Raw genomic sequence first — 288358 nt, 5'->3', positions numbered from 1 at the left:
ATTTATGTGACTTGTTCCTTCACTTTAAGTCTTGCCCCGTTCATCACCACCTTGGAAAAGACTTCCCTTGACCACCCTATGTAACGCAGCATCCCCAATTAATCTCAATCCACTTACTCTGCTTTCCCATAGTACCTATGTGATAGCTGCACCTCCTCCAGACTGTGAACACCAAGAGCACGAGAACTTTGTCTTGTTCACTATTACGTCCTAGTGCTGGAAACAGTGCTACAGCCATATGTGCATCACTATTTGCTGAACAGATATACTGATGGGTCTCTGTTTTCCACCGTAATGTAATGGAAGGCAGGTGCTCAGAAACCCTTTGTTTGGGTACTGGAATAGAACAGGTTGTCTTTCCTCAACACCAAGAATGAACCCAACATCACTTGTTTGGTTGACTTTCATATGCTACACGCACATTTGCACTACTGTTGTGGGCTGATGGCCCCAAAAGGAAAGCAAGGAGGTTTAGATGATCTCAAACTGCCAGGGTGACTAGACTCTAGAACAAGAACTAATCAGAAAATACGTTTAATGGAGGTCAGTTTTGAAAATCATTTGGAAAGTTTTGAAGGGAAGCTATGTGGAGGAGAAGAATGGAGATGTTCTGAGTGTCCACGGGGGCTGTCTTCCCATACTCACATCTGCTGTAGGGTGTGGGCTCGAGAAGATGTAATGAACCCAGACAATCTTGGAAGAGAAGGGAAAATTGAGACTTGGGACAGTTTTCAACAAGCCTCTGTAGTAACCTATGTGCCAAGGGGTGGTAGAATCTAGGGAAAGATAAATGAGTTAGTCCTTGAATGACCTCCTTCTCTAAGCTACATGAGTTTTAAAGGGAACAGCTAAAACATCTCATTATGTTTCCTAGATCCTACAGGATAAAGTTACTGGAACTTAGAGGCCTCAGAATCCTCAAGAACTCTCTGAAAGTAGTTGCCATGGACTCTAGATTTCACTGTTGCTTGGCTCCTCCTGATATAGAAGCTACCCCTTCCCTTAGCCATCCTCTCAATGCCACTTGGCAAGTGTATGACACTGATTATAGTGGGAAGTGTTTCTCTTCCTACCAGAGCTTAAGATTATTAGGGTGTCAAAGGCTATCGTGACTTTTTGATTTTTATGGTTGTTTTCTTTAAAACAACAACAGCAACAAGAACAATAACAACAACCCAGGGGCACCCTGGTGACTCAGTCAGTTAAGCATCTGACTCCTGATCTCGGCTCAGGTCACACAGTTTGTGAGTTCGAGTCTGGGCATTGGGCTCTGCTCTGACATTGCGGAGCCTGCTTGGGATTCTGTCTCTCCCTCACTCTGCCCCTCCATGGTTGGAGGGGCTCTCTCTCTCTCTCTCTCTCTCTTTCTCTCTCTAAATAAATAAATAAACTTAAAAAGTCAAACCTAAAACATGTAGGTAAACCTTCCTTGGCATTAAGCAAAAGCACCCAATGTTGGACTCAAAATGTCCTTGGCTACACTAATAACAAATGAGTATTCCAGGACAGGGTACTGATACTCTTCCACTTTAAGGTAACCTTGGCTTTCTGGGATGTTTCCACCTTACACAAATGGGCACCTTTTGTCCCCTATTTTAGACAATGTGACGTTTGTCCAAAGACCTCATTGTCCAGGAAGGTACCTGATCACCTGCCTTGGCTCCTCCTGAGGTCCTCAGCTACGTGTTCAATGAACCTGCAACCCAACATTACGGCGAAAGAGGGGAGACTTACAAGCATAAGGGTCCACCTAAGTGTAGGCACACCTCTCAGAAGAAAAGGGTTTACACTTGTTCAGATTGACCCTAGGTGGCAGAAGCAATCGGAAATGGATAACCATTGAGCAAGGATGTTGTAGGAGGGACAGAAACATTAAGCCAGTAATTGGAGCACCTTTGGAGCCCTTCCCAACCCTGAGGCTCTGTGGTATTTGTGCCACCTGGAGGTTGTTTGTGGGTTGCCCGCTCTGCTGCCCAGTGAGTGCACTGGTCTCTACCTGGACTGCTCTTCTCCCCTCTCCCTCTGCTTGGCGTCTGCTCCCTCAAAGACTTCCAATAGCACCTCGATCCAACCTATCCGTTCTGGCCTATACAATCTGGTGTTCTGACTTTTCTGCCTCTCTCTCTCTCTCTCTCTCTCTCATTACAATTAGGCACTGGCCTCTTTTAAAGTTCCCGTAGCCAGCCCCTTCCTGCCCCAGGTTCCTTGTACATGCTCTTCTCTCTACCTAGAATGTTCTTCTAATGGAAGGCCACTTCACTGAGATCTCACGTCATTAGAGAGGTCTTCCTCAATGTCCCAATGTGAGGTAGCCACTTGATCACATCACCCTCTTAATTCTCTAAGTAGCACTTATCACTCAGAAATTATCTGTGTGTCACCTGGGTGGCTCATTCAGTTAAGTGTCCGACTCCGGCTCACGTCATGATCTCACAGTTGGTGGGTCTGAGCCCAGTGACGGGCTCTGTGCCGATAGCTCAGAGCCTGGAGCCTGTTTCAGATTCTGTGTCTCCCTCTCTCTCTGCACCTCCCCCACTCACGCTCTGTCTCTCTCTGTCTCCCTCAAAAATAAATAAACATTAAAAAAATTTTAAAAAGAAATTATTTGTAATTAATGATTTATCTATTAATTATCTCATCACTAATTTGTAAGCTTCATGAGCACTAAGCACACAGTATATACGCAAATAGGTTTGTCGAATGAACAAATGATTGAATGACGTTTAAAAAGAAAGGGGTCATGCAAACAATTTCAGAAAACTTTGATATTTTGCCCAAGCTCAGCCCCACAGGAGCCGCCTGTCTTTTGTAACCACAAGGAGTCTCTTTCGGTGCTGTTGAGCCTTGACACGCCTACTGCCCAGAAATTAAAGAGGCCACCAGGTGGTGCCATTGGCACACTTTTGATTCACAAGTGTTGCCAGTTCTTGAGAGGGTCCCCCAGTCCTACCAAAGTGATTCAATAGGCTGCTGCTTTCTTCCGCATCGCTTTCCGCCCCACTTTTACAAGAGCAGTGTAAGGACAGCGGCCAGCAGCAAATACCGGGAGCTGATTCGAGGACCTGCTTGTTTGGAGCCAGCAGTGAAAAAGAAGGATAAGATTTGAACTTGCCACACAAGACTTGGATAAAAATGTCATCTGCCCAAAGAACTCGACTGGGAGTGTGCCTTCATGATGGATTCCATAATTTGTAAGGATGATCTTATGATTTGAAATTTTCAAATATTTTCAGGAAATGGCATAAACCACATAGAGCCTGGCTTCTCTGTGCTCATCTGCTAAATCCAGGCAAAGCTTCTGAGTCTCAAGAGTTTCCAAACCTGGATGCACACAGGCGTTCCCTGCAGAGCTTTTTTATTTTTTTTTTTTTTTTTTTTTTTTTTTTTTTTTTTTTTTTTTAACGTTTATTTATTTTTGGGACAGAGAGAGACAGAGCATGAACGGGGGAGGGGCAGAGAGAGAGGGAGACACAGAATCGGAAACAGGCTCCAGGCTCTGAGCCATCAGCCCAGAGCCCGACGCGGGGCTCGAACTCCCGGACCGCGAGATCGTGACCTGGCTGAAGTCGGACGCTCAACCGACTGCGCCACCCAGGCGCCCCTGCAGAGCTTTTTTAAAATACAGATTCCTATGGGGTGCCTGGGTGGCTCCGTCAGTTAAGTATCAGACTTCGGCTCAGGTCATGATCTCACCGTTCGTGAGTTCAAGCCTCATGCCTGGCTCTGTGCTAACAGCTCAGAGCCTAGAGCCTGCTTCAGATTCTGTGTCTTTCTCTCTGCCCCTCCGCTGCTCACACTCTCTGACTCTCTCTCTCTCTCTCTCTCTCTCTCTCTCTCTCTCAAAAATAAATAAACATTAAAAAAATTTTTTTTGAAATACAGATTTCTATGTGCCACTCAATTAGGTGTCTCTCTGATGGCCAGAGAACTTGTACTTTCACAAAGAACTCTCCAGAAGATTCAGTGTCATCTGTAATTTGGGAGCCCTTGTTCCTGAAGAGCAACCATCCCTCCAGTTCCCCTTCTAGAACCTACCAGTCCTGCCCATCACTCCTCTGCTTATCTGGGCTTAACTGGGCCCCAAGCCAGTGTCACCCAAGTTTTGTATCAGGATCTTCATTGTTAATGGAAGTCTCCCCAGCCCTCAGCCCCAAAAGATCACATGATCCCAAGGTTGTCAAATAATAAATCAAATAGATTTGTTTGGGCTTTTTGCTGTAGAATTCCCTAGATCCACACCATACTGTTAATACATTAAAGCCTCTAAGAGGGGTATTAATGTCGGGTCACACATACATTTTATTCACAGAACATTTCTTCAGGACACAGGAAACATGGTCTAGTTGATTAGGATCTGGACTAGGTGTCAGGAATTTTTGGTTTTGGTCACAGCTTCTTGACGAATAACAACGTGACTACTTTGTTGATGCCCACTTGATTCCACAGCACATATGAGGAAACTGGCCAGGGGACTTTGCTAAGTTATCCCATTGTTTGAAGCCTCCATTGCCTTATCTGTAAAATGGGCTAGTAACTGCTTCAGAAGTGTTGAGGGACAAAGTGATATGTGAGAAAATGCTCCTAAAAGAGTGAGGTATTGTGGAAGGGAGGGGTGGAGATGTGTCGAGGGGGATGTGATAATTAGTCCAAAGCCTCCCTAGAGCTGCAGGTTTTCAAGCTAGCATATAAATTTGTAAATATTTACTATAACAGCTGTCCTCTGTAACAACTTTGCTGCAATGATTAGTTTTAAAGTGATTTAGTTTTAATTTTTTTTTTAACGTTTATTTATTTTTGAGACAGAGAGAGACAGAGCATGAACAGGGGAGGAGCAGAGAGAGAGGGAGACACAGAATCTGAAACAGGCTCCAGGCTCTGAGCTGTCAGCACAGAGCCTGACGCGGGGCTCGAACTCACGGACCATGAGATTATGACCTGAGCCAAAGTCGGATGCTTAACCAACCAAGCCACCCAGGCACCCCAAAAGTGATTTAGTTTTAAAATGCAAGTAAAATCAAAAGCCTTAGAATAACACATCAGTTCTCATTTACTTTCCAGGTTCTACTGCCTTTTTCAACTCTTTTAGGTGTCTCTTCCTATGTACCACCCAGTTTCTAAATAATGTGCTATTTCTTGATTTTTCAATTTTTTAAAAATTTTTTTAAGTGAATAGTTTTGGGGGTTTTTTCTTTTTATTTTTTTCACATTTATTTTTTAATTGTATTTTTAAATATTTACATCCAAATTAGTTAGCATATAGTGCAACGATGATTTCAGGAGTAGATTCCTTAGTGCCCCTTACCCATTTAGCCCATCCCCCCTCCCACAACCCCTCCCGTAACCCTCAGTTTGTTCTCCATATTTATGAGTCTCTTCTGTTTTGTCCCCCTCCTGGTTTTTATATTATTTTTGTTTCCCTTCCCTTATGTTCATCTGTTTTGTCTCTTAAAGTCCTCATATGAGAGAAGTCATATGATTTTTGTCTTTCTCTTGACTAATTTCACTTGGCGTAATACCCTCCAGTTCCATCCACGTAGTTGCAAATGGCAAGATTTCATTCTTTCTGATTCCCGAGTAATACTCCATTGTATATATATACCACCTCTTCTTTATCCATTCATCCATCGATGGACATTTGGGATCTTTCCATACTTTGGCTATTGTTGATAGTGCTGCTATAAACATGGGGGTGCATGTGTCCCTTCGAAACAGCACACCTGTATCCCTTGGATAAATGCCTAGTAGTGCAGTTGCTGGGTCGTAGGGTAGTTCTATTTTTAGTTTTCTGAGGAACCTCCATACTATTTTCCAGAGTGGCTGCACCAGCTTGCATTCCCATTGATTTTTCAATTTTAAATGTCATGTATTAACTTCCCACTAAGGAGTATGAGGGTGATCTTTGGCTGGTACCGTACCTGGTTACTGCCCCACCCCTGCCCCAACAACACACATGTACACACTCCATCTACATTTTTAATTCTAGTTATGTACAGAGTCTTTTCACCAATAGCCAATATTTTCTATGTACTGATTAACCCACCCTCAGCCTCTGCTGTGGAACTGTAAATTTCCTCTCAGTTTGGGTCGACACATCAGATACTCACAGTTGCTGTGTGTTCTTCTTTTTGGAGGTTGGGAATAAAGAGGTATCCCCCGGAGCCCTTCCTATTCCCACTCAAACCTAGAAGGTGTTTCTCTGGGCCTGCTTCACAGCTGTGACTGCTGTGGGAATACCCTTGACTTCTCTCTGTGGGGAATCCCTTCTTTCCTGAATCCCACCTTCCGGTCTTATTTGATTCCCTCTTTGTGATGGAGAAAGGTGCAAGGGAAATAATTTTTTGTAACTTTGCATGTATGAAAAAAATATTTTTTCCCTACCATTACCCTTTTTGATGATTTGGATCAATATAGACTTCTAGAGTGAAAATCAATTGCCCTTATATTTTGAATATCATCTTTTTTTTTTTTTTTTTTTGTCTTTGGTAAGTCTAGCTGTTGAGAAGTCTGATGCCATTCTGTTTCTTGATCCTTATAGATGAACTATTTTCCTCTTTGGGAGGTTTTAGTATCCCCTTTTTCCTGAATTTTAATGATGATGTACCTTGGTGTCTTTTTAAACTAATTCTGCTAGGCATTCAGTGGCCCTTTCAAATAGGAAATATATGGTCTTCAGTTCTGGGGATCTAGAATATTTTCTATTTTCTTCTCTGCTATTTTCCAAATACCTGTGATTTGGATATTGGAACATCTGGATTGGTCTTCGATTTGATTTCTCTTATCTTTGTTCTCCTATTGTCCATCTGTGACATTTTGTCTTACTTTGTGGGACATTTACTAATTTAAAAATGAATCCTTACTAAAATTATAGGTCACCTGGATGGCTCAGTCAGTTAAGTGTCCTACTTCAGCTCAAGTCATGATCTTGCAGTTTGTGAGTTCGAGCCCTGTGTCAGGCTCTATGCTGACAGCTCAGAGCCTGGAGCCTGCTTGGATTCTGTAGCTCCCTCTCTCTCTGCTCCTCCCCCACTCAAGCTCTGTCTGTCTCTCAAAAATAAATAAAAACATTTTTAAAAATTTAAAAAAAGAATCCTTACATTGAATTTTTATACCTCCATATTTTTTCCCCTAAGAGTTCTTTCTTTTTCTTTGTTCTCATTTATATCTTTTTGTTCTTATTAGTGGATCCAGGCAGGACCTAACTCCTTGAAATTACTAAATGAGTTTTTATTATTTTTCTTCTGTCACCTCCATTTCTTTCCCCCTTAATTTTCTTTCATCTGTTTGGTTTTGTTTCTGTCCCTTATGTTAGAAACTTTCCTCACATTTCTGACAATGGGCGGTTACTAATGCAAATCTGAATGGAACCTGCGCAGGCACCTTGCACACACACGCTGATTGGCGGTTGTGTGAGGAGGCGGGGCTGGTTGGCTAGTGAAACAATGCAATTGGAAGAATAATGCTCCCCGCCCAAAGATGTCTGTTTTCTATTCCCTGGAACTTGGGAACGTGTTAGGTTACATGGCAAAGAGGAATTAAAGGTTGCAAATCAGCTGATCTCAAGATAGATTATCTGTGGCCCCAATGTAATCACAAGAACCGTTAAAGTGGAAGGTGGGGGCAGAAGAAGAGAGTCAGGGGCAAAGATATGACAATGAAAGCCAGGTTGGAGGGATGTCATGTGACAAGGACTCCACTCCCCATTGCTGCTGTTTAAATTTTTTTTAATGTTTATTTATTTGGGTGGGGGCAGAGAGAGGGGGAAGACACAGAATCTGAAGCAGGCTCCAGCTCTGAGCTGTCAGCACAGAGCCTGATGCAGGGCTTGAACTCACGAACTGTGAGATGATGACCTGAGCTGAAGTCTGATGCTTCACCAACTGAGCCACCCAGGTGTCCCAACCATTGCTGCTTTGATGATGGAGTCATGAGGAGCCATGAGCCAAGGGATGCAGGAACCCTCTAAAAGCTGGAACCAGCAAGAAAATGGATTCTCCCCTAGAGCCTCCAGAAAGGAACCCGCCCCCCTGCTTGACAACTTGATTTCAGTCCAGTGAGACCCACGTAGGACTTAACTTTAGAACTGCAAGACAATAACTATGTGTTTTTGAAGCCACTAAATTTTTGGTAATTTGTTATAGCAGCCATAGAAAACTGATATAAAGACCCACCCACTTAGTTGGGGTACCCACAGACATTACAGCTAAGGAAGCAGAGAGTTAAAGTTGCCAGGAAAATGTCTTCGAGACTTGTCATCAGGGGAGGAACAAGAGGTCTCTGGAGTTCAGCTCAATTTATGGCACCTATTATATCCATCTGGAGAATTCCACTGTCTTCTCAAGAGTACCAAGGGCATTCACTTGGACAGGAATTTGGGGTTTCCTAACCCAATCCTGAACACACCTGGCTCCTTTTTCCACTATTTTTTTTTGTCATGATTTGCCTCAGGTCTCCCCTATCTCTGAAGGAAAAAGCAAGGACATTTTAGAATTGACCCGTGTGCAGTCTCCTTAATTATTCATACTAGTTCGGGTGGAGATGCGGTGGTCAAGCCCAGCTAGATCACGGCCAAGAGCCATGTTACATGGCTCATCTTTTCACTCTCTTCATGATACCATTTGATGAGCAAAGTCTTCATTCTACTGTAGTCCAATTTATCATTTTTTTCTACTTGGTGAATTTCATATCCTATTTAAAAAGTCATTCCCTACCATGAGGTCGTGAATATAGAAGTGTTATTGTTTTACCTTCTTTTTCTTCTTTTAAAGTTTTTATATAAATTCCAGTTAGTTAACATAATGTTAGTTTTAGGTGAAATATTAGTTTCGTGTGTACAATTTAGTGATTCAGCACTTCCATACATCACCTGGTGCCCATCACAAGTGCCCTCCTTAGTCCCCATCACTTATTTCACTCATCTCCTCACCCACCTCCCCTCTGGTCACCATCAGTTTGTTCTCTACAATTAAGAGTCTGCGTTTTGGTTTGCCTCTTTCTCTCTCTTTCTCTTTTTCCTTTTGTTCATTTGTTTTGTTTCTTAAATTTCACATTTGAGTGAGATCATATGGTATGTGTCTTTCTCTGACTGACTTATGTCGCTTGGCATAATACATTCTAGCTCCATCCGTGTCATTGCAAATGGCAAGATTTCATTCTTTTTCTATGGCTGAGTAATGTTCCATTGTGTATATACACCGCATCTTCTTTGTCTAGTCATCAGTTGGACATTTGGGCTCTTTCCATAATTTGGCTATTGTTGATAATGCTGCTATAAACATCGGGGAGCATGTATCCCTTTGAATTAGTATCCTTTGGATAAATACCTAGTTGTGTAATTGCTGGATTGTAGGGTGGTTCTATTTTTAACTTTTTGAGGAACTCCTGGCTGTTTCCCACAGTGGTTGCACCACTCTGCATTCCCACATTTGTTTTATCTTTTACACTTTGGTCTACAATCTACCTGGAATTGATTATTCCATGTAGTTTTTTAAAATTATTTTTTTCAACGTTTATTTATTTTTGGGACAGAGAGAGACAGAGCATGAACGGGGGAGGGGCAGAGAGAGAGGGAGACACAGAATCGGAAACAGGCTCCAGGCTCCGAGCCATCAGCCCAGAGCCCGACGCGGGGCTCGAACTCACGGACCGCGAGATCGTGACCTGGCTGAAGTCGGACGCTTAACCGACTGCGCCACCCAGGCACCCCTATTCCATGTAGTTTAAGACGAGATCAAGTTTAGTTATTTTTCCATGTGGATATCTAATTGACACCAATTACTAAGAAGTTTCCTTTTCCTAAAGTCAATCAATGCCCTACTTTTTATAAATCAAATGTTTAGATATTGGATTTACTCAAAATTTATCATTTTCATTGTTCTTCATTTCTTTCTGTATCTTTGAACTTCCATACGGGATCTTTTTTCTGCCTGGATTAATTAATAAATTCTCTTAATTAGTTAATTCTCTTAGTTTTTATTTCAAAATATTTTCATTTCACCTGCATTCTTAAAGGACATTTTCCTTGGATATAGGCTGGCTTTTATTTTCTTTTTATTAACTACTTAACTCTGTTGTTTTTTATGAAGAAATCCACTTTAAGTTCAATTGCTACTCCTGAGAAGGTAATCTGTTTTTTCACCAGCATTTAAGATCTGCATTTTGGGGCACGTGGGTGGCTCACTCAGTTAAGTAAGAGTTTGACTCTTGATTTCGGCTCAGGTCATGATCTCGAGGTTGTGAGATCTGTGCTGGGCGTAGAGCCTGCTTAAGATACTCTCTCTCTCTCTCTCTCTCTCTCTCTCAAGCTCTCCCTCTGCCCCTCCCCACCATGCTTGTGCAAGCTCGCTCCCTCTCAAAAAAAAATCTGTATTTTGTCTTTATTTATTTTGTAAGTATTTCCACTATAGTGTGCTTAGGTGTGGACGTGATGTGTGTGTAGATAGAAACACATACATATACAAAAATATAAAGTACATATAACACAAATATTTCTTAATGCATTTGGCTTATGGGTGTAGGATGTTATAAATCTAGGGCTTAATATTTTTCAGCATTTTTGTAAAGTTCTCAGCTGTTTTATTTCTAAATATTGTCTGCCTGATTTTCACTCAGCTCTCTTGACATGCCAAGTGTATGTATGTCAGACCTTCTGTTTCTTACTCTCCTGTTTTCCATCATTTTGTCTCTCCATGCTTCATTCTGGACATTTTCACCAGTTCATAAATTCAATAACTACCTTTACAGATTAATTTAATCTATTATTTTTTATTATTTTTTTTTTAATTTTTTAAAAATGTTTTTATTTTTATTTTTGAGACAGAGAGAGACAGAGCATGAGCAGGGGAGGGGCAGATAGAGAGGGAGACACAGAATCCAAAGCAGGCTCCGGGCCCAAGCTGTCAGCACAGAGCCTGACGCGGGGCTCGAACTCATGGACTGTGAGATCATGACCTGAGCTGAAGTCAGACACTAACCGACTGAACCACTCAGGCGCCCCTATTATTTATTTATTTTTTTTTTAAAGTTTACTTACTTATTTTGAGAGAGACAGAGAGATAGAGAGGGAGAGAGAGAATCCCAAGCAGGCACCACACTGTCAGCCCAGAGCCCAACGCTGATCTCTAACTCATGAACTGTGAGATCCTGACCTGAGCCAAAATCAAGAGTTGGAGGCTCACCAACTGAGCCACCCAGGTGCCCCTAATTTAATCTACTATTAATCACATCCATTGAGTTTTAAAAACAGGCTTTTGTATTTTTCAGTTCTGGAATATTCTTTTTTAAAAAATAGTTCTCCTCTGCCAAAATTCTCCATATTGGTTTTGGTCATCTTAAACATACATGCATCAATATTTTAAATTTTTTTTAATGTTTATTTGTTTTTGAGAGAGAGAGAGAGAGAGCGAGCAGGGGAGGGGCAGAGAGAGAGGGAGACACAAAAACCAAAGCAGGCTCCAGGCTCTGTCAGCACAGAGCCTGATGCGGGGCCTGAACTCACACACCCTGAGACCATGACCTGAGCTGAAGTTGGAGGCTTAACCGACTGAGCCACCCAGGTGCCCCACATGCATCAATATTTTAAAGTTCATGTGCAGTAACTCTTCTGTAATCTCTGGAAGTCTGTTTCTGTTGCCTACTTTTTCTTTTAGTTTCTTTTATTCTTGTGTGCTTGCTATTTCTTATTGTGTGCTGAACATTAGTTTTGAAAAATTGTTTGCTGAAAGAATTTGAGGACTAGAATAACATATAGGACATATGCTTGCTTCTGCTGTGCATGTAGGATTGCCAGCACTTGGAGTTACCTGATCTGGTTCGACACTGAGAGAGCTTCGAGCTGAATTGCAGCCTCCTGGAGAGCAATTTGCAGCTGTTCAGTTTTAGGGTACAGCCTTTCTGTGACCCCAACCCAAAAGGAAGTGGGTTCATCAGGCCACCCCTGTACACCAGCTCACTGCTATGTTAGTGAGCTCTGCACTCCTCTCCTGGCACACCACGCCCTACAAATGTGCCGCTCAGCCTTTCAGCCGGCTTCTCTAGGGTCAACACACCCTCCCAGAGGAGGGATGGCCCAGCAACTGGGCTTACCTCTCTGGACCTCTGGTCTGCCTTCTAGATCGTTCCCGTAATTCTTTATGACCTTGTTAGTTCACTATCAAGACATAACAATGCCTTCAAGAGAAGTTTTTAAAAGATTTTATATACTTTTAATATTTGTTCTCAGCAGGAAGTTGTTCTTTTTTTTAATGCTTATTATTTTTGAGGAGAGAGAGAGAGAGAGAGAGAGAGAAACATAATACGGTAGCATAAGAGTGCGGGCTAATTTTGGACCACAGTCAGCCTCCATTTGAAGCCCTTTGTTTCAGAGATTGGCTTGGCCAAGATATTTTGTTCTTTTCTTTAATTAAAAAAAAAAAAGCTCTTAATGCTGTAGAACCCATAGGATCCTTTCAAAACGAATCATGTCTATATAGATATGTTTCTCTGGAAGTTATAAAACTATATTTAAAATATCTCCTAAAAAAGAAATACATACCAAACCCTAAAACGTATTTTAGATTTAGATTTCCCATCTCAGGAAATTTGGAAAATAACCAGAAAATATTTTTGTGACTTAAAGAAGCTCTTCTGAGCTCCCCATCATTACCTGACTCATTCATTTAAAATGCATCATTGGACTTTCCCTGTTTTCCTATGCTAGGGCCCCAAACATTGGGAGTATGCACTTCTCAGCCTTGGAGAATGTATAATCTAGCTAAAACCAGACAGGTGAAAACCATCTAAAGTGATAAATATGCATAAGATCTTATAATGAAATGTACATATATTACAGAACCTAATTCCAAGAATGAACATTTATGAATTATTCTGCTTCACTGATCATTTATCATAAACCCTCATGGCAGTTCATAGTTGTTGACTACTTTTGGCTTCCCCTGAGAAATTCAAAAATACCTGTGTAATCTAAAAAGCTTCATTTGTTAATAGCCCCTAAAACTTATACACTAAAAAAGTACTATAAAAAAATAGGCAAGGGGGCAGATGCAGGAGTTAGACTGCGGGGGCGTGAATTCTTAGGAGTTGGGCGACCTTGATGGGGTCATTTAACCTCCACCCCCCTCTGTTTACTCTTCAGTAAAATAAGGATGAGGGCACCTACTTTGTAACATGTTTGTGCAGAACAAAGGAGCTGAAATCAATCTTGCACTTAGAACAAGTAGTAGGGCCTGAGAAAATACTCAATGTAAATTCTTTTTTTTTTTTTTCTTCAGGTGCAATCATGGTTAAACATCTACTTGGGGGAATTGAAGAATAACTTAGAAAATACTTTGTGAATTATTAGGAACAACATCCACAATCCACAAAATCCATTTTGTTCCCAGCCAAGAAACTTTTAAACAAATATCTTTCCTGTCCCCGCTCAAATGTGTGTGGTACAAAAGCAGTTTTAACTTTGTCCTTCCAGAATATCTTTTTGATTTTTCTTATCCTCACACCTGAAAGAATTGGCTAGCGACTTTTCTTACTGGAGGCAATTTTACTGAAAGAATATTTACTTCCTCATTGTGCAGGGACCGGAGCCTCAGTAAAGACGGTTCGCTTATGTCCTCATTACCTACACTCTCATTGATAATATAGCTGTTCTCCTACCCAACTCAATCCTCTCTCCTCTTTGCCTCTAAATCAAACTTTTGACCTTGGCTATTGCATTACTATAATCTTGATTATCAAGCACATTTCTTAAAAGCCTGGGAGAAAACTTGAATAGCACTGTATTTACCAATTACTACCCACGAGAACATTCTGTCTTGTTAAAATTTAAATTGACCTGAAACAGTAAAAATATACTTTCTCTAATAAAAAGCCCCATTCATTGGACAACTTTTCTTCTTCATAGCCTTTTAATGTTTGTATTCTTCTTTTCTTTTTTTAAATAACGTTTATTTATTTATTTTGAGAGAGAGAGCACGTATGCACACACAAGTGGGAGAGGGGCAGAGAGAGAGGGAGAGAGAGAATCATCTCAAGCAGTTCTGTGCTGCCAGTGCAGAGCCCGATGCAAGGCTTGAACCCACAAACTGTGCGTCCATGCATGACCTGAGCTGAAATCCAAAGCCAGACACTCAACAGACTGAGCCACTTAGGTGCCCCCAATGTTGGTATTCTTAAGACCTAAGGGCTTTTTCTTTGCTCTCCCAATTCTTTTTGAAATCACATCCATGTTAAGGATTTCCTTCCCTACCACTTTGTATCTTTTGCACAGAATTTGTCCTCAGTTCTGAAGATCGATCCAACTTCCTCCTGGACAGCTCCCATCTGGATATCCCAGAGACGCCTCAACCTCAATATGTCTAAAGCAACTAACTATAAAGTGCAACCAAAGTGACCAATATGATTATACTATATCTCTGCTTAGGTTCTTGAATTAACCTCTCAGTCAATGGTGCCAGTATTTTCCAACTAAAGGGTGCATAAGCATTACCCAGGCATCTTGTAAATCTGTGGGGTCCTGGGCTACAAAAATTCTGATTCAGTAGATCTGGGAATGGAGCTCAAAAATCAACATTGTTTTTCAAATGTTAATTTATTTATTTTGAGAGAGAGTGTGTGAGTAGAAGAGAGGGGCAGAGCGAGAAGGAGAGAGAGGATCCCAAGCTGGCCCCATGCTCAGCATGGAGCCCGATGTGGGGCTTGATCTCACAACTGTGAGATCATGACCTGAGCTGAAATCAAGAGTTGGACACTTAACTAACTGAGCCACCCAAGCACCCCAGGCATCAGCATTTTTAAGAAACGTGTCAAAGCTCTGACATGGGCAGCTGGATCCCATTGACTGCACTGCAGGACAATTCGGCGCCCTGGGGATAGCACACATGCCCATGGTTTTCGGCATGTTCTCACCTCTCTAACCTCATCTCTGTCTATTCCCCTCTTCGTGTCCTAAAATCCAGCACGCAGGCCAAGGACCAGGAGCCTGGGAATGCCTGCATCTTGACCTGCCACTCACTCATGTTTACTTCGAAGATCTCCCTGAAGGAGGTCTACCCCCAGACTATAACAGAAGTGAGAAAAACGCCATCTTGTTAATAGCTCAGACTATGCCCGATACCCTTGAGTTCATGGTCATCTTATAAAAACTGGAATGCTAAACATGGCTGAGCATAGGATAAAGAGAAGGAAGCAAGACACCGCCCTTGGACCAACAGTGTCCACATCTACAAAGCCAGGCCTGAGTTCACTTGCCCAACTGATGATCAACAGCTGGTCTATGGCCAGGCAGGAGACCTGGGAGCAGGGAACAAGGGTCGGTGGAGTCCGTCTAAGGAGACAGAGGTAAAAGTGTGCTTATTTCATGGAAGGACAAAATTTAAGAGAGGTACCATGCATGGCTAACAATCTTTAAGCCACAGTAACTGCTCACTGTAAAATGAGACTAATTTCTCTTCCCTTATTTTAGGGGAGGGGTCTTGGGAGGTAGACTGTTAGGTGGAGGCTGGAAGCCTGGGAAGACAGTGGACACCTGTTGCTCCTGGACTGCCGGAGGAAGGACAGAGTCAGAGCCACTCAAGGACAGAGCTCTACACCCCTTGCCATCACGGACTCTTTGGAATACTAGAAAGAAAATATATTTGGGCAAAAATTATTCTTTGCAAAATTGTAACTTTTGATTCAGGAATGAGATAAGGAAACACAAATTACATCTCTCAGAGAATACAAATGAGTTTTCAAGAAGCAAATGGGAGTGTTTCTCAGTGTGAGATACCTTATCTGGCTTAATTAAGAGCCCCAGGAATCCTATTCAGGGAGCATTGATCACATCAGATTTCCTTTTCTCTAAAATAAAAATGCAGCCAGTGAAAATTTATCCAGTCCTGGGAATAAAGAGCTCTAGATTCTTCCAGAGAACTTGGAGGTATGAAAAAGAGGTGTATATTTGAAAGTTGGAAATGTGGAATAGGGGTAAAGATTCGAATTCTGCCTGTGGTAATATCTTTAGTGCATAACGCTTCCTTCAAAATCAGACCTATCTCCCTTCCAGGTAGAAGCTGGACACTCACCAGTAACCATGAAGTCCATTCAAGGCGACCCAAACTTCAGATGAACGCAAGGCAGCCCATTCTCAGAGAACACTCTTTTCACCTTTAATTGTGCCATCTTTCCATGTTTCATTTTACCTGGGATGGGAGTTGTGGCTCTTGGCCAGGCCTGGTGATTGGGGTGAGACCAACCCCATGGTGGGTGCCAGAGGTGGGTATCAGCTCCCAAGGAAGGCCAGAGTTTAAGGCAGAGCATGAAAAGTTTGGAAATCCAACTGGCCAAGTAAATATGTTAAAGGCACATTCCAGAGGCTGATTGGAAACCTGCCTTGCCTAGTCTTCATGTGCCTTCATGAGCCTTAAGTTTTTGTAGTGTCGTCTTGTCCCTCGAGCTAAGGAAGAAGACGGAGGAAGGCTAAAATCAGGTTTCTGGAGAAACTCCAGAAACTTCCATTATACCCGTGAAGACCATGTGTGCATCAGGAAAACCTGGCCCAGATGGTCTGGAATGACCGAGGCCAGACCTCCTGCCAATGAACACGCTTTTCCCTGTTCACCCACCATTGCTCCCACCCCACAGTACTGTGACTGGGGGACCTGCGTGCCTAAGCCAGCCCCCACCACTGCCAGCTTGCCAACAACAGGCTTCAACTCGGCCATTTCGGTGAAGGGCCCACAGGCACCTCTAGGGAGAGTTCCAGAGCCTGTAAGTCATTTCTGGAGACACTGAACCCTGGTCACCTACCCTGGTCACCCTGGCACATTTAGCACCCCCAGCCAGTGGGGGCAGTGTGCAGGAGGCTAGTTCCATGGTTCCCCCAAATTCTAGGAAGGAGAGGAGAGAAGAGACGGGAACGGAGTAGCCCTGATGCTTTTTATTATAACTATATTTCTGTATCAATAGATCTGTCCCTAGCCACCATTATTTCACTCTTTGTGCTGTCTTATCAAATACTCACAACAATTAACGTGAGGAAGATATAATTACTACCATTTGCAGATGAGGCTCAGAGAAGTTATGTTACTTTACCCCTCATCAATGGTTCACGAACCTTTGCATATATGAGACTCCCCCGAAGGGATTGTGACCACACAGAATGCTGAGTTTCTGATGTAATGGATCTGGGATGGGGCTCAAGAATTTGCATTTCCAACCCGTTCTCAGGTGCTGCTGCTGCCGGTGGTCCGGGGTCCACACTTTGAGACACAGAGGTGTCCACAGTCTCGTGGGGTCCCAGACAGTAAACAGCTACCGATCTGGGAGAAGTGCGCGGCAGAGGGATGCGTGCAGGTCCACCTGAATCTGGAAGAGAGGCAGGCAGGGCTTCTGTTTCACACATCTTCTGGGGTGAGGGGGTCTGGTCATATTACAGAAACGGCCCCGCCTCCTCCTCTCCGCTCTACTTTTGGGGCAAAACTACTGGAGGTATACCAGTTGGGGTTCCATCAGAAGCAGAAACCTCACGTGTTTTTACAGGGACAGTTTAATTTAAAATAGTATTAAGTATTTCTAGGAGATTAAACACTCAGAGAATAAAACAACTCTCAAGGACATCCCAAGGCTGCGGTAAATTAGTCCCAGGGGGCCCGCTGGATGGGGAGGGGGCTGACTGGGCTGCTATGGGCCCCAGTGGGTCTACAGGTGGAGACTATGGTTGGAGAGCAAAGAAACTCAGATGGGGACAGGCCTGCTGTAAGCTTCCCGCTGGGTCACAAGTAGGCCAAGGCCAGTGGACAGAGAATCCTGGGCCAGGACCAGTAGACCCTCCTGGGGTGCCAGCGGGCCAGGAATCCAGGCTGGGACTGGCAACAACACGTGCTGCAGGGTAAGCACTACTGGGGGTTCAGCACACGTGCTCCAGGCAGCCACGGGGAAGCAGAAACAAAAGCACAGACCAGGGAGAGAGGCCCTTCCTCCTGCAGCGTCTCTTCCATACCCTCCACACAAGCTTAACATCGTGCCAGATGGCAAAGGAGAAACGTTCACAGAGTCCAGTGTCATTATCTGGAAGTAAGGCATTGAAAGGTGCATTGAGAAGCAAGAAATTGATAACTGTACCCACCAGGGATCCACGAACTTAAACTACAGTGCGAATGACCTTTTGGAATCCAGAAGCAAGGTGGCCCTGAGAGAGGCATTCGCCCACGTCGGTGGGTGGTTAGCGGAGTTGTCCTTGAAATACTTTTCCATTCCGTCATGGAAATTGGCTGGAGGAAAGACAGGAAAGGCAGTGAAGGCAGAAAGAATTGTTTTCCTGAAGGCACATAGGGGGAGAAGACCATGAACTTTCCCAAGGAGCCATTGAGTAGAGAGAAGGGCAGATATTGAGCTTTTCATCCTCCCAAGAGCAAATGCTAGTTAAGCAAAGAACTTCACTTCCCTGAACCAAACTGGATGTGAGGGAGCAGCTCCTTTTGTCACCTGCCCTCCTCCATCTCCCCTCCCTACAGACCTTTCCACCCTACTTCCTGCCTTTCCTCCTAGGCTTGCCCCTCCTAGCCCCGCCCCAACCCCACTCCCTAGCCCCGCCCCAACCCCACCCTCTTAGTCCCGCCCCCAACCCCACCCCTCCCAGCCCCACCCTCCTAGTTCTACCTCTTCTAGCCCCACCCCTCCCAGCTCCACCTCTTCTAGCCCCACTCCTCCCAGCTCCACCTCTTCTAGCCCCACCCACCTAGTTCCACCTCTTCTAGCTCCACCCCTCCTAGCTCCACCTCTTCTAGCCCCACCCCTCCTAGCTCCACCTCTTCTAGCCATGCCCCCTCCTGGCTCCACCGCCTTCCTTTTGAGAATGCCTTTCTTTCACATTTCTCCCCAGTAGTCTTTGGAGTCTCTAGGATGAGATCGGGGGCTTCATAAGAGGTGATTCTTTCCACTACTTCCCTCCTCTCTTGCTGTAGTTCATTGTAGATGAATCTTCTGATGCTGCCAATGCCACACCCACCAGAGGCACCCCCACCTCGGCAAGTGCCCAACAAGGGCTGTGCCAAAGCTCCAGAGGCCTGCTGTGTAGGGCCCCAGTGCAAACACGCCGAAGGTGGCCGCCATTGTTGCCCGAACAGGTGCTGGTGTCCACTGACACCCTGTCCAGGACTGCTTCTGCCTGAGGCAGGGGCTGATGTCTGCAGCAGAGACTGGGGACCCTAAGCAGCTTGCTCTCCCTGGCCCTGGGAGCAGGGTCACGTCTCCCTCCAACACCAGCTCAGGTTCTTAACCAAAATGTAGCCCTTGCACCCTGTTAAGCATGAGTTCCCTTCCAGAAGGCTCCGAGGTTCGTTATGATAATAGACCAGGGATGGCAAATGGGTATCATTTCACTGCCCTCTAGATGTTTGAGGATCCTCTGGGCAGGTCCAGAACAGGGGAGGAGGAGCACCCTGATAAATTACACATGACAAACGGAGGTGGCGCCTCTACAAATCTCCTGGGAAACCAGTGTGGCCCAATCCCACCGCCAGCACAGCAGGGACCCCTCCTTCTGAACTGTAATCTCACTTTTCAAACAGGAAATAGAAGAATAAAGCTTGTTTTGACACAAGAGCTATAATTTGTACGTGAGAGTAGGTGCTGGAAACACCACCTGTGCACCCAGCTCTCAGTAGAACAGCCCAATGGCTGAAAAGAAGCAGCTGCTTTTCCTCTGCACCGAGGCATCGTGTGTCCTAAAGGTTACCCTGGGTGTCTGACTCATTGTCCCTCTTGAAGCAGGATGGGTTGTGGCAGGACCCCTTAGGGAACTGGACAGTTCAGGATAGGAAAGTGAATCCTCTAAGTTGGGTCCAGATGCTGAAGAAGCACATCAGCGGGGAGGGGGGGTGGTGGTGGTCCCTGAACCAGGTCGTCTTGGCGGGCTGAAACCTGACAAAATGTCGGGAGGAGAACCAGACAAATCAAAATGAACGCTGGAGACTCTTGTTCTCGGTGGTCGGAAGCTAGGGATGGAGGCACCAGCTCAAAATCTTAGCTCCCCAGCTGCTATCCTGCAGATCATGGTGGGCCAGTCTGGGCCTTCTGTGTGGACCCAGGGAGGGGGGGTGGCTGCACCACCTTCGGCAGGGAGTGAGGCCCTGGCGGCAGGTGCCACTGGCCTGGCCCTCTTTGGAACGTGAATTTCTTATGGTTGCCGAGCTCCAGAAGTCCCAGGGTGTAGGGACTGTTGAGAGCTGCTGTACCTCCCCCCAAAACAGGAGGGAGAGGGACCCTCGAGGAAAGAGCTCAGTGCTAGCATCGAACACCTGCTCTCTCACATTTTCCTGACGTGTGGAATTGCATAAGCTTCCGGTGAGTTTGGTTATTCCTTGAGACAACTGGGGAAGAACTTCAGAAGACTGCAGGAAGGATTTTAAGAAATAATAGATGCATAGTACTTGCAGTGTTCGCCAAATTGGCTGAATTGACATATTTGACGGGAAACAGGGAGGGTTGGAGGTGATGACCTCTATGTTCTTTTGAACCCGAGGTGTCTGATTTACTGATTTCAGCTTCTGTGCTGGAAGCTGCTTTTGTCCAACCGGCTGGCCTTCGGTGGACTGTCCTCTCAGTCTGCCTGTGAAGCACTGCTTGCTCCTGGGCGCCCTCTGGAGGTCAGGGGACGCAGGCACAAGCAGGGCCGGGAGCGCTGCTGCGCTATTGGACTTCAAGGAGTGTTTTCAGCCCTGGTGTTAGGGACAGGGGGACTGTCTTCAAGCAAATGATTTGCACAGTTTGAACTGTGCATGCCCTTCCTTGTCACGTGGCTCCCCTAACTTCGCCCGTGGCGCCTGTCACTGCTGCTGCTGGGCCCGCCGTGGAGCTCCCAAAAGGAGAGACATCAGCCGCTCCCCCTCGCGAGCACCCCACGCTGGTGCAGGGTGCCAGGTGCAGGGCTGGATGCCCCCGCGTGAGGAGCGCTTTGGGGAAGCTGCCTGACTGGTGACTTCTTCCAGGCCAGTGCCCAAGGACGTGACCTCACACAGGGCAGCAGCAGCGGGGTCTGGTCCGCGGGAGGAGCGGCAGGAGGCCAGAAGGTAGGGGTAGAATGAGATCATGGTAGTTGTTTGCTGGGCTCCCTGTTTGTGGGCTTGGGTGGGCTGTGTCCCCTAGAGGCCATAGTTCCTGGATGGTGGACTTCTCTCTCCATCTCGCTGTCTGCCCCGGCTCAGGTAATTTTCCTTCGCCTTGGCTTCTCAGTCCCAGAGACTGCGTCCTCCCTGTGGCTTCCCCTAAAATCAGCCCCCACCTTTGCTAATAGGTCTTACATTAAAATCCCTCGATTGCCCTGTTTGGAGGTACCGTCTGTTTCCAGCTGGGACCAAGGCTAATAACTGGGTGAACTTTCTCCAGAATTCGCAGGGGCTTCTTGGGTCCAGTCCCTCTTTGAAGTATGGACTGTGAAGCCAGACTGTTGGCATCAGAATCATGTCTTCGCCCGCACCCCCAGCTGTGACTCTGGGCACAAGATGCCACTTCCGCAAGCCTCACTTTCCCTGCATGTGAAATGGGCACAATAACGTTATGTCCTCGGTGGCTTGTTACAGGAGCTAAATGTGGGGGCATGTGCCAAATGCTGGCGAAGACCTGGCTCAATGAACCTGAACTACAGCTCTGCTTCGCCCCCCTGCTTGCCTCTTCTGTACCCAGCTCCACCAAGGCCTTCACCTCCAGGAGGTGGGGTGGGGAGAAGGCCTCCATTTGGGCAGCTGGCACTTAGTCTCCGGGCAGATGTGCAGGGAGTTCAGAGTCAGGCAGGCAGCCCCCAGCTCAATGTCCGGGCCCTGGTGAATGAATGAACGTAGTCATTAACATGATTTTATTCCCGGAGAATCCGTAGATCTTACAGCTAGATGCACCCCTCGGAGAAGCTCCGTGTCCCACACTTGACTGTTGTGGAAACAGAGGGCTTGTTGCCTTCCCAGAGTCACATGACTGGTTGCTTACGATGTCCCTCCCCCCACCCCTCCCCACCCGCCCGGGCTTTCTGTTTGAGTTTGTAAAAGCATCTCTAACGTGTTGTGATTATAGCCCAGCCCGACTATTTCACTCTGAGTTGGTAGATCGCTCCTTTGGTGATGTCAGGAAAACTAGAATAGGAATAAATACATCCTGGCAATAATAATAATAATCTATTATTTCATAATTTATTGTAATTATTTGTTATATATAATATTATTTATTGTATAATAATTTATTATAATTTATATTATTATTATTATTATTCCAGTTCTGCTGCTGCTACCACTTTTGTTTTCTATCCTGCACTTCTTTTTTTTTTTAATTCTCTTAAGCACTGGCCCTAATAACAAGCCGGTTCCCCGTTTTCCGCAGACAGCCTCTCTGCAGCCGTGAGCTCAGATGTGCTCCAGCTTCCGACAGTGGGTCCAGAAGGCAGGGCCTGGGCTGGCGGGACACCCAGAGCCCTGCGGGGACACCTCAGAAGGAGCAGGGCCCCAGGTGCCCCTGCCGGCTGGACGAAAGCCCCGCGCGTCGTGGGTCTTAATCAAACCGGAAGAGACTGTGACGACTTGTCCCCGCCAGCTTCGCAGGAGGCTTTGTTCTCATGGAAGTTGGTCTGTTCCTGAATCCCGTAGCTGGACTCCCAGCCTCGCTGTGACTCAGGCGCTGGTCCTCGAGGTTTGGGTGACCCGTTTCCAGCTCTGGGGACTAGAGAGGGCAGGCCGGATAAACAGCTCCAAGGGAAGGGCCGGCCTGCCTCTCAGACCTGGGTGGCTGCAAGGTGCAAAGGTCTTTTCTTGAGAAGCCGCCTGGGCTTTTGGAAGGAAGAAGTTCATGGCTGGGCACGGAGCAAGGAAGAGCTACCCGGGGGCGGGGGGAAAGCTACGCAGCAGACGGACGGACGGACGTGCAGGGGAGAGCGGCGATGGGGAGAGGGCCCCCCAGGAGAACGTGGGCGGGTGGGGGGGGGGGGTGGAAGGGCTCTGCATCTGTCCCCAGAGCCGGGTCTCTGTCACAGCTCGGCTGGCGATCAGGTGGCCCGCAGAGCAGCAGTCCTTGACTCCAGGAGGCCTTTTCCCCAGGCAGGGGAGGACACAAAGCACTTGGAAGCTTTGCGGCTCCGAGAAGGGGAAGGGCACACCGGGCTTTCCCCTTATTCGTGTCTCCTGGGCGCCGGACTGCAGGGCTGGGGCCTTGGCGGCCGAGGAGCTGGGCGCACCCCGGTCTGTCCCCCGGGGGCGTGGGGAGGGCACAGACCTCGCGGGGTGGGGGCTGGGCTGGTCAGGCTGCTGGAGGCCACGTGCTGTGGCAACGAGAAGGGGAGGCAGAGCCCCGTTATTTGCCATCTCTGTCTCCGCTCTCCTTTGCTCTGATGACCTTGAAGAACCTTTTGTTCCTCCTGTCCCAGTTCGGTTTCCATGGGAACCGGAGTGGCAGCCTCATCTCTCGGCAGAGGTGCTGTGCCCCCAGGATGCCAGGAACACCTAGGGGAGAGAGTAGCAGAGAAGGATAAACCATCTCAGAAATTACCCTTGAGGGCGCTTCCATATTTGGTTTTTATTATTTTTATTTTTATATATAATTTATTGTCAAATTGGTTTCCGTACAACGCCCAGTGTTCATCCCAACGGGTGAAGGGTGCTTGCTTACATTCTGCTTCCACTTTCGCCTGGGTTGTAGGTGTTTAGTTTAGTTTGGGTTAAGTTAGCCCATGGAGGCTGCAGGGGAAGAGGCTCTCGGTTCCACTCCGTCTGGATCTTTGGTCCTCAGCAATGCCTTGTGCCTGGTTGGCGTGATAATTATTTATGGAGGGATTCGTGAGCGGGGTGGCTGCGGGCACATGAAGTAATGTGATGTCCTCTCAATAAATCCAGATAACAACACAGGGCTCCTTGAGTCCTGGCCTCTCCCCAGATTTGCCACCTGACAAAATGACTTCATGAGGGAGTCATAAACTGCTCTAGATGCATTTTATTTGAACTTCTCCAAAAAGCTAATGGTACACTTACAAGTGGTCACCTACAGCCAAGCTGATTGACAGCCATGGAACTTTCTGGAATGGGCTGGGGCCCGCTCAGCAGGACCCTGGACAAGAAGACAGATTTGGGGTAAGCAGTCTCCTGGTGAGAACATAGACTCTGGAGCCAGGGTGCCTGGCTCAGATCCCAGCTCTGCCACTTACAGACGGAGCTGTGTGACCCTGACCAGGGAACTTTGCCTGTCTGAGTCTCAGTGTCCTCATCCATAAAATAGGATGATAACAGACTCTATCTCATAGACTTGCAGTGAGTATTGAATGAATGTACGAAAAGTGCCCAGAAAATACCTACCCATAATAAATTCTAGAAGTCTTATTATTACCATCCTTATCCTGTTTTATTCATTCTGAGACACATCTCTGAAATCTGAAGATTTTTTTTTCTATCTTCTTGGTATATAACATATGGTGTGCCCAACGGTAGATTGTATTTTAGGTTCAGTTAAATTCATTATTGTTGTTGTAATGATCTCCAGTCTCCAGCACAGTATCTGGTAAATAATGAGGACTCCATACACTTTAGGAAAAACCACATTCTCTGGACACTTGGCCCTCCCAGGTGTCTCTCCAGGCCTTCCCCTCCTGGAATCAGAGTGCTTAAAGGTTTGCCAATGTGATCATCAGTGTGGGTTCAATTATGATCAGAATAGAAGTTCTGTCATGCAGACCAGAACTGCAGATTCTAGATATGTGATCATCTCATTTTCTTCTCCTTAGCCATCAAGCCAGATGTTTTAGCTGGGTTTTCAGTGTTGGGTGGGTACATTGCCTCGTTTTGCATCATGCTGACAATCAGAGGGAGTTTTGTGTCTTCACTGGTGAGAGTTCTCCAGAGAAACAGAGATGAGAGGATAAGTACTACATGTATAAAAAGAATTGACTCATGTAATTATATGATTGGCAGTCCAAAACCTACAGAATAGGTTAGCAGGCTGGACACTCAAGAGGGAGCTAGTGTCGCAGTTCAAATCTGTAAGACCTTTGCTGCAGAATTCTTTCATGCTCAGGGGAGGTCAATCTTTTGTTCTAGGCAGGTGTTCAACTGACTAGGTGAGGCCCACCCACACTATGGCAGGCAATCTGCTTTACTCAAAGTCTACTAACTTAAATGTTCATCCCATTCAAAATACTGTCACAGAAACATCCAAAATAATGTTTGGCCGAATATCTGGGCATCTTGGCCCAACTAAGTTGTCACAAAAATTCACCATCACAGTGACTTATGAAAAAGATGCCTGGAGTAAAGGTGTTCCGTTCTTGCCTTGGGGAGACCACCCCCACTCCACTGTGAATTTCTGATGGTCTGGGCTAGACCCTACAATTGTATCTTCTACTATCCCCCCAACAACCCTGCACATTAGGCAGGAATATCTTTATTTCTCAAATGAAGAAACAAAAATCAGAATTTAAATGATTTATTAGTAGCTATCTCTGGCCAACTAGTGGATGCATTACTCGAATCCAGCTTCATTTGTCATTAGCTCTTGCTTGTCAAGGATCCGAATGATTGTTGTTGATATTGTTTTATTGTATTTGACTTAGGTGTACTGTATTTCAGGCACTGTTCGAAGCACTTTACATATATTAACTTTTAAAAATTAACTTGCTATCCTAACCATCCCCCAGCCTTCTGAAGACAGATGTGATAAACAAGTCACTTGAAAGTGTGAAATGCCTGTGTCCACATCGCTGGGGCTGGCCCCCCACCCCAGGACTCTGGGCAGTCCTGCCAGTCCTCTCCCCTGCTATTTTTACTGAGCAACTGATTAATTCCTGCTCGGGGTGGACATGCCCACTCCGTGGTGTTCACATCTCATCAGTTCTTAGCACCTTCTAATTGCTTCTGAGATTATCTCCTCTCTTAGTTTGACACGTCTGATGAGGACAGGGAGGACAGGAGGACAGGACACACAGGAACCAGGGATGCTGTCAACACCCCAGGCTCTCCTACATCCACCCTCCTACACTCTCATTTTGCACCTTTTGTTAATTGCCAGTAGCTCAGACCTGCCATCCTCGGGAGAAATGTGAACCTCGTTAGCAAGACATCTGTCTGTCTCTGAGCGTTCACTCAAGGGTTGAAGTCCTGTGAGCACAGGGCTGCTGGAAGGTCTCTGTCCTCACCCTGACTCCTGATAAAGATAACTTTGTAGTAAAAGCCCTTTTCTCTTTCACGTCAGGCCAGCGCTGGTGCTGAGGGAGGCGCATTAAAAGAAAGAAGATGTCACCTTGATTGACTAGATGGCACATCTAGAGGACACGGGTCATCATTTGGTGTGAGCAGTGAGTGCTACAAAGACTGTGCATTCGGGGGGGCCAAGGAACACGGAGGCTTGGTTTGGCTAAGAAGGAAAAAGGGGTGTTGACTTCAACTGGGTAATGAAGGATAAGTAGAACCTTAAAGTTATATATTTATTTTGAGAGGGACAGGGACAGTGTGAGTTGGGGAGGGGCAGAGAGAGAGGGAGAGAGAGAATCCCAAGCAGCCTCTGCGATGCCAGCGTAGAGCCCAATGTGGGATTTGAACTCATGAAACTGTGGGATCATGACCTGAGCCAAGCATCGGACGCTCAACCGACTGAGCCCCCCGGGTGCCCGAGAATAAATAGGACTTTAAAAGAGTGAAGGGAAGGGAGAAGAAAGGCACTGGGGACAACAAGGGAGGGGCGGAACGTCCCACAGAGCGGGGGTTCTCCACTGTGGTCTTGTCAGCATGCTCCGGATCCCACTGCTCCTGTTTTCTTGGGGATCATTTGCTGATGCCCCCAGCCCTGTCATGCACCTGCTGCTGTCTCTTCTCTGGGAGGCATTTCCTACCAACATTTCACCATGCTAAGCCTCCAGCATCCTCAAATGACAGTGCACAGTCGAAGCTCTAACAGAGTGTCCCTCCAGACACCCACCGCCCTGCTTCTCCACTTCAAAGCCAATAGTCCAGAAGGAGGTGTGCCTAGGTCTTCTGCCTCACATGCCCCTCGGTCCCTCCAAGCTGGCCTCCCTCTGCACGCACAGTCTCCCGCGACAGCTCTTGCTAAGAGACACTGTGTCAGTCTTTACTATTGTCTGGTTCTTAGCAGCACGTGACCGTATTCACCACTCGATTCTTGTTGAAGTGCCCTTGCCTTTGTCCCCAGGGGTCCCAGACAGGTACTACTGGTTCGTCCCCTTTCTGACTGTCCCATCCAGGCTTCTTTCCCACTCGGCACGTCCCACTTGCACGTATCATGGGCCCTTCACGTGCAACACGTGAAAAAGAAAACTCATTCTTTTTCCGATCCTGATCGTTCTCCACTAGCTTTGTCTTCGTCAATGGGATCACCGTATATCCAGTTGCCTAAGCCTGAAACAAGGGGTTCAGTCTTTATATCCTTTTACATACTCTGTCCACTTCCCTCATTCTTTTTCTATTACCAGGTCCTGTTCACTTTCCGTCTTGAATGTCACCAGTGAATTTTGTGTGTCAACTCGACTGGCTCAGAGGACACGTTGTTTCTGGGTGTGAAGTTAGCATTTGAATCAGTGGACTTCATAAAGTAGGTTGCCTTCTCCAATGTTGGGGGGGGGGGCGCATCATCCAATCCATGGCTGGCCTGAATGGAACAAAAGGCAGAGGAAGGAGGTATTTGCCCCTCTTTTTCCTACCTCACTGTTGAGCTGAACAATCAGAGTTATCTCGTTTTCTCCTGCTTTCAGACTGGGATTTATACCACTGGCTCCCCCTGTTTGCAAGTGTTTGGACTCAGACTAAATTAGACCACTGGCTTTCCTGGGTCTCTAGCACGCAGATGGCACATTGTGGGACCTCTCCATCTCCGTAGTTGGGTGAGACAATTCCTATACTAAATCTCTCTTTCTCTCTTTTATATATGCATAAAATACAACATATTATGTATAATGTATACATGCATACATACACATTCACATATACATATATCTATATCTATCTTACAAGTTCTGTTTCTCTGGAGAGCCCTGATTATATCTATCTATCTATCATCTACCATTTATCTATCATCTATGTCTATCTATTATCTATTATTTATCTATCTGTCTACTATATCTATCAATCATCTATCTACCATCATCTATTATCTATCTATCTATTTACCATCATCTATTATCTATCTATCTATCTATCTATCTATTATCTATCTACTATCTATCTATCTACTGTCTATGTACCATCATCTATCTATCTATCACCTATCACATATCTATCATCTATATCTATCTATCTATCTATCTATCTATCTATTTATCTATCATCTACTACTTATCTATCATTTATATGTATCTATCTATCTATTATCTATCTACTATCTATGTATCTGTTATCTATCTACTATTTATCTATCTACCATCTATCTACCATCATATATTATCTATATATCTATCTATTTACCATGATCTATTATCTATCTATTTATCTATCATCTACTACTTATCTATCATTTATATGTATCTATCTATCTATTATCTATCTACTATCTATGTATCCATTATCTATCTACTATTTATCTATCTACCATCTATCTACCATCATATATTATCTATATATCTATCTATTTACCATGATCTATTATCTATCTATTATCTATCTATCTATCTATCTATCTACCATCTATGTACCATCATCTATTATTTATATATCTATTTACCATCTATTTATTATCTGTCTATCTATTATCTATCTGCTATCTATATCTCTACTATCTATCTACCATTTATCATCTATATCTATCTATCTATCTATTTACCATCATCTATTATCTATCTATCTACTATCTATCTATCTATCTACTGTCTATGTACCATCATCTATCTATCTATTCTCTCTCTCTCTCTCTCTCTCTCTCTCTCTCTCTCTCATCTATCTACCTACCATCTATCTACTTCTACTCTCCTAGCCCAAGCTGCCAGCATCCCTTCCCCGGACTAGTAACTCACTTCTAACCAGTTTCTCCGCATCTGTCCCTGACTTTCTTCCATCTTATTCTCCACATCGCAGCTAAATTGATCTTTTAGAAAATTGCAAGTATCATTTTGCAGCTGCTCTATTTAAAACCTGCCGGTAGCCTCTTTTTGCTGCAGACCAGAGTCCTTCCCGTGGCCTGGGGGCCCGCCTGGACTGACTCCTGAAAACCCCACCAGGCACATGCCACGTCGTCTTCTCCCCACCCCATTCACCCCTCACCCGTGGGCCCTGTCACTTCCTCCCACACCCCAAGCTCATGCCCTCTTCCTGGCTTTTTCCCAAGCCCTTCCCTATGTCTAGGACATTTTCCTGCTAAACCTTTACCTAGTTCTTGTTCTCTTTGGGGGCACTGTGTTCAGAGCAGATATCAAAATGCGAATTCAACATTAATTGTAGAATTAGTTTTCAGGTACCTCCCCCCTGCACCCCAGAACAAGGGTTTCTGTTCATCTGCTGCGCCTGTGGTGCCCTGGCATGTGCTGTGCCCACTGGGGCCTCAGTAATTCCCCAAGCACCCCAACCTCCCTGCTGCTGGCTTCCCCCACGGAGCCACCAATCTGGCTGTCTCACTTTCTTAAAGCTCTTCAGTGGCTCCAAGTGGCCCACAGCTCTGCTTGTCAATCTTTTCCACTTGAGTGAAGGAGGTCCAGGAGGTTACGCAAAGCAGCCAATGTCAAGCATGGCATTTTTCTGACATTTCACGTTGTCTTTTAAAAACTCATGTGAAGTCTGCATTCCAAGCTCTAATATCCATTTGCTAAAAATAGAAATCATGCTTCCCCACAAAATGCACACACACAAAACTGATGCTCCAAGCTCATAATGCCCGTGGGGCCCTCCTGTCATGACCACCATGTGCTTCTGGGAATGTAAATACCCGGGTTCGAGAAGTGCAACTTTGGTGTTCTTCATAGAAGATGATGTTGGGGTCACATGCCACCCCTTTGGCCTACCTTTCAGTTTCCCACAGGGGCAGCGGACAGTCCCCAATCCTGCTGACAGGTTCTCACTTCACGCACCTGAGAGCTTTTTCTCCGTGCAGTGAGAGCTTGCTCAGCCAGTGTTCAAGGCAGCTCAACCCTGAAATTTGAGGGATTTAAAAACTCCAGGGCAACCCTCAGCTGAGGAGGGAAGAGTTGGTATGTAAATTCTCCAGCTTCCATTGGTGGGTCAATTGTGAGCCATTTGGGTCTTCCAGGAAGGATATGCTAAGACGTAGTTAGACATGTGATTAATAGAGAGTAAAAGACAAATGGCTTTTGAAGGCTGAGGCAGAGCCCGAAGTCACCCGCTGCTGGTGGCTGTCAGTCAATTGCATTCCTGTGGCTGGCTGTGTTACCAAGAGAAATCATTATCTACCTTTGCAGAGGAGGCTAATGGGCACTAGGTCACGAGGCAAGCTATGGATCCAGGGCTTGATTGGAGGGCACGATGAGCAACCAGAATGAGATTGGGTTTTTGTTAATGGCAGAAGTTAGGATATACTTGAGTTCTTGGCTCCCCCTAGGACAATGCCAATGGCCTAAAGGGGCCAGGTTGACTCCTATGGTTGACGAGAACCACAGGAGACGTCAGCGCCAGAATGGACCTGCAATGGGCAACCAGAAGCCATCTGCACCAGGACCATGTCAGAGCTCTGTGAGCCCAGTGTGGTCTTTCCCAATTCCTATGATCATATCAGTGGCCACAGTCAATTCAAAAGAGTCCAGGTCCCCAGTGCTGCAGCAGCCCCTGTGTGCCATCTTCCCATCTCCCTTGCCCCAGAGGTGCACTGTGTTCCCAGAGCCAGGCCACCATGTTGCTCCTGGCCACTCCCTTTTGGACCAGAGCTGAGTTTCCAGTTCTGCGGCTGCATCCTATGCCCAGTTGATGTCCTTCCTGTCTGTGTAGTAGGGCAGGGTCCCCATCCCTCAACCATGGTCAACAGATGGTGACAGCTGAGCAGGCAAAAAGATCAGAGTGATCTGGTGGAACCTTGGCCTCTTGATGACTTCTGACACGTGACACCTGACTCCCTTTCTCTCATCTGTCCTCCTGTGCACAGGAGTCACCTGTTAGCCAATACAAGGGAGAGGAGGCCATATTTACAGAGATGCCACTTTGAATGGGGCCTTTCCATGAAATCCCATTTAATTTTATGACATTCCATGAGGTAGTTATCACTGTTCTACAGCAGAAAAAGAGACTCAGAGGTTGAACCTGGGTCTTTCTGACCGAGGGGCTCTTCTCTTTCCAAGGTGGTATGGATACTCCAAGTTCAGATGGAGTTACTTCTTGCACTAGCACTTCTGGCTCTTTACCTGTGTGGGGTAGATAATGGTGAAGATGATGGTGAAACGTCAATTGTGGGACATTAAAGTTTGCTCATGGTTTTCAATTTATAACTCTTGTTGTAAATTAGTGGGTAAGGCAACGGTTATTATGACCAATTCAAAGGTCAGTAAAGAGATAGCCACTGTGGAAACAGTATGGAGTTTCCCCCAAAAAATTAAAAATGGGATTACTATACGATCCAGTAATTCCTCTACTGGGTATTTATTTACCCAAAGATGTGGAGATATGGAAGCAACCCAAATGTCCATCCATAGATGAATGGATAAAGAAGGCATGGGGAAAAATATGTATGTATAATGGAATATTACTCAGCCATAAAAAAGAATGATATCTTGCCATTTGCGACAACAAGGATGGGCCTATAGGGTGTAATACTAAGTGAAATAAGTCAGAGAAAGACAAATACCATGTGATTTCACTCATATGTGTAATTTAAGAAACAAAACAAACGAACAAACAAAGAATAAAAGAGCGAAACCCCCCCAAAATACTCTTAAATACAGAGAACAAACTGGTGGTTGCCAGAGAGGAGGTGGGTGAGGAAATGGGTGAAACAGGTAAAGGGGATTCGGACCACACTTATCATGATGAGCGCTAAGTAATGTACAGAATTGTTGAATCACTTTAAAAAATAAAAAATAAAATTAAAAAAAGAGAACACTCTATGGTAATTACACTTCAATTGAAAAAGAAGAAAAAAGAATATCATGACATCAAGTGCATAGGTGTCCCAGAAGAAGAGAGAGAGAAAAGGCCAGAAAACTTACTGGAACTAAAACCCAGAATTATGAATTAATGCTCAGTGCAGATCCTGGAGGGGTGTGTGTATCTTGTATGTTTGTGATGTAAACGTGTGAGTGAAAACATTACCATATTTTGGATTTTTTTCATGAGTCTTGGCTGAAGGATTCTGCTGTGGAAACTTGAAGCATAGCTTCCTAAGAATGAAACAGTTGGGCTGGATAAACACCCTGCAAATGAATGAAAGGCACTAACTCATGACACACGAAGACCATCTTTAAGTGAGTAAAATAAATACAGTGGAAACATCCGGGACATTTCGTTGGAATTGCAGCTGAGGTGGCTGCTTCTGGATTATCTTTCAGAAGAGCCTGTCCCAGGCACAGGTTCTATCGATTACATGGGGATGGGGTGACGTGAGGGGCAGTCATGGAGGCATCAACTCTATTAACTAGTGACAAAGTTCTCCTCCCTTGGGTAATTTCTTCAGTTTTCCTCCCTGGGACCTCACATTGACAAGAAGCCAGTGGCTTCATTCCGTATACCTTTCTGTCCACCAGCTGTGTCATAGGAGCCGACTGCCTTTCCTCCAACGGATATGAAAATGCAAATCTGTAAGGAGAATATGGAAATTCACTCTTTTAAGCTAGCTACATGTCAGACATCCCAACAGAAACCAGCAAGATGACATCAACTTTAAAGAATGCTTCAAAAGTGAACGTAAGGCGTTTAGATGGGCAGTGGAAGTCAAAAGACAGCGCGAAGCTACAAAGTCAAAAGAACTAATTAGGAGAGAGATTCAGAGCAATGTAGATCATGTGGCATGTGAGAAGGAGAGAAAAATAGGCCACATTCAGGAGGTAGAGGAGATGGTTATTGGAGGGAAACCCTTGAACCCTCTTGTTTGAGGATGGGCCCTCTTGTTTGGCCATCTTGGGGCTGGGGTGCTTGGAAGTGAGCCGGCTGGTGCAGGGGGACTTTGAAGGGTACGCTCTGCTTGCGGCAGGTCAGTGAGTGCTGCCTCGTGCTGCCCAGTCCTGCTGTTTTCACCTCATGACTCTTCCACGGGCTCCTCGTTCGGCATCTCCTCAGGATCCCAGAGGCTCTAGGAGAAGTCATTGTGCTTGTCTCTGGGAGGGTCTCCCCGAACGTAGCATCCCGCAGAGTCCTGGAAAGCAGGGGGGCCTTTGTGAGCCCCTTCGCAGGCCCCTCCTATCCAGCCTGCCTACCAAATGAAGAAGCAGTCCTGTCCTTGCTTCGCCCTCCATGCTTTCTTCAAGGACGATCTCATCCGCAGACTCACCTCCGTCTTCCACTTGTCCGCTGATGACGCTCAAACTCAGAACTTTTCCTGTTCTCAGTCTCTGAGCCCCAGACTTCTATGTTCAAATGGTTACTGAGTGTCCTCGGACATACTTCACGCGCAACCATGCAAATGCAGAGATTTGGTGAAACCACACCCGTACCAGTCTCCTCTCTACCCCCACCACCAAAACTGGCCTCTGCTCCAGTGCAGCGAGGCTCAGGCGATGACCCAGCTGCCTGTCTGCTTCTGGAAGCCAGAGGGCTGAATGTCCTCTGTGACACTCCCAGGATCCCATCATTCTGCTAAAACTCGTCTTGCATTTTCCCAAACCTGCCTACATCTCCTCAACTCCACTGCTGCCTCCTTAGTCCAAGTTACCAACATTTCTCACCCAACTAGTTTCCCCAAAGCATTCTCTGGCCCTTTCCAATCCATTCCCTACTCATTATTTATTTATTTAGAGAGTGAGGAGAGGGGGTTGGAGAGAGAGAGAGAGAGAATCTTTTGTTTTTATTAATGCTTATTTATTTTTGAGAGAGACACAGAGCATGAGCAGTGGAGGAACAGAGAAAGAGGGGGACACAGAACCCCGAAACAGGCCCCAGGCTCTGCACTGTCGGCACAGAGCCCGACGCGGGGGCTCTAACTCACGAACCACGAGACCGGGACCCGAGCAGGAGTCAGACGCGCAACCGACAGAGCCACCCAAGCATCCCATCCATTCTCTACTCTTAACCAAAGAGGTATTCTAAAAACTGTACATCTTTTGGTGGTGCTCCATTGCTCTTAAGCTAAGAGTCAAAATCTGTGCCACCGAGGTAGCCCTGGCACCCTGCTGTCCTCCAGCCCCCGCCTCCGGCACTTTCCCCCTCAGCCTGGCTATTTCTCTGTCGTCCAGAACATCGTTCTCCCTCACCCGCAGTGCCCACACTGGGAGGGTTTTCTTCACCCTGTCTCCTGACTAAGCCCTTCTCGTGCTTCAGACCTCAGCTCAAGTGCCACGACTCCAGACCAGGTAAGATCTGCTTTGCCTCAAAGATTCTTCATTGCCTCATGTAACTCTCATTGACACGGCTGGCCAAAGCCTAAGTTTGCACGATGTGTGAATTTACTTCATCAATGCTTGCCTCCCCACTGGAATCTAAGCTCCTCCAAGACAAGAGACATCTCTTTTGCCAGTTGCTGAAACTCCCATCCCAAGTCCAGTGCCAGGGCCACCGTGTCCCCACCCCCTGGCAAGGGCTCTCTGCTGAGGTTTGCTCAGTGGTGGGTCGGGGATGGGTGTATGGGAGGCCTGGAGTACAGCTTCTGCAAAATCTCCCTCTGTGGACCAAGTTTCCAGTTGGAAAATGCTGCCTCCCCCTGGTCACCTGCATGGACAGGAGAGGGCTGTGGGGGACCTGTAGGGCCCTGTCAGGGTCAGGATGGGCAGAATTTTCCAAGTCCGTGATGAACAGCTGTGTTCCTTTTTTCTTTTTTTTAAGGTTGAGCATGAAAAAAATCCTGGAAACTGGAATAACTATTTGCTGGTTGACCCATTTTCCATAGATTTGCCATTAATGGTGTATCTTAAACGTATAAATCATTACTACTGATTTGATGGCAAATCATTGACTTTATAGACAAAACCTGAATTTTGAGTCTTTTCGTTCACTAATTTTTTAATGAAAATATCCTTGTATTTTTATCTGGTCCTCTGGTAACCAACAACATGGGCATTTGTCTGTGTCTATAAAGCAGAGTAAGATGGTTGGTCAATGAGACAAATCAGAGCCATCAGTTTGAAACCCTTGTCCAACTTGGCTGTGGGCTCCCAGTGGGCAGGGGCCGTGTCTTATTCGATTCTCTTCCCCCAGCTCCTGGCAGGATGTTCAGAACACAGAAGGTTGCTCATTGAAATTTGCTGAATATGTGAGTGAGTGATTACAAGTTAAGCCTGGCCTAAAAGGATGGCCTAGAATGACTTCCGGAGCAACCTAATTCCTCTGTAAAAATCCTTCCACTGAACCCTTCCACTTAAAAATGTTGTGAATTTTGTTTTTTGTTTTGTTTTGTTAACTGTTTATTTCTGAGAGAGAGAGAGAATGAGCTGGGGAGGTATGGCGGTGGGGGGGGGGTGGTGGACAGAGGATCTGAAGCAGGCTCTGTGCTGACTGCAGGGAGCCCATGTGGGGTTCAAACCTATGAATTGTGGGATCATGATCTGAGCCCAAGTTGGATGCTTCACCAACTGAGCCACCCAGGCTCCCCTTGTTTTGTTTTTAAAAGCGATCTTATTTTCATATACAGAGGGGGAAGGAAATGGTAAGTTGAACCTGGCTGGGGGCCAATATCCTTGGAAGAGTGTGTGCAGGGAAACTTTGGCTAGCAACAAGGCATCTTACAGTGGAAGGTGGAGTGGGCGGGGGTGGCGGGGTGGGAGCAAGAGAGTCAAAGGGTCCATGATTGAAGGTGGGAAGAGGGGTCATAAAGGGGCAAGGGGGTTGGGAGCAGCAGGAGCACTGGATTTCTTTGAGTGTCACACAAAGCAATACCAATTTTCAAGATGTTATACACATGTCATACACACGCATAGTGCCTTACGGAATGAAATTTCCTTTTTCTAAAGCGAAAACTTTAAAGCCTTTGAAAAGCGACCAGTTTTCTCTTCCAGATGCTGCCTGGCAGTGTTGCAATGAAAAGAGCCTGCCGTCTACTTGAAGTGAATGTGGAATGAGCTGTCAAGGTCAGTGCTATACAGTAGGAAGGCTTTCTCGATATTCTTAAGTAGCCGGAACGCGGCTTGAAAACCAGCGTAGGTGGCAAATGCAGCAGGTGGACATGGGCGTGGCTTGTGGCATTAAGGGGCCCTGACCCGATCCGATCAGCATCTTACACGCAGGGGATGTGCAATAATATTTGGAATGAATTTGTTCGGAACGGCTCAGAAATAGCACAGAATTTACAACCTGGAAATGTTTATAAAGTGTTTCAAGTCAGCTGTGGCTTTTGAGTACAGCCAGACGGAGCAGCTCAGAAAGCGGCCCCTTGTGGCTGATAACCTGAGGCCCCGCTGGGGAACGAAAGCCCACACAACCGAGCCCACGCCATCTCGAAATAGAATCGCTTCCTGTCGGGTAGCCCCTCTGACAAAACCCTTTCTGCTCTTCTCCACTGTCCTTGGAATAAAGCCCACGCTCACAGCCCTGTCTCCCAGCTGGCAGGGTCTGACCTCTGCTTCCTCCCCCTCCCCCCCCACGGTGCCACAGCCTCCCTGGTCTTTGCCCTCAGATTCTTCCACTCCAGGACTCATGCACATGCTCTAACCTCTGTCCAGAATCAGACACTCCCACCACTTTGCCTGATGAATTCATTCCTCCTCATATGCAAGTCTCAGCTCCAGGACGCCTCCTCGGAGGTGGGTCCCTGCATCCTTCCCCAGGTGCACCTGCGCTGTGCTTGACTTCAGTTTGCTCTTTCCTTATCGCAAGCTAAGTCTTTCTTTTGTTTGTGTCCCTTCCTGTCTCTCTCTTGCTCCCTGCCAGATGGTAAGTTCCCCCGGGGTAGAGGATCAGGTCCGTCTTGACTGCTGCTGAATCCATGGTGCCTGTTCCTGCTCCTGACACACAAAAGGTGCTCCATAAATTTTTGTTGCGTGACGGGATGTGTAGGCAAATCGAAGCGATGGAAAGTGAGAGACCCTTTGGACATTGTGCAGAGTCGGCCCCGTGTTTTCTGCCACGAGACTGCAGTCAAAATGGCTAACAGCTCTCCACTGAGCCTGGAGGGAAGGGATGGTCAGGAGTAAGGTCCAGGCTGCCAACGTGGCCCCACTGGGATTCTGGGACCCACAGAAAGAGGAACAGATCCCTCCCGCCCCACCCTCAGGATTTTCTCCTCGCATATGAAAAGACTGTGAGGGCCCTGAAGATGGGGTGTGTGCATTGGGCAGAATTCTAGTCTGAAGCTTAATCTGAAAAGGAAGGAGGGTGGGGGTGGCTTGGACACCCATGCTTCTATCCACCGGGGAGCAATCTGGGTCCCACTAACACCCTTCCTCTCTTTCCTGTCTCCATGTGCACACCCAGCGGACCTCCGTGAGGGGAACAGGTGGCGGGTGAATGCCTGAATGACCATGGCTGAGCGCTCCTGCGGGTTAGGGGACAAAGCAGTTGCCATGCAAGGGTTCAAATCCCCCAGGTCTGACTGCAGTGTCTCCCATGAACAGGTCTATTTAAGACGTGATTTGGAACGTGACAATGACATTCAGCGTGTATGCCACCTCCTTTCTTACTACCAGCAGCCTTACCCCGCTCCGCCCTAGATTTTTCCACCTACGCTATTGCCACTTGGTAAAGAGGGAAGCTCAAAGCACACGCTGGTGCGCCCAAATTCTCATTAATTCCTCCCCGTGATTTGGGGAGAAATCGAGGTTACTTTAGTAGCAGCTTCTGAGTAAAAGTAAGTAGCCTCTTAGAGAACAAACAACGTTCCTGTTTCCGAAACTCCTCCCTGGACACTTATTTGCCAGAGAGAAGTCAACATGCCTTATGGCTGGGATCTAACAGGGTCTAAAGGGATGGTCAGGGACACATGTGGCACATGTTGGTCTTTCGCCTAGCACAAGCCAAGACTGGACCTTCTGGGCCAAAGTGGGTCTTCTGAGGGCAACATTCAGATTTTTGCTTTTTCCCTACAATGGGTGTATGGTTCTCCTTCCCCAAATGGACATCTAGGCTTGGATGGCAAATTGCCCATTGAGGGGTCCAATTCCCCTCCGGACCTTATGTCTCCCTTCTGATACTGAACAGTATGGGTAGTGCAATCCCCAGACGGGAGGCATTCCTGCAGGCAAACAGGCAGCTATTCTCAGAGTGTCCTGACCTTTGCACATGGTTTTTATTTTCCCTCGCCACCACGAAGGCAATGTCACCCTCCACATTGGCAGGTGCTTTGGCCCTGTGCTGATGTAGAGGTCCCACTCTTGCCTCGGCCTATGTCACACGCACTGATCTTATGCCTTGCTATAGAGCGAATGTTTGTGTCCCTTCCAAAATTCACATGTTGAAATCCTAACCCCTGACGCGATCATGTTAGGAGGTGGGCCTTTGAAGGTGATTAGGCATCTATGAACTAGGACATGGGACCCTCACGGGACACCCCAAATCTGCCAGAGCCTTGATCTTGGACTTCTAGACTCCAGAACGGTAGAAATAAATGTTTGTTATTTAAGTCTCAGTCTTTATTATTTTTGGTATAGCAGCCTGGACAGACTAAGACGTAGCTGGTTAATCATGGGCCGGCCACTGAGCCAGACATGGGAGAAGCTCCCACACATACCAGGACTGCATTGCCTTTCACAAGTGAACATATTGCTTCTTGTTCTCTTATTTTTCTTTTAATGTTTATTTAGTTTTGAGAGAGAGAGAGAGAGAGAGAGAGCAGGCGAGTGGCAGAGGGAGAGGGAGACACAGAATCTGAAGCAGGTTCCAGGCTCTGAGGTGTCAGCACAGAGCCTGACGCCGGGCTCGAACTCACGCATCATGAGATCATGACCTGAGTTGAAGTTGAACGCTTAACAGACCGAGCCACTCAGATGCCCCTAAAGTGGATATTATAAAAGATGCTCATTATTTAGGTAATGCAGAGTCTGAATAGTTAACATTAAAGCAGCTGCAAACATTATTTGGGGAGAGGGAATGAATGATCTGAGAACCCACGCTGCTTAGGTTCCCTGCTCTGCACTTTGCCTACAGGCTCAGCCCTGACTCCTGGTCTGGCTCTCCTCAATCCAGTGCCCTTCCCACCTGTGCCCACATTCTTACCTCAACGCTGGGCTAGATACTGACGCTGCATTTTTAGACTGAGAACAAGAGGACAAGTTTGCTTAAACCGGCAGTCACTTTGAATGGGAAACCAGTGGCCATCTATTTAAAATGGGAAAGAGTGCTCTGTAAGATCAAATCCACTTTATTGGATGAATTTTTAGCTGTGCAATGGTGTTCTCTTTAATAAGAAGATTGACAAATCTTACACAGGGGGAAAGAGATTTGACACAGCAGTTTAAGGAGATGTTGTTAGCAAAAAACAAGCCGAGCAGAATTAAGTGGCTTCTTCCAGAAAGCAATAATTCCCCATCTAGTCTCTTTTCACAGCTCATTAATTCTCTAGGCATCAGAAAAAGGTGTCTCCCAATTATCCTGCCACAGGAGAACGATGCTGGTGGATGGAAGCGGACGGTGTACAGCACAGCACAGAAAAGTGGTGATCTGAAGAGGTGGGATGCTCCTGTTGCCGTGGCCACAGCTCAGGAGTCGCCCTGGAGGGGGGTGAGGCGCACCATGATGGCCTCTCTGTATTTGGGAGGGCTTGGCTCAGAGGCCCCTGCCTATCATTATCTGCGGCCTTGAGCAAACTAATTAACCTGTCAGCACCTCACTTGTCTCATTGGTAACAAGGGGTTACTAAGAGCTTCTCTGCAGTGTTTGCAAATGAAGTGCGATCATCCAGGTGAAGTGCCTCATCCACTGGGCGCGTAGTAGGTGCTCAGTAAATGGTGTATGTGCAGAGATGCGTTCAGGGCATATTCTTAGAAGACAACAGGCAGATGGTTTTTGTGTGTGTTTTGTTTTGTTTTTGCTTTTGGCAATTTCAGTACAAAAATTTCAAGTTTCTGTGGCTCTCAACTCACATGAGACACATGGTTGAGGCAGGCTGGAAAGCAGGGCACGGGATAAATAAGGTGAAACTAGGTGCCCAGTTGTTATAGGTGGTGAGCAAGGAGGGCTCTTGCCAGGCAAGACAAGGGCTTCTTCTCCTCCAGCCAGGTCAACTGCTCAGGCCAGGATCTTAAGACAGCGGAAGGGAATGACAGGAAGTGGGCTTTGCACAAGGGTGGCATCTGCAGGGAACGGTCACGGGCAACACCCATTCTACCTGGCCTGAGAACAGGGTCAATGGGCAATGCTGTCCACACCTATCAGGTGTCAGATTCATGGGGAGAGGAGAATTAGTGGGAACGTAGCATCCTCTGAGTTCTCAGGGGCTCCTCCCTTATAAGGGGTGATTTCAGAAAGGAAGGTCATGGAAGCTAAGGCAAGAAGTTAGCTCCCAATGCCTCAGGGTCTGACCTGTGGGGTACCGCTCTGGGATTTGGGAGGTGCTGAGGCCTATGGGAATTACCAGTGGGCGTGCCTGACAAACTGGCTTAACTCAGCTGTGTGGCCCTTCAAAAGTGATGGGCGGGCTCGGAGCCGTGTAGCTAAGGGCTGTGATCCACACATGGCTGGTGTGCAGGTGCAACGTTTATAAAGTAATCCACCAAAGGTCTGGCCCCCACCAGACTCTACATTTAGTAAGTGCACGCTTACACGAGAACTTCCAGAAAATGATTTGAAGAATGTTTCTTAGGTGTACCGAGTGGTCATGAAGAAGGATTTCCTTGAGATATGAAGGGCAGTCTTCCTGCAATTGAATCTTCATGAGAGAAGGCAGCGAATATGCACACTGGGATTGGTATCTGACTAATCAGGGAACTTTGGAAGAGGACCGCATTGATCTCATTGGCTTCTGCAGCCTCGACGGCTTCTGTAGTTGGCTGAGACATGATACGGCCCCGGGTTCATGGAGGCCACGGCAGAGTTAGCCAGCTGGAGACTGGCTCACTCGGCCCGGTGGGGGAGGTTTTAGAATTGGAGATGGAGGCAGGTGTGAAGCGGCCCCTCCAGTCCAGCTGCAGCGTTAGCTTCACCTGTGGTGCCCCCCTTCTTAGCTGCCTCACCGAGGGCTCTAACACGCAGGCACTGATGGGTATTGACTAAGGCCAGTTTTAGGTCTGGCGAGGGGGGTTGAGGAAATAGCCCCGCTGTGCAAGCCCTGGACCTGACAGGCCTGGGGTGAGGCCTGGAGCCCACCCGAGAGTCAAGACATCCCATCTTAGTAACGGACTGCATGCCTTAGATTCCTGATAGCATGCGTTTCCCCGCTGGGGTGCTTCCCCTTTCCGTGGGGGCAGGATTCTAGTGCATTCCCTCATTCCCTCCAATACCTGCCTCACCACAGAAAAATGCTTGGAACCGGGATTCGGGGCTATGCCCCTGGCAGGAAGACACCCCCCCCCCCCAACCCCTTGCCGGCCCTGTCCCTGTGCCTGCTCTCAAGATGGAGTCCACATACCCAAGCACAAGAATCCCCTTCCTCTGAGTATGGCGGCCCCACAAGAGGCAGTTCCCCATCCAGGCTGCCTGCCTCCTCTTCGCACGCCAGCCCAGCCTGAGGGGATATGGGCCTGAGAGCCCAGAAGTCGTTCCCTTTGCTCCGCCTTAACTTTCTGCCTCACCATGCGCTCCTCTCTCTTCCAGGGAAGGTGCCTCAGAGCGGGCAGGAACGTGCTTCCGTTCTCAAAGGGCAGCTGAGGGCTGTGAAAATCATAATTCTGCAGCCAGGGAGCATTTGAAATCTCTCTCCAGGTCCAGGGCAGCCTCTCAGGAGCCTGTCTGCCTCGACACGTGTCAGCTGTGCTTCATGGACCTGACCATCTGCCCCGTCTGCCCGCCCTCTTCCTGTGCCGCTAAACTGGAAAAGAAAACCTCCGGAAGTTGTCCTTTTGAAGGCCCTTCTCTGCTCTTTTCTCTCTTCAGGTTCCCCGGCTCCCTGATTCTCCCACTGATTGCCCTCACCTCACGTTTCCTTCCCTTCCTGTCTGCCCCCTGGGCCTCATTCCTGCTCTCTGGGCCCAGCCTACGGGGAGGAGGCCCAGGGGCTTCTCAGCTGGGCTGGAAGGTGAGGCCTCCCGGGTTCCCCCTCTTTGTGCTTCACAACTGCCTCCCCTCAGGTAAGGGCGCTGAGCCCGAGGTCAGAGTGTCTTGGCAGTGATTGGCGCTGATTCTCATTTTAAAATTTTAATTGCTTGCCTCTCTGGTTTTCCTCCCCCCTCCTGGTTTCAGTCCTGACTGGCTCATCTTGAGCTGGAAACTCCACTCTCTCCCTGGATCTCACCACAGGCTGAGACCGTGAAAGAAAACTACAGCGAAGGTGATAGGTACTTTGTGATTCTTGGGCCAAAAGTGCGAGAAAAGAACCAGCCACTGGGTTCTGCCTTGGGCGGGAGCTGTGGGGCACAGTACGATGGGGAATGGCCAGGAAGTGGCCCGTGACAGCTGTACATGAGCTCGTGGGTGCGCTGGGTGGCCCAGGCCAGCTTCTGAGAGTTACTTCCAGGAGACCAGGTATCTGGGAGGCTACATGTGACACGCAGAACACAGCAGAGGAAACACAGAGGAGGACAGACCATCAAGGACCTTGTCCTCTGTAGCTCTCAGAAGGTGGACACTGCTCTGGGAGTTGGAAGGAATCGCCTGCGTGATGTGGATTGACCTTAACCCATGAGGTCTGTGAGCCTAGCCCACGACCAGGGGCGTGAGCTTCCAGGGGGACAGAATCTCCCCGCCCAGGGAGCCCACAACAAGGCTCAGGGTGGTAGGGATGAGGGGCGAGGGGTGCTGGCCCTTGGAGGGGAGCTGCTGGGTGGTCTGTGAGATCCAAAGAGGGGGGTGATCCCGGCCAGCCGGCAGAGAGAAGTGTGTGTGAAGACAGAGGGCCCTCTGTAACTATCATTGTGGGGAAACCCATCCTGCCGCCAGGGCTGGCAGAGGCCGGGAGGGAAGAGGCAGCATTGCCACAGGGGCCCAGGCCACAGGCCCCCTACTCAGGAAGGCCTGAGCTGGGAGATGCCGGGACTGGACATATTGTTCCTCCCCATGGAGCCTTGATGGCCCCGGGGCCCCCCAAACAGCGCAGTCACATCATTCCTCCTCCTCCCCCGGCTCTGTGGCAGGTGCTGTGCCCCTAGAGGCCAGCGAGGGGAGGTCGTGGGGACGTTACCGTCCTCACACCGAACCCGTGTTCTCCCGGGACCCACCCAGGCCCTCGGGCCCATCCTCTCCCTCCTGCTCGGCCTCTGTATCGAGCTCCGTTTCAGCACAGCCCCCTGGCAGGGGTGGGCTAGGGAGATACTGGAGGAGCCGGCCTTCCCGCCTCATTTCTGCCAGCTCCTTGGCACAGCAGCTGGGTGTGTTGGTCTCGTAGGTGTCATGGAAGGTGTTGTAGTCCACCTCGTAGAAGCCCTTTTCCAAGGTGAGGACTGGTGTGAATCGGTGGCCCCAGAGCACCTCTGTATCCATGTAGGAGCTCCGTGCCTGGCAAGTCATACCTGGGGGGACAGAGGGCACAGGTGTGAGGACTAGCCACATCCATCCTCCATCGTCCAGCCAGCATTTGTGCACCTCTACTTGCGCTGAGCACGTTGGAAATGTAAAGCCGAAGAAGGCACAGCCCTCGCCTTGGGGGAGCTCCCTGGGGGGCGGGTAGAGGCAGAAAAGTAGAAACCAACATGCAAGATTCTGCAGTAGGTTCCTAGAGACTGGGGCAGAAAATGCTGGAACAGACAGAGCCAGTGACATGCATTAAGGTCTAGAAGACTGAGCTACAAAAGAGGCAGGAAAAACGTCTGAACAAAGATAAATACAGAGTGAGTGAATGTTGAGAGACTGACAGGCATGTAGGACACACAGGGATTGTTTGGGGGTAGACACATATGGGCAGAAGCCTCTATCTCTCTCTCTCTCTCTCTCACTCACACACACACACACCTTGGCTCCTCGACTGGCATGCTCCAATGCCTCCATTCCCTGTCTGCTCAGCCCTTGCATGCTTATGTTATTTTTAGGTGTTGCTTTTTCTCCAGGGAGGAGAGCAGCTTTGTTTATGGATGAGGAAGCCTCTGTGTTTGGGGTCACAGGAAAGCAGCTTTCTGATATTTAATCTTCCGGTGGCTTGCGCTCTTAACTGAAGGAGAAGCCCTCTCCAGCTCACAGGGTCTCATGCACACCTAACCCAAGTGAAAGGCCGCTTCCCACCCATTTGTACTCCAGTGCTGGGTACCCCCAGTGCACCCCACACACCGTGGGCTTGCAGCCCGCTCTCTGCTCCCGGGGTGCTGCCTGGGCCGGGCCTTTCCATTCTGTCGTCCCCTGTCACGGCCCAGAAGAGGGGCAGAGGCCTGAGCTGGGCACTGACCAGCCTAGACCCGGGCCAGATGTCCGCAGGCTCAGGGGGCCTTGGAGAAGACAGCGGTACAGGACGTCCACGGGGGCGTTTGGGCCGCATCTCCTGGGGCCCTCCCCTTGGGATGCGGCGGGGGGCCACCCTGCAGCTAGAGAGCCCACCTGTGTCCCTGATCTGGAAGGAAAAGATGCCCTTCTAGGTGCCAGACACGGTGCTGTACATAGGACACTCGTGTAATCGCTTCATCCCCCCCAGCCACCCTGTGAGACGGATGGCACTCGTTTTGCTGACAAGTTAACAACTTGCCCACACTCACGCAGGCTGGTTGTGGCAGAGCTGTGCCAGTCAAAAACCCGCCTGAATCCACGGCCCGTGCCTGGCTCCGAGAGTGTGGCGACTAAGACGTTAAAGTCACGGAGAGGAGAACAGGTGTGGGTGGGAGCTGTCCTCCCCTGGTCTCCCTCGACTCCTTGTGCTCATGGGAGGGGAGGAGGTCAACCAGGTCGGGCAGGTCACCTGCAGGCCACTGACTCTGAAGGATACCCGAGGGGTGGAGAGCCAGTTTGGCTGGGTCGACACCTGATCCCTCCATGGCAGGTGGGAGCAAAGGCATGAGGGCAGTGTAGGGCATAACTGTCCAATGTGTCCCCACCTCTCTGACCTGGCCCCTCCTTTGTGGTCCCAGAGTGGAGCTCCTCCTCCAGAAGCTCAGCCCCTGTTCGGATCCCCAACCCAGCACCAAGGGCGGTGTGGCCTGCAAGCCCCCCTCCCCCTGCTCTGCTGCAGGCTTCCTGCGTCCTGACTGTCCTTGGCCCCAGGGGCTCCCTCGGCTGCCACCATATGCTGTCTGGCCAGGCTCCAGCCCCCAGCAGATGGCCGAGCAGCACCCCCGCGCCCGTCCCTGGAGCCTGTTTGCACCCCCAGCCAGCTTCCCCAGGCTCCGTCCAAATGGGAAGGTTTGTGAATGCCCCGTCTGAGTTTCCCACCCAGCCACCAGCCTCCGAAAGGTGAGGAAGGCTTGTTTGGCCATCTTTGTGACAGGCCGCTGAAATTCTGGGAGGCGGTGTGGTGCGGCAGACAAAACTCTGGATCTGTAAGTGGAATACCTGACTATGAACACCTTCTGTCTGCACGAAGCTGTGCGACGCAGCATCAATGTCTGCTTAGACGGGACTGGAGTGACCCTGGGGTGCTGTGGCGACAATTAGAAAACTACTTATCATTCCGAGCCTGAGTGCGTTTTCTCTGAGTGCTCCGTCTACTGGGTGAAAAGAAGAGAAAAGAAGGCAAGGAGAGGAAAAGAAAGAAGCCGGGTGCAGGGTTCTGCCGGAGGGCTCCTCACCCCAGGAGGTGTGGCAGGGGTGGTGGGAGTGGGGGCTCGCACAGAGGCCTTGGCCTTTGAGGAAGGGCTACCAGCTGCCTGTGAGGGTTCACAGCTGAGCAGGGAGGTGCCAGACTGGCCACGAAGAGGGCGTTTGCGTGGGGTGTAGATACCCTGTTTTCGGCTCGCCCTGTGTTCACTCAGCTGGCCTTCCGCAGGGAAGCTTATGGACAGGCTTCTCCAGAGGGGGGCCAGCCAGAAGAGCTGCTCCCATGGCCCTGGGGCATGGGCCTCTCTCCCAAAACAGGATCCTGTGACTTTGGGAATCCTTGTGTTTGGGAAATGCCACACCGGAGCCTCTTCTCGCAGAGTGACCGGCAGCACGGGGAGACACCGTCAAGTCCTGCTGTAAAGAAGCCAGGGCACCCTGTTTGACTGTATTTCTCCAAGTTCTCTGGTCACAGAACTCTGTTTGGGTAGACATGTGCTCCAGGATGGGGTGGGGCAGCGTGGCCTGCTGAAAGCGAGGGCCAGCTTTGAGGCCCCCTGCCTTCACAGGCATCCTGGCTCTTTGACCGGCTCTTGGACAAAAAGTAGACCAATAGCCTGCCTGTCTGTGCCTCTGTTTCTTTATCTGTAACTTAAGGACCATCATCTCACAGGAGGTGGGAGGGCATTAAAGGCAATATGATATGTTGAAAGTTTAAAACTGCGTGGGGCAATCGGAGGGTTCAGTGAACATTAGCTGTTGTTACTCCCTCTTGAATACTCCCTCTTGAATACACCCCTCAGGTCACACCATTAGAGACTGGGCTGGCTGAGTGTGCCATCCCAGGATTCTTAGCCACCAACCTCCACCTTCTAGTCCTGGTGACCTAAGCTCCCGGGCACATTGGAAGGTTCCGTGGCCGAGGAAGATAAAGTGTCTTACCTGTTGCTTCCACCATTCCTTCTAGAATGACCACGACTTCAAACTCCTCCTGATCCAGCTGGGCCCGAGACATCTCCCAGAAAGGGCTCTTCTCATTTATCTCGTGGGAGATGATGAGCGGAGACACCAGGAAGAGACGGTCATCCCCAGTGTCGAAGCCCACGTTAATGTCCGTCTGGTTCAGGGGGATGAACTCCCCTTCTTTGGTCTGCCGGGACTTGATGAGTTTGGCGCGGATGGAGGCCTCCACAATGTGGGAGTTGCGAAGGTCACCCACCCGGAACATGAGGCAGAGCTTCTCGTCCCGCATGGAGATGACCGCGTTGTTGGAAAACATGAGGGTCTCTGCTCTCTTCTTTGGCTGACTGATCTTGACAAACATGCACCCCACCATGAATGCATTGACGATGGAGCCAAGGATGGCCTGGACCAAGAGGAGTATGATCCCCTCTGGACACTTCTCTGTGATCACCCGAAAGCCATACCCGATGGTGGTTTCAGTCTCAATGGAGAACAGGAAGGCAGACACAAAGCCACTTAGGTTTTCAACACAAGGAATCCAATCTTGGTCACCAACGTGGTCCAGATCACCTCGGATGTAGGCAATCAGCCACCAAATGAAACCGAAGAACAGCCAAGTGATGGTGTAGACCATCGTGAAGACAAGCAGGTTGAAGCGCCATTTGAGGTCCACCAGGGTGGTGAAGAGGTCGCTCAGGTACCGATAGGTTTCTTGGACGTTGCCATGGTGGACGTTGCACTTGCCACTCTTTTCCATGTAGCGCTGGCGGGGCTTCTTGCCTTCTGCCAGCAGACGGGTGCGGTCTGTGGCGATGGGGATGTAATCCCGGGCCTGTTTGGGAATCTTCTTAGGGTCCCTGGGAGTGACTCCAATCTCCATATCCTGGTTCATAGCATTCCTAGAATCGCCAGCCATAGCTGGGATGGGTGGAGTTAAAAAAGACATCATCAGTGAAGTGGACTGTTCTGATTCACAGAAACACAGGCCTTCAAGGTCACCCTTGCTTCTGGGTTCTCAAAGGCCCCTCATCTGGTATACAGTAGACCCTACTGTGGCATTCTCAAGGGCAGGGACCATGTTTTCTTATATTACCTGCTTGTATCCCTGGTGCCTACTACAGGTTCTATCATATAGTAGCAGCTCAATAGTTGCTTGCTGAAGGAAGGATGGAAGGAAGGAAGGGAGTAAGCGAGGGAAGTGGGAGGGAGGGAGGAAGGAATAGTTGTTTGTTGGATGAGTAAGTATGCAGGTGCAAACCGCACATCGTGTTGAAGGGATTTAAAGATATGTGGGAGCAATTTAAACAATAAAATCACAACAATTTATTAAGTGCCTGCTACAGTCCATACATTACACATGGACCGTCACTTGTTATCACGACAGCTGGTTGGAGTTGGAGCGTGGGGTCTCACTGTTTGCTTAAGCGTCTATTTATTTCTAATAGTACCCCCCCCATTAGAATGTAAGCTCCGCATGGGCACAGTTGTGTCTGTTTTGTTCCCTCATACATTCCAAATACCCAGAGGCTATCCCAGAACATACTGTGTCCTCAAAAAGTACTTATTGGATAAATGAATAAATAAATAAGAAAATAGAGTCCCAAAGCAGTAAGCGATTAAGTGCTACCTGGGCTACCAAACATGTATGTAGGGGAGCTGATAATCTGGATTCTTGATCACTGGGCCCAAAGTCTGTGTTTTTTTCTTTTTATCTCCCTGTCTCCTCTCTTTTTGTCTCAGATCTCAGCAGCAGACAGAAAGGAAAAGGCAGTGGGTGTCGGATTCACCATGTGGTCACTCCTCCCGTCTGAGTGGGGAGTGCTGCCTGAGCACTTAGTAATATGACAAATTGCAGTGTAGACCCACCATTAAAAATCTTGACACAGTAATTCTGTGGCCTCTAAAAAACTGAAATGGACAGGACATTAATGCCCCTAAGGTTTTCAAAAGGGCTGCAAACTTTTATGTGGAATCAAAAAAGAATGCATGAAAACCAAACTCACAGATACAGAGAACAGATACAGGGGCAGTGAAATGGGTGAGGTGGTCAAAAGGTACAAACTTCTGGTTGGAAAATAAGTCCTGGGGATGTAATGTACAGCATGGCGGTTACAGTTAACAGAAAGATGCTAAGGGGGCCAGTCTTCAAAGTCTTTGTCACAAGAAAAACAATTGTAACTACACGTGGTGATGGATGTTAAGTAATTGTGGTGATCGTTTTGCAATGTATGCATCTATCAAATCATTATGTTATACCCCTGAAACGAATACAATGTTACATGCCAATTATCTCAGTAAAATATCTCAATATTTTACTCAAATATCTCAAAAAATAACTTTCAGAAAGGGCTGTGAAATGTTTTTGGAGGATATGCCATACTTTAAAGAAACATCTAGATACCTGTAATAGTCTGCTATTTTTCAGATATTCTGCCCCCTTGCATTTAAAATACTTTAAGGGGCATCTGGGTGGCACAGTTAAGCGTCTGACTCTTGGTTTTGGCTCAGGTCATGATCTCATGGTTTGTGAGTTTGGGCCCCACATCAGGCTCTGTTGCTGACGACATGAAGCTTTCTTGGGATTCTCTTTCCCCCTCTCCCTGCTCCTCCCCAGCTCCCTCTTTCTCTCTCTCTCTGTCTCTCTCTCTGCCTCTCTCTCTCTCTCAAAATAAAAAAATAAACTTAAAAAAAAAACAACTACTTTAAGACTCTGCTGAAACTAGGAATGACCATGAGAATCTCTACAGTTAATAATCACAGCTTAAATTTCTGAGCATTCATGAACCAGGCCATGTGCTAAGAAATTTACATCCATTAGCTCATTTCTCACAACAAAGCTATTAGACAGGAACTGTTATTATCCTCCCAATTTTCAGGCAAGGACAATGAAACTCAGTTAAGTGGCTGTTAGGATTTGAATCTTGGTTTATTTAGCTCCAGCCTGGGGTCTCACAGGACCCACCATACAATGGCTTCTAGACATTGATGTTCTATGGCTCCTGCTTCAACTAATGAGCTGCCTATTCTGGAAAGTTCTATGAGCTTCTGATCCTGGGGGAATTAACCTCAGGAGATGCTGTTACTCAGCCCTTCACCTTTACAAGTAAACTTGTCTTGATTTCACAGGTGCTCCCATTCCGAGGAAGCAGGGTCCCTGGTAGCAAATCCCAGATGCATGTTCTATAAACCATGGAGGAAGAGTTCACCCATCACAAAAAAGTCAGATGATCCTGGAAGACCTTTTTCTGTGCTGCCTTGGTGGTTGCAGCAATTTCAAGGTAACCTTTAAAATATCACATTGAAGGGTCATCAGGAAGGCTGTTTGTCTCAGACATCCGTTGGCCATTTCCCATTCTGCAGAGGGCCACCTGCTCCCTGCTCCCTCACATGGCAGTTACAAAGACAAATGATACCAGGAGCGAAATGCTTGGTGCTGCTTTGCAGAATCCCAAGCGTGATGTCACTCTGCCCCTTGGTAGGAGACTGTTTACTGACGACTCACTCAGAGATACCCAGAAACAATGAGAATTGCTGCTAATTCCAATGCCTTGTGTGCTCCTGGGGACTCCAGCTGTTGGAACCCAGAGAGCAGTCTAATAGGAGGGCTGTCCATGGACTCCCCAAGCCACTGACTCTGGGCAAGGGCAGGTGCGGTGCTGGCAAGAATGAGTCACTGGCTAGGGCACCTGGGGAAGCACCTTCTCCTGCCCCAGCTCTTCCGGAGAAACAGCTTTTCTGCTGATTTTCTGCACTGTTTCCTTCTTTACTTTTAAACATACTTTTGTATGTTCTTGTAGGAGAAGGCCTTGCTCTGTACTAGAAACAGAGAAAGATTTTCTAGGACCCCTCAGTCAAGATCTGAGAATTCGCTGTGCTCAGCAGACAGGGAAAGGGTTTACTTGATATTGGCATCCGTCCTCCAAGTGTACTAAAATCATCTGCTGGAATCGTTTCTTGCTCAGCCCAGGTTGAGATCTGGTTTCTAACCCAGCTTCCAAGAAACTTGTTCTGTGACCCAAGGAAAAACAGTGTTAACTTCTTTGCCTCAGTTTACTCTGCTATGACCCCAGATAATATTTTCCACCATTCCAGCTCTGGGGGCCATTATGGGGATCTAGGGAAAGACTACATGAAAACAAACAGAAGTGTGAATGTAAATATAGATCCACAAACTCTCCTTGAATTGAAATTTAATGCAATGTCCCATTAACCCCCACTTGAAGGATGAAGAAAGAGACACAGAGCATCTAAGTCAAGGATCGAAGGGCCCCAGTGGGCCATCTGCTGGGCAAGGCACCACGCTCACAGGTATGGAACCTCTCCTACCCGGATTTCTTCCTAAGAGTAAGTGAAATGCCCATTCTAGAAATCTTGGCCTCCAGTGCTATGGGCCCATAACATGAAAAGAATTTTTAGGGACGATGGAGATGAGCCTTTTGAATCAGATTTTCAAGATCTATTCTATTAACTCATGCACCCATTCAGCAAGCGTTAGTGGAGGAACCAGTCCAGCTTTTGTGCTAAGAGCTGGAGAGTAAGTAGTGAATGAGGTGATACAGACCCAGCCTCCATGCCCTTTAGAGTCTAGCACTGCCCCCTTTGAACCCAGGGGTCTGGGCCGGGGAGAGGCTTTGGACTGGAGGAGGCAAGCCAGTAAGAGAGCTGCTCTCTGCAGGACCAGGAAAGGCACTGACTTGAGCAAATCCCATTAAACCCCATCAGGCCTGGTGCCGCTACTCATCTGTAATCCTTTCCTGTGTCTGTGAGTAGGAAGCTGTGCCCAGACATGATTAAAACTCTTGGGAAAGACAGAGCCTGAAGTCCAGCAAAGTGGTGAAAACTCTTTGATATAAAAGCACAAACGGAGAAAGAATGAAAGGAGGCACAATCAAAGGAAGTTGTACTTAAAAAAAAATTTTTTTTTAACATTTATTTTTGAGAGACAAACAGAGACAGAGTGCGAGTGGGGGAGGGGCAGAGAGAGAGGGAGACACAGAATCCGAAGCAGGCGCCAGGCTCCGAGCTGTCAACACAGAGCCCAATGCGGGACTCGAACTCACAAACTGTGAGTTTAGATGATGCCTGAGTGAATCTGACATTCTTTTAAAGGGGCCTCTGTATTAAGAATTCCCACCCCTCCCCCACCCCTCCCCCACTGGACACACACGGTAAGCAAAGTCCTGTGTCATGGGGATGCTTTTTCTACAAAGTCAGGAGCCATGGACACAGTACCTTGATACAAGCTGCACTTGGAAGTCGGCAGGGTTTCCGGAAGGGAGCACTAGGCTGGGAGTCTTGTTTCAGACTGGTTCCCTACTGTGAAAAGGAGAAGAGCAGATATCCTTCACGATTTCTTCCTTTCTCTCTTACATATGCTGAGTCAGTGTCTTCCCGGAGATTTGAGATATGGGATGAGGCTGGAGGAGGGGTCATGAAGAACATACTCCTGTTTCAGGCTAAATATTTGTATACTGTTCTACATGAATCTCTGTGGCTATTACTGAAATATGAAAATGCTCCAAATGGTTGATGAATAGGCTGTCCCAATGCTCTTGAGGACCTTCAAGATTAGCAGGGAGTAGGGGCCCTGGGTGGCTCAGTCGGTTAAGTGTCGACTTCAGCTCAGGTCATAATCTCAAGGTTCGTGGGTTCAAGCCCCACGTCGGGCTCTGTGCTGACCGCTCAGAGCCTGAGGCCTGCTTCAGATTCTGTGTCTACATCTCTCTTTGCCCCTGCCCCACTTGTGCTCTGTCTCTCTTTCTCTCAAAAATAAATAAACATCCAAAAAAAGAGAGAAAGATTAGCAGGGAGCATTAAAGGTGTTACCAATGGAGTATGTGCTGGGGTATAGAGAAGGCACATGCAGGCGGGCAGAATTCTAAGATGCCCCCATTATTCCTGCCCCCCCCATAGAAACTCCCTGTAATTCCCCCAGATCTGGGGAAGGGATACTCTCTCCCGTGACACGCCACAGCTGACTTTAAGAAAGGGAGACCACCTGGGGTGAGCCAGACCTAATCAGGTAAGCCCGTAAAGGGACTGGGGCTTTTTCTGAAGCAGAAGCTTAGAGGCATGGGCGGAATTAGATGAGAGGGAGAGGCTCTTGGCTAGCTGTGAACATGGAGGGGGCCAAGTGGCAAGGAAAGTAGTGACCTCTGGGAGCTGACAGCAGCCCCTCGTGACAGCCAGCAAAGAAACAGGGACCTCGGTCCTAATAACCACCAAGAACTAAGTTCTGCCACAACCAGAGGAGCTTGAGTTCCAAAGGAGTGCGTAGCTTGCTGACACGTGGATTTCAGTCTTCTTAGACTCAGAGCGAAGAACACAGTCATGTCATGCTTGGACTTCTTACTTAAGAACCCTAAGCCTAAAACTGGCTGTTGTTTTAAGCCATTTAGTCTACAGTCGTTTGTTGTGCAGAAAAAAATAAGACAAAACAAAACAAAACAAAAATAAACAAAACCAAAAAAACCCACTAACACAGACTAGAAGGGGGAACCAGGTAATAAGTAGTTAGGAAAGCTGACCCTGGCATCAGATTGCCCAGCTTCTGATCTGACCTGGAGCTGAGGGACTTTGGGGGAAGTTACTGCTCTGAGCCTCAGTTACTTTTTCTGTAAAATGGGGATGATGAGGGGACCAACCAGGGAGGGCTGCCGTGAAGACTGAATGAAGGTTGAGGCCAGTACTTATTTTCCATCCAGGGTAGAGTTGTGGGGGTGGGGCAGGAGGGTTTCAAGCAATTCAGGAGAAGAAAGAGCCAACAGCCCCTAGTGTCTACTGGGTGTCAGCATCATGCTTCCAGCAGCTTCTTTCACTCCACAGGGAGGCACGGTCTTTATTTTCCAAAGAGGGACACTGAGGGGGAGCGTGAATAACTTGCCCAGTCACACAGCAACTGTGGAGAAGCTCTCTAGAACCCACAGTAGTTGTGCTGGATGAGTCATTGCTGCTTGGAAAGGAGCTCTCACCTCGCTCCCGTCTCTCTGGGGTCCCCAAGCGGCTGGGCCTGAAGAACTTTCTAAGAACTCTGTCGCCCGTGGCCCTTGCACGTAGAGGCAGAGGCTGTTCTGGGGCTCAGATATGGGTGGCTCACTCTTCTGCTCCTCTCTTCCTGGGTCCCGATGAGCTGCCCTCCTGGGGCAAGAGCGGGACGAAGAGGGGGAGGGAAGGTGACCAGGACAGGGGAGCCCCAAGCACGAGCATGGCGGGGGTCTGGGAATCCCTAGAGGGGGGGCCTGGAGCATGGGGTCGGGGTCCCCTGGCGTGTCCAGCATGACCCCGGCCACTCTCCCATTGCTGGTCTCTTGGAATGAGACGCAGGGGGCTTTCTATGACCCTTTTCTCAGCAGGCTGCCAGAGGACAAAAGGTTGGAAACTGCAGTTCTGGCCTCTGCCTTTATAGCTCCCTCGGGGCCACCCCGGGCTGCCCTTCCTGACCGACGCACAAGCAGCTGGAGAAGCTCGGGGGACAGGGGAGAGCAAGACCGGCCCTGTCCCTTGGATGGGTGGGGCTGGCCCAAGAAATCCATGTCTGAGCCCTGCTTCCCCAAGGAGGGGGTCAGCGGCCCCAAACCCCCAGAGCCTGTGTCCAAACCACACTGATGGGCTGGCTGCTGCCAGGGGGCCAGTCCCGCTCTCCCAGCTTTCAAAATAACCATCCTTTAAAAAAAAAAAAAGAAAAAAAGAAAAACTTCAGCGCATTCTGTGGTTTAATGGCAAAAGAGCACAGTAGTAATACATCTTTAAAAACCCATCAGGTATTTTATTTTAAAGCGCAATCATTTTGCAGCTATTTGTTCTTGTTCACTTAGATGGAAACCTATTCTTTAATTTAGTGTGTTGTGATTTTATTTTTTGAACCTAAGTTCAAAAACGATCTGGGTAATAGCACGTGTGAGACTAGGCGTACAAGCCCATCGAAAACTGTAATGCACAGATTCAGTCATTCATCCAATCCGTGAGACCTCCACTGACCCCCCTGCAGGCTTTAACTGTGCTGGGCCCTGGGGGTAGGAGGAGGTAGATGAGCACTTTACCACCTTTCTTGTGCTTTCTAGTCCCAGAGATCTTGTTAAAATGCAGATTCTGATTCGGCTGGTCTGGGGCTCCCAGAGTCTGCATTTTATCAAGGAGCTTCCAGTCATGTTAATGCTGCTGATCCTCTCTTTTTTAAAAAAAACTTTTTTTAATGTTTATTTTATTTTTGAGAGGGAGAGAGACAGACAGACAGAGTGTGAGCAGGGGAAGGACAAAGAGAGCGGGGAAACAGAATCCGATGCAGGCTCCAGGTTCTGAGCTGTCAGCACAGAGCCCGGCATGGGGCTGGAACTCATGAACCGTGAGATCATGACCTGAGCTGAAGTTGGACGCTAACTGACTGAGCCACCCAGGCGCCCCTCTCTCTCTCTTTTTTTTAATGTTTATTTATTTTGAGAGAGAGAGAGAGAGAGGGGGCACGTGAGCGAGGGTCAGAGAGAGTGAGAGAGAGTGAGAATTCCAAGCAAAGCTCCATGCTGTCAGCGCAGAGCCCGACTCAGGGCTTGATCTCAGGAACCCTGAGATCCTAACCTAAGCGGGTATCCAGAGTCCCTTGCTCTTGGGTGGTCGCTTCCCCAGCTGAGCCACCCATGCGCCCCCTGCTGGTCCTCTTGGAGTTGCAAGACTTCCCTGCAGGTGTGCATTGTAATCAGCCCGGAGCTGGACACCAGGCTGATGCCTACGTCCCGCCCCCAGAGAACCTGACCCCAGGGGATTCTAACAGCAACCAAGATCGAGGACCACTAGTGTCTTTTCTGCCTTCTAGGAGTCACGGCCTGCTGGGGAACACACGGCAAACAGTCAGGGTAGCAGAGAGTGATGGCCAGACCAAGAGAGAGGTCTTAATTTGGCTTGGCCAGGGTGAGTGAGGAAGGGCCAGGAACGACTTGGTGAGGAAGGTACCCGGCGAGTGAGGTGGAGTGAGCCTGCTCGCCATGAGACGCTGGTGGGCTAAGCACCTGTCATGAGCCATCTCTGTGCCAGGTGATGTTTACACACTGTCTCATTTAATATTCAAATAGATCTATTAAGCCTGCCTTAATTTACAGATGATTTAGTAACTTGCTGAACGTCACTGAGCTATTAAGCGGCTGGACCGCGTGTGTCTGATTCTAAAACCTCTAAAAGCGGCTGCTGCTGCCTCTGAGGTTACTCGGCCTCGGCCCTCGGGGTTTGACCAGGCTCTCAGTGGCTCTGAGCCTCAGGGGGGACCCGACCCTGAAATATCTGGCCCAGGAGACTGCCAGACGGACACGCGCCTGGTCTGTGCCATGCAACCACTTCAGGATCTGCTGCTGGGCAGCCCCACGTCCCCAGGCTGCCCGGAGCCGCCTTCCTTTTTCCCCCGAGGGGACTGTACCTTCCATCCACCCTCCTACTTGCCCTCAGAGGCCCCCTGCTCAGGCTTACAGCTGCTCCTTGACTTTTCTAACAACGGCAACACTTGCCCCCACAGGTCCCTAATTGTTCCAAAGAGACGGGGGGGGGGGGGTCTGTGTGTCCCAGCTGACACCTGTTCAGGTATAATCACCGAGCACCCCTTCCACTCCCAGAAATGTCAGGGTTTGCACAACATGGCCCCATACAGGGAAGACACAACTTCCCGGCAGTCACCGATTCCTCTAAGAGTAAGTCTCCTGCCTCTAAGGTGTGTCTATTTCTGCCAGGAGTGGGGTGAATACCTTGCCATTCCTGAATTTCTTAGCTGAGTGGGGCGTGCAGCCTGCGGTAACCAGAACCCATGAGGCTGGTGCCAGACTCTGCGGTCCACGGAGCTCAGTGAGTGGAGGTACTCGGCTGAATTCTTTCCGTGCTCACTGGCCACATACAGATAATATAATTTCTGCCATTTTGCATTTGAATAGAAGCTCTCTTTAGGCCTTCACTTTCATGTTTTTGATAGAGACAAGGATTTTAAAAGATTTAATTCTCTTTATCCTGGGAAAAGCAATTATATGAATACATAAGTGCAACCAAAACTTGCTCTGGGTTTCGGGAGCACAATACGGAGCGGTGGGGAGTGAGGTGAGGACACACACACAATCCTAATGGGAACAACTGTTATTCAGCCGCTGCTGGTTGTTACCATGCCAGACTGTGGAGCTGGTGCCGTTAAGACCTTCCTCTTTCTTTTTCCAGAAAAGCAAGAGATGAAGACTTTTTTTTTTAGATGAAGACTTTTAAACAGGGATTTTTTTTTTCAACGTTGACAATGAATTCAACCATTTTTGAAACAGCAAGCTAACCAAAGAAAATAGATCCGTGAGTCAGATTCAGTCTGTCAGCTGCCAATTTATACTCCTGGGCTCCTGAGTCGGAGAGAGGCTTTTTCCTCACATGGGCGCGTTGGATTGTACTTTGAGTTATGCTGAGCATGGCGTTAAGAGTTGTGGTGGCACCAGAAAATTCTCCCTAACAGGTCTTCTGTGAACACGGCCTGTCAGCCCTCAGTACACGGGAAGCCAGAAGGCCCATCTGGGACTCCCATCACAGCAAGGAGAGGGGTAAATGGGTTGTCCTTCCCTGCCCACTGGTCCGGTTCCTATGGTCCTAACAAGCCCTGTCTCCTCACCGACAGCCTTGTCCTCCCCAGTCTCCTCCATTGTGCAGGTGACTGTCGCGACCCCTCCGCCTTCCTACAGTGAATCTTCTGTCTAGCTGCCTTTCCCTCTCTGATTGCACCCTTTGCAAGTACGCCATCACGAGCAGAATCTTGGACAAGCATCGCAGCCCGCCATCTCAGTCACTGTGGATGTGGTTCTCAGCGGGGAGAAAGTTCTATAATGTCTATAAATGCCTCAGAGAAGGTGGAGGGAGCTCCCTCTCCAGAGGGGGGCTGTAGGGACAGGAGCATGGGGCAGGTCAACTCCCGAGCTCGTTTCTGGCTCCCAGGTAATGGATGCTGATCACCAGCGATGACAGAACCCTAGAACAATGGGACTGCGAGGCTCTGACGCGGGTAGGGTTCGACCACCTGTGCTGGCCTTAGGCCCAGGCTGCTCCTCGCTCTCGTGGGCCCGCAAGGGCTTGGGGAACGCCTACTGTTGGTTCTGCTCTGAGCAGAGTGCCCAGTAAAGGGGGTTCTGCCAAGATCTGCCATTGCCAAAGTGAACTTGGGCACCCCTCCCTCTGGAGTGCAGAGGTCTCCCATGGCTTTGTGGGTGGGGGTCCATGTGCATGTGGAAGGAGCAGAGTGAAGGGCTTTCATTGAAACACGGAGCCAGGGACAATGTGGTGGGAGGAACCGCCTGTGTCAGGACACTTCATCACTGCGGATGTTCTGGCACACCATGTTCCTGATAGCTCGGCTGCCAAGGCCACTGCGAGGGAGCCACTGTGGAAGGCAGGTGAGGAGGCCTCAGACGACGAGGGCCCTGCCCCCCCACCTCCCGACCGCATCGGCCTGGCTCAGGCTGCCCCTTCCTGGAGAGCGGTCACAGACTCACACATCTCCCCCTGCCCAGGCATCCCAGGCAGCATCCATCATGGGGCAGCCTCTCTCCCTTCCAAGGAAGGGGAGCCCTTGAATCTGGCCCCTCGGCACGAGTGTGATTATTATCTAGAGCCAAGTCAAGGTCTGAGGCTGCTCCTAGAATAACTCAGCTGTGCCTCGTTTCCACTCAGAGCATCTATTCCGTCTGCGCCCCACCTTCCCTCTGCCCTTTCCACTCGTTCTGCTATCGTTTAAAACATGTGCTGGATTTATTTCCTGTAGCTGGTGACGCTGACTTCTTGTTTTTCTTCGCAGAACAGCCGTCGAAGTGAAATGTGCATGCGTATGCTACTCCAAATAGGTGCCTTGTGTAAATCAGCTCACTTAACCATCCCAACAACATTTTAGAGCGAAGAACTGTGTCTGTTAGACAAACAAGGAGACTGAGAGTCAGAGAAGGTAAAGAAGTTGCCGACGGTCACGTGGCTCCTAAACAGCAGAACCCGGTTTTGAACTGACCGTGGCCGAATTGCAGAGCTGGTGCTCTCCTGCTCTCCCACGTGAAGCCCATCCAAGTCCAGAGCACTAAACAGAGTGCGATCTTGGTTCTGAATTATAATCCTGACTTTCCTGGCCGCATATCTGGCTCTGAATTACACATTACTGCATAGGTCCCTACCTGGGGTCTCTTTCCTATGTAAGAAATGGAAATATCCAAGGGAATCATAATGGTAATGAGATAGCTACCATTGTTTCAGGGAAATTCTACACTACCAGATAATAGTATAATATACTTCGTTCCCTAACCTGAATTGTTACAGGCTAAGAGCAGGCACGAAGTTATGAAATAATACCAGTATTATCGGTATATGTCATCAGGATGGAATAATAATAGTAATTGGCATCTCTGTTGGGGGTCTCTTAGAACTCTTGGATTGGCTCATGAGAATCCTATAATATTAATCTCACTTGCTAGTTGCATAGTTGTGGCTTACACAGGGCACACAACTGCTAGTTAACTCCCTCCCAAGATGATGACACTGTAGACACAGCAACACTGAGTGTGAAGTTTTATGTCATATAAACACTGAAAAACGTAACAAAGGCTTAACAGGTGGCTTTGACTTCTGGATGCACTTCTGGTGAAGGGGGCCAGTCAATGCCACAAGGGGCACCAGAAGGTTGAGTCTGGGGCCTTCGGAGCCGTGGGCAGCCCAGACAAGGGAAGATAATTAGCTATCTTTCAAACTGCATCTTTGGAGACTTCGGCACCAACATTCTAAGGAAGTAATAAAAATTTGTGTGTTATTTTATGGTATCTGGAGAGAAACATGTACTCTATGAGAAGTGCTGTGGACTAATCCCCTGTTACTTGTCATTAAAGAAACAAAAATACTGACACTGCACCATAGAGATAAAAAGCAAGGAGAGGAGGATTAAAGGGTGTTTCACTCAAGGTTTTGTTTTGTTTTGTTTTGTTTTGTTTTGTTTTGTTTTTTTGGAAGACACAGTTCTTGTCCGAAACGGGAGCAGGCAGATCTGGCACTTGCTGGTGGAGTTCAATTCTTTGGAGAAAATACAGAGACAAAAAGATCATTTTGATGGTATTGAGAAGGTTTCCTTGAGTAGATTTGAGTCCAAATACACCTGGCAATTTTTAAAAGGGCAATATTAGGCCTATTTCAAGGTATGGAATATAGATTTGAAAGTCTTAATCACGGTGTGAGTACTTTTCAAGCAATTGAACATTTCATATGTCCCTAATTATCGAGCAGTGCCTCTATGGAGCAGGCCTGGAAGCCTGTGACTGAGGTTCCCAACTCGTTTGGCCCTCATTTGCTTAAGATGGAATATCTCATTGCCTTTCTCGGCAGGCTGCTGTGGGCCACTCGAGGGGCCCTTCCGTCTATTTTTCCTAATACTTAGCCGTGGCTTACCGGCCACAATGCAGATTCACCCACCCAGCCCCCTGCAGATGATGTATGAAAAATCATGAATAAAAGGGCATGAAAATCAAATTAATTCATTTTCCATTTCCCCCACATTTGTATCTGTCTATCCAGTACTTTTCCTTTTTAAGCCTGCTGTCCCTTTGAAAGCGAGCAGCACGGTTATAATACATTCTCCTCATCGTAACCCTGCACTGTATGCATTCTGCATTAAATAATAAAGGAGATTAATAATTAAATCAAAATGAAAAACCACTTGTTTCCTGTCTACAGCCCAAGGGACAGATTTCCTGGGCTGGTGCCAATTTATCAATGATGATTAGAGACTAGGAGGCAGGAGAGGTGCAGAGAAGACAACCACGAGAAAGCAGAGTCATGTGAATATGAACGTACTGATGTACGAGGGAAAAAGAAGGGACGATGATGACAGGTAAGTGAATGGGGAGAAAAGACCAGAGAAACAGTATGACAGGTAAAATCCCAATAATTATAGTTGAAACCTACTGGGGGCTCACCATACCCCACATTGGACTCTAAATGCTTTACATGTGTTAACTCGTAATCATTTCAGAACAGGCGTGAGATAGATACTGTTTCCCCCATTTTACAGATGAAGAAACTGAGGCACAAGGCAGGGTAAGCCAACTGCCCCAAAGCTAGTGTTTGCGTGGACTGAAACCCAGGCTAACTGGCTCTAGGCTCATTCTCAGAGTCCAAGGACAAAAAACAGGGAATGCCCCAAATGCGAGGAATGACAAATATTAAGGGAGAATAGACAGGAGAAGTCGGCGAGAATATGACAAAGATAAAAGCCTAAGAATAAAAGACTTGAGAGTGAAAGTAGGTTAAGAAACAAAGGATGAAAAGACAAAACAGTGAAAGTGAATACAGGCAAGAAGAAGAAAAGAAAGAACAGAGATGATCAATCAAGGGGAATAAGTCATCAAGTGCTTGTCTGATGCTTTTCCTTTGCTATCTTGTTTTTCCATGCCATGTCAAGGTAGGTGTTACTATACCAATTTTACAGAAGGCAAAGTGAAGGTCTGAGAAGTGATATACACAAGGTCACACAGTTGGTTTATGGGAGATCAGACATTTTGTTGATTACAAAATATCAATGAGGGCCACCTGGGTGGCTCAGTCGGTTAAGCGCCTTCCTCTTGGTTTCAGCTTAAGTCACAATCTCACAGTTCCTTGAGTTCAAGCCCTGTGTCGGGCTCTGTGCTGACAGCACAGAGCCTGCTTCGGATTCTGTCTCTCTCTCTCTCTGCCCCTCCCTCGCTCTCTCTTCTCTCTGTCTCTCTCAAACAAACTTTAAAAAAAAGTGTCAATGAAAGACATTAAGGAATATCTAAATATACTGTATACCTAAATATAAATATACCTTGTTCATAGACTGGAAGACTCAATAACAGTAAAGATGTCAATCCTCCCCAGACTGATGTGCAGGCTTAATGCAATTCCTATCAAAATCCCACCAGATTTTTCATAGGTAGAGAGATTATGCTAAAATTTCTATGGAAAGGTAAACGAACTAGACTATTCTTGTAAAACAGTTTGAAAAAGAATAAAGTGGAAGAAATCAGTCTAGTGCATTTTAAAACTTATTGTCTAGCTAAGTGATCAAGTCTAAGTGGAACCGGAGGAGAGACAGACACATAGATCAATAGAACAGAACCCGGAACCTAGAAATAGACCTTCACAAATATACCCCACTGGTTTTTGACAAAAGCACAAACCGGATTCAATGGAGGAAAGACTGTCTTTACAACAAATGGTATCAGAACAATAGCCACAGACAGAAAGATGAACGTGACTGAGTCTCAGACCTTATACAGAAAGTAACTCAAAATGAATCACGCACAAAGTATAAACGAGACAGCTGTACAACTTTTAGGAAACAAAAGAAAACCTGCGGAAACCTTCAAGATCTACAGCAGGCAGAGAATTCTTCGACTTGACACCGAAAACCTCATCCATAAAAGGAAACACCTATAAATTGGACCTTGTCGGAATTAAAAAGTTTACGTTTTGCTGAAAAAGACCTTTTTAAGATGAAAAGACATACTCCAGAGTAGGAGAAAATGTTTGCAAACCATGTATATGGCAAGGGTTAGTACCTGGCATGCATACAGGACTCTCGAGATCCAACAGTAAAGCAAACAATCTAATTAGAAAATGGGTCTAAGACACGAAAGGACATTTTCCTAAAGAGAACATATGGGGAGCAAACAAACACATGAAGAGATGGCCAATATCATTAGCCATTAGGGAAATGCAAAACCACAGTGAGATCTCATCGCACACCTATGAGGATGGCTAAAATAAAAAATAGTGACACCACCACATAGTGGCAAGGATGTGGAGAAAACGGATCACTCCTCCTACACTGTGGATGGGAATGTAAAATGGTACAGCCACTATGGAAAACAATTTGACAGTTTCTTGAAAAACTAAACATATAATTACCATGTGAACCATCAATTGCACTTCTGGGCACTTATCCCAAAGAAATGTAAACTTACATTCATGCAAAAACCTGTATACAAATATTTATAGCAGCTTTATTCATAATAGCCTCAAACTGGAAACAACCCAGATATCCTTCGAGGGGTGAATGTTTGAATGACTTCCACATCCACACTGAGATATGACACAGCCCATATACTCATGCACACACACACACACATACACACACACACACACATATCCCTGGATCAATCTCCAGAGAATTATACTGATTGAAAAGCCAAAAGGTAGGGTCACCTGGGTGGCTCAGTTGGTCAAGCATCTGACTTCGGCTCAGGTCATGATCTCGCAGTTCATGGGTTCAAGTCCAGAATCAGGCTCCCTGCTGTCAGGGCAGAGCCTGCTTCAGATCCTCTGTCCTCCTCTCTCTCTGCCCCTCCCCCTCTCATGCTCTAGTGCTCTCTGTCTCTTTCTCTCTCAAAAATAAATAAACATTAAAAAATATTTTAAAAAAGAAAAACCAAACGGCTATATACTGTATGACTAAATTTATATAACATTCTTGAGCTGATAAAAACTAGAAATGAGGGCAAGTTAATGGCTGCCAGGGGGTGAGGAAGAGGTGGGACCGGAGGGAAGTAGGCGTGGCTATAAAAAGGGGCAGCATGAGAGATCTTGGCTGTGAGGGAAATGTTGTTTTGTTGAGTGAACATTTAAGGTAAAGATTCAGGGGGAATCTGAATGGATGAGAAGAAGGACCAGTGCAAGTGCAAGCCCCGCCCCTCCCCACCCCGCCCCCCTCCAGGTCAGTCTCAGGGCCTCTGGAACTGGGCTCCTTCCTTGGGCTCCCTCCTCTCTTCCACCTCACTGAATTTTTGAGCCCCCTTGGAAAGCTTTCCTGCTTCTCCCTGGCCTTTCCTCTGCCCTTTTGCCTCACTGTGATGGCTCTTAGCTCTGATGCTGCGAGGTATTCGTGGACACGTCTGCTTTCCTCGGGTAGTCAACAGAGAGAACTCCAAAGTCGGGCAGGCAGGGTGTGTCAATGACCCAATCTTGTAGCGAAGGTTTCTTCCCTGGCCTGTGGTAGGAGCTCCATACACATTTTTATTTTTATATCTTTATTATATTTTTAAGTTTGTTTATTTATTTAGTTTGAGAGAAACAGAGACAGCGTGAGCAGGGGAAGGGCAGAGAGAGAGAGAAAGAGAGAGAGAGAGAGAAAAAAAATCCCAAGCAGGCTCTGCACTGTCAGCACAGAGCCCTACATGGGGCTCAAACTCACGAAACCGCGAGATCATGACCTGAGCCGAAACCAAGAGTGGGACGCTTCACCGACTGAGATACCCAGGGGCCCCTCCATATGCATTTTTAAAGGAATACGTGAGTGACATTTAAGTTCGTCCAATAAAGGACACTTTCCAAAGTGACTCAGGCACCCTGACTGGCGCTGTAAGGCCTACATACCTTACTGTCCAGTGGGGTTGCTCTCTGATAGTCCAGGTTAGCTGACTGGCATAACTTTGGTTCGTAAGGGGCTCTTATAAACCTGGGCACCTGTGGGGTCTGTTATCGCTGCTGGATGGCCAGCTTCCTGGAAAGGAGGCAGGACTTAGTCTCTGTTGCTCTTATGACTCTCCTCCCGGCCAGACTCTGGGCATCCAGTGCTCAACAGCACGATCTTGGGAGGGACAGACTCGGAGGGCAAAACACACAGGACACGGGTTCAACCCCCTGATGGTACTTCTCTGCCCTACTTCCTCACTGTTCGTTTTGAGCAGCAAGAAATAATGTAGGAAGATGGCATTAGGGCCTACCTCATATTACAGTAAGAAGCCTGAGATGTGGGACAGGACAAAGAGGCGGACAGCACACCCAGCCTCAAACAACCAAGTTTGAGGATGAGAGTTTGGGGAGAATGAGAGTTTGAAAGCCCTTCGTGGGTTCTCCTTCCCTCCTTCTGCATTTATTTCTCCACCCCCGGCCACCAGCCTCTCTGGCCACCATATGGGTTGACCCTCGGTGACCCGGAAGCGCTGTTGCCACCTGACCAACTGGTTGGGTTATCCCTGACCTTTGCCCCTCAGCGTGCTCTGGCCTGGAATGATAACGGAGCTTAACATTTGTGCACCAGCCAGGATCTCCAGGGTCATGTGTTAAAGGTTTGGCTCTGACATTTAAGTTAACACGGTTGTTGGCAAGGCTTGCTGCCATCCGGGGCTCTGTTGACTAGAATAGCTCACTTATCAGAATGTCAAGGTAGGAGGAACTAGATAAGCTTGCTGCACTGGCAGGGACATGGCCCCGTTCCTCAGCAGCCAGGGTCTCAGGAAGGGGGAGCCATCCCCTCCGTTTCCAAATAATCCCAGAGAAAGCCACCCACAAGTCTCTTAGAGAAATACATTCAGGTGGTTTTTGTTTGTTTGTTTGTTTGTTTCAAATGCCTCACTACACTCCTTTGTGTTTGATCTCCCATGCTTCTTATCTTTTCTTTAGGAAAAAGAGAAAAATTCCTCCATGGCTGACAGCTGTCTCAGGAGACATCTGATGATGGCCCCTCTCTTAGAAACGCTGCCAGCTCTCAATGGCCTGCCTGTAGCTCAGACACAGTGAAAATTTGAATCTAAACATGGCTCCTTCAAACCACTGAATGGACTCCTTCTTTCCCCCCAGGGTACTCCCACCCCCAGCCGAAATAATCAGTATTGCCCAGAAAATGCAAGCTTTTGCTCTCATGCTCCGACGTGGAAGGCATAACCGTGCCTGAAAGACCACGTTCCAAGGCTCTCAAAGGTTAATTGTTCCTGGCACATGCTAAGTGATCAAATAAATGTTTGTTGAACTGATTTAAAAACAAGAAGCTGAAGTAGATGCCATTTTCAAGTACGTGAGCGCCCAGCACACCTATTTGTGGCTTTGCCCACAGAAGGCATGGGGAACTAGGTCACTTTCAGAGCAAATGCTAAGTGGAGAATGGACGATCTGGTTGTCTCTTCCCTGCTGTGGGGTTAACTCCATCACAGGGGACTACGGCAGTGTTGGAGTCTCCTGAATTTCTGGACAGGAAACCCCGGCAGGCATTTGCAGGAAGCCCCAAAGGGATGCTGCCACTCAGCCGGCCGGGGACACTGGGGCAGAGAGAATGTCTGTGACAGAGCCATGCTGATGTTTCCACAGTGGGAGAGCTGGGCTCTGCTCAGCATGTGCCTGTGGACTCAGGGGTGCCCATGTTGGGGAATCCCGCTGAGATCTGCCTGCATCCCCAGAGAAGGCAGCAGAGTTTTCGGACCAGCCCCTTCTCTTTGCTCACGCTTATCGCTTATCCGGTCCCCACTGCTTGCTGGATGGAGTTAGTTCATTCATCCAGTGTCTAATGCAGGCGTGCTACTTCAATAAGACATGTTGCCTGCGAGGAGTACCGGCAGACTGTAGTGGCTTTTGGAGAGGACAGAAGTCTGTGTGAGTGGTCCCCTTTCAGCCAGAGAGCTAGATAGTGTATCTAGAACACGGCTCGGGGAGATAGGGAGGACTGTGGAATGTGCAGACACGCTCTCTATGTGATGTTTCCCCCTTCGGTGGTGACCCTGGTGCTGTTCTGATAATTTAGGCTGCTGTAATAACATATTATCAATCTCATAATTAATATGCAGAGCCTGACAAGTAATAAACACATAACAAATGGCCCAACATACTCCTTCCAAGGTAAAAGAAGGTTGTCTTTTTCCACCCTCGGGCTGTAAGTCTCTACTCTGTGAACTCCGTTTCAGATTGTCTGGGTCCAGGATGGTACAGGGGATGGGAAGAGGTGAGAAGGGGAAAGTAGGAGAAACAGCCGATGGAAGAAGAGACAACCCCATCGCATACACAAAATGCCCAGTGTCACGTAGTCAGCGTTCAATAAACGACAATTCCTTAATATTACGGCCAAGAAGCATGCACCCTGAGTGCGTGAGGCCATCTAGGATCAGATCAATAGTTTAAAATCCCAGGCAAGGTGACAAAGCTCTTCGTGCCAGAGCCCAAACGAAGGCCTCCTCCCCCTAACTTCCACACCATCCACACCCTGCTTGGTTCTTCCACCAGATTCTAGGGCGCCCCAGAGCCTCATCAGCCAGCTGATAGGATTTACACCCGGCTTTGAGGAAAAGGTACAGATTGGGAAGGCCAGCGTACCTTTCGGGGTTACTGTTTAATAGTGGAAAGAGTCTGGCTTTGAAGTCGGAGGACAAGGGTTTAGGGGATAATAGCTCTGCCATTATTCCCGCTCAGAACTCTAAAGCTGTGGTCTCATCTGTAAAGCCGGCGAATGACCTCCACCCCGCGGGACAGGCATCCAGATGAACTCATGTGAATGTGTCTGGCTCAGTACTTGGTTCCATAAATATTAGCTTTTTTTTTCACTGCTTCTCTCCCACTGGGAAAAGTGCTTTGTGAACCAGAAAGCCCTATGATGTGGTTAGCTTAGCGGTGAGAAAAAGGTACATTTTGGAGTCAGGCCCAGGTGAGAATCTCACTTGTGAGCTGGGTACCTCCCGCGAGTTACACAGCCCCACGTAGCTGCAGCTTCTCAGCCGGAGAAGGCAGATGTGAATATTGGTTCCATTAAAAGGATCAAAAGAGAGCAAAGCGCTTGGCCCATTCTGACACAGAGCAAACAGTCATGTGCCTGTTGATCTTCTGGTGTTCCAGAGGGCTCTCAGAACAGGTGCTGGGCTAGCCTTCCCCGACCTGGTGTTTAGGGTAGGCCCTGGAACTTTGGGGACCAGACCTGGTCCCAGGAGCCATCCCTGCCAGCTTCCAGGAAGTGACCAGGCGGCAAGGAGGGCAGAAAGAGCAAGGCCACGTTTCCAATGTGGCCAGACTTAAAAGAAAGCAAGAGTCAGCTGAGAGTCAAAAGCTGAGGGAGCTGGCCGCCTCCCCCCAGCCCTCTACACCGGGGTATGAAGGCAGAACCCTCACCCCGGGGAGGGGGTGGGGGGGTAGATGATGCCCCCACCCTGCCTTGGCTTCTCATTCCACTGCAGGGGGGGGGGTGTGGTTTGGGGACCCTCCCCCTCCCCCTCCCCAGGTAACCCTGTTGCAGCACCTGCACTGAGATGTTTACAACCCTCTGAAGACTGAACTCCCAATGCCTGGGGCACCTGCCGGCTCTGGGGAGCTCGGATTTCCTGGTTGAACTTTAAACCGGCCCTCAGCCCTCCACTGTCCCCATGGGCTCCCAAAGTGGCAGATGCCTGGCAAAAGCTAACTGCCAGGGGCAAGGGGCACCTTGAGGGTACCCATCCCGCCTTCCAGAACCAGTGGCGGGGCTTAAAAATGCAGAAGGAAAAGAAGGCAACTTACTTGTTGAGATGGGAGCTTCCAAGTCCCACTGATGCTAACTTCTGGGTGCAGGGGCGCTCAGGGCCCTCGAGGGGACTCTCCAGCCCCAGCCATTACCACAGCCTCGGAGTCCGCCTAGAGCTTCTCCCTGGCGTGGGGTCCTGTGGCCAGAGGCTAAGCCATCCTGTCCCTTCCCGCGCCAGCCCCTCAGTCACTCCCTTCCTCCGGCAGCCGGAGGCTCTGCTCACGCTCTCGCTCTCTCGCGCGCGCTCCCCCCTCCCCGCCGTCTCTCCCCCTTCTCCTACCTCCGCCCGCTTCTCTCCCCCGCTTCTCCTCCCCTTCTGCCCCAGGACGGAGGACTCTGTGTAACAACGTGTAATAACCGACTTAAAGGGCCCCGGGCAAAGGCGGGAGGGGCGGGAGGGTGGGGCGGGGTTCCCGGGCGGCCCAGGGCGCAGCGGTTCTGAATGAATCGGATCTGGGAGGTGCGGAGAGCACCCGAGGAGAGGGGGCGGGCAGCTGTCCCCTCCCTCGCGCCCCCTCCCTGCCGCGTCCGGGCTGGTGGTACTGGGGGTGCTTCTGGCCGTGCAGAGAGGCAAAGGATGGAGATCTTGTGCAAGCCTGTGTGTGTGTGTGTGTGTGTGTGTGTGTGCGCGCGCGCGCGCGCCCTCCCGCGTGTGCATGTGCGTGAGCTCGCCTGTATGTGCATGTGTGAGCGCCGCGTGTGCCTGTGTGTGAGCGCGCCTGTGCGTGTGTGTGAGCGCGCGCGTGCTGAGTGGGTGCGGTGGAGCAGAGGAAAGGAAGAAACTAGAAGGGCAGAAATCTTGGATCAGAGCCCTGGACGGGCTGCTCAGCCACCTCGCTGCTGTTGCTTCCTCGCCCTCCCGCTCCTGTGGACGCAGTGAGGGCAGTGGTCCCGTCCAGAGACAGGAAACAGGTCTGCTCTGATCCCAGGGCTCTCTGCTCACCGTCTAACCAGCCTTTCTGGGGACATGTGACCTGGGCCTGGGTAGGGATAGCAGGAAAGGGGAAATGCTCCCTCCGCTCAGAGAAGTCTCCCACCGACTTAGAGCCCAAGCTGAATGCACACCTAGGCCGAGTAGAGCCACTGCCTGCCCTTTGGGGTTTCTCCCTGCCTGGAGGGCTGATTGCATGCGTTTATTCTTTAATTAGTGGGAGCTGCAGGAAAGGCAACTGCAGATGGGCCATCCCCTGCAGAGAGGCCTGCTGTCTGGGGAGGTGCCGGCAGGCTTCTCTGAGGACCGTCCATTCAGGGCAGCCCAGCCTATGGGGTTCGGCACACCTGCTCCAGGCCCTGGGCGTGTCTCCTCTCTGCCAGCAGGCACACTTGATCAAGGGTGTGAGACCGGTGTCCATGAGACTGTAGGCTCTGCTGGGGCAATGACTGTGACTGACTTGTTCTCTGCTGTGTCCCCAGCACCTAGCACCAGTGCTCAATGAATATGTATCAAGTGAACACTGTGAACAACAGGAAAGCGGGTTTATTAAATCACAAGGAAACAATCGGTTGTTAGTGGGACTGGGCGGGGGCGGGGGGGGGGGTGCACCAAGTCATTCCTCTCCAGTGAGAGCACAGCAACATGACAGCAACATGGCACTGGGAGCCATGAGGGCAACCCCCCCGGGGGCTCCTGTTGTGGCATACAGCAGCCAGCGTGTACACGGCCCACTACCCAGAGTTAGAGCACGGAGGGTCCCTGCCGGGGTTTACATGCTGGACGCCCCCCTCCTTTCTGTCTGTAGTGGGGTCATTCAGTGTGGCTGCAATTAATCCTCACTGAGTAGGAAATCTCGAAGTCCCCTTGGGGGATTTAGCCTGTCTTCCTACTCATTCATTACACGTTGATCTAATAGTTTAACACTCTGAGAAGACAGTTCTTAATTCCTTAATTTCCTAGCTCTTGGGAGAAGCCTTGACTGTATAGCCCTGTGGCCTGGATGACATCCTTTATACACATTTACCGAGCCTATGAGAGCCTGTGAGCCTACGAGCCTAACTGTTGCTTTTGGATCCAGCATAAAAAACTATGGGATTTCTTCTGCCAAATGGGGAGAGACTGGCTGACTTTGAGGCAAAACATAGGGTGGTCTGGGAAATGTTGCTCTGTAAATATTCTCACAGCGATGGGACCTTGGGCCAGGGGACAGAAAACCTGGGTCCAGTCCTTGGCCTGGATCTGAAAAATCAGAGATATGGGGGTTCTCGTCCTGACTGGTTTTTGCAAATTTAGGTGAGCCTTCACTTTTCCATATGCCCAAGTCTCCCAGAGAGCCCGGGCAACATCTGAGGATAAGAAATGCAATTGAAGAATGGCTCTGGGGGCTTGGAAGATGCTGGGTGCATCTTTCAGTGTCCAAAAATTGATGAGGCAGTACCTGAAAGCACTGAGAATTCAAGGGTGTTATCACTGTTAATTAGAGTACTGCCTCCGTCCACCTTTATCAGCTTCTCTTACCTGCCTTCACTGAGTGGGAGGTGAATCACAATTAAAGTTTTCTTTTTAGAATATGACACACAGGAAATTATCTTTTCTCCTATTTATAGAAATTCGATTTGCATTTATGAGGCTGGTAATGTCTCATAAATATTTCCGGCCAGCTAAAATATTAATTAAAAGAGCTCTACTCGGAAGTCCTAACTAAAACTCTTCTAAGACAAATATTGTAAGTATTTTCACTCATGGCAGAAGAATTCCTCACATATTAGTTGGATATGTTAATAAGTCAACCTAGCAACAACAGACATGTGTCAACTAATGAGTATTAACTTGAAATAGTTAAGAATTCAAAATGGCATGAGAATAGTATCACAGATAATTGTGAAGATGCCACCCAGTTAAACAGCAAAACACAAGATTGCCGAGATTGTGAACCTACCCTGGATTAGCTCCTCATCCCTCAAGAGAGAATCAATAGCCTGAATTTGGTGTTTTTCTTTCTCATGATTTCTTTATGCTAAGACCACACACACACACACACACACACACACACACACTCTTATTCAATCAGTGAATATTGCCCACATATCCGTATTTTTGCACTCATAAACTCCTCTGAGCACATTGATATGTGCTGTGAGAAAAGCTAATAAGTGTAATGGCAGCTTTGATCTACGATGTCTCACCATTCAGTTGGGAGGGTCAGCCTCTATGCAGGAAAAGTTAGCAGACAAATTAACAACTTGGGTTCTACTTCATAGGTGCTAATTGGATGGGATGATGGTGTAGAACAGAGGGTAATGCTAACCAAGCTTGGAGAGTCGGAGCTGAGAGCTGACATCTGCCTAAGGACCGAAGGAGCATCTGATGTGAGCCCTGAAGTAAGACTAGGCTTTGAATATGGAGGGAAGTAGGGTTTGTATGAAGAAAGGCACGGGAAGGCAAGGCTTACGTGTGTGTGTGTGTGTGTGTGTGTGTGTGTGTGTGTCGGGGACCTGAGGGAGGGACTGGTGTCAGGGGATAGGGCAGGGAAAGTGTGAGGGAGGGTTGATGTCAAGTGACTGTAATGAGCTGAGTGCCTATTACCTCTGAGCTCAGCTAAGCGGTCCACATAAGCAGATGCTTTCATCTTAAGACCCCAGGGGAAGGTAGTATCATCATCATTTCTCCGATGAGGAAACTGAGGCTCAGACAAGTCAAGTGTCCTCTTATGGGCACAGTCATTAATAGTGACTTTCATAACCCAGCTTTGTGAGATTCCAAAATCATATTCCTAACGGTTATGGGTGAATGGTGTTCCCCACCCCACTCCCCAGATTCGTATGTTGGAGACTGAACCCTGAGTATACCCCCAGGGGTGCTGTATTTAGAGACAATGTTTTCAAGAGATGATTAGGTTAAAATGACGCTGTTGGGATAGACCCTGATCCAGTCTGCCTGGCGTCTTTATAAGAAGAGGAGATTGGGGCATGCAGACACCGGCGGGGGGTGGGGTGCACGCAGAGAAACGGCCACGTGAGGACGCAGAGAGAAGACAGCTGTCCGCAAGCCGAGGAGAGAGGCCTCAGGAGAAACCAGCCGTGCTGGCCCCGTGATCTTGGACTTCATCCTCCAGACTCGTGAGAAGTAAATCTGCTGCTCAGGCCCCTCAGTGTGTGGTGTTTTGCTACGGCGGTTCTAGCACACCAACACACGAGCCATACTGGCTGCAACTGTGCCTCTCGGAAGCGCCTTGTGTCCCAAGCCACGGAGCGTGGACTTGCTTCGGCAGAGGGGAGGTGACCGGAGAAGATTTCTGAGTCGAGGAGAAATAGGGGAAAGTCATTTCTCACGAAGATTTTCCCCGAGGCGTTTGGTACATAACTGATTCGCGTATTCGTTTCAGCGAATGATGACTGAGCACAGATCTTGGGACCTGTGCTGGCGCAGAGGTTGTGTTCGTGCTTTTCACCACCGAGCTCCGCTAGGTCCCAGCTGCTGGTGCATAGTAGGCGACGAATCAAGTTTTGTCAAATGAGAAAACGGTTACGGGCTAGGTTCTGGGGATAGGAAAAATGGCAAGACACAGAGTTTGTGTTCAAGGAGCTTAGGGTCTGGTGAGGGCACCAGGCCGTATGTAACTAGTTCCGCCAGTGACCAGCCTAGGTGCAGAGAGAGTAAGCAGCGCCACCCAACGGACCTTTTGCGACGAAGGAAACATTCCGTATATGTTCTTCTATAACACGGCACGTGTGGTCGTTGAACATGTGAAACGTGGCTACTGCGAGTCACAAAATGACTTTTAAATCTGATCTCATTTCTTTTAAATAGGCACTATGGTTGGGGGGGGGGGGAGTGCGGGCTGCCGGATGGCACTGTCTAGGGGTCAGAGGCAGGGGTACACGCTTGGGCTTTGGTGGTCACAAGAAAGAACCCCACGACCCGTAGGGTGTTCACAGATCAGCGGTAGGAGCCCCACTCCGGGGAGCTTGTACGAACTACTGAACTCCAGCCTCCACCTCAGTCCTGCTCAGAGACCAGCTTCACTCGAACAAAATCCCTAAGTGATGCCTAAGCACGCTGGGGTCGGCGAGAGAACACGCGGTAGAAAACACAGCTGAGGCAGACTCAGCAGATCCAGTGCCTGGTAGCATCTGGGGAGCGGGGAGAAGAGAGGGTGGAACTGGATGGCTTGTCCCTGAGCTGTGCCAAGTAGGCTTCCCGGACTCCCTAGGGATCAGGAGAGCACCGTTCCCCTTCCGCTTCCCTCCGCTAAAGCCCTGATCGCGGGGTGCTGGGAGTTTCTTTATCTGTCTTCTTCCTCTACCTACAATCTGCAAGTTTCTTGGGGGTGGGGACCATGGGGTTTCAAGTCCTTCCATTCCCAGTGTCCGGCGTCACGCCTTTTATTCAGCAAATGCTTACTGGATGTATGTGTGGCTCGTGAAGGGAATCAGGAGATCGGAAGGCGCAGGTGGCCTGGGGAAAGAGAGACACAGAGTCTGATTGTAGATGAGGTGCCTGCTAACTTAAGGCTGACAAATCTCCTAAAGAAAATTGAGAAGAGGAAGGACTGAAGGCCTGAGTTGAGGAAGGTGTCAGGGACCCAAGTGCAGATTTCCGGCTGTCATCTGCAGAGAGGACAAGAGGCCAGAGCTGGGGACTGGGCTCACATCCGGCTTGAGGGAGGAGGAGGGGGAGGATCCAGAGCAGGACAAGATGGCTGGAGGGTAGCTCTGGGGGTGGGGGTGGGGAGTGCACCACGCTGAAAGGATGAGGGGCAGGAAAACATTGCAGTTCGTGTATCAGGTTCATTCATTAATAAAATATTTCTTTAGTGGTGCTTATCTTAGGAAGACTTGTGCTCAAGCACAGCAGAGGGTAAGAAATGTGTACCCACGGTTCCTGCAGACCACAGATCCAGAAGAGTCAAGGGAAACAGAACTAAGGGGGGGGGTGGGAAACAACATCAATCGGGCTATCAAGGTGTCATTAGTAATTGCAGAATGTATTAAATAGGCCTTTCTTCATGCCTGATTTCCATGCCTATGTCTCTGCTTCCTGAATAGATAAGTATCCCAGCTGTCACTGGAGGATCCCAACTCCAGTTTTCTTTGAATTTCTTTGATTTCTGACATTAGCACCACCAAGCTTCCCGTTCCTGAATTTCCTCTTATCTATGAGTCCAGGCCCCAGGGCCCGAGAGAGACATTTACCACAATTGGCTGCACAGTTGATTTTATTGAATCAGCATCTGTGCTCCTAGAAGGTGGGGCACTCAACAAGCTAGAAGGTTCTGGATTTTGTCCCCAGCGTTGCGTTTTCAATTGTCACACCACCGAAGGCAAATGATTTTTTCATCCAGGTCCATGAAGAAGGATGATATTTGAAGATGAAAGAAGATAAACAACTTAATTTTTTTCCCTAATTTTATTGATAAAATCTCATTCTGCTTTATGGAAAACTCCCTAGAAATGCCTGACCAGCGGGGCCCTTCCCAGGCCGGTTTCACAAGTGGCCAATAGCACCATCTAGTGGTTGGAAGAGATTTTTCTCTCTCTCTCTCTCTCTAGAACAATTAGGCATTCATTCATTTTCATCTTTAGTTTTGTTTTATTAAAGTAATACGTGCGTATGTTCGAAGCACATGTGCATATGTTCTGGATAGTTAGGAAAACAGCGAGGCCGACCCCTCCTCCTCCCCCATCTCCCAACCTGCAGACACTCCTACTTTCGTCTCTGCTATTTTTTCCCCTTGGTTTCACCACACATCTCTAAATGACACACTTGTAGTAATACTTCTAGATGCTTCTGTTTTAGAGTCTCTCCAACTTCCCAGAAGTGTTGGATGGAACACTAAGATGGAACTTAGCTCCCATTCCTCCCCCACCTCTACCACATATGTTCTTCCTTCTCATTTCCCATTTTCCCAGTGGAGTTTTGTCAGAATTTCCATCAGACAGTCCATGTTAATACTCATATGTCTATAAAATTCTGGTTGGATTGTAGCTGATCTATGCAGTCAGACTACTTTTTCAATCTCGCACAAGTTTTGGGTTTCCCTGACATCACTAACTCTTCTTGGTTGGCTCTTATCACCAACCTCGGTGAAAAAATTTCCACCTACACTTTCAAGCTCTTCTCAAGATGTCCCAAAATAAAAACAATTTTAAAAGATTAAAAAACAAATGTCCAGATACATCAGGTTCTGTTGGTTTCATCCCTTGGGGAACTCTCCTCTGGAGTCTTGTGCTCCCTTTGGTCTACATGGGTGGCCCTCTCTGCTGGGGGTGTCTCTTGTTCCTTCCACTCTCTCTTACTGCACCCCATTTCCTGAGTCTCCTGTTTGCTTATTTCTTGGTTCACTCTCTCACTTTGGAGGAAAATATTCTACAGTTCTGTCCTGGGAAAGAGAGCACGTGAGGTACATTTTTTTTTGGAGACTTTGCATATCTGAAATATCTCTATTCTGTTCGATTGACAGCTTGGCCAGGTATGGCATTCTAAATCAGAAATCATTTTCCTTGAGGGGCCCCTGGGTGGTTGCTCAGTCAGTTCAGCATCTGACTCTTGGTTTCAGCTCAGGTTATGATCTCAAGGCTCACGAGTTTGAGCCCCATGTGGAGCCTGTTTAGGATTCTCTCTCTGCCTCTCTCTCTCTTTTTCTCTCTCTCAAAATAAATAAATAAACTTAAAAAAAAGGAAACCATTTTCCTTCAGAATGTTACAGGGATGTCTTAATTTTCCTTCCATCTTTTGATGATGTTGAGATGTCCAAAGCCAGATTCATTTTTGACCCTTTTATATGTCCTCTTTTTCCTTTCTGAAAATGAGCATGATCTTCTCCTTGCCTGTAGTGTTCTGAAGTGTCCCAATGATGTGACTTGTGGTGGGACTATTTATATCCACTGTCCTGGGCATTAGGCAGACCGTTCCATCATTGCCTTCCATTCTGGGAAATTTTCTTGCAATGCTTCTTTGATGATTTTCTTCTTCTGTTTTCCCCATTCTCTTGTTCTGAAATTTCTGTCACTTAGATATTGGACCTCAGAAACCTCATATTTCCTTATCTTTTCTCTTCCAATTTTATCTCTTTGTGTTTTTTGCTCTGTGTTCGGGAAGATTTCCTCAACTTTGTCTTTCTAAATATCCATTGAGATTTTGGGTTTTGCTATTGTATTTTAATTTCCAAGACCCCCCATTTTTATTCTCTTAAGATTCATTTCTTTTTCTTTTTTAAATTTTTTTTAAATCTTTATTTTTGAGAGAGAGAGAGAGAGAGAGAGAGAGAGCATGAGCAGGGGAGAGGCAGAGAAAGGGAGACGGAGAATCTGAAGCAGGCTCCAGGCTCTGAGCTGACAGCACAGAGCCAGACGTGGAGCTCGAACTCACGGACAGTAAGATCATGACCTGAGCCAAACCAACTGAGCCACCCAGGTGTCTCTTAAGGTTCATTTCTTGAGGGTAGCATTCTTTCTACTTGAAGCTTTCTTCTTCCTGCCTGGTCCCCACTTCCTCCAAGTGGCTTTTACGTGTCTGTCTGTTTTAGCTCCTTGGATATCGGGTAACCTGCTAAGAGGAAGCTCTGGGGCAGAAGATGGTGTTGACAAACTCTGGCTGAGCCATTTCGTTGCAGGAATCCCTGATAGCAGTTTTTTCTTTAGGACATGATCTGAGTTTTCAGGAGCAACTCTTTCAATCTCCTGTTTGGAGTGTCCGATACTGACTGCTAACCTCTGAAGTCAGGCTGGGGAAGAGAACTGGAGACTATCTACTATGCATATGTTTACTTAGTTCTTCTTTTTTTCAGGGTATGATAAGCCCATCCTTAATGGTGCCTTGTGTCCCTCTGTCTAGGGGCCATTTGCTTTACCATTTCCGGGAATAAATCTCCAGACCAGTGCAAGAGAGGGCCAGGAGAAATTTTTGTTTTTGTTTTTGTTTTTGTTTTTGCCTGGGCCTATGCAGGGAGGGGATCTGGAAATCTAACTACTGTCTTTCCTGAACAGCCTCAATGAACCCTCCTTGTGTGAGCTGCTTTGTTCATCTCCTACCCCAACTTCTGGAGGTAGACAGTGTTATAGATAGCTAAATCTTTTGGGATTCTTTTTTTTTTTTTAATTTTTTTTTCAACGTTTTTATTTATTTTTGGGACAGAGAGAGACAGAGCATGAACGGGGGAGGGGCAGAGAGAGAGGGAGACACAGAATCGGAAACAGGCTCCAGGCTCTGAGCCATCAGCCCAGAGCCCTACGCGGGGCTCGAACTCACGGACCGCAAGATCGTGACCTGGCTGAAGTCGGACGCTTAACGCCACCCAGGCGCCCCATCTTTTGGGATTCTAAAGGGTGAATTTGCTGGTTCCTATCTTTTTTCCTGTACAAGCATAGAACACATCTGTTTTCTGGTTTTCAAAAATGTTGTTGTTATTGTCTCTTGTCCAGTCTTCTTACCCTTGAGGGTTAATGCCTTTTCTAAAATTGTTATTTTATTGGGGTTTCAGGGGAGAACAAAAGTAGAAGCATTTCTTTAATTCACCCTCTTTATACTCAAGTCACGCATTCATTTTTAATCATCTATTCTGCAGACATTTGCTGACCCCTTGCTATGCAGAAGGCTCTGTGCCAGTTCTGGATGTGCAGTGATGAATGAGGCTATATTCTCTGCCTACAGAGGGTGCCTACCCTCATGGTAACAAATAAATAATAAATAGTTATACAAGTGTATATGGAAAGAGAACACAGCTAATGGTGATGGTTGGGCGTCTCCTGTGAGGTTGAGTCTCCGTTGAGGAGGACAGCTCTCTGCCTTTCCAGAGACCCCAAAAAGTGACAAAGCTTAGAACATCTGTCAAGGTCCTTGCAAATTCAGTCACTTGATTGCAAGCACAGCCATCTCCCAAGGGCACCCATTAAAATCTAGCTTCCTAATGTCTAGACAAAAATGCTAACTTATTAATTCACAGTGAACACCAGAAACTAGAACTCACAGACGGCATGGTCAACGAATTTCTCCCTACAGGGAGAGACCTACATGGGAAGCCATATCATGATTGGAACATTGCTAAGTGCACCTGGAATCCAGTAAAGGGCATTAGTTGTAGGTAGACTGGGTGGTTATTAGTCTTGGCTATTGAACAAGAAGGAAGGTCATAGTCAATGGACTAAGATGTTGAAGTCTGCTGCCCTTCCCCGAGAAAATGCCTGATTCACAGTGCACTTGGGGTTGTTATTTTCTTCGCATACATCCATCACTCTTTGTGTGAAGACCCAAGGGTATTAGGCTTTGTCTAGAGTGCGTTCAGACTCTCTCTTCCCTGCATTCTCCCTCTCCCTGCCCACAGATGCTCAGTTCTTCCCCTGACACTCTGGCAATGTTGAGATTTTTACTGGGTCATGGGACATGGTCACTTACTAGATGGTGGGTTTTGGATGAGCTGCCCTAAATCTGTCTGATGGTGGGAACACCTGCTAGGGGATTGGAGAGTCATATGAAGTATCTGTCAAATTCTACAGGGACACAGAAGAAGATCACCCTACTTCCTTTTGTAGTAACATTAGAAAATACTTACTGGGCAGTTTTAAGCTTCCCATTATCTCAAGAGAACCTGATAATCATTTGCCCCAGTGTCCTTTTGTAAAAGAAGAAACCAAGCCCCAAAGCTGTTAGTGAGAGTGGCTGGGTGGGCTCTTTCTCCTCTGCTGAAGGATTTGCGGGCCAAGATAGGACTACAGCAGTGGGCATTCATAGCCTCTGTCTAATGAGCCAGGGAGGGTGGGTGAGGTCAGGAGGAAAAGGGGTGGGGTTGCACAAATAAAAGTGGGAACAAGAATTGCCCATGCTCAAATCATTTGTTTTCCAGGACACCAGGGCTGCTCGGGTAATGAGGACAAGATTGTCAACCTAGCCTCGGGTCATGAGGCCGGGGTCATCACATGCCCTTCTCTGCAGCCACCTTCCTTTGTTTAGATGACCACATAACGTAAGGGTCATGAAAGTGTTTTTGGATGAGACAGATAAAAGGTGATGGTTGTGTTATAAAGCAATGCTAAGTCTTTTTCAAAGAGGAGAGCTCATTGCTGGGATTCTTTTACCTGAGGGTAGCAACAGCCCTATATCATACTACCTGAGCCTAGGTCAGGCCCTGTTTGTGTTCTTTAATCTCCAAAGAGCATCCCAGCCACCCACCACCTCCATTTCCACAACCCCCGGCAGTCCCTGGGGCCATTGGGGACAGTTGTCCCCATCCTCACATCCCAGCTGGGGAAAGCATAGTGTGGCCTCCGCTGTGCATCGGTGGAGGACTTAGGACTCAAACCAGGATCTCCTACTCCCTGGTTAAATTTGATCTTAGTATTACACATGATAATAATAATAATACTAAGTGATGTTTATGTAGCACTTAGCAAGGAACTTGTACACAATATTGTGTAAATAAGGCAATTATAATTTGTCCCTTTTTCAAATGAGGAAGCTGAGACTCAGGGATTATGTAACCACCCCAACGTCATACTGCTATGACGTGGCAAAGGCATACCTCAAACCCAGACTTCCTGGCTCCAAGTTCAGTGTTTTTCCTACTACCCAAGTTCCCTGAGGCTGTCACCCTGAAATTTGGGGCCCTTATTCTAAAGCACGTTTCCTCCCCTTAAATGAGATCCTCATTACCTACACCCAAGGTCACAGTGGGATCCAAGAAACAGCAGGGGCCTGGCTGGAAGGCCAGTGAAACCCACTCTTTGGGGTCCAAGTTCTGAGATATTCTAGGAGGGCCTGGGGTTTATGGTCCTATAGGCACTATGGGTACTGAAGGCTGAGCGACAGTATTAGTTGTGGGTAAATCTCTGAGCCATGTAGTGAGGACAGGGCTGGTCACCATGGTGGGAAAGGACTGTTCACGTCACATCAGCTAATGTGGTGGAAAGGCATCAATTTCAAGGTCACAGGACTGGCCCAGGACACTTGTGCTTTGTCATGGCAGAAGTTGGCAATTTCCAGAGCCCGGGTTTGCGCCTGAGTTCAGGAGCTGAGCCTCACAAATATGTGAGCCTGGGAAAAGTACCTGCCCGGTATCTGCGCAAGGGAAATTTTCTACCTGCCCACCCCTCCCCCCTTCCCCAGAGCATTCAGTGAGCACAGGGGTGACCAGCTGAACACATGCAAACTCATTTGTCTTGACTTCTGATTTTATGGGGACACCTGTGAGCAACTGAGAATCTAGAACAAAGTGTCTGAGACATTGGTGTGAGAAACCCTGGAAAAGCAAAGGCCGGTGTTGCTGCAACACTGAAGCCCTTCCCTCTGCAAACATTTCCAGCATGACTCTGGTCCTCTGTCCTGCCATGTCCCCAACCCAGACCTGCTCCCCAAACAGATGAGTATGAAAGGCAAGGTCATCCACCATCCCTTCCTTCTCTGGTCAGCTGTCTTGGCTTGAACTGCATGCTCTGTGGGGTTCTGGGAAGTCTGTACATGCCCGAGAGAGCGGTGAGGGTATCCTCCAAGAGTCTACTGGATACCACAGGGGCCGTAGCCCTAAGGGAAGAACGTTGGCCAGACTATGTAACAAACTAGTCACCGTTGGTCTTCAGAATAGAGGCATGACCATGACCATTGTTGGGGGTGGGACACTCAGCATTGTCCTTAGCTCATGGCATGGTATGGGGGGCCCTGTGTGTCATGGTGGCCCCCAGAAGGAAGGCACGGAGTGCACGGTGGCCCCCAGTAGGTAGGCGCTGAATGCATGAGGGCCCCTAGTAGGAAGGCACGGAGTGCATGATGGCCCCCAGTAGGGAGGCATGGAGTGCTCTGTGGATATGACGTCACTGCTGGGGTGCCGAGGCAGCCGAAGAAGGAAAACTACAGATGCCACATACAGCTTGTGCCTGATCTCGAGCACACTGCCTGAAAGTCTTCCAAGAAAGTTTCTTTTGGAGGATGGTAGTGCTTGGCAGGGGAGGAGGCATCCAACGTTATAACAAGGTTATACGAGGCAAAGGAAGGACACTCAGGCTTAATCATTCATTCATTCTATGGACGAGCTATCAAGCTCTATAGCTTTGGAGCTTGAGCAATTGTGGAGGATGGAATGAGGACTCCGATCAAGAACAGGTTTCCCGGGAACTTTGTGTCAGCGAGGGAGAGAGCCATGTTCATGGACAAAAGTGGCCAAAAAACAAAAAACAAAGTATTGACCAGGGACAGTAAGAGTTAGGGGAGAAAGACGTGTGCTGACTTGGGGTCTGAGATTCTTCTTGAGAAGTGCAAGGAGAGAGTCTTCTGGAGGCTGCCCTCTGTCTTCTCTCCTTGCTGGGGAGAGAGGTCTGGAAAGCAGGGATGCTGAGTCTTCAGAATGCAAAGCAGGATTTCTGTGGAAGCTTCCCCGGGGGCTCTTGAGCGGCTCCTTGCCCTATTCGTATTCATCGCTTCCATCCACCAGACATCCTCTTTGCACAAGTGCTAAGATGACCTATATCTATTTCGTCCTTTCTCAAGGATGTATTTTTATATATTTATTTTTTTTTTATATATGTTGATACATAGTGAGCTGCCCACGTTTTTGTCTTTGTTTTTATTTTGCAGGAGTTATTATTTTATATATATAAAAACAACCAAACCCAAATGGTTCAAAAAGAAAAGAAATTTTAAAAAAGGGAAGAGAAGGGGCGCCTGGGTGGCTCAGTCGGTTAAGCGGCCGACTTCGGTTCAGGTCATGATCTCGCGGTCCGTGAGTTTGAGCCCCGCATCGGGCTCTGTGCTGACAGCTCAGAGCCTGGAGCCTGTTTCAGATTCTGTGTCTCCCTCTCTCTGACCCTACCCAGTTCATGCTCTGTCTCTCTCTGTCTCAAAAATAAATAAAACATTAAATAAATAAATAAATAAATAAATAAAAATAAAAAAAGGGAAGAGCAGACTCTGTATAACCCGGATGTATACTCTCACTCTCAAGCCCAGGGCTCTGCCCCAGGCACTGAGGAGACGACTTCTTGGCTCCTTGAGGCTTACCGAGTTCCTGGCTTAGTTCCTGGAAGCTCAAAGAGCAGGGAGGATATTGGAGAAGGAGCTTTGTGATTTGTTTAATATTTATGCCTCCCCAGCACAGTGGAGTTAGGGTCTTGGATTTGAGTCCCAGTTCCTTCACATATCATCCGTGTGGTCAACTGAAAACAAGCCGTTCAAGGGCAGGCAGTGTGTGTGTGTGGGGGGGATATATGGATTATTTAGCATCTGTAAACAAAACAAAACTCATCTCCAGCTCAATGTGAATCACCTTATGAGTTCTAATGGGTGCTAATAAGAGCATGATGTCTACAACGAAGGAGGCAATGGTCCATTTCACTTGGTTGGCTGGAGAGCACCTCTGGAGTGCTGGGCTCCCAGGGCCGTGTTTTTCAGACTAAGGAGGCTGGAGTGTTTGGGTGGATGTCACTGAGGGGAGAACACATGGGAAATGTGGGCAAGTCAGAGTCCTTTTCTTTTTCTTTTTTATTTATTTTTATTAAACATTTTTTTAACATTTACTTATTTTTGAGAAAGAGACACACAGAGCTCAAGCTATAGGAAGGGCAGAGAGAGAGAGAGGGAGACAGAATCTGAAGCAGGCTCTAGGCTCCAAGCTGTCAGCACAGAGCCCAACGTGGGGCTTGGACCCACAAACCATGAGGTGATGACCCAAGCCAAAGTCCAACTGAGCCACCCAGGTGCCCCGCCAGATTCTCTTTCAATGCAGGGGGTTTGTGAATCTGGGAACCTCTTCTTCCATACCAAGAAGGAAACTGCCTGACAAGATGGGGGTACAACACTTTTCAGGATGCTGGTCTGGTATCTAGCGATCAAAAATATCAGAACAGCCAAGTTCACATAGCAACTGAAGCCTGTCTCAACCCCAGGGCCAACTGCCAACACCAAGATCTTTTTGGGAATTCCATTCAAGGCCCTATAGGAACTGGTCTTGCTAAGCCTCTGTTTCCTCACATCTAAAATGAGGATTAGAGGGGCACCTGGGTGGCACAGTTGATTTAGTGTCTGACTCTTGATCTCGGCTCAGGTCATGATCTCATAGTTTGTGAGTTCAAGCCCCGAATCAGGCTCTGTGTGGATGGCATGGAGCCTGCTTGGGATTCTCTCTCTTTCTCTCTGCCCCTCCCCTGCTTGTGCGCTCACATGCTCCCTCTCTCTCTCTCTCTCTCAAAAATAAAATACATAAATTTTAAAAATAAATAAGTAAAATGAGGGTTAGAAAAAATACATGTCTGCCTCCTTTACAGAGACACAGACAAGAGAGAACAGCAAAACGCCTTACCCACAGGCCAGAAAGATTATTCTCTTTACCTGAGGACCTCACCAGCCTCACGCACTCCTGTGTTGCTCATGAGTAAAACCTGTAAGAGAGCAGGTCCTCAGGAGAGGAGTGGGTAGCAGAGCACAGACCCAGGAGCCCTGAGTCCAGCCTTTTTCTGACCAGAGCCCAAACGCTGGGCTGCAGAGGGCAGACACCTGAGGACCCACTCAGTTGAAAGTGCGCAGCCTTGGGGAGGTTTCCATTCTCAGGGGCAGGACATCAAGTCCAGTCGCGGTCATTACCCAGTCTACCTAGCAGAACAGCCTGCAGCCATGTCCTACTTATCTCAAAGGGCCGGGAGAGGGAAATACACTGGTTGCTGTTTAGTACTGATGTAGCACTTGCTTTAGGGGAACTGACTAAAATCTGTTTAGTGTCTGGAGCTTTTCTGAGCGGCAAGAAGGCCTCCAGGCACTGCTGAAGGATGTCTTTTTCTAGAAAGCCTAGCAGAAAGAGGAACCGGCCAAGGCTCCAGCCTTTTGGCACCTTGTCTTTGTTTAAGGGCACTTTCTGACTGGTGTCACTGGCAGGGCTCCATAAATAGCACATTGTGTGTCTTTGTGTGTGAGATTTGGGCTTACCGGATGTGCCCCCACAATGTCCTGGAGGAGGAAAAATTTTATATTTGCCAAAAACGCGCTAAGGATATCAAAACAGGCAATGATATATGTAAACACAAAATTGTGAGTGAAGCATGACAAAATTCCTCAAGATAGAAAATTTAAAACAAAGAAAAATGGCAAGCATCATCTTCTCCAGCGACCCATCACACTGGCATTCCAAGCGTCTGTCTCCTCCCTCAAAGCCACGTTGGTCACACAGTTGGAAATGGATACAAGGTCAAAATCCCATGCACAGCATGCTGTCCTTCCGCCATCTTGTTCCCATCTACCTTTCTCCCGCTTCATCTACCAGCACACCTTTTCTTGAACCAACATTCTTCCCCTGAGTCTTCCACACTTCCCAAGCCTACCTTTGCTCTCCAGCATCCAAACTATTTCTCCTTCATCCACTCCCCACCTTCGACGACCCCCCATTTGAATTCTACCTTTCTGGTAGCACCAAGTCTAAACATCGCCATCGTGGTAAAGCTTCCCTAAGTAACCTCTTCTATTTCTTCATGACACTTTTCATGCGTTTATGCCTCATTGTGTTTGTGACTGTCTTCTCTACAAAAAGTTAAACTCTTGAGAAAAAGGGCCATGTTTTATTCATCTCTATAACTCCCCAAGTGCCTGGCGCTGTGCCTTTTACTTAGTAAGGTCCTCAACAAGCTTTTAGCGGATTAAATGGAATCACCAAAATCCTCCCTTCATTGAATTCTATTTCTTTTTTTAAAAAAGTCCCTTGACCTGGAATTTCTTACAGAGCAATATGCTTTCATCTTATCTTCAAGGGCAGTAAGTGTTTCAGAGGAAAAGCATTTCATCTCCTGCATATGGCCTTCTTCAAAACCTTTCTGTGGTAAAACCTGTGTAGAAATGCTCTTTCCTTTTTATCAGCACAATGGGATTTTCTGCTTCTCCTCTGTAGGAAACACATTCAGATTTTACCATTAGACACGGATTCTCAAGAAAATCAAGGCCCAAAGACAAAAGAAGATATTTCATCAAAGGGTCCCTCTGTCTGGTCCCAGTTAGGATCTGGGCAGCCCATCTCACCATCTGTAGGAGGTGGCGGGTAGGAAGATGGTGTGTTAGGACACAGGAAATCTCCTCCCTTACCTACAGATGGAAGACGGCTTGTGTGTTTGTGGCTCTCCAGCTCAGTCTCCCTGTATTCAACTGCAACAAGTCAACGTGCTTGTTTTTCGCAAAGAGCGTGAGATTTTGGTGACAAAGTCATGTATCAGTAAGTCTCGAGACGGACCCTGCTTGGCTCTTACTGCCTGGCTTTGGGAACACATGGGGCTGCCCAGGGTGTTGTCCCTCTGGCCAAACAAGCCAGAGTCAAGGAAAGGGAAATGTTGTCCACCAGAAAAAAAAAAAAAATCGCAACCCTGTGGGCCAAATATTGAGCATTAGCCTTGGAGTAGTATTTCTGAGAAAGGCCCCTGCCCTCAGGCAAACGTTTGGAGGGTTGGTGTGGGAAAGAGGATAACAAAATGTTCACATGCCCATGACGGTGACCGTAGTAACCCAACATTCATCTTCTTTTCCTTCCACCCAAAAGGGAATATGCTGAGTGCAAATGCCCCTAGTCACTCAGTGTTTGTTATTAGGAGCTGTCATTTTCAGCTCTTGCAGTGCTGGTAAAAGACATTCATTTAATATTTACCTCCTTATTTCTAAATAACAAGTTCGTACTGTATCGATTTCCCTCGTTTGACTCTCTTGACTTCCTCATCTGGGAGGTGAGGAGTTAGCCCTCCATCAGCCCTATTTCTATTTCTCTTCTCTTCATTCTCTCCCTCCAATTACATCAAAAGTCTTATTAGCTCAATACCCAGTGTTGACATCATTACCATCCTCTACATGTTGTTCACAGCTGAGCCAAGTGGCATATTCTTTTTAGCCTTTTTAAATGTTTGTTTATTTTATTTTATTTTTTTTTAATGTTTATTTATTTTTGAGACAGGGAGAGACAGAGCATGAACAGGGGAGGGTCAGAGAGAGAGGGGGACACAGAATCGGAAGCAGGCTCCAGGTTCTGAGCTGTCAGCACAGAGCCCCAGGCAGGGCTTGAACTCACACACCGTGAGATCATGACCTGAGCCGAAGTCAGAAGCTCAACCGACTGAGCCACCCAGGCACCCCAAATGTTTGTTTATTTTTGAGCGAGAAAGACAGAGTGTGAGCAGGGGAGGGGCAGACAGAGAGGGAGACACAGAATCCAAAGCAAGCTTCAGGCTCTGCACTGTCAGCACAGAGCCTGACACAGGGCTTGAACTCACGAGCCATGAGATCATGACCTGAGCCAAAGTCAGGCACTTAACAGACTGAGCCACCCAAGCGCCCCCCAAGTAGCATATTGCAAATATACTTTCTCTTCCTTGTAAATGTTAACACTTTTCTCATTTACCTAGCTCTTCGTGTATCTATTATTCATACCACCCAAAAATCTCCTTCAGAACCATGAAACCTCTCTTAAGATCCATCGGGTGACACTGTTTTCCCTGAGAGGCAGCCATCGCCCAGGCCTGGCTGTCCTTGCTGCTGGACAGATGTCCTCCAGGGTGGCCCCCCACCTCACCGGACAAGCCTTTCCATATCTCACCGATGCTGGGGGCCTGTGTCTGGGATTTCTCATATCCCTCTCTCAGGGTTTCTGCCCTCTGTTTTGGCAAACGCATCTTCCAGTAACTTTCTAGAGTACAGTCCATGAAAAGTATCATTGGAACCTTGTGTGTCTAAAATGGCCTTTATTCCACCTGCACATGGAGTTACAGCTTAGACTCGGCAGAGAATCATTTCTCTCCCCTCACAAGTTCAATGGGGAATCACTCCGCTGTTTGTAGGATCCTATGTTGCTACTGGGGATTCGGGTGTCACATTGGTTCAAAATCATTCAAAATCATTTATGTGTAATATCGTTCCCTCTATCGCTGGTGCTTTGAAACGTCCTAAAATTGCCTTCATATGGGTGTTTAAAATTCCTCAACTCTCATTTTGGTTGACTTCAGGAGGGAGCAAAAAGAAACATTTGCTTCATCTGCCAAATTTTCATCTTAAAGTACTTTTTAATGTCTTTGCCGGATTCTCAAAATGATGAGCTCAGTGCTTTGTGAAGAATATATACAGTGCCAGAAAGGGTACAGTGAGAACTGCTTTTTTATTTCTAATTTTTTTTAACGTTTATTCATTCTTTGAAAAAGAGAGAGACAGAGTGCGAGCAGGGGAGGGGCAGAGAGAGAGGGAGACACAGAATCCGAAGCAGGCTCCAGGCTCCGAGCTGTCAACACGGATCCCCACGCGGGGCTCAAACTCGCGAGCCGTGGGATCAGGACCTGAGCCGCAATTGGATGTTTGACTGAATCACCCAGGTGTCCCTAGAACTTCTTTTTCTTTTTTTAATATTGAGGTACAGTGGACATACAATGCTATATTAGTTTCAGGCGTTTAACAAGATCTGCTTTTTCACTAACTAAAGCAGAGGTAGGACAATGACCCAGACTTCTCCGTTCCCTCGCAGGGGAAACTGTGTCCATCTGAGGTGTCCCTCACCTCAGGGAGGTAATGGTTGGGAGGAGCCTAGGCCTTAAAGGTAGGCCTGAATTTGCTTGTCCCCTCCCTCAACCCCCAAGCTTGCGTACATATGGAATGCGTACCCAGAGACCGGTGTCCTCACCACTCCATTGGTAGGCTGTGTAAAATAACACCTATCCCAAAGGTTGTTAGCATGATGCGGGCCGGTGTGGGCAAAGCCCTTGACACAGACCGCCAGCTTAGCCCACGTCGGGTTCCCCCTTTCTTCTGTTCGGACCAGGAAGAGCTCGCCTCACTCAGCAGTGTTGCTGCGATTTGCTCCTCTCGCCTTGAATCTCCACGCGTGCCCGCTCTCGGGGCCCAGAACGTGGCTCCAGCTTTCCCTGATGTCTGCTTCTTGCCTCTCAAACTTTTCATCATGTGCCACCCTTTCTGGTGCAAATGGGACACCCTGCCTTTTCCTAAATCAGGGGCCTCTAAAGACCTGTCCTTTATTCCAACCGCTCCTGTTAGAGCATTAGTCATGAGTAGAATACTTTCTTTAAAGAAAAGAAAAAGAGGGGCGCCTGGGTGGCTCAATGGGTTGAGCATCCGACTTCCGCTCAGGTCATGATCTCGCGGTCCATGAGTTCGAGCCCCGCGTGGGGCTCTGTGCTGAAGGCTCAGTGCCTGGCGCCTGCTTCGGATTCTGCGTCTCCCTGTCTCTCTCTGCCCCTCCCTTGCTTGCTCTCTGTCTCTCTTTTTCTCTCTCCCTGTCTCAAAAATAAATTTTAAAAAACATTTGAAAATTTTTTTCAAAAAGAAAAGAAAAAAAATCGCACCATCCACTCGGGGCCTCCAGCTCAGGTGCAGAGTTGGGGGGGAGGCTCCAGGCGGCTGGAGGGGTAAATGCTGGTGAACAGCAGCAGGGTTAGCAGAGCAGACGGGACAGAGCCAGGGGACAAGTCCAGAGTGCAGGACCGCTGAGGACTTTGTGACTGCAGCGGGAGAAGCAGCAGACTGGGAAGCAAGGGCGGCGTTTCTCCATGAAGCCTGCGGGGAGCAGGACAGGCTGAGAAAATGAATCGCTTTGCTTCTATGGAAGAGGCCGAGTTCCATCAGGTCCAACATCTTCACTGGCACCTTATAAGCAAGATTCCTGGAAACGGAAGAACGCAGCAGCCCTTCCCTCTCTGTCACTTAGCAACAGCCTCTTTCTCCTTTCCAGCAGGTCCCAAGGGGTCCTTTCGAGGGGGTAGGGGTGGAGGGGACAGATGGAGGTAAGATAATTACCTGGTGTGCATAATAAGACATTCGGGCTTCATTGTGCAGGGAGTGCTTGCCTTGCAAATGAATAAGACACTTAAGAAACCATTTATTTTCCTCATTTGGGTTTGTGCTGTGTTGTGTTGTGTGCACGTATGTGTATCTCCAGTTGTCTGGTGGCTGCCTGGGAGAGTGAAAGGCCTACCCACAACTCCCACTCAATCTCAGAACTCAGCCTCCGCCTCCGCTCTGCAAATTGGATGGGAAAAGCCCTTTTCCTGAAGCGTCCTGTGCCTCTCCAGTGTCCCTGAGTGTCACAGCTCTCTGGGAGCTCCCAACCTAGCTGAATAGCAGGGCCCAGCCCAGGGCCTTGGAGGAGAGACACCAGGATGGGATTAACAGTGTAAAGATTTTATTTGGGGAAACATCCAGGTGAGGGAAAATAGGAAGGGGGCCAGGCAAGCCGTCGGATAAAATTCAAGGTTGACTCCGAGTGAAGGAGAGAGGGAGGCAAGACTGAAGCATCCTAACCAACCCTGGGGGAAGGTACCACATGGCCATACAGTTCTCCAGAGGAGAGGAGCCCTCTCTCAGAGGAGTCCCCCCACCCCCACAGTGGCCTTCCCGTGTGGGTGCTTGTGCTCAGTCATTTGGACCTGGACAGTCCCTCTCCCTGTCCTTGGATATCTGCAGGGCGCTTTCTCCTGGTTCCCACACCCAGACTTGGGGGAAGTGCACTGTTCAGAGGTGGGCAAGGGGGCAAACTGGGTGCAGGAAGGTTATCCTACTGGTGGAGTTGGGAGACCTGCTTCGGCAGGCAGAGGACCACACAGCTGGAGATTGAGAAAGGAGGCACTTTTGGAGAAGGGCTGAACCCAAGGACAGAGGAGCAAGGGTGGAAATTGGTGTGTTCACAAGAGACCTTCTGTGAAGGGGAAAAGTCATATTTGGCATGAGCTTTGAATCTCTCCTCTTGTCCCTTTTGCTGTGCTGTTGTTCCACAGACTAGGTCTTTTAACGATCAAACTTCACACGGGAAATACTATTATAAGCTGTTTACTGACACCTGCTATATTCTCTTTCTTTTACTGAGATAACTGATTATACTTACAAATGTTTGAAAAGAACATTTCCTTTTTCTATGTAATCATGCATTCATTTCCATTTTATCCTCCCTGTGAAAATTGTGATCTATTAACTCTCCTGTGTAATTGAATGGCGTCAGAATCGCTGACACGTGGCCTCAAAACTATGGTGCCACTCTTCAGTTTCTGCCATTCTTTCAATCACTGAGACAAATAAAGTCCGAAACCTCGTAACGTCTAGTGTGGTATTGATTGAAGAAGAAGGGGGCAGACAGTAAAGGGATGTGTGACCTGCCCATATCCTTGCCTCTATCCCCCCAACTCCTCCATGAAAACAATGACCGCTTATTAAGGAGACTGTTTTCTGATGCTCCAGAGAGTGACCCACAGTGAAATGAGTGACGGTCCATGGAGGACACACATGACAAGGAGGAACACTAAGAGAGCATCGCAAGGGGGGCAAGACAAGATCTTGTCTCCCTTAGGATGGTCTAGAGGGAGGTGGGGCCTATGGGGTGGGGGTGGGAAGGAGATAAGAAGGGTGATGCTTGGGGCATGTTGACTTCCATGAGTGTCGATGCCAAGTGCATTACATACATTATCTCACTCCCCACCATGGACTTCAGAGGATAAGAATCTAGGAATTTGCTCTCAGGTAACGTAGTTGGTAAAGCAGGGGGTTGCTCCCACCTAGCCAGTTCTGTAAAGTCCCTGCTACAAAGCTCTACATTGTGTTGGGACCAGGGAGACAGATGAATGGTCAAGGGAAGGTCAGGGAAGCTTGACCTTCTGTGGTCACTGAGTGAGCCATTAAGCAGGAAAGCTTTGTAGGGGCTCCCTGGGGACCCCCAACACCCACACCTGGGGGCACCTACCCTATGTGCACATGTGCACAACCTCATGAATTTGACTTGGAAATCTGTCAGCATCAGAGAATTGACCTTGTGGTTCCAAGTCATGGCTCCATAAACAAATCTTTCTTAATTAGCCCTGGCAGCTCAACACCTCTGGTGTGTCTAGCCCATTTCACTGCCACGCCTACTCTTGTTGGATCCAGTTCTAAAGTAAACTATGTTCTTTGAGAGCTCTTGCATACACATGAGTTGGCAGCCGGTCTGAGCTGACCCATAGACTCGTAAAAACCAACAGGGCCTCAGCACCCTCGCCTGGGATACCCAAACTCTTGGACCAAAGGTGCAAAGTCTTGCCCACATCAAGGATCTGGCTGCTTTCTTGGGGAGCAAGAGATTAGGTTTTTGTTTCTACGCTTACTCTGGCAATCCATGAGGTAAGGGGGAGAAATGCCACACCGCCTCTGTAGAAAAGCAAAGTTAATTCTGGTGGAAATTTAACCCTCTTTTCCGTACCTCAAGTCTAGACAGACCACCTACCACTCCGGGGGATTAGAAGTGTAGTTTTAACTTGCTCACTTGATGCTCTCTATCTCCTGTCACATATGGATTACAAACTGTGAGCTTCATCCTGCTGCCTCTTGGCCATTTCTCAGCCCAGAGCTGGAGCACAGCAAGAGCCTCTGGTCCCACCATGCCTGGTTCCATGGTCTTCCCCTCTTGGTAGTAGAGATATGTTCAGGGATTTGGTCCCTGATGGCATCCTTTCTATTGCTGCAAGAACTTGCATAATAGTAGGACCTCTCTTAGTGCTTCTCCATCATGAAGACGGAGGATAAAGGTGCTAATGAGGTCTATTATGGAAAAGGTGCAATGCTTACCTGGGTCAGATGTGTTGGTAAGACATTTTGCTTCCCTTGTCCCAAATGCCTTTCCTTCCTTTGATGAAATGTTGCCAGATTAAGAGTGAATGCATTCGGATTTCTCAACATTTATTCAATTCCCTACATTTCTGCTGTGACAAGTGCTTTGTAGCAGTGAATGGCAAATGTTTCCCTATGCTCTGCTTTGTAGAAACCCCAGAGTGACCAGGCACAGAGCCCCCTTCTCCAAACATCTCTGTCGTATAGATTGTGCATAGTTGCTCAGAAGAAGTTTGTCTTTTGCAACAGACAAGACTTTGGGGAAAAGTTTTTCTTTTTCTTTAGTTGGCATACAAAATAGAGCAAAACATGGTGATTGTGATCAGGGGGCCATTTTCGACAAAAATGTATCCAGGTCTGCCAGTGGGTACCCTTTAGTCATGAGCTTGGCTTGCCGTGTCTCACTCTATGCTGTTTTGTGACAATGTATTCTCATTCAGTCAGCTTCAGTTTCTTCAAAGCAGGGTGAGGTAGGGGCATCTGAGAAGGTGTGAGCCATTGGAAAAACATTATGTATATATATATATATATATATATACACACACACACATACACACACACATATATATAATGTATACACACATATATATGTATATACACACACACACATATATATCATATATACGTATTTGATACTTAAAGGCATAAAGATTGATTTTCTTCTGTGTAAGGAAGCACTCCAAGTCAGTTTAGGGGCAGGGCTAAATTTGCAAGAAGCGCGGTAAGTGGATTACTTGTGAATGGTTCTTGGAACTTGGGTGACTTTCAGTTTCCTCTGGTTTTTTAAAAATTCAATATTTAAAATACTGTAATTGCCAAGAATGCTTTGCTCTACAGAGCCGAAATTCAGAATTTCTCATGCATGTCACTTTCCTGTTGTCGGCAATTCATTTTTCTATGCTAGGTTACAAATCTACCCTCGACCTGTTCACAGCTCAGTGATTTTCCAAAGATTTCGGCTTCGACTCTCATGCTTTACCTTTTACCTGCCCCGTGACTCCTGTGGATTTAGTGTTTCCTAATTCCTTCTTGTCAAGTTTTCACTGGGATCGCTTCTATATCTCAGCAGCTTGACCTTGAGTGTGACCCAAACTTCACCTCTCTCACTTCTACCATTTAAGATGCTAATGATGACTATTGCTTTTCTTCTCTTCAATAGTGTCCTCATTAATATTATTATTATACATATAGGTTTCCTTCCCTCATTTGCCTTTCAACAAGCTTATAATGAGCGCTCATGATGTTGTGGGAATTGTGCTTGGTCCTGGGAAGTTACTGAATAGCTCTGGTTCTCACGGCACTTACAGTTTAGGGGGTACATACACGGAAATAGGTGATTACCCTCTAGCAGGATACATACGATGATGAATAAGTCCTGCTACACGCAGTGTAGTCGTGATTTAATTGTTGCATACACAGGAAGGACATCCTACTGTGCCTGAAAAAGACTTCATGGAAGCATGATCCTCAACTCCTTGGGTAGACGGGATGGGGCCTGCTGGGGGCAGGGGGAAAAGCATTCCAGAACAAGGAAATAGCACTTACAAAAATATGAAGGCATGAGAGATGACGGCATATACAAGGAATATGAAGCTGGTGTGGCTGGGGATGGGTGGTAGGGGAGGGGTGAGGAAAGATGTCAAGTGTCAAGTCACTATGGAATGAATTTATTGGCACAGAAATCAAAGTTTGCCCAATAATCAATTGAAGGTAGTTGAGTATAGTAATTAGTTTTAAAGACATCTATTTAATACCTTCTTTTTTCTCCACACTAGCTGGGTGTTTTCAGAGGGGGAAGTGATGGTCAGCTTGATAAGAGGCTTGAGGCAAAGAAAGCCCAAAGTGGCCATCTACCTTCATCTCAAGGCCAATAAAATCACTCTGATTTTACAGGTTGAGAAAAGAACGTACTGGACTGTGGAATGTGATGACTTAGTCTAAGTCAAAATGTAAGATGAAAGGACATAGGCCTTCCCAGTCTGCTCTGTCTTTTGGAATCTATAAGATTCGTGAATGCTATTAGCTCTGCTCTAGATAGCAAAAAAGTGGCTGGCTTGATTATGTAGTTCATAATCTTCATGAACAAACAGGGAGTATATGGAAACTGGAAAAACAAAACAGAATAAAACCAAACCAACAAAACACCTTCAAAAAAGAATGAAAGAAAAAAAGAAAGAAAGAAGGAGAGCAAGAGAGAGAGAATAAAGAAAGAAAGAAAGAAAGAAAGAAAGAAAAAGGATGAAGGAAAAATTAGTGTGAAGACATATAAGAGGTAGACCCCTAGACAAGTCAATGATAAATGGAAAACAACCTTAAGGTCAAAGGGCTCATAGGAGTCAGTTCTTGGTTCCAGATGGAATGATCCTAAGCCTTCCTTGCTGAATTTACTATGAAGGATGTTCAGAGAAAGTGTCACTGTCTTTGCTGTTGCCTTGTCAGAATCTGTGAGCAAATAGAGAACATTGCCCTCACACGTGAAACTCCCTGGTTCTGTTTGAAAATAACAGAAAAAAAAAAAAAACAAAACAAGAATAATACAGAGTCTGGGCAACCTCAAGACTACTAAGAATCCAAGTCGTTTCTCCTGGGAACTCTTATTAAGGGCTCTAGCTGTTAATAGAAAATTCAACCTAGTAACATCACAGTAAAACACCAGAACATTGGAACTAACTTTAAACAATAATTCTAAAGGTTCATCAAGTCCATTTCACCCATTATGCAAAACAAGAAACTACAGTCTAGAGTAGTGCAGTGACTTTCTCAAAATCCCCCAAAAATACCAATCTGAATGCATCCAGTGTCGCTTTCGGTCAGTAACTTCCTCACTCAAAGAAGCCTGTTGTTATTTTCCCAAATTGGTTCCCCAGGATGCAACAGTCTGCCTCAGTGTGCACATATCTGTCCCACATTACATTACATTCTGTAGTTATCAAGCCTTGTAAATTCTGCATTCTAGTTAGATGCATGTAAATTCTGCATTCTAAGGTTCTTCTTGAATACTCTGTGAAACGCAAGCCAGAAATTTCCATTTATTTACAATTTCCCAATCTCCACCACCCTCCCTCACTTACAATTGCACAAACACCAATGTTTCTTTGCCTGAGTTCAAGAATTGTATTTAGCAGGGTGGATCAATGTGGCACCATATCCCCAGGGAGCAGATTCAGATATGCAGCTCGACCCCATTGGCAGCAACAGGTTAATATTGTCTTTGCATTTAGAACAACCAAAGCTCTCTCAGGTGACTACCCCTAGGGGAAGACTCATGGTTCACTGCCTTTGATTAAATTCTTGGGAGATTTCTGGCTCTATCCAGATCTGCCATTTGTCCTTGAGGAGCGCGACAGTGTCTGGAAACTATGAATAACTGTTGCTACCTTCTCACAGGAAAAGACTCCCTGAAATCTGGCCCCTTGGCGATCAAGTCCGATGATGTTATGTTCAGAGAGATAAGAGTAATCCCAGTCTTGTGCTGGATGGCTCATTCGACCATTTCAGGGATCAAGGTATTCTGCTGGTTAGGGAGGTAGGCCACTGATGAATTATGCATACAGTATGGAGAGCTTGACTTGGATTCAGAGATAAGTCACAGGAATGGCCAGAAGGTCACCTTAGAAAGAAGCTTTCTGTATTGGGCTTTTCTAAAGTGTGAAGACCCAGTCCCTACCGTGCAGAACTTTCGGTCTCACTGGAAGGACAGGTGTGAGTGATAGGCAGAAATGAGGCACATTCTAACTGGTGGGGCTCTCTTACGGAGTCTGTTTCTAGGGTGGCCTGAGAGAGGTGGAGTGGTTGAGGAGACAAGGCTCGTCTCCTCTCCCAGCCACTCCATCCCCCCAGATGGGGGGAAGAAGAGGAGACCTGAGAGGCCCTAATAAGAATGCATACCTAGACTACGTCCAAGAGTCCCTTCAGGGTCTGGGGATCTTCATGTTCCCTTGCATTGTCTTGAGGCATTGTGTGTGAGACTCAAGGCTTCCTTCTTCAGCCAACGCAAATGCTCACCTCTGTTAAGACTCGGACGAGAGGAAGTCCACCGAAGAAAGAGGCTGGCTGAGAAATAGAGAAACATGTGCACAGGACTTGGCTTTTATTCATCTTTTCATACATGTGTGCCTTTGGCTGGGTGTCTCCAGCCTGTGGTGGTATTTGCAGTTTTGGATTTCTACAGACAAAGACGCTTCTTTAAGTGTCTACTGGCAGTGTAGGGAGGGGTGTGGTGCAGGGGGGGATGTGGGCCCAGTCCTGGCTGGCGCCTGGAACAATGTGAGTGGACAGATCCAGGACTCAGGGCGGGAAGCGGCCCCATTCCTCCCAAGGAGTCTGCCCATTGTGGCCTGGAAGTAAAGATGGGAAATGAGTCATCTTTTGAAAAGTTTGGCCAGGGGTGGTGGGCTAACATTGCTTTCCAGTGCAGGAGGGGGCTGGTTTTCTCATGCCTACTGAAGACATGATGACGGTGGATTCAAACCTCAGCCTCAGGATTTGAGTAGATATCAAGGAGAAGCTTGGGCTGTAGCAGTGTTGAGAGTTGGGGAGAGATCTCAGAGGGAACTACAATCCATATGTAATCACCTGTGTCTGTTTGGGAAGTGGTTCAGGGGCTGCTCACCAATATGCTCTTGGAAGTCTCTTCTCAACCCCAGGTCCCAGAAAGGGGTGGAACATGAGCTCCTGACTCTTGTCTTATGTCCTTGTACCACAGAAGTGTACCTTCAATGATCCCGCTCTGTCTAGTGGCTTAGATAAGCAGATACGTGTTTCTAATGACACACAGTTTAGGTGTGTCCCAGGGACAGCCACCTCTGGCTACCTGTCCCATTCAGGCTTTCTTCAGGCTGCCTGGGCCTCCAGGATAAATAGGCCTTGTAGCTTTTTTCCTGCCTGAGGTCCCAAAGACCCCAGAGGTGCCATAAACCCCAGGCAGCCAATAGATCAAGGTTTTCTTCACCTCCTCTGTTCCCTGCCTACTCTTGGCCCTGCTGCTCCAGGCTCTGGTGTCCTCACTCCTGAATGTTGGCAGTTCTGTTCTAAGTGATCCAGCCCCTCTAGTGGTGCCATTCTAACCACCCTGCCCCCACCCAGTCCCCCCCATCCCTCCTCAGTTACCAGCGAGTGCTGCTGCAGGAAGCAGACCTCTTCGGTCCCCTCAGCTGGCCACTTCACTATAACAAAGTCTGGAGGAAGCTGGCCTGCAGTGGATGTGTCTTTGCCTGCTTAGCCATGCGGGCAAGGCGGGGCACGGGGACTCTAACAGCCAGACCACAAAAAGGCTAATTTCCAGATGCAGATACAGTAAAAACAGCACTAGTTGTTGATTAGTGACCAGATGCTGAGCCATTCTAGACCCTGTCCGTGGCTGGGGATGGAGAGGAGGTACAACACCCAACAGAAAGAGGCTGGCTTCACCCCTGTGCTGATGATTCTCCTTGCCTTGGAGTCACTAAAAGTAATCCCATTGTTGACAGTGCAGTTTTGCTTTTCAAAGTATTCTAGGCAAGGCCAGCGATGTGGTCCCCATGTCTCAGGGAAATTACTGCACCGGGGCACAGGTTGTGAGCGACCGGTCACATGAGTTGGTCAGGGGAGAGCTGGGTCACATGGTCTCCATGGACCTCCCTCGGCATCACACCTGGGTTTCAGAGCCTCTCACTTTCTGGAGCAGCTCCAGACTGGTTTCTTTTTTCCACTCTCCTTGTATCCTGCTAGCTCCTGGCCCTGCAGCAAGAACCTCCACGCTGTGGGTCTCCGGGCCCCTCAATCAAGCTGATGTGAACTACAAGGACCTAACCCTGCAGTGGCAGCGGGCTACTTTTCAATATTCCAATTGATGATACTGCCACTTTTCTTCCGATAGAATCTTCTGGAATCCCTGACATAGTAACAGCAGAGAGACTTTCTGAGTTCTTCAGTGCTTCTCTTCCTGCAAATCACATCCATATTTAAAAATGCATTCATTTCCACACTTATTCACTCCATGCCACTACACCTATGGATTGTCAGGCGCTTATCTGAGGCAGATAGTTATTGCTTCTATTTTAAATTGTCAACATAGGTAAGATTCTTCATTGGAAAACTGCTATAGCATCATATTACCCTTTCAGTCAAAAAGTCCTTCCTTATGTCTAACCGAATGAACTCCCTATTGCTACAATTCCAACTCACTTTTGTATCACCCATCTGGATTTTCCCAAACTCTACATCATTTTATCTGTATGATGCCCTTGGAGGTAGCTATTACTGTTACTATTATTTGACAGATGGGAAAACTGAAGCTTGATCTGTGCCCATCCTAGGGTGGAGGCGGACCTCCTTTCAGAACTCTCCTGACATTCTACAACTCTCTGAGCAATGCCCTGGGAAGGAGTCAGCAAGTGCTGCTGCAGGGAGTGAGGGAGGGTGACTCTGAGCTTACCCTTGGCCCCAGTGAGTACCTTCCCTCTCTCATCTTGGCGTTGCTACCCTCACCATCTTTGGTGGCCCATGCCCTCCCTATTACCAATACTTGTCAAGGTTACCTGCAGGTACTGTGACTTTCTTAACCCTCATGATGATCTATATTATTGTGTTTATTTGGTTTCTTTTTTATTTTATTATCTGTTCAGCTCTCTCCACCCCCCTGAATTTCGATCTTTTTAATACTATATCCCAAGTGCCTAGCACAGAGCCTAGTAAGTGATAGACTCTCAATAAATATTTTTTGACAGAGAGATAACAAGGAAGAATAATAAAAGGAAGAACAAGCAAGAAGGACAGAAAGAAGGGAAACAGAGAGCCTGCCTTTTCCCCTCTGCCTTTCTGCCTTTCCTCCCTTACCATGGACATTGGAATTCATCCATTAAATGGGCCAAATCTTATGGGACTTGTGGTAGAAGGATCTAGAAGACTTGGGCTCTCATCCCAGCTCTGCCTCCTTGAAACCTCCCTATGCCTCAGCTCCTCTCCTGTAAAACAGAATAATTATATCTACCTCACAGGGCCATGGTGAGGATAAAATAAAATAAAATTTTGCATTTCTGCAAAACCAGTTTCTGGCACATGGTAGATAGTCAGCAAAAGTTGTTCCCTTTCCCCTGCAGTAACTTCAACCTTTTGACCTCAATCCTGCAAAGTAAAATCAAACCCTGCAGCATGCCTCCAACCACATAGGAGAGGCTATCTTCCCAGCTGGTATGAGGATCTTATAGAAAATACACCGCCAGCCTTCTGTCTGTGCCAAAAAAGTCACATTGGAACGGATGCATTTTAATGAGCTGCTTCTGGTAATTAAACCCAAGGGACATATATACCAGCTGAAACTACAGTAGGCTGAATTCTAACTTTCTAGCTCTGTGAACTTGGATTAATAACTCGGCTTCTCTGATCTTTGGTTTTCCCCTCTACACACTTGGAATAATAATGATGGTGGAACTATTAAGTGTGAGCATGGAGAGGGCCTGGAACGTAGTAAGGCCATAACGAAACTTTGTTTGTTTATTTATTTATTTATTTATTTATTTATTGTTTTTAGATAGAGAATGAGAGAGAGAGAGAGAGTGCACAAGCTGTAGAAGGAGAGAGAGAGAGAGAGAGAGAGAGAATCTCAAGTAGGCTCTACGCCCAGCGTAGAGCCCACCATAGGACTCCATCTCACAACCCTGAGATCATGACCTGAGCCAAAATCAAGAGTCGGCTGCTTAACTGACTTAGCCACCCAGGCACCCCTAGTAAGGTCTGTAAATGTTAGTTTATGTTGATCCACGGGTTAGAAGAAAAGCTACCCTCAAGACTAAACTAGATGCAAGAAAACTTCAAGGAACATTAATTAATTGCCAGTTACTTTTATACATCTTGTCTCTTTTCATCTCTGAATAACATGAAAAGATACAGCCCCTTCCCATTCTCCTTCATTCGTCAGTTCATTCATTCCACAAACACTAGCTGTAGCCAGAGAGATAACGGGTCATTCTAATAGTGAAACACAGTGGTGTATAGTTGACTTATTTAATGCTATTCTGGATATCTTTCCTTTCAGGGCTCAGCCCTAGATTGCACAATTCCTGAAGGAGAGGGGCTTTTCTCTGTGTGCTTCTGCTTGGCCAGTAGAGTACCCCCTCTCCTTTCTTCCAGCTGCCCTTGCCTGCTAATGGAAACCATCATCCCAGGGCCTCACTGCAGGCTTGCACTCCGATGGCTCTTTCTATTTCGGCCACATTGTCTTCAGCTTCTCTGAGCCTTTGCACATGGTTCAGCTGCTTTTGCACTCTTAAAACCTCCAAACCCATGACCAAGTAAATCGGTGCTAAAAACGGGCAGTTTTTTTTAATCCCGTAAATGAGTTCTCAAAAACACATGCATTTCTTATACACATTTCCAAGCACAGTATTGAGTTCATAATATATGAGATATATGTGCCACTACACATTGTAGAAAACCTAAGCTTAACTTTGAAAGATGAGAGAACAAAAGCCCACAAATGCATGCGATGCTTGTGAACATTCGAGATCTCCCTGCTACCTATCGGCATGGGCGTTTATGAATTTACCACGTGTCATTTTCATGCCATCGCTGGATGTTTATTTGGTCATTAGTTGGGTGAGAAAATAAAAAATGTGTTCAGATTCAACTTGGAGGAAAATAACTTCTCTTTCCTTCTCTTTCCCTCTCTCTCTTACATGCACAGCCCAGTGGGTGCCTTGGATATAAAGTGGTGAACAGATCAGAGCAAGTCCTCAGACTGTTCTTTCAGCCAGGGGAAGACACAGGCTTTCACTCACTTAAGAAATATTTCTTTTAATTTATTATTTATTTAAAAATTAAAAAAAAATTGTTTATTTTTGAGAGAGAGAGGGAGACAGAGCATGAGCAGGGGAGGGGCAGAGAGAGAGGGAGACACAGAATCTAAAGGAGGCTCCAGGCTCTGAGCTGTCAGTACAGAGCCTGATGCAGGGCTCAAACTCACGAACCGTGAGATCATGACCTGAGCTGAAGTCAGATGCTTAACCAACTGAGCCACCCAGGTGCCCCTCAAGAAATGGTCCTTGGGTTCCCACTATGGATCTAGGTGCTGGGGATTCAGAGGAGAACGAGGCAGGCTGCTCTCTGGGAGTGAATGTTCTAGCAGAGGCGAGATAGGAGGTAAACATGTAGGAAAGAGGGAAACAAACAAGATGCCATCTGTAGTGACAAGATTGGAAGAAGTGAAAGCGGAATGGGGTGGCAGTGATATGAGGGGGTGCTGGGGAGAATGGCAGAGTCCGGGTCATATAGAGCCTTGAGGTCATAAGGACGAGAGGAAGGCAAGAGAGGCTTTAGCAGGGTGGTAACTTGATCTGATTTACACCGTTAACACCTCACTCTGATGGTGGGGAATGTATCATGGGGAAGAGGGAGAGATAGCAGAGAGATCCTATAGCCCCCTCAAGAACTTACGTGGTTTGGACAATAGGGTTGGGGTGAAGAAGACAGACAGGTTCTGAACATGGTTTGTCAAAAGAGCAGACGAGGCTGGCTGATGAATCGTGCTGGTGTAGGGATGACAGAAAGGGAAAGGATCAAGACTGAATCAAGGCTTTGCTTGAAGTAGTGGGTGGTTGTACCATTGACAGAGCTGAGGAAATCCCCGATTAAGAAAAATAAATGTAACGTAGGTTGTATTAGGTGCTGAGAAGGAAAAGAGGAGGGTGCTAGGAAAATTTTTTTGGAGAATTCTCAACCCAAGATGACTGTCCCCAGGTGTGATGTCCTGGTACGTGGTTGGGGGAAGGTACACTTTTCACCCCCAGCGCAACGGTCATGGGCAATGAACCTCTGCTAAGAGCTTCTAGAGAAAGGATTGTGCCAGGCGCATCACCAAGGCCCATGCTGCAGCTGCTGCTGTATCTGGAAATCTGGTAATGCTAACCTCAGAGGGGATTCAATTGGTTTGGCACAATTACATCTCCATTGGTCTAATCCAATTTCATCAATTTATGGCCAGTTTTTTTTCTTCTGTTCCTCAGCCTTTTCTCTCCTTTGTTAATTTTCCCCTAGAAGCCAGCCAGCCAGACAACGTCTCCTCCTTCTGGGTCTCAGGTATGCAAAAATACGCCGCATCAGTCCTCTTTAAAGCAGCCCAGAGCCCCTGTCACCCTCTCCTAGAGGTTCTGGTGGGAGACCCTTTTAGATGAGCCAGTGGGGACAGAGACGTGGGAGGCAGAAGGATGTTACCCGAGGCCTGGCATCTCCCCCCAGGCAAGACTGCATGGCCTTCCCAGCATTTCCTGTGCAGCTCGTACAGGCACTTCCGAGCTGGTCCTGGAGCCAGCCGCCTGCTCAGATCCAGACTGGGAATTAAAATTATTCCCCAAATGCCAACTCAACCCTTGGCTGCCTCTTCACCAGGAGTCCTCGACCCTCCAAGCAAAGGGACCTAACATTATGAAGTTTTTAATGTACTGGACCCTCTGCTGGGTGTCCTGACACTGATTCCTGCCTCAGCATTGGGAAACTGGTATTCCTAGTTCCATTTTTTAATGGTGAACACTTGGGTTCAGAGAAGCAAATTAATTTATTCTTGCCGACAAGTGGAAAGAGTAGAGTCCAGGCCAAGGCCTATACCCCCCTTACGGCCTGCTCCTTCACAACCTTCCGGACGCCTGTTGGACCCCATCTTTGCTTTGCCCACCCCACCCACTGGACTTTTGCGATGATGTTCTCAGTCTTAGTGCTACCCACGTCTCCGACCTCATACCCTCTGGGTGCCCGGCAGCGAGCATCGCGGTCAGTGCTAAGCCCTGGAGTCAATCTCTTTGTCATTCCTAGCGGTCTTCCTCTTGTCTCCTCCGTCTTGACCGGCGCAGCATAGGGGAGACTTGGCAACATGGGTTGGGGAAGGACGAAAATAATGGTGGCAATACCCATCACTGAAAATGGGGACAGCTATTGGGAGTCTGGTGGGCATATGGATGGACAAGAACCAGAAAACAGTGGCTTTGGCTGGAGGGTATACCATTCAGCAGAGTCATAAGACCTACACAACAAAAAGAGAAAAAGACACAGAGAGAGAAGGAAAACAAGCAAACATAAACAACTCACGATGAACTCTAAGATCTTTACGGTTCCTCAACTCTTCTTTTCTTTCTTTTTTGTTTTCCAGGTTTAATGAATTACGTGGGGACACCGGCCATATAAAAACACAAGCAGGCACTCAGTCTCGGACCAGTCAACCACGGAGTTGGAATTCAGGTCTGACCCAGGACCACGGGTTCCAAGGCAAGAGACTCTGGGGCACCTGCACGCACTCTCCAGGTAGACTGGCCTTGTTGCTTTTCACAGCAATCAGTATTCATAATAGGACAGGGGCTATATTTCAGTCCCCCACCCCCAGTCTCATGTATTTATGATACTTGGTAAGATCAGCTTTGGTCCTGATATTGTATCATCAAACAGGTCATTATGGTCTATATTAATCCAGGTGAGGATTTTTTTTTTATTTTAAGGCAGGCAACTGAAAATAGAAACAGGGTGGACTGATACATTCTTTCTTGCTCTTTTTTTTTTTTTAAGTTTATATATTTATTTTGAGAGAGAGAAAGGGGGAAGGAGGGGCAGAGAGAGAGAGAGAGAGAGACTGGGAAAGAGAGAATCCCAAGCAGGCTCCATGCTGTCAGCGTGGGGCATGATGCAGGGCTCGAACACACATGAGATCATGACCTGAGCCAAAATCAAGAGTCAGACACTAAAGACACTTATCCAACCCAGGCGCCTCTCTTGGTCTTGACAGTGGTGCTTGTTCAAGAAGGGTGCAAGGGAAACCCAGCCCTGCCTTTGAGAAAGGGGTCGACTTCTGGGAACACACAGTGGGTAGTTTTTTGTCATTCCCCTGAGAGGCTGTGAGTCCGGGCTCCACACGGCTCTGCCCTCAGCAGTCACCCACAGAAGCAGCGAAGACACCGCCCCCCCCCGACCCTGAGCCAGTCATGCTCCATATCCCCTCCTTCTCTCTCTTTGGTGTGTGGGGGAGTAGGGGGAAGGAATGATATGGAGGGACTTGGGGGCAAGGAGGGGCTTTAAATGGTTGCATGGGATTCTGGCTTGTCTGTGAGGTAGTACTGAATTTCCAGAGAGGTCATTGTAAATGAGACTTGAGTTATTAATGTTATTGGCTCCAGAAATCAAAAAAAAAAGGGGGAGGGAGGCAAGAGGATGAGCAAGTGATGAGGAGCATGTGAGCATGGGGGGTTGCAGTGAGGCCAGGTGGTGTTAGCACAGAGTGAGGTCAAGGCCACCTCTGGGCATCCCTTCAGATAGCCTGGGAGTCCATGGACCTGCCTGCTTTGGGGAACCATAGATCTGGCTCCCCATCACACAAATTTAGCCTGAACTCCAGGCCTGGGATACGTGAGGAGCAAGTTGGCAGAGCTGAGATGACCCTTCACCCCGGATCTGCCAGGTCAGGGTCATACCGTGTGCGGTTCTCAGTCCCGTGGAGCCCAGGTGAGGGTGGGCGAGCCGGAGGCACCCACTCTCTGCCTCAACCACTCCACCCATCACCACCTGGCCAGGGTGGGGAAGAAAAATTTCTCCCCCTGATAAGGGGAGAAGAGACATCTCTCCATATTCTAGTAGAGATTCTATGTAGGAGCAAGGGGAAGCAGGAAAATCTCCCTGTACCTCCAGGCTCTTGTGGCCAAGAAAATCATTTTGATGGTGGGGCCTCCAAAATCACAGCAACAACCTGCTGTAGGAGGGAGGTGCCACCTCCAGCCCAAGCCCCAGAAAAGGCCCTGGGGTAGCGCTTCTGGATACAATCCACCCACTTCAAGTATTCCATGGTGGTTGGCTTAGTATGTTCACCAAGCTGTGCAACTCTCACCACGTCAATGTTAGAGCATCGTCATCCCCACAGAAAGTCCATACCCATTGGCAGCCATTCCTCTCCACCTGCTACCCTGCAACTCCCAATCCGACTTTCTCTCTCCACAGATTTGCCAACTGTAGACCTTTGTACAAACACAATGCTTCCAAGGTTCTTCCTTATTGTAGCATGCATTAGTACTTCCCTCCTTTTTTATGGCCGAACAATATTTCATTGGATGGCTGTGCCCTGTTTCTCTTATTGATTCATTGGTTGAGTGACACCTGGGTTGTCTCCACTTTCTGGCTACTGTGTGTGACGAACGCTGGTATAAACATTCGTGTGCAAGTTTTCATGGATGCGGTGTATTTTCCCTTTAATCCCCATGACAACAAATCGGCATCATAATCCTGATTTAGTAGGAAAAGCCGCAGCTCAGAGAGGTGAAGCGACAACTTTGGAGACAGAGAAGCTTCTTTCGATTTGGTCTGATCATGACAAGAGGACAAGTAAGAGGAAATAAGGTGGGGCTCCACCTTGCCTTTCCAGGTCATTATACACACCATTGAGTAAAAAGAAATGGCAGGAATGAGAGAAAGTGCGTCAGCAGGTCCGCTGTGGTCTCCACTGGCCTTCTTTTGGGAGGCAGGTCTCGATGACAGCCTCACGCTTGCCCTGCCCTGGCACGGTTCTAAGGTCTGGGAAACGTCCCCCCTTTCCCAATCGCCTCCTTGTTTCGGTGGCAGATGAGGAGCAGTCAAGAGTGGCTCAAACAACTGCTGGGGTAGCGCGTTAGGCTTGTGAGGACTCAGGTGGGAAGTCTGTGCGGCAGTGCCCATTTTGAGAAGGTTCCTGAGGTGAGCTCTGCCCGGTCCCGGGAAGAGCCCCAAAGAGAGGAACTCAGCATGGGCCCAAGCGTGTCTCTATGGCATGGAACAAAAGGGTCACAGAGGCTGCTGGCTCTGCTTGTCTCTGCCCCCAGGGCTTTCCCAGAAAGTACTTGGACCTGGGAGTGTGGGTGACGTGCCGCCCCATTAATGTAGCTCTGATGGCTAGTTGGAACCCAAGCCAAAGCTGGTAATCATTGACCCTCAGAGGCTCCCTGGGGCACAGCAGTAGAATCAACAGGAACACTGGCTCTCCGGCTAATCCCCTGCTCTGTGGTTTATCCTAGAAGCTTGCCCTTCTCATCACCTTTCTAGGACGCATGATGTTCTTGTAGCCTGGACCCTGGTGTAGAGAAGCCCAGCATTAAAGGCATTGCAGGTGATGACGCGACTGGGTCTGTCAATCTGCCGGCTGTAACTTGAAAGGAAATTAGTGTTGAGATGCTAGCACTGCGGGTGTGAACAGCTTGATCCCTTTCCATAGCCCAGTGTCGTCCAAGCCCTTTCCAGCCATTTGCAATATTGATACGAATGGGCCCATTTCTTTGATGAGGAAATCGACACACCGAGAGGTTAGGCAGTACCCAGGGTTCGAGCTAGTAAGTGACTGACACCAGATCCAAACCCCACATACTGACTTCTTAAATCCTTCCTGGGAGTCACTTGATGCAGCTCTGATAGGGAAACAAACATAAGCTAGAATGTGAGACCAGAAGGCATCCCAAGTTCCCTCCAAACTCAAGAACCTGGTGTTCTTTTTTTTTTTTTTTAAGTTTTTTTTTTTTAATGTTTGTTTATTTTTGAGAGAGAGAGACAGAGCACGAGCAGGGGAGCAGCAGAGAGAGAGAGGGAGACAGGATCCGAAGCAGGCTCCAGGCTTTGAGCTGTCAGCACGGAACCTGGTGCAGGGCTTGAACTCACAAACCGCAAGATTGTTACCTAAGCCGAAGTCGGACACTTAACGGACTGAACCACCCAGGCGCCCCCAAGAACATGGTGTTCTGTCTCTTGTCTTTTGCATGTCTATCAGAGCTGGGTTATACCAACATGATACCCTTTACCTTGGGGACAGCATCATGAATTCTAGTCCCCAAGTGCCATTACTCGGGTATTAGTTGAATTAGTCCCCTAATTTTAAATTGCCATTTGGAATTCTATATGTTTTCTTAAAAACAAAGTGCACTTTCTTGCTGCAGATGCTCAGGAAAGTATGTTCAGAGCCTACAGACCACATGGAATTTATTCGTTTCTGGGCTGGAAAGACAGTTGATGTAATTAAACCGCAGGGAACTAAAAGGGTCAGATTAATGAGAGAATTCCCACACTAATAACAGTGTGGGATGAAAAGATGAAATTTAAGAATTATTTCATTCTGGATGTGTCTAGTTTGCAGAAAAACACACTCCTCCCAACACATCCCTTTACAAGATAAACATGTGAGAGGGTGATTATTTTATTTGCCAAAATCATTCTTCACTTTATAAATTATTCCGTGAAGGATTCCTTTAAATATCTAATATCCTAATGCATATGTGATACGACTTACTGTATATAAGCGATTTCTGTTCTCATACCATCTTCCAAGAACACCATAGAATTGGTTCCAGGATAAGATTACCTGTCAAGACATGGACAGAGACATTTGCCCTGTCATGGAGTTCTTTTGAATCGTAATGAGGCTAAAAAGGCCATGAGACTAGAAACGTCTTTGGATTGTTGTGTGAATTCAGTTTTCTGTCACAGGTTCACTAGAAACTGGATTCAACAGGTAGTGTAGCAGCAGCATTCAAGAGGTCCGGCCTGCGTGCACAGGAGGGGTCTTAGAACCCATCCATCTGCCCATTCCTTTGTGGTGAAGTCCCATCTGTTCCTGGGACAGACGGACCCAGGAGTCTCTAGGGATCTGTCCTCTCTCTCCAGACGATAACCATATTTGCTGTGTTTCACTAGGTGTCTTCCCTACTGTGATTCCACCCCAATCTGGCGTGTGTCCTGATAGAGGCAGGTCGGCATATTCCACGCCGAAACCCGGGCCAGCTCTGTTGGCCACGGCAGGTTTCAGTTATACGTGAAGCTTTGAAAATCGTCTTCTTGCACCTCTTCACACAGAGGCAGGTGGCATGGACTTCTCTGTGAGCAAGCCAGCGAACCACCCAGGCTAGAAGAAACCAGATAAGGGTTTGGTTATGAGGAGCGTGAGGCCACAAGGCCGGATCATCTGCCCTGTCCTGGTGCTGTGGAGACCGAGTCCCGCCATTAGAGAGCGGCGTTAGGCTCTATTACCCTCCCCACATCCCCTTCTGGAAAGTAAGCACTTTGAGCCATTCGCACCTCACTGTATTGATTTATCTCCTTGGCAAATACTTACTGAGCATCTACTGTAGGCTGGCACTGAACCAGGAGGCACTGGGGATATAGCAGGAGAGGAGATGGAGGGGGTCACTGCCTCCAAAGCAGCATAAAAGTAAACGCGTAGGTTAAAATGACTGTAAATACTACCCCCAAAAGTCAAGAGTGCAATCAACTATCGCAAGGGGGAGGGAACCTGATTTAAATGGGGAGGGGCTTGGCCAGGGACTCTTCCCTCTTTGAGAGATGGACATTTATGTTTCTTTCTGAAACCAGGTAGTCAGTCTGGGGTTCGGAGGAGAGAGAGCAGAGAGCCAGGTGCTCCCAGCAGGGGAAACGGCACATGAGGCCAGATCGGAAAGGTGAAGTGACTTGCCCCCATTTCTGTAGTTGGTATGAGGCAGAGCCGGCTGCCCAATGTCTCCTGCTGTGTCTGTATCCCCGGCTGTTGCCTAGGCGTGCCCATGGCGCTCAGTGAGTGTCGTTGAACTGACCGACTCCGAGGCCAGGGTGCCTGGCCCTCCTGCTCGAGCAGTGAGGACCCAAGGTTCGACTCACCATCACTGGCAGATTCTCCTCTTCCAGCAGGGAGGAAGCTCCCCAGCCTCCCTCACTAGCCATCACTCCCAACGAACCTCTGACCACGGAAGATGAAATGGCCCCACCCTGTGGAGATCCAGAAATATCTCCAGGCGGAAGATGACATTGCCGTAACTTCAGGCCACCGCCTACAATTAGCTCAAGCTAGGACAATCTAGAGATTAGGACAATCTCTAGAAGCTTCCAAAGAAAGTGCGATGCTTGACAACACATCTTCAGCAGCTTCCACGGTTGTGTCCTAATCACTTTGGCATCATGACCTTTCTGAACTCCATCTGGCGTTATGAGGTCCTTCTGGTGACATTGGGGTGCGAGGCCTTCTCCCCCAACATGCACTCTCAGATCCAATCCAGTTGAGCCTGGACCTTCTCCACGGGGGCCCCCATGGCGTCGCACATACTCTGCCTCCCTCAACTTTTCTGGTGCTTTGGCCCATGCTCTTTCTTGTCCCTGGAAACCTGTCCCCAGTCCGCCAATCCAAACCTTCAGGTTTTGTGTCTTCCAAAAAGGTTTTGTCTCTTGCTGGTTCTTACCTTCTATGTGCTTTCTGCATTAGGCAAGGAAACATGTGGAAAATCACCATGCCTGGTGCAAAGTAAGTAGGTGCCGAATAAATGCGTGCCTTCCCTCTGCCTTGTTCAGTAACTATTTTGAGTATGCCACTGGGCTTAAAAGCAAGGGCTTCTCAATCAGGCAGAGCTACGTTCTTCTAATCTTTGCTCTTTGGGCTTTTTGCTTTGTGACCTTGAGGAAACTTGCTTAACTTCTCTGAACCTCAGTTGCCCATCTCGTAGGGTTATGATGAGAATCAAATAGTAGCATGTACGTAAAAGATTTCACTCTTGTGCCAGCGCCGACATTGTAGGCTTTCTGGGCCCCACAGTTTCACTGCTCCAACGGGGCACCCTCTGCATCATGCTCTAGAGGGCGCTGTTCACACAGAATGCAGGAGAGGCGGTCAACAGGATCCTAAAGCCCTCCATGATGTCTTAATAGCCATTTCCCACTCCCTCTTGGGAGACTTTTCTCAGCCCTAGTCTTTATCTTCATTCAGTTTGAGCTGTGCAGCTTCGTTTTCACCTTGACCTCCTCTGTTAGCTGTGGCTCAGTCCCCTCATACCCAATGCCTTCTTGGTAAAGAGCTGAAATCTGTGAAGTTTAGAAGAATTCTTAGAAAAACCTCCGGCACAGAAACCAAGTAGATCCACCTGTGTGGCTGTGCGTTTCTCTTATCTTCTAGTGCTTTCTCACTCTGCTGTCGCCACTCCTCGCAGCCCCCAGGGGTGCGTTGCTCTCTCTTCCAAACTGTGAGCCAGGCAGAGATGAAGTGCCTCCTTTTGGTCCTTCTCTGCAGAGCTGAGACATGCTGACATTTCCTAAATACCTGAAGTTGCAATGACAAAGAACAACAAGGAAGCAGTATTGAAAGTACACACAGAATAAGTGTCCAGCTTCCAAAGCATAGGTTTCTGACTCCGCGGCAAATGCACGCCGTCACCAGAGACTGGTAAGACCCGCAGACGTCTTGCTTGCGTCCAGCTTCACTAGCTCCAGGGCTGGCTGGATTAGTGGGAACATCACACCTCTTGACACTTGCTGCTGGGACCCAATCCAGATGCCATGAAAAAATACAGGTTTTGCGGTGAGAGTGTCAGGATCTTAGGACGACCAATTGTCGTGGTGTTAGCTAGATAGAATTTAAAAGCTGCACCTGAAACTTTTAACTCCTTTTAATGACTTTGGGTATTTCAATTTGGTTATTTCCTTGATTCTGCACATCCGGATACAAAAGCAAACAAATGTGTAAAGTGACCATATGGCTTGTAAAATGGCTCTATGACTTCTTAGCTATACCTTTTCTTCTGTGCACTTTTCTGTCCTTTGGTGGTGTCAGCGCCTTCCAGCCGAAGAGTGCCAGGAACATCCCTGTAGTTGTACAAGCTGGTTTTTTGCAACTAGTGAGAACACAGACCATGAATTTTGGGAAGCCTCGTGGAGTGTTAGAAAGTACTTAAATAGGGGGCACCTGCATGGCTCAGTCGATTAAGCGTCTGACTTCGACTCAGGTCATGACCTCACAGTTTGTGAGTTCAGGCCCCACGTCTAGCTCACTGCTCTCAGTGCAGAGCCTGCTTTGGACCCTCTGTCCCCTTCTCTCTCTGCCCTCCCCCACCTCGCACATGCTCTCTCTCTCTCTCTCTCAAAAATAAACATTAAAAAATTTAAAAAAAAAAGAAGAAGAAAATACTTAAATAAGATATAGGCTAGTTTAAGCAATTTGGGGAAGATTTAAAGAAGTAACACTTTGCTCTGGGTTAGATGCCAGGAACTCAGAGTAATGTTATGGTTGAATATGTCAGTAAATCTTATCATCTAGAAGCGGGGGGGTAGGGGGGAAGACGGGTGTACAGCCCAAGTTGTTACTGGTGAAGAAGCAGTGATCACTTCTATTAGCCAGGACTAGGGGGATTGGGGTCATTTTTGTGGTTTGGACAATGTTCAGATGTGATTACGGAGTCGCCCTGTGTGATGCTGATGTTTCGAGAAACTGTTTGCGTTCACCCGAACACAGAGCCCTCACTGGGAGAGCCAGGACCTAGCTCCCAGAAGCCAGGGCTGCTCTGCTCCTTTGCAGTGGGCATATGTGCACGTATTCAGTAATACGATCAAGTCCTAGTCAAGGTCTGTGGTGGGAGAAGGACAGCGCCACCCCCGGTACCACTCTTGGGGGTGTCTGGGTAGGCTTGTTAAGAATAATTCTCATTCCTTCTATTCTCTTTCCACCTCTGCAAGGTAAGGCTTCTGCCCTGGTTATAGACAAATCCTTCATTCCTTCCTTCATTCATTCATTTAATTTTAGAGAGAGAAAGAGAGAGTGCAAACAAGGGAGAGGGGCAGAGAGAGAGAGAGAGAGAGAGAGAGAGAGAATCCCAAGCTGGCTCCGCACTCAGCACAGAGCTTGATGTGGGGCTCGATCCCACATCATGACCCTGCAATCATGACCTGAGCCCAAATCAAGAGTCAGACACTCAACCAACTGAGCCACCTAGGCACCTCAGACAAATCCTTTATAAAAGCATGTTCGCTATTCCCAGGTTTTCGGTTCCACGTGGGAAGATGGGCTCTGGAGCCAGTACAGTTCACAGGCGTTGATGCATTGGCCGAACCTTTGTCTCTTTCCTGGAAGCCTTTGCCTTCCCCTGGCTGCTGTCTCTAATATAGCCCATTTTAACTCCACACAGCGTAGACTTCATGTGGCCTGGGTCAGTGACACCTCGTTAAACTGTTACACACATTTACATTTGTAGACTAATAGTAACAGTTCTTACTATTTATTGCCTAACCGTTGCGTTCTGGAAACTTTGGAACTCTATGTATGCGATGACATTTAAAACGCACTGCAACCTTTGAAAGTATATTTTAGCAGCCATTTCAGAAGTGAGGAAACTGAGGCTCAGAAAGACTAAGTGGCTTTCTCAGGTCACTTGGTCATTAAGTGGCAGAGCTGGGATTCAGTCCATGTCTGTGTTTACCCAAGCTGGAGTTCCTTCCACCTGCCACGCTGCCTTTGGTTATCACCTGTGCCGGGAACATCCTGGACCAGGTTCTCCCATCCTTTCTTGGTCCCCATGCCTGGCACACCTCTGCAGTTATTCAGATAATGCTACTGGACCAGCTGGCTCCAGAAATGTCTACAGAACACGGTGTCCTTTATGAGAGCACTGATACCCTCAGATCTTGTGGTCCCCTGGCTCTTGTTCCCACAATCTTTTCATTGGAAGGAACCAGGCACCCAGGAAGGCCTGTGCTGCATTCTCACCCTGGACACAAGCAGACTTACGGCTTCACGGTGGGCAGGGTCTGGGAGGACCTTTACCCCAAAGGAAAGGTGAGGTGTTCCTGAAGAGCACTCCTTAAAAAAAAAAAATTATTGATTTATTTTGATAGAGAAAGAGACAGAGAGACAGAGAGATCACAAGCAGGGGAGGGGCAGAGAGAGAGAGGGAGAGAGAAAAAGAGAGAGACAGAGAATCCCAAGCAGGCTCCACGCTCTCAGCACAGAGCTCGACGGGAGGCTGAATCTCAGGAACCATGAGATCATGACCTGAGCTGAAATCGAAAGTGGGACACTTAACTGACAGAGCTACCCAGGCACCTGCTGAAGTGCATTCCTGAGTCCAGCCTGGAATGTTGAGGTTCAGGTATCCTTCTACATGCCACGAGGCCAGGAGAATTGGTTTGTACCGGCGTGCCAAGGTCTATTTGAGAAGAGCCCACGTTGACCCCAAGTGAGCTGCCTGATGGTGCTAACGACAGACATCAGCAGTAACCCTTCCTGGAATTATGGAACGAAAGGGAAACCACCCTCTGTCTCCAATAGGTTCTGCATAGGAAAGGGGTAGTCCGGGAGCTAGATGATTCAGTCAGGGCCTTGAGTGTTTGCAGACCCAGCTGGGTGGCTATCCTACAATAGCTTGAGATCACTTTCATAGAAAACAGGAAGTTCTCTGTAGTAGCGGTTAAGTGCAACATACCTTAGCAAAGGTGTGTGGAAGAGTGTTTAGGTTTGATGTCCAACCTGTTGGGTCTCCTCTTTGGTGGCTGCTTTAAACCCCTGTCCTCAGCCCTTTCAGAGCAGCAAACATGCCACACTGCGATTATGCAATCAATCTGTGAGCAACTTGAGAGCAGGGACTGTTGTCATTAACTCTTCTGTTTCCTAGCAGAGCACCTGATACATAGCACACGTTCAATAAATGGAGCGTTTGCTTGATTATGTTAACGAAGGAGGCTGCGACTTTGTCCCATAATGCCACTCTGCACCTCGCTCTCATAGGTCCTCAGCAATGTTTGTTGATTCAGTTGACTCTTGGCTTAAACAAAGCAGTAAATTCTCACGGACACTTGAATTTCTCCTCCACTGCCGTTGCAAAGGAACTACAGAAAATCATTTGACTTCCGCTCTCAGGACCCATAACTCATAAGTCCTACCTCTAACATAAAACCTCGCTTCTCAGAAACGTTCCTCGGTGGGATTAAGGCGGTGAGAGGTTTGATGAAAAGGCAGACTAGAGTAAATGTTTTATCATTTCTCTTTAGGAATGATGACCTTTGTGATTCAAGTAGGAGGCAGTGAAAGCAAAGTTTTGCTCTCCCCCCTCTGATATTGTGGCTGCCAAAACGTGTGGGGGCAGGGGTGGGGGGAGACAAGGAGGTGGTATGAAAAGTCCCCTAGGAAGCTCCAGGTCCTTACTGGCTTGTTCTCAGGTGGACCCCTCCAAAAGAACGGCTTCTGTATCCATTCTTGGAATGTCACTAAGGAGCGCCCACCGTGGGTACCTTGCTTAAGGTGACCAGAGTTTGGGTTGGTGTGGGTACCGCATGCAAATGGATTGGGCACTTTTATGGACAAAAAAGAGATCCGGGAGGAAAGGATGTTTATTTCCAGGAATTTGAAGGGTTCTTAAACAGAAGAGACTTCAGACTTATTTGGTGTTATGGTGAGTTGTCACTGAGGCGGAACTAGACCAGTGGTCTTCGTAAGGGTTAGCCATCCCGGTTTACAATGAAAATATCTCTCGTGGCGCTCCGCCAGTGAGTGTGTGGACCCTTGCTTGCCTTTCCCGGCACCTCTTTCCATCCCTCCACGTTCTCTTTCTTCTGTTGCTTCTTCCAGGGCCACACACAATTACAGTGCAGTTGGTTAGTACTACACCCACAGGTACGTCTCCTCTAAAACATCCCAGAGGGGGACCCATATAGCCAACCCACTGGTTTTATGCGTGGGTTGATGAATTTCTTTATCACTGCTCAACAAATACTTACAGTTCCTACCACATGCGAGTCTAACACCATGCTCAGGCCTTGCCCAGGAGAGCACGTCTCTGCCTCTCAGATAAAAAGCTGCCCAGAGCATTCCCACGGTTTCTCATCGTGGCATCTCCCACCCCCACGCTTGACTGGAAGCTTCTTCACAGTGACAAAGACTGCCCGTTTGGTAAACGATCGTGTGCGTCTCTAATGTCCAGCACAGAGCCTGGCATAGCAACACAACATTGTTGAATGATGATAGATAAATACATTAATGTATGCAAAAAGGCAACGAGTCTTCTGTCAGTTGAAAGATTTTGCAGAGGCTGACTACCCATCCAATAGAGATCTTTTAGAAAAGATGTTCCTCTTGGGCACATACGCACCACTCCACCCCACATCGTAATTGCTGACTTACTGAGCTCACTTCCCCATTTGACTGTGAGCCCCTCGAGAATGGGAACAGAGTCCTATTTGTTTTTGAAACCCTACACAGTAAACATAGCCCCAACGTTTGGAAAGTATACAAAAAGTCTATTTTCTGAGAATGGACTCTTTACAGAACAAGCATACTGGAGCCCTGAAGGGAAAAAAAAATGGCAATAATATAATTCACCTGCCCTACCAGGCCACTAAGAGTACCTTGGTAAATATTAGCCAATGCACAGCCCTTTGCTTGCTGTTAAGATTTACTGATTTCAACAGAAAGTAACTTAAAAACTGTACCTGTCATACAACCCAGACACCAGGGCCGATCTCTAACCACCCAATAGTACAACAAATACATATTGGCTCTGTCTGTGGTTAGGTTAAATGCCGTTGTCTAAGCAAAGTAGGCTATGTGCTGAGTATAATGGGTCTGCCATGTGAATGATGGGTTTGGTCAAGGGGTGGATTTGTCCTGTATTCTTACATTCTCTGGGTATAATTCTTCTCACTCTTTGAATAAATAAACCAAAAGCATTGGCTCACTTAGTACATGTAAAAAGTACGTTCAGTAAATGCCAGATTTTATGAAGTAAGTCCGACAATAAAGGCCGCTTTTGAATCTGTTTCTTACCTGACAGGGACTATTGTATAGAGAGATTATCATGGTGTCTTGTTTCTTCCTGGTGTCTCTTACTTTCATCTTACAAATATGTACTGATCTAAGTCTACATATTCACGCGTGTCTTTGCGAACACTTGGAAATCTCAGTATCTCAGTGTGTTTCAGAGAATAGGCTGAGAGATTGACGATAACTAATTCTTTCTGGTGGAAAGCTAATAGGCATGACCTATGAGAAACAGTAAGAGAGCTATATGGAGCGTGGCAAAGGAGAGGAGGAAAATGCTGGAACTCAATCCATGCCTGCTGCCCAGAGACCTTAGCTGGGGGTTTGTCATGTCTTAGCATGACGGTATTCAAGCCATGTGAGGTCTGAAAAAAAAAATACATACCCAGCTTGAGGCTTAGTCTGAGAACAACCAATTGCCTTGGTTTAAACCACACAACCCTACTATCAAATTAAGCGTTTTCAAGCTAATACAAATTAGCATCAGTCCACTGACCAATGCCTGAAATAAATTAGGCTGAGTCTAAAAGAAATCAGCCTGCATACAGAGGGCAACTCTCAAGGCCACTTCCTTGCTTTCCCCAGGCATGGAAGCTCCGGTTTGGAATATGCTTAGGATGCTGGTAAGTGCAGACGGTCTGGGGGAAAGCTTTATAAGCTGACATTTTTGTTTGAGCTCTTTAAAAAGCCAGGAAGATATTTTATTAGCCATGCAGGCATGGAAACCCAAACGGATCCAAGAGATAAATCAGAGGGCACTTGCTCCCTTTACGGAAATGTTCTTTATCAAAATGAAACGAACTTGAGACTGGAAGAGAACAGTCGTGAGGAAGAAAAACTCAGAAGTTGCGTTTTTGGAGCCATCTCTGGAAATGCAATGCGTGATGGAGAGAATGTGGATTCACTTGATAAATGTCGGCTTGGGAATTTAGCATTTTAGGTGACATCCACTCTATAAAGAGCTTTTAAAACAGTGGGAGCTTCCATGAACCCAGGAAAGGGAGAAGTCCCCAGTGAATGTAAGCCAGGTTAAACTATGTGTGTGCAGAGAAAGGAGAGAGACTGGGGAGGGGGTAGAATCTTCTTCTTCAGTGTGTCTCACCTGGGACCAACCCTAAGAGTCTGTGGGGACTTGAGGTCAATGAGGGTTGGGTGGGATGTCGGCAGGGCCCTCTGAGTGTGTGCACTGCTGTTTGCACTCCTGGTAGCATTTTCTTTTTTTATATCTTTAGAACTTGTCCTCAAAATTTCAAATCACCACAGCTGTGGTTTTCTCTTCACTACTTCTACCTGGTGTTGGCTTCTTGTGTTTTCACCTGCTTTAAGGCTGTGAGCAAAACACTGTGGGATAGGACTTTTGTTTAAAATTTATCACTAAGTTGGTTTCGCTTCCCAGTTTGTATGAATAAACACATTTTTGAAGGGGGTTTTGAAATCTATTTTAGAAACATATTTGCATTTAATTAAAAATACCACGAAGACATTGCTAACCATGGTGGGCACACCTTGGGATGGGGGAGGCACACCTAGGGGAGAGGGAGTCTAGTGTTGATGACCATGGGTTTCATCACTGTAGGCTGTTTAGGGGAAAATCCCTTCACTTTTTTTTGCTATAAACTGAAAGTCACAATAATGTCATCAACAAGAAACCATTGATCAGATAGTATTTTGAAGAGCTTAACCCATTCACTGAATTATTCCACTTATGTTTATTGAATAACTAGTAAGTGCCCATAGACTGTGCTGGCAGCTGGAAGAGAGGAGTGAATAAAGCATGATTTTAGCTTTATGGAGTATTATTGAAATCAGAGCTCCCTTCAGCTTAGGAGCAGGGAAGGAAGTATGAGATATTGAGGTGACCGTCATATTATTCCTTTTAGGAATCTTGGCATAACGTGGAGAGAGACAGGAAACAGGTTTATAGCTCTATTGAGAAAACTTCTGAGATCATATGATAGGACTTGACCAAACCATATTGAGGAGCCCTGTTCTAAATAGTCTCAAGCATTAAGGGGGGGGGAAAAAAGGAAGTTGACTAATATTTGTCTTAAAATGTTTGAGGCGTATCTGGCTTTAGAATATAAAAGGTAATAACTGAGATGCAGCCTGGTAGAGTCTCCTCTGGGCTGGAAGCAGGGAACCTTACGTTTTATGTTTTCAGTTGTCACCCTGCCACCGGTTAGTACAAGGCTTTGGATAGGTCCTTAAAATATTCTGGATCTCAGTTCCTTCATTGGACAAATGAGAAAATTTAATTGGGTCAGGATTTCTTTTGATAGTGAGTAATAATAACAGTGTATAAGATGCTTTAGGTAGTATATTGATGAGCCTTTTTTATAGTTATTTGTTATCGTATATTACCAAAAATGTAAATAGTGCTTCCAGCGCTTGCTTTCACAGATATTTTTGCTTAGCATAAGGCTAAGTTTATTAAAGGAGAAAGAGTGTCGATTTAAAGAATGATATCAAATAAATCATAGTACAGGACATAATTGGTTATCACAAACATTTTTCAGTTTGTGTGCCACTGACTAAGGGCAGGAAACATTTGAATATATGCCCTTTAAGTTCCTTCCACTTGTATCTCTGTGTAATTATTTTTCTTCTTCATATTTAAGCACTATGGTGTCCTAGTGGAAAGTTTTTACCAAAAATAGTGTTGTGGTATCCAGAATAAACTGTTAGCTTTCCTAACTTGATCAGTAATTGAGATCCTTTTGAATGGTCTTTCATATATAGTTAGCTCTTTATGTGAGTCACCTAGTCCACTGCTGCTATAAACATAATTTTGTTTTGCTTTGTTTTGTTTTGTTTTGTTTTTGATGTGTTTCAGATCAGAGTGCTGACAGAAAGAATGTTCAAACATCTTCGGAAATGGTTCGTCACTCACTTCTTTGGGCATTCTCGACAAAGAGCGAGGCTGGTCTCCAAAGATGGAAGGTGCAACATCGAGTTTGGCAACGTCGAGGCACAGTCGAGGTTCATATTCTTTGTGGACATCTGGACGACTGTGCTTGACCTCAAATGGAGATACAAAATGACCATCTTCATTACAGCCTTCTTGGGGAGTTGGTTCCTCTTTGGTCTTCTGTGGTATGCGGTAGCCTACATTCACAAAGATCTCCCTGAGTTCCATCCTTCTGTCAACCACACCCCCTGTGTGGAGAACATTAATGGCTTGACCTCAGCTTTTCTGTTTTCTCTGGAAACACAAGTGACCATTGGATATGGATTCAGGTGTGTGACAGAACAATGTGGCACTGCCATTTTTCTCCTTATCTTCCAGTCTATACTTGGAGTCATCATCAATTCTTTCATGTGTGGTGCCATTTTAGCCAAGATCTCCAGACCCAAAAAACGTGCCAAGACCATTACATTCAGCAAGAATGCGGTGATCAGTAAGCGGGGTGGGAAGCTCTGTCTTCTAATCCGAGTGGCTAATCTTAGGAAGAGCCTCCTTATTGGGAGTCACATATATGGAAAGCTTCTGAAGACCACCGTCACTCCTGAAGGAGAGACCATTATTCTGGACCAGATCAACATCAATTTTGTAGTTGACGCAGGGAACGAAAATTTATTCTTCATCTCCCCACTGACAATTTACCATGTCATTGATCCAAACAGCCCCTTCTTCCACATGGCAGCAGAAACCCTTCCCCAGCAAGACTTTGAATTAGTAGTGTTTTTAGATGGCACAGTGGAATCAACTAGTGCTACCTGCCAAGTCCGGACGTCCTACGTCCCAGAAGAGGTGCTCTGGGGCTACCGCTTTGCTCCCATAGTATCCAAGACAAAGGAAGGGAAATACCGAGTGGATTTCCATAACTTTAGCAAGACAGTGGAAGTGGAGACCCCTCACTGTGCCATGTGCCTTTATAATGAGAAAGATACTAGAGCCAGGATGAAGAGAGGCTATGACAATCCCAACTTCGTCTTATCAGAAGTCAATGAAACAGATGACACCAAAATGTGACAGTGGCTTTTCAACAGGAGTAATGGAAAGTCTTGAAGATACCCGGTGACTAGAAGTATGACGAAGTGATCAAAAATTTGAGGGTATGAAATTAAGACAAGAGCCTTCAACGTCTACCAGCACCATGCCCCTGAACTCCATAGCCATGATCTTGCAAGACACATAGCTCTACAAGGCACCTGTATTAGAACATGCAATATATTTCTAGAAAACTGCAATATGGAAGCCATAGGAATTCACTTGGAATCTTGAATATGATTATTTGAAATCATGCAATGTTGATAGAAATGAACAAAATCATCGACAGTTTCATGGACAGGACAAAAAAGATCTTAAAATTCTCTTTGAAGAAGTTATGAGCTTTAGATAGGATCAGAATTCTTATTTAGATTCTACTGATAAAAAATAAGCCACTTTTAACATTGGCTTTTGTCGAAGAAAAAAAAACAGTCTCCTGAGGATGGAGAGAATGAACTAATCGAAGATGGCAAGAAAAGACTGATACTCAAAGAACATCTGAGGCTCTGAGCTTCTCCAGCCCTGGTTGTTGGAGCTTTGGTCCTAGTCTGGGTCATGCTGTGTTTACTGAAGATCAAAGGGAGGCTGAGTCCATGGACTCTCCATCTCTATGTATCCAACGTGGGGAGGAGCGCTGAGCTCCATCTACTTTCTGGCCCCGCCAGACACTGCAGCCCAAGTTCGGTTTGGGCCCAAACGATCTCACGTGGTACGTTTAGACAGAGGCTAAATCACCACTCTAGAATCTCAATGAACACCTTCCTGCAAGGAAGAATGCTTGATTTGAAAATGGTGATGTTATTTCTTCCAGTTTGTGTGAGGTGGGGTAAGGGGCTATGAATTGGGGTGAAAGAGTATTTCCTGATCTTCCAAGAAGGCAGTGAAGAGTTTGAAGGAGCAGCGTCAGGGTAGAAGGGACAATACCGCCAATGCTTCTGAGAAAAAGAAAAAAGTATCTTGTGTTCTTCTGCCTCGAGTTTGTATCGAAATGCTGTTTCTAAAGGAGACGCGTGGGATGGGCTGTGACCCCACAGTGAGGAAAACACGAGGTCTCCCTTCCTCAAAGGGACCAACTGAACATAAAGACGGATCTGTAGAGAAAGATTTTACTGTGAATGTCTCTTTCAGGGCTCCTCTGCATTATTGTGAATATATTCTTGAAGGAATGGTACTCAAAGCTGCTTAGGAGTCAAAACGTTCCCCGTGTGTTGATTGATCTATTAAATCTCTGAAACTGTGTGTGTGCTTTCCAAAAGTGTCAGTTACGGTGCATGAACTGTAACAGACCAACAGGTGACAGCCCTCTTGCTGAGGGTGGACTTTCTCCTGGGAGATGTGGGAGGGGTGGGGGAAGATGGCAAACAGGACCATATGTTGTCTCGACGCCAGCTCACCTCCGGGGGGGAAGTGACCTTGGCTACAGACGTGCCTCTTCCTGTGAGGCTCCATCGAATCACTCCAATGTGTCTTGGCACATGAAGCGGCAGCTGTGGCAGGTTTCACCAAGGATGGTTCTGTTTTCTGGGGTCCGGGGATGAGTTTGATCAGATTCACACACACGCTTTGGTCCCTCTGACCAAGAGCAGTAAGAAGTCTGATGGGCTAAGAGTTGTGCACTTTGTCAGTGGCCGTAACACCGGAACAACTAGCCTACACAGGAGATTACTCTGTGCCTGGAGGTATGCTGGCACTGCAATTTGATCTTTTGACAAAGCTAAAGGAAATGAGGGAGCTAGAATTCTCTGCTGGCCACTGTCGTGAGGTTGTATGACTCCGTAGTCCCTTCATTAACCTGGGGGGGTCAGAACACATTCCTTCCAGTCTGTTCTGCTCCGTTAGCAGCATGCTTGGGGATTGCCGGAAGTGAAATGATCTTATGCAATCTATTCCTTTAGACTGCTGAAGAGCTGAACAACTGGAATCTTTGTGACTGGTGTCTCTTTCTGGGTTATTCGGGGGAATCCATGCTTTCAAATATTCCTTTATTAGGATTAAGGCATTCTCCTATCTGGAGTCTCTTTCCACCTTTTCTTTTTTTAATGTTTATTTATTTTTGAGAGACAGAGAGCGGGGGAGGGGCAGAGAGAGAGGGAGGAAGAAGATCCGAAGCAGGCCCTGCACTGACAGCACAGAGCCTGATGTGGGACTCGAACCGATGAACCATGAGATCACAACCTGAGCCAAAGTCGGACGCTTAACTGACTGAGTCACCTAGGCACCCCTGGAGTCTCTTTCTTCATGCAAATCCCCCATGGACCTCTAGCAATCATTAATATACTTACATCCAGGAAAGCCTTGAGGAAATGAGGGCCCCACAGGTACCTTTTAATAATCTTAAGGGGTGGCTGGAACCTCAAAACAGCATAAAACCCCTGGATGTTTAAAAAGAGGGGGAGGCCAAGGGCATAGGAGCTCAGTGAGTAAAGAAAACATATGGGAAATAGAAGATTCCAGGAGGCTAACTTGCCTATGGGTTAATGCCAGTGCTAAAGGCAGGCTTTTTACTCCAGTGAGGTAACATGGTTCCCAGCAGGACCTGACCACGTTAGTATTGCTTTTGTTCTAGGTGTGCCATGTTCTATTTACCGAATTATCAATCCATTCTAAAAGCAATTCGTTGCTGTGTATTCCTTTCAAGAAAAACTGCATCCGTGATGCTGTACCATATTCAAAGTTTTCCTGGTACTCACTTCCCTTGAAGTGCCTCATTTAGCTCTGTTGCTATGGAGGTTTTGGTTTGGAGAGTCTCAACTTGGCTTCGTCTTCCAGGGCTTAGGTGGACTCAATATTGCCAATATTCAGAGTTAAGGTTTGGGAGATGGTCTAAAAATGTATTCCACAAGAGAGAAAGCGAAGAAGGAAGAGATGGGCTGTAAGCAGCCAAATCTAAGAAGTGAGAGGATTAGAGTGTCTGTTTCCACAGCTTATGGGTGGGTGACAGGACAGCAAAGAACTTTCCCGGTGCACTGTGCGGACAGTTGAGGAGGTGCCTTCCCTGGAGATTTTTCACAAAATGGGACATGGGTCCTCAACAGGGTGGTCCGGTGAGTAGCATGGGGGATCTTTCCCCGTCCAGAACACACGTGAAAACCGCTGATGCAAAGGATGCAAATGAGCCCCTGACCCCGCCCCTGGGCCGTTGTTGTCTGCCATTACAGGAAGTGCATGTCAATCAAAGCTTGACAGGGGAGATAGAGCATTTTATTTTGGAGCCAGAAGTTTGAGAACAATGACTGGAATTTCCTCTTTCTGTCCAGCAAGGGCTGTTTGTCACTGGGGAGATAAAAGTCCAGGGGTAGGGAATAAAGGTTATCGGGAACAGCGCAACACAGAGCCGCGTGGGGGGGCGCCGCAGGAGGAGGGGTTATGGAGGAAATCTATTTCAATGCCTGTCATTGAGTTTCCATTAAAAGAACATTCAGTTAGGAATTCAAAAATAATTTAATCTCCCCAGCCAGATGCACCCAGCTGGACTCCTTGGAGCGGAGCCCTGCAGACGGGGAGATTTGTATAGGGGCTGCAGGGACTAGAGTTGCATCTCGAACCAATACATCCTTGACTGCCCTGGCTGTTGTAGAAGACGTAGGTGGCTTTCAGACTACTGAGAAACCCAAGACCTGGGCTATAGCAGAAGAAACTTACCGTAGGGGCTACTTCCTGAGTTCCTTGTATGTTTCAGGTTCTGTTTTAAACATCTCATATACATTACCTTATTTAATTTCCCCAATGACTCTATGATTCTATTTTTGCATTTATTTTTCACTTGAGGCAGCTCAGGTAAGGAACTCGTCCAGAGTTACTAGCTGGTAAACGGCAGGGCTGGAATTCAAACCCTGAGCTGTCTTGAAAGCCCATGTGTTGAAAATCGTTCAAATCTGCATCCTAACACAGCCCGCCTCTGAGGGGACTCACCAGGGCCATCAGACATTCACGTTGAACCCAAGGAGACTTGACACATATTCCTGGTCCTGTCTTACACTTTGGGAGAAACCCCTCATAGTTTAGCACAGAGTGGAGGCTCTGGCTAGTGCTTAATAAACACCTCTGGACTTACATGTTCTAGGAAGAGATAGTGTTTAACCAGGGCCTCTGGATAATCTGCTAGGTTAGCATCTGGAAATATCCTGGGTACCCTGAAGATTTGCCTCGCCTGTTGGTGCAAACTATCTTTAGGCCTCCTGGGTATTGGATAGACTACGAGTTGGGGGAATTTAGGTAGAATCCTGGGGCCTGGGACTCCATTTCAACACAACAGCTGCTCGCGGAGGCCTACTGTGAGCCAGGCACTGAGGATGCAAGAATGAGGAAGGAAGGGTGGTTTCTGCCACTGCTGTAACTGAGGGGCTCAAAGCAGCCTGGTGGGCGTGAGCTAAATTGGAAAACTGCTGATTGTGGAGAAAGTAATTCCCTCCTCTTATGCAACATACATATAATAGTTTCCATAATGTGATATTGACATGCCTGTTAACAATAAGACTGCTGACTACCTTTCTAAAATGATTAAATCAGTTCTTGGGGGTGCCTGGGTTGTGGTTCAATTGGTTAAGCAGCCGACTCTTGATTTCTGCTCATGGTCGTGAGATCGAGCCCCATGTCAGGCTCCCCCCTGGGCATGGAGCCTGCTTGGGATTCTCTCTCTCTCTCTCTCTCTCTCTCTCCCTCCCTCCCTCCCTCCCCCTCCCTTGCTCACACTCTCTCTCTCTCTTTCTCAAAAACAAAATAAAAAAACCCAAAATAAAACAAAACACCACAATTCTCTATAATATGTCCTTCTAGGGATGTGGAATCAACAAATGGTTTTAAAGTTACTTGAAGTAGCTCTTTTCTCTGTGGTTACATACCCACTTGAAATAGAGTTAGGTCCAATGGTTTCAGTTTATTTCCAATTATGAGAGCTTGTTTATTGTTTTCCTTTTTGATATAACTGTTTTCTTAGATTAATTATGCAAAACAAAAATTTATGTGGTTTCAAAAAATCATAGGGCATGGTATAGTAAACTCATTTCTATTCTCGTGTCTTCTCTGTTCCCTTCCTCTTATAGAAAGGTAATGGTTCTTAATAGTTTTATCATGCTATTGTGTCACTTTGAAAAACGAGCAATACATTGGGGAGATACATTGATACCCCCCCATTCTTACACAAAGGCAGCATTGTAGAAACACTGTCCCCCAGTGTTTTGTCCACTTAACAATATATCCCGCAGATGACCATGTTACGATAATTGCTGATGATACCCCACTTTCCTTCTCTGGCTTTTGCAGAAGTTGCTGGAATCTTGCTCCGGAGGCCCCTGCCCTGCTCCCGTGGGCCTGAGAGATTGTGGATGTGGCTGTTTTGCATTCCTAAAAGACTGCCTCCCTTTGCTGAAAGCCTGCAAGGCTTACCCTGCCTGTGAGCCTGGGCTCCCAGAACCAGGGTTCTTAGCAGGAGATAATCTGCCTGGGACCAGCAGCTCTTTAGGGATCAAAACTCCCTGGAATTTTGGTTGGTCGGAAAGTCAGAACAGGTGCCCTCAAGGAAAACACCCTCATTGCTGTACACGGTCTGGGATGTCTGCTGAGGGAGCGGGGGGAGTCAATGCCCAGGGCATTCTAATCTCTTTTGATTAGGATCCAGGGACTCTTCGGAGGCTGGGGGTCCAGGAAGCCACCATTGTATGCAAAATTTCATGCACAAGTACTAAAATTAAAACAATTAGATGAATCGAATAAATAAAATGCTCGTTTGAAGCACGAAAAAAGTCCTGAGGGAGGTAGAGGTAGGAGTAGGCTTCTTGGGGATGGCACCTGACTGGGCTTAATGCATGGGAGAGGTTTGAAATAGGGAGAGGGGAGGGGCAGAGAGGTGGGCAACCAGGTGGGAGGGTTAGTCCTAGGCTAACAGAACAGGATGTACATTTGCATGGGGCTTCTGGGAGGTGATGGGTGGTTTATGTGGCCACAGCATGGGTGTGCAGAGCGGAGGGAAGTAGCACTCTATGGTCAAGAGTCCGAGGTTTGGTGTCAGCCCTGGGTTTGAATCCTGGCTCCATCAGTCAACCACAGTCTCTGAGGGGCAAAGACATGATTAAATGAGTATTTTAGAAATATAGCTCCAGTGTTGGTGTGTAGGATGGATTGGAGAATAAACTGGAGATGGAAACTAGCTGTCAAGGGAGGGAAGGAAGGTGCCAGCATTCCCACTGTTCAGGAGGATAAAGATGCTCAGAGGCCATATGACTTGCCAAGATCACCTAGCCACATACATACAGATGGGAAAGCAGGGGCCAGACCCCAGAGCTTCTATTTTCTAGTTAGTTTAGTGTTCTTCCCTGGGCTTCCCACAGCCTTCATGCCCAGGGATTACTGGTCCTGAAAGAAAGCTCACCAGGAAGGTGGCAACCGAGGTCAGGGGATTGCTCACCAGGACCAGAGGGCTGGGAGTCTGTGTCTGGGGAACGGAGAAGGCACCACATACTTGAACCGTTTCCTTGGGGGTACACAGAGGCCACCTGCACATACCTTTGCACCTGGCATCCAAGGAGCCCAGGAAGAAGGTGAAAGGCTTGTCTCCACTGTCACAGAAGTGACTTCATCTAACCCGATGAAGTGAAAAGTAGGCGAGTCACTAATTAGCGGGCTCTTGGATCACCAGCAAAATTGGTTTCGGCTGAACCAAGAGCGACATTAGAGACCATAATTATCTCGATGGCTCTCTCGGTGCCCCACATCACAACTTGAATCTGTGACCACCTCTTAAGGATATACCCTGATGAAAGCATGAAAGAAAAAGAAAAAAAAAACATAGATAATAAAGAAAGAGATTTTGAAGGCAGGAAATACAATATGAAGTTCAGTGGCTTTGAAGGCAGATCTGCCCAAGCTTCGCTCTCCCATTTACTGGCCATCTTATCTAAAACTAGTTCTTAACCTTTCTGAACTACTTTTTTTCCCCAGTTGTAAATAACAGTAGTCAATACCTATGTTAAAGAGCTACTGGAAGGACAATCGTATGAAATACTATGTAACAAAATAATAGGTGAAGCGCCTAGCACAGTGGCTACCATAGGCTCCCATGGGATGGTAGTTTGAGTGATGCTAAGGTGATGGTTCCGTTGATGACGGGCAAAGACAAGGAAAGGCAGAGCCTGACCACAGTGGTTCGTCTCACCCTGTGCCTTCACCCTGTGCCTGAGTCTCATCATTTCCTACTCCCTAGATTCCACCCTTTGCTTTTTGTTCCCAACCTCGAACTTAACCTGAGGCAAGGTAGCTCACCTTCCTCCCATCACTGCTTCTGCTTCCACCTGCAGATGCACAGAACCTTACACACTTAACAGTGAACAGGACCTACTATCCTGTTCCTGATTCTACCCTGTTAGTCTACAGGTGGAGAAAACAAGAGCTCCAGAAGGAAATGACTTGTCCAATGTGTCTTAATGGCCCTTGGAAAGCATCAGTTGTTTCTGATATCCCACCGCTTGACTAGGAGAGTAGAAACGGGTGATATTATTGAACTAACTAGAGAGGAAGGCTAAAGGGAGGGGACGCTGAGACTAGTGGTCTGTCATAAGGGAGCCTGAACTTTTCGTTAGTGCAGTGTGCCTCTGGCCAGGAGGTGGCGCCACATACCTCCAGATCACAAAGTGAATGCCGGCCCCAGAGAAAAGTTGGCCTCTGGCTGTTTAGTGGTGCAGAGGCAGCCGTGGCATACCCCAAGGGAGCTCTTTAATAGGCACTATGTTTAGAATATTTAAGAGAAATATTCTGGGTCATCCAGTCATTGCTGGGCTGACAACATGTCCGTGAAAGATTTTGAGAAATGAAATTGCGAAGTCTAGGACTCTAAAGAGGTTAGGGTGGCGGAAGAGAAAGTTATCATTTATTACGAGTCCACTGGAGCTGGGGTCCTTTGACATTTTCTCCACAATGAGCTGAATTAATATCATTATCTCCCATCTTACAGATGAGAAGACAGGAGCTTGCCCGAGGTCTGTATGTGGCTACTGAGGGCAGAGCTGGTATGTAGGTGTATATTACACATTTATATTAATTTCCCCATATAACCCTCACCACAGCCCGGGAGGCAGGAACAGCCCAGCTATACAAGTGCAGGTCATGCTGTGTGCAAATTCCTGGGCCCTTCCCCAGCCCCTCTCTCCTGGAGGCCTGGGTTCCAATCCTGACTCTTCCCAGTGGCTTTTTTATGACTCTGGCAAGCGACTTAACCTCTGAGTTCTAGCTTTCTCATCTATAAGATGAGGACAATAAGCAGGAAAAGTTGAGGAGAAGATCAATTGGGAAACTGTAGGAGAACACACAGTCTTCATTATAAAGCAAGATTCTAATTTACAGTTATTTTCACTGCAGATGTCTAATAGCTTAATTCACATGAAGACGTACACAAGGCTAGGTGTCACCAGATTATTTGTAGTGATGAAAAACCTAAGTGTACCACAATAGGGAAGTGGGTTAAAAGCAGTGTGGACCCAGCTAGAGTGTAATACCATGCTACTTTCAACACATATGTGGGCACTCAGCAAGGTCCTGGACATGTGCAGGAGAATAAAATGCACAAGGAGCACCATGGAGCTCGTATTCTAGGGGCAGCTAATGGGAGACACAGTTGTCAAAGGGGAGATAGGGCACAAGGGGTCCTAACCTAGTCTGGGGCACCTATGAGAGCCTGCTTGAGGAACAGACATCAAGGTGAAGCCTGAGGCATCAGGGAGAGCTAGCCCAATGTTGGGGGGCAGAAGGTATGGATCAAAAGAGGGGAGTGCTCCTGGAACACATCCAAAGTGCAGGATGTGAGAGCACAGTGCCTTACAAATCACATTTAAAATACACGTGATGATTGTAGACAATGTTCCCCCAATGCAAAGTGAAACAAATGTGGACCGAAAATTATACACACTTCAGTTTTTTAAAATTTAAATCTGGAATATTTTTAAAAACATACAATTTTGTTGCATATGTATATGTGCATATACATATTTATACATATGTGTATATACACATGAAGACTTAGAAGTAACCATAAATTCACTTCATTCATTCATTCATTCATTCATCAAATGTGTTTGGAGGGCTGGTAGTCCTGAGATTGCTAAGTACAGAAGGGATACAAGTATGAAGAAGGTGGTCAAGAGCCCACTGTCACAGGCTTACTTTCCAATGGAGGGAGATGGGAAAAAAACAAATACACGATCTGTAAGACAGGCTACAAAGAACATTAAAAAGGGTCCAGATGGAGATGACTGGGTGGGCGGGGGGGGTGGGTGCTACTTTAGGTAAAGTCATGAGGGAAGTCCTCTCTGAGGAGATAACACTGAAAAACGACCCAGGGGATGGAGTTGGCTATGCAAAGATACAGGAGAAGAATATGCTAGGCCAGTGGACCTCATGGACATCATCTGGGGGGCTCCAAAGAATACTGATGTTTGCTGCCCCCACCTCCAGATTCTGATTTAATCCCATAGGGACACAACCTGGGCATTAGGATTCTTCAAGCTTCATGGGGATTTTTACCAGGTTTCCTGGAGACACTGATAAACCGTGAGCCTGAAAACTACCGGTCTAGATAGAAGAATGTGGAGGTGATTCGCAGTCACTATCTCATCATCTGTGGATGGTAACACGATGGTTATGTTTATTGTCATTTTTTTAATAGTCTCTATTTTGCAGATTTTATTTTATAGCCATGCATTTTTTTTTACAGTAATTTTAAGTAGAAGATAACTCAGAGAGAATACATTATAGGGTCAAGGGGTCTAGATAAGATAAAGGTCCAGGCCCCGCCTAGACCTAGGACATTTGAAGTCTAACTGCTGCTGAATGAACAGTGGTGTGATCTTGGGCAAATTGTTTTACCTCTCTGGGCCTCAGGTTTTTCTTCTCTCTACAATGAACTCTATAATTCCATGATTCTGTGAATTGGAGCTCTCAGTAAGCAAGAGCCAGCAGAGGCCTGAATAATTAGAAACATGACTCTATGTGTGGGGATGTCTTTAAATAAGGGCCATCTCTAAACTTCCAGAGTTCTAGAGGATCTGATCAGATGCTTCTTTTGTTTTCATTTTTTTTTAATGTAGTTTTCGTGTGAACTTAATATCTGTGGTTTTCTTATGCTGCCCCTGAATGAAACACGAAAAGAGGAACCATAGCCTTCTCTTTGTCCTCTTTGTCCCAGCATGACCAACCACTCTGCTGGCCTCCCTGTCCCCATCCTGCCACAGTGTCTCTGAGGCCCTGCATAGAATCGTTCAGGGCCAGCTGGCGAAAATGCCTTCTATTTGGCCTCTGAAATTTGCCAGGACTCTGCCCACATTTCCCAGAATTGTTCCCTTGCCTCTTTCGCTTTCCCCTCAAAGAACACAAACCCCAGGAGTTGGGCACTCAGGTTTTTTTTCTCCAGCCGGACCACATTCTTAAGGACTCCATTGCAAAGTGAAGAGGAAGGAAAGACAGACTGCAAGTGTTTGTTTCTTTTCTGCTTCCTGATTTCGTTCAGGCTGTGGTCAAAGCCATTAGTGTGAGGGGCTCACCCGTGGGCTCTGCGGTCACGATTTCTGCTTACTAAGAGGACAGGGAGGTATGGTGTGGTGCAGTGGGCAGAGTCCTTGAATCTAGCCTCCTCTCCTGCTTCTGCCCCCAAAGACCTATCACTTCATTGCTGTGTCTCTCAGGAGGGTCCCAGTTACAAGAGCCAGTTGTGAGTGTCTCTTCCCAGATCCGAGTTCAGACTCTTCCCATCGGTAGCTTGAAATTGGCTACCGTGCAGGCATTTGTACCCTGGAAATCAGCAAAGGCTGCAAATCAGGACCCTACTCCCGTTGAGAGCAAGTTGTCAAGCATTCACCAGCACACCACTGAGGGTATGTGCCAGGCCACTCTGTGTCCACAATCCTCTGAGAGCATTTGTTGTAAGTGCAGGATCCCTGGGCTCCACTGCTGACTCTGGAGATAGAACCTGTAGGCGCCTGAGGTGATTCCAAAGACCTGCACACTGGAGCTGGCTTTCTTTTTAAAAAAAAAAAATTTTTTTCAACGTTTATTTATTTTTGGGACAGAGAGAGACACAGCATGAACGGGGGAGGGGCAGAGAGAGAGGGAGACACAGAATCGGAAACAGGCTCCAGGCTCTGAGCCATCAGCCCAGAGCCCGACGCGGGGCTCGAACTCACGGACCGCAAGATTGTGACCTGGCTGAAGTCGGACGCTTAACCGACTGCGCCACCCAGGCGCCCCTGGAGCTGGCTTTCTAATGAGTGGTGGAATCAACAAATTACACATCCTTAGAGATTGTTGTTGGTTCTGGAAAAAATTTTGCTTCTGGATGCCACACGACGTATTTTCAGGCTCCGAGCAGTCATCACATCACCCACCACTAAGCTGTCTTTTTCTTGCAAATCTGGGGACAGCTTTGCTCATGACTGAGCCTGCTGACGTATTTCTACCTTGATAAGGTAATTCCTGCTCCCAGGTCTTACCTCAACCTGATCCTACGATGGGAGGTCCCTATAATTAGCTGGCCCTCACTAGTCATGGCTTCGGGTCGCCAGTGTTTCTTTTCAGAAGTGACTTCTCAGGGGAAAGCTGAAGAACACAAGGCATAATGAGGCATCCACCGATGTCTCTCCGTCCCCTGAGTTCCCTTCTGGAATGGAAAGTCACGCTAACTCCACAGGGGCTGGCCTGTGGCATACTGCTTTATGCCACGTTGGACTTAATGGCAGCTCTTGCTATGATCTGGGGAAGGAAGGAAATTGGTGCCAAAGAGGGACAGAGGCAGGGATGTTGTAAGTGTCTTGAAATTCTACTTGACAACACTTAGTACACTGCCGGCAGAGACCACGGCAAAGCAGCCACCAGGAATGTCTTCTGGAAGCAAGAGGACGCTGGGTTAGGGAGGAACCTGTTACCTGCAGGGAGAAGCACCAGGTCTGTAATGCCAGGACTTCAGAGCTGTGGGATTCCTTTCCGATCCCTCTCCTGCCTCAGTTGACCAGCCGGGCCCTAGGCTCTCCCGCTGTCTGATCTTGACAGGAATGGCTTACTGTATCTATCTCTGATTTCCTTCCCGTCTCTCTACTTTCTGACCCCAGCTTTTCTATCTGCCTTCCACAATCGCTCTGAGTTATGCCCTTCCTGCTTCCTAGGCTCCGGTGTCTTTTTCCGCCTCCAGCCCTCCACCCTTGACGTTGGACAACCGCCTCTGGCCGCCGGGTGCGGGTGGAAGGCTCCCCAGAGCCTCTTCAAGACGTGGTAATGGCCCCGCACTCTCGGTCTCCCTAAACTGATGGAGAGGCCAGATCCTCCCCACTTCTCTCCGGGGAATGGCCGCTGGCTCCTGAGAAGCTGGGTTGGGGATCTGGGGAGGCAAGAGAAGATTCCTCAGACCTGGGGAAGGGGGTGGGAACGCACGCCCGCTGGGGCGCCCCCGAGAGGCTGTCCGCGCTCACCCAGGGCAGGAGGGAGGGACCCAGTCTGCAGATAGAACGAGAGAGAGGAGACCTCACTAGGGATTAAAGTTCAGGCTTCCTCCTGAACTGACCCCCAATCTCACCCCGAATTACTGTCGTCTTCTCCAGAAAGTGACTCTCCCGCCGCCAGGTCACGTGGGCCCCGGGCTGGGTAAGGGAGCCTGGCAGGCCCCCGCCCCCCCGCCGCTGCCCTCCCCCCCCCCGCCCTGGCTCCGCCCCGCCCCCCACCCCGTCCCCCGCAGCGCGCCCCCCCACCCGGGTCCCCCACCCCCGGCTGCGCCCTCCCCGGGTGCGGGCGGCCGGCGTACCGCGGGGCTGAGCCCGAGCCGGCTCCGGCTGTCTGCGCGCCGCGCTCCAAGGCAGCGGGGTGAATGGACGGCATCCAGCCCGGCCGGCAACTTGAAAATAAAAATAAAACAGAGAGAAAAGAAATAAATAATAAGGAGCGCGCCAGAAAGCCAAAGAAAATACGATCGCCAGGCCCGAGCGGGCTGCGAGCCTGCAGCCGGCCCTCGGCCGCGGTACTCTGGCACTGGAGGCGGCGGGGCCTTTGTGCTCCCCCGGCCACCCCCTGCGCGTTTCTGTCCTAATTGAAGAAACACAATCCCCGGGCTGCGCAGCGACGCGCCCCGCGGCCGCCGGAGGCCAGAAGGGGCCGCTGGCTGCTGGCGCGGCCGCCAGAACGCCCCCGCCCCGCAACAGGGACCGGCTTGTTCTTTGTGCCGGCAAATATTTATTTTGGTTCAAGTGGACGCCTTTCCACAAAGACCACCTGGTTGTAATCAATAACACCTATTTTCAGATAATCTGCCGCTCTCTAGGCAGAGCCCACGGCACTCACCCAAACAGAGACCTTTTCAAAGGACATTTTAAATGGACTGGATTCAGAGGGCTGGAGGAGGGACCCGGGCTGGGGGGGGGGGGTGGTGAAGGGCGGAGGGGAGGGGAGCCCACGGACCTGGGTGGTCAGGCCGGAGCTGGGCCCAGGCGCTGCCAGGTGGCCCTCTCCCCTGGGACCCTGATGGGGGTGGGGAGAGCTTCCAGGAATGTTTCTCCAAACAAATGAAAACCTTTCTCTGGTGGGCCAAACGTTGCTGTAGACGTAGACTTCTAGAAACTCTGACAGTAGCTTCCTCTTCCATCCCGAAGAGCATCTATTTGTCAGATCAGGACTTGGGCTGGAAGCAGCACCAAGGGCACTCGGGCTGGCAAGCCTCGGAGGAGCACCTTGCTTGTAGAGTTAGCATCAAACTAAGAGCGTCTCACAGGACAACGGTTTGTGCAAGAATGTGTGCTGATCACCTCCCTGGGGCTGGCTGGCATGTGCGAGGTGTGGATGCAGCCTGGAAGGAGGTGGATAAAACGTACATGGAACGTACATTCCACTGGGGAGAGACAGACGGTAAACCCGTAAATAGGTAACAGAGAGAGAGGTGTATTACAGGAACAAAGAGATATGTGAAGACGCTTGAAAACTGTAGATTGCTTTGTGTTTCAGTTCAGAGGTGGAAACATCTCTCTGGGCTGCTTTGTCTCCTCTGTGGCAGGTGTCAAGGAGGTGAGTCCATACAGGGGGAAAACCCCAAAAGAGTCGGAAGGTGCTGCTGGCCCCATGACATTTCAGGTGGAAACGCAGGCCTGGGTAAGACCACCTACTAACGTAATTTCAGAGCCTCAGAATCCTTCATCTCGGATGGGGCTCAGTAACGCCCACCTCGATGGGTTGCTGTAAGGATTAGATGAAAACTGATAGCCTGCTTCACTCCATGTTACTTCCTTCCTCCCCAAAATGCCATGTTTTAGTCAAGGTCCAGCGGTGATGCAGTATCCTGGTGTAAAACGCCATTTTTAGACTTTTCATAAGATAATTTCAGATTTCTAGGTGAAGCATGGAAACCAAATAAGTCCTGGAAGCTGAAACTGGGGATTGCTTTCACGGGAGGTGCTGGGCTGGGTCCTTCTGCGCTCAGTGTCGTCTTGACTCTGGCAGTAGGATTGGCCCAGCCAGTTGGTCTGGGTGCCTGCCGAGCCCACAGCCTGACTCAGGGAAGAGCCAGGCTTGCTCTGCAACATGGGACTCTCCTGGCCACCACTGTTGGGCCCTGACCCAAGGACAGCTAAGCCATGAGCTCCAAGTAAACCTTGAGGTGCTCAGAGTGAGGTGACTAGTTAGCTTAGCAAGTAAATAACTCAGCGGGCCTCCTCTCAAATATTTCAATGGGAATATGGAGAGATCGAGGCATGACATAGTGGACGGCCACAAGGGAAGATGTGAAGCAGGTCTCTTAGTCATGGGAACTTAGGAGCACGTTCTCTTGAACTCCCTAGGCTCTAGCAGCTTTCTTGTTCCAGGGCTCCATGAGGCTGTCTGTCCATTTTTGCCAGATGTCCGTCTTCCTCATCGACATGGGTGTTTTAGAGTAAATTCCCAGTACTTGAAGAAACCAGAGTGAGTGCCTGTCCCTTACAACTCAAAGGCCCACCTTTTATTAGGCCTGTCTAAATAATGTAAGGCTGTTCTCTAACCATAAGCAGCCAGGGTGGGGAGAGGCGTATAATGGGCACAATATAAAACCGTTCAGAAGAGTTGTCCTTTATCAGTTAGTAGGGGCCTCCCTGCTGTCAGAGGATCTGCTGTAAAATCTCAAGAAATAACTTCTCATATCCCAACACTGTTTTCTCTGTCCTTGGAGACGGTCGGGAAGAGGGGACAAGACTGATTTACTTAGTCCTTTGTGCTGGTGGGGCCTGGCTGGGGCTGAATTTATGTCACTGCTCTTCATCAAGAATGTGGCTTTCTCCCTCTGATGAGATGTCCCTCAGCATTGATTGTTAGCTCGGAGCTTGCTGAGAGATTAAACTTGGGCTCAGACTACCCGGTGGGGGTCGATGGCCCAGGAAAGATTATGATAAGGCAGGGGTGAGGGACAGGAAGGAGGGTGGTGTGCTGGAATTTAGGATAATTGAATTTGCTGTGCAGCCAGCAGTTATGACCTGGGTCATCCGCTGGATCTTGGGTCGTAAATCCACTAAGACCAGGAAATTCCAGGGTTAGGCCAATCTTTCCATTTTTTCTCAGAGACTAAGATGGTTGAGGATTTAGAGAGGAATGGTTTTCACCTTCTAAAGAAGCTGTGACTCTGAGAAAACTAATATTTTTGCATTACGATACTTAAACGTGTATTTCGGAAACCAAGTATCAGTCCCTCCGTCTTTTTGTCAAGTTTCTCCCAGGAAAACCAGCAGGACCTCCTATTTATGGACAATTGTCTATCTGCTCTGATTACCCAAAGTGCTGGAGGTGGAGTGGGCTCCCTCCAGGGGCCTACTGCTTGTGAATTATGAGACCCTGTTTTGACTCCAATTTTCTCTCCATTGCCTTTTGGGCATTTGCTAAGGCAAAGCTGTGGGACCATTTGTAATTAACCCACAACAAACTGAACAGATGATCTCCTGAAATCTAGATATTTCTTGCAAAGTCAGAGTTGACCTAAGGCACACTGTATGCAAGTAATTTTTATGGTGTCTCCAGAATTTTCTGGAAATGCTACAAATACTCCAGGATTTTCCTCTTGGAATGAACCAAATTTCCCATAGGTGAGGTGCTTGAATCCTCTGGGCGAATGCAGGTGTCCTAAGAATGAAGAGCAGCTTAGGGGATGACTGTGTCTTTGGCCACACAGGTTATTGTGGGGATGGAAATCCTCACTTTCCTCTGCAACCCTCTCTTCACTTCCATCTGACCAAAATCTTCAAGGGTTGGCTTTGAGCACAACCACCAAGTCTAGGATTTGTTGCTGGATTGAAGCCACTTGGAAATTTGGATCAGTGGGAGTTTTGTGTGTTGGATTCTGATAAGATGATCACTGAAGTTCATTAAATATTCAGCATGGAAAGAAGACTGAGAACCATCTTTGACAGGTTTTAGCTACAATCCAAATTCAGTTTGCTTTTCAGAATCAGTGGCAAGTTCCTATTTCTTCCTATAGACTACGTCCCTTGGGAGAGACAGCTTGAATTCTTCACATAACGGTCTCAGGCGGATATCTTATGCGTTTGAGTTTCCAAGTAGTCAAATATTCTATTATGATTTTTTTAAGACAAAACTTTGAGTTATTCAGAAACAAACTAGGTAAGTGGAGGTTCCTAAAAAAGACAAGGACCGAGCAAAGGGAAAGGAAGTTGTCAGGAAAAGCTGGGGTATCTGGAAAGTATTGCTAAAGTATGTGTGGTACTTGATTAAATATTTCTGAAAGCCAGAGCCTAGAGGCAGTACAAGAATCATTGGGAAAGAAATACTGCATATTCTGGGGAAACCAATCAGTACCAAACACTGGCTTGGTAAAAAATGCCAGCAAATTATAATAGTGCTCTGGTCTTATACTTTAACTGTATCTCTCACATGTTTATTTTCTCTGTGTGTCTCTGGAGTTAACCATAAAGACGCGGGATAGACACCTTACCCTGCCTCTCAGACCTGCTGGGAAGCTGGGCCCTGGATATGTTCTGCCCAGCAGGTGCAGTTTGACAAACAACAGGCATGTATCAGACCCTTCCATAAAGCCACGCACTTGCTAAGTCTTAGGAATTAAAAAGAAAACATTGGACACAGCTCCTGCCCTTCATGTCCTTATAGTCTAATGGAGGACACAGGCCTTCAAATACAAATAGATCTGGATCTGAGCACCGATTGATAATCAAAAGTAATTAAAAAGTTGATGCCATTATTAACCCCAGCCTCCCTCAAAAAACACTTGTGGCATATCCGAGAGTATTGTTTTTCCACACTGGCCAGACATATCCTTCCCCATCTCCTTCCACTCTCTCCCCTGGATACCCAGCTCAAGATTATTTGTTTCATTTGGGAGTGCCTGGGTGGCTCAGTTGGTTAAGTGTCAGACTTCCACTCAGGTCATGATCTCACGGTTTGTGGGTTCGAACCCTGTGTTGGTCTCTGTGCTGAGAGCTCAGAGCCTGGATCCTGCTACAGATTCTGGGTTTCCCTCTCTCTCTGCCCCTCCTCTGCTTGTGCTCTGTCTCTGTCTCTCAAAAATGAATAAATGTTAAAAAAAATTTTTTTAAAGATTGTTTTATTTTATGCCCATCCCCAACCAGCTCCTAGCTCCTTGGTCTCTCTGGTTAACTCCTATATCTTTCTTTCCTTTCTCTTGTTGTACTCTAGATTCTTCATCTCAAAAGGTGTAGGGGTGTGTGTGTGTGTGTGTGTGTGTGTGAGAGAGAGAGAGAGAGAGAGAGAGAGTACAGAGACAAGCAGAAACCACATTAGTGAGATTTGTAGTCCCTTGTCCTCACCCATGGCCCAAACATACATACGTTCAGCAAGATTTGTGCAGTTTTAAATGTATATTTCCAGATCTTCCCTTTATCTGCTTCTCTTCTTTTCACCTTTCCCTTTCCCTTCTTTCCCATTCATTTCTTTTCTCTCCTGAAGTATTTATTCTTGAAGCCATACAGGGAGCAGAATGAGGTAAGTATCAGAGTGCAGTGTTATCAGGGCCTGCCCTGGGGGACAAGGGCTCTCGTGTGGAGTGTCCCGGAGTGCAGTGCTAGTGTCAAGGTGGAGCAAAGACAGTACCCATGGGGGACAGGGGTGCGGCCTGTCATGAGTCAGGGCCTGAGCAGATGGAGGAGGGTGTCCCTGCAGAGGGGTTGCCTGGCTTGGGGTGTCAGAGCTTGGACAGGATGAGGAGGACATCATATGGAAGCATGGCCTGGTATGGGGTAAGGAGGGAGCCCATGTAGTGAGGTGGCCAGGGTGGGAACTGAGAGCCAGAGCAGGGAAAGGAATGTCACATGGGGGTGGGGGCGCAGCAGAGATAGGAGACAGTTGCATGCAGGAGGACTGATAAGTAAATGCCTAAATTATGCTAAATGGAAGCCATGTTTCTCACTGTCAAATAAAGGAATTACAATATGGGAAGGGAAAAACTAGGGTGAACCCTGTGGTGTTAGATTGGAAATGGACGCATCTGAGTAAATGTCAGGTTTTCAATATAGATGGAGAGATAAAGAAATAACTATGGACATCAATGTCTAATCATATCTGATGGTTAATTTGAAGTGTCAGCTTGACTGGGCTGAGCGTTGCCCAGATAGCTGGCAACACATTATTTCTGGGTGTGTCTGTGAGGGTGTTTCCGGGAGAGATTGGCATTTGAAACTGCAGGCCAAGTAAAGATCTCCCTCACTGATGTGGGTGGGTGTCATTCAATCTGTTAAAGGCCAATCGGTTGGGTAGAGCAAAAAGGGGGAGGAAGGGTAAATTCTCTTTCTCTGCTTGAGCCAAGACATCCACCTTCTTCTGCCCTCAGACACTGGCATGCCTGGTTCTCAGGTTTTTGGAGTCAGACTGGGAGTTTTACCATTGCCCCGACCCCTCACCCCATTCTCTGGCCTTTGGATTCGCTTGGATTGAATTACATCACTGGCTTTCCAGGTTCCTTGGCTTGCAGATAGCACGTTGTGGGACACTTGGTCCTGACGACTGCATGAACTAACTCTTATAATAAATCCTTCTTATATATCTCTCTCTCTATGCATCCTATTGATTCTGTTTCTCTGGAGAATCCTAACACAGCATATGTATACATGTAGATATCTCTGTGCGTGCGTGTGTGTGTGCGTGTGTGTGTATGATGTATGGGTGTGTATGTACATATGCTACCTAACTCTGTCCCCTGGAAAGGCCTGGGAGCAGTGACCCTGCAATAGCAGTGAGCACACCTAGTACCCAGATTTTGGGCTCTAAATATCATTTTCCATTAAAAAGAACCAGTGATCCTTGGAGAAACAACTGATTTGGGGGCTAGGCTAGGGAGCCCCAAATACATTGTTGGAAAAACAAAGAAGTGCTCAAAGATTGGTAGGAACATATCAAAGAGCACAGATGCCAATTTTAATGGCATCCCACTGGGGCAAGGTCATCATCAGACTAAACAATGATAAGAACACATATCTAGTGGATAGAATTAGAAACCATGAGTCTCTAGAGACATAAATAAATGAATACATTGAAATTTGAAGGTGAATGAGATATTTACATGATTTCAAAGTACCTACCCACAAAACACAATACTTGTTGATTACATAGGGGAAAAACACAGTGGACAAGCTTGGAAGACACTACCTTTTTTTTTTTAAATTTTTTTTAATGTTTATTTATTTTTGAGACAGAGAGAGACAGAGTGTGAACAGGGGAGGGGCAGAGAGAGAGGGAGACACAGAATCTGAAACAGGCTCCAGGCTCTGAGCTGTCAGCACAGAGCCCGACACGGGGCTCGAACTCACGTACCGTGAGATCATGACCTGAGCCGAAGTCAGACGCTTAACCGACCAAGCCACCCAGGCGCGGCCCAGGAAGACATACCTTAATCAAATCACCAAAACGAACTTGATCAATAAAGGGATAAGTTGAAAGTGTGTGCCATCCATAAAGTGCATGGAGAAGGTAGCATCCCTCTGTGATACTGCTGTTGTAGATGCCTAGCCTAACTCTAATAATGAGGAGATACCAGACAGCTCCAAATGGAAGGCCATTCTGCAAAATAACTGGCCTGTAATATTCAACATTGTCAAAGTTCTAAAAGTCAAGGAAAGGCTCGGGAATGTTGCAGACTAAAGATGTGGGACAATAGGGCCCTGGGTGGATCAGTAGGGCCCCAGGGTTATGAGATCAAGTCCCTCATCATGCTCCTTGCTCAGTGGAGAGACTGCCTAAGATTCTCTCCTTCTGCCCCTCTCCCCTGTCTCTACTCTCTTCCCTCTTTCTTAAAAAAAATTAAAAAAAAATTAAAGATATGGGACAACTAAATACAACTGGGATTATGAACAGAATTCTTTTGCTGCAAAAGGCAATAGTAGGACAATTAGCAAAGAGTGAATGGTGCCCAAGATATGGACAGAAATCTGTCCATATTTATTCCCCTCTTGAATACATCCCTTGCACAGCTTCCAACGGCCAACCTTTCTGAAGGTATAAAGTGTGCTTCTAGTTCTTACAGTGACTGTTCCTAAATAAAGGTGCTACTATCTGAAGGAAAAAGAAATCTGTCTATGTTAATTTTCTGATTTTCACAATCACACTGGATTATGTAGGAGAACGTTGTTTGTAGGAAATACACTCTGCAGCATTTGCATGTGATGGAGCCATCAGGCTGGCAACTTATTCTCAAGTGCTTCAAAAAAAAATGTTCATTGTAAACTCAACTTTTCTGTAAGTTTGTGACTGTTTCAAGCTTTCAGAATTTTTTAAATTAAAATAGTATATTCATGATATACAAAGGAATTGGAGAGTGTGATTCGACTCTTATTTTCTGATATCTGAGAATGACGACAGACAGCTACTTACCAAGACAATACCTCGCGTTTCCATAGTTCTTTTCAACATGCAGAACATTTTTACTTACAGTGTCTTACTTGACTCCCATGACAACGTTGTACGGTTATGACGATAATCTTCATTTTACAGATGGGAAAATCAGGCTCAGATGTAGTATGTCATAATTAGGATAGTGGAAACGACCGGCTTCATACCCAGGTCTCTCTGACGCCATCCCTGTTTTTTTAATCTTTTATTTTTTATTTGAGAGAGAGAAAGAGAGAGAGTACGAGAGGGGCAGAGGGAGAGGGAATGAAAGAGAGAGAGAGAGAGAGAGAGAGAGAGAGAGAGAGAATCCCAAGCAGGCTACATGCTCAGTGCAGAGCCCAACTGAGGGCTCAATCCCACGACCCTGGGATCATGAGCTGAGCCCAAATCAAGAGCCAGATGCTCCAGATGCTCAACCGACTGAGCTGCACGGGCGCCCCTCCCTGTCCTGTATGTATTCTCTTAGCGTATGGTCTGCAAACAATCTGGAGCCAAGCTTACTAGGCATAAAATCCTAGCTCCCAGCCTCTACCTCTTAGCCGATTTAAAAACCCAACCCAGCATTTCTGACAAAGGGCATTTTTAGCATTCTTTCATAACAGTCTCATTTTATTTGCAGCTTCCTGCAGCTGGCAGCATGCTCTACAGACTTCAGGTATAGGCAGAGCCAGCGAAGGGCAGACTCCCAAGTCGGGCACGGGCGAGGGCTGGGATGGGGAAGACACAATGGCTCTCTGGAAAATCCAGTTTACTCCCACTTTTCATTTGGAAAATGCCTTCTTGACCACAAAACAAAATCTACCCTGCACTCAACTCCTCGAACAAAGTGCTCACCGGTTACTGAGGATTTAATAGAAGTTCTTGGAAGAGCCTAGCACATACTAGCAGATAGCAGTGATTTTAGATATACTTCCTGTACAGTATTTAATAAAGGGTTTTCCACATGTGTCATCTCGTACCTCACAGGAACACATCACGGAGACATTACTCAGCTCCTCGGTTCAGAGGTGCAGCTGCGTTGCCTTGGAAAGGTCAGAATTTGAACCCGGGACCTCTGGCATTACATCCTTGCTCATTTATCTACCTAAATTGCCTCTCTCCTCCCACTAAGAAAACACATGAGGTAACTAACTCAGTTAAAATCCAAAAGGTTAGTTTAGCAATTGTAGGTAAGTGAGTGGTCTCACTGGAAACTTTTTCTGTTTCCCCTTAGAGCTTTTAAGCAAAGTGTAAATTGACTATGTGCTTAGGAATTTACCAGCTCAGACAGACTGAAACAATTAGACAGGAGGCCAAGTGAGAGTGAGAGAGGGAGACAGACCCCAGGCACGTGAGCAGTGAGCCGACATTCCTTTCAAAAGCTTCCCTCCATATCCTTTTGCAATTGGCTGAAGCCCTAGAGGTTTGACTGGCTAAACCACTTCCTCTCAGAAGTGTCCGTCAACCCCCAGGGGAGCCTGGGATTTGTAGTCCTGACGTCAGCTGACCTTTCATAATCCTTCAGCTGGACTCCTGGCTGAAGGAGTACAGTGTCAATTTCAGTAGCTTTCTATATGATGAGGTATCCAGTGTGCTTTTTGCAAGACACAAAGCTCGTCCTGGATAAGAGTTGAAGCCTCTGTTTACTCACCAGAGCCCAGTCCCCTGGTCCCCCTTATTCTAGTTCTTTATTACCTCCCTTCTCTCCCCCATTGACACGAAGCACCGTTTCACTGCCTCCTCCCGAGGGCATGCTGGACACAAGCCCAGCATCGCAGCTGATGTAGAGGAACCTCCAGGAGGCAGATCCCCAGCTAGGTGTGGGATCAGGGCTGGATAGCAAAAGTACCATGCCAAAGGGTTGCTGCCCCAAATGGTACCTTCTCGATAGGTTTTAAGGTAATATATTTACATGATGGTTGTTGACTCGATAGGTATTTGAGGAAGTGGACTGTGACACCAAGTCCACAGACCACCTACAGAAAACACTGCATTTTATTTTATTTTTCTTCACTTTCTATTCCCTCCCCAAACATTGCCTTGGCTTGGCAGCTCCTTGGCTTAGGATACACAGATCTTCCTTTCCACCCTGGTGTTCTGGAACCTCCGGATCTCTTTTGGTCTAACCTATACCCTATCTGAGGGCCCACATTTTAGCATTACCCACAGACTAAATAAATACAGTCAACTGCATGCAGATATTACTGGTGAAATTTTAAAAACGGTCATCTTAGGTGTTATTAAATCTTTAGTGGTCATTGACCACTAAAAATGTAGCAAAACAACAGATGTCGAATTTATATCTTCCTTTGTGTGGGAGTCAACAATACGTTTCGACGGTAGAAAAAAAATGACCTCCTGTTCAAAAGAGTGTTGACTGGCATGCCAAACCTTGGGAAAGAATAATTTCCATTAGAACCACTCACGGGCTTACCACGCTTCTGTATGCCTGGCTTGCACTGTTTATTAGACTGAACGAACTGCATGACATAGTTACAGATAGTTGAGTGGGGAAAATACTGAGCGAGCAGCCAGGATGGCAAAGAGACTATATGTCCTTTGCCACTGGTCAGGTCAGCTGGATGCTCTTGAGAAAGCTAGTAAACCCTAAATCTGGGCATTACAGGGGACTGAATGCCAGCCTTCACACCACACAGATGATGGTGAGGAGAAAACGGTGCCCTGGTCCCTTCAGGGAGGCACCGACTCCTTAAAAGTGGGAGCATTGTGGGGAGCAAATTCAAGAGGCAAGGTTTGGCCAAAGTTCTGAGACTGTAGAGGTGATGGACATAGGCCAGTGCTTGAATAGGGCATATAAAGAAAATCTCTTAAAAAGGTGAACTCCTAATGGTCTAAGCATCCCGTTTTGCCCAGAGCAGCAAGAAATACTTGCCTCTATTTTCCCTAATGATTACTTTGCAAAACTGATGGAAAATTGCTTGGCTGAGGTGGAGATTTTCAAAAGAATCCAGCTAAACTGCTCTTTTTTTTTCTTAACTTTTATTATTTATTTTTGAGAGAGAGGAGAAGAGAGAGAGAGAGAGAGGGAGACAGAGCATGAGCGGGGAGGGGCAGAGAGTGAGGGAGACACAGAATCCGAAGCAGGCTCCAGGCTCCATGCTGTCAGCACAGAGCCCGACTCAGGGCTCGAACTCTCAAACCATGAGATCATGACCTGAGCCGAAGTTGGATGCTTAATCGACCGAGCCATCCAGAAGCCCCAAGTTTGAGTATTCTTAAACATACCTGGCCTTTATCATTTCTCTTTCTATGCTTGGATCACTAACACCAAGTTTTTATTTTCTCCTTTCTTAGAAGTCACTAGAAAACCCATACATACATACTCATTCCTCTAACAACTACCTTTCTTGTTGAGTGTTGACAGCAAGAGATATGCAATACAAATAAAATAGGAAGAAAACATTAGAATTTCAGTTTTAATTTATTTTTATATTGCTCTTGAAAAAATTCCTGTTTTGTCTTTTTTTGTAATATAAATAATAATAATGTGACGGTGTGTACGATTCATAAATCAATGTTCATATATTGAGAATATTTGCTTAACATTTTTTTTTGTACTGGTAGAGTGCAATTAAAAAAAATTGGAAAGAAAACTTGGAGACCAACGTTCTGGGACACATCTCCTTTCATTTAGGTAGACACGTTGTCTAGAAGGTACTCAGTGTTAGCCAGGGAAGATTACATAGATACCAATGAGTCTCATTTCCCATACCGTCAAGGATTTTCCAGGCCTCATTTGTTTTCGTTCTAAAATAGAAGAAATGAAAACTAGCTGCCTAACACTGAAGCAATTTGAAGCAAGTTTCTTCCTTGAAAAGAAAAAAGACCCTAACAATATGCTTGGGTCATAAGACCCTGTCATGGGACCGGAGGAAGCTGGGCCATCTTATTTGTTAGACTATCAGGAGGATGGCCACTTGGGTTTGAGGCGCTCAGTAGAGGCAACAGACTGAAGTTAGCTTCGTTCTGGTTCTTGGACACAGATCATCCGTGGCCATGGCTTTCATCTTCTAAATCCCTTTTAGGCTGGAGAAAGATTTAAATGACATTTAAAAAATTTTTCCGCAAACGTCATCAATAATGTGAAGGTTAATTTAGCTATCGACTTGACTGGGGCCACTGGGTGCCCAGGTTAAACATTATTTCTGAGTTTCTATGTGTAAGTGTTTCTGGCTGAGATTAGGCTTTCTATCTGTGGACTCAGTGAAGTAGATGGCTTTGCCCAATGCTGGAGGACTTCATCCCATCCATTGAGGGTGTGAATAGAGCAAAAGGCACAAGAAGGAGGAATTCACTCCTTTGTGTCCTGCCTGCCTGCCTGAGGTGGGACGTTTTCCCTGCCCGTGGACCGGGACTTATACCATCGCCGTCCCTGATTCTTAGGCCTTCAGACTCAGATTAGAGCACATGGCTGGCTTCCCTGCGTCTCCAGCTTGCACAGCAGGTCATCGGACCCGTTGGCCTTCATAATTTTGTGAGCCAGGTCCTCATAATAAATCTCCACAAATACCGTATATCATATCAGCCCTGTGCCTCTGAAGAACCCTAATACAAACAACAATAAAAAACCACATCGATTTTGTGCTTTCCGCTGTGCATGTGAAAAAGTCTTTCGGGTGCAAGAGGTCCACAGAAAAGTTACCCTGGGCAAACCCTTTGACCTAATGAGGGGTAAATAAGAAACCAGTGTCCTTAGTTCTGAGAGAAGGCACAATTTATTTAGTCAAATTATTTTACAACATAGTCTTCATTGACAGTTGTCAGCTTAACACTTAATATAGTCTTAAAAAAGTCAATGATTACTTGCAAAATTATATATATTTTAATATCTAAAAAATATATTGCATATATAAGGCAGGAACATCCCTTGTATCCACAAGGGAAAGTTTGTTGTTTTCGAAGTTGTGATTATTGCATTATGGCTATTTACACACATCGCCAAAGCATTAAAGATTTAAATGGATTGCTTTAACCTGCTTGTGCGCACTTGTTAAAGACGGCACAGTGCTTCTCTTCCTAGTAAAGTCAGTGACTTAAACGTCCTGGTTGCTTTTTAGCAATAGTCACATTATGCTTTTTTCAAACCAGCTATAAAAACGTACAAACAGCCCAAATGTACAGATTGACAAAAGATGTACAAATTACATTTAAAAAAATAACAACGACCGATTTGATAGTAAAATTGTATTTGTGACCGAGGTCAACTCGTTTATTTATTCTTTTTACTTTTTTAATTATTTATTTTTAATACTGTGAGATATAGGAAAATAACTCTGCATAATTTATACAGTAAGTTGCCTTCTGATTGGTTGACCCTGGACTGGTGGTCTGACAAACGCACAGCGCTTGCGAATCTGTTTGTGTCTAGAAATCCCTAAGACTTTCCAAAGTTCTGGGACCCACTGTCATTACTTTAAAAAAAAACTATTTAATTCTCTGTCTTTCAGGAATGTCTGCATTTGCATTAACATTTCTTAGATCATATCTTGAGTATTTCTAGAGAGGATGGTCGGCCTAGTGCATGTCGACCACTGGGAGAAATTTTGCAATGCCCATGGCTTCTTAAATACGACACACATGTTCTTTCTTTTAAATTCCAGTTGGGTGAAAACTTCACTGGCCTTCACAACCAATGTTCCAGTTGCCATCCACTGAATTAGGTCCTGCTAAAATACGATTATAAGCTTCCTGCCTCTAGTTTCACTTAGTCTCAAACCAGAGCATAACTGGTTAAGTCCATGATTCTTTATCATACTGAACCTTACAAGGTCCATGATGAGACCCGTGTATTGATAAGAAACTGCTTTGGTCATAAAAATACAAAGAGAAGGTACAGTTTCTTTCCTAGAACCATGATACAACCATTCCAGTAATCTAAATATTCAACTCAGAAGATGGTAGGAGATTGAGAATCCAAACTGGTGTACTGGCCCAGAAAATGATCCATCTTTGTGTTCAAGGTAGAGGAAGCGAAAGTTACCAACATTAAAAAAAAAAAAAAAAAAAAAAAAAGATTGTCTTTTTAAAGAACAAAGGTTCTATCCAACAAGAAAGAACATCCAGTTTTGTTTTCTCTTCAAGGCCACGTATGTCCTTTGGAGTCCAAAGTATCGCAGGAGGTGTGAGGAACGGGGGCTTCGGGTAGAAGGCCACCGATGATTAAGCTTCTAGTAGTAGCTGCCTAAGTGTGAGGGCACGTGGGTGTTGGGATGGCGGGGGACATTGGGGTTGGGGTAAATGCCACCCGTGGGGGAGGTCCAGTATTGGGACGCTGCTCCAAAGAAGCTGGAGGAAGTGACAGGCATGGAGGACGGGTGGGGAGGGACAAAGTTCACCTTCTGTTGATGGGCGTGGTATGAAGGCATATAGGAGATATCAGAAGGGTACTTGTACATGGACGACTCGGTCGGATGCGGCTGCAGAGCCTGGGCGATGCCGTGGAAGTCAAATTTGTAGGCATACCTTTTGCCATGCACTTTGGTCATAATGTTTTTATCGTAGTAGTATCTGAGGGCCCGGCTCAGCTTGTCATAATTCATGTTGGGCTTGCTTTTCCGCTCCCCCCAGCGCCTGGCCACCTCATCGGGGTCCGTCATTTTGAATTCCCCGTTGGTCCCCTCCCAGGTGATACAGCTGGCGTTGGCACTGTCGGAGAGTAGCTCGAGGAGGAATTGCCACAGCTGGATCTGCCCGCTTCCTGCAGGCAGTGAGGCAGACGGGAGAAAACAGAGGATCTCAGCCTGGGAAAGCCAGAAGCTCAAGTCCCTAAATGCAAGGATCCTCTCGCCCTTCATAAGAAACCCTTAATTTCCTTTTACATGCAGAATCTACTGATTCCGGCAGCCCCTGTTTTCATTGTTGACTTGCTTTTCTGTTTGTCACTGAGGCTGCCATCATAAGCAAGATTAGACCTTAAGATAGTGTGCCCCAAGGCACACTGGGAAAACTCCCTGTGGGTAATGAGGTGCTGGCTTCCTTAGAGCTAGCTGTATGATTTGGGGCAAGCCACAAAAAAATCTGGGGCAAGATTTTTGAATCTCTTCTTCTCATCTCTGTCTACTGGATGAAGTCCCCCCAAGTATTCCTGTCAGTGTGAAAGGGAGTCGGGGCCAGGAGACCGCTGCCAGAGTCACAGGCAGAAGGTGAGGCCCAGGCATCAGGCTGAAGGGACTTGAAATGTTCCTCAGCAGAGCCCTAGTGCTTGGCTCCCAGGTCCAAGTCTTACAGAGAAGAGCTGGGGCAGAGAGAAAACTAAGGCGAGAGGGAGCTGGGTGGCTCCTGCCTCCTATCCCAAAACAGGAAGGGCCAGGCACTAAAGAATGGACCTGCAGAAACTGGTGACAGGAGTCCCCCGGGATGGGAAGGTGCGGGCTTTATTACTGTAAAGTTGCCAGTTAGCTCACATACTTGGTGATCTTGGTTTGGAACTCATTTGAGAGCTATTCTTTTTTTTTTCAACGTTTATTTATTTTTTGGGGGGGACAGAGAGAGACAGAGCATGAACGGGGGAGGGGCAGAGAGAGAGGGAGACACAGAATCGGAAACAGGCTCCAGGCTCCGAGCCATCAGCCCAGAGCCCGACGCAGGGCTCGAACTCACGGACCGCGAGATCGTGACCTGAGCTGAAGTCGGACGCTCAACCGACTGAGCCACCCAGGCGCCCCCCTTGAGAGCTATTCTTAATAACGAACTCTTAAAATACATTGTCAAAGTCATTTTATCTACAACTTTTCAGGGACACACCTCTTTCATAAGGCTGGATAACTGCAACACTTTCTGAAGTCAAGAATAATACGCCTTTGGAACATCTATTTACTTGTGACTTCCGGGAGGACCATAACTGAGAACTCACTGGAATTGCTCGTCTTTCTTCCCCACCCTGCCTTCTTTCCCTACAAAAATTTCTACCTGTGCCATTTATTACTAATCTCAACCTCCATGCATATATGCATGCTAGCTAATATATTTGTTTTTCCGAACTAGCCTCAGCTAACGGACATAACTAATAACAACCTAATAACAACACCCAGCCTCTCACTTGTACCCTAGAGAAGCAGATGTTGACCATTTCAAGGGAAGGAGTGCAAGTAACTTCCTACTCAGGTGTCTGAACATAGGACAGAGGTCTCTGTGTGACCTCACAAAGCTATGGAACTTTCTGGAAAGAAAAACCTTCCAGGCCAAAGTAAACTCACCGGGGTTGGCTAGGCGACTGCTGGTCGGGCCCAGGATCTGATATGGATCTGAGGAAGCAAAAAAGGAAATTAGCTTCACTGTTATTAAAAATATAAAAACAACAGCATTAATAATAAGAATACCCCCGGGGTTTATACTTTTATTTCAGTATCATAGAAAAAACTGATTTCAGAAAACTTTACTACTTTTATATGCAGGCCTCAAAGATCTGGGGCATAGTTATAGTTTTCATCCCCATAATTACAGAAACATAGGATACCAGCAGTACCTTTTTTTTTTTTTATTTTCATATTTGGTGTCTAACATTTGTCATTACCGGCAACAGAATCGTGAAACCATATGGAAAGAAGCTGGCTAATACTCAGTCCTAATGAATAAGGTAAAAGATGGCTCGTTAAATGGGTTTAAAGAAAGGTCTAATGATTCTTAGTCTTTTAAGAGCTCTCTACACACGTCTGTTTTTGTGATGTAGCATTAAAAACACGCGCCTGGAAATCAGGCAGCCCGGATTCTAGCCCCAGCTATGTTGCCGACTAACTGATTCACTGGACAGTCTCCGGGTATTGGTTTTCTCATGTGCAAAATGAAAGCGTTGTGCTACTTGACTCCTTAGTTCCCTTCTAGTACCAGATTTGACAAGACTGGCCAGAGTTTGTATTTGAGCTATAAAATGATTATTCTTTATATCTCAGTGTATGGAAAACTTACGTGATTATTTAATTCTAAAAAGAACCTTTGTGATTCTGGTTATGTGAGGTTGGTCTTCCTTTTTTTCAAGGGAGAAAATGGTATAGAGCTGGATCATAACTTGGCCAAGCTGTCAAATGTTTGGTACAATTTTGCTATTTTTGCAAATTGTAATTGCAATTTTAAGAAAATCAACATGATCTTTAGGTTTCTGCTTACAATCATGAATTAACTTGAAGAGTCTTCAAAGCTACCTCGTCTACCCTCTTGCATCCACATATATGTGTCGTAGGTACACAGTATGACAACCAAAATATTTTTGGCAGGTAATGTCTAATTTTTTTATTGTTGAGAATTCTTTAAATCCACTGTGTCAAATCCTGTTTGGTTTGTATTTCAGAGTCAGCAGGCTCTTTCTTAACCTTCCTGATGAAATGTAGGTTAATTCTCTATTGCTCTGCCTTTGGTAGAGATAGGAAACAATATTTATCTGTCCCGAAGCAAGTGACTTGTTCAGAACTTACTCTCAGCTGTGTCACACAGAGAAGACACAGAGGTTTGGGAGTGGACACAACAGCTGTCTTCAGATATAGGAAGGCCCTTCCTACAGAACAGGGGGAAGGCTTTCCAGAGAGCAAACTAGAAAGCTTGATGGCAGTTAGAAGGAGGGCGACTTTGGCTCAAATAGTGGAAAGGAGCCTACCGAAACAGTGAACTCGTTACTTATATAAATATTCAAGTAGAGGTGAGGTAATCAAAAGACAAATGTAATAGAAGGATGTTATAGACCTAGTTTCATTCCAAGAGTCTCCCAAGTCCTTGGTTTTAGAAGTTCCCCTGCCTAATTTGTTAAGCTGACCCATTACGGGATGGGGTCATTTCAGAAGACAAGTTGTGTGAAATCTCAAAGGTTTGGACAGCAGCTTGGGAGTCTGAGGCTACAGCTCTAGTTGTCTCATAAACCAGCTGGGTGGTTTTTGGCAAATTACTTGACCTCTCTGGGCCTCAGTTTCTTTATTTTACAACATGAGGCGTTGGATCTTTTAATCTTTACATTTGTTCTATCTCCCATAGTCAATGAGTGTATACCTGTTCTAGGGCCTACTACTTGTAATTCACAGAGCGATTACAGGGAGTCAAATACAGACCCTCTCGGAAAGAGAAAACCGAAGACACACACTGTCTATTGTCTCAGCCCTCCTCAGTTGACCACACAGAACCAATGGTTGGATAAGGAGCAAAGGAGAGATTACCGATCACGGACAGGTACCTGGTTGGGGCCTTTGTTCAGTATTCTTACTCATTGCTTGTGCTCCTGCAAGTGGGGGGCCTGCAGCAGGGAAAGAAATACGGTAAGTGGGGTCACTCTGTGTGAGGGAAGAGGAACGTCTTGTTAAATGCCCTCCACAAGGAACACGAATGTGCTTTGTCATTCATTTGTTCATCCTCTCACTCTCTACTCACTCATTCATTTTAGTTTCTAAATATTTATCTGGAATCTACTGGTGCTGGCAGTATTCTTGGGGCTAGAGATTCAGCAATGAACCAGCAGTTCTGGTAGAACTTACCAGAACTTACCATTTTAATGGAGAGACAATGATAAACAACAATAAACATACAGCACAGCATGTCTAATGGTGTTGCCACTGTGAACTGCATTTTTAAAGAGAAAACTTAGAGGTCCTTAATGGGACAGTGACGTATGCGTGAGCGTCACCGGCAGGTCGTGCTTCCATGTTTCGTGAGCTCCCCTCACGGAACCTCTCACATACAGCCTTTCCACTGCCGCCATAGCTTCTCCATCTGAGCTGCTTCTTGCACAGCTTCTGGCTTACTCTGTCTCTTTCCTCACTACTCCCCTTATTCCCACTGGTCCATCATACGATACTTAGCTGGCTCAATCTTCCGAAACCATTTCACTCCACCACTGAGATGCCTTGGTGAGTCTTCACCGACTAAAGAATGAAGGTCTACCGTCATACTACCCTTTGTGCCCCTTCCTTACCTTTCCAGAACGCTTCCCTTTGTGCATCCTAAACTCCAGGAACCTGGAGTCCTCACTGACTCCCAGACACGTCAACCTTGCCATCTTTCCCTGGCCCCCATCTCTCCAAGGAGGGTCTGTCTTCCCCATCTCTGCAGGTCCAAATCCTGCCCCTCTTTTGAGAGCCAACTCAAGTGGTTCCAGGCCCACAGTCCTTCCCTGATATCACCCAGATGGAAAGAACTATGTGTGTGTGTAACCCCTCTCCCCAGCCTGACAGATTGGCCTGGGTCTGGTTCATCTTTGTGGACCTGAGAGTGCCAAGTCTTGGGCCGAGAATAAACAAACAATGAATTGTTTGAAAGGACAATTGCATTGAAAGGAATCCTGGCTATTGCTTGGGCATCAGTTGGTCATCCTAACCCCTTCCTGAAAGAAGTCTCTTCACCACTGATTCATATGCTTGACCCTTCGCTTCCTACAGGTAGCAAGGTGGACCCCTTCTGGTTAGGAGTTTATAGTCATTTTTTTATCCCTACTCCCTTAATGGGAGATTTTTGGGGTCAGACTTGAGCACAGATTGATGTGTCAGAGCCCTGCCATCTCCTCCTAAGACTACCCTCCACCTCAGCCACTCATGACACCAGGACAGGGATGTTGGTACGATTAAGTTCCAACACTCAGAGGAGGAAAGTCACGAAGGGCCATTATGACGTAAGTGACTGGGTCCAAATCCAGGGACCTTGCATTCATACAGAACCCAGTCCTGAGAAGGCTTCGCACTTCAAAAATTCTGAAACCAAATGCAATGCAACAAAACAGAAGGGTCTGAATGAAAATCCCATACCGTCTTTCAAGGAGCAGATATCACCAGCAGGCCTTAAATCGGCAGTTCATTTGGATGTCCTCCCCCAAAGCAGGACAACAAATGTTCACCCCGTCCTGCTCTATCTCATGGTCCTGTTCTCCACCCCCCCCGTTTGTAGAAAAAATGTTTTCCTCCAAATAGTAGCGTGACATTTACTTACTTTTGTTGAGGCCAGAATTCATGTTATTGCCCCATCCTCCTCTCCTGACTGAGTCGTAAGAAGGGTCTGATGAAAAACAACAGGGAGAGGTATGTCAGCATCTCCTGCTTTGCAGAAAGGTGACACGAGGATTCTCTTTTAGCGATCAGGAGAAATTCAATTTAATCAGCAATGCCTTCGTCAGCCTAAGTTCCGGAAGTGTACTCCTCCTTGGGGTATGGGTGGGAAGGAACATGAATACTGACTGAAAGCTGAAGGAACAGGAAAAATCCTGAATGCGAAGTCAGAGGATTGGTTCCAGTTCTGTCCCTGCCGCCACTTGTTGTGGGACCTTGAATGAATCATTAGGCTTCCCCAAGCTTCAACCTTCTCTAACATGGACAGACAGGAACATGTACACAATTTATCTACCTTAAGGAATTGGGGTAATGTTGGAAACTGCAGGTCTGTGTTCCCCCTCCCCCACTGGCCCCCATATTCACATGTGGATATCTCATGTCCTATGTGATGTGGTGACACTAGGAGGTGCAGGTTTGGGGGGTAATTGCGTCATGAGGCTGGAGCGCTCAGGAGTGGGGTCAGTGCCCTTATAAGAAGAGGCCGTAGGGCTGGCTTGTTTTCTTCTGGCTACGTGAGGATGAGAGAAGTCAACGGTCTCAAATCCAGAAGAAAACTCTCACCAGAACCCCGCCCTGCTGGCACCTTAATCTCGGACTTGAGCCTCTAGACACATGGTAAATAAATACCTATGATTTATAAGCCGCTCAGTCTACGGGACTTTGTTGCAGTGGCCTGAAGGGAGGCAGGTGATAATCAAACGAGATAACGTATGTGAGGTAGCTTATAAATCTTTGTACACATATAAATTAATACAAGTTTAGAAAGAAAAACTTGTCTACAGTTGTATAACAAGGTCCTTTAAGCAGCTCTGAAGAGATGGGCCGTGTCCAATGCCCTCCACAAGGGCCCATGGTGTTCCTAAAGGCCGATTCCAGCTCCTGGCATCAGCATGCTGATGCCAGTGGCGAGGGCTCAGGGGTGTCAGCACATTACAGACTCTCCATGCTTTTCCAACAGTAGTGGAGAAGCCTGGGCCCGATGACCACAGAGAAGGGGAGGAGGCCAGAGGTGTGGCTGAAAAGGGGGCAGGACCAAGAAATGAGGACATGGAGAAATGCTTCCCGCCTGGAAGGGCCTAAAGCCTTGCTCCCAGGTTGCCCTGGGGAGCATTCCATTGAGCCGGAACCTTTTGTGGTCCTCACCACTTTCCCCAAAGAGTCCACAGGCCTCCATAACCATGTTCAGACCTTGCATAACTAACTGGCTGGAAGCTTCTTCTCTTCCTTTCTCAATGAGGGGATCCCCATTGTGATATTGAACAGGAACAGAAGACCTTAAGGATTCAGAATTATGACTTTCAAAGTCTTTCCATGAACAACAACAAAAAACCCCATAAAAGCCACCCGAACAAATGAAGCAAAACCTCATCAAACAAGAGCCTGGCAGGGGTGAGACCCAAACCATCCTCCTCCACCCCTTCGGAGCCTCCTGAACAAATTAAAATAAGAACCGAGAAGATGGATGGGCTCAGTCGACTGCTTGTTCTCATCGGTCGTGGCTAAGAAGAACCAAAAGACAAGGACCGGTTTCTTGTGGCAAAACCCACGCGTGGATGCACATTCTGCCTGGCTCTGGCAGAGCCAGCCCAGTTTTTAAATTCCCATCTGTAGCAGCTGGTATGAAAAGCAAAACAGAAAGTGAGAAAGATGGGGATGGGGATAAAGGACAGAGAAGGGGACAAAAGAGAGACAAAGCTCAACCTGCTGAAGTCGTCTGTTTTTATTTTTATTTGGCATCCCCCCACCCCCGCCATCCCACAATTCGTCCTGACAATGGATTCTTCCTCTTGCCTAAAAACAAAACAAAGCAAAACCAAACCAAAATCCCAACTTGTTTACAAGCCTGGAATGAGGTGGGGGCGCTCATGAGCGTTTTCTGGGATGTCTTGCAGGTGCCCACAGAGCGTGTGCAGTGCCGGGAAGCAGAAGGAAAGGCGAGATTCTTCAAGATTTCTGTTTGGGGGTGAGGGGCGGAGACCAAATGCTGGTCAGGCCTCCAGCAACTTACAGCTGACTCTGGAACAACACTTGGACTGCACAGGTCCACTTATATATACATGGATCGTTTCTGGTATCGTACTATACACGTATTCTCTCTTTCTTGTGGTTTCCTTAAATATTTTCTTTTCTCTAGCTTACTTAGCTGTAAGAATATAATAGACATAACGTACAAACCATGTGTTAAGCGACTGTTTCATGCGAATGGTAAGGCTTCTGGTCAACAGTAGACTATTCGCAGTTAAACTTTTGAACAGTCGGAAGTTAGACACTCGTTTCGGACAGTGCGGAGCCCTGGTGTTGTTCAAGGGACAGTCGTAACTGGGAGTCTGTCCTGCATTGTATTCCGTGCGTGGCCAGAGCCTGGATGTGAAGTAATATGGAACAGGTTCCCCATCCCTGCATATTGAAATAGGAGGAGACGAGTAAGATTGTGGGGAAATACAGGCCACGTGTCAAAGGAGTGGTGGTGATATTAGGGTCCACTGGCGGTTAAGGAGGGAGAGGTGAGTGTAACTGGGGCCGTCTGACTTGAGTGAGACCTCTCTGGGGAGAAGAGAGGGAGCAGTCACCATGTTCAAGGCCATGGTGACAGCAGCCAGCCAAGTGAGATTGTGGGTGTGTGGCACCACCATGAAAAAGGGTGTGGTGGAGAATGGAGCTTGTGGGGAGGTGTGGGATGGATGGGAGCACCTGGGGAAGAAGACAGTTCTCATAGGAACAGAACAGAAAGTGGGATCGAAAGTGACAAGTTCACGCAAAAAGAAAAAAAAAATCAGTAAGTTCCAGGAACTGGTGTGTGTCATCCACAGTTCTGACTCGACTTATGATTTACTGCACTGATAAGATCTCTGTCTCAAAGTTTACTTATTGTTTTCTTCGTCAATCATTATTCTACTGAAGGCTTCCACCCTATCTGAAAGCTATGTTATATCCATTCCGAAGACCCGATTATGGCCACAGCTATAATTACCATCGACTTATCAACTTTGCCTCCTGTTCTTTTACGGCACCTCCAGGAACACAGCAAGCACACAAAGGTTACAGAATGCATGGGTGAGTTCCCGCTAACCACCCGAGGGTGGGTGATGGCTGGATTCTTTAACTCCAAGTGCCCAATCCCGGTGTGAAGCCGATGCTTTATCAGAAAAGTGTTTGGTAACCCCATCTTTCTTGCAATGCCTCAGGGGCTGTGGAGGGCTGCTGTGGAGTGCAATTCTCCCACTGCCCCACCGCAGGGGGAAAGCCTGGCTGCAAAGACTTTCGAAGACCTAACCAACCCCAGAAAGGAAGTGACAGAAACAGAGAGGCTGCCAGCAATCAGCCTGTGCATTTAACACAGCAATAAATAGCAAGAGGCATCAGCCACCAGCTGGTGTCTTTAGCCAATGGTCTCAACTGTCCCACAGCAGAGTGTGAAATCAGGGCAACACGGACCACGAGGCCCCTCCCTTTTGCTTCTTCATTCCTATCTCCTGGCCTGGAAAGTCCTCCCACTGGCACCTGCGTCCACAAAGGACCCCCTGGGCCCGTTTACTGAGGAGTTTCACAAATGTACTCTTTGGGCACGGGGGTTCGTGGGGACAGCTGCTACATGTAACATTTAAATGAAAACCAGTGTTTTTGGAGTAAGTCCTATTATAAAGACAAAGCATGATGCTGGAGAAGACCCAGGCCCTGAACCAAGGTCCGGCACTCTGCCTTAGAGTGCTGAAGAACCAGGCGGCCTTGCGGATTAAATGAGATATCCAGGTAAACGCTTAACACAGTGAGAGCGTGGAGACAGCCTCGGTACATGTTGGCAAGTAATATCATTATCGGCATCATTAGCATACGCCTAAAAAACGTTTAGCCCCAGAGACATGTTCTCTAGCCCTACCCGATACCCATTAACTTCTCCCCTCCCCCACCCCCTTACTCGGTTCTTATTTTTTCCACTTATCGCCTAATTTAATCACTCACTCATATTTGTGGTTTCTGGTCTGCATCTCCTACCCGAACGTCAGGCCCACAGGGGTGGCAATCTTTCTTCTGTTCCCTGATGTAACCGAGCACCTAGACCAGCGTCCCGCACAGAGCAAGCACACAGTAATTCTTTGAATGAATGAATAAATAAGGCCAATATTTTGTCCTTGCCAAAGATACGTGCTTCCTCTTACTGTTTGCTATTTCACTAGCTGAAGAGAATTCAAGGCCCCTACGCTGACTTTCCTTAGGTGGTTCGAGTCTGGGTGACGAAGCGTATAGGCACGTGAGCCCTGTGTGCCCTCGGGGCATAAAGGACAACAGTGCACGTACTACAAGGCATAGGCCGAAACCTTGTCCCTACAGGGAAGTCAAGGAGCAGACACCATACGTCTACATGCCTGCATTTTATTTTACGTAGTTTTAAACAATGTTGTTGAAATGAGGGTTTGTATGGTGTTTTTTTTTTTTTTTCTCCTAAAAGTCACACAAGGGAAAACCTAGCAGTGTGGTCAGCTCTAGCTCCAGACACACAAACAGAAATATGTCTGTAACCGAAATGGAAAAGCCTGGACCGGGGAGTTAACCCAGCGACTCACATTTCTATACAAACACCAACCCTTCCTGGGCCCGATGCCTGGCTGTGTCAGAGCCCCTGACCCCTGCGGCCAGCCAGCTCAGGGAAAATTCTCTCGTGGGGTGTTCCGGGTCCACATAGCAGCTTGAGTGGGCACCAAGCCCCGCCTCCACCCCACAGCCCCCAAATGTGTGTGCTGTCTGCGTTCTGAGAACTGTCTTCTTTTCTTTTTTTTTTTTTTTCTTAACGTATTTTCTATTATTTATTTTTGAGAGAGAGAGAACCAGTTGGGGAGGGGTAGGGAGAGACAGGGACAGAGGGCCCGAAGTGGGCTCTTTGCTGACAGCAGACAGCCCAACGTGGGGCTTGAACTCACCGACCATGAGATCCTGCCCTGAGCCAAGGTCAGATGCTTAACCAACTGAGCCAGCCAAGGGCCCCTGAGAACTGTCTTCTGAAAAGACATACTAAGGTAGCAGCAGAGGGCCCAGCGTTCAAAAATGTGAACATTCGGGACCAGCAGACCGGTGGACGATCTTCTAACAGGTGGCAGATGGCCTTATCAGCAGAAAAATCACCCAGACTCTGGCAAACTCACTCTCTGGCTTTATGGAATACTAAGATGGCAAATCTCATTGTGATTCCTTTTCAGAGAAGTCACCCAAAGGGCTCCAGCTGGAGCCCATGGTTTCAGGCAGCCCTAAAATCAATTTCTGCCAAAGCAGAGAGGGACCAGAAGCTTGTTCTGGAGACTCTGGGCGTTACTGGGCATTGTCAATAATTCAGCCTCACGTATATAATGGCCTGAACAGTGTCTCCATTATGTGATACTCAGTGTGGCTGAATCGGACACTAAATGGCCTCTCAGAATTCAGGAGAGCCTCCCAGAATAGAGAAATATGAGCATGGAGATTTTTGGTTTTTTTCTGAAAAGTCCCTGTTGGAAGGGGAAAGCTTTTTCTGGACATGACCTTCTCATAGACATCCCAGTGTTAACTCCGTTTCTGTGTGAAGCTTTTAAACGGGTCCTAGAAATCTGGCCAACTGACTCAGGAAAGAAAGTTTCTTTCTGCTCTGACGCCCACGGTTGGCTGTCTGAAGGCCTAATGGACCAGGGAACACGCAACCCTCCACTTTGTCATGACCTCACCCGGAGGCCCACGATGCAGTGACACCAGCACACAAGAGCCTCTCTCTTTATCCCTCACGACACGAGGCCACGCTCTCAGTTACTTGATGGAAAGAGATGAATTTTCCCTGAAACTTCTCTTCGGATTTCTGGTTTTGCCGCTGAAGCATCTGGCAGCACCTAGCCCTGTTTATCTGTGGAGAGCCCGGCTTCTGAATGTAGACCTTTCAGCTGAAGAATGGACAAGGCTGTTCCCGCTTAGAGCAGAGGCTTCTCTCAGTCAGATCCATACTTCCTTTCTCGAAAGAGTGAGGATGCCAGAGGAGACCCAGAGCCCTGAACTCCCCAGGAAAAAGCCAAGCCTGCTCAGAAGAAGATACATCCCCTAGACGCTCCCAGGGAAGAACCATGTTGGGGGGAAGAACCATGTGGGGTGCCCCCAAAGAAGGGGGCAACCTTTGTTGTTGGGAGAAGTCTGGGCCAGACGATCATCCAAAGCCCCTTCTCCCTGTGAGGTCCTGGGCTCTTCTGACGGGCCCAGTCTCTGAGAAGCAGGCCCTACTGACCAATGACCCGACTTTCTTCCCGGCTCTCCTTTGTGTTGCCTTTGACGCTGCCCCCTACTGGTGAAAGCCTGCTCTGCTTCCTGAACCTTCCCAACCCCCACCTCAGAACCGGCTTCTCGTCTGCCACTGTCTCCATGATAACGCCTGCCAGCGACCCTGCCAGATGTCTGACCTTCTGGCCTGGCTCTCCCACTTCAAACACAGTGAGTGGGCAACTAGCACCTGAGCAGTCGCTGTTTATGCAGGACACAGGAAGTCCCTGTGAAGGTGTCCTTTTCCTGTGGTAAGCCTTGGGGCTTCTCCAGGGCTTATGACACAATGTTTAGAAGCAGTTGACCTCCGGGGATGCCTGGGTGGCTCAGCCGGTTAAGCGTCCAAATTCGGCTCAGGTCATGATCTCACGGCTCGTGGGCTTGAGCCCCACGTTGGGCTCTGTGCTGACAGCTCAGAGCCTGGAGCCTGCTTTGGATTCTCTCTCTCTCTCTCTCTCTCTCTGCCCGTCCCCCACTCATGCTCTATCTCTCTCTGTCTCTCAAAAATAAATAAATGTAAAAAAAATTTTTTCTCATTAAAAAAAAAAAAAAGAAGCAGCAGTTGGCTCTAGGTTCGGATCCTCACTCTGCCATTGTACTCTGCTGGGTGATTCTGGTCAAAAGGTTACTCTGCTTTTTTGAACCTCAGGTCCTTCTTTTCTCAAAAAGATGAGGAACACGTGCTTTATAGGATTGCTCTGAGGAAACAAACATTTGATGAACAGCAACTTAAAAATATACACCATATACCTGTAACTGAGTCAATCTTCCTTGCACCGCTAAAATGTTTACCTGGAGAGTGGAGGTTAAAAAGTTCATCAAGGAAGGCCTTGGAAAGGAAGAGAAACCATAAAGGAGAAGAAATAGTTCCATTCCTGTGCTCCTGAATCAGGGATCCCCAAATTGGAATCAAGTGTGGCTCTCTCTCTCTCTCTCTGTTTTTTAATGTTTATTTATTTTTCAGAGACAGAGACAGAGAGAGAGGGAGGAGCAGAGAATCCAAAGTGCGCTCCTGCTGACAGCAGAGAACCCAATGCAAGGCTCGAACTCACCCACTGTGAGATCATGTCCTGAGCTGGAAGTCGGACGCTTAACGGACTGAGCCACCCAGGCGCCCCAAGTGTGGGCTCTCTTTTGAAACAAGAAATGCTTTAGCCTGGACCGTTGTGTGAGAGACACCACCCTAGAAGATGGCGAGGGGCAGTGGCTATGGGCTGCCTGCTGGTACAGTAGGCTTAGGTGTTAAGAGTCTAGCATCAACCCAATGGCCAGCAACTCTAGGTCCCCGCCTGGCCGGCCTCGATGCTCAGAGCTGTGTCCTCACCTCACTTCAACCCGTTCTATAGGGGCAGCCTCGCCTTCACCTCAGTGGCATCTTATGTTCCAAAGAGCAACAGAAGATCTTGGCTTCCACTGAGACCTCAGGAGGAGGGAAATATCTAGGGAAGGCTTTCCTCAAACTTGGAACTCACAGAAAAAAAAACATCCTGGATCAGATTTCCTCTGCTCAAGGATCTTGTCCTGGAATCCAAACAGCCCCTCAGCCTCAGAACCAGCCCCGCTGCGTGGAGCATAATGGAGGTACTGTTTAAGATATTATATGTGCGAAGGGAAAAAAGGACATATGAGAAAAATGCCTGAAAAAAAAATGGATGGTTTTTAAATACGAAAAGTTTGGAAAGGCGAGTGGCGCATTCGCCAGGCGCGGCCTTGCCATAGTCACGTGACTCTCCCTGCTGAGCCTGGACCCTTCCTTCACTTTGTTTCTCCCATGGGCTTTGTGTCTGAACGACACAGGAGTCTAAATGACGTATTTATTTTGATAAGGCCTCAAAGTGGGATTTTTGGGGCCAGCCTTATGTGGAAAAGCAATCCGCACTGACTAGATTAATTGGGTGTTTGCCCACATTCCCCTCCACATTGGGCCATGTAGACACAACTGAAGTGCAAGGCTTTTGGTCAAACCTGCCTCAGGTTTTAAAAGGCTTCCAAGTAGGAAAAAGAAACGCTAACAGTTCACTTAGGGCTTGAACTTGGGCATCATTTTCTTTTCAAGGCTCTCTGGTGAGAGTCTGATGTTCATTGTTCTTCCTTGTTCTGTCTTCTTGTGAATTCTTCGTATCCCCCTTTGCCTGGCGATAATCATTTGGAAGAGAGGGCCTGTGTCTTCCTTGCCTTTGTTTCCCTCACCCGCTCCAAGATTCCTCTCCTCCCCAATACTAGCTTATTGGACTTCATCGATATCTCCTATCCCACAACACATTCGTTCATTCAGCCAAATTTTATTGAGAGTCTGCTACTCTGCGAGACACTGCTCTACGTGCTGAGAATAGTGACGGCTCGATGCACATCCCTGCTCTGTGGAGCTTACATTCAAAACCAACAGCAAACTACATCGTATAGGAGAAGGTGGTGAGTGTTGTGGAGAAAAGGAATACACTGACAGAAATAGACAGCCCAGCGGTGGGGAGGGCCTCGCCGAAAATACGTAATTGGAGCAAAGCCTTGAGCTGTCTAATGTCGTGAAAATAGAGCTTTCCCCAGCACCATCATGTTCTCAGGAAGAGCGACCAGACGGGCCTATGTTGATCTGAAAGCCCTCCTGGAAAGTCAATGCCCTTTTACTAGTTCTTTGGTCAGTGAGAATTACTCTGTGTCGGAAGACAGCGAAATCAGTGAAAAAAAAACCTGACAGTGTTCTTTTGACATTTGGGTGAGGGCAGTAAAAGGTGAGAGTCTAGTCCAGGAAAGAGTTCACCAATTTCTGCATACGTAGAATCAGGGTAATTGGTAACGCTAGGGTCTCAGCCTCACGTGGACTTAGGATTGCCATTCAGATCCAGAAACTTAAAATCCCAACACTGCGATTTGCCTTTTGACCTGCATCTGAAATGGTTCTCTGGGGCCAGTGTAGGACAAGTGGACAGGTCAGTTCATCGTGAAGGAATACTCCATCTTTGTGGCCCGGCAGGTAAGCATGAAATGCTCTCATCCCTGAGTCCTGTATCCACACAACGAAAACACGGTAGTTAAAGAAGAAGAACCATCACTTCTTGGTAGGTGGAATGTGATCTCACTTATATAATAGAATCAGAGGCTTCTTTTCAGACTGGAAGAGACCTCAGACATTATCTAAACCAGACATGCAAATTAGCACAGGCCTGGAGGCCCAAAGCCTGAGAGAAAGCATATGTGGCCGTATAAGAATTTTAATAGAAATTGAAAGTATGACTCATAGCATAAAAACTGCCATTCTCTAAACTCCCCTAGGATATTGGGCAGGACTGATAATTATTCTGCCGGCAGGCCAAAGACTTTCTAAGCTCACAGATTTTTCAAAATTATACCAAGAATGGTTTTCATCTCTTTGGACAAGTAGTACCTAAATCTTATCAAGCATAAGGTCGTTTGTGGTATTAGTAAGTGCACCTAAAGATTTTCATTAGAAGGAATTCAATAACTTCTCTTTAATCTGTTCCAAGCAGGGAAACAGCTCACTGCAATTAGAAGAACTCTGGGTTGGGGTTCAGAACTCTGTCATTTGCTTCCCATCTCTGCTGGTGACCAGCTGCAAGGGACTTAATCTCTCTGAATCTCAGTTAACCTATCTGTAAAAGGTAGGTACCGGGGGGGGGGGGGGGGGGCGGGGATGATTCTTCTAAATTTAAGAGTTTGGAAACCAAAGGGCCCTTTTAAACCCCACTGGGTTCTACTGAGGAGAAATGAGATCATGTATGTGAAAATGCTTTACATACTCCAAAGGTTCCTATAGAATTATAGCCACTATCCTGTTCTGCTATCCTGTTCCAGAGTTTAATTCATTGGAGATAGGAAGTTAATCTTTCTGTGTCAACCAAAGCTAATTTCTTTTGGTTCTGTCTTTAGTGAAGCATAAGGATTGAGTAAATATTGAATTAGATTGCCAAAGACTAGATTTTTCATCTCCAGTGAATCCATCAACTGGGTCCATCCATCTGTCAATGATATTTACCAAACATCCTGGAAAAGAGGACGTAGGACCAAACTCACAATTCGACACTACGAGGTAATCTTGTAATTAGGTAATTAGGTTCATAGTTTGTGAGTGTGGTCAGGGTTTGAGAGGAGATTGTAGTCTTGGGGAGTAAGGAAGAAATAACTTTGAAGAAGGTGGGACTCGAAATGGGCTTTGAAAGGTGTGTTGAATTTTAATAGACAAAGTAATAATACCACTTAACTACCACTTCCTCTTTAGAGTATACCTGACACAAGAATCTGAGCTTTATCAAGGAGGCATGTTTAAACTTTTTATTGACCCTCCCATGTGAGAGCTTACAAATCCCCGAGATGAGAGAGGAAAAGCCCACACAAGTCCTGGTTAGTGTTTCTAGCTGTACTCTTTCTTCCTCAAAGACTTGATCTTTTCCCCAAAGGCTCTTTCATGAGAAATAAGTTCTTTATTTTCTTATATAGGAGCTTCTCTAAACTGAGTAAGTTGTTAACATCTATACAAAGAACTTGGGAAAAGCTTTTATATTAAAATAACAAACGATGCTATCAATGTCTTGGCTTTTCACTAGAAGATGCCCCAAACCCCCACCTCTATCTGGCAAGAAAGAAGCTGCTCTCTCTCTCTCTCTCTCTGGAGAGAGAGAGAGAAGATGGAATTTGTCTTATAAGCATGAGACTAAGCAAGCTTCCTTCAAAGACTTTCCAATAACTACTTCCTCCAAACAATCTCCCTGTATAATTTCTGTATCAGTACATTTTGCAAAACAAATGCATTTGGAATATTTTGTTTCGAGGTGGCCACCAGTAGGTCCTCTGGAGCCCTTCTGGACTTCCTATTTTCTTTCCAAAGTACTTTGGGAACTCACTACTCAAAATAGCCACAGGGGTCACTTCTAGTTTCTATTATTAAACAAGACCACATGGTAATAGAAATGGAGTTACATCAACCAAGGCCAATTTCATTTTGAGTCGTAGCTCTGTTATCTGGAATGGGATGAAATGTCTGAGTCAAAGTGAAACTTGGTAGACATGAGAGGCCTAAAATAGCAAGAGTCAAGAGTCTGGAGATGAATTGGAGATTCAGAACTTGAATGGCCCACTTAGTCAGTGTGAGATCCTACCAAGAAACTGGCATTAACTGGGGTGGGAGCTGCACCCCACTGGGCACTGCCATGGGAGGTCCCTCCCCAGTGGCAGGGGAGGAGTTGTTGTCTGGCCGAGGGATTGGAAGGGTGCTCTTGAGGTCAAGTGGCCTCCAAATACTTTCCCACAGCCTTGCACCTTTCCTCTTTCCCCCTCCTAGGTTTACTTAAAGCCATTTTCTCTTCTTAAAATGCAGCGGAGCTCATCCCTTCATTGTCATCAGTCATTAACGTTACTGGGCAAGTTGGTGCTGATTGGGTTCTTGATTTCTCCAGGGAGCATCTAAGAGCAGCTTCAATAAACATATAGACAAAAGACATGCCCCAGGAGGGCAGGAAGGCCAACGTGGGAGTTTGAAAGCAGTGAGGACCAGGACTAGCGTCCTGAGTGTGCCTTTGGGCACAGGGACAGGAAAAGTCCAAAACTGTGGTGGCAGAAAGGGTGTTGATGCAGAGCAAGGAAGGCACACTTCTTCTCCCTTAAGTATTCAAATAAAGCTCCGGCTCCCCATGGTGGGGTGATGTCAGGGGACAAGATTTCGGAAGCAATGGAAAGCACTTATTCTAAAAACACAAATCTCTCAGCTCTGACTTCATCCCGGGCCCCTTTGCCCAGCACAGGTACACAGGAATTGAGAAGGGTGTGTGGGGTGGGGTGGCTGGAGGGTCCTGGCACATGTCTTCAAAATGCTCACAGGCATTCTGGTATCTTTCTTTCTCCTCCTTGAGAACCATGGGTCAATGAAGCTTATAGAGGCAAGGGATTGCTTACTGGTTGTGATTTGAGGGACGTTTCACAAATAGATTTATTAGACTGATACCTATTCACCCTCATTCTAAAAATTACGTCTGTGGGGTGCCTACGTGGCTCAGTAGGTTAAGTGTCCAACTCTTGATATTGGCTCAGGTCGTGATCTCGGTTGTGGGATCGAGCCCTGCCATTGGGCTCCACACTGAGTGTGCAGCCTGCTTAAGACTCCCTCTCCCCCACCTCCTTCCTCTCAAAATAAATCAACAAACATCAAAAAAATTAAGTTTGTTGCCATCCTTATTGATTGGCCTAGTATTCCATAATATATCGTTTCCTTGTCTAGATCTCTTCTCTTTTGCCTTTATTCTTTTAAATGTAATATTGAATACAAAAGAACGTGTAATGTCATGGAAATCGTGAAGCATAGTAATGAAAAGCACATCTGTGAAACCACCTAACTTGCTTCTTGAAATGCAGACACTGAGTCAGGTTCCTGATTTTTTGGACCATAGCAGGAATCCCTTAAGCTAATCATGCCACCTTAGTAACTAGGTGCCATCAGCTGCCTGGAAGAAATGGGCCTTTCCATGGGGTGGTGTATGGAATAGGAAGAGGCAACTGTGAGGACTTGGAACTGCCCTGTGGGCAAGAGGCTGCAGTAACAGACCCAGTTCTCATACTAGCTTTGTGATTTGGGGTTAACTTCTCTGTGCCCCAGTTTTCTCATATGTGAAATGGGAATAATAATAGTACCAACTAAATGAGTTTGTTATGAAGTATAAACGTGAAGTGAATAGAATGTTCTTGGCACGTGTAAACACTAAGTGAGTGTTAGCTGTTATCATTATAGGGGAAGGTGATGAAAGGAAGGAAAGGAGAGGAAGGTTGAAGTCAGCAGGAGTTACATTTTTCCTGCGATGCTACTTTCCTTGGCTTGGTTCTCCTTTGCCTTTTTTTGCAACGGAACACACAGCCGGAGGACCCAGATGTGAAGGGGCTCCAAGGGGAGATTAAGCTGATCAAAACTGGGACACAAGGGTGAAGGAGAACCATCGTCTTGTGACTAGAATCTGCTCTCGGCAAACTCTTCCCTCTCCTCCTGGATGGGACTGATCATAGCTTCCGAAGAATCACCTTGGGGGTCAAGTGAAAGGGAGACTGGAGGCAAGGTAGAAAGGAAAGGCAAGTCCCATACCACCTCTGCATCATATGAAGTCCAAATATCACTCTCAAATTGGGAAACAGCACAAAGAGTTAGTTGTACAGTAAACTCTTGGGAGTTGTTTAAGGCATTTTGCCTATAATTTTCATCCATCGATTCAGTGGCCTTGTCTAAGACAAAGTCCCCATCTCCAAGATGCTTCAAGTCTTGTAAGACAAAAGACTACTATGACAGAATCCATTGAATGCTAAACTGGGGAAACAGTGGCTACAAGCAAAGCCCTTTGGGAACGGATGGATGATCATATTGAGGAGATATCATCTGACTTGCGCCTTAAGGTGTGAGGCACATTTCTTCTCCATCAAATATTCAACTACAACATTGGCTCTTCACGGTGGGGGTGTTTTTGGGGTGGGGGGTAGATTTCAGAATGTGGCTTTCTAAGACATAGATTGGGGTGTGGGGGGGGGAGACAGAGGAGAAAGGGTATGTGCCATTGGGCAAAGCTGTCCCATTCCTGAACCCTGAAAACACCTAGACTGTTCTGGGACATGTGCCTGTGGATCCTGCCTCGCTCAACCTGGACACAAGCCTTCAAATACACACACACACACACACACACACACACACTCACACGGAAAAGCTGGTTTTGCCTCACAATTCCACCATGTTGTGGTGGCAAAGTCAATTGATCTGAGTAACTGAAGAAGCCAAGACTGAGAGGCTCCCACCTGGCACTTCAGGCGGTCACCATAGTTGTGTGTGTGTCTGCCCCATACAACCCTGGGGGTCTCATCGTGAACATACATGTGCCTCTGAATTCTCTTCCTGCAGTCTGATGTATGGTGGTCTATTTCTTTAAAACAGGCAGTCAGTCAATCCAACACAGATACTGAGGGGAATGATCATGGCAAGAGATCTTTCCTTGGATATATTTTTTTTAAAAATCCTCAAAGGAATAAAATGTATACAATTCGAATATTCCTAAGACAGATAAGCTCCTTCAAATAAGGGAACTCCTTCCTTAACTAGAACTAAAGGGGAAAAAAAAGAAATGTCTCAACAAAATTCCTCTATACCTTCCTCTAACACTGCAATGGTACAATACTGAAAGTCGTTTGCCTCATTATTCTGGAACAAATTTACACTTGTCTTAGGAAACAGGCTAAGTGTTTCCAATAATTTAGAGAAAGCATGTCCTAGTCGCTGTGTGGAAGCCACACATGTGTGATAACAGTGCACACAGCACACCCATGGAAAAAAATAACAGTGCTTTTACTTAAGAGAAAGGAAGGATAATGGTTACTTAGAAAGTGTCCCAGACAAGCTGTCAAATTGAATTCAGAGAGCTGGAGTCTGACTCCGGGACAGGGCTGGCTGGCTAAATTCCCTTGGGATTGGGGTTTCCTGCCTGCTACAGTTTGGAGACAACGACTCTTTGTTTCCAGCTCTCTCTCTTTCTCTCTCTCTTTCAATCTCTCTCTGGTGAACACACACACACACACACACACACACACACATGCACACACACACAAACATGTAGCTCTCCAAAGAGGGTCAGATCGAAAGCAGACAAAACATTAACTCTGGAATTTCAAAGAAAAACAGTTTAAAAAAAAGTAAAATGGAGAGAGCAAGCTACTGTCTATTCTATAATCATAAATTCTGCCTTTGGACCACAGAAACAGCACACACTCTCTCGCTCTCACGCTCTCTCTCTCTCTCTCTCTCACACACACACACACACACACACACATACACACACACATTCAGCAATCATCCCTGCTTTGCTAAAAATGGATTAGGGGTGTTTCACCATAAAGGAAAAACATATAATGACAAAGTTCTTAACAGGCCCTCCTGTGAGGCCTCAATACCCTTAAATTCTAAGTGCATGTTAACCATCTAACCTGCTCCATAAGAGAGGTTATTTACTCCCTAAAAATAACAGGAGCTCACCTCACAGTGGTACACATGTTCCAGAACAATCCCCCACGTGCTGCCCTGTCCGAGGCGTGCCCACGCCCAACCCCACACTCACCCTCCCCTCCCGCAGAGACACTACACTCAGGAGGCTGCCCGAAGCCCACTCTCCCCCAAATGCTGTACTCAGAGACGCATCACCCTCATTCACTATGCGACACGCACAGCGCACAGCTTTAGGAATACGTATTCTGAGCTCATCTCTGTGTCTTTTCCCATCAAAACGAAACTTCTCAAGGCATCTTTTAACTTGTGGAAAATTTCAGAGGCGTAGAAACGCAGAGACAGAAGTCGACGGAAGCGTAGAGGGCATTTTATCCTGCTTTAACAAGCATGGACTCAGGGCCAGTGTCCTTTTAGCTCTCCTCCCACCCACTCCCCCTCCCCAGCCCCCATTATTTTGAAACAGATTCCTGGCTCTGGGTTCCTTTGCTGAGCTTCCTGTCCCACAGGGAGACGCCCAAGGGGACTTGGTCTCTCAGCTTCACGTGAGCCACCCAGAGTCCATGCAGGGCCCCCAACCTCACTCCCATGTCACCCATGAGCCCTGTTGGGAGGCCTTGCTGCTCCCACAGGGCATGCTCATACACCCCCAGAGAAGTTCCCCTGGTCCCTTTCCCCAAATCGAGCCTGAACACATATGGCGCCTCCACACTGCGGCCCCCACACATACATGGCAGGCCCAGACCCACTGATTGGTGTTGGGGTCGACCACCTTCCCCTGGTTTCCACAGCCATTTCCAAGACTACCATACTGTAGACTTCCAGGGGTGTCCCATCTTTAACTGCGACCTCGAAAATTAAATCATCTAAAGGACACCCCAGAGAGGATGTAATGCAGGGGGAATGGCAAGATCCGGTGATACATCACCCATACTCCACCACACACTATTTAATTGCTTACTGGCCTAATCTACAGATCTCTGATTCCAAGCCCCAAGATGGCAGGTGCTGGTTGGCATACCATGTTTCTGGGGCTCCGCCCAGTGTCCCAAACACGGTAGGTTCTTAATAAATGAAGACGTGATGGAATAAGGTGGAGAAGGACGTGAATCACAGAATTTTGGTCCCTTTCTGACCAAGGTACCGAGTGACTTTAAGCTCTGCCACTTGCCTTCACTCCTCGTGTGGTCTCAGCCAGACCCACGTCGCCTCTGGCCTCACATCTCTTTGGGATTTGCATTTAATGATTCTTTCATCTCTCCATGAGTCTCAGAGAACTTCTTGTACGTAGCATGTGTTTTTCTAATTGATTATACGCAATTTCATCTTCCTCCTTACGAGTTCCATGTGCATCTCCCCAAGAAGACCTTACGCACCGCCAGTGTCTCACCCGTGGTATTGCCATGCCAGGTGATATGCTAAGGTACCCTTCTCAGCCTTCGGCACAGTGTCAGCAAATGGGAACCCCTCAAAAATATTCTAATTATTTTGCAATAATGCCAACTATTATTACAATTCATGGAGCAAACATGGAGCACTTATTGGAAAGTCAGATACCACACTAATAAGTGATTTATGAGTACTGTATCAGCCCTCGAAGGGTACTAAAATTGTCCTCATGTTATACATTATGAAACTGACATAGAAAAAGTAAGTGACTTGTCCAGGATCATACAGTCTGTGTACAGATCTTAAGGTTTTTTTTTTTTTTAGCTTATTCATTTATTTTGAGAGAGAGAGAGAGAGAGAGAGAGCATGAGCTGGGGAGGAGCAGAGACAGAGAGAGAGAAAAAGAGAATCCCAAGCAGATTCTAAGCTGTCAGCACGGAGCCTGATGTGGGGCTCGAACTCATGAACTGCGAGATCATGACCCGAGCCAAAGTCAGATGCTCAACTGCCTAAGTCATCCAGGCACCCCGAGGTTTTTTTTAATATAATTTTTTAAATGTTTATTTTTGAGAGAGAGAGAGAGAGAGAGAGAGAGTGAGACAGAGTGAGAGCAGGGGAAGGGGCAGAGAGAGAGGCAGACACAGAGTCCAAAGCAGGCTCCAGGCTCCGAGCTGTCAGCACAGAGCCTGATGCGGGGCTTGAACTCATGGACCACGAGATCATGGTCCGAGCTGAAGTCAGACGCTTAACCAGCTGAGTCACCCAGGTGCCCCAAGGCACCCCGAGTTTTAATTAAGATAATACAATCCCGAAGTAAGAGAGGAATACCTACCTTAGGTAAATTCAGAGCATGAATTAAATAATTTAGTTAATTCAAATTATCATTACATGATTGAATTAAATATGTTGAGATGATGATATGAGAAACAGCCTGGAGGGAGGAAAGAAGCCAGAGGCTTACGTTTGAGCCCTGCTCTACCCTAAGACCTAGATGACTTCAAATGAACCCCGTAATCTCTGTGCCTAGTTTTCATTACCTACAGAATGAAATAATAATAATAATAATAATAATACCAGGCCTGCTGTCTCATGGTGATGGCATGAGGCGCAAATGAGATAATGGATGTGCAAATGCTTGGCAAACAATAAAGGGCTGCAAAAAAAGGGGCTGTTGCTATGTGCACAGGCCCCTGCCATCTGGAAATCTCCTTGAGGGAAGCCGGGCTCTTGTTAGCACGATCTTTAGCGCCAGTTAGGCATTTCTCTCCAAAGGATGCGGAAAGGTAGTTTCTCCCCCTCTCTTTCCCATACTTGGAGTGTAAGCAGACAGACTTTTTATCCATCAGCCAAGGCAACTGCTAGCGATGGTTATTCCACAGGCTGACAATCCACCCGCAGTGGAGAAGTGGTTTTGCATTTAGCAGCCGGTTCTGAAAGCCTTCCCAGGCTGGGGCAAGAAGCTCAGTGCAACATGGGCCCTTGGCAGGTTTATGAGTTCCAGGAGTTAATAAACAAGGAGCTCAATATCCTCTGACTTTTGGAGAGGCAGAGGTATTTAAATAGATCCAGCATGAGGAGCTAAGGAAATGAGGGTTTAGCCATGCAAAGCAGCCCTGGACCAGAGGGGTGCGCTGATGACTGCATTTTAATTTTCCAGCTGAGAGCACTGGGGGTCCCTAAGGTTTACCCAGAAAACAAGGTGGAGCTCTGACCTGCACCCCCGAACACACTCCCACCTCCGCATGGAGGGCAGAGAGAACAGGTTTGGAGTTAGTGGTCCTGGCTCCAGGTTGCGGATGTGCTTGGTAAGGCCACTTAACTTCCAGAACCCCAGTGTCCTCCCTATAAAATCAAGGTACCAATACCATGTGTATTATTTAGATACATACGGTGAGGGCTTATAAGAGGAATTTCTGAGATGTGAAGTGAGGTGCTAATGTAAACTTGTTAAAATCAGTGATAACGATCACATCATCAATGACAATGATGAAATGAATGAATCCTGATCACGTGGTCCCTTCACTCAACCCACACCTTCATCAGTCAGCCTGTAGGTCCTGTGCTTCCTTCACGAGAGGCCAGGAAAGGTCAAGATCAACCCCCCAGTGCATCTCCAGGAAAACCCTAGTCAGGGGAGGCTCTGAGCTGGGTCTCCTTCTCCTCTTTCTGGTTTGTGTCTGCACTGTAGCATAGGCTTCCCAATTTGGGCTGCAGCTTATGAGAGTAAACTGGAGAGCTTTAAAAAATTCCCAATGTGCATGTGTCACTCCTAGATATTCTGAAGTAGAATTGGTCATGTCTGGGGCCTGGGTATCAACATTTTAATTTTTTTTTTTCATTTAAATTTTTCATTTTTTTGATTGTGCCAAAACATCCATCGCAGAATTTACCGTTCTATTTTTCAGTGTACATTTCAGGGGCATCAAGTACGTTCGTGTTGTGTAACTTTCACCGTTGGAACTTTTTCATCATTCCAAACTGAAACTCTGTACCCATTCAACGACAGCTCCCCATTCCCCCCTCCTCCTGGTCCCAGGAACCATCATTCTACGTTCCTTCTCTATGGATTTGCCTACTCAAGGTGCCTTGTAGGAGTGGAGTCATACAATATTTGTTCTCGGGCACCAGTGTTTTTTAAAAGCTCTCTCAGTGATTCTCTGTGCAGTTCAGACTAGAAGGCAGTGCCAGTCAGGGGTTGGGTATGACTGCATCTTTGGGAAAAGAGAACAGTACAGGGGCATGGAAGGAGATGACACTGGGGAAAACTGTGGCCACAGGGGAAAATAATGGGCAAAGTTTCAGATCTCTGCTGCGACAACATATAGGCCAGATACTGTCTGCATGGAAATTGGGCCAGAAGGGAAAAGCTGTATTTTCCAGGGAGACCATCTGAAAGAGGGAAACCTTGACTCCAACCGCGGTTGAGTCTTTGCTGTGCTGTTGACCAGCTGTGTGCTCCTTCAGCGAACCACTTAAAGTTGCTGAACCTCACTTTCTCTCTCCGCAAAACGGAGAGAGTCTTAACTACCTCTCAGGATGTTTCCAGGTCAGAAGCAGAGGCAAAGCAAGAGGGTGTCTAAGGTATTACAAAACCTTATATAGACGACGGTTGTGGCTGCTATTGTAAATGGGTAACAATTGCTTCCGTCCTAATTTATTTTTTTAAAGTGCATTAGCCTTGATAAGTAAAGTCAAGCGAGCACAACTGTTTTATCTGGGTCCAATCCGCGACTATAGAATACTTCGGGTAAAGGGGCTTAGAGACTGCTATAAATTAATTTTAAAAATCAAGCCTTATTTCCTGGGCACAAATGACCCTCTGAGGGCGCAATCATTTGCAAGAGACAAGCTGGAAGGGTGATTATGCCATTTTAAAGAAAAAGGCACTCTCATTTGGTAAGTGAATGGAAGAAGCACAATAGACATCATCTCTTCAACTTCTTTCCTTTGTGTGTGATGCCAGCACCTGCCCTTTGTGAGGCACAACACACACACACACACACACACACACACGCACGCACACAGAGCTCTGTTGCTCTAGAAGAACTCTGGGCTTGTTTGGGGCTGTGTGTGTGTCTTATTCCAACAGCGTGGAGCCAAGGTGGCTCGGTGTTTTCTCTTGAGTTTTCCATTTAATGTTTTCAGTAATCAAGACAGCTATTAGAGAAAAAGCAGGAGAGGAAGAGCGAGAGGGAGAGAGAGAGGGAAAGAGGTGGGGAGGAGAGTGAAAAGGAAGGAGAGAGAAGCCTGATTAGCTTTGTCTTGCTAATGCACTTTGTTTTGTGGACGATGGGCCTTTCAGACAGATTCAGACCACCTCACAAGGGGGGAGGCAACACAGAAGCAAGACAGCTCAAGTGGAAAGCTTTACTGGGGACAAAAGATGCACCTGCAAAGCACAGACTTAATGGTCTCTAGAGGCCAGGGCCGATGTTGGGAGATAAATGCCCCGGCACCACCTGAATGAGGTCCTGGCAGCGTGCGTTTGCCTGGATACTACAGTTAATTCATTTCAGAAGAGGGGTTGTTGCCCAGCAAGAGCGAGCTACTCCTGCAATAAGCCTGAATAAGCCCAGTGGCACTGCAAATGCTCGGCCGCCCTGTACACAAAGGAGCCAAGGGAAGGAAATGCAGTATGGTAGGTAAAGGAGAGGGCTGAAAGCTAAGACCCCTGGAGGAGTAATGAGCTGCAGCTCATCAATGCAGCTCAATTCAGACTTGCTTCTAAACGAAAGTCTTTATTTTAAGCCCATTATCAGATATTCTCTCATTGGCTCAGCCCCAGTCTCACTGGTTGCCAGCAGGGTTTAGCCTGAACAACTGAAGGAACTTCGAAGGATCTCCTTCTTTTCCTTTCCTCCCCTTCCCTTTCTCCCTCTCTCCCTTCAGTCCTTCTTTTTCGCTTACCCCCTTCTTTCCAAGAGCTGGATCCCTATCCTCAAATGAAATTTTAACTCAATAAATAAACCAGATCAAAACAGTGTGGCCCTGATGAAGGCGGAGCCCTCACCTGCGGCTCTAGAACATCCCTTTAGAAGCCCAGAGCTCAAGAGTCAAACCCCTACTGACTTAGTTCAGTCCTTTTATTTGACAGGAAACGAAGATGCTGGGCATGAAGTGATCTCCCCAGACCAAGCCAAGGGTGCCCTGACCTCAAATTTAATATGTTTGTCACTATAATATATTTTCTCTATTATAGACATCTGCAACATGATGTTAACTAGGTCAGCAAGTAAAATGTGGCTTGGACTGCAGAATGAGTCAATATGACTTTAGCTTTCATGGCAAAATCCAAAAAAATGTGATTCGGAAAGGAAAACAGTAGCATGAATAGGAAGGACCCAGCATGGGGGAGGAGGCGGGGGAGAGGAAATAAATGAAACCACAAAAGTTTAAAAGCAGATTCACCATGTTGTATATTCCTTTCACTAAATTCTTTGGTTATCATCTGATTATAAATTGTTAACAGGAAACACAAAGTTCTATGTGATCAAAGGTGTAACCGTGGCCAAAACACCCATGCTTTTTGGGTCTGCCTCCTCCATAACTCATGAGGATTCTGAATCAAAGTTCCTTAAGGCTTTTCTGTTAGAAGAGCTTCATGTTTCTCTGAAATCTTATGCTGAGCTATACTACATGCAACCTACATGGAAAATTTCTGCCTTCATTCATTCAATTTTACACCAGATGTACATTATATATATATATAATATTATATATATTTATATGATTTACTGTCATTATATATATGTACAATATATATATTGTGCATTATTATATATATTATATATATATAATATATATGTATGATTTATTGTCAAATTGCTTTCCATACAACACCCAGTGCTCATCCCAACAAACTGAGGGTTGATGGGGGGTGGGGGAGAGGGCAAAGTGAGTGATGGGCATACAGCAGATGTACATGAAAGAAAAAGTGGCAAAGTAGAAAGTCAAGGAAGGGAGTGTGTTCATCAGACTCCTATTCGCTCTTTAAGCCGCCACTCAAAATTCCCCTCCTCCGTGGATTTTTTTTTTTTTTTTGCCTTGGGCCAATTTTTTTCACTTACATTTTTTCTCCCTTAAACCAGGTACCACAAATCATTCACTTGTTTAAATGCCTGGAATCTAACACAGTATCTGGAACAACACATCCTCACTATGTTTCGTAAATAAGATGTGGAGAGGTGCTATTGCAATCAAATCCTCACTGGTAAATACCATTTGTTGAGGTTGTTCCTGTCTCTCTCAACTAAACCAAACCCACTAGACCAAATCCCCACATCACCACTTTAAAAATAAATTGGCATTGCTAAAATTTGTTAGGAAAAAAAAGAGACCCTTAAAATGTGGTTTTGCAAGAATCCTTAAAAATCTTCATTTCATTATCTTTCAACAGAGAAAAGCCCCAACTTCCAGCTTTGAAAGGGTGCAGTCCTCTAAGAGCAACAGCTTTTATTTCATGGGGTAACAATGTCAAGTCATATCTTTGATATCATTACAAGATATTTAAAAGCCTTGCTGTATTTTTTTAATGTTTTTATTTTTATTATTGAGAGAGAGAGTGTGTGTGAGCAGGGGAGAGGGGCAGAAGGGGAGAGAGAGAGCCTCAAGCTCAAGCAGGCTCAAGCAGGCTTCATGCTCAGTGTGGAGCCCAATGCAGGATTCGATCCCATGACCTCAGGATCATGACCTGACCCGAAATAAGAGTCTGACGCTCAACAACTGAGCCAACCAGGTGCCCCAAAACCTTGCTGCATTTTTGCAGTTAGTGCAAGCGGGATATGCTTTGGCTTCTTGCCTTGTATGCTAGAAAAATCTGAGCAGAACAAAAGATTTGGTGCTTGAGAATTAACAAAGGGAAACCTCAATAAAATGGAGTTGGGGGGCCAGAAAGAGAGACCTAGTGGGGGGAGGGGGGCAGTACCACTCACATGTCAATTACAGGAAGAATGGTCAATTACAGACTTCAACAGATGTGTCAATGACCTACCACAACAGATGAATCTCAACAGGAAAGAATCGTCAGTTACAGGTTCCAACAGGGAAAGATGTACATTACATCGCCTGCAAGAAATCAGCTACCCCCTGCACCTCAGCCAATGAGAAGCTGTCATCACCCCCCGAAACTCTTACTTTTCTCCAGTGGACTTACATTCACAACAACTTCTCCCAACTTCCTCCATGTTCTCCATAAAATAACGTTCCTCTCTCCTTTGTTTGTTGGGCTGACCTATGCTTTCCCCATAGCTTGTTTATCCTGAATTGCTATTCTCTGCCCTTCCCACATAAACCAGTTTTTGCTCATAAAATAACCACCGATCTTGTTTTTAAGGTTAAGAGTGCACCGGTTTGGAGTTCCCCACGCCAATCTTAACAGCATGTAACCTTGCCGTTCCTGGGACTTAAGAAAATGCATGAGAGAACAGACTCACCTTCTTTGACACTCAGTCGTGAGGATTGGTCTGTGTGGGAGGTCGTGTTATAGGCCAACAGTGAACCTGTAAGGCAAAGCAAAAGCGCGTTACAACAAGGGTAGATCAGGAGTACAAGATGGGAGGAGAAGGGAGTCAGGAGGGGAATAGATCCGGGTAGGTAAGAGAGACAGATGGCTCCTTGAGAGAAAGAGTTCATGGAATCCATCCTGCCTCCTGCGGGGAATGTGTTTGATTCCTGGAGCTCCGGCCAGAGCTAGTTAGGACAGAATACCCGTGAGTGGGACACGCACAGCCCTCCCCAGCAGCCATGTTTACAGTTCTGAAGCTCCTGGGTGTCCACACCCCATCATGGCAGGAGCACAGGACTGAGACTCTCCCTGTGCAGCGTAGGGAAGTCTAGACTTTGATTTCTGCAGCAGCAAAACGAAGGGGTTAAACTACAGGAGGAGTTGGCAAGCTTTTTCTATAAAGACCAGATAGTAAATATTTTAGGCTTTGTGGGCTAACTGCAGTCTCTGCTGTACATTCTTCTTTGTTTTTGTTTTGTTTTGTCTTGTTTTGTTTTGTCCATGGGCCAGAGTTGGACCGATCTGGCCTGCAGTTTGCAGTTTTGCCACACCCTGGAGAAGCGGCTATACAGTTCCTGCGTGCTATGGTATCCGGTGGGTTTACAGACAGGTCATTTTACTGGCGGGTGAGATACTTGGGTATCGGTCACTGAGAATGGAGGGGAGTGTTGGCGGTTGGGAAGGGGTCAGGATGGCAGGAGGGCCGGTAGTAACCCTCGCCTTCCTTTGCAAATGTCTGAGGGAACACAGCTGATCGTGGGGCACAATCCATTCAATTTCCAGAGTGCTGCTACCCCATCTCCTAAAATGAACCCTTAACACGTAACTACTCTTACCGGGCACTGCCCTAGGAATTTAACAGGGGTGACAGTTCTTTTCTGTTGCATGTAAAAACTCCCCCTTTCCCCTAAAATGGGGCTTGTTCCTTAGTTTCAAAAGAACCCAAGAGTTTCGTTTTGTGAACTGTAGGCATGTTTGCAGTTCTCCTCAAGAGTCTCCTGGGGAAACTCGCAAGTGCCCTCAAGACCAGGGCTGGGATGTGCTTTTGCAGACGACAGGATAAGCCTGCCATAGGTGTTAGAGGCTGGGGAAGTCTTTGCAAACTTTCCTTTTCCTCTGCAGACGGGCGGCTGACTTGGGTGCCAGGGCTTAGGACAGGGGATGGGCTGGCAGACACTCCTATTTTTAGCCTCCAGTCATGGCGGGGTTGCAGGAGCACAGCCGCTGCCTCACCCAGCTGTGGGCGTTTGGTTGTGCGCCTTGGAGAAAATGTGTGCCCTTCCAGGCCAGACAATGAGGGAGAGAATTTTACGGGAATCACCCAGCTGCCCAGCACCTATGACTTGTGGCTTGGGCGACCGTTCCCTCTAGCTCTGAAACCATTCCAAGCGAAAAAGAGGGGCGGGCTGGAGGCGGTTCTGAGACCACAATATGCCAAAGCGTGGATGTGTGCAGACCATTTTAGAAAGGAAACAGTCACGTGCATATAATATCCCAAGAACCAGAGGCATTTGGTTAGTCCATTCTGAAAAACATCAAGGATCAGGTGAGGCTGTGACAACCTCATTTCAATACAGTTGTTATGCAGACAAGAGTTGAAAGTTAGACCTGCCTCCTAACCCTTAGCTCAGTAGCCTCCCTCAATTTACCCAATCTCTCTAAGCCACAGAGAAAATGGTGTCAGAAATGGGCTGGGGTGCCTGGGTGACTCAGTCGGTTAAGCGTCTGACTCTTGATTTCAGCTCGGGTTATGATCTCACAGTTTGTGGATTCGCACCCCACGTTGGGGTCTGAGCTGATGGTGTGAAGCCTGCTTGGGATTCTCTCTCTCCCTCTCTCTCTCTCTTTCTCTCTCTCTGCCTGTGTTCTTGCTCTCTCTCTCTTTCCATAAATAAACTTAAAAAAAAAAAAAAGCTTTAAAGGGCACCTGGGTGGTTCAGTCAGTTAAGTGTCCTACTTTGGCTCAGGTCATGATCTCATGGTTCATGGGTTCAAGTCCCGCGTCAGGCTCCGTGCTGACAGCTCAGAGCCTGGAGCCTGCTTCTGATTCTATGTCTCCCTCTCTCTCTGGCCCTCCCCCGCTCACGCCCTGTCTGTCTCTCTCTCAAATGTAAATAAACATTAACAAAAAGCTTTAAAAACAATAAAATGGACTAATAACAACATCTACTTACTTAGCACAGTTGTTGCGACAATTGGATATAATAATACCTGTAAAGTGCTCAAAAAAGACCTTGGTTCATAGTAAGTGTTCAGCAAATGCTAGCTGGTTATCATTACTATTTTTATACCCCTTCTCCCACAGACACCGCAATGACATACAATGACCCCTTTATAAAAGAGCTTGCTGAGCGTTTGTCTTGTCTTCTGGACCTGGAGTTGCGGACGGGTTCTGCTGCAATAAGAAATAATCCTCCATGACTGGAAGGAGGTTAAGAAATAGAACCGAGCGTTCCAAGGGAATAGAAAAAAAAGTCTCAGGAGTAAGACCAAGAATGTCTGCCTTTCTGTCCCCGACATTCTCTCCCTCAGGCTGAAACCTCACGGCTGGAGCAAATAAAGAAAAATGATGGTCTCAGAGGAGCAAACTGCCTGAGTCATTAGTGCAGATTTAGCTGAGAGCACGAAGCTTAGATAAACCACATTTATTAAATTTTCCCCTTGGTGAAAGTTCTTCTTTGGGCACATATGAATTCCACAGGAAACTCCCAGAAAGCCAAGAGAAAGGGTCGTTTGACCTCTGCAAAGCTTGCATGAAATACATATTTCATGGTAACCTAGGAAAAGGATTTTGCCCTGAAGACCGTTCCTGGTTCAAGTTTCAGTCCTGGAAGGAGGGGCTGGTTGGGGGGCATCTGGCCTCCCTCCCAAGGGACTGACATCCTTTCTCTTCTCCGATTTTTACTTGACAAGTTCTTCAGGCTACAGGGGGTGGCACGGCACACCCTTTCCTTATGGGAATTTGTTCTGATACCAGAAGGTCCTTCCTGGAGCCTCGTCTCTCGCTCTGTTGCTTTGGATTTTTTTTCTCCTGCTTTGAGGCTCCATCTGTGTAGAGCTAAGGTGAGCTCCTAATCTTTCCTGACACCGTCCTGTCGTCCTGTTGGAGTAAACAGGCTGTGATAGGAGGAGGGAAGGCAACTCTCCTGAAAGCAGTATGCAGCGGACACTTTATATTTATTCTCTCCTTTTATCTCTAACATGAGCCAGGCAAAGCCAGTGTCACGTTCTTCTCCTTTTATGGATCAGCACTGGGAGAAGTCATTTTCTCAGGGTCACACAGCCACAAAGCCCAGGAAGCCGGGATTCCCATTCTGGTTTATCTGCAAAACCTGTTCTCAGTCCAGCAGACCCTGCAGCCTTCAGGCTAAATCTAAGAAACAGATAAAACTCACCTATGGCGTCGGGAATCAAGACAGTGGTTACCTTGCTAGGGAGGAGTGGGGGACAGAGAGAGGGCGCAAGGGGGCTTCTGGTCTACTCCTTGACCTGAGGGGTGATTATACAAGTGAGTGGAGGGGTGTCCGGGTGGTTCAGCTGGTTAAGCTTCCGGTTCTTGGTTTCGGCTCAGGTCATGATCTCACGGTTCGTGAGTTCGAGCCCCGCATCAGGCTCTGCACTGACAGTGTGGAGCCTGCTTGGGATTCTCTCGCTCTCTCCCTCTCTCTGCCTCCACCCCACTGGTGCTATCTCTATTGCTCTCAAAATAAATAAATAAACAACAACAACAACAACAACAACAACCAAGCGAGGGGATTCCCTTTGTGCCAGTTCCTTGAGTTGTGCATTTATGATTTTTACTCGACTCTGCACCCTTCAGTTAGAACGTTTGTTGATTCACTTAATGTACGGACACAGGCATATAAGTGTATCTGCTAATCCGGGGTCCCGGAAAGCATGAAGTGACTGCTGCCGAGAATGGACGGGCCTTCCCAAAGTGAAAGCATAAGGGAAAAATAATTTCCCCTTTTTGAGTCCATCCGTCACTGGATATCATATTAGGGATCTGCAAAAAGATGGAAATGAGCAGAGTGAAGCTTTGCAGGTGTGAGGTAGAGGCCCAACAATGGGTCTTTCTTTGGTTCTACGTTCCCCCAACGTAACTTGCTCTTCATCGGGGACACCTGGAGCCGGGGAGACAACCGTCGTCCTTCCGGTGCCAAAGCCTTTGTCTCCTGCCTATTGAATGTGGGTTTCCCTTTCTCTGGGCTGCATCAATGGCTCTGGCTGAAGTGTAGGGGTGGGGCGGGAGGAGGGAGCGGAGACATACGGCTCCATGTTCTCAACAACAGGCCTGGCTGGACGACTGAGTCCAGGGCAATCTGGTCTTTTGTTCTGCCCGAATCCTGTTCTCTTTTACTGGTCAGATCCCGGCCTGGAAGGGATAATGCTTCACCAGCTTAATTGCCCGGACCCATCACCTTTGCCCAACCATCTGAGGCTGCCGGTGGGAAGGCCGCGGAACGCAAAATGTGTTTTCCATTAAGTTTAAATTAAAAATCGGACTCAAGATAGATACCTTTTCTGCAGCCTCCCTGCTGCACGATATATCATTCTCTTGCGCCACCGCGATTTCAAAACACGGTCTCTCGGCACTTTCTCACAGGTCAGGCTCCGAAACACATACAGATCTCCCACTTTTCGTAAAATGACAAAGGACTCCTTTTCCTTCTTTGACCTCTGGCCACCCCAAGCCCAGAACCTTCTGGGCTCCCAGAAAGCCCAAACTCCCCCCAGTGGCCCTGAGTCTGAACTGCCAGCCGAGAGGGCTCTCACTTCCTCTGAGGTCCGTCCCCACCGCGCCTTGTGACGGCCCAATCTCATTTCCCGCAGCCCTTGGCCTGTAAATACGGCCTCTGCCAACGGGGTGTGCCCGACAGAGATACTGGTGGGGCCGCCTGGCGGGTCCAGGCTGTGGGGCGGCACCGGGAAGAAAGAAGGACAGGGTTAGCGTGGTGATAGGTTTGGCTTTAATCTGCCTCATTCCAGGAGGCCACAGGGAAGTTTCGGAAAGCATTTATCTCTTGGTGCAAATGAAAACAGAAAATGCTGTGGGGAAAGTGGCCTGGCCGGCAACATGGAAGCATCAGGGGCACGAGGCTAATTCTAAGGTAGAGAAGGGAGGTTAGCTCCCTGTCTCTCTCTCTCGGGCCATCTCACATCAGAGCATGAAGCTGCGGGCCGATGGCCGACTAAGACTTAGGAGGCCTGGGGCTTAGCTCCCAGGCTGCCTTCCACTGGCGTCCGCCTTTGAACCAATTTCTGAAGCCCTCCAGACCTCGGTTGCTTTGGCTTTAAAATGGGGGTGATAAACAATTGTCCACGTGGTGTCCACAAGGGGGCATCCTGTCCCTGTACAGTGAACGACACCTGGGGAGATGCACACCTGAGCCCCGGTGTCCCCGGGGGACTCCAGAATCGTCCCAAGTACTGTGGGCATCCGTCCCAGTCCCCTGCCCCCACCGGCCCCCTCCCACGTCCAGTGCGGGTGATGTTACAGAGCACGGGTATAGGGGACAGCCACTCTGTCTGGGACGGCTAAAAAGCTGAAGTACGGAGACCAAGCACTTCCAAGCAGGCCAGATGAATCCGGGCATGCCAGGCCACCAGACGGGGCATAGAGGCACTCAGGACACCACTGTTTCTTCTCCACCCCGGGAAAATACATTTTAACATTGAAGTGTGGTGTCTGACATTTAAAGGTATAGCTCCCCTCCCAGACAACCAGAGCAAATGCTCCAGCACCTTTTGTGAAAGTGTGAATTTGGTGCTAGAGCTTCTTACCCCACACGGTTTCCTTGTTTTCTGTGCAAGTGCAGAAAGATCAGATACGTTGGAGGGATCCAACGAATGTGGTGTCTTCTGTGTCCAGGAGCTCAGCTACTTGCGCCCCACCTCTTGCCAGAGTGGGGGATGTTTGAGCCCCGGCCCCCTCCTCAACAACAGGACAGAGGACAAAGCACCAGGAATTAGCACCCCTCTCCCCTGCCTCCACTCAGCTGCCCCAACCTCTGTCCCCAAAATACCGGCCTCCCTGCCTGAGCACAAAACATCCGCTGGAAGTAAGTCTGGAAAAACAATAAAGTGTTTGAAGGCATGTTGGTCGGCGCGGGGAGGGTTCCCTGCAATCCTGCGTGCAGACAGTCACCAGGCACATACCTCCCGCAGGGGTCTTAGCTGGCCAGACACCGCCCAACACAGAGCGTCCCGAGGCCAGAATCCGAAGGGAGACACCAGTTGAAGAGAAGCATGAATCAAATTTTTTTTCCCATGATGGTGCATCATTTTACGCTTAGGTTCCTCAAAAGGCCCTTGGACTATTACCATACTATGCTCTGGCAGGTTTTATTTTCTTTTTTCGAGCCTTCACACAGCATTTTAATTTTCGCTTCTGCAGGCAGACATGGTTTTTCTATCATGGCACCGAGCACTTCATATCTAGCTGTTGCGCTCAGCATCGTATCAAATAGGCACCTTGTTCCATCTCCTCTCCACCCTGGAAATTTCCTCCGCTCATAAACAACTTTCTGGAAACTTCATATTTTTATTGCTTTGGGGGCATATCTACATATGTAGTTATGGGGCCTATCTTCCTCAACGTCTACAAATATTCTTGAAACGAAAGAAGGAAAGAAGCAGCGAGGCATGCTTTTTCTTGCCCTCGTACTTGTGGCCCCCAAAAGACCAACGCTCCGGCCCTCATACCTCACAACCCGCTCACTCCTTTGCCCCTTAGTGTCTGTGCTCCTCTATCGTGGTTACCAGGGGCGACCTTAGCCAATGCCTGAGCCGTTGGGGCAGGTGTTGGTCTTGCTTCAGGGTCTGTGGCTTGGGTTCTTTGGTGGCAGGAAACCCTAATGGGGACTTTGGTTGTTTATGGACCTGCCAGAAAGCAGGCCTGAATGGTTTCACATGGCATGAAGGGGAGTTCCCCACGTCAAGTCAGAATGCACTTGAACATTTCCCCAACAAAGGCATCTGCCACGGAACCCCAAATTATTGGTCCCTTAAAGTGATCGGACGTACTGTCCATGTTGCTGCTGTCTCTCTCTTCTCCCACAAAGAAAGTACAGGGGCCAATGATTCCTGGCCCTCCACCATATGATGCCCAAAGAAGCAGAAAGGTAGGCTCCAACAGCGTCCTTGCTTTGCTGATCCACACTTCTTGTGCCCAACTTACTTTGCTCACTTCCAACCTCTTGCCTGCCTGGCTAGCATTGCTGCGGGGCTCTGTGCAAAGAAACTTTTTTTTTAAAAAAATTCCATAAACATTTAAAGGCTGAGAAATACAGATCATTAGAAAATGCTAATTCTCCAAAGCTCAGGAAAACTGGGTAGAGAATCGCCCCCTTTTTTTGAGCTTGTTGTTTCTTGGGCTGACCTCACGTTGCAGCAAGACTCAGACATGAGGTAACTGCTCTGGTGTTAACATACACTGCATCATCCACACTCTCTTGCTGGTTACCAGACGCCTCGGAGAGGTGACCAGAGTGCCCGGAGGCACCAGTGGAAACTTCCAAAGGCATTTAAAAATTTTTTTAATTTTATAGCCAGTGTGTGTTGCTTCCACCCCATGTAGCATGCTGCTGTAGAATGAGACAGAAGATTACAGAGATGGTGAGCTGAAGCTGCACTGAATGATGGGGAGACAACGAAGAAATAACCAACCAACCCAGAGCCCAGGAGACCAGGAAACGCAGCCCGCAGGCACTGTCCAAAGACCTCAGCTTGGAAGGGGCTTTAAAATCAAGTTCCTTCATTCCAAAGCTTAACTCCTACAAGATTCCCGGCAGCTCTGGCTATTTTTTTTTTTTTCTTAATGTTTTTTATTTATTTTTGAGTCAGAGAGAGACAGAGCATGAGCAGGGAAGGGGCAGAGAGAAAGGGAGAAACAGAATGGGAAGCAGGCTCCAGGCTCTGAGCCATCAGCACAGACCCCGATGCGGGGCTCAAACTCACAGACCGTGAGATCATGACCTGAGCCGCAGTCGGACGCTCAACCGACTGAGCCACCCAGGCGCCCCCAGGCAGCTCTGGCTATTGATGGCAAACACTGAATCCCAAGGTTGCCTGTCTATCCCTGCTCAGGGCTGACTATTAAAAAACTCCCTCATAGAAAGAACCCCCATCAGTCTTCCTGCAGCATCACCTCCCTGATCTCTGTGCCACCTTTTCTGGCCACAGACAAATCCTTCAGTACTTGGGGTCACTGATACACCTACCACCACGCTTGGATTTCCAGTGAAGTGTTAGGGCTGAGGCTATTAGCATGCCTGAAAGAATTGTTCCTATCTCTGTGCATATTGAATAGTAAATGAAATGCACATGGAAATGATGGGATCTTGGTGCCTGAGAACTCTGATATCAGATAAATCTTTTGAACGACTACAGTTTCTTTCATAAAATCGCCTTTTCCAAAGCTCTTTTTTCCTTCTTGCTGTGCCAGAAGAACATGTCCAAGAGACCCTCACGCACATGGAAGGTCGGCTGCTCCCGTTTGGCTAGGAAGGGTGAGTAGTGAGCAGCCCGCAAAGGTGGGGTTCAGGTGGGCCAGAATGACACCAAAGAGAAGAGGAAGCTAATGTGTACATTTTCAACACCTTAAATCCTAAACCCATGAATCTAGAGTCTACCGGAGGAACTTTGAATCACTGCACACGAAAATACCAGCCAGGGTGTCCATCTATTTATAATTCCAGGGCAAAGTAGTTTCTGGAAAGGGGTTCTCCTGGCAACTACACTCTGGCAGGCCCCACCGGGTCACAGCTCCCTGCTTTTTTCTCCAGTTCTTATTCCGCTTCCCTTGACACTATGGGACTGGGTCAGCCCCCTTTCAGGGTCTGTAGGAGCCCATGAGACCTTGGCAACTTCACAGGCCTTGACGTGTGAGGCTCCGGTAGCATCTGCCCAACATAAACTGACTGTGGGGGGAACCAGTTTCCTTTTCCTGGATTAGCTCCATGGGAAATCAGTCTTCATTTTGACAGGGCCGTTCAGAGTCTTCTCCCAGCCCTGGGGACTCGGCCACACCCTCCGAGGGGCTCCGCTGCCCAGAAACAGACAGGACACTTACTTTCCCTGAGGTAACTGAGGTGTGACAACAGCACTTCCGTGTTGTAGAGGGAGGTGGCTCGGAGGAAGTCCTCCTTGTTCATTTTACACAGTTCCTTGCCATCCATGTTCTGGAAAAAGGATGTGTCGATCTCCATCAAGCCATACTCCTTTATCGCCCACTCCAGCCACTGCCGCACGTGTTCCTGAGTCCACAGCGTGGGGTCTGCAAAGGAGAGGGCTCATTAGCAAGGGCAGGGCCAGCCAGGACTCCCCTGCCTTCATGAAGCCTGCGTATACCCTCTGTCTCCCCATCCCTCCTTCTCTTTGTCCTCCTCCTTCCCCCATTCCCCCCTTCTCCCTCCCCCACTCTCTCCCTCAGTGGGAAAGTGGGTTCCCTCCCAGATGGTCCTCCTAGAACTCCCATCTGGCTCCTCCACATCTGGCACTGCCTGAACCACTTAGCACTCCGGGGAGGTTCTTAGATGTCTCCCTAGGCATCGTGACAGAACATTCCCTTTAAAGTATTTGGAGGGCCATTAAAACCTTTGCTGGAGAAATGGTGGCATCCAAATGAAAGTAAACACAGTTCCACGGACCCAGGGACCAAAGTCCTCTGGAAAGGGAAACCATCTGTATCTTAAGAACATTAACGATTGCACGGGAAGAACACCGATCTCTCCGATGGCTACAGAAGGGAACACATATGTGTACACTTTTACTGCAATTCCATCTGTACAGTTGGAAAACCCAGCGCTGTGAGCCTTTAACATAAATCCAACCTGGGTTTTCTCCTTGTGGAGACAGCTGGGTTGAAATTTCTACCAGATCATCCCCCAAACATTTTTTATGATATTTAAATCCCCAGAGATGAGGGAAACGCACTGGAGAGAGAAAACCTTTCAGCCCTTCAGCCTTTGAGTGAACAAAAATAATGTGATGATGGCGGTCCTCTCCACCCAGGGGCCTCACAGCTCCTTTCTGGCTAGGTGTGTGGATGATGGGTGTGGGTATGCTCTGAGGGCTGGCGATGAGTTCCAGCAAATTCCACAGCAGGTAGAGCACTTGTATCTTATCACAGACTGGAAGCCATCTCTTTCCTTGGCAACTGATTATCAACAAATCCAATAGACACCTTAAATATGCCCATCAGAAAAAAATGCCCATCACAGAAGAAAACTGCATGGCTCTTGGCCACATGAGATACCTGCCCATGTGAAACATTTAGGCGGGAAACCACATAATTAAGCAACAAATTTCATGGTGGTAGTTGAAGGAATCATGGCTGGAGGGGAATAGTGTGAACTTGGAGAAATACGGAAGGCTGCCTGGACGAGGGGAGGAGGCTTGGCCTTGTAGGCAAGCCGTCAGCCCCCAGCTTCTACTGGGCCTGCTTCCTTAGCATATTTCCCAGGAAAGGATATCTGTGCACCTTCTCAGCCCTTCACCCTCTCATTCAGAGTCTGTAAAGGTTCTGGGCAAATATGGGAACCAGGTTTGGAGGATTAGGAGTGGCCGTGGGGAAGGGAGTGAAGTTCTGTGGCCTCCCTCTCACCGAACACGAATTCCCCAGCACTTTTACGCAGAGCTTCTGCTGATCACCCTTGTTTGCCGTGGGTTCTCCCTTTCTCCTTGGTTTTTACATGTGAGTATCTAGGTGGCAGGGACTGAGTCTGCTCTGCGAAGGGCCCAGCCTCGGCCCACAGGCGGGAGTGGTTGCTGTCCTGGCGCTGGAGGTACAAGAGATGGCAAAAGAGGAGAGAAGAGACTTTGGAGTTCAGGTCACAGACTGCCGCGCCACAACCAGTACCCGGTAACTGGCCTGGATCTGGGGGGCCTACCGTGTGCCAGCTGCCTCACACGGCCCGTGGCTCACGCATCTAGAAAATCCAGCAAAATGGCTTTTGTCTTCATTTTACAGATTGCAAGAGGAGTTTGGAAAGGTTAAGTTCCCAGCTCAAACTTGAGCCTTCCCAGGACTTCACTTGGTGGAGGGGGTGGGTCCCCCTGACCCAAAGCCCCTCCTCTTGCCTTCCCACCTGTGACTGTTCTGCCAAATAACAGAGCTCCTCCTAACGCTTCATTGTACAAGTCTATATGCATCTCTCTCCCTCCCTCCCTCTCTCTCTCTCTCTCTCTCTCTCAACAATGTCTTGGTTTGTTGACCTCTTTTACTCTCCAGAAACAACTAGGCATGGGCCACTGGGAAATGGAAATATTTTGTACCATTTTGGAATTCTAAAGGAAAACGGCACAGGTGGGCAATGGATTACGCAGCATTTTTATTTCATCTGATCTCCTTTGCTTCATCCTGACTCCTCACTTTTAGTGTTCGAGGCCTCAAATTCGATCTTACACCATGTATTTAATTTATTTTAATATTTCCTCTCTTGCTTTGGGCTCTATCACAATATTATTTCTCTCCCTTTACAGCACAATGAATTCTAAAGCTTCCACTCTGGATCACGCTAAACTCTTCCAAATGTATTTCCTGGATGATTTAGTCCTAGTTTCTTCCCATCTGAACCTGAAACTGGTGATTAACCAGAGCCCTCGTTTATACTTGTCTCAAAATCTCCACCATAAATTCAATCAGTTGTTTCACAAATGTTTTATTGCCTTGATTTGTGGACTTGCCCAAATGAAACTTTCCCTCATGTCCAGGCGGCTGGCCTGGAGGAAGCCAGAATGTCTGATGATAATGTTGAAAGATCTCACCAGAGGGAAAGTAATGAAGTAAATCCATAGCCAGCGAATTCATTGCAAGAAAGGCTTTGAAAACCCTTTGATAAGAATTCACGCTATTTTCACCATTACTGCTATCATTATTATTACCTTGGTCCACTGAAGGCTGACCTTTTGATATTCCTTTTGGAAGTATTTCAACACCAACTCAGGGTGAAAGGGTCAACCAAGCAGCCTGTCTGTTTGCCCTCTCTCTCCTCCCAAAAGTGACTACGAAAACGAGATGGCATCCATATTTGGTTCAGAGACAATCTCTGATGCCCTGACTCTTCAGTGCCCAAGAGTGCCTTCCCATGCTGGCCACTGTTTGGCAAAACAGGGCAGTCCGGTGCCAGATGTGCAAAGGCCCGGCGAAGCTTGTCTTTGCTTAGGGGAGAGCAGCGAGGTCCCCACCCTGTCTGCATTATCGTTCCTTCATTGTCTGCTTCCTTTGATGAGAAGGGAGGAACACGGTTTTCTTGGACCTTACAAATGCACCTGAGCTAAACATTCCTGGTGTCTGAGGGAGGGAGAGAGGGAGGGGATCAAACGTTAAATGATATAAGTAGTGTAAGTAGAGAAAGCAGTTAAATGCGCCCGGCATCTGGAAAGTGCTCAGAAAATAGGAACTACTCTCCCTCCTCCTGTGTGAAGCCGCGTGCTTGTGGAAAAGGGAAACTCAAAAAAATCCTTTATGAATAGTTTTCAGGTCCTGCAGGGCACAGAAAAACTCCTATTTTCCCAGCTCCTCCTGCCTCCCTGGGTCCCACACCTCCCACCCTCTGCCACCTTGAGTTTGGCCCGGCGCGCAGGGATGCTACGCGGCTATAGTCCTACAAGATGGTGAGACACGGCTTCCCATGGAAAATAAATACAAAAGGGCGTAGGAAGGAGAGGCTCATTACAAAACCATGCCTTCTAGGCCAACAAGCAAATTCCTTTGCACTACCTCAAAGAGATGTCTAATCCTTTGCCCTCAGACACCACGGCACTTACACTTTTGCGAATGGAAGGGGTTGTGCCTTTTTGGTCATGTTATTTTGGTAAGATTAGTTTTAATCCCTGCCCTGTAATTCACTCTGCTTAAGATTTGGACGTTCTCGCTCCTTCTACCTGGCACCGACTCTACCCGCTGCAGTTTTCAAACTCCCTTTCTGACCAGGCTGCTGAGCTAGCTGGTCTAGCTGAGGCAGAGCATCCGGCCAATGGACGGAAGGCTTGAACAATGATTTTATTTTCTGTAACCAAACAGCACCAATACCTAGGAAAAATAGGCTATTTTTACATAATGACATAACTTGCTGCACACGTTAAGGCGCTCCATTTGTTAAATATAGTTATTTCTATTTTGAAACGAAGAGAGCTGGCTGTAATTTTGGAAAGGTGGAAGCTTGCAGATGCCAGGAAGTACTGCCTGATGGACATGACAGACCTCTGTGGCCACTCTTCTCCTTAAAGGCAAGGGCGGGCCCGTCCAGGAGTTCCTGGGACTCCTTCTGGTTTCAGACGGCCTTGCCTTTGCCCTCTTGGCAGTCCTCATCCTGTGGTACCATGTCCTGAGGTCGAGTCTATGACGTGACCTGTTTGAGGGTGGGCTCCCGGCACCTGCCCTTCAGGGTGCTGGTGACACTTGGGACACTATCTTGAAGGACAGTGGGAAGGAAGGTGAGGAAGGTAGCCCTCCTAAGTCAGCACTTCCATAGCGAATAGGTTATCAGGTAAAGGTTCAGATGCCCAACTGGGACAAGCCCGCCCTCCAACTACTAGCCCAGGAAAGTGAGGGCATGGATGCCAGCCTGCAGCCTGGTTCCCAAAGTACCTGCGGGGACGATGACCCTCCTCTCGTTGGTGGTCATGTTGGGAGGAGGGGGGCCGTTCTTCTCGTCCATGTAGCTGTTGTAGTTCATGGCGTTGGACTCGCTTCCACCAACTAGCTTGCTGCATTTGCTAACACTGCAGTCCACTGGAGACTCCCTGAGGCGAGAGGACACAAAGCCCAGAGGAAGTCATCACTCCGGCTGCCATCAGCACAGCGTGGGCAGACAATCATGGCGCCATTTCCCAGCCCCACTTGGTGCAATGCTGCTGCTGCCTTATTTCTATCCTCCACGCCGCCACCAGGGTTTTCAAATCCCAGCCCAATCCTATAATTACGGCACTTAAAAACTTTTGGCAGCTCCCTACTGGCCTCAGACTAGAGTCTGGACTTCTCAGGACCGCATCACAGCCCTCCCAATCTGACGGCAGCTGACATTTTTAGCCTTGTTGCCAGGCAACCTGTGCTCCAACAGCACTTGCCCTGGCCTTGGCCCCCAGGTAGGCCTCCGCCTCCCACCCCCACCCCGGCACTCTGTTTCTGCCATGGTTCTAGCTCTGGTCACGCTGGGTGATTGTTAGCTTAGTGGGTCCTCTTCCCCCGCTGGATTGGGAGTTTCCTGAGAGATTGACAGTACTTCCTCCTTTAAACCTCAACATCTTACGTAGTACCTTCTATAGGAGACGAGTGATCAATGTTTGCTGAGTGAAGTATTTCTACTGTACATATATGATTTTGATGCATTTCTTGTACCCGGTTCTATTTTAACTTCCCAATACCCATCCAATTGTTCATATCTCCTCTTTATGGTTAAGGGAACTGAGAGGTGAGGTGACTGGCCCAGAGTCACACAGCTAGTGTGACCTGAGCAGGACTCAGGTCTTTGGTGTTAAGCTTTTCCATCAAAACACCCATACGGGCGTGCCTGGCTGGTTCAGTTGGTAGAGCATGTGACTCTTGATATCTGGGTCCTGAGTCTGAATCCCACGTTGAGCATAGAGCTTACTTTATTTTTTCATTTTTTTAATGCTTATTTTCAGAGAGAGAAAGAGTGCGAGAAAGAGAGGGGCATAGGGAAAGGGAGAGAGAGAATCCCAAGCAGGCTTCATTCTGTCAGGAACAGAGCCTGACGTGGGGCTTGATCCCCTGACCCTGGGATCATGACCTGAGCCAAAATCAAGAGTTGGATGCTCAACCAACTGAGCCACTCAAGCACCCCTATTTTTTCAAATTAATTTATTTATTTTGAGAGACAGAGACAGAGAGAGAGAGAGAGCACAAGTCGGGGGGGGGGGGGGCAGAGAGAGAAGGAAAGAGAGAATCCAAAGTAGGCTCTGTGCTGACAGCACATGGGGCTTGATCCCATTAACCATGAGATCATGACCTGAGCTGAAAGAGTTGGTTGCTTAACCGACTAAGCCATGCAGGCATTCCACAGAGCTTACTTTAACACACAGACACACACACACACACACACACACACACACACACGGGCTGGTTGCTTCATGAAGAAGGAATAGAATCCAAGAACTTTAACCTGATAGAAAGGCTGTGGCCTTTGTGGCCTTTTGCAGCCCTGGATGCCACGCTCACGGAAGAACCAGAAGGAAGTGCAAAAGGCAAAAGTCATCCAACTCCGTCTGGATGTACGGAGCCCAGTTAGCACCTGGTGTGTTGCAACATGGGTGCAGGGAGCCTGTTCCCTGGTGCCAGCTCAGCAATGAGCAGCCGTCTGGAGATCTAAGTGGACGCTCCACTTGTGGCCACCCATGCCCGGGAGCGGGCCAGCAGAACGCTCCACATACCCCGCCAGCCCAGCATCAAGGACCCTCCCAGCGTGCCTGGGGGAAGTGCTGTCCTGCCCTGCCTTAGCTTCCCTTCAGCCCCTCCGGCAGCAGCAGGACCAAAGGAGACAACTGGAAGGCCCTGGAGAGGCTGCAGCCGTGGTTGCACAGCTCAGGAAGCATCGGACCTGGGAGACAGCCAGTTCTCTCAAGAGCTCCAAACCAGGCCTTCAGACCAAGGAGTTCAGATAAGGTTCAGATTACAGCTGCCCAACCTTGGGCCGCAGAACGACTCCAGGCTTCCCAGGGGCCTGGCCGCTGCCCTCCTCACTCTGCTTTGGGCAGGGACCAACCATCATGAGGACTGAAGGAGCCAGGTCGTGCCAGATAGGGCCTCGCCCATCCCGCGGCCGGTGGCGGCACCTCCAGAGGCCGGGAGAGCAGTCCCTAACACAGAGGAAGGGAGTAACGGCCCGGGGCTGGGGGGTGGGGGGAAGGGAGGGCGCAGGGGTGGGGGTTGGGGGCCCAGGCAGGGCAGGGGGGCCAGAGCACATCCAATAAAAGACAATTAAATGAATTTGTCTCTTAATCTGAAAGGAAAAAAATATTGAAGATCACTTATCATAGCTGGGAGATAAATGCTCCACTGAGATATTAGAAGTCAGACGGTAATTTTTTCCTGATGTCTTACAGAGGGGAACATGGGCTGAAAATGAAAATAAGATGTATAACTTACACATGTTAGAATTTAAGGTTTTACTATTCGCCTACTGTTTTTCCAGGCAGAGAACCAAGAACCAGCCGTCAGAGCCCCAGATTGTTGAAGGTTTAATGTCCCCATGGCAGTCTGCGGAGAGGCAGTAGCACATCAGGGCTTTTCACCAGTTTGGCCCTTTGGCTTCTGCTGTTGAAGGACTTGGCCCGTCCGGAAGCAGTCCCAGAAAGACCCTGGTCCTGTGTCTGAGCGGAGCTCTGGCCAAGCTCGCCGGGTCCCCCACCCTCCTCATGGCTAACTGCAGGAAGGCGTGTGCGCGCACTCACACACATGCGCCCATGAGTACACGCGTGCACACACACACAGACACGTGCACATCCCCAAAACACATGCACACGCACGCCGCCGCGGCCTGGCGGCCTTTCCCAACATACTTGTCCACAGTGAAACAACCCAAGTGCAGTGGGAGTTTGCAGGATTAAGTTGGCCTTCAACCAAGGGAGCAACGTTTTCATTGGCTGGGAACCCCGTGGCAGAGGGTGGGGTGGCCAGAGCACGCGCTTCCTCTGCCGGATGCTTGAGTGCAAGGGCCGTGGGCAGGGGTGAGAGAACTTTCGGGGAGGAGAGCAACATCCAACTGGGGGCGGGCATGACGGAAGAGTGGGTGCTCTTCCATAGGCCGTGCCCCCCATCGGCAATATCAGGGAGACAAGATTCAAAAACTGATTTCCCCTGTCAGCTGGGCCGCTGGTGATTTCTGAGCTAAAAACCGACCTCTTGCCGTGCAGGGGTGAAAAGTCAGAGCCACAGAAATTGCCAAAGCGGAGCAACCCTTTATGCCATAGCCACCGATGGCAGGGCCGGGCCTTGGCGCCAGGAATAGAGAAAAATAAATGCGAAAAGAGGAAACATTTGGTAAAAGGCACCTGGTGAAAAGAGGAGCCATGAGCCCTAAGATGAGCACCTGCAGGGAAGGTGGGTGCCCAGGTCACAGGATCGGTCGGCTCCCAGAAGAAAACATCACAAGCACAGCCAGGACCGGGGTTCTCTTGCCGGGGTGACCACTGGGGGCCAAACGGTAGATGGAACATCCACGTAAGTTCTAGTTCTGCTTCCTCCTCGCTCCTTCCCCCCATCCCCGCCCCTCTGGATGCACCTACTCCCTGGCAATACAAGGCAAGCTGTCTGGCCGCCCACTCGTGGGTGCTTCTCCTCTGGAATGAGGCCCTGTCCTCAGTCCCAGACCCCTCTGCTAGGAGGGCCCTCAGAGAAGCCTGGCATCACCCTGGACCACCACACTTGCCCAGGCCGGCCCTCCTCCGAGCGCCCAGGGGGAAAAGGAAGGAGAGCCATGCCTTTAACCTCCGGCCTGCCACGCTGCCCTCCATTCTCAAGCTCTTGGGCGCTGAGCCTCCACCAGACAGCACACGCCTTATATGCGGCCATCGGGCTTGACAGCCACTGCCAAGGGTGGGTACTGGCGAAGCCCAGCCTACAGGCTGCTCTCGGTGAGGCAGCTGGCGCCTGTGAAGAGGCCCAGTGAAAACAAGAGGGAGGGGGAGGGGCGCACGGATGGAGGGGAAGAGATTTGGCCACTCAGCTTGCCTGCACGGCTGCTAATTTGTATTGAGACCTGCACTTACAGCTGACGTGAGGTTGGGGCCCGCAGGCAGCTGATAGCACTAGGACAGGTGACGAGGGGGCCTGGGGTGGCCACTACAGAGCAGGAGGAGGTGCTGGCTCAAAGAGTGCAACTCAGAGCATCTCCCTCTCAGGATGGCAGAAAGCCATGGCAGGGGAGGCCGCAGCAAAGGTGACATGGACCCTGCAGCCTTGTCCTCTCTTTTCCCTTTGGGACATAAGCTCTTGACTCTTCCCGTTCTATTTTTGTGGGTTCAGTGAACACTGCTTTAAAAATACTGCCAGCGGTTTCCCAAAGTGCCTTGCAGGTGTTAAGCAATTTAAAACAAGGTGAGAAATCTTGGGTGTTTGGGTAAAAGAAGATTTCAAAGACTTCTCCTGAAGACGACCCCTTTAGACTATGGCAGATGTCTTCTATGTTTACAAGTGACATAACGGATAAAGGGTTAGTATCCAAAATCTGTAAACAACTTATCAAACTCAACACCCAAAAAACAAACAATCCAGTGAAGAAATGGGCAAAAGACATGACTAGACAACTTTCCAAAGAAGACATCCACGTGGCTAACAGACACATGAAAAGATGCTCCACATCACCCATCATCAGGGAAACACAAATCAAAACCACTACGAGATACTACCTCACACCTGTCAGAGTGGCTAAAATGAACAACTCAGGCACCAACAGATGCTGGCGAGGATGCGGAGAACGAGGAATCCTCTGGCATTGCTGGTGGGAATGCAAGCTGGTGCAGCCACGCTGGAAACTGCATGGAGGTTCCTCAAAAAATTGAAAATAGAGCTACCCTACGACCCAACAACTGCACTGCTAGCTATTTATCCAAGGGATACAGGTACGCTATTTCAAAGGGGCACTTGCACCCCCATGTTTATAGCAGCACTATCGACAATAGCCAAAGTGTGGAAAGAGCCCAAATGTCCATACACTGATAAATGGACAAAGAAGATGTGGTATCTATCTATCTATCTATCTATCTACAGCGGAATATTACTCGGCGATCAAAAAGAATGAAATCTTGCCATTTGCAACAACGTGGATGGAGCTAGAGTGTATCATGCTAAGTGAAATAAGTCAGTCAGAGAAAGACAAATATCACATGGCTTTACTCATATGTGGAATTTAAGATACAAAACAGATGAACATATGGGAAGGGAAGCAAAAATAATATAAAAACAGAGAGGGAGACAAACCATAAGAGACTCTTAAATACACGGAACAAACTGAGGGTTGCTGGAAGGGTGTTGGGTGAGGGGAAAGACTGAAAGGGCGAGGGGCATTGAGAAGGACACTTGTTGGGATGAGCACTGGGTGTTATATGTGAGTGAGGAATCACTAAATTCTTTTCCTGAAACCATTATTACACCAGATGTTAACTAACTTGGATTCAAACTTTTTAAAATAAATAAATAATTAAAAAAAATATCTATATACAGCAAAACAAAACAAAACACAGACATCTTCTCTACCTTCCCATTCAACCCAGAGCAACTCAGAGTACACCCCGTGGATCCACAAGTCTGTGGCCCAGGCTGCCTGTCCGTGGATCCTCTGTATTCACACAGTTCCTGCGAAGTCTCAAAGGCCACCCAAACCACACAGTTGCGTTAGGACCTATCACGTGTGTCTCCCATGTGATATTAATGCTGTGCAACAATTAAGCAAATCTGCGTTGTCTTTAGGATTTCTGTAGGATCCGCGCACAGGCGTGTGCCTATGACTTGTTTTTAAAAAGAAATACGCGGGGCACCTGGGTGGCGCAGTCGGTTAAGCGTCCGACTTCAGCCAGGTCACGATCTCGCGGTCCGGGAGTTCGAGCCCCGCGTCAGGCTCTGGGCTGATGGCTCGGAGCCTGGAGCCTGCTTCCGATTCTGTGTCTCCCTCTCTCTCTGACCCTCCCCCGTTCATGCTCTGTCTCTCTCTGTCCAAAAAATAAATAAACGTTGAAAAAAAAAATTAAAAAAAATAAAATAAAATAAAAAGAAATACGCAGTGGGTTAAAAGCAAACTTCAAGAAGAGAAAAAAAAATCATCCATAATATAGCCATCACCCTAACCCCATAGCTAGTTTCATCTCCATACAGGATAGGTGCTCACAGCTTCTCCGGAACCCTGAGGACAGCTTCCCACCCAGGTTATGTGTGACATGCTCCATGCTGCAGGGTTCAGAACTTAAGGAAGCACCTTAGGAAGGTGTTTTGCAGTCACAGAGGCAGAAGTTACAGGGAGTGTGAGGCCGATCTTCCTGTAGGTGGAATATGAAGTCTCTACGTGTCTCCTAAGAGCATCCAGATCCTGCTGGCCAGTCCCATAGGGGATGTCAGGGTAGACTAACACCAACTCAGATTCTGTGTTCCAGGCACATGAGCCAAGCAGGTCCTTGCATTTCTCCTCCATAAAATACTATTCTCTCCTTCACAGGCTGTTTTCCCCAATCCCTCTGGGTGAAGCAGGATGCGGCTGACAGTTATTTGCAGACCACAGCTTGGGGTCAAGTTGCTGAAGCCTACACAGAACCTATATGGGCCATGCTGTTTCAACAACAACTCACTCTAGCAGATTCAGCCACAACAGGAAGATGTGGAGAAAGAGAGCCAACCTCCCACAACACGGGCAAGCTAGGCTTTCTCTGAGCCACCCAGACCTCAATCTCTCCACTTGATTCTGAGCCAAATGACTTAATGCTGGGATGAAAAGCAAGAAGGGCATTATAGCTTTAGGCACAGAGAACACCTCCTCCAGAGACACAAATACCTGTGGGTATTCCAATAAGCATGAAGTAACTTGGAAAACCCAAGTTATCAGAGACTATGGAGGGAATCGTGGGATGGTCCAAAGCATTCTAGCTCAGCGCTGTCCAGTTGAAGTAGAGTGTGAGCCACATACATAATTTTCCATTTTCCAGTAGTCGCATTTTTAAAATAAAAAAACCAGGTGAAATGAATTTAAAAATATGTGAAAATATATTAGTATATGAACTCACTACAACCAAAAGATTATCATTTCAACATCATCAGTATAAAAAATAATTAATGAGCTATTTTACTTTATCCGCCCCCCCCCCCCCCACTAAGTCTGTGAAGTCTGGTGTGCACTTTAGATCTCGAGCACATGTCAGTTTTGGATTAGCCACACTTCAAGGGCTCAGAAGCAGCATGCGGCTAGTGGCTATTGCCTTGGACGCCACAAATCTGGTCCATGAGGCAAGAGACCCCAAATGGGGTCAACACACAGGGTTGAGGACGAGAGATTTAAATCGCCTGGCATCTATCTCATCGTGTCATTTCTTCTTTGCATGATCAAATAGTAGAATCTATCCTCAGCAAAGACGTTTTTCTGAAAACCCCTGCTCCCTGCTGCCCACCAGGCCAGCTTACATGTGGGCTCCTGGAGAATATTTACGAGGTGCTGGCAATGGCCGTCCCTAGCCTGCGTGGCTCCGAGAGCCCACGGTATCTTCTTTGTTCCCCCAGGGTGAGTGAGACTCCATCCATCTTTCTGAACCTACTCTATCACCTGCGGACGGTCGGGGTCAGGACGGGCAAATCAAAAGCAGGGGCTGCTTTGTGCGACCAGAGCCACGTAAATACCATGTCTGTTCTTTAGAGGTGTTCACACAGCTCTCCTCCAGCTGGCTTCTGGTGTGACTGCAGCCATGGATGGCTGGCAAGCGGGTCCTGAAACTCGATTTCCTTGCCCCAGATTAATAGGTCGGAGTGCCCTGCGGGGGAGTGAGAGGTCAGCTCGACAGTGTGGCCTCCCCCTGAGCACAGATGCAGGCTCTAGCCGTGGCAAAGTGGGCAGACCTTGGTTTCTGTCCTGGCTTGTACACCATGACCCATATGGCTTTGAAGAAGTATCTTCACCATTGAGTCTCGTCAGCCACGCATTCACTCACTCATTCATTTAACAACTCTTTCTGGAGCACGGATCAGGTGATAGGCATTGCTCAGTAAACAAAACGAGGCCCTGCCTGCATTTCAGTGAGGGATGTGATACGAGCCAGGAAGAGCTAAGAAGAATCAAAGCAAGGCAAAGAGTGACGGGTGCTGTCTTAGAGCAGGCGGTGAGGGAGGTCTGCTGAAAGGTGACATTCAGGCACAGAGACCTGAAACAAGTGGGAGAGAGAGTCCTATGACTTGATGGAGTAGGAATGCTCCAGAAAGAAGGAATACAGGCATGAGACTCTGGGGCAGGAGAGTGCTTGGGGTCCAGAGTCTTGTGTGGCTGGTGCGGAAGGAAGGAGGGAGACAGGAAGGAGAAAATGAGTTTCATAGAAATGGGGGCCAGGTAGAAGACTTTGGGTTTTGTCACAAGGCAGTAAAGGATTTTGAGCAAGATAGTTAAGTATTCTGAAAGGATGGGGTGTCTGGATGGCTCAGTTGGTTAAGTGACCGACATCTGCCCAGGTCATGATCTCATGTTCGTGGGTTTGACGGCAGAGAGCCTGCTTCAGATCCTCTGTCTCCCCCTCTTCTCTCTCTCTCAAAAATGAATAAACATTAAAAAAAAATAAATATTCTGAAAGGGTGAGTCTGAAGAACAGACTTTAGGAAAGCAAGCAGAAGGAAAGACAACAGGGGGCAACTGAGGCAGCCTGGAAGGACAGGTGCTGCCTGTCTGGGTTGGGGCGGAGCAACAGAGGTGAGCAGTGGTTGGGATTCAGGCTACAACAGACCAAAGACTCTCCAAGGGTGGAATCTGGATTTTCAATAAGCATCAGGAAGGTCCTGTGGTTGGGCCAGTTTGGGAGGTATTGCTGAATCGCCTTCCTTGCTGCCAGGCTGAGTGCCGGCAGAAATTGGACCAGGAGCCCAAAGGCACAATGTACAGGGAGGGAGGGAGCAGAGAGGTGGCCCACAGGCCAGGAATCAGAAAAGCCCAGCTCTGGTGCCAGATTTGCCTCCTCTAAGTCCTCAGACAAGGCGTCTACCACTCCCCGCCCCCAAAGCCCAATTTGCCTTCAAATGTCAAAATGTAATGGCAACATCTACCTCACGGGATCATGGTGGGAAGCAAACCATAAGATAATATGGAAAAATATTTAACAAATGATACCCTCCGTCCACTATGAGGGGCTCACTATCCTTATTATCTGTGTGGAGAGATGCTCATGTGAGGGGCTCCTGGCTCAGAACCTCCGGGCCTTCCTAGAAGGCTAGACTCTGGGAAGGCGGCTGTGATTCCGGTGACTGGTTCTGGTTACTGGGATTGGAATGTGGAAGGGCTGGGGGTTCCCACAGGCGAGTCGGAGACCAGGGATTGTCTGGGGGAGGTCTCCTTCCCAGCTGCACACTCACCCCCTTCTCTCTCCTTCTGTGGACTTGTTTCCTTACCGACCTCATCCGCTTCTAGTGAAAACTCTCTAGAGATGATGCCCAAACCTACATTCCAGCCCCCAAATATTATCTGAGCTTTAGTTTCCAAGGCCTAGTAGACATTTTTTAGCTGGATGTTCTACTGATTGCTCCCAGGAATCTCAGAGAGAACACTGACATCTCTTCTCAAAGCATTTCCTTTCCTATGTCCCCTGGATAACATCACCATCCTTCCTACAATGATCCAAGCTCCAGTCATTTTTTTGTTCTTTCCTCTCATATACCCTCCAACCCCCAGAGACTTCAATGTTTGTCCATCTGAACCCTGCTAATTATCCCTTTGACGTGTCCTTCATGCATGTACTTCTTTTTATTTCCCTAATTATTAAAGTCGCTCAAATTCAGAACTTGGTAATCTCTTACCTGAGATATTTCACTACCTTCTTATCTTTCTGAGGCTCCCTTCCCCACCACTGTATACAAAGACCCTCAGTTCTGTAAATGAAGCTCTGAAGATGTAAAATGTCAAGTCTACGCTTAAAGTCAGTGTCTGCATACAGAATAAATTCCATATTTTCTTAGCCTGCCATTCAGGGCCCTTCATTAATTTTCATTTTTATCCCCTTGTGCTATAGGCCCATTGACTTGCCCGATAGTTCATGAATGAGACTAATATTTTCTCTTTTTTGCTCATGAGGATCGCTATCACTGTGGAGCACTTTCTGAGTCTCCAGCACTGTCTTGGGTCCTTCCTCCGCAGCATCAGACTTAACCATCGGGACAAGCCTATGAAGAAGCAGATCCTCTAGTCCTGTTCTAGGAAGGAGGCAGCTGGTGATCAGACAGCTAGATAGCTTGTCCAAGGGCAGAGGTGGGAATGAAGTCTGGGCTACCTGTCCTCCCGGCATGCCCTTCCTTGACCCTCTGATTCTTCTCTCCTTGGGCTCTCTTCCCTGCATTTCCACAAGAACAGTCTTACTGCCCTGGGCACCACCAAGTTCAAATACACTTTCCAAGTGTGATGTGCCCTCCCTTGCTCAGTGAGACCATAGACGGGCTCACCTCTGTCGTCACTTCTGGACTTTTCCTGTAAGGATGGTTTGGTCACCTTTGCTCTAGTAAGACCCACCCAGAGGGGTCAAGTTTCTTCAACAGGTCAGGGAGGGTAGGTTCTCACTAGGGCTTCCCCAAGAGGGGCTCTACCTGGGCCTGACACACAATAGGTGTTCCACAAGTATCGGCAGAGGGCCGTGAGTCTGACTCTGACCTGGCTGTTGAGGGCGGTACTAAGACTTAGAGAGCCAGGTGGGCTTAGAAGCCAGTAGGGCTTCCTGGCCCTACTCTACTCCCAGCCCTCAGTTTTATAGCCTTCTCTTGTCTCACCTTTCTAGGGACTGACTCAGGCTCCCTGGCCCAGCACCAGCAGCCACTTTGGTCAGATCCGTTTGACTCAGACACCTGGGGAGCAAGCGTGCCTCAAGCCTCCACCAGCCCCTCACCTGGCAGCTGGCCACACCTACCCCTGGAGCTGCACAGGCCTGGTGGGCTTACCTGGATCCATTCATGTGGTCATACTCCCGCTTGACATTGACCCTCACCGGCTGATTAATCCATTCCTGCTGCGGCGGGAGGGGGTTGATTTTGTGGGGCTGGCCATAGTCAGGACTCCCTGAGGCGGTCATGTCGGCCTTGGGGAGATGGGCCGCCGCTCCGTAGGCAGAGTCGAAGAGGGACTGGTCGTCGCTCACCACCGACAGAGCCTCCTGGAGGGTCAGAGAAGGAGACCGAAAGCCCAGTGTCAGTTCATCCAGGGTTACTCTTCACCTCCTCTCCCTCTGAGCTGGCAGGGTGGCCCGGGGCTGCCCCAGGCGGTTGCCCAGGTCGCTGATTGACTCACACTCTGGGGGGCTGTTTATTCCTACGCAAACTCCACGGGTTCTCTGAAGGTTATCCCGGGTGAGGAGGGAGTTTGGGCAGTGGAGTGGGGAAGGAGGAGCCATAGAAGCACATCCACTGTTGTGTCTGCAGAAAGGAGGGCCGGGAGCCAGAGGCCAAGAGGGGTGGTCACACAGCGTGCACGTGCAACGTTCCAGTGGCACTTGAATGCCGAGCTCTGTCAGCCATAAGCAGAGAGGCCTCTGACCAGCTGTGTGGAGCTGTCAGGCTGGAGGGGGATATGAAAGTGAGCATTTACTTTATAGGTGAGGCCAGTGAGACCCACCCAGAGAGGTTAACTATCCAGCCCAAGGTCACACAGGGGAAGGGTGGGGCCCGGGGTTGTGGCTGCATCTAATTTCAGTTTCCTTATCTGTAAACAGGAATAAGAATAGCTTTTTCAGAGCCGATAGGTGGGTTAAGTGAGAAAAATCTTGGTACATACAGGTGTCTAGCTTGTAAGAAACAACCAGCAGTTTCCGCAGGGGTTCCCCAGGGTGTGCTGGTGTATCTTACACACATCCATGATTCAACTGGGAGGCTGCCTGCCTCTTGGGGACAGCGCTCTGTCATGCTTTCTTGCCTGACTCCTAGAGAGGATAGCTTCCTGTCTTAATCTGATGATTCAGTTTGCCCAGGAACGAGGGCAGAATTTCAGCTCTGTGGATGGGGGCAGTCGAGGAGAGGCCCTCTGCAAGACCCTCAGTCTTCCTGCTCATACCGTCCCATCGCCCGGAGGAAGTCTGGCTTGTGGATGCCTGAATTGTGAAAGAAAGCCTTGCACTTTGCAGAGATCGCCTACCAGCCAAAGCACCACCATAAGATTCTCCCACTATTCCAACTCACATCACATCACGGACCGGGGTGTGAAAATCACTGTATCGCATAATCACACCAAAGTAAGGGGACCGCTTTGCAGAAAAGAACGACACAATCTAGAGGGCAGGATTAATTTACAATCTGTATAATCTACAATTACACAATCTATAATTAGGAAGAGGAGATGGAATAATATATGACAAATATCTAAACAGCTTCTGGCAGGGCGCCTGGGAGGCTCAGTCGGTTAAGTGACTTCGGCTCAGGTCATGATCTCACAGTTCATGAGTTCGAGCACTGCGTTGGGCTCTGGGCTGACAGCTGGGAGCCTGGAGCCTGCTTCGGATTCTGTGTCTCCCTCTCTCTGTCCCTCCCCTGCTCACCCTCTGTCTCTGTCTCTCAAAAAATAAATACACATTTAAAAAAAGAGAACAGTATCTGGCATATAGTGACCCCCAATAAATGTTAGGTCTCATGATTACTGGTGTTCAAGTAAAGATTCTCTCAAACTACTTGTTATGGGGTCAATCATTCCCTTAAATTCACATGTTGAAGCCCTAACTCCAATACCTCAGAACCAGACTGTATTTGGAGCAAGGGCCTCTAAATGGGCCTGATTCTGTTAAAATAAGACGTTTAGGATGGGCTTAATCCAGTCTGACTGGTGTCTTTGGAATAGAATTGTTGGACGCCCAGAGTCCCCCATGTGGAGAGGCAGCAAGCCATCCGCAAGTTAAGGAGAGAGCCCTCAGAACCCGCCAGCACCCTGATCTTGAACTTCCAGCCTCCAGAACTGTGAAAAAACAAATTGCTGTTGCTTTAGCCACCCAATGTGTGGTGTTTTATTACGGCAGCCCCAATACGCCACCTTTACGTAAGCCCTCCCTACACCTGTCAAATTACAGGCTGCTCCACCAGCTAAAGTCACTGAAGTCGCTGTTTCTCCTGGGGCCATTCTCAACCCCAGCAGGGCAGCCACATTTCAAAGAAAAAGGCTCTTCTGTGGCTGTTTCCTGCTGGGATCAGGGAAGAATTACTGGAACACACTCCAGGAAGTCTGCTTCTGCACCAGAAGGCTTTGGATAGTGTAGATACGGCCAGAGATGGCAGTTTCAAAGCTGAGCTACCTACACAATATTGAAAGGCTCCCGTCCCCCAAACAAGTGGGTGTTCCTTGATTCAGACCTAAAATACGCTGGGATCCTTGCTCGTTTTCCACCTAGTGCCCTTGTGTCGGGCTCAGAGAAAAGGTGTGCTGCCTGGAACCACTGTCTTATGGTTATTATATCCATTCTCCATGTCAGTTAGGGACCAGACCTGCCTTTGTATCCCACACCAGTTTTCAGTTGTCATCCAGGCCCACAGTGTTACGGTTCTAAGTTGAAAGGTTGACACTGTAATCTTCCAGATAGTTCAGCATGAGTCCCTGAAATTCCTAGGGTTCTATACTAGGAGCAGAGATGACGTTACCACCACCTAGGACCCATAAATGTGCTTTTGGTGACAAAGGTGGAGAACACTCACCAGTTCTGCTAGAAAAAGAGACTACGTTCAAGGAATCGTGTTAATCGCACCACAGGGTATTGTCTTCTACTGGGGAGAGCGGCTTTATGCTCCGTCATGCACAAATCTTGGAGTTTCCAATTACAGAATTTCTCATCTCCCATCTTCTAGGTTAGGGGAGAAGAAATTGAAGGAAGGAGGCCTAGGAGGCAGGACTGGGGATAGTGATGCTCTGGGGAAGCATGAAAGATCCCTCTCACCATTAGCCCCAAAGATGGTGGGCCAGGAAGCAAGAGAAAGCAGGGTTTCAAGTCCAAGGGGGCCACGCAAGGTGTCAAAACCAAGGTTCAACGCAAAGATTGCAACAGAAAACAGATAAGACAAGTTGGGGGTTCTGGTGGCAGACCGTGGAGAGACTTCTTAAGGAAATGAGAATGCAGACTTACAGGACAAAGTGTAGGTGTAGTAAAGGGCACAAAACCTGTCCAAACTCATTTTGGAAAGTAGCTCACAATCAGTGGAAACTCCAGTCAAGTGGCAACATCGCAGGACGAGAGATCCCTGATCTCCTCCAGAACATCTGTCGCTCCTCCTGTCTGACTTGTCTACCTCCAGGCACGTGTGCCTTCCCAACGCCTGTCTTCGTCGGGCTCTTTCCACTATGACTACACACACTCGTATGCTCTGCCCTCATTCAGCCCACTTTGCGCACGGAGCTCCCTTGAAAGTCATAAATACATCCTGCCACAATCCCTTCTCCGATACCTCCCAGAGCTCGCTCCGTGTTGACCGTAGCAAATCTACTGTCACCTGCTTGTTTTCCCACAACTCAGCTTAGCCCCAGATGTCCACCCTTACATTTCACGGCTTCCTCTCCCGAGACTCCTGCCCAGCGCTAACTGTTTTCCACTGCTCCACTCAGCGGGCCCCACTCACATACACTTCAACGGTCCTTGGGCCGTGAGTACCCTTTCTTTGTCCTTTCCACCTGTGCACATATCCGACGCTTCTCATTTTCTGAGGCAAACAAGATCTTCCTCACCCATGAAACGTTCCCTGATAATGCCCTGTGACTTGTTTGAGCTTATGAAAGCCCAGTGAGAATACTGCGTGGGTAGGCGCATACACCGACACACGTACTCTCTCTCTCTGTCTCGCTCCCTCTTCCTCTCTCTCCCTCTCTGTTTTCTATTTCCAGTCATTGATAAGCAAAGGGCTTTTTTTATTTTTAGAACAGTATGGAGAAAAGAATTAGTGGTTGGGGGACGCTGGGAAAAAGGAGTAAATGAAGGAAAACAGCTCCCTGTCTGGCCTGCTGGACTGAATTAAGAAGTCTACTAAGGGCAGGAGACCAGAGATGAGGGCCACTAAGTGGGAATAATAGATTTGGGCAGACTAGACCCCAAGCAAGCTGATTTGAGATCCTGGTGGAAAATGAACGCTGGGGAGGAGAACATTCTCACCATCTCTGAAAGGAACTAGCACCCTTTTGGCCATTCAAGGCTGGAGCTTTAGGAGCATCCCAAGACGACACCCCTTCTGACTGTATGATGGGGAACCTTCTCTGAGGCGCTCTAGTGGCAGTGGGTACAGGGAGGGGGGACAGGCATAGAGGAAAAGGCAAAAACAGAACATGGCACTGGGCAACTGACTTGTGGCCAACAGACTTGTGTTAGGGACTCATGTCACGGTAAATGATATGGGTGTAGTGACGAAGGTGCCACTATTACCACGTGAGGAGCTATGGAGCTGGCAGATACAGCTTTTCACATGAGCCTCTCTTGCTATCTTATGCATGTCTTATAAAGCTGTTTACTTTTACTTCAACCCCTAAAACTTTGAAAAGTTTATACATAAAACTCCTACTTGTACTTAAAACTCTTCACAGGAAGGACTTGTTGGTCTTCATGAGCTTTTCACTGATGAATTGTTGATGAGAATTTCATTTGGGGATGATAGACTGAATTTAGAAAGAACTTCAGCACGAAAATTCACAAGCTATTCTCAGTGACGAAGTTCCTTCAGTTTTTAACGACCTCACTGTTTCTGTTGACTTTGGACAGGACACGGAAGACAAGTAATTCTTCTAAAGACTGTTGCGTCCAGGTTGCTTTAGAGCATGCGACATAAAAATTGACTTCCACGTGAAGAAGACAGAAAGCATGGGATCCCTAACCCCTTGTGGTACTCAGTTCTACGGTTAATCCTCGGCTTAGTAATTAGATCCTGAAAAGCATCTTTCCTTTGCTAGAAAGACTAGGCCTGTAAATCAGGGTGCTCTGGGCCCTCAGTCACTGAGTCCTAGACCCAGAGGGAAGCACACAGTTCCCTGACTCCTACCACTTTAGTACCCTACTTGACCCATTTGCTGTAAAGCCCAGACAAGGGCAACTTGGAAAGGCAGCTTGAGTTCAGAGCTAAGTGGATGGCCATATTTGCCCATAGAAATGCTGACCAAGCTGTGTTAACCTTCCTTCCCATGATCCCCTGCTGGCCCAGGGAGCCAGCAGAGGTATATGGCCAATGGGGTACTCGTCTTGATATGGGACTCTCCTTACCCAGTTTGGGTGAGATGCCATTAGCACAACACTTATAATATTTCCTGCATTCTCATTATTGAAGATAGATCACAGAAGTCAATTATCATAACACATATTAAGCGCAAAACACTGTTTATATGAGTAATCTGATTTAATCCTCTTAGCAATACTTAGCAATACTATGAGGGATGTGCTATTACTACCTCTATTTTTTCAGATGAGAAAATGGCTAATTCAGAGAAGTGAAATAACTTGCTCAGGTCACACAGCAAGTGAGTACAATCTGGGATTCAAATTCAGGTTTGCTGCCTGGGCACCTCCCAGGGAGACTATAAGCACTTAGAGGGCACCTCTTGAGTTTATTGAGCACAATCTTTAAAGTTGGATAGATATGACCTCAAATCTGAGCTTGAACAGCTGCTCACTTGCACACCACCTACTGTAGTTTATTTATACTCTATGAACTTCATTTCTGTATCCGTAGAATGGGGGGATAATAACAGTACCTCACCTGCTTGATTCTGAATGAAGGTAACACGAGATAATGTAAGTGAATTTCCCAAATAGAGTGTCTAAAGTTCTTAGGACATAATAAGTACTCAAATCTAAAAGAAGCCCAATGCTGAGAGATGGCATTGGGACCCTAGTGCTGGAGTTGTGATGGGGGGGGGGGGGGCAGATAAAGCCAGAGATCTACCTCCTTCTCCCTGGTGTGGGTTACTTAGAAGTAATGGAAGTTGCCTAAGACTCAAAATTAGCAGGTTCGGAGATAATAGTTACATTTTGAAATGCAAATTCCATGAGTTTCTGAACATACAGCCTACTTGGCTAATGTGTTTCCACTCTTCTTTTTCAGACTTCTAGGTGACACAGACAAGATTCTGTTAAATAGCTATTAGGGGTACCTGGGTGGCTCAGTCGGTTAAGTGGCTGCCTTCAGCTCAGGTCATGATCTCACAGTTCATGGGTTTGAGCCCCACATTGGGCTCTGTGCTGACAGCTCAGAGCCTGAAGCCTGCTTCAGATTGTGTGTCTCCCTGTCTCTCTCTCTCTGCCCCTCCCTCGCTCATGCTCTGTGTCTCTATCTCAAAAAAAAAAAAAAATTTTTTTTTAAATTAAAACAAAATAGCCATACAAGTGAGGAGAAGAGCCATTTACTGCTGAGATAATCAAAATAGTAGGTGGCTACTCGTATTGCCATTCATATGTCGTATATGCAATAAACATCAGAAAAATGCCATGAGTAGGTCTGTGAGTTCACTAAAAACAACAACAGCAAAAAAAACCCTTTACTTTGGAATTTGTCATATATATCTTCTCCTTTCTTTCTTTCTTTCTTTCTTTCTTTCTTAAATACTAGCAGATGTATCTTCCCAAAATTTATTTTCCTTAGATTAAGGCAAATGTTATGTCCCATGTGCCTGTCAGTTGGGTGATAGGGGACTGTGGTCAGAGCGTTGCCACATGATGGCCTGGCTGATATCAATGATGAGCAAACAATTGCATCTCTGAAAAAGCTTTGCTGAAGCAGAGTTGGAAAAGCCCTTAGCGTATCCAAAAAAAAAAAGGTTTAAGACGGGTCCAGAGAATCTCCCCATTTCTTTTTTTTTTTTAGGCTTATTTATTTTGAGAGAGAGCTTGAGCAGGGGAAGGGCTGAGAGACAGGGAGAGAGAGGATCCCAAGCAGGCTCTGTGCGGTCAGTGCAGAGCCTGACTCGGGGCTCAAATCCCCCAGCCATGAGAGCATGACCTGAGCTGAAACCAAGAGTTGGGCACTTACCCGACTGAGCCACCCAGGTGCCTCAGATCTCCATTTTACTCAGGAATACATGAAAGAAATTTCTGCCGTGGTCCCTCCCGTCCACAGGAAGAATGCACCCATCATCCATAGTTATGAGTCAAATGGAGTCAGAGGAGGAAAGTCCCTGATGCCACCGTGGAGGGAGACCCTTTCCCTTGCTCACCCTTACAGTTAGGCTGAGTTTTATGCTAGCCCGGGGAATGACCCAAGACATGGGGTCCCAAGAAGCACGAATTTTACATTGTTTCCTCTCCCCTTATTTTCCCTCTCTCCTGTCCTGAACCCCTAAAGGACAGGTTTCTGTGGCTGATGAGCTTTGCTCTAGGAGGGTGAAAGGATGTCAAAAGCAGTCACGCCAAGGTCCCTGCTGCTGCCCTCCTCGGCGGGTCCACTTGACTTGCAGACCAGGCCTCCGGAAAGCTGATCTCTGGGTCACTGCAGGGAGCACACAAGCTTTGGCTTTTTGTTACATTCTTTGCATAAAGACACCAAGTCCCCCGCTCTTGCCAGCCAGGGAGCATACACAATTCAGACAAGAGCAAAATCCTCTGTCTTCTCGGCTCTCAGAAATCAGCAGGCTCTGCTGCAGTGAGAGCATCCAGCTCCGGGCGGGGACCTCATCACAGCCACACTGAAATACCACGAGGAGGGGGTAGCAGCTATCAGTTCGTTTTCAAGCCTTTTGCTTCACTCTCTTGTCTACCTACTGGCCCAGTACCCACTTCTTGTTCATTATGTCGGTCCCACAGATGGACAAAGAGAAAAGAAGGCAAATTTTAAGACAAGTTGGAAAAGGAGGAAGGAGGCACCAAATATTAAGCAGAAGCCCCTCTCACAGGGTGTAGAGTGGGAGCTGCCTGTGTTCATATCTGCCAGGTTGTCTTTTCCCAAAAGGGCCATAACGATATTTCCAGTCTTTGCCACTCCCCATCAGAATGCAGGCTCTACTTCCCTCCCCCCCCCGCCCTTGATCCCAGATGGGACTTCATGACTGCTTCAACAAACGGAAGGTGGCAGAAGTGACCTTGCTGGACTTCCAAGGCTAGGTGATAAAAGGCATTACGACTTCCACCTGCTTCTTGTTCTCTCTTGGGTCTCTAGTCCTTGGAAAGCAGCCACCATGCTGCAAGGAAGCCCAAACCAGCCCAAGCCAAGAAAGTACAATCATGGAGAGGCCCACAGCGAGAGGAAACAAGGCCACCAGCCACCAGCCGGCAGCAACCTCCAGACTTGGGAGGGATGAGCCTTCAGATGAAGGTTTGCTCGTGAGCATAATAGTTGTTTTATGCCACTAAGTTTTGGTATAGTTTCTTAGGTAGCCACAGTAACTGGAACATTTTCTATCGTGTTCATCACCAACAAGGGAACCCATATCCAGAGGAGGCAGAAGGTGATTGTCTAAGTATCCTTTTCACCACGGTTACTGACACTGGCTTCAGGAATCAGAACCAGGACTAAACAAACGGGGTAACTGAGGCACAGAGCATAACCTCTCTAGGTTCACACAGTGAGGGAGGGTCAATCTCAGCCTGAGGGTGTAGCTCCTCTGATAACCACCTATCAGAATTACCCTTAACTAGCAACGAGAAAACAACAAACAAACAAAAGGCAAACAAGGGTGACTTTTTTAAAGTAGAAAGAGGGGCGCCTGGGTGGCTCAGCTGGGTTAAGCATCCGACTTTGGCCTAGGTCATGATCCCATAGTTCTCTTGAGCTCGAGCCCCACATCAGGTTCTGTGCTGGCAGCTCAGAGCCCGGAGCCTGCTTCGGATTCTGTGTCTCCCTCTCTCTCTGCCCCTCCTCTGCCCAGGCTCTGTCTCTGTCTCTCTCAAAAATAAATAAACATGAAAAAAAATTAAATGCATAAATTAGAAAGAATAAATAGAACATGCACTATTTCATATTGTGACGCTTATAAGGAACTACTACAATCATTACCTCATTTAGCCTTTTAAGATGTTTGTTAAGATCATGATACTATTAAAAAGGAAATTGAGGCTTAAAGAGGTTCATACTTGCTTCACGTCCCTCAACTAGTGAATTGCCCAGCCGGTGGCCTGACTGCAGAACTTACACTCTTCCCCTAAACTAGTTCCAGCCCGTGAACTATAATCCTAGGCCGTGCCAGAGAGCCAAACCTGCCATGGAAACCCAGAGTGCTTCGCTGATTTCTAAAGTATTTTATTGAACTCTGTCCCCCCTGCTCCCCTTCACTCAATCCACCCACCCACCCCCAACTTAAATCTTCACTCGCTGGGGAGGGGGCTCTGCAGCGGGCGACCCAGGGAGAGGCAGCCAGCCAAGTTCCTAGAAAATGGAATTAGAATCCTTTGCAGATGAAAGTACTTTATTTAATGGAGTTTAATAAATTAAGGGAATGAGCCTAAATGGGTTCAGAGAAGAGGGTCTCTGTGTTCTGTAAAGGTATGCCATGTAACAGAATCCAGAGCTGTGGCCTTGTGTTAATCACGATCCCCATTAGATGCTTCTCCAGGTCTCCCATGGGTATCTACCTTTGCCTGTTGACTTTGAGTTTTTACAGTCACTGTTTTGACCATAACCACATTTAAAGGGCATCTCTAAACATCAAAGTTAAATTCTCCTCCCACAGAGAATGATTTTACTGCTGAAAAGAAAAAAGTGCTGAATATGGAAACTAACAGGAAGGGGATAGAAGGTTAGTCTGAACCCCAAGACAGGAACGTTTTATAGAATGCTTTACTTTCTGTTTCTTTACAATGGGTCTGACCTCTCTTCAACCTGCTTTTTCTCGATGACAAAGGTGACAGCAAAAGGGTCAGCGAAGATCTGTTATGTAGAGTTCGTTACATCTGACCATCCAGGAGTCAAGCTCCTCTCCCATAACAGGGACTGACCTGACCCCTGAAGTGGATCCCATGGTGCCACAGGGGCAGACCCGAATGGGGATGGGAAGCTGAGGCTCACTAAGGTTAGGGAGCTTAAATGTTCACTTCTGTGAAATGGAGCCTATGTTCTCCTGCCAGTTCAGAAGGGCTGACGGGGGGTAAATAAAGCCCTCGCTGGTGCAACCGGGGATGATGGACAGAGCTGTCAACCCCAGATGCCATGGGGAGAGGCGGGTAGGGAAGGCGGAAGTCCTGGCAGGTGACCCAGCTGGACCAGTCTACCAAGTAGACTCCTGGTAGACCAGTAGTTCCCTACGTACTTTTTTTTTTTTTTTTTTGCTGCACATCACTTATATTGGGACAGTATTCTGTCTGACTTCACAGGGGAGGCTGTTCCAGTCATCAAAAATACTGGAATATTTCCATACCAGTGGCTCCACTCCCTTCTCTGTCTGGGGACCACTAAAGGGTCAATGACTCCAAGACGAAGGATTAGTGCCCCAGTGCCCGTGCCATACAGGTGGTTATGTATCTGAATGTTTCCCCGGATCTGGAGGGTGGTTTTCTGACTACAGAGGTGTTGGCGAGTGAGGACCATTGAAGATACAGATGGGGCAGGGAGCATGTCTGCTTCAGGAGGGGTCGAAAGGCAAAGGGTGGAGGAAACAAACCACTCTGGCTCTGTCCTCACCCGGTAGGGTGTTGTTTTACAAATGTGTTCTCTTAAAAGGCACCGGTTACAGGTTGGGTCAAAGCAGAGCGTTACTGGCTGTGTGCATTTGGGCAAACTACCCAAGCTCTTCGTTCCTGGAAAATTTTAACTGTCTTCTATCAAATGTTTAAGGCTCTCTGACAATGGCGAACGGCCTCACTGCCCTGACCACAGAGAGCTGAGGGCTTGGAAGAAGCGTCCTCTGTGGGGAGAGGCTGCAACGTTTCCTCACAAAGTCTGCGTTTCATTCAGTGCAGGGTCTAATAGAATAGCCTCGGAGCCAGGATAAAGTTCCTGACCTTTCTTACTGCTTGAGAGTGGGAGCACTAAGAATTGTCCTTGGAATCTTGTCCTTATGGGTCTGGCTTGGTAGCTGGACCAAGAGGATCTCAATCTGGTCTGTGGGGACCAGACGAGACGCTGAGTGACAAAGGGAAGGGGTCAGTGAGGCGATTCAGATCTGAAAGGATGGGCTCCCCCAAGGAGCAGACAGCTGTCCACCAGGGGGTGGAAATGACACTTTCCACAACGTTCATAAGTACCAGGGAGAGGAGGAAGTAGATGGCAGGTGCCCTTGGGTGCTTCTTTGACTTCTGGGGTCATGGGAACTTTCCCATCCTTTTTCTCAAAGACCAGCTCTGCTGCTGGAGGTGCCCTGAGGAGAGGAACCCCAATCAGTCTTATTGTTTGTTTCCATTCCTAGTCGCTTGCTCCATTCTGAACACCCCATCGGTGTGCAATAACCTTTTTTTAGTGGATAAAATCCCTGGAACTGGTAGGAGACAAAGAGACTCCCGGCCCCTGCCAGCACCTTGACCACCACTTAGACTTCCCATTCTATCTCTTGGCCATGAGCAATTTCGATTAAGCCCTGGACCCCAGGCTTGTCCAGTTTTTTGGTTTTTAAACAGCCACACCCAGAGTCAATTTCTTGTTCAAATTTAAACACAAAGCCACTGACCGATCCTTCTCAACAACCACTTGAGGGCCCTATTCCTAGAAGCTATGATCTTATCTGACAATTGCCTCGTGCGACAGTTTCCATGGCAACTGGTGCCCTCATAATCACAGGAAAACCACAAGGAAACATGCACCCGGGGGTGGGGGTGGGGGTGGGGGTGGGGCTTTGCTCTCTTCCTTCCAGCTATACCCAGGGAGCACCCTGGACGGGGGAGACGAACGCAAAACCAGACTTAAGAACCGGAGGGTCCAGTCCTGTGCACACCAGTTGGGAAATGTCTGCCAGCCTCAGCTGGCACTTGCCAGGGAGAATGCCATTTCACCGTGATGGACCAGCTAGGTGTCGTGCAGGGGACTCCATTTTATTTCATTTCCTCAGGAGACACTGGGAACAGAGGAGCCCCTGAATCCATCTCGTAGCTCTTAATGGCTGTCTCCTTTCCCTGATTCACGCTTGAGGAGTCACGCTTGGCGACCTCAAGCCCATCGAGTCCTGAGTGTGCAATACCTCCAACTCTCACATCTGGATGAACCATGCTATCCAAGGTGCTTAGTCCTCTTGTGGCCCCACGGCATATGGTTACCGTATTGTTGCAGGGACATGTGGCAAAATCCCTGAGGATGGAGATGATGGAAGGAGGTGGTGCCTAAGGAGGTCCTTTCCTGGGCTGGCTCGGCAGCCCTGACCTGCCTCTGCCTAGCTTGTGTGCTTTATTTTATCCTGTTCCCTCTGGGCACCCTCTGCTCACATTTCTGTCCTCTTCACTATTCCTGCATCCTGCCCCCATTTCTTCTCTCCCTCTCTTGCTCCTCCTGTTGCATTTTAATGTTCTGTTAACATATTTTTAATGTTTATTTAGTTTTGAGAAAGAGAGACAGAGCGTAAGCAGGGGAGGGGTAGATAGAAAGGGAGACACAGAATCTGAAGCAGGCTCCAGGCTCTGAGCTGTCAGCACAGATCCCGACGCGGGGCTCGAACCCTCGAACCGTGAGATCACAACCTGAGCCAAAGTCGGACACTCTACCGACTGAGCCACCAAGGCACCCCTCCCTTTTTTTTAATGTTTATCTATTTTTGAGAGAGAGAGACACACACACACAGAGTGTGAGCAGGGCAGGAGCAGAGAGAGAGGGAGACACAGAATCCCATGCAAGCTCCAGGCTCTGAGCTGTCAGCACAGAGCCCAACGCGGGGCTCGAACCCTCAAACTGTGAGATCATGACCTGAGTCGAAGTTGGACGCTTAACCGACTGAGCCACCCAGGTGCTCCTTAATGTTCTAATTTTAATAGATTCTCCTCTTGTTATATAAGACCCAGCACTCTGAACCTTTAGACACCTATTCAATATACATTTCTTGACTGCTCTTTTGGTGTCTGCAAATACCTATGTGAAAACCAGCTGGCTTTTTCCGTCACTCAAACCAGCTATCCCTGCACGGCACTGCCTTTCCTCGTCAACCCTGCCTCCTCAGGTCTCATTTACCCACCACACTTTTATGGAGGACCCACTGGGGGTCAGGCATTCGGCTACGCACAGGGGATACAAAGATAAATGAGACCCCAAACTCGCACACTTGCCCTTAAGGAGCTCAAATCTGGGCAGAAGACTGATCCACACTTCGATACTTATGTAGGGGTGGGACGAGAGGGCAGTGAGTGAGGAGCTCAGGGAAGGCTTCCTGGAGGAGGTAGAGCCTGAGATGGGTGAAGGGGACCTTCCAGGATGCCTCAAGTGCTACCACCTCCAAGAAGTTTCCCTGCCTCCTGCAGCCCCCCACTGTCCCCTCCACCACTAAGTCATCACTTTATTCTAGACGGCTTTGTCACATTGCTTTTGTTTTCATTTCGCTTGTGCCATAGAGGGTAGTTTTTCATAGGTTCACATTCTGTCTCTCTAACCAGACTGTAAATCCCTCAAGGACGAGTTTTCTTTGTGGCTTTCCATAGGCCTTATTAACCCTTAACTAAGTGCCTCGATTCCCTCATCCCAACAATGGGCACAAGACAGGACCCACTTCAAGTGGAGTGGGTTAGCATATGTAAAGGGCTCCCCACTGGGTCTCTGCTCTGAGAAGGGGGTGGAGCCAGACTGACCGGATCTGGACTGGACACTCACCACTTGTTAGTTCTGTGACCTTAGGCAAATTCTTTAATCTCTCCGTGCCACAGTTTCCTTTTCGGTAAACTAGGGATGATAATAATTGTATTCTAAACTCATGCCTGTCACATAGTAAGCACCCTCTGAGCTTAGTCTTCTGAGTATGATTCACAGATTCTAATGTAAGAAAAGCACATCATTTCCCTGGGCCTGTTTCTCGCGACATTAGACCGACTGAACTAGATGATCCACAAGACCCTCTCCAGTGTGGTGTAGGATGGATCCTCCAGCCCCATTTGCCTGGGACCATCCCAGTCTATGCCGATTGTTCCAGAAAATGCTACATAATACCTCCTTTCACTCTCAAAATTATTCCCATTCGGATGATGCATCGGATGGCCAGCCTAGCTATGAGCAAGCTAGGAGATCTCAGTGTATCGTAGCTTCATGGGACCACTGCCCTCCCTTCCAGGGAGGAGGTAAGGGGAACCGAGGACAGCCTGGTCTATGCACAAAAAGCCAAGCATCCGCTCCTCTTGGAGCTCAGGCTGCATCCCCGGGACACAGCTGGTCTTTCGGCTGGCAGCCGCCCTCAAGGCAGTCGCCCACTGGGTTGGCCTTCATCCTTGCTTGACTTGAGTGCCAAACCTAGGCAGTCTGGCACCAGGCCTCCTGTCTCTCGGCATCCATCTATAGGAAAAGCAGATATTTTGTGAACAAGTCCCGCCATGGCCTTCCAATGAAAACATCTCAGTGGGATTACATGGAGATATTTTCTTTGTCAATCTCAGTAAAGCTATTTGCACAGAAAGCCCAGCTGAAGCCCACTGACAGTTCCTGGGGACTTGGGACTGATTTAGTTACTCTATAAAGGGTACTTAGTGTTCTACTCTTGGACGCTTCTGAAGGTATCGGCCTTGCCCAGTAGGAGCCTGTCTGTCTCTCTCAAGGGCATGTGTCATGGTGGCAGTCAGGCTTAATCCTTGATGTCTCAGAAACTTAAAGGAAATGGGAAACTAGCCCGCCAGGTGGGGATGCCCTGAGGAGATGTCCAAAAACCTCATCAGCTCCTTTTTCCTTCTCGGTTCCCTTAACTCCAGGCTCCATTGTCAAAGGCTGTCAAGTTCTTATACTGCCGCTTCCGCTTAGTTTTCTGCGTGGTTGAGATCTCCCACGTTCATTACAGGCTCGGTGATTTCCATAAGAAGGCCAAAATCAATGAGGTCAACCTTCCCAATCCTGCCCTTCTCGGGAAACTGGGAGCAACATGTCCCTGGGGGCACCTCATAGGCACCTTGCTCCTTCTAATCCTGACCCAAAGAACAAGCCTGAATGACTTTTCAAACATGTTAAGGATTCTGGAAAAGAACGAGAACGTGCTCTATAACCTCAGTCTTGCGATAAAATCAGAATTAAGAAACAAAATGTGATGGGGCGCCTGGGTGGCTCAGTTGGTTAAGCGCTAAGGTCATGATCTCATGGTTCGTGAGTTTGAGCCCCATGTCAGGTTTGCTGCTGTCGGTGCAGAGCCCGCTTCAGACCCTCCGTCTCCCCCTCCGTCTCTTTGCCCCTCCCCTGCTCATTCTCTTTCTCTCTCTCTCCCAAAATAAATAAATAAACTTAAAAAAAAATGTGGGGTGCCTGGGTGGCTCAGACGGTTGAGCGTCCAACTTCAGCTCAGGTCATGATCTTGTTTGTGAGCTCGAGCCCCACATTGGGCTCTGTGCCGACAGCTCAGAGCCTGGAGCCTGCTTTGGATTTTGCATCTCCCTCTCTCTCGGCCTGTCCCCTGCTCGTGCTCTGTGTGTGTCTCTCAAAGGTAAATAAACATTAAAAAAATTTTTTTAAGAAGCAAAATGTTTAGCTTATTATTTTTTTGTCTTTATTTTTTTAGAGAGGCAGAGCGCAAGCAGGGGAGAAGGGCAAAGAGAGGGAGAGAGAGATGCGTAAGCAGGCTCACGCCCAGAACAGTGCCCGATGTGGGGCTCAAGCTCACGAGAGCGAGATCCTGACCTGAGCCAAAATCAAGAGTTGGGTGCTCAACTTACTGAGCCACCCAGGTGCCCCAATATATTATTCTTCTGCATAGAAAGACATGGAACTTGTAAATTTATCTTTTAGACCAACACTGTCCAATAGAAATTTCTGTGATAGGAAATATTTTAAAATCTGCACTGTGCAACAGAGAAGTCACCAGGCCTGTGTGGGTATGGAGCATTTGGAACGTGGCTAGTGCAACAGAGGAACTGAATTTTAAAATCTTAGTGAATTGTAGTTCATGTCAATTGAAATAGCCACGTGTTACTAGTGGTGACTACTGTGGCCAGCATAGGTTGTAGATACCTGTGCTTGGTGGCCAGACTAGGCGCTACTCAAAACATGCAAAAGTCACGTTGGCTATTTCCTTAACGTGTCCATCCTCTCTCTTTAGGGGAGCGTGAACATATTTCCCACAAAAAAAGCATTCATTCGTGGATGCATTCGTTCATTTAACAAGTATTTATTGGGCATGTGCTATGTACCAGGCTCTGTAATAAAATTCAGGACCATGTCAATGGAAAAATGGCATCACAGAATGTTAATAGCATTATTGCTACTAGAGAATTAGGACATTTGTAGAAACTTCCCCCTACCCCTGATCTGACCCTAGCTCTTCAGGGAAGCAAATATCAGACAAGCACGGAGATGCCTTTGTAAATGAGAGGGTCGCCCCTGGGCGGTAAGTAGCAAGGAGCAGCTCCAAATCTGCTGTGTAATCACAGCCTGTGCCTCGGGGCGGGGCTGGAGATGGGGGAGGGGGAGGGTGTAGTGAGAGAGGGAGAAGGGGAGAGAAGATCCTGAACTTAATAGGGCAGGAATTACGGTCTGCTGTGAGGATTAAAGTAAATAAGAACGAGGCTCATAAAAGAATTTTGGAAAGTGTAAGGTACCCGCCCTGTCACTTTACCACAGCTCATGTAACAATGGACCGTGTCTTCTGCCACGTGTAGCATCCCAGAAAGCAATAAAGCAGCTGAGCCACTGCCTCACGAGAAGGTGGCAGAGAAGGTGGCAGGACGCGAAGTACTGAGAGATGGCCCAACCAACTGTCAAGGCAGGGGGATTTCAGAGAAGGAGGCAAGCAGTGAACTGAGCAGGAATGTGGCCCGAGGGGCAGGGCGTTAACACTTCATCGACTATCAACAAATGTACTGCAGGGACTTTCCTGGTCATAAATAGCCAGCTAGGACCTCAACATTTCATCTCATCCTCTGAAGAGCATATAGCAGAGAGAAGGGGGCATAGACTCGCCGCCACCACCCTCAAAGGCTGTTCCCAAGAGATTTGGAAGGGCACCGTTCTCCATTTAGTAAAATGGAGTTGTGGCTCTCTCTGCAGGGTCCTCTAACGAGATACCTAGATCTCCAGTGATCTGGAAAAAGCAGCGGTAAGGTGCCCCTGTATCCTGACTGGCTGGAAGGCAAACTCTGCTTCTCCTCGGAGACCCAGAGCCCACATCTGAGTGGGCCGGTGATTTTACGTTCAACCGGAGCTTGCAGACTGTGAGCTCCTGGCCTTGTAACACATCCCTGGTGCTTCTCGAAGGTCCAGCCCTTGGGAGAGCAGCACTGGACTAGCACAGCTTGGGGGCTCTGGTGTGCCAATGCTGCCTGGTAGCCCTTCCCTTTTTCCCTTTAGGTTAACAACAACATTTGCATGAAAACAGGATCTCTGCTGCTGCACATTCTCTCCCTCCTCTCTCCCTCCCTTCCTTTCTGGTCACCCTGTCTCCGTCTCTCCCAGGCTGTGGTTCAAACATCTTCTAAGCCATGACCCACCAGCGCAGCCCCATCTGACCATTACGATGCTCCACGTGACCATGACCTCACCCCTCTGAAGGGAAGATTGTATAATACTAATTCACTCCACGTCTCTACTGTCCACATTTGATGGTTGAGAAAGACTTGCTCTAAAACATTCACTCTTGTAACCCAAAGGGCTTCCCACACTGTAGTTTTAGAGGGGGTTTCCCCTTCCCTCCCAGCAGATCAGTCCTCATAATTATTTTAATATAGGCTTATGGGAAAAAAAAATTGTGTTCTCTAGGCACACAGAAAATTATGGGGCAAGGAGGAGAGGAGGGGATCCAGGCAAGGAGAGACCAGAGCGACCATATTTACCAGGTATTGTTCTTTGACAACCCAACATTGTTCTAAGATTTCTCTGACTTGTTTCCAACACTCTCAATGGAATAATTCTATAAGCACCAAATGTAAACTCCAAAGGGAAAAGTGAAGAGATGGAAAACTGTCGTCGTTAAATACCCTTATTTGTTGTGATAACAGATGTACTCTTTCAGTAAATCGTTCAGATCCTATGTGGGTCCCTCGAGAGCTTTATAGAGAACACCCGTCGGTTTAGAGACAGCCCGATCACTCTCCCTTCGTGTGCATGTGTTCACCCATTCCCAATATTTATTTCAATACACAGCTTCTCTTCCAACTCCCACCTTGGGTCTGAGGATTTCTTGGGGGATTACTCTCTGCACTCGTGGAGCACAGCCATGCATAGACGTCGATAGCAAGGAGGCATCTATTTCCTTCTACTATCGGGGCAAGTGAATCAAGGCCCATGTGTCTCTCACACGCGGGGACAAGAGGCCCAGCTGGAGGGTCTGGCCAGACCCGATGCAGCTCAGACGTGGCCCTTTGCTCCTGCAGCAAGAGGAAAATCCTGTCAAAATGGCTTAACGATCTTCTAATATTTCCATGCAATTAAGGCCACATCTGTCTCCCAGGCCCCCACACTCCTTTGCTAGTGCACAGACATGAACCAAACAGTCTGTCTTGTCGATCTGGAAGGTAACAAAGAGCTCCATTCATAACTGTAGGCACTTTCGCCATGTTTTTTTTTCAAAGTAAAATAGAGTTTTCACTTTGAGAATAACCTGTGTGGCAAGCAAGCGAAGGATTTTTCCCCCCTAATAAATCAAATTCAACAGCCTAATAAAATGCTGGCTCCCCCATTCCCCCCCCACCCCCTCCCCCCTCCCACTGTCCCACTCCCTGCCAACAATCCCTCTGAATACAGACTAATGGGCGCACCCAAAGATGGTAAGGGGTGGTGAGCTGGGAGCAGGAAGGGAATTCAAACACCTTTTGAAGGTGTGATGGGTTTGTCTGGCAGATGAAGTCCTGAGATGGGTGGGGGCAGGTAGATACATAGCCTTCCTTCCCCTCCCCCACCTCACCTACTTGCTCAGCCTTTCTGGGCTGGTTTCAAAACACTCCTTTTCTGCTGCTGCTCCCTTTACCCCACTACCCATCCCCAGGCATTGGGTAAACCCTCTGCTTCCTTCTTTTGCATGTGGAGGAACAAGACAACCACGTTCCAAGGGATGGAGCAAGTTGGACCACACCTGCTGCTGAGCCCTGCAGGAGCTTGCTTCTCCTCAGAACAAGGCTGAGAGATCTCCCCGGTCTTTGAAGCCTCCAGAGAGTGAGTTTGCAGGAGATAAGTGCTGATAAACATCGAGTTTGGTGCTTATCTGCAGCAAACACAATCTTTTGAGGTTCTCTCTGCACTCACAGGCCATAGAGACTCTAATCAGAAAACAGAAGGGAAAATGCAAAACCAAGCAGTATTTGCTGCTGCTTTTTCTTCTTCTTTTTTGTTTTGTTTTGTTTCGACCTACACACTGGAAAGCCCAACACAGATACTATAATAGAGGGGACTCCAGAGTACAAATGCAGCCCTGGGTCTTTGCTTTGTTCCATTTTTCTGTTGTTCAGACATCAGTGGAGGGGATATTTTCAGACCTGGACATAAGAGGACGAGCCAAAGATTTATAACAATGGCAACTGCCTGTAGTATTTTCTTTTCTAAAATGCTTTCATGTGTATTATGTTATCGGGCCCTCCTGACAACACTCTAATGGTTGACAAGTAAAGAAACTGAGCCTGAGCTAGGTGATATGACTTGTCCCATGTCACAGAGCTTGAAGTGGGGGTTCCAGGAGTCCAAATCAGATTTTTTTCCTATTCATTGTAGCCCACACAGAGGCTCAGCAGATAGAAGAACACTCAGAAATGGAAATGGTCTTGAATCTGGGCATCTCACCTAGAAGCATTTGGAAAGCTTGGGTGGCAGGGGATGAGCTCTGAGCTTTAAAACACTTGACTCATGCAAGAAAGGCAGAGACGCGGCTGTCTCATATTTCAGTGCATTGTTTATACCTGATTTCTTAGTATGGGATATTCGCAAGAAACACATGTAAAAGAAATAGTGTAGAGTAGAAAGCGCACTGGAACAGAAACATGGGATCCAGAGCTCTGCTCTCTCCACCAATGACCAGCCATGGGCTCTTGAGCAAGGATTACTTCTCCGATTTTCCATTTCCCCTTCCATAAAATGAAGGAGTGGGAGAGATGGTACGTAAGGCAGAAGGGAAAGGAAGCATGGAGAGTGTTTGCTCCCCATGAGCACATTCTCTAAAAATTGCACAACCACAATGACAGTATTATGGTATAACATTGATGTTCCTTGTTAAGACTAAGATGGAAAGCTCAAGGGTAGAACCTGGCTACACTTATCTCTCCCAGCTCCAATGTCCTATGGTGCTGATGGGAGAGAGTCTGTAGCTCAGGGAACTACTGTTGGCTATTCATGTCCCTACAGATCGCAAGCTATTTCCACACAAGTTTTTATCAAGCAATTCTTCTCCTATTGTCAAGGCCTCCACATTACGTACATCATATTGATGATTTGCAGTTGGATAGAAAGTAAACCCTCCACAAAAGCCTCGCCAGTAACATCACAGCAAAAGTAATTGGAACTCAGCCTAAAAGATAGTTTCCTGAGGGAAAAGGTGATGCATCATCTGCATGATCTATCCCAGGAACCTCAATAAACCCTCAATGGCCACATTTAGGATGCGAGTAAGACTGAGGGGAGGGGTGTACGGTGAGGTAAGGAGGTTCTTACTTCATTGCTATTTGAGCTTTTTAAAGGAATATATTATATGTATTATCTCTTTCATTAAAAATTAATTTTAGGGACGCCTGGGTGGCTCAGTCCATTGAGCATCGACTTCGGCTCAGGTCATGATCTCATGGTTTGTGAATTTGAGCCCCACGTCGGGCTCTGTGCTGATAGCTCAGAGCCTGGAGCCTGCTTCAGATTCTGTGTCCCCCTCTCTCTCTGCCCCACCCCTGCTTGTGCTCTCTCTCTGTCTTTCAAAAATTAATAAACATAAATTTTTTTTTTAATTAATTTTAAACGATGGGTTAAAAAAAATAACATCTTGTTCATGGCGGAGTTCATGGTTCAGAGACCGGGGCCTGGCCAAAATTCCTACCAAGGGTTCATTCAAGCTGTAGAACTCACTGATGTTGGCGAGGCACCATGTTGCAGATGGCCAGTGCTCAGGTGTGGTGGAGGCCATCTAGAGAGATGTGAAACAAGCCTCACTGGTATCTATTGGATGAGTCTCACTCAGAAATGCCTTGCTTTGTGCTGTGTATTCTGTTTTTTGGGCTTTGTTTTTGTTTTTGTGTTTCAGCTCCCAGTTAGCATAGTCCCGAAGATAATGCTCCAAGGTAGGTCAAAGAGTGTATAGCCTCATTTTACAGATGAGGGGAGAGAGCTGTGCTGGTCCCCAGGTCTCATTCTTTCTGTCTGTTCTATATCAGGTGGCCTTTCTCCTGCTCCCATGGAGGGTCCACACCATCATCACTACATAGTGATGTAGTGATTGGATTCAACAAATTCAGTTTGAAAGGGTCTTGTCCATTTAAGAGTTAAATCTACTGGAGAAATATGACTCTTGAGCTCAGAAAGATTACCCATACTCTTTTATATAAACGTATAGACCCTTCCGAAAATGTCTGCTTGAGCATGGGGAGGAAGCCTCAGCGTTATCGTCTGGTTAGTACCATCCTTTGGAATGCAAACTGGGGTCTGGCCTTGTTTGGGGTGCTGAGTCAGGCTCTACTCCCCAATGGCAAGACATCATAGTCTTTTTCATGGTCTCCCACACACACCTGCACACGCACAAATACCCACAAATTAGAATGCGTTTTGAAAACTACTAAATATTGCCCTATAAATATTTAACTCATGCAAATAGTGTTATAGCAGAAAGTATGCATATAGACAACATGGTAGCTATCTGTCTTTTCTAGAGTCAGAAAAATATCCATTCTTTCTAGTCTTGTTTCGATCGTACATACAGTATTCAATGAGCACTCGCTTTGGAAAGCCAGTGAACAACACGGTTTAGAGGTGTACCATTAGCCATAAGCTCTGTGTTTGGATGTTTCAGCTACACTGGAGATTTTTATCTGTACCTGGCATATCTTGGGTGTGTCCGAAATGGGTGTATCTCACCAAACCTCTCCAGGTTCCCACATTATCAAGGTTGCTCAAGTGACAAAAGGATTCAGGATATCAAGCCAACAATGAGAATTTCAAGCATGACAAGAGTGCCATAGGCACCCATCTTGAGGATTTCAGAAGCCAGAGTGCTAATGCCACCATCAAAAGCTGTAGCTTATCAACTCATGTTATGCCCTTTGTGGGAAGTTTCCTGAGTCTGAGATTCCTGACTGTAAGAATTCTTATCAGGTCTTCTTTTTCTAACAGTTGCTAACTGACAGCCTTGCACGTATTACATGAATGTGTGCAGCTCATCATAATGGAAAGAAAGAACAATGTACTTACCCCGGGAGGGAGTGGGGGTTGGGGACCTGAGGAGTGGTTGCATGTTAAGCTCTAGCAGCTTGCATTTCCTGTTTAGTGGGGTTGGGCAAAGGGTTTAAATAGTAAGGTCTCACTGCTAAACCAAATAGACAGCCTCCTTGGTCATGCCCAAGGAACTGAGATTTGGCCCCTGGATACCAGATGGGGGTGGAAGTATTAGGGAACTTCAGGATCAACTGCTCCCCATTTCCAGTTGCTTGCTTTTTTTTTTTTTTAATGTTTATTTATTTATTTTGGAGGGAATGGGAGGGGCAGAGAGAGAGGGAGACAGAGGATCCCAAGCAGGCTCCTCGCTTTGGGGATCGAACCCAGGGACCATGAGATCATGACCTGAGTCGAAATCAAGAGTCAGATGCTTAACTGACTAAGTCACCCAGGGGCCCCCTGGCTTATTTCCATTGTCCTTTGTCCTATTCCTTCCAAGGTCCTCCCTGTAAAGTCAGGTTAAACAATTTCTCAGACCAGCACATGAAACCCTTAAAGGAAAAAAATTTAAACATCTTATTCTTAATACTACTTTCTGTTTGCAGGAATCATAAATTTCTAAGGGGACCTGGCATGTAAGGGTGGGGAAGGTTGAGAAAGGCCGATGAAATTCATAAGCAGTTCACTATTTATTCTCCCAATACAGCCAAATTCAGACTCCTGGTTCATTCAACTACCTAGTAAATCACAATCACATGGGTGTTACAGTGTGACCTTTTATTTGCCTATCTTGTCTACAGACCTAATAATACTACTGATTGTCATTATGATAATTTTTGACTATCAAACTGATCTGTGAAGGAATTATACCAACTATACATCCACAAAATTCTCCTAAATTAGAGGTCAGCTCTCTGAAAATGAAAACTAAATGCTATCTTAGGAAGTACTTTATTTTCTGGGATTTCTCCAAATCTCAGAAATAAATTCATCTTAAATCCTTCAATACAAATGATAGCCATTATTAATTACCTTTAAGTTATTATGGAGGAATTTAAGCATAGAGCAAGGGGCCAGAACAAAGACTTGGGCTAGTTTAATTCCTGTACTCAGCTCATTCTCTGTCTCTGTCTGTTTGTCTGTCTCTCTCTCTCTCTTTTTTTTTTTTGAATGTTTATTTTATTTTGAGAGAGCAAGGGAGGGGCAGAGACAGAGGAATAGAGAATCCCAAGCAGGCTCCATGCTGTCAGCACAGAGCCTGATCTCAGGAACCATGAGATCATGACCTGAGCTGAAATCAAGAGTTGGCTGCTTAACGGACTGAGCCACTGAGGAACCCCTGTCTCTGTCTTTTTAATGGAAATGGCAGAAGATGCATCTTCTACACTTATTTCCCTCCATACTGTGATTCTAGCAATAATAATAACTGGGATTTTTAGACTATTTTATAGTTCAAGACATTTATCTTAATAGAAGCCTTCCCACACCTATGATCTTATTTAATACCATAATTCATGGGGAAGCAGGTAGTATTATTCCCCTTCCCCATTTTGTGGATGAAGAAAGGAAGGTTCTGCAAGGGTAAGACCTCATTCCTGGTCACAAAGCTGCTAAGTACAAGAACACGAGCCCAGCACCCCAGATGCCAGAAACCCAGGCTTTCCATGGGTCTACGCTTTCTCTAATGAATCCGTTGCCCCAAAACACACCGGCAGTGAGTACGTTTAATTGTTTATAGTGACACCATTTTTCTTTGCTTTGTGATCCTGCCGCCTTCGTGAGACTGTAGGTGAGCGTTAAGGTGAGATTTTTATCTGTTAGTCACCGTTTTAATGCGCAGTGGGCTCATCAGAGGCCCAGGGACACTTGCTGATTGATGGCACGCACTGGACACGAGGCTGCTGGCTTTGACATTTTAAAACTGCACACTTCCTTCAGTGACACAGCAGGCCCAAGCAACAGGCCTCACTGCCATTTCGGCAAAACTAGGAAGTGAAACTGGCCACCGAGAGCAAATGACCACCAGCCAGAGCATTAGTGCAAACCCAGCAAAACGCACCAAGAGGCAGACCTCGTGGGTAAGAAGGACAAACGCCTTTCATGTGCAGCTATCTTTGGAGAGATGTCACTCGTTCCTTCCTCTCATCCTCATTTCAGTGACAATCATCCCCAACTTTTGAACAATTTCAATCGTGCACCTTTATATGGGTTCTTACACAACACTCAACCCCTAGACCTGCCGTTTGTGAAAATCCCGGTCTCTGCACATGCACAAGTATGGCCCTGTCTCTAAATTTTCGGGCCAAAGAATGTTCTGAGAAGGACAAGGCAGGGTTGTTTTAATGTGAAGGAGAACGCTAGTTTTGCTCACATTCTCCTCTTTCTACAGCCTCCTTCTCATGTCCTGTGTCTCCTCGAACCTGGTCAGATCTCCGGCAGATGGTATTAGAATTTTTTTTGGTGTGTGACTGCAAAGGTGTTTTCTGTCTGCAGCGTGGAGCCTGGAGCTCTGGGAGGCTGCTGAGGCTTAGGCAATAGTAATCTGAACCCTTGCATCTCAACAGCAAGCTCCGGTCACCGTCATATGCTCAGGCTCCCCCCTCCCCCTCCCACCCGCCACCCTCCCATTATGCTGATCACAACCCAGATAGGCGGAGCTTGTGGGAGCCAACGCCTCTGAAAAGCACTGGTCCCCCCCAGGCTTTTTCATTCTCCTGGGCCCGGGACAAGAGGGAGAGAAAATAAGACACAAACTTCTTTGCATATGAATGCATTAAGATGTGTCTTTCTGGGTACCTTTGTTCCATCTGAAAGGATGGGAGGCAGCCAAAGAGAAGCGGCTAATTAGACAAAGACAGATGGGCACATCAGAAAACATTCTGCTGGATCCTGTATTTGCACAGCGTCAGGAATTCTCAGCCTTCTACCACACATGACGTTCCTGCCCACCAAGTCCAAAAGGACAAATGTGGTCTTTGTAGCTTGACGTGAGACACTCCACAGATTGTAGACTAAGGTCGGATTTGCGGTCTGTTACTGACTTTGCTTCTAATTATTATTGCTGTTGTTGTATATACATGCGTGTATATATATACATGTATATATACACGTACATATGTATGTATACATACGTGTATATGTACGTGTATATATACACATATACATATCTATATACACATATGTGTATATACGTGTATATAGATACGTATATGTGTATATATATGTATCTATATACACATATGTGTGTATATATGTGTATATAGATACGTATATGTGTATATATATTATATATAATTATATTATTGTATATAATAATATATATATAAACAATAACTTAGCTCTGTTCAGAAAGCTTGTCCTGGAAATGAATAGAGCTGCTGACATGTTCCTCAGGGTACTAGCCTGGTTAGTTTCTCTGGAAGCCTGGCTCCTGAACTTGGTGTATTTTATTTTAAAATTTTTAAAAATAAAATCTTTAAAAATAAAAGCTTCCTGAGACCGTTCTAGATCTAGTGAATTAGGATCTCAGGAGCCAAGCCCAGGAGCCAGTACTCTTTACAGTCCCCAAGTGAGTCTTAAGCAGACACAAATCTCCGAACCCATGTTAGGTGCTCAGTGAACAAACTGTTCCAGCATCGCATTTGTTTGGAAAGCGCTGCAGAAGACACTGCTCCTCTCTTTTCCTTACAGGTTCATGAGCTATATTAGCACATGCAACGTTCTGATCAATCCTGAGGCAAAGAGGCTTTTGCATGTTTCTAGAACCCAGAGTTTGCCACGCTATTTAAAAAAAATTATTTTTATTTTTATTTTTAGAAAGAGAGAGAGGAGAGAGTGCGCAAGCAGGGAGGGGGCAGAGAGAGAGAGAGGGAGAGAGAGAAGCTTAAGCAGGCTCCATGCTCAGCACAGAGCCCCATGTGGGGCTTCCAGGACCCTGGGATCATGACCTGAGCCAAAATCAAGAGTCAGATTCTCAACCAACTGAGCCACCCAGGCGCCCTACCACACTATTTTGAACACAGGATCCTGTTGCGTAAAACCCCTTTGAACATCCCTCAGCCACGTTTTGGAAGCAATGAAATGCCCTAATGGTATCTTCACCACAGGTCACTGGAGGACCCTACCTTTCTGTAGGTCTCACTTTCTTTTCCTTTCCTCCCATAAACCACTCAAACTATCTCAAGAGGGAGGCACGCTCAAGACAGACAGCAATTATTTATTTATTTATTTATTTATTTATTTATTTATGGAACTAGCTGCTTCTTAGAATCATAACCCGCTTTGAGTAGGTGTTGGAAGCAGGGTTGCATAGTCCTTCCTCCCATCTTTATTACTTATGTGGAAATATTATCTCTTCGGGGGGGGGGCGTTCCTTGAGAGGTCCCATCTCAACGATATCCAGCCTTAAGTTCTTTTTCAGGACACTCTACCTTTTTCTTCTTCCTTCATACCACATTTCTACTCACATATTCATTTGTGCAGAAGTGGGATTGACGTCTCTCCCGCCACTAGACTAAAAGTCTACGCGGGCAGGGTGTCTGGTCTCCTTCATTTACCTGCACAGCTAGGACTTAGCACAACGCCTGGCAGACAGTAAGCACTCAGTCAAAACTTGCTGCCTGAGTGAATTACAGACTTTTTAATCCAGCGACTGGCACAGGACATGTGGGTCCAAGTGATGTAGACTCACAGTGGTTCTGTCTACACATCAGGGTTTCCTGAAAAGCTTCTGAACAGTGCAAGGTTGTGCCCCACAGTCTCCTAAAGGCGTAGAAGGGTGTGACAGAATAACATGCTGACCGCTGGCTGGGTGGGTGGAGAAAGGGGGTGGGGGGCGCTGCGAGCTTTATTCTGGTCTCTTATGACTTACTCTAGGTTTTAGGACAAGTCTCTGCATGTTTTGGTGCCTTAATTCACTGTTTCGTAAAGCGGGCGTCCCGTTTGCCACTCCAAAATTACACTGTGAGATGTCTGCTTGAGCGTTTTGAAATCCTAAAATGAGAGGTGATTCTGCAGTTCAAATCATGGTTACTATTTCCAGCGCTGTGGGTTTCTAGCACGTGGCTGCGACCCTGGGGTCCTGCCAAGTGATTTTTAACACAACTTCGCTCAGAAAGTGTTTTACTGATGCTGTCCCTTTAACAGCAAGAGGGCCGCTCTTTTGCTAACTAACCACCCTTTTGTACTTGACCTCTTCTGTTGTGGTGCAAAAGTTCCACAAGCAGACCGTCCTGGTGGGACATGCCTGCTGGCTCTTTGGTGTTTTTCTCACCAACATCTATCTGCAGCTTGGCAACCTGAACCCAGAGAAGACAAGAGCACACCTCAGAGACACCACAAGGTCAAGTGTCAGGGGCTTCTTCCCCTTGGGCAGTCCCCCAGCAGTGCTGGGCTAATCCAGCCCAGGTTGTCAGCAGCACAGGAAGCAGAGGGCATGGCTAATGTACATGTCACCGTGTGGCTTATGGTCACAGCCTCACCCTACCTTCGAGCCTGCACAAGCTTCAAGAGCAGCAGGAAACGGCCAAGGGTATATATATATAGCTACACTGTGTTTATCCCAGGGTGCTGTTTTGCACAGATTATTATGAACTTCTTCACTGGGACAGGACATGGCATCTGCCTTTTCTGCAGGGCCTCCTGAGGTGCTTGTAAAAGTAATCAATCCACCTGAGAAGGAAGAGGGACATTACGCCTTTTTGGTTTCTTCATTTTCAAGGTGAACAGACCAGCACGTTTTCTTTTCCAAAGGATTTCCGGATCCATTCAGCCAAGGCTCAGAAAGGATGGGAAACAGCCATGGAAAAATGCAGGATTTTCGTGAGCCTCTAAATACCACCCGTCTGGGAAAATCATTCATTCCATAGATTGAGTTCCCCCTGAAACTCATTAATTAGACTTTGCTCCCTACCCCCTCTCCTCGACCCCTTAAGTTCTCCTGGCAAATAAGTAAGTCCATCCCTTGATAGTGTAGCCCTCACACAGCCCTTGCTCTAGCCCCCTGGAATCCTACTAGGGCAGAGCCAACAGAAAAGCTGTGGGTACCCAGGCTTGCGGGGCCCCGGCACCGCAGAACACTTTTGTTCTTAAACAGGAGCAGTCGGAAGGAAAGGAAAAAGGGCCCTCGTTCTAGCTCCTCCCTCACAGCAGAGTTATTCTTCACGGCTTGGGATGTGACTTCCTTGGAATTCATCGAACTCTAGACTAAAACGCATATTCTCGGGCTGGGCTGCGGCTTTCGGCTGCTCTGATTGGCCCTGTGCCACCTGCTGAATAAACACGGGGATGAGCATTAGGAATAGTGAGCTGTTGAAATACTGGTCCCACAAAGGATGGGGGGGGTGGGGGGTAAATGCTTTGGTCGAAGGTGCACGCTTGGGTGACTCTGAGCAAATCAGGAAACTGCTCTGAGGTTCAGGTTTTCATCTGTAAAATGGGGATAAGGAGGTTGTGAAGATTCAGTGAGAGAATCCGAGTAAAGCTTTCAGCACAGCACCCACATAACTGACTCTATATAATACGGGGCAGTCCTAGCTGAGGTAGTAAGAATATGAAATCAAGGTGGGACTTTAGATCAGGCAAACTCTGGGGAGTATAGACCCTGATTTCAGGATTTTCTACTCTTTGTGCTAACTCAGTTGACTGCCTCATTCAACATGATTAATATACTCTCTATCTGGGACTTGAACTGCTCAGAGGGCAGCTGGCTGACTATCGTTCCTCAGAGCAACCTCTAACACAGTGCCACTTCACAAATGTGGTCTTGGTTCTTCCTATGCTGAAAAGACGTGAAACTTACACGATGCATTATGAAAAAAATAGGCATCCCCTTAGCACAAATATTCTGGAGGACAGTTTAAACGTTTTCCCAACCTCACAGACCCGCCAGCCAATGCCTGGGACGTGTGCCTCCAGGCTGGCTCAGAAGGACCCAGCCCAAGAAGCAGAGGCAAATGCTTCTGGTTTCTGTCCTTCCAAAAAAGGGGGTAGGTATTTGAGTCTGTTTTTGTGTGCTTTCTACTTGGTGCATGGAGGCCAAAGGCAGTGAAAAAAGGGACCCATGTTGTGCTGAGCCCAGTACTCGTTCAGGAGTCCTTAGTGGATACAGAGTGCCCGGGGAAACCCTCATATAGCTCCAGCTCAATCCTTTTCTTTCCCACCTCTTTAACCATACTGAGTCTCAAACCATTGTTGAGACTCATTATTGAAAGTTGAGCACACAGTGGCAGGGGCCAAAGCCTGCGGCTGTGTGCGCCCGAGATTAAGACTTTTATCTGATCTTCGACAATTTGCAGAGGAAATCCTGTTCCAAGACTCAGAGCCCTGAGTGAAAGGTTGCCAGCAAGTTCTTCCCTCCCACCTGTGAGATAAATCAGGACACCTGAAATGTGAACACGGGCTCAGTGTTTATAAATGTAATAATCTCACTTCCTGTGACTCCATTAATCCCCCCTCCTGCCTTTTTTCTTTTAAACACAGCATAACAAAGTCTCTTGGCAGAGGCTGGCTGGGTGTCCTTAGCGTCCTCATGTATACAGGGTCACAAAGCAGAGGTGGCTAGCAGGGGACAGATGCTCCCCGCTGATGGCACCAAACAGCCCAATGTGAGGAAAACAGGATTCCCTTCTCTTTAGGAAGAGCTGGTGTAAACCGGGGAGCGAAACAAGATACTCCCTATAACTGAAGGAGGGAATCCCCAAGACAGAATTTGGTTGGGGGGTGTCTGTCCTAATTGTATTCCTTTTCCCACCACTCCTCCTATTAGTTCCTTTACTGCCAATCAGGAGAGGATCTGCTGATCGGCTGGCCCCCAGGCCCCCCCAGAACTGTGCTAGGTGTCTGGGGGGACAGTACACAAGAAAGGAAAGTCATGGAACTTGCCCGAAGGACCTCATGCTCACAGGGACCGCAGGAATTACGAACGTGATGATGTGAGAAAACAACATAAGAGCATCAGGCTACAGGAGAACCACCCAGAAGCAGGCAAGAAAGGGAAGTCTGGTTCTAGGTACGACACAGCTGAGGGGTCTGACCCCAGTACCCTCACCTGGGCAGCAAGGGGGGCTCACAGACAATTCCTGAGATCTTTCTGGATCCGGCATTCCCTGATTCTGTGACAGCCCCTGCCAGAAAATTCATTAAGGATGAAGCCAGACCCTGCGGCCACCTAAACTGGAAACTGGAAGCTCACTGCCTCGTTCGTTTCCTTGTGTTCACAGGGGCAGACCATGGCCACCGCACTTGCGGGGAAGAGCGAGTCTGTGGCACCGCTGGCTCACAGGCACTTGAGGCTGTCCCCTTCGGATTCCTCTCCCTGCTGGGCTACTCTGCCCAAGGCCCAGTGGACAGAGCCCCTTTTTTGTTTTGTTCTGTTTCAGCCTGTGAGGAAAACGAACTTGCTAGTCAGTATGGAACTGTCCTGAGGGGAAGTGGGGGCTGGGAGGGAACCTTTACTTCTGCCCAACGCGGGACAGAGAGGAGAGAGGGGATGCCTCTCCTCCTGCCTCAAGCGCTGCACCCTTCTACCTAACAAACAAGCAGGTGTGGAGGTCGGGAGCCCAGCCTGCTCTGACGTGGCCACGGCCAGCCCTTGCGATGCGGGCCGCCGGGTAGAGGTTGGCGAGAGCTCACCTCACACATCTGTCCCCCAGCGGCACATCCAGTGACCTCACAGAGGGATCTAGAAGTCCACCACGGCGGGAGGATTTCCATCATGGAAACAGGTGCACAGACCTGGAGAGCTGGTTTTTAAACACCTATTAGCACACGTGGTGGGATGTGCCTGCTTCTCAAGCAGACGACCTCGCTCCCATAGACCTCGCGTGGGCACTGACTCAAGTCTTGAGTGACTTCGTCGCCCTGAAAGGCTGAACCGGGGCCTGGCCACTGCAGTTGGCACCCAGGCCTCCTGATTCCCTACAGATTCTTTCCCCTGGAGAAAGGGAAAGCAGTTTTCTGTGGCGGCTTTTCTAATCCATCAGCTACCAATTCTACACCAACAGTCACTACTGCTTGAGGAGCTGCTAGTTTCCCGGCACAAAACCGGGCACTTTGTGTTAAGTTTTCGCATCCCATTTCACCCCCAGCGTGGCCTTATGAAGTAATTTCCTCCATCTCATAGTTCAGGAAGGTGAAGCTTGGGAGGTTACCCAGCTTACTGGTGGCAGAGCTAAGATTTGAACTCAGAGCTGCCTGACTCCAAACCATGCTCCTTCCAAAGTCTTTCCGTTACACAACATGCCAACTGGAAGTGAACAGAGGTATTCCTCCTCCTTGAAAATATATCCAAATGATATCACTTCTAGGTAGGGCCTCAAGTATGGCACAGCTCCCAGAGCCACCATGCAATCAATATTACCCTTCCCAAAGACAAACCACCCTCCCCCACAGGACACACTTCCTCTTCCCCCTCCTCTACCCCAGCCGTTGTCCCTCCCCTCCTTCAACCTCTACTCAGAACTTACTTCCTCCTTGAAGCTTTCTCTTATTAACCCCACCCAGTTTTGATCACTTCACCAACTTTGCTTCTCCTCCAATGCTTAGACTCAAATTTACAGGACATTCCATTTGCCTTATTTTTACAGCTGGGGGCCATTGGGTCTTCTTCATCGAGCTGTACCTCGCCCCTCTCTTTTGTGCTCATCCCATGGTGCCTGGCAGTGAGTGCTGTCCCCAGGGGCCTCTTGGGGTGGACCTCCTTTGTCTGTGTCTGTGGGCCTAGGAGTGGCCTGCTCTCCCCATCCATGCGGCAGGGTGCAAGGACATTCTCTCGATGATCTGGCCAAATGACTCAAGTGCCCTGTTTGCTCTGGCCGAAGATGGTATTAGTGTGGAGCTACGGCAAGAAGTCAGGAGAAAGAGGCCCGGCCAGATTCATGTCAACTCTGGGAATTCTTCTTTCCAGACCTCACGCTCAATGAAACTTCTGAGGACTTTCTTTGTCTTGGGCCAGACGAGGACTTGATGCTCTCTCTAAGAGGGTCTTAGGATTTCTCCTCATGTCCTTTCTACTCCCCACTCCCTTAGATGGACTTATTTGTTGAAATTAGCAATAGAGCAGGAGTTTGGGGCTGGGTTTGAGGAGGTATCTCTCTGTTTGATCAGTGGGGTCTGAAGGGTGTGAATACATAGGTGAGTATGAGTGGGTGTTTGCTGGGGAGAACGGGGCTGAGACAGGAGCTGGGACACAGTCACACATGTGACTATGTGCTTCAAAAGTCCTTGAGTGGACCTAGAGTAGAGGCTGGATCTTGGGTCTTCTGCGGGAAGATACCAGAAGTAACAGCTGGTCTGATTTGCATTTGGGAAGCCAGACTGTTTCAGACAGCTCAGCTGATGCAGGGAGCCATTCCTCTGAGTGTTTTCCTGGCCAGCTAGGACTCCTCCCTCTTCCCAAACTCCTCTCCTGCCTTGTCCCCTACTTCTCCCTGCCCTGAACGCATATAATTCCTCCCCCCTATAAAGACCCTGCTGCTGTTTCACACTCCATGCTTCTGTCCTCCTGACACGTTAACAGGCCTCCCTCCCGCATGGCCTACCGCTTTTAGACTGGCACACACAGTTTTCACAAGAAGGGTTTTTGTGGTTTGGGTTTTTTTTTTTCCTTCATAAGTTTGCAGCTGCTAGTTTTGAAACCACCAGCCCTGGGGCAACTCAGTCAAACAGAGAAGCAAGAGAGAAAGAAAAGGAGAGAAAATAAAAGGAGTGGATGAAAGATGTCTGTAAATCGTGTATTACATGCAAAAGGTCTGTGTGGTGGCCACATCCTTGCTTTGACTTCTCTGCCGGGCTTCTGTGAGTGAAGGGCTCTGGGACACCTTTGGGTGGGTTTGATGCAGGGTGCTCCTTCCCCCAGAGAGGGCCCGGGGCCTGTGCTCACAGGTGAGATGTGAGGGGCTGACATTTTTGGCTGTGATCTGAAAGGGGACCTGGCCAGTTTCCGAGGCACTGCTCAAAGACGTGCACAGGTGTGGACATACAACCTGTGCTTACTGGGGACAGGGGAGAGGTGGGTGGGAGGAGATGGGGGAGACCCTGATGAAATTCCTGAGTATTCTGTAAGGATCGAGTTCAGGCTCACCTAGGGTGTTACTTTACATTTGAAAAATAAGTATAGTTGGCCCTGAAACAACGTGGGGGCTCGGGGGCGTGGAACCCTGTACGGTTGAAAACCCACCTCCAGCTTTTGGCTCCCCCAAAACTTAACTACCAACAGCTACTCTTTTTTTTTTTTTAATTTTTTTCATGTTTATTTATTTTTGAGAGAGAGAGAGAGACAGAGTGTGAGCAGGGGAGGGGCAGAGAGAGACGGAGACACAGAATCTGAAGCAGGCTCCAGGCTCTGAGCTGTCAGCACAGAGCCCAATGTGGGGCTCGAACTCACGAACCGCGAGATCATGACCTGAGCCGGAGTCGGACACTCCACGGACTGAGCCACCCAAGCGGCCCCAACAGCTACTCTTGGCTGGAAGCCTTGTCAATAACATGAACAGGCAATTAGCACCATGTTTTGTACATTATATTCATTCTATACTGTATTCTTACAATAAAGTAAGCTAGAGCAAAGAAAACATTATTAAGCAAATCATAAGGAAGAGAGAATATGTTTATACCGCCCTGCTGTAAACAATCCGAGTATAAGTGGGCCCGCAAGGTTCAAGCCTGTGTCGTTCAAGCGTCAACTGTATTTAGCTGAACAGAGACTTGAGGCAACACGAGGAGCCAGAAATAAACGAATCCAGAAAACACTTCACATTCGGGTCTCCCCTTGCCCCTCCCACATTCACTGTATTTGTGGCAGCTAATTATAGTTTTTATCTAAACCAACAGAAAACCTAGAGTCACAGCCCAGAGTCATACCCCTGGCCAGAGCATGGAGGCCTGTCAAGACAGTGAGCTGGCAAGCTTATTCTGGGGGGCTTTTGCGTGTTTTTCGTATGCTGGCATCCCGACTTAAACCCCATAACTCTCTGTGGACCCTGATGAAAACACTTCTCCTGGGGGTTGGAGGGAGAATCAGGGTCCTATTAGGAAGTTGATGAGAAAGGGCTGGTCCTCCAAATCAGGCCTGCTTCGACCTGAATGGGCAGAGACAAAGCCGGGCTGTTGAGAATCTCTGCTTCCACAACCCTTGGTTTGTGCCTCTCCTACAACAACGAACCTATTCTAAATTCATATCAGAATTATTTGTGGTCATGTTTCTCCTCACCCTCTCTCTCTACTTGCCCCTCACCAAATTTATGGGGGGGAGGGGAAGACTCTTGAGGGCTTGGGATATGTTCTCTTTGGAATTGAATGGAATATTGGTTGCCATACTGTCTTATGAAAATGTGTACTGATTTTCCTGTCACCTGCAACATAAAATCTGATTCTCTACAGCCTGGCATTAAAGTGTTTTAAGAGTCACTTCGAGTCAATTCTGACTAGTTTCCAGCTTCCCTCAACTTTTGTGGTACTCTTACTAACATGGCACGCCTTTCCCAAGTTCATGTTCCCGTTCGTGCCGCTTCCCTCTCCCTGGAATACCCTGTCAGGTACATTCCGAGTCATTGTAGAAATCAGCTCCATTGTTACCTGCACCCTGGGGAGCCATCCCCAACCCTCTTAGCTCTTTCCAGCAGTTAGTTGTTCCTTCAGTTGGTCTCCTGTGACACTTTGTACATGTTGCAAAAGCACTTCCTGGTCTTTAGCCTCTGAGTGTCCGTATATGCCTGTTTCCCCCGGGGGACGCTGAGTTTAACAAAGGCAAGGACCATGCCTCACGCATCACGGCATTCTCAATGCTGCACACTGCCCAGAAGTAGTAGGTGCTCAGTACATGTGTGATCATTAAATTAATGAAAGACGGAATGGATTCCATTCATCCATCCCTTGGAATCCCCAGTGGACTCTTCCTCTACCTGTCCTCCTTCTTTCCTTCTCTGCCACACGTAGCCACCTCCTGACGCTCAGGCCATATATGGCGCTAGGAATTCAACTCTTTTATTTCCATTTCTGAAATGTCTAGATCCTTGTGCACAAGCTTCGTAAAATTACGCATAGCCACTGCTGCTCGTCATGCTCCTGGGCCTCCAACATTTGGAAAGATACTGATTCAGGAGGCCCTTTATTACCCAAAGATATAGACACCCATGAAGACGAGCCTTCCTGGATCACAATGTACCTCATCCATGAAGCCTTCCCACACCATTCCAAACCCACAATGATTTTCCTTTCCTTCTGATTTTTTTTTTTTTTTTTTTTGGCTTACCTCCCTTATGCTGCCTGATTCCCTCAGTTTCTCCTCAGTTCTCTTTAATTACTCCACTGTTGTTCTGGACTCGTATGCAGTTGTCATGGATATTCTTTTCTCCCCATTCTCTGGAGACTCCCCCACGGTTCCCATCACTCGATACATGATCAGAATACAAAATGAATGACTGTGGTAGATGCCCCTAGGTGGACTTTCTGCATACTGTATCACTCTCCAGACAGGGTATCCGCAAGAGAACTTGACCTCTTCTGATTAGCTGCTGGATGCAGCGATATTAATTAGCCACATCTCGATGAGCATAATTTCTGTTATGGAATAAATCCCCAATAATTTGCACATTTTTGAACCACAGTGTTGCACTTTACGGTGGAAGCCATACCACTCAGTTTCTCAGTTCAAGTATTGATAAAAATTGCAGAACTCTTCCCAGTAGAGAGAGCTGTGTCCCCTGGAGCCTGAGCAGCCATATCCCTGCAGAGCTTGCTTATACCCCAGGGCCACAGACGAGAAAGTGAATGCTTACTGTGAAGGCCAACTGTAGCCAAGTAGGCCAGGAGGGGTTTTTGATGTCTACAATCACCCAGTTGGTGTCTCCAGCCCGTTTTGCCCCTTGTCTGAAAATCCTCCTCCTCTACTCCAGTGGGGCCTTCCCCTCTCTGGGTTGGGCCTCTCTACAAGGCATCCCTTGATAAATTCTCTTCTGCCTTCTCTTCCTCCCCTCCCCCACACCCTGTCAAAACTTGCTCGGTTTGCTACCTTCACAGGACCTTGCTCAGCTAAGCTCATATAGTAAATGCGACCACTCAAGTCATGTCAACCAGTAACTTTTGCGTTTTGACGTGAGCTTCCCGGAGGCTCAAAGAAACGAGCTACTGGTGACCATTTCAGGCAGATGGGATACTGGTGATGGAGTCCAAGGCTAGCCATGGACACAGGAAATCTTCCTCCCACCCTCTCCCTGCTCCAGGATGACCAGGAAGTCTCTGACTCCAAAGCTAGTCAGTGGGGTTTTAGACTAGAAGGGTAGGATAGGAGGTTCCCCACAATAAATCCCTGGCCTGGGTCACCTGGCTTCAGGGTTTGAAAAGTCATTCAATCCCTTCATTCTTAAAGTTGACCTTCTAGGGAGTCTGGAGCTGGCAAGTTTCAGATTCATTTGCGTCAACATGTTGTTTGGTTAATGCAGCTGAGCATCTAAGCCCATTTTCTTAGAAACAGGAAATCCCAGTGTGCCAAGAGTAAACAGATCCCAGCCCCCAAAGGTTCGAGTTCATTTAGGAACTCCCTGACCACAAGGGTCTGTGGAGCTGTATGCTTGAGCCAGGCTCGCTCTCCCGCCCATAATGGATCTTGCACAAAGAAATCGGTCTCTCTTCAGCTCAGCACCTAGAAGAGCTGTGAGCTGAGCCAGGCTCAAGAGAGGCCGGGGGTAGGTTAAGGACAGGATCCTAACGTCAGACAGCATGGAAAAGTATCGAGGGTCTTTTGTAACTCAGGGGGTGTTTCCCCTGAGACCCCCACCACAGACTCTTTGATTCCAGTGGCTTGCTTATAATTCTTTGTATCTTCCACAGCAGCAGGGAATCTTGTCTGTTTTATTCTCCATCCCACCACTACCACAACATGGTGTCCGGAACGGGAGGCACTAAGTGCATAGCTAGGGGGATGAACGAACGATTAGCTAAGTGGCACCATGAGAGTCAAGGCCTTCATGAAGAAGCTTGCCCGTGCCGGCTTCGCAAGGCATCATGCAGGGGTCAGCCGCCATGGTCCTGAGGGGCTCAGAGAGAATTCTCGTGGGCAAACTTGTCAGCACTCAACCGGGAAGGACTGATTCTACCAAAGCGGCGGGGAGGTTCCAGCTTCTCAAGGTGAGTTGAGCAAGCTCAGATAAGTGGAAGCTGGAGAAGAAAATCAGTTGGCTGGCTGGAGGGGGAAGGGCAGGGGGCTGGCCAGGGGGACTCCCTCCCACGGCAGAGATCCTGCTCCCTCGCCAGACAAAGAGCCCTCAGACGGCTACCACCCCAACCTCTGCCACACACGGAGAAGGCGAAAGGGCCCGGCCTCTTGCTGACAGCCAGCCCTGCTGACCCCGTTTGCTGTGAGGGGGCAGACGAGTGGCAGACGGCCGCCTCAGAGGCTGGAGTTGCTGAGCAGTGACTGAGGAGCCTGACAACAGAAGAAAAGAGGCAGCTCTTATTCTATTCTTAGTAGTTGCTTTCCACGTATGTGTAAGTCAAACATCCTATGCAAAAAGAGGCCTCAGGGCAGCAGGAAATTCGGAGTTGTGGGTGTCTTTGTGCTATCACATCAGGTCCTGGGTTTGCCCGTAATCCGGTCTCCGCGGGGCTTCCGTGGGGCGAGGCCAGGGAGGTGAGCTGAGGCGGGCCCCGCCTCCCCGGCCTCTGGCTTTATGACTCAAGGGGGACTCGGTGACTTTTCTTAACATCCCTTTTTCAGCATTTCATGTGGGTTTCTTTCTAAAGGCTAGAAAGAATACTTTATTGAAATCAAAAAGAAGTAAGTCTAGCCCTGTTAAACAATGCCATCCCAGGTCCAGAAACTGGGGAGAAGCAAAACAACATATACTGAAAGCCCAGCACTTAACCCTCATTTAATGATTTACTGTGCATCCATTAGAAGTGGTGATGGTGGCTCAGTTGGTTAAGCGCCAGCTTAATCATGAGGTTCGTGAGTTCGAGCCCCTCATGGGGCTCTGTGCTGGCAGCTCAGAGCCTGGAGCCTGCTTCGGATTCTGTGTCTCCCTCTCTACCCCTCTCCAGCTCACGCTCTGTCTCTGTCTCTCTCTCTCTCTCCCTCTCTCAAAAATAAACGAACATTAAAAAAAATTTTGTTTTTAAAGTAATACTGTAGAATAGTATTTAATGATACAGGGAACATCTACAATTTAGTAAGAAGAGACTAAAAGGAGATTGCAAAACAATAGTGTACATATGCAGGAAACAGGTTTACAAGGATGCAGTGAGAGCTTCTCAGGGCCATGGCCATTCTGGCTCCCGCAATGGCCCGCTTTCCCTTTTAAAAGCCTACTATACTTATCTACTCAATAAACTCTTTCTCCCCATTCTGATCTTGGGTCTCCAATTCTTTGGTGCATCTGGGGCAAGAACTGAGCCACCTGGTAACAATATGATTCTGGTTATATAAAAAGAAGGCATATATGTCTAGATATTTGCACTAAAGAGACTATAAGGAAACACACCGACACATTAACCAGTTATTTTCCGCACAGTGGGACTCCGGGTGCTTTTGTAGTTTTCTTTCATGATGTTTCCACATTTTCCAAAGTTTATCCAAAGCTGATGTATTACTTTGGAAGTCACTATTTAAAAAAAAAAAAATTCTTCAAAAAGACATAATGCATTTGGGGCGCCTAGGTAGCTCCGTCGGTGAAACGTCCGACTTCAGCTCAGCTCATGATCTCACAGTTCTTGTGAGTTCGAGCCCCGCGTCAGGCTCTGTGCCGACAGCTCGGAGCCTGGAGCCTGTTTCGGATTCTGTGTCTCCCTCTCTCTACCCCTCCCCCACTCATGCTCTGTCTCTCAAAAATAAATAAACATTTAAAACGTTAAAAAACAGACATGATGCATTTGATGAGCAAAACAAAACTTAAGCTACAACGCAGAAAAGGAAAAGAAGGAGCAGCCTGTGTAGCATCTGAGGCAGGTGTGCTGAGGGAGCCATTTCTCTTGGCGCTGGGTGGATTGTGATGGACCTTACCATCCTGTCCCTGACTCTCTGTCTCCCCTCCTTTCTCATCCCTACGCAGCTCTCTTCCTTCTGACCGATGACCGCGCAGGGCTCCAACAGCCCCTTGCTGCCCTGTGGCACCTGTCTGCCGGGCATGACTTTCGGCTTGTTTGAGGAGAGCAAGAAAAGCCAGGGCGGCGCAAGCAGACGTGATGAACGAAGCTCCGCTTTCCAAGGCCAATGTGAGTCTCACTTGTGGCTGGAGAGCACCTGAGATCTCTCCAGGTCCAGGGAACTCATGCTTTGTGCACCCAGAGCCCTCGCTGCCTTGGTGCAAAGTGCCACTGGAGAGTTAATTAGCAAGATGTCAGCAACTCCCAAATGCCACACCTGTCAGACACTGGCTCCCTCGGGTCCCCAGGAGAACGTGTTCAAGCTGTAAGTAAGTAATATATACAGACGCATATGCTTTGTATATATGTACACAGAGATGCACGTATACACGCACGCGTACATATATGCACGTATCAGACACACATATGAGAAAAGAGGGGACAGATCGAACGTGCGCGCACACACCCCATTTTGTCCTCACGGCATTATGAAATGGTACATTTTCTTCATCTAACTGATGAGGAAACTGAGAGTCTAAGAGGTTAAGTCACAGGGCCAGAAGTGGCAGAGCTAAGAATCTGAACCCAGTCCTGCATGTCTCCAGAGCTCTTAACCGAGAGCCCCGCTTTCCCTCTAGTGTCGCCGTCCAGGCAGGCTGCTGTGGTTGTGGTACGTCCTAACGCCCCATAATTACTGGGTTCGACCCGGCCTCCAGAACAACCGTGACAAAATTTGTGGAAATGTTCACAACAGCTCTCGACTTCCAGGTTCTGAGATCAGAAACGGAAGTTTCAAAATACCGAAAGTTCGTTTATGTTGAACACACTGCTTAGGCTAAAAGCAGGAAGTCCGAGAAAGCCTGATCTCATGAGATTTTCAGCCCAATTTGGATCCACATCTGCACTTCTGGATTTTCCACTGAGTCCAACCACCCTCAGCTGCTCTGAGCTTCTGCCATTTCACCGACCCTCCACCTCCCGCACGGGGCATCGATAAGTAATAAAATCTGCTGCAATTCACGAAGACGCATCCGGTGATTGGCCGGTTGCAAGGTGGTGAGCTGGGATAGTCAGGAGCGAGGAACAATTGAAGTCTGAAAAGCATGCATGTTGCTTTTTGTAAAGTTACAAAAAAAAAATAATAAAGCAAAACACACAAAAGCTCGAAACAATAAGTCATCCAAATAATGGCCTCTGTTCTTCTCTTGCAGGTGCAGGAAACAAGTGGAAAGGAATCTGGCCACCTACTCCTTCCCTGCAGACCTGGCCTCCCCATTGGTCAGATTCCAGCGAGGCTGGAAGAAGAAGGGCAGGTGGTGGTGTTCAGAAATGTGCTTTGCATCACCAGCTTTGGGGGAGCCTCAGAAGGTTGGGGAGAATCGCCTCTGTACCCCGAATCTCGTGGGGAGCGAGTCCCGCGTGTCGTGGATGCGAAATCTGTGACTAGAAGAAGTGAAGTGATTTGCTCAGCATCACACATCTGGTGGACAGCAGGAGCTGGCATTAGAACTCCAGTCTACGACATCCGGGTCCCCTTTTTCCGGTTAGGATGGCTGTCCTGCCTGCCTTTCAGCACTCAAATGAGTTAATAGATGTCCTAGAGTTTGTGTGTGTGTTTTAAAAAATTTTTTAAAGTTTTTGTTTATTTATTTTGAGAGAGAGAGAGAGAGAGAGAGAGAGCACAAGCAGGGGAGGGACAGAAAGAGAAGGAGGGAGAGAGAGAGAGGATCCCAAACCATCTGCGCGCCGTTCGCCTGGAACCTGATGCGGGGCGCGAAGCCACAAGCTGTGAGATCGTGACTTGAGTCAAAATCAAGAGTCAGACGCTTAACGATTGAGCCACTCAGGCACCCCTAGATGTCTTAGAGTGAATGTTTTCTGGGGATGCCATTATGGATGAGGCTTCCCTGTTCAGAGGCTCCCAGGAACAACCCGTCCCCACCATCCCTGGCGCCACCTTAGATACCCCTGTGGGAACATCTGAGGGCTTTGGGATAACAAGAATCCCCCGCGCTTTGTGATGCGGACTCCTCTACCCATGGACTGGCGCACATTCCCTTAAAGCACGACTTTAACTCAGCCACACCCAACTGAAACAGTCCAGGAGAGGTGACGGACTGCATCTTAGGGCCACCTCCTCCCCAGCACAGGCACACAGGGGTCACTGCCTTGCCTTGTAAACCTGCACAAACCGGGTGCAGAGCAGATGCGGCACGACGCCTTCAGCAGCCGTGTGGCCTTGAGTAAATGACCTAACATCTCTGGGCCTCAGTTCCCTCATCACAAGGTGGGAGTTGCGATATATATACCTCACAGGTTGGTGGGGGAACTAAAAGGAACACAAGTGGATGCAGGTTCCTCCCTCCCTTCCCTGCAGTCCAACACCATCCTTTTGGGATAAACCCCAAGCCTGCATGTCTTGGAAGCAGCACCTCTGGGCCCCAGAAGAACTGCCAGAAGCTGGAAGAAGGCTTCAGATTGGCAGCATAGAGGCTTTCAGAGGAGTTTCTTACACTTAACAATCATCACACACACACACCGCCTGACAGCAAGACCTTCATGAGCCTGCTTTTCTCTTAGAGAGTGAATTTCCTGGGCATTTCCTCTCTCCTGACACGGGCCCTGCGCTGTCTCCTCTGCCCCATCACAGGTGCACGGGCTTCGCTGGGCACCCTGGTTCCGGGTGCGCTTGGAGCAGGGGTGAAGAGGGTAATCTCCCCCACCGCTTGAAGTTACAGCGGGAGGAAACAGGGCCTTTCATGTGGCAGGGTCGGGCATTCTCCCTGGAGCGGGTACGTTCCCCGGAAGCCAAGCCGGTGGGCAGAGGCCCAGGCCGCTGCTGCTTCCTCCCCACCTTGGAAAATTACACAGAGTGCCACTTTGCCCACTGGCTGCCGGGCAGATGCCCTGCTGCTGGCTGAAACTATTCTACCTCCTTAGGATGAAAAACAACAATGTGCCATGCCCACAGTGACCAGCGTGCCCTTTCCTCTTCCTCCTCCCGGCCCTGGAAAAAGTACAGGATCTGTAAACAAGTCATTAGATTCGAGATCCTGCCCAATTTAGACTCTTTGTCTCAGTGTTCTCCAGAGTAAACTCGTGGTCACACCCACCCAAACCAAGCAAAGCCCAGAAGGAATGCAGGGCCCTGTGGCCAGGCTAACCACAGCTGACCCCACGATGCCCAGGGCTCGGTGCACTCCCGGGGCTGGGAGGGGCCCGCAGCAAGCCCTGTGAGCTCAGGTTCCAGCGGGGAGAAGAGCAGTGCCCTCGGACCGGCCCACAGCTAAGATCCCGGTCTCTGGGTTCAATTCCCCAAAGCACTTTTAATTTTGCAAATGTCTCCCCAAACTATCAAAAATCCCAAATCCACCACCTCCTTTGAAGTCTGGCAAGAAAACCCCCAAGATCAGCTTCTCTTTTATTCCTGTACTTCCTGTACAGGCAGGCTTCTAGAAAACAGAGGTTGGAGAAAATGAAAGTCAATGCCAAATACTAACCAGACAGAAGACTTTTCCCCACTCCCCCCCCCCCCAGCTCTGGCATTATGGGCTGGGGAGCTGGGCCCCTCTCCTGCTGCTGAAGATCTGTTTATTTTGCACTCCATAAAGGGAAACCAGGCCCTTTTCTGACATTTTGGCTCGGAGGGGGTGGGGAGAAAAAGAGGTCCAGAATTTAAACTCAAAACCAGATCAGCTTCTCTAAATCTCCTGGTGCTTTTTCTGTGATGCTTCAATGGGCCACATTGTACGAATCAGGCTTTTAACTCTCCCAGCCCGTGATGCCGACATCTCTAACCCCTGCGAAATGCCATAAACTGCAATGACCCCTTCTTGACTTCCCACCACGCCAGTGCGCCCCAGATGAAATTAGGGACAGACGGCGCTCACAGGCAGCCTGTATTGCCAGCCTCACTGGCCTGCCTCTGCTGCCCGCCAGCAGGGAAATCTGCTGTGCCTGAAACCAGGTTCTCCTGAGCTGGACGGTGGCTTCCTTTAAACAATGAAACAGGGAATTTCCTTTGTCCTGGAAATGTTCCGCTTGTCATCCACGTTATCCTTATCAGCAGACCACAATGCAGCGAGGAGAGGCCCCAGTGTGCTCAGGACCCGGGGGGTATCATTGCAAAATGTTTTCTTCGCTTTTTCCTCTGCCTTGAATTCAAAGCATGACCTCTACCAGCGGAATTCAATCAGGTCAGCTCCCAGATTCCCCAGTGGGGAAATAAAAGTAGCACAGGCAAAGTCTATTGTTTCCATCCCAAGAAGGTAGAGACGTCGTTTTCTCTCTCTCATCAGTAGATGAGGTGGGATGGGGGCGAGGGGAGGTAATAAGAGGGCGCTTAAAAATTGTTTAAGATCTCGGTAATAAAACATAGCCTAGATCCTGCACTGCCCCTGCACTGCCCTAAGGTTTTCCCCAAACGTGCCTGGCATCTGTGCTTCAGTCCTTTGCCGCGGCGCTGGCCAGTTGAAATGCAATTCATTTTCTATTTGGACAAGTTTGAAACTAGATTCCCGCCCCCCGGCCCCCACCCCCCCTTTAAACAACAGGAGAGCAATACAGTTAGGAAAAGGGGTGGAGGCATGTGGAAACACCAGAAGGCCAAAGGAATTGCAAAAATAAACTTCTGCTAATGTTAACACTCTTGTATTCCAAGGAAGGCATAATTAATTGTATATGCTTAGTCACTTAGCAACCCCGAACTCTTATTCTGAAAAGCTGAAAATATTTCACATATGTAGTGAGTAAAGTCTTTGGGATCAGACAGACCCTTCTAGCTGCATAGCTTTTGGCAAGTCGCTTGAGTTTTCTATGCCTCCACCCCTTCTCATGGGTAAAGTGTGGCTAATAATAGATGTATTCCATGGGCTGCGGTGGGAATGAAGTGCTAAAATGCATTTAAATTGCTCAGGACAGTGCCTGGCTCATCAGTAACTACTCAATAAATGTTATTATTATTATTATCATCATCATTACAGATGCCTCCTGCAAGGTTGTTTTAAAGTAAAGGGCCCAGTAATTCCAGAAAAGATCTTGAAAGCCAATCCCAGCTCTGAGCCTCTCTAAAGTCTCCGATCACAGAGCTTTCTCCGAAAAGGAAACACCAGGTAAGGAAAGCCCACCTCCTCAAGGAGGTGTTTACTTGTTGCTATTGTTTTATTTAATCTTGCAAAATGCTTTCAAGGCCGTCTTTATTACAACATGGCTTTGAGGTAAATTTATCACTGGCAGGATCTCCCCCTTCGGCAGTGAGAAAACGAAGGCCTGGGGAGACCTGGCCCTTGCTTAAGGACCCACAGCCCTTCATAGCAAAGCCAGTGAGCATGGCTTCCAGGGCTGTGTCTGCCAAAGAGCGGCCTCGCCTTGCCGGTGAGGAGTCACGCCAAGCTGAGACCAAGTTGATTCCGCCAACTGGAATTCTCCAAGGTGGAAGTCAACCTCCCAGAATCCTCTTACCCTTGAAATTTCTGGATGCATGGTATATTATAAGCATATCAACCACTACCTGTATATTCTATGCTCTCAGTTAAACACTGGTGTGGTAATGTCTCCAAAGGTCATTTTCCTCTTACCATTTTCTTTATTACACTCCACTTCCCTTGACTGCAGAAGAGAGAAGCTAAGAAAACGGCTCATGGACGCACAGATAAGGCCTGGAGGGACCTTGGATAGAGTGACGGAGCTTGTGATGCTGAACTTAGCCGTGCCACAGCGAAGCTGGGGAGGAAAGCAGCCATTTCATTCATCCGCTAATTAGGCCAAGACAGATTGAGGGCTTACTTCTCTTTTAGGCTTACTCCTCCTTATCATTCAAGGGTCACCCTCAATGTCACTTCCTCAGGGAAACCTTTGACCTCTGAGACTAGGCCAGGTCCCCAGGTTATGCTCCCCTGAAGCACCCTGCACTTCCGTTTTCACAGAGCTCTTTGCTCTGAAAGCAAATGGCTCAGTATTTGTTTTCCCTCCATCACTGTAATGTGATGGGGCAGGAGCCTCGAGTGTCTTTATTTACTACCGTATCGCAGCGCCTAACGTAGAGAAGGTGCTTGCTAAGTACATGAACCTGTGCCAGGTGCTGAGGTCTCCAGGAAAAACTGGCCGAAAGTCTGCCCTCAAGGAGTTTATGCAAACATTAAAAACCCATGCTTAACGCAGTATGACAGGAGTAACTACAAATTGCGACAGCCACACAATTGTATTCTACACACACTTCCTCACTTCGTTCCAGACAAAATCTAAAAAGAACAAACGTGGAAGTTTTCAACCCAAAGGGACGTTTTTCTGAAAATGCACGAGGCACAGAAATATGGAGCTAGTTATGGAGCTTATATGTAATCGGGATGAGACTATGAGAGACTAACTGGCCGTTCACTGGGGCCTGTGGATTGATCTGTATTTTAATTCATCCTTTCTGGAGGGCAGGCAAGTGTAGAAGCAGACCACAGTGGTTCGTCATTCCTAAAACCATCCCGTAGCACTAGGCTTCAGGGAACTTTGCCTTGTTTTCTCTGCGGCATCGATCCATCCTGGTTTTAAGCAATTTGACTCAAAAATGCATGCCACAGATTCAGTGATGGGCATAGGACTGACCTTCACAGTGATGTCAAACTGAACACTTTCTTTTTTTTTTAAGTTTATTTATTTATCTTTGAGAGAGAAAGTGTGAGTGAGGAAGGAGCAGAAAGAGAGAGAGAGAATCCCAAGCAGCCGCCACACTCTCAGCGCAGAGCCTGATGTAGGGCTCCAACTCGTGAGCCATGAGATCACCACCTGAGCTAAAATCAAGAGTCAGATGCTGAACCCACTGAGCCACGCAGGTGCCCCAACCTGAAGACTTTCTAAGTAAAAGCCACCACAGGTCCACTCGTTGTGTGTCTCCTGGAGAAAGACTAGGGTGTTTATTCCTCTTGCTAATTTCTGAAGCCACATCAGGTATAGCATGTCCTATGTTCCTATTATCCATGGGTGAGGGCCACAAAGGAAAGAGAGAACTTGCCTCCTGTCTTGGAGATGTCAGGCTTTTGGATCTTGGTAACTGATAGTACCACAGAACAGTATAAACCAAGGGAAAACTCATTGGAGGGAAATTGGGGTTCAAAGAAGCCACTCTAGCTAGTTCTTTTTAAAAATAAGTTGGCTTGTGGGGCGCCTGGGTGGCGCAGTCGGTTAAGCGTCCGACTTCAGCCAGGTCACGATCTCGCGGTCCGTGAGTTCGAGCCCCATGTCAGGCTCTGGGCTGATGGCTCAGAGCCTGGAGCCTGTTTCCGATTCTGTGTCTCCCTCTCTCTCTGCCCCTCCCCCGTTCATGCTCTGTCTCTCTCTGTCCCAAAAATAAATAAACGTTGAAAAAAAAATTTAAAAAATAAGTTGGCTTGTTAATATTTATACTTAAGGAGAAATCTTCCTACAACAAATTATAGGGATCTGGGAACTAGAAAAGCCAACCATCTCTTAATAGGATGGAGTCCTACATAATAGGAAATCATATATTCACAGCAGCACAAAGCATCGGAACTGAAAACGACCTTAAGAATAATTTAGCACAAATGCCGGCATTTTATAAACTCAAATCACCATGTAGTACAGGATTCTCTTTTTTTCTGAGGTCATTTTTCAATGAAAAGGTATATAGAAAAAGCCCATACCTTTTTTGGCCAGTCCAATATACATTTACTCACAATTTGTGAATATCCCCATGATCAATTCCAAGTGCCTCCACTTTATTGAAAGGAAAAGAAAGCATTATATTCTTACAGGTCAGCATAGAATTGGTGAAGAAGCCGGGAGACTACAGAGTAAACTTACTTTCAGCTCCAGGCCAACCCTGGTAGTACCTGGATAACGCTGGACATTTACTTTTCGTTTGGTTTAATGTCAGTCCTAAGAGGAAGTGGAAGTGTTAAGTCTCCATTTGGACAACACACAGCTGACTCAATAAAAAATAATCCAGGTAAATATATCCTCTGACTGAATTCAGATTTTAAGATGCTTTTGATGTGAATGATATAGACTTGTACTATCTGATAGGGAGTCACTAGCCATATATGGCTATCTAAATTTAGATGAATGAAAGTCAAGTGACATGAAATGAAAAATTTAGTCCCTCTTTCGCCAGCCACGTTGCGAGTGCTCAGTGGCCACTTGAATTTGCGAGGCTAGTGGCTACCATATTGGGCAGTGCAGAACACAGCATTCCCAGTAGGAAACCCTACTGGATGATTCTAAGACGTGTCTCTACATCTGCCATTCTCCTTTGCCTTTGAGATAAGGCTAAGGAAGTTGAGAACTACTAATGACGTTTCCCAAATCCCTCACCCTAAAAATTATGCAAGAGCCATATCTGTCATAAAGCTTCCTATGCATCAATACTCTCAAAAGAGAGATATCTGAACCTTCCACAGCACAAGAAAAAGTTGCTCTCTTCTACCCAAATCAAATCGAAAACCAGACATTCAGAGTTACTTGGAAAAGATGAGATTTTAGCTCGTTCCAAATGTGTAAATGTTTAGGCAAGACATAGGACGTAGTTAAGATGGCGGGAGGATGAGTTTGCCCAGAACCTTCATATGATCCAACCTCACAGAGATAGACACCACTGTTAAATGAAGTGAGTTTCCTGCAAGGTGGCATTTATTTCCATTGTGTGAGATGTTCTTCATAACTTGAAATACATATTCGGGATGCTGCACCATCTCTTTACCTTCACTGTGTGGTTTTTGTCTAAAAAACAGACTCATCCTTCAACAGAGCATCAAGATCTTGGTGGTCACTTGTCTTCCGGGGCAAAGAAATAGGACTGATTTTAGCTAAACTGCAGTTTCAGAAGAACTCTAGATCACTCTCTGAACAACTCAATGTCCAGCCCCATGGACTGTGAAATCCCAATTCTGTTGGCTAGGAATACAACTCTAGTACATTATGTAACACGTTTGGAAAAAAAGATTTAAGGAGAAGCACTGAATCCTCAATCCTAAATGTCTGGATGAGCACTTTAAAATGAACTGTCAATTTCATGTTCCTTTCTTTATGTCAGTATTTAGCGGCTTCAGTGTGGGTAAAATATTGGCAAATGTTCTCCCTCTCACTTCTGGTCACATAATAGTATTTGGTTGCATGGCATAGCCTGGAAGACAGAGATACAACCTCTCCTGCAGCAGTGATGACGCATGATGAGAAGAAAGACTAAGCTTGCTTTGTCTAGTCTCACGTGGGAAAACAGCCATGATTATTCCCGACTTCGACACTGACAGAGGACCATCTTTGAGACAAATTACTTCTTTCATTCTGCTGTTCTTTCACTCCCATTTAAATCAGTTAAACCTATGATGCTTCAGACAGACCAACACAACCCAAACAAATTCACAGCCGTTGCTCAGGGGAGTTCAGATCTCCAGTTCCTCCTAGACTGGAAAACGCTGCTTTCTGGAATGGGATGGTAAAGCAGAGCTTAGAGAAGGACTGAAATGTTAGCTCCGCTCTGAATGAACCAAGTTCTGACCTGGCCCTATATTGCCTTCTCTCATGACCGCAGGGACACTGAGACAAGAACAGAGGTGGTGGCACAGGTGAATCAGTCAGGAGAGCCAGTGGGGCATCTGGCCAGCTGGGGTGGGGGGGATTTTAAAACTGTTCCCAAGGGAAGGTTGTAAAAGCTATGTGTGTCATATTCCAGGAGGACTCTTCAAAAACAGAGACAAACCTAAACAAAAACAAACCTGAGCATTGGTTGAACAGGAGAATTTTATTTCTCTGGTATTTTCAGTTTGACACACTCTCTTTATCAGCAGCACAAGCCTGGAATTCCTGAGGCTGCACTCATATCCTGAATTCAGTTTTTACGTAAAACCTCCATTGATTGGGGATGGGAGTTTCACGAGTATAACAATGGCCGGATACGAGGGAGGGAAAGGAGGAGTATGTGATGTTTGGTCTGTACTGATGCATTCATAGGGGCGAGTGTCTTTATGGGTGATGAGATATGAATAAGTAGCCGATTGACAAAATTAACCAAATGCAAGTAAGTCTTTGGAATCATTAAAACCAGAAAAAGCAACCAAACCCCTGGCTTCAATTGAAGAAACATTTTTATTATCTGTTATGTACAAACACTGACTCGGATGGGAAGAAAAACTAAAGTAATAATAATTAGCATTTACCTAGCACTTTACAGGTACAAAGTGCTTTTCCTTCTGTACTTCCTTGAGTCTTACAATCGGTCAGTAAAGCAGCTGGAAAACTTCATATACCTTATAATTATTATCATTACTCTTCCTATTTTACAGATAGGAAAGGAGCAGATTAGAGAAGTTACTATGTGGCCCAAGATCACACAACTAATAAGTTGGTTTAAATCGAGATTTTGATACTTCAAAATGGCTTACTTACTTACATGGCTCCCATGAAACCATCTGCCACTCTCATAATGATTTTCAAACCCCTCCAGCATTTCACTGCCAGCCTTCACAAGATTTTTGGGCCCCCCTTCTTAGGCAAGAAGGACCACACAGCACACAGCATTCCCACATTACATTGTGTGAGCACAAAGTGACATTTCATAACTCAGGCCAACTGAATATTGCTAACCAGCTCCGAAGAATAATGACAGAAGGGTGATTCCTTAGTAAAAAGTTCAAACAAGGCTCAACAACAAAAATGTTGCATGATTTACAATTGACAGTAAGAAGAACCATGTAATGAGCCACTCAATAGTCAAACTGTAGCAATTCATTAAAGCCTTGCTCCAAAAAATTCAAAGCAACTCATCACTCCACATTTCTTGCCAAATCCGTGGGAGAAGAGGGTTCCTGCTAGTAGTTTTAATCCTTTTGGGTGGATGGAGAAGCTGAGGTTTAGAAAGGGAGAGTGGCCCAATGTCGTCCAGTCAGCCTAAGGCCAAACCAGGAGCAGAACTGAAATTACCCAACCCCTTAGCATTTTAGAGGGACTGATACGTAGATAGGATAAGGGGCCTCTTCTCGGGGAGCACAGATCTGCTTCGGAAGAGTCTTCGGCTAATGTGCAGAGGTGTGCCCGGATAGGCTCATCATTAAAACTTTTTAATGTCTATGAGGCAGGGTGAAGGATGAGGTTTGCTCTAATTGCAGACCACTAACTCCCTCCGATCCCAAGGGGGTTGAAAGCAACATTAGCATCTGGAAAATGCCAATCCACCTGTTCCTCCTCCCATGAAACTGACCATTCAACCGACAGCGTGTTGGTGGCGTCGACTGGCTACATTAAGGACTCCTATGTTTCATGTGACACTCCCTTGAGCCTTCTAGAAGACCTGAGGTCAGAGCCACCCCTCCCTTGCAGTAGTGGGCATACCCAGTTGCCCAGCTTCAGTGATAGCCCTTATTTTTCCATAGGAGTTCACCTGCACCGAGGCATCTGTCTCTCTCTTTACCCTAGTAAATGTGCACATTTTCTGCACAATACTTAAACGTTCTCTCCTGTTTCCAATTATTTTTAACAATTAAGCATGCAAATGTCTGAGGAACATTTATTAAAATTCTGTGGGCTTTTAGGAAGGAAAAAAAGATGAACCAGCATGAAACTGAATCATCAAAGAGCTCTTACAAAACCAGCATTTTGAGCCTTTAATTGGAAGTGAATCAGAAACAGGCGTGTGAAATTTCCCATGAAATACACACAGGGTTTTAAAAATCAACGGGGGGGGGGGGGGGCAGGGGCAGGGGAAAGGTGCTCTGGGCAGAGAAAGTGATGGGAAGAAATGGTTAATTACGATAAACTCCAACCCAGCCCCACTACCTGGTCATGGCTTGTCTATAAGCCTTTCTGGGGCCAAATTTGGGGAAGGATGTGAGGATGACCCTGGTACTCCTTTACCACACTACAGACCCAGTAAGTATACAGAGATCCGCCAATCTCCAGAAAGAAGGGCTTAGAGGCCCTTGCGTCCAGAGCAGCAAATCCACAGGCCTGCGTACCTTCACTAAGTCACCCTGGGAAAATTCTCCACATGCCAGTTTCCTGAAATGACATTTCCAAAAAAGTAGTCTGCTCTTACTCCCTCCCCTTTCTAGAACAGTGCAGAAAGTACAGGCGCCCCTCAAGTTCTTGCCCCTAGAGAAGTCCTATGCTGCACCAAAGACCCTATTCGAACGGGATTACTTGTGCCCTTTGGCCCAATATACTCTTATTGAGGAGAATTCCAAGGCCCTTAGAAGAATCTCTACAGACAGGATTATCAGGGCGGGAGGAGCTGCAGGAGTTAACTCATGGATCTATGTTCTAGGATTCCTGATTGGTCACAAACCTGGTACAGGGCTAGGGGCAGAGTACATGCCAGGAACAGAAAGGTCTGAGGCTCATACATGTACACGTGCAGTCCCTGCCTTTCCATCTGGAGTTGCCAAAGCAGGGTATGTGGGGCTTAGTACCCCAGTAATCCCTGACCCCACTCTCACACATTCTCCTCACGCCATATAGTTTCTGAGTTATTTTCCTCTTTGAAATACCCTTTCAATCTATTTTCATCTAGAGATGATGCATTGAGGATTGGGTTGGGAGAAATCAGTATGAATTAACAATGATGAATTAGCCCTCTCATCTTAGAAATAAGTTGCTTGCCTGGGGAGCCACATTTCAGTTTCAGTTTGTTTTCCATTTCAAATCAGTGATCTTTGGGGCACCTGGGTGGCTCAGTCGGTTAAGCATCCGACTTTGGCTCAGGTCATGATCTCATGGTCCGTGGGTTTGAGCCCCGCATCGGGCTCTGTGCTGTCAGCTCAGAGCTTGGAGCCTACTTCAGATTCTGTGTCTACCTGTCTCTCTGCCCTCCCCCACCATTCTCTCTCTCTCTCTCTCTCTCATAAACATTAAAAAAATTAAAACCCAAATCAGTGATCTTTGTAGACAAAAAAATGACTTTAGTAACATTTGGTGGCTGCATGATTGCTTAGATGCCTAGCTGGTTTCTGTGCAAAGTGCCACCTTCAATTCCCTGGGAGTATTGTAGAGTTGTAAGGAAATAAGATAGATGAACAAAGAAAGCATGAATTCATTAGGTCTTGATAACTTTGCTCCCGGAAACACCTTTATGGCAAAGGTGTTGTTTGGGCGCATGAATACCCGAGTCCTGCTTCGAGTCTCTTTTGCCTGGTTCTCACCTTTAGACACATCATATCTTGAAGCCTCAGAGTTTCGGGGAGTATAGTGTAAGTTGACAACTTGTGATATTTGCACTAGGCCATATGACAGAGAAAACAGCTAGCTCCCTTGGTAGTTCCCTATTACTCTGGATTGTGCCTCAGGGTCTTTCAGAAATAATGTGCACAGCAGGTGGCAAGGCCGAGTGGTAAGGAGTGATATGACATACTCAAGGCAAGCAAGGAAAGCAACAGCTTCATCCCGATTTCTGGAATTTCTTCTTCCACTGACGTCAATGACCCTTTGGAGATACTTCAAAGCTTCTTTGCTTAGATACATGTTTCTAGAGTTAGAGTTTCAAACATAGCTAGAATGAAATCGCTAATAAGAGGGTTTCTTTGCTGTTATGCCGAATTAGGTTAACAAAAGAGTAAACCTTAAACACAGAGGTGTTCCATGTGACTCTTGAAGCTGTGTACATGAGTACGGGGTTGGGGGGTGCTCGTGTAGTGTTAGTGAGGAGAGCGGGTTCAGTTTCCCTCCTGGAATGGAATCCAGCTACAACTAGGAGGACTTCAAGTGGCTCATGGACCCCTGATAATTGCACGTGAGGTCCATCACACTGCCGTACAGAATGCTGCAAAAAACTTGCAAAGACAGGTCCTCGGCCCGACGCATTGAGAATGAAAATTTTAAAAGAATAGGTTCTTCAGTGTGAAATTATGTTTGGTCCCAAGTATCCTTGGAGCTATGGTTTTCTTTGTTCTGCCAGAGGAAAAAGGAAATACATCAGGAAGCTGGGCCAGTCCACAGGAAGTCTCACTTGGGCTGATAAAAGGAACTGATGTGAGGTGGCTGTGGATGCAGTTATAAGTCAATCAGCCTTGAAATAACAAGAAATGCTATTCAGGAGAAACTGGAGCTGAAGTTAGCCTTTCTCGATGGTTTCCTTTTAACCTTGCAAAACATTCCCTCTTTGTGTTTTGTAGAAGCCCCAGATCTGTGTGTGTGTGTTTCCAAGTGCGTGTAGTTTGTGTGTGTATATCAGTGAAAGAGAATGAGAAGAGAGCAAGAGTTAGAACAGGAGAGAAAAGGAGAGGAGAAAAGGTAAGGAAGGAAAAGGAGAAGCACTGTAAGTCAAAGAATACGCTATTTTCTACTGAGCTACAAAACTTGGTCTTTTTTATCATCTCGTGGACTCGTTAAAGCAAAACAGAACCTGGAGGTTTCATGGTCGCTGGCCTGCTGTCCAGTACACCTCCTAGAAAGACTGGGCAGGGACTCTTACCTGGGAAAAATACAGGGCTTAGGCTTCTGGAATAAAGGGTGGTAGAGAATTGAGATATGCCATGAATCTGACAAGTGCGGACTAAGGGTGGGGTCACTTAGACTGAAGGGCATTGCCAAAAAGCAACAAAACTTACATGGTCTTCAATAGGTGGGTTCGATCTGGAGCCTGACCTTCATGGATGTATGTGTCAATCTGGCAACGTATCACAGTGGCTGAGCTCTATGAGCTCGGTAAGCAAACAGGATTAGGTTCAAATCATTGCTTTTCCACTGTCTACCGTTATGACTTTGGGTGAGTTACTCCACCTCTCCGAAACGGAAACAATACATACATCATCGGGTTGGTATAAGGATCAAAAGTGAGCATCTCTATAGAGGTTAAAACAGACATTGGCACATAGTAAGAGCTAGAGAAATAGCTCATATTTTTTTTCTTATGACTCTGATTTCTCCCCCTTCCTCTTCATTGCTATCCCCTCTCAGATGGAAGGTGAGTGAGCCCCTTGCTCTTAAGTAAGAAGTAGGGAAAGACAGGCCTTGGCTAGGGCCATTGGGGGTTCATGTAAAATAGTGGGTGATACAGTTTCAAACTGAAGTGGGGCCTCTCGGGGTTGACTGTGTTTTTGCCCATAGCATAGCACCACTTCCTGTTTCAAGAAGAAGAAAAAAAGCCTTCCAGAAAACTCATTAAGAGGCTCAAAATTCTTCTTGGACATCAAATAAGTCCTCAAAAATATCGTTTTCTTAAGGGTTAAGTGTAAATGAATCAAAACCAGACGAATTCAATTTCCCTTCAATTAAACAGGATTTTTTAAAAGTCCAGGGGAAAGGCGCTTGGGGCCAAATGTGTTTTGGGTTTTAAATGAGACCAAATTTTGGGAAAGAGTGTAAGACCCCATAGCGGAGTTAGGCCCTATTCTTAGTTTGCATTAGTGCAAAGGGATTAGCACAGCTCCAGTGTCACTTGGTAATAAAAACAACCAGCTCACAGAAATTCACAAAGCACCTCCGAGAGCCCCCAGCCTTCAACTGGCCTCAAAGATCACTCTAGAATTCAGTCCCGAGATGGCAGAGAAGAGCCACATGGGCTCCAATAGAACTTCTATGAGAGGCTCACTCATCCACGCCCCCAAATAAGCAATGTTTTTGAAGCCTGTCAGGGATCAGAGTTTTATGAGCGTGGGAGCTCAAAGGAAAATTCGAAATTATACCCTCATTGGATACTCGAGAAAACATTTAACATGAGAAATTGTGCATGAATTTAGAAGGACTGAAGTGACTTGCCTAAGATCCTGTCACTCATTTGTGGCAGAGCGGGGCCAGAATTCAGGTCTCTGGATCCCAGGCTGGATGATTTTAACTCTGTATTCACTAGAGTGGGACCTAAAAGTCTCTGAGATCAGCACATTTGGGTTAGAATGCTGGTGTCTGGCCCATTTTTTGACAAGTCTGTTTCTAAAGTCCCTCTTTATTTTTTACATCCTTTAAAAAATTTTTTTAAAAAGTAATATATACTAGTGATTAAAAAAAATCACAGACTACCTAAGTTTATAGTGTGAAAAATAAGTCTATTTCTCCCTGCCAAGAGGCAACCACTGTTAATTGCCTCTTGCATATTCTTCCAGAAATTGTCTATGCATAACCATGCCTATGGGTGCCTTTTCTATTTATTTGTGTATTTATGTATATATTTATACAAAAATGGGACCACATGTTTTGTAACTTGCTTTTTTCCATGTGAAGGTATACCTTGGGGGAACCTTCTAAATCAGTGTGTCTGGACAATTGATTTTATTCCATGTAACACTTGCACGGTGTTTTCTTATATACATCCTCCATAGCGTTTTTAACAAGTTCCTTGTTGATGGATACTCAGATTCTTTCCAACTTTTGCTATTACAATGGTACAGAAAACTTCACGTACATATATCTTTCCTATCTGAGTGGACATGTCCATAAGCTAAATTTTTAGAAACTGGAATTGTTATCAAACTTCTGTAAATATTTAACATCTCGATCGATGCTTCCAATCCATGTGCCAACCAGAATGTACCAAGCTAGATTCCCCCCATGAGATAAGGAGTGACATTTCCCCCCTACCCGTTCTTTTATTTTTTTCTTAGAGAGAGAGAGAAAGAGAGAGAGGGAGGGAGAGAATCTTAAGCACGCTTCACACCCAGTGCATGGCCCAAGTCGGGCTTCATCCCACAACCCTGGGATCGTGACCTGAGTGGAAATCAAGAGTCAGATGCTTAACCCACTGAGCCACCCAGGTGCCTTTCCCCTTACTCTTTCTAACACGAGGCATTATTTAAAAAAAAACAAAAAAAACTTTTTTTTAACGTTTATTCGTTTTTGAGACAGAGAGAGACAGAGCATGAGCTGGGGAGGGGCAGAAAGAGAGGGAGACACAGAATCTGAAGCAGGCTCCAGGCTCTGAGCTGCCAGCACAGAGCCCGACGCAGGGCTCGGACTCACGGACCGCGACATCATGACCTGAGCCGAAGTCGGGCTCCCAACCGACTGAGCCACCCACGCGCCCCAACATGAGGCATTATTAAGCTGTTTTAATCTTTGCTACACTGCACTCATAGGTGATAAATATTGGAATTTCATGATTTTCATTTGGATATGTTTATGCACATGCTTGAAATTCTTTTCATATGCCTATTGGCCATTTCTATTTCTTGTTCTAGCATTGTCTATCATAGCAATTTTGCCTACTTTACTGCCAACTTGTCTATCTTTTTCTTATTACCTTGTAAAAAATCTTGTATACTAGGACATTTGCCTTTTTTTTATATCTGATGAATATTCTTCAGTTTCTCATTTATCTTTGCCCTTGATTTATGGTATTTTTCTCTGTGTTAAAGAACTACAGCTGAGAGAGGGAGAAGAAGGCGTAGTCTCCCTGGCCGAGGCCCTGGGTTTTCCAAAAAGGTCCGTACAACAGACTAGTATCACCAAGAGCAAAGAGACAATGGAAATTATAAGCTGGATGTTACCACTGGGAAAATGTGCCTAAATTTCTTTATAGTGAAAAGCCACAAATAAGATTCCCCCAATGAATATTGCTGATCTTGGAATCTCTAATAGTCAGAGCTTAGAATCTGGAAGCAGACAAAGCTCTATCCTCTAGAAGTCTGGAAGGAATACTGTAAGCAGTGTGTTCTTGTTCTTTTACATGGAGCTCTGTTGAGCACTGTGCCCACCTATATTATTCACTTTTGGGTTGAATGAATAAATGAAGGACTATGAATTAAGTGATAAATGCCGAAAGGTGAAATGACTCTTCAGGCATAAGAACTGAGATCTAAATATATGCGTTTATATAGATTGTAACAGCATTAACATAAAGACAACTCACAAGCTGAGTAATTTTATAATAATAACTATTTGCATTTCTGCCACATGAACAACAGTGCAAACTCATTCATTCTCAGATCTCTTCACACCTAAAATCAATGAATACCCATATAGGCAGACCCAACAACTCTGCTACTGGAATGTTAGATTCCAGTAGACATGTGAAACCCACACGTGTCTAGAAATGCAAGGTTAGAGCTCCCATGGCACCTGTAATTCTGGCCTCTTGCATGTGTGCACTGAGATGTGACACATGGTCTTTCATTACCTTGGACACATAGCACTGTCTGAGTAAATAGGCTCTGCTGTTGGGAAAACATTTCAGTTTTCCAGTCTCCATTCTCTAGGAGGTAACTTGAAAACTTTATACACTCTGGGGTTTTGATCATGAACTGCATGGCAGGTACATTGTTCCCCAAAGGTGGGAACTATCTTAAATATGTCAGCATTTTTGGTTCATTTTTGTAGGCATAAACAAATCGGAAGGTGTTGTAAAGTGGAAATGAATGACGTGAAAATGTATCTGAACATTTAATCTCTGATCCTGCTTGGAATGATGGCGCTAACCGAGTTTCTGGTTTGCTTGGGTGAAATTTCAGTATTCCTAAATGAGGTAGATAGGCATAACCAAATTCTGAAAGTATGTCAGACCTGTCTGAATTTCCATCGAAATTTGATTTGAGTCTCAGGGAAACAACCTTTCCTTTTGTCTCTTCACAATTACTATCTGCTGACTCATTCTCAAAAGGAACTACAGTTGTACCCCAGGATAGATGGCCCAGTCGAAAAGACGGCTTGTGGTGAAATCTCTAGAACACTGAGAAAGAAGACACACTGACATGAGTGAAGAGGAAAATCACGTTTTTATGAGATCTGGTGAAATAGAGTTTCTTTTCCCTTCCCTGACGCCATGTTTGATCAACAGCTATCTTAAAAGATGGCTGATAGCATGGTTTGAGTCTATCGCTGGCTTTATAACCCTGTTAGTCACTTTTTGCGGCCTCTGACAAGTGATGGAGCCACCTCTTTCTCCATTTCCCAAGGAGTAGGATGAGGACAGGAAGGGTTCCATTCCTAAGAGATTTGTACTTGGTCATCCCTCTCTTCAAAATTTTGTGACTCCTCCTTTCTACACCTAAATTCTTTGTTACGACATTGAAGGTCCTCCGTAATCCAATTCCATCCAATCTTTTCACTTCTACCTTTGCCTTCATTTGCACCCGGCCCACCCACCCACCCCATCACCAAAGTATTCTGACTTCTAAGAAAGCCCCTGAACCATTTCTTCTTGTGCAAGTCCTACCGATCCTTCAAAGGTCCAGGATCCACCTATGCCAAGAGGCAAGGTGTATATAGGAAAAGCAGGTATTCCGGAATCAGAAACCCTGGGCTTGAAACCCAACTCTGTCATCTATTAGCCGTCACCTTAAATAACTTACCTAACTTCCCTGAACTTTAATTTCTCCCATACAAAATGGAGACATGGTGGTATTATCTCCCAAAGGGCTAGCAGAAGGATTAAAGGCAAGTGTTTATGCAAAAAGTGTTTGTGCTTTGTAAATAGAAGGGACCGTACACATGACTATTGGTGTTGGGTCTTTCTGTGCCTGTCCAGTGGAAATGGCTCTTTCCTTCCTTGAGGCTACCATAACACTTACTGCATTTCTCTGTGTACACTCACATCTCATCCTCCTGCTCAGTCTCCAGCCCAGCAGCCTTTTTGCCACTAGCATTATATCTTGACAACACTCAGTTACCCTGCATTATAGTCATGCAAAAGGCCTTGCTGATTTGCATGCTTACTGACTTGCATGAATATGACTGGCATCAGTTTATGACGCCAGCAAGGCAAAGGTTACAGAGTCTCATAAAACCAGCCAGCTTCACACAGAAAAGGTTATTCCATAGATTGTCTAATTCTGTCAAACTTCCAAGATATTGGCTCCAAGGGTGACAATATGGGGATAGAAAAATCCCACCCATTGCTTCTGGGAAACATCTCCAAGTACATGGGCTACTGATGTTGGGTCTATGAGGTCAGTGGAAGAATCAGAGTGACGTCACTTAGTAATGCCCCCCCCACCGATGAACTGATACATGAATGGAGTGAGCACTATAGATATAAATCATTAAAGCAACAGAAAATGAAGCAGAGTATAGCAAGGAAAAGACACCTGCAAAGATCTGAGGTTACTAGAAAAACTGTTATTCTGGTTGATGATTTTATGAGATTGTGTGTGTGCGCGCGAGCGTGTGTGTGTGCGTGTGTGTGTGTGCGTGTGTACACAGTAGCCAATGTCCTTTGGCCTTCTCAATTTGTCACAAAACAACAAGCCAAAGATAGAAAGACTGTTTTAACTACAGGCTAAAAAAAGAAAGTCATGTTATTCAAAACAAAACAAAAACAGGATTCTAGACCTACATAATGTAGTTAATTGTCTAAAATGAATGAAAATAGTAGATTTTCAATTGGTCTGTACTCTGAAAACCTGTCTACCAAGCTATAGATAGAAAAAGACTTCTTTCAGAGAAGACGAGGATGGCCTGAGTATTGACTTACAATTTGAGGATACGTTTTTGAAGTTTGAGGTAGGATAAAGGCCTCAGTCCATTAGAAATCCTGCCCGGCGATTCATCATCATACAAGTTTTCCCAACATTTTTGCCCCCCCCACCAGGCAACTCAGTACTAGCATTAGACGACTGTTATACATTTCTAGAAGATAGACTTGGTTTAAATTAACTGCTTTTTAAAAACCAATGCCAAGTTAACTGGTTGACCCCAAACAGAAGCAGACATCGAAATCTGGAATCTTATTTAATGTGGTTGTTTTCCAAGACCTACCTACTACACAGTCTGAAAGATGAGCCAGTAAGGCATATTGTAATGCATCTGAATATATTTTACTTAAATAGTCAAATATTCAATTATGCAAAGAATTGAAATAGGAATTCAGCCCACCTGCCTCCAGTCTATAAAGGGGCCCACTGGCTATTTAAGCAAAATGCTGTACTTTTTGTTGTCTCCTGGTAATGGAGACCTTGTTTGTCTATAGGAAAAGAAGGATTTCTTTTGAAAAACAGCAGTTTAAAAATCCAGTTTAAAAATTTGGGACTTTTTAAAAAAATACGGACATAATTCAAAATGGTAATGATACATTCTTCATTAAATAACAGAAATGTCTTTAGTTCGAAGTGCTAGATACTTCATGATTTTTTTTTTATTTTTTTATTTAAAAAAATTTTTTTTAATGTTTATTTATTTTTGAGACAGAGAGAGACAAAGCATGAACGGGGGAGGGTCAGAGAGAGGGAGACACAGAATCTGAAACAGGCTCCAGGCTCTGAGCTGTCAGCACAGAGCCCGACGCAGGGCTCGAACTCACGGACCGTGAGATCGTGACCTGAGCCGAAGTCGGCCACTCAACCGACTGAGCCACCCAGGCGCCCCATGATTTTTCTTTTAAAGACTTCTCTCTCTGTGTTTCTCTGTCTACTTCTCTCACATACCCACTGCCTTCGGGATTCTATAATTCATGATAATGTAATGAAAGCAAATGAAATCTTCGTGGTGCCGTGGAAAGAACACTAGCTGGAGGGTTAGGCTCCCTGAATTCTCATCTTGACTCTGTCAGGAGTTAGCTGTGTGATCTTAGATAATTCATTAAATAACTCTGGGCCTCAGTTTCCCCACCCATAGAATGCGAACATGGAGCTCAGTAATCTGTAAAGTTCTAAAGTTGCAAACCTGTAAACTTGAATTTGAATGGCAGCAGAAGTGGAAGGAAGATTTTTGTAGGAATTATTCACAAGCAAAACAGGGGTCACCATTTGGTAATTACCTGAGGCAAACAATTTGATGTGGTCATGGGGACAGATAAACTGACAAAGTCTATCTGGCCTGGAGTCCTCATCAATCCAGGCGATAGGAAGGTTAAAAGATGGGGGGTGGGGGGGGGGGAGAGGGAGGCAGTTCACTCTTCAAAGTAAAGGCAAGATCCCTTTCTGAGGGCAGAAGTAAAGTCTTTGTTCCCAAGTGTTCCTCACTCTGCTGGTTCCTCCTCCATTACCATCCTGAAGTTTCCCAACTGGATAAGCACTGTCCTGTCAGCGATGACCCATCCTCCTGGCCCCATCTGCCACATTGGTCTCTGTGCTGTTTTTCAGAGCCCAGCGCTGACCTCAACCTATCTTTCCCATTTTGCTCTCCCAGCATTAGGGGTTGTATGGTGCTGCATTTTCCTGAGGTAAAGGATGAAAACTGAAAGTTTCTCTGCTCGATTGTGGCTTTATCGAAGCATCCTCTCCGACCATCCTGGCTGATATGACCACATCACTTTCTATCCCCTAACCTGCTTCATTGTTCTTCAGAAGGGGTATCACTCCTGGACATAGAATTATTTATTTATGCGTCTGCCACGTCTGTAGAGTATTCATGCCAGCAGGGTTTTGATACCTGTTTTATCCTCAACACAGAAAGCAGAGCCCTGGAGCATAAAAGATGCGTGATTAATATTATAGTAATATTAATATTATGTTGAACTAATAAAATATGTCTTACGGTAAATCCAGACCTCTGATCTAATGCTCTGACCAATCGATCCCCACAAGCCCTATCCCCAAGGAGAAATTCAACTCATGTGCATTCAGCTAAGGTACTAAGCTTTGTTTAATCCTTACTCTGATTTCTGGCAAGGGAGCACCTTGTCCCCATTTTGTAGATGAGGAAACTGACATTCAAGGAACCGAGATGCCTCGCTGTAGGGCCCACAGCAACCGAGTAACAATTGAGAATGGACTCAAGTTTTTTGACTTGGAGTCTGCTGTGCATTTCTCTGTCTCATTCACCAGGTCTGCATCCTCGCGGGTCATTTCCCCATCTTTAATTGGGACCATGGGCATTGAATCAAGCTTTCCTGGATGGAAGAATGAGATTCAATTGAAGACTGCAAAAAACCAAGAGGCGGGTTTTGAAACCAGGTCATCTCTTGAGCAGCAACCCGTATCACGTGATTTTCAACACTGATAATATCACTGTGGGAGCAGGGGTGGGGTAGGTGTTGTTTAATATCGCCGCTTAACTTGTGTGTGGCAGAAGAAGAGCGGAATGGCTCCTGAAAATTTTAGTATTCCTAACGTGATGCTCAGAGCCTTCCCAGGAGACATTCTTGGAGAGGAGAAGGGAACATGACACAGAAGGACTTGTAACAAGGGCAGCGAGATTAAGATTTTGAAAACACTGAGTTGTGCAAATTATGCACAGAATAAAAAACCTCTGCAAAGAAATCCAGACTGGCATCCTGGAGCAAATACCTCCTTAGTGCTGAGACCCAGAGGTATTTTAAAAGATAGACATGCCTTATAGTTGAGGAAGAAATATGCAGGTGCATAAAAATCACATTCCGGAATTACTCGAAGATGATTTGTCAAGGTCACTCAAAGTGGGAACCCACATTCTAGGTTTCTGTCTACAGACCTCAATCTGTATAAAACTAGATTTCGTGAACATGCAGGTACATGTCCTTATGGGAGCATATAATGTGATATATTAGGAAGAGAGGATTCGAAAGTTACTACTGTAGAGCTAGTTTAGTCCCACTGTTTCATTTGTACAAAGATTTTGAAGTTCACATGGGTCTAATGGACCGTGCACTCTCACACGGAGACCAGATATCCACGGGCCTCCCCTTGTCCACTGTCCCCTGCTAAGACAGTGCTGGAATCATCTCCGGAACAGGGTCTGGGGTACATCAAGGTCCAAAGGTCACACAGGAACAGGAAACTGGCTTTCACACACTTTCAATACCAAAGTATACACCAGCAAGTCAATTCTGCAGACTTTGGGCGACCAAAGATAACTCTGAAAGTCACTGCTCTGTGGGTGCGTCTGTATAGCCGGGTCACCTGGACAGGAGACAAGGGTGCTCCTGAGGAGGGTTTGGAGGGGCTCCCAGGCTCCCACCACCCACATGAAAAAGAAGACCTTCATTTCCATCCTTGGCATGAAGCACCAGGGTCCTTAAGCCTGTTCTCACTGCCTGCCACACCAGTCCCTGTGTGTATACCTAAAGAGGTTAGCACATCTCGGGTACACAGACCACAGCTTCCTCCATTTGCTCAGGGCCTTAGAGGTCCGAGTATCATGGAGATATTGCTTCACTTCTCCTTAGGGTGTCCACATCAAGACCCTGGAGCCATCTTACCAACCTTCCGGATCAGAGGGAGTGCTTCTGGGTAAGGGGTAAGTGTCCTGACGAGGGGGGCGGGTTTCTAGAGCAGAGCATCCTTTTACCAAACCTGGGACACACAGACACTTGCAAGCACACGCCCCGCAGGCAGAGAAGCAGGCGCAAATGACCAGTGGCCACCTCCACCCTCACTATAGAGACACTCCTCACCCCCACGCACTTTAAATTGGAAGAATCCAGAATCACAGAGGCTCCCCTTAACCCAGTACAACCAGTTATCGCCTCTCCAGATTTTCAAGTTCCTTCTGTTGGTGCCTTTTACCTAAGTCAGCATGTTTCAAACTTTCAGAAAAGAAAAGGAAAAAAAAAAAAAAAAACCTTAGAAAATAAAAACCACTACTCCACCCAAATGATAAAAATCTCTTCAATTCTCCAAGCACAACATCTTAGTCTCCTCTTAACTCAGCACTGAGCGAGAAGTTGATTCCTTTGGGTTATGGGGAATGGCGGGCTCTGCCAGTCCCCACCTCACCAGCCTAATAGTTTTTCCAGACTAACTCCTGCTTGGTGTTGCGGGACAGCCTGGAAGCCGACTCCTGGTCCCATTCATTGCTCTCGGTCCTCTAAGGTCAGTCACTTGAGGGGGTGTCCCTCCTCCCTGCTCCCGGCCCCACTTCCCGCTTCCAGAAGGAGCAGGCAATCAACACTCCTGAAGTCTGACTCGAAACCCAGACCCTCGGCCACCCCTCTGGGCTGCATTTTGCAACTCAGACCCAGGCGCGAGGTGTGTGGGGTGACGCGAGGGAGGGGGGGTGTGGATTTGGCAGGGCGGTCGCCGGGGCCGTGGGCTCAGCGCCGGCCACCGAAGGAGAAGGGGCTGTGCAGGGCGCGGGACCCTCTTTGGGAAACCGTGGAGCGCGCCCTGCCCCCGGAGTCGGCGCACGCCGGGGCGCGGAGAGCCGGGGCCGAGGGCTGGGGCTGGGGGGGGCGGCGCGGAGCGGGGCCGCAGAGAGACCCCCCTGCCGGCTGAGCGCCGAGGCCCGCCCGTCAGTCCCGGGGAACCGGCAGCTCCCGAGCGCCGAGAGCCGGCAACGCAAATACCAAGAGGAAGGGAAACCAGCCCGCGCTGACATGTAAACAGGGGATTCCATCTGGAGGAGCCCGCTCAGACAGACCCCCAGACACACTCACTTGCACCCCGATCCGCCTGCAACCCATCCACTTGCCCGCCCCAGGGCCCTCCAGGCGGGGACCCGAGCTGGTGGCGGCTGCATCTCCCGCCCCCGTCGCCTTCGGCCTCGGGTAAGAAGAAGCCGGCCGCCGGGCCAGTGCCCGGCGCCGGGGCCAAGGCGCCCAGCTTGCCCGGGGGTGGGGGGAGTGATGGACCCGGGGGTCCCCGGCCCTTGCCTTGGATCTGCTCCCGGGGTCCCCAGGTTTCACGCGGACCTCCTCCCGCAGCCCGACCCGCAGCACGTACGAGCGGGCCGGACGCGGCTTCGGGACAAGGGGTGCGGGGGGCGGGGGGGAGATCGCTGTCGGTCGAGAACCCGGAGGGTCGCGCCCGCGAGTGAGACTCGCCACCGGAGCGCGGGAGGAGACGGCGCGAGGCCGGGGCACGGAAGGAAGGGAGAGTGGCCACGTCTTCCGGGACCCCGGCGCCCAGCGCCAAGCCTGCCCGCTGCCTCGCCGCCCCGGCCGGCCCCGCAGCTCCCGCGCCCACTGCCCAGTCGCTTACCTTAATAGTCCCGTCCATTTGGCCAAGTCTGCAGCCGAGCCCCCCAATATTCCACACATTGACCCGGTTACAGCCTGACCTCGCAGCCCCTTCGGATTAGCCCGGCGCGGCCTCCCTGGCGCCCTGGGCCCTCCCTGCGTGCCCCCCACGAGCGCCCTGCCCTCGCTCCCCTGTGCACGTTTGTTGTTGTAGCGGAGCGAAAAAGAGACAGTTAACCGGATGAAACTTTTTTTTCAGCTAATTTTGGGAAGTGACTTCACTTTGCGAATCGGGGAGGAAGTCCTATCTCTCTCTCTCTCTCTCTCTCTCTCTCTCTCTCTCTCTGTCTCGCGCTCTCCTCTCTCTTCTCTCCCCTCTGCTCTCTCCCTCGTCTTCCCTCCCCCCACACCCCCTCTTCCTCCCCTCTGCTGGTCCTGCTTTTCGCATCACACGCACTATATAAATATACCCGGAGATGCCCAGATACATTCGTGCGCAGCGCACACAGGATACTTGCTCCTGGGAGATAAGAGAGAGCTGGGAACAATGCCGGGGTCCACGCCCGGCGCCCGCGCCCTGATTCCCGCAGTCTGCACCCCCACCCCCAACACCTTCCCCCAAAGTCCAAAACCAAACGCCTTTGGCCTCCTTCCTTTTCCCGGGGCCGTTGGCCGAAGGTGGCCCTCTTGACTCATTCCCTTTCCGTTTCTTCCCACAGATAGGTTCATTAATGCTTTTTCCAGGCGGAGTAAACTTATGGGGGGGGGGGTTCAGTTTACTCGGGCTGGGGATAACCTGGAGCCTACTGCCCGGGAAGATCCGGACTCAGACCGAAGGAAACCAACCATTAAAAAAATGCATCCAATGGGAATTTTTCCACTCGGGCCCTCGGCTGCCGAGTCGCGGCAGACTCCGGGAGCTATTTCACCGGCCGACGCGGACTCGGGGCAGTTTCGGAAGGACCCCACCATCGGGGGCGAGGACTAGGCTCCCAGTGCATTGTTAGCAGAAGAGCGCCCTCCGGGCGGCGCGCCTCGGCCCTTTGCTCCTGGAGAGCTCCCGGCGCCCGCCCAGGGCCGGGACCGGCAGCACCATAGGCCACCTCTCCGCGCCTTCTAGGGTCCAATCCCTCGCACTTCACCTGGACCAGATGGCCCAAGTCCCAGCGTTCGGCCAGAGCCGCCTATGCAATGCTACTCCAAGCCCCAAGAAACCTACGCTACCGCGGGACGTTCCCTCCACACTGGTCAACAGGTCTGCAGAGCGCAGCACTCAAGATCGCGGCACCGTCATCCCCACCCAGCCGTGAGGCCAGCCGGCTTTTGGCCCGCCTTGTCGGCCCCCGCCACCCGGAGACCTCCCCCGTCTTTCTGCAGGGTCGCCGCCGAACCCTCCAGTTGGGGCAGCCTCAGGAGTCCGGGGCGCAGCGAGGAGACATCCCCCCCACCCCACTCCTCCCCCAGGCACTCTCGGCCTGACTCCCTTCTCCCCAACCTCCCAAACAGGTTACCTTGTCCACGCTCTCCAGACCACGCTTTGGACTTTTTCACTTTTATTTAAGAGTCCACCCGGGGAAGGAGGAAAAAAAAAATCCAGAGGAGATCCGAGTCAATTGGAAAGAAAAAAAAAATTCAAAAGGGTGTCCACAGCGGCGAAAAAGGTGACTTATTAATTCTTTATTTCTTCTGGAGCAATTGAGCCAGAAAGCTAGCTCGCCTCCCTCCCTCCCTCCCCCCACCCCCTCTCGAAATTAGTCTCATCAATTCAGCTCCAATTTTGGGTTCGAATACAGACGCGGGTCTGAACGTGACCAGACCTGGAGTGGCGGGTGCAGCCTGCCAGCAATTGAGACTCGGTGTGCGTATGGGGGAGTGGGGTGGGGGTGGGGTGGGGGTGGGATGGGGGCCGGGCCGACCCCCCCCACCTCCTGTCTGCTTCTCAATCCAGGGGTCTGCTCCGGGGCTCCCCTGGGACCGCCACATCTGGTTACCGCTAGCGGGGTCAGTCCCCCCCCCCCTTTGCCTGGGGCCACCAGTTCTGGAGTTCAATTAAAAGAAATCAGGCTTAACCCTTTCCTCCCCTAGGCCGGCGGCCTGCCCTCTCACTCTTCCCTTCAGCTTTTCCACATGCTTTCCAGAGAGGAAAGAGGTTAAAGGGAAAGGAAGAATGAATTACATCCTTTCAAACCCCAAATTGTTTCCTTTTCAGCCCAGACTCTGCCGACCTTCAAACGACAACAGGGCTTTCAGGAGGGTGCGGGGAGACCGCTTCCCAACCGAACCTGGCCAGAAACCCGGCACCCCCAGCCACATCGGCCCTCTTTCGGGCAGAAGGGATTCCAACTCCACCACCCGGAGGCCCCCTTCCGGGTCCTGGGCAAACACTGAGGTTGCTAATGGCCACCCCACCGGAGCCGCTGCTCCCCCTTCCTGACGCACTCCTCCAAGTGCTTGAGAAGGCTCCTCTATGGCAAAAATGTTGTGTAGGTCTCTCTTCCCAACTTCTATTGTGCCTGGCAAAGATCCCGTTACCCTCACTGCACTGATCAGTACAGTCACCCCAGTAAGCCTAGCACCCCCAATTCCTTGCAGCAGCAGCTGTCTCTCCCATTGGGAGTTGCTCAATACGCAACTAGATTAAACTGAGGACTTGCCCTCCTGTTTTCACCGTGGAGCTCAATAGCACTTTCTGTTTCTCCCTGAAAACCAAAGCTATGGCAATTTCGTAATTTTGAAGATGGGGGGGGGGAGAGGGAGAGCGGAGGCTGGCGTTGGCATAACGGTCACTCCTTTGTGACTTACTGACTGGCACCCCTGCCATGCCTTTTGCTCTTTCTGAGCCCCCCCAGGAGGAGCTCCTGCCCATTCACAAGGTCCTCCACCCAGAAAGGAGAATCCCCCTCCCCCCCCCCCCCAACTGGGAACAACAGCTCTCTGAGGCATTCCAGACTCCCTCCACCCCACACTGACATGCTGGTGGGCAAGTGTGCCCCACTTATGTAACTCTGGGTTTGCCGCTCAGCTCCTGCTGCTGCTTCTATTTTCAATCCCGAAGGGGGGAAAAGCCCTAACCAAACACAACAGTAAACAAGTCTGCCCTGTTTCATGTGGTTACCACCAGACATCTGGAAAGATGGTTTGATCCTGGCAGCTCACATTGTTTTCACGAGCAGCCGAAGAGAATATTTCGAATGTTTGCATTGAGACAAATTGATAGAGAGCCTGTGGTGAAGCCAGCTACAAATGAAATGTCTTTGAGTTGGGGAGGGGAAACCCCTCCCCTTCACCCCTCTCTCCCTCCCCTTCTGTCCTCTCTCCCGCCCCTTCTCTCTCCCCTTCCTCCCTTCCTCTCTCCTCTCTCCCCCTTCTCCTGGCATAGCCAGGGACTGGTTACCCCAGCCCACACACTTGCACACACCCTCTTTCCTGGCTCACCAGAGACTGTCCTGCCGGCCTTTCCCAGACTGGGCAGGGCTGGTGACCCGCGGCGGCCGGTGCCTGCTACCAGCCGTGCCCATTCCACCAGCCCAGACCCACGTTCAAGTCAGGGAGCCCTCACACACAGCCAAGGAAGCGGGCCAGCATTTAAAACAAAAGCTACCAGGTCTGGGGGTGGGGGGGGGACCAACAAAAGAACTCACCACACATGTCTAAGCCTAGGGTCACAGACAGAAAGCACGAACACGGAGGCGAGTATTTAGGAAATATTTGGGTTTTGAGCTTTTTCGCTGGAACTTCGGGGCTATGACTTGCCTCGCACCATCCGCACTTGACAGTATTTTCAAGCATGCGGAAGTCCTGCTTCCCGCGGGAGGGGAGCGGCTGGGCGAAACGTGTCTTGGCTCTCTCAATGTCAGCCCTTTTGACCGGGTCAAGCCTTTCCAGACGCGACTTCCTGGGCTTCTTTGGTCCCAAGCCCAGGTTGGGGGTGGGAGGACGCGACAGTCGGAGCCGGGTCCCCAGGGTGCCTCCGGACCCGGGTCACTTGAAACCCCGAAAGATGCCAGGCCTGGCACAGCCTGTCGGGCGGATCCTTTCCCCTGCGTCCTCCCTCCTCCCCCGCCCCTCGGGTCCAGCGCGGCCTCGTCGGGTATTCGAGCTGGCAAAGGGGGGGGGGGAGAGAAGGGGGGAGGGGGGGAGAAGCGGGGGCGCGGGGGAGGGACGGGCGAGCGAGCGCCAAAACTCCAGACTGCACAACTGCAGCTTCAAGTGTCTGGCCCCTCGCTCGAGGCCATAATTAATTTGAGATTTATTTTTATTGGAGAACTCGAGTCTCGTCTGACCTTAGCCAAACAAGGCAGCTCGAGCCGCCCCTGGATGCGCTTGAATGCCGGGGAATATTTCTGCAGGAAGGCTCTGCAGGCGCGCCTGCTTTGAATTTGTTCCTCAGACTTCATCTACTCACAGATTGAAGGAAGATTTAGAGCCTCTGCTCGCCCTGCCCGCTCCCCACGCTCGTTCTTGCCTTAGCGCCAAGCGGGTTCAAAACGCTACGTGGGAGGCCGCGGCGGCGGGAGGGCCGGGGGGCCGGCTGGCCCGGCTGGGGGAGGGTCTCTGCGCCCAGAGCCCGAGGCGCTCGGGGCCGGGTCCCCAGACCACGCGGCGTCGACGAGGAAATCCCAAGGGAGTCCGAGGCCGACCAGAGAGTGCAGGCTGACAAGAGGTGGAGACCAGCCAGGTGCCGGGACTCTCACCCAGCGGCGGCGCCTAGACTGGGGCTTGGGGTGGGGGCGGGGGGTGGGGGGGGGGAAGGGAGAATTTCATCCCCTCCAATCTCTGTCCTTCCTGCCTCCCGGCCGCCCCACGCGGCATTTATTCTAAGTACAGACCTGTGTCCTTGCAGCCCCTCTGCAGGACCTGTTGGCCAGATGCTGCCCCTGGGCCGTGTGGTGGTGAACATTCTGGGGCTCTAAGCCTCCTTTGGTCTGGTGCGTGGTGTGCATGCTGGTGTCTCCTCCAGCGTGCAGCAGGGGCTGAACCAGCAGGGTAGGTGGTGAGGGAGTGAGTGTAAGGAGTAGGGCAGATTCGCTAAGGGGGGAAGTGGAGGACCCTGACCGTCTCGTGGGGCGGGCGAGGGACCTTCCGAGTTGTGCCCCTCGCACCGGGATCGACTGCGATTTGCATAGCACGGGACCAGGATTCCTCTTGGGTCTCCTGAGTGCTCCACCCCGTAGCTGCAAGTTGGGACGTCCAGGTTGAAAGCCTCGCTGGGGGGCCAGGCTCCTAGGTTTGAATTCTGGCTCCGCACTTACCAGCTCTGTAGGTTTGAGCAAGCTCCTTAACCTCTTTGTGCCTCAGTGCCTTCATCTGTACAGTGGTGTTATAATAGGACCTACCCCTGGCGGTCAGCACAGTTCTGTCCTTAGCTCCACCCCTTACAAGCTGCATTCCGTTAACCTCTCAATACCTCAGTTTCTCATCTGCAAAATGGATTACCTCCTCGGGTTGGTATTAATATTAAAGGAGTTAGTATAAATGCAATGCTTAGGACAGGACCTGGCAAATGTAAGGGGTACCTTAATGGTACCACCATTATTCACTTACTGCATGTTATGGCCTTAAAGAGTCACTCGTGTTCCTTCGCTCCCTGTCCCTTGCTCTTTCCAGCCTCATCCCCACTCTAAAGGCTGTCCTGCGCATAACCCCCTGAGCACTCTGGGGGTTCTCAGAGCCCAGATCGCTGCCGGGTGGACGGGGTGCCCTTGACTGCTGCGCCCGGCTTGGCTTCAGGCCCTGGGCCTGGGCGCCTGGGCTCTCGGTGTTTGTCAACAACCTCGGAGCCGCGTGCCTGACGCGCAATGGCAGGGGCTTGGCAGCCTGGGACTGTTTGTGCCCCTCTGGCAAATGGTCGATGTAGGGAGCCGGCGGAACAGACCCAAGATTGTCCCTGCCACGCAGACCTTTCGCCGCCGTCAATGCACCCCTTTGTGCAACAATACAAACTTTGTGGCTGCTGAAAAATCCATTTTCCCCCCTTGAAAAGAGCTCCTGCGGCGAGCGGCTCCTTTGGCTGCCCACAGCTCCTGGACTGCATCCTCTCTCCCTGCTCCCCACTCCAGACCGCTCCGCTTTCCTGAGCCGGTTTGCTTTCTCTCTGACTCCGGGCCCGGGTCAGTCTCCTGGGCTCCCACTTGCCCCTCTAGGCTTTGTCATCCCTGAGGTTTTGGATCCCCGGGTGTGTGCAGACCGGGGTGGAGGGGTGGCTGGGGGCGGGGGTGGGGGGGGGAGTGCACTTGCTGTCTTTGGGGCCGGGCTGGAAGTGAGAACTCCCTAAGCTTCTAGAACTGGGCGTGGCGGGGGTGGGAGGGGTCACAGCCTGCCTAACCTCTCCGGAAAACTGGACTTAACGAACCCCGGCGCGCTTTAAAGCCTCCCGGTGTACGCCCTGCCACTTCCTGGGGGCCATCGGTCCAGCCATCTATTCATTGATTGTCGATACATGGAGTCACTTATTTTTCACTCATTCATCACAGATTAAACACCTCTTCTCCGCCGAGGCTCCGGGACCCGGCCTCCTTCAAGTGACTATAAAACTCCTTTAGACCTTGGGAAGGGGTGGGAGTCGGGAGACGAGTACCTCGTGTCAACAAATTTCCCTTTAGAGAAATGGGAGGAGGGCTGGACGCTAAAGTGGCACTCCCTTAGGGTCGCACCCCATCGAGCTGGCCACGGGCCGGCAGACTGACCCACACTGCCGTGGCATTCCCGGATGCCGGAGGGAGCTCAGCGTGGGCACGCAGGTGGGGGTGGGGACCTCAGGGGCGGAGTTTCAGGGAGAAGGGGGCGGGGCCGGGACCCGAGGGGTAGGTTTTCAGAACCGCGGTGGGCCCTTCCTCCTCCGACCTGGGACTCCGACTCGGGCTGGCCCCGGCTCGGGGCTGCTACCCGGAAGGAAGGAGGTCGTGCCTGGGTCCCAACCCCGGGCACCCTCAGCCCCGCCCTGCTGGCGCATTTTCATTTAAACGTGCAACCCAGATGTCCTGGCCTCGGTTTGTTTACATTCTTGGGAACTGTTGTGAGTGGGGAAAAAAAGTTCTATATTCTGTCAAATGTAGCAGTCTGCTCTTTGGAGGGCGGGTGGGGCCAAGAGAGGTGGGCTTCAGGACAGACGGGGTGTCGAGCCGGTGGGAGAAGCGCGTCGCGTTCACACAGCCGCGTACACACGCCCAGAGGCTCATGTACACGCTCCCCAGTACACGCAGACCATGACTTTGAAACCTGTTGTGCGCCAGCGGCAGCGGCGCGGGCGCAGGACCCACTGGGACCCGATGCTGGCTCGCAGGTCCGCCGACTGGTGTCTCGGCTTTCCCTGCCCAACCTCATCGCGCTCACCCACTTCCAGTCTCCAGATCAGTGCCTACCGAGAGCGTTCCTCCCCAGCCAAGGATTCCTGAGGGTCTGTGCCACCCTAGGGTGGTCGGGAGCGCCCCAGGCTCCAGATCCACCCGCTGAACCCTCCACCCCTTTTCCCGGGGAAAGCGGGGAGCGACCACAGGCCCGGTGGCAGAGGGGCTGGGGGTCATTACCTGTTTAAAGACGCTGTCATGTCTTACCTTGACGTAAGACGATGTGTCGGGGACTGTCTGAAACATCCTCCGTTGGTGAGGAAGGGTCAGGAAGGCCCAAGAACCAACCTGGGTGGGAGAAACCTCAGTCACCGGAGAGTACAACATGGGTGAGACGGTGGGGGGTGAGGGGGGAGGTGGTTGGGGAAGGAGGCTGGATGGCTCTGATCGCCCAGGCCAGAAAGGGAGGATCCCCGTGGTCAGGTACTGGGAGCCAGTTCTGCGTCTCTGCCTCCCGACTTCAGGCTAAGGGATGGCGAAGGTTGAGAGCCGGCTCAAGACGACCTGTGGCTTTTCCTTGCAGTCCTGTAACCCTCTATCCACAGATGAGACCACCCATCCCCACTCTGACCCCGGGCCTGGGTAGTTCCACACCTAGGGACACAGGGGCCCCTCTGAGCCAGAAGAGAGAACCCTGCCCTGGTAGGAGTAGGTCTCCCCACGAATGCAGCCCAAAGCCCCAGGGAGCAGATATTTACAGAACTGCCAAGCTTGGGCCCTCAGGGCACAGATCTTCAGCCTGCCTCCCCAACCACCTCAAGACTCCACCAGTGGCCAGCTGCACTCCCCCCCCCTTCCCTGCTAGTGGACCGCTTGGGGAGGACGACTGGCTGAAGGTCCTAGAGATCTAGGGAGGCCCTTTCCCCAGCCCCGGCTCCTTAAAAGAGTTTTGAGGGCAGAGACCAAGATAGTGAATGACGCAGCCGCATTTCTAGTGGCGGGGGAGATGGTGTGTGAAGTCTGAATATTTGGGCTAGCGGGTGCAAAAACCACCCTAGATGCCAGGTGCCTCTGGGTGAGTCTCTCCCTGCCTTGCCAAGTCTGGCCCTCTTGCCTTCCTTCTCTTAAACCATCTTTAACGTGGCAGCCTGCAGCTTCTCCGGCAGCCAATGTGTTTCTGATAAAGCACTTTTCTCCCCACTAACAGATTCCAGCTTTTGGCTCCTGAAGCCACAACACACAGGCACACGAGTTCAGGGACCAGGTATGTTCCTTTGGGCCCTTAAATACCTCTTCCCTGCCTCTGTCCTCTCCCCAGGAGTGTCCCCGATTTTCTTTGCAACTTGGAGTGAAATTTGCAAGGAAAGTGGGGGGGGGGAAGGAGAGAAAAGAAAGCCCCCCCTCCAGAGAATGAGAGAAAGAGTCCCAGAAAGCCTCCCATATCCCTTCTGCAGCTGGAGCAGGGAGAGGCGCCACCACCCTAAGTCCCCTCAGAGATCCCCCCTACATGAACACTCACCTTAGACACCCTCGTCTGTTTGGCCAGCGGCAGCCGAACTCCTGAAACTCCAGGATGTCTGAGCTCTGAGTGCTAATTCTCTGCTACCAGAGCCCCCGGGATCCTTGGTGGTGCCGAATTAAACCTGCAGGCTGCCCGGAGTCAAGCTGCACCTTTCTTTCCAGTGTATCCAGACCGCCAGCCTGGGTCCCAGCAGGAGTTGGGGGGCCTGCAGGAACCGCTGAGCTCCTCTGTCTGTGCGCCCTGCCGCTTTCCTCTCTGCCGCCTCTCTCTGGCTCTCTTCGTCCCACTCCCCCTTCCTCTCTCTTTTCCCGTCTTTTAATTTGATTTCCGTTTTCTTATCAATATTTCAACTGCTGTCTGATGAATTGTTCTAATAGACAGCCACCCGTGTGCCCCTAGCTGCTTTTCCAGAAACCTCCGGGTGTTGCTAGGAAATGTCAAGGAACACTAGAAACCACACACATATCGCAAACGTAAAGCCAAGAGGAGACGTCGGGACCCAGGCCTCCTTTCATTTGATTATTTACTTTTTAAATGATCGCTATGCAAATAATTATTCCTAGGACTTACATAGTATGAATGAGGTCCTCTTTGATTTTTCAAGCCCTGAAGTTTGGCTTACTTAAAGGTTACCTTTCCCTTTATGTGGGCATCCCCTGAATACATCTTTTTCTGATCCACATTTTCCAGGCAGCATCTATAAGAGCAAGGTGATTTGTAAATGTCAGGGAAACAACCCTATTATGGACTTTTAATTTCAAAACCACAACATTTAACAACACCCTCACTAAGGAGGCATTTCTGGGTCCTCGAATTTGTGTTGTGTTTTTCTTTTCTTTCTTTCTTTCTTTCTTTCTTTCTTTCTTTCTTTCTTTTTTTTTTTTTTTAAATTTTGGAATGTTGCTCATTGCTTCACTCTAAGACGTGGCCTTGAATGGGGCTCCGATTGCCGAGTCTGTGCTCACATTCACTCTTTTAGTTGCCCAATCCAGGGCCATTCTCCGCAAAACAGCTCGGCCTCGGCCTCGAGAGGAGTTGCCAGTGTTGCTCCCTCCCTGGCGGGTGGTTTTCACACCCTGGAGCTGCTTCTGAGGCTCCAGTAACCAGGAGCTTCAGCACCAGCTCCCCTCCCCCCCCAGAACGCTTGGCAAAGACCAGAGCAGATGAACTTGGGAGGGAGAAGCGAGGGGGGGGGGGGCGGTGACAGGTAAAGGTAGAGAGTGTGTCAGTTTGTAAGAGCAAAACCACAGCTTTGTGTACCTCCCAGAATTAGCCTCAGTTGCTCAAGCTTTGTTCTTTCTCGGGTGCCTAGACCCCTGACTGTTTTGGTTCTGGACACTGAGAGAATTAATTCAGTACCTGTTCCCTTTTCTCTGCCTCCCCACTCCCTACCCCTCAACTGGCTCTGGAAATTTCTGACCAAGAGCAATTGCTAGGATTCCATTTCTGGAGAAAGCACACTTATCACCCAGATCTCCCCACGTGGGGGGTATGAAGACTGGCGGCAGGGTTATTCATTATTTCCTTCTCAACAATATCCCGATTTTTCTCTCCGTCCCTCCCCCAAAGCTCAACATATTGAAACATTTTGCTGCTTACTAGGAGCAGCCAGGAGAGCTATGAGGTGAAAGGCCAGCCTGGGACCGTGACTGGGGCTGCCTGGGCTGGGGGCTGATGGCCAGGCTGCCCCCTCCCAGCACATTCCTGACCATTGCTTAGGAAAACAAGACAGGCTTGCGGAGGGGAGGAGACTGAAGTACAAGAACCAGTGCCCCCAGAATTTTGTTCCTGGGATTCTTGGAGAGATCCTCTTGCCTCCCAAAGGGAGCAAACACTATTCCAAGCAACCACAAATAAAACAGAAGGTGCTCCTGCATCCTGTACCGATGTCGTGCATTTTAAACAGAGGTTCTTTTCAGGGAAGTTGGAAATTTGAAAATGAGGGCTTCAGCTATATTAGAGGAGGTGAGCACTAAACAAATTGTCTAATTAATACCTCACCATCCAGATTAAGTTTTTCCAGCCTTGGTCTTTTGTCATTTTCTTTTCACCTCCCTAGTCTCCTTTCTTTTCTTGGAGGGGACTTGTAAGAGATCACTTGAGTACTTTCTCCAGATTTCACAGTTGTTATCACAGATTTTAAATTCTTCCTTCTTTATGTGTCACAGGTGCTATCACGTCCTTATTTGTAGACCAATCTATCTGAGGTTTGCCTCTCTTCACTCGATTGTAAGCTTCCTGAAGGCAAGCATTGAGTTTGTTTTGTTCATTGCAGGATACCAGTGTCCACACTGAAATGGACAGGCAGAGAAGTGGGGCAATTTCTTAACCACATGTCTTCTTTCTGAACAATAAGGAGAGAGGGGAAAAGGAAACATACAAAACAAAACCATCCTGTTGTTATTAAGGGCAAACTGACAGGGACAGTTCCCCTGAGTATACTAATTCATTTTCTGCTTTGCAGGGTTGCATGAAATCAGTGCTCATGTGTTGGCTTCCTTTTTACATACCTGGTTTAACCAGGAATCCTGAGATCATCCCTCTGCCCAAGTACCATGGGTATGGTCAGCTGATGGGGGTGTCCTCCCCTAGTTTGGTACCCAACTCTTCAGGTTGTGTGTGTGGACACACACACTCAGGTATGTGTCCTATTTCTTCCTCTTCCTATAATTTTAAGAGCCAGAATGGGCATTCACTCCAAGGATCATGCATATAATAAAATCTTGGTGGTCCTGGGAAAAACAGATGAGCTGATCTGGATTCCCTTCCAACTGGGGTTTCAGAGCTGGACATAGACCTGGAAGCCTGCCGTGTTTGTGTACGTGAGGGGGTAGGGTGGGTTAAGGATGCTGAATGGGAGAAGTGCCTGCAGCCCCAACCACCCGTCTGGGAATAGGGAGGTGGGGTACGATTAGAACCTTGGCTATCTCATCCTCTGGGAAGATACAGCCAACTCCCTTTGTCACCTGGAGCCTTCAATTTGCCAGAAGAAAATTGCTGAAATTGGTAACAGCTGCGATAAGGAGGAGCCTAAGAGAGGAGAGAATGAAGGAAAAGGGGCAGGAAGACTCATTAAAGCCAGCTTATCCCTCTAACTGCTTCCAAAGGGAAAGGGTTGTGGGGGGTGGTTTGCTCCATAGTTATTGCTGCCTCACCAGCTCATACCAGGCTGCTTCCTTGGGTCATAGATTTGTAATCCAGAGCCTGGTCATTAGCAAGTGACCCTGGTACAGAGTTTAGGAGGGTGGGAGATTGGAATCCAAGAAACGCTCCCAGCAGGGGAAGGGGGGGGGCACTTTATCTGGGTGGTGCCACCATGGGTTCTATGCCAATTAGTACTCAGCTTCCTTATTTGGCTAATGAGAGAGCTACCATTAGATCATCATGAAATGCCTTCCGATTAGAGTATGCTATAATTCTGTGAGAGTGTTTAACCTGGGAAAGGATATGAATCAAAGGCAAATTAATGGTCTAGGGTTAGACAGAAACTTTGGGTTCCAGTTTTAACTCTGCTCCTGATGAGTAGTGTTATGAACTGAATGTGTCCCCCCTGAAATGTATACTCAAAAGCCCTTACCACCAGTAATTCAGACTGTGAATGCATTTGGAGATAGAGCCTCTAAAGAGGTAAATAAGGTACAATGGATGGACCCTAACCTGATAGGACTGGGGTCCTTATAAAGAGATTGGTATGCAGAAATGTGGAACACAGAAGAAAGAATGTGTGTGGGCACAGTGAGAAGGCCACCAACAGCAAACCAAGGAGAGAAACTTCAGGAGAAAACACACCTGCTGGCACCTTGATCTTGGACTTCCAATCTCCAGAACAGTGAGGAAATAGATTTCTGTTGTTTAAGGCACTAATACTTTGGTATTTTATTATGGCAGCCCTATAGAACTAGGTATTTTGCCATGATTTGGTTTCTCCAAGCAAGTAAAAGAATTGACAGGGTTGACACACTTTACTCAACTCTTCTGGAACCCATTGTGATGATAAATATCTATTTATTGCATATCCACAATGTTTCTGGCCATGTGTAGCCTTGTGTGTAAAGCAATATTCTGGTCTTTGTGGTTCTTTCCACCTCCATTCCCCACCCCCCAAAATGGCTTAAACCTCATTGAGTTTCAATGTCCTCTATATTTTCTATTCCTTTCGCTCTTAATGACAGGAAGGAAGGAAGTTGCTTCCTGCTCCTCTAGCAAGCAATTTCAGATTTTAAAGGGTAGCCAACGAGATGTCACGCTCCTTATCTCTCATTATTTGTGTCCTCTTATAGCCCTTGCCAGGCTGCAAACCTAGACTGAGCTCCTGGAAATTACAAGGAGAAAGAAGTGGGAAATCTGCTCAGGGAGATAAGTCCAGGAAATGGAGGCAGTGAGTAGAACAGGGTCCCCTAAGAAGAGCTGGCCGACGGGGGCACTTTGGATTTTGGGATGTGTGTGAGCTGGTCAGGCCTTTGATTCCTATCATATACCAACACACACATGCACACACACACGCTGCCATTCACACGTACTCTCAGTGTAAAAGGCGATCTTGGAATGGGGGAACGTGGGGTGCAAAATAAAGAGCATTCAGAGCAAGGACGGAGAACCAATGGATTGAGAGATCAGTGACCCGAATGGGTGCAAGAGGAAGGACTTCTCCCAGGCTGACAGATTCATCCCTCACCTCTAGCTGCAGATTAGACATATATAAAGCTTCCCAGGACTGCAGATGAAGAGATGAGGTCACTAGAGAATGGATGAGACCAAGCATTAAAGCAAAGAGGAGCCCTAAGACCAAAGACTTTTATATACATTATATTCTTTCCCTCTGGTCCCTTAGCAAGTTTCTCTCCTCCTTAAGTTATCTCTTCATGAATGTCAATTAGTTAATTTGATTTTATTAGCTAACCCTGAGCCCTGCTCTAGCTTAAATTTTTATAATTCTAAAGAGCCTATTCCTAGTCTCATCTATGGTTATACGTATTTTGTAGGTTATTGGGAGACATTCTTTCTCCTGTTCCTGTTGAAAAAACTGTGGTATTCATCCTTCATAATAACTCTAGTAAGGTTTCCGTGTGGCTTCAGTGTCTTCTGATTGAATGGAATAATTCATTCATTCATTTGCAGGGGAAGGGTCATGAGAAGGACCTGAGTGATATCACTGAGAAGGCAAAGGTTTGCAAGGACCGTATTATCTTTGCTCTGTCGACTTGGACTTAACCCTATAAAAAGAGGAAAGAGAACAGAATTAATGAAAGCATCAAGTTCAGGGTCATGTGTAGAAGGAGTCACCACCACAGTTTAAGGAGAATGAATCGGTGACTTTAAAGGCTTCCAGGCATAATTGGATGGAGTGGGACAGTCAGTGTGTCCGCTGTAACTCTGAAGTGGACGATGATTGTCTTAGCTGAAAACGAAACGAACCCTTTGGGACGCTGTTGAGAAAAATGCCAAAGAAGAAAAAGTGTGCCCACTCTGGCCACCGAAGACACTAGAGCAATGCCGTCTGAAATACAGATGCCATTTTCATTCTTCCCTTCTTGCCTTCAGAACCCCAATTTACAGAAGAAAAAAGAAAAAAAAAACCTTAGACAAAAGTCGAGCAGGGCCAATACTAGTTACTTTTGGCACAAAGGTCTTGCGGTATGTTTTTTAATGGAGGGGGTGGGAGTGGGGTGAGGTGTGGGAGGTATTTGAGTGAGGAGAGAGATCAATAATATCTCTGATACTAACGTCTAAGGATAATCGTTTGAGAATTGAGATGCTTTTGACCAAGAACTTCCAACCTCTAGATGGAAAAGACGCTGTGTAAATACTTGTCTGATCAAATACTGGTCTGATGTGTCATTATTGTTTTTTTCAGTGACCCTCAACTTTGATAGATGGGGACAGTGGGGTCCTGGAGAGAGCATGGTCACTTAGCGTTACTTCGATGCACGTCACAGCCGAACACAAAACAATGTCCCCCACTTAACACAATAAACACTGGGGACTCACTGCCTTGTGAGTTCCTCTGAGGGAACCTGCTTTCCCTAGATAAGAGATCAAAAGTAGAGGGTATATTTTCATTTTCTGGGTGTCTGTCTTTAAATCCGGCTTAGTGAAGCAAGGTGTCTCCTAGATTTTTGGTCGAGGGCAAGGGGACACAGGTTTTTTCCAAATCTTATTTTCTCTTTTTAAAAGGTCAGATTTGTGAGTGACACAGGGGTGAACTGAGCAACTGTGAAATTCTCATTGCTTCAGAGTGACTGGGTATTGTGGAAATGGAAAGAATAGGAAATTATATTTCACACTCTATGAAGCCTTCTTGCTGCTTCTTCTGGTGATGGTTTTGGTTCCATCTTATAAAAATGGACTAGAATGGGAGGGGCAGGATAAAGCAGATCTTGAAGAAATAGGTAAGTGTGGAATGCCCCACTCCAATCTTCCCTACTGCCTTCTCCACGTTCTGACTCAAAGGTGGGTTGGCCTGTGTGGCTACCAGAGCACATGCGACTTCAAATTGAGCTCGTTCTGCGTGTCCTTTATTAACTCAGCTAGCCACTCAGCTAGCTAGCTGTTTTGTCCTTTTGAGATCCCTATATCCTTTTTATTCTGCTAAACGCTTTATATAAGCGCACTGGCAGTAAAAAATTAGAGCCAGGGAAGAGGGTTCCCGCTGAAAATTTTATGGATCAGCTGAGACAAGAGTCAAATGGCTACCAGGATTTCAGCTACTAGCTAGGGAAACCAGTTATTCCAATTTTTTTTTAACTGAACCCCTAGATGATTCTCTTCAAGTTCACTCACGGTAGAACTTTAGCAAGTTTTCTGAAATGGTTTCCCTGTAAGGGGTGACAAGGGGGGATGGTCAAATTTTTCAGCTGGGGAGGCTTTTCGATTTGGAACCAAACTGAATTTTGGCTTGCGTCTCTAGAAAAGAAACTGGTCATGGCTGTGGGGCCCAGAACCCCGAGAGATGATAAGCATTTGCAATCTTGAGCCCTTATCTCCTCCTGTATCTGGCCTTCTTGCATTTATAAAGTAAATCGGGAAATCTCACTACAACAGGCTTTCCTGTGAGGAGGCTGGCATTTCCTGCCTGCCCCACTGGGGACAGGAATGGAGGGAACACACTGCTGATGTTCAGGTTTTCCCATTTCAGCCCTGCAGCTGCTGCGGGGGTTGGGGGGCGGGGGGAAGAGGGCACCCACCCAGAGATCAGCAATGGTGTGAATTCGAGCTAAGGAGGTCATTGTTTTCCTGATACACTTTTCATACAGCCTTCTTACACATAAAATAAGAAAAGAAACACCCATTGTTACTTATTTGAACACACACACATGCCCAGGTACATATTCTGCATATGTGTGTTGCATGGATACCCAGCTGTCTTGCTTTGATGAGATTGATATATATTGTCATATACTTCTGACAAACTGCCATTAAATTGGTTATCTTAAAATATAACCATTTGCATTTTGTTGCACCAGGGAAATATTCATGTAAATTCCATGGTTTGACAACTTAAGGGGCACCTGGGTGGCTCAGTCCGTTAAATGCTCGACCTCAGCTCGGGTCACGATCTGGCAGTCCGTGAGTTCAAGCCCCGTGTTGGGCTCTGTGCTGACAGCTCAGAGCCTGGAGCCTGCTTCAGATTCTGTGTCTCCCTCTCTCTCTACCCTTCCCTCACTCATGCTCTGTCTCTCTCTCTCTCTGTCTCTCATAAATGAATACATGTTAGAAAAAAATTTTTTAAGTTTGTAAACAAAAAATGCTTTTGTAAAGAGAAGTACCTCTCCTCATTTCTTGCACTTATCTTTAGGGTAAATTTTATTCCGTTTCTGATATATGTGCTATTGAAAAGATCACTTGTATTAATAAAAAATTTCACCTATTGCTTCTATCAAAGATGTGAATGTATGTAGAAAATCTGATCTTGTTCTATTATAGTATTTATATCACAAATTTTACATAGCACTTACAGTCATGTGTGATTGGACAAACCCTAGAGAAATTCACACTCAATTTCTGAGATGAAGAAACAGAATCTGAAATAGAAATTACTTCTTTTTTCATGCAACATTTAAGTGTTATTTTATTAAGCAACATGATTATTGTTAGCACCATCTTTTACATGGTGAAATTGAATCATACATTAGAAACCTGAATCTCTTAGAACCATTAATATATTATTTAAGTAATGTGTTTTAGACATTATCTATAATTATGTAAGTAATTTGTCAAACTTTGCAGGGGGAGTCACAGGGCCTGGCTAGAACTCAAGTCTTTTCACTTCTTTTTTTTTTTAAGTTTATTTTTTATTTATTTTGAGAGAGAGAGAGAGAGAGAGAGAGAGAGAGAGAGAGAGACAATACCAAGCAGGCTCCATGTTGTCAGCACAGAGCTGGGTGTGGGGCTTGAGCTCATGAACTGGAACATCATGACCTGAGCTGAAATCAAGAGTCTGATGCTTTAACCAACTGAGCCACTCAATTGCCCCAACTGAGGTCTTTTCACTTGTACTCTTCTATTGCCTTGTTGAATTTCTATGAACATGGTACATGAAATTGACAAACTTTCCATCTCCTTTAAGTGGTGGTGGGGTTGCTCACCATCAATGACAATTCACTGATTTCAGAACTCCCTTCTCTCTTCTTCCATGGTTAGAACACCTAGTGTTGCTTTCTGTTTCCTTTCCCTTTATCCCAGGAGGAAGGGTTGCAAAGATAAGAAAGATAGCTCATATATACTCTTCACCTACTTTTTCTCATGTTCCCGTATTACATAACCATGGTGCCATTCATTATCAAAGCTTAGCATTTGTTCAATACTATTAAATAAACTTCAAACTATTCAGATTTCATCAGTTTTCCTGCAGTGTTCTTATTCTGTTCGTGGGTCCAGTCCAGGACCCCATGTTGTATTTTATTGTCAAGTGTCCTTAACCTCCTTATATCTGTAGTAGTTCTTTGGTCTTTTCCTTCTGTTGCATGACTTTGACCCTTTTGAAGAGCATTGGTGAGGTATTATGTAGAATGCCTCTAATCTGGGTTTGTCTGAAGTCTTACTATGATTAGATAGAGTTATGTATTTTGAGGAAGAATACATAGGAAGAATGAGCCTTTTATAGCACATCATCCTGGAGGGTCCATGACATTGATGTCTTATTACTGGTGATGTTGACCTTGAGCACTTGGTCAAAGTGGTATTGGCCAGGGTACTCCACTACAAAGTTACATATTTTTTCCCTTCACAATTAACAAGAATTAGGAGGGAGATACTTTGTCATTAACAAGTATTTGGTGGGGGGGGGAGGCAAGGGAATACTTGGAGTACCATGCAAATATCCTGTTTTTCCTTACCCTTTTGCTCACTAATTTTAGCATCCATTGGTGGATTTCATCTTAAGCAATAAGTACTGTGGTGTTCTAATGATGACTTCACTCATTCCTTCTACATTTATTAATTGGAATTCTTTTTAAAAAAAGAACTGTCCCTTCTCTTTTCTCTCTCCATTTCTTTTCATTTCCTTCCTCCATCCCTCCCTCCCTTCCTTCCTTCCTTCCTCCTTTCATCAGTATGAGCTTATGGATATTTGTTTTATTATTTGGATTGCCGTCTATCACTACAATTTATTTTGTTGCTCCAATTTCAGATTGCTTCACTTGGGCCATTGGGAGCTCTTTCTGAATTTTTTCCTTTAGCATCTCCTTATTTTCTGGCACCACGCAGTGCTTCAGGATTATCTTATATTTTCCCTGCCCCAGGCCTGCAATCATTTGCTTCTCCAAGGATCCCTGGTTCCTTGGATTGAGAATGGTATTTAGAAACCAAGATTAGAGGTTTAGTTGTGCTACTTGCTACTAGGGGTTACAGCCTTAGTCCCTCTCAGCAGACAGAACAAGGAAATATGTCCTAAATATACACACATATCTAGATTCCTTTCTGTATCTCTCTAGTCTGCTAGCGCTGCCATAATGGAATGCCACAGAAGGAGTGGCTTCAATACAGAAATTTATTTCTCACAGTTCTGGAGGCTGGAAGTGCAGGATTAAGGTGTTGACTGAGTTTGTTTCTTCTGAGGCTTCTCTCCTTGACTTGCAGCTACCCAAGTCTTTCTCTATCTTCCTATAAGGACATCAGTCATCTTGGATTAGGGCCCATCCTTAAGATTCATTTAACTTCAGTTATGTCCTCAAAGGCCTTTCTCCAAATATAGTCACATTGTGGGTTAGGACTTCAGTCTATGAATTATTTGGTCCATAGCAATCTGTATATATATTTTAAAACGAGCTAATGCTGATACCGCCAGCTCAGTGCTATACGGCTCATTTTGGAATTTCCTCTTTGCTTATGTGTAATTTCTGTCTGCAGCAGTGAGGAATCTGGCACTTACTATCTACAATATATTTATTTATTTGTTCAACCGTAGCATACCTATGAAGCCCTTCCAGAATGGCTAATCCATGCCCTTGGGAGAAACAGATTCACCCAACTAAAGTGTAGCAGTTTGGTTCTTTTTATATATGGTTCTTTTTATGTTTAGCTTTACAGTGTTTGGTCAACACACTGTTTCCCAAAGTTACTAGGTCCCCTTTCTTACTCAACCTTTTGGTGTGGTTATGTCAACCACTTACAATGTAGTTGGGTTCAACTGTCATGGAATGAATTCCATCTGGGGTTCTCCTAAAATTGGGGTTGAGTTTTTCAATTTCCATACAGTAAAACTCACGGTTCTGTATCGCATCAGTGCAGAACTATACTACTGTTCCACCACCCCCCAAATTCTTTTGTGCAGCCCTTTCTCCCACCCCCAATCCCTGACAAGCACTGAGATTTGCTTTTCATCCCCAGAGTTTTGCCTGTTTCATAATATGAACTCATACAATATGTAAACTTTGGGTCTAGCTTCTTTCACTTGCAAAGTATATTTAAGATTTATTTATGTTGGCGTATGAATTACTAATGCGTACCTCTTCACTGCTGAGTAGTATTCCATTGTTGCGTAGTACTCGCTGAATGGATGTACCACATTTTAGTGATCCATTCACCCACTGAAGGACATCTACGCCATTTGCAGTTGGGGTGAATATAAATAAAGCTATAAGTACTTGTATGCAGGTTTTTGGTTGTATGTAAGTTTTCAATTTGCTCGGGCAAATATCTAGGAGTGGGATTTCTGGCTTTATGCTAAATGAACATCTAACTTTATAAGGAACTGCCAAACTATCTTTCCAAGTGGTTGTGCCATTTTGTATTCCTATCAGTAGGTTTGAGAACTCCGTTTGCTTTTAATACTTCTGAGCATTTGGTTGTAATTTGCACTTCCCTAATGACTAACCATTCTGAGTATCTTCATGTGTGTGCTTGCATCTAAACATCTTCCTTGGTGAAGTGTGTTTTCATGTCTTTTGTCCAGGATTTTATTGCTAGTTCTTGTTGAGTTTTGAGAGTTCTTCATATACTCTGGAAACACAGCTGTTATCACATTTATGTTTGCAAATATTCTCATTCATTCTGTGGCTTGTCTTGTGATTCTCTTAACAATGTCTTTCTAGGGGCACCTGGGTGGCTCAGTCGGTTAAGCGTCCGACTTCAGCTCAGGTCATGATCTCACGGTTCGTGGGTTCGAGCCCCACGTTGGGCTCTGTGCTGACAGCTCGGAGCCCGGAGCCTGCCTCGGATTCTGCGTCTGCATCTCTCTTGACCCTCCCCGGTTCACGCTCTGTCTCTCTCTGTCTCAAAAATAAATAAATGTTAAAAAAAAATGTCTTTCTCTGAGCAAGTTTTAAATTTTGATAAAGTCTAGTTTATATTTTTTCTTGTATGAATTTTGTTTCGGTTGTCATATCTAAAACCTCTTTGCCATACCTAAAGTCATGCATATATTTTCCTGTGTTTTCTGCTAGAAGTTGGATAGCTTTAAGTTTTATGTTGCAGCCTATTATGTATTTTGAATTAATTTTTATATAAGTTGTAAGATATTTGTAGTGGTTGACTATTTAATTACTTAATATTTTCCATATAGACATCTGAATGCTCAGCACTATTTGTTGAAAGGACTATCTTTTCTTGATTGAATTGCCTTGGTACCTGTTCCAAAAATCAAGTAACTGTATTTGTGTGGGTGTATTCCTGAGTATTCCATTCCGTTACACTGATCTATGTCTAACCTTTTGCCAATACCACAGTGCTTTGATTATGGTAGCTTTGTAGTGAGTCTTGCAATCATAGTGTGTATGGATGTCATGAATCCTGTGACTTTATTCTTTTGCAGGATTGTTTTGGCTATTCTAGTACCTTTGTCTTTCCATATAAATTTTAGAATCATCTCGATAGCTCAACAGGACTGCTGGGGTTGTGTTTGGGATTGTGATGAACCTATAGTAAAACCAAGGGAACTGACATTTAACAATATGAAGAAACATAAAATGTGAGTGCATCTTCTAAAGAATTTATATATGTAACACTGGTGTTTATTGTTGCATCTGAACTTATTGTACGAACTTTTGCTCAACTTCGTCACTAGTGCATAAAATGAGCCACAAATATCAATATGTAACCTTACATAAATGGTTCAGTGCAGGGACATGAAATGTAAACAAACATTTACCCTTGATTATTAAGGGATAAAGGGTAATGATTCTCCAGAATGAGGTGTGAATCATCATGCAATGCTTTACATACACAATGACTTATTTGTGCCTATATTTTGATTATATTTACAATTAAAAAGAATTGTTTCCTTTTTTATCTATAGGAGAACTTCTGAAAAAATATGTAGAAATTTGAGTATATATTAAGGGCTCGGAAAATTGATTGACTAACAGGGCTATCAAGACTAAATTCACAACTACGTGTTCTATTAAATGTCCACCACAAGCAGTACTATGAAGGAATGTAGTATGGTGGGTAAGATCCAGCTTTGGGTCAAATAGACCTATGTTTGGGGCGCCTGGGTGGCGCAGTCGGTTAAGCGTCCGACTTCAGCCAGGTCACGATCTCGCAGTCCGTGAGTTCGAGCCCCGCGTCAGGCTCTGGGCTGATGGCTCAGAGCCTGGAGCCTGTTTCCGATTCTGTGTCTCCCTCTCTCTCTGCCCCTCCCCCGTTCATGCTCTGTCTCTCTCTGTCCCAAAAAAAATAAATAAACGTTGAAAAAAAATTAAAAAAAAATAGACCTATGTTTGTGTAATGGCCCCTCATTAACAAAGGGTTCTAACAGGTCAAAAAATTTCAAATAAAGAGCAAATTATTTCATGTATTAAAGTACTTAGCCCAATGCCTGGAACTTGATGCTCGATAAGTATTAGCTATATGAATAAACAGCTTTTTATCCTAGATGTTTCAAATATTTGTTATTGTCATTGATGAAATTTGGTTATACCAAACTCTAAAGAATTCAGTAGCTACAGTTGCTAAAGTGCATCTATTCTGAAATGTAGTCACATCCCCAGAAAAACTCTTAATTAGAAAAGAAAATCACGGAATTATTTCCATTGAAATCAGTCTACATATAAGGGAGGTATTCAAAAATTGTTTTTCAGAAAACCCAAAAGTGTAAGTGACTGAATGCTGACTGATTTTTGAACAGAGCTAGGAAGCTTGATAATTGAATTGCATTCAATTGACTAATTATTAAAGTCAGAAAGCTCTCTTTATTTATTGTCACACACACACACACACACACACACACACACACACACACACACATTGTGGTAGGTTGAAAACCGAGATGTGTTTGGCTTTAGGAATTCATCCAGCTGAATTTATAAACAATTCTGTTTAGTTACTTATAAAAAAAATCCTTTACTCCTTCACTGTTTTTGCATGATTGTAGGAAAAGTTGCCTCTCTTGCACCCCAAACTATGATTGTTTAGGTGGATGAGTGTCACCCTACAGCTTCCAGACACAAGTAATGCTGGATCAGAAGCAGCACTGGCCTTTGAGTGGAAGGTGTGGGTTAAAGGTGTCTCCGTCACCACCTCCAGAGGACTGTGTCCTACTTTTAGATCCATAATCTGGCAGATTTGTGGAAACTGAGGACAAAAAGAAAGCGGTTTTCAGTGAATTTTCCCACTTGGTTAAGGAGCAAGGATAGGAACACACCATCTGATTCTCAGCCCAGAGTATTGTGCACGACTTGACCCTACGGAGTCCGTTTTTTTCAGGAAGTTCAGGACAGCTCCTCAAAAGCGACTAGGCAACACCAACTCGTGGGGACCCAGACACAGGTTCACAGGGAGTTCATGAAAGGCAATGGGCCACCTGAGCCCTAGAGGATTTGTTCAGGTGCACCCTGGCTGGGGGCTCTGGGACCTGGAAGAGCTTGAAACACCCTGGGCTCTCCATGGTGGGTAAGTTTGAGGCTCTCTTCTCGGATTCCATTTCCTGCCTCTAACGGCCACAGCTTGATCGTTGAGACTTAGCCACCCGTGACTGTTGAGG

The 288358-nt window shown here is 47.4% G+C and overlaps 3 protein-coding genes and 3 long non-coding RNA genes across 9 annotated transcripts; 4 read left to right on the top strand and 2 right to left on the bottom strand.

Moving 5' to 3' along the window:
* Positions 1-39290: 39290 nt before the first annotated feature.
* Positions 39291-68111, bottom strand: KCNJ5 (potassium inwardly rectifying channel subfamily J member 5). 2 transcript variants are annotated; one of them, XM_047824312.1, is made up of 4 exons: positions 67905-68111; positions 51906-51989; positions 46653-47591; positions 39291-43546 (listed from the first exon to the last, which is right to left on the bottom strand). In XM_047824312.1, the coding sequence occupies exons 3-4, from the start codon at positions 47587-47589 to the stop codon at positions 43224-43226; spliced, it is 1260 nt and encodes a 419-aa protein (XP_047680268.1). In that variant the 5' UTR covers positions 47590-47591; positions 51906-51989; positions 67905-68111; the 3' UTR covers positions 39291-43223. The 2 variants fall into 2 exon arrangements, with proteins under 2 accessions (XP_047680268.1, XP_047680267.1); XM_047824311.1 differs by lacking the exon at positions 51906-51989.
* Positions 68112-117768: 49657 nt separating this feature from the next.
* On the top strand, positions 117769-118902 carry KCNJ1 (potassium inwardly rectifying channel subfamily J member 1). The gene has a single exon (XM_047823747.1). The coding sequence runs from the start codon at positions 117784-117786 to the stop codon at positions 118900-118902; it is 1119 nt and encodes a 372-aa protein (XP_047679703.1). The 5' UTR covers positions 117769-117783.
* A 25564-nt stretch (positions 118903-144466) lies between these two features.
* Positions 144467-265353, bottom strand: FLI1 (Fli-1 proto-oncogene, ETS transcription factor). 2 transcript variants are annotated; one of them, XM_047877285.1, is made up of 9 exons: positions 265154-265325; positions 200034-200245; positions 189009-189163; positions 184488-184691; positions 175344-175409; positions 151666-151731; positions 149924-149983; positions 147966-148013; positions 144467-146467 (listed from the first exon to the last, which is right to left on the bottom strand). In XM_047877285.1, the coding sequence occupies exons 1-9, from the start codon at positions 265169-265171 to the stop codon at positions 145938-145940; spliced, it is 1359 nt and encodes a 452-aa protein (XP_047733241.1). In that variant the 5' UTR covers positions 265172-265325; the 3' UTR covers positions 144467-145937. The 2 variants fall into 2 exon arrangements, with proteins under 2 accessions (XP_047733241.1, XP_047733242.1); XM_047877286.1 differs by lacking the exon at positions 200034-200245 and having other exon boundaries at positions 265154-265353.
* On the top strand, positions 148266-154094 carry LOC125176221 (uncharacterized). Its single transcript, XR_007156173.1, has 3 exons — positions 148266-148345; positions 149752-149919; positions 153677-154094. It is a non-coding gene; the product is annotated as an uncharacterized LOC125176221 (long non-coding RNA).
* LOC125176220 (uncharacterized) lies at positions 263531-267803 on the top strand. Of its 2 annotated transcripts, XR_007156172.1 has the most exons (3): positions 263531-264202; positions 266638-266792; positions 267341-267803. It is a non-coding gene; the product is annotated as an uncharacterized LOC125176220 (long non-coding RNA). The 2 variants fall into 2 exon arrangements; XR_007156171.1 differs by lacking the exon at positions 263531-264202 and having other exon boundaries at positions 265698-266792.
* A 5852-nt stretch (positions 267804-273655) lies between these two features.
* Positions 273656-279554, top strand: LOC125176222 (uncharacterized). Its single transcript, XR_007156174.1, has 3 exons — positions 273656-273681; positions 276404-276578; positions 279058-279554. It is a non-coding gene; the product is annotated as an uncharacterized LOC125176222 (long non-coding RNA).
* Positions 279555-288358: the final 8804 nt, after the last annotated feature.

Source organism: Prionailurus viverrinus, chromosome D1 (assembly GCF_022837055.1).
Source record: "Prionailurus viverrinus isolate Anna chromosome D1, UM_Priviv_1.0, whole genome shotgun sequence".
Classification (NCBI taxonomy): domain Eukaryota; kingdom Metazoa; phylum Chordata; class Mammalia; order Carnivora; family Felidae; genus Prionailurus; species Prionailurus viverrinus.
The sequence above is the reverse complement of the archived record's forward strand: the minus strand, read 5'-3'. Positions and strand labels throughout refer to the sequence as shown.

What these genes read in the sequence shown, in the direction of transcription:
- KCNJ5 (XM_047824312.1), bottom strand. Translation starts at nt 47,589, where the DNA reads ATGGCTGGCGATTCTAGGAATGCTATGAACCAGGATATGGAGATTGGA. An exon ending in AGGAATGGTGGAAGCAACAG is followed by an intron (nt 43,547 to 46,652) that starts GTAAGACACTTT and finishes CTGTCCCCCCAG; the next exon opens with GTATGACTTGCCAGGCACGG.
- KCNJ1 (XM_047823747.1), top strand. Translation starts at nt 117,784, where the DNA reads ATGTTCAAACATCTTCGGAAATGGTTCGTCACTCACTTCTTTGGGCAT.
- FLI1 (XM_047877285.1), bottom strand. An exon ending in CCTCAGTTACCTCAGGGAAA is followed by an intron (nt 175,410 to 184,487) that starts GTAAGTGTCCTG and finishes TTTGCCTTACAG; the next exon opens with GTTCACTGTTGGCCTATAAC. An exon ending in CAGTCGCCTAGCCAACCCCG is followed by an intron (nt 146,468 to 147,965) that starts GTGAGTTTACTT and finishes CACTGCCTGCAG; the next exon opens with GAAGCGGGCAGATCCAGCTG.